The sequence below is a fragment of the Gallinula chloropus genome (genome assembly GCF_964237585.1).
Source record: "Gallinula chloropus genome assembly, chromosome: 2".
NCBI lineage: Eukaryota > Metazoa > Chordata > Aves > Gruiformes > Rallidae > Gallinula > Gallinula chloropus.
The window spans coordinates 438,098-720,395 of record NC_140086.1 but is presented as its reverse complement, the minus strand read 5'-3'; the positions used below and the strand labels follow the sequence as shown (position 1 = coordinate 720,395).

At 55.8% G+C, this 282,298-nt stretch overlaps 5 protein-coding genes across 6 annotated transcripts; 1 reads left to right on the top strand and 4 right to left on the bottom strand.

Annotated features, from left to right (window-relative positions):
* Positions 1-1,035: 1,035 nt before the first annotated feature.
* MAPK15 (mitogen-activated protein kinase 15) lies at positions 1,036-25,747 on the top strand (the record flags this gene model as incomplete). Its single annotated transcript, XM_084280238.1, has 13 exons — positions 1,036-1,104; positions 6,085-6,183; positions 6,598-6,627; positions 7,867-7,957; positions 8,408-8,538; positions 8,680-8,843; positions 9,766-9,905; positions 11,229-11,286; positions 12,909-13,046; positions 14,461-14,566; positions 16,536-16,836; positions 17,264-17,409; positions 25,682-25,747. 13 exons carry the CDS (start codon positions 1,036-1,038, stop codon positions 25,745-25,747), a joined length of 1,539 nt encoding a protein of 512 aa, XP_084136364.1.
* A 517-nt stretch (positions 25,748-26,264) lies between these two features.
* FAM83H (family with sequence similarity 83 member H) lies at positions 26,265-36,499 on the bottom strand. The gene is made up of 4 exons (XM_084260297.1): positions 36,047-36,499; positions 33,318-33,482; positions 32,846-32,970; positions 26,265-28,938 (listed from the first exon to the last, which is right to left on the bottom strand). Exons 1-4 carry the CDS (start codon positions 36,491-36,493, stop codon positions 26,292-26,294), a joined length of 3,384 nt encoding a protein of 1,127 aa, XP_084116423.1. The 5' UTR covers positions 36,494-36,499; the 3' UTR covers positions 26,265-26,291.
* A 38,302-nt stretch (positions 36,500-74,801) lies between these two features.
* Positions 74,802-187,720, bottom strand: SCRIB (scribble planar cell polarity protein; the record flags this gene model as incomplete). The annotated part of the gene is made up of 46 exons (XM_084260511.1): positions 74,802-77,082; positions 79,497-79,548; positions 81,990-82,064; positions 82,873-82,910; positions 83,747-83,886; positions 84,542-84,706; positions 88,720-88,899; positions 89,205-89,294; positions 89,882-90,050; positions 92,011-92,176; positions 92,416-92,463; positions 94,976-95,083; positions 97,584-97,709; positions 98,555-98,596; positions 99,176-99,226; positions 102,451-102,519; positions 104,503-104,904; positions 110,336-110,419; positions 111,107-111,163; positions 113,897-113,953; positions 114,177-114,296; positions 114,938-115,126; positions 119,018-119,134; positions 119,562-119,738; positions 121,418-121,528; positions 122,241-122,498; positions 128,606-128,686; positions 129,123-129,437; positions 132,043-132,120; positions 132,634-132,723; positions 146,483-146,545; positions 148,529-148,846; positions 149,300-149,524; positions 149,987-150,112; positions 151,249-151,373; positions 152,256-152,422; positions 154,131-154,330; positions 154,957-155,075; positions 156,118-156,262; positions 156,346-156,420; positions 158,181-158,244; positions 161,999-162,055; positions 162,756-162,845; positions 164,873-164,951; positions 165,640-165,757; positions 187,559-187,720. 46 exons carry the CDS (start codon positions 187,718-187,720, stop codon positions 76,922-76,924), a joined length of 5,949 nt encoding a protein of 1,982 aa, XP_084116637.1. The 3' UTR covers positions 74,802-76,921.
* A 6,314-nt stretch (positions 187,721-194,034) lies between these two features.
* Positions 194,035-226,032, bottom strand: PUF60 (poly(U) binding splicing factor 60). Of its 2 annotated transcripts, XM_084279940.1 has the most exons (11): positions 226,000-226,032; positions 213,153-213,248; positions 211,370-211,459; positions 210,317-210,367; positions 205,452-205,613; positions 204,952-205,044; positions 203,994-204,207; positions 203,278-203,468; positions 199,791-199,926; positions 198,853-199,088; positions 194,035-194,452 (listed from the first exon to the last, which is right to left on the bottom strand). In XM_084279940.1, the coding sequence occupies exons 1-11, from the start codon at positions 226,024-226,026 to the stop codon at positions 194,153-194,155; spliced, it is 1,596 nt and encodes a 531-aa protein (XP_084136066.1). In that variant the 5' UTR covers positions 226,027-226,032; the 3' UTR covers positions 194,035-194,152. The 2 variants fall into 2 exon arrangements, with proteins under 2 accessions (XP_084136066.1, XP_084136067.1); XM_084279941.1 differs by lacking the exon at positions 210,317-210,367.
* Positions 226,033-230,237: 4,205 nt separating this feature from the next.
* Positions 230,238-260,834, bottom strand: NRBP2 (nuclear receptor binding protein 2). Its single transcript, XM_084260186.1, has 18 exons — positions 260,608-260,834; positions 249,062-249,184; positions 248,389-248,490; positions 248,075-248,164; positions 246,084-246,124; positions 245,898-245,992; positions 245,626-245,649; positions 245,344-245,427; positions 243,936-243,991; positions 241,120-241,215; positions 239,694-239,826; positions 239,461-239,563; positions 239,288-239,338; positions 238,814-238,949; positions 236,014-236,067; positions 235,573-235,636; positions 234,442-234,497; positions 230,238-230,716 (listed from the first exon to the last, which is right to left on the bottom strand). The coding sequence occupies exons 1-18, from the start codon at positions 260,722-260,724 to the stop codon at positions 230,648-230,650; spliced, it is 1,494 nt and encodes a 497-aa protein (XP_084116312.1). The 5' UTR covers positions 260,725-260,834; the 3' UTR covers positions 230,238-230,647.
* Positions 260,835-282,298: the final 21,464 nt, after the last annotated feature.

Sequence of the window (282,298 nt, the reverse complement as noted above, 5' to 3'; positions counted from 1 at the left end):
CACACCGCTGGCAAGGCTTTTCCTAGCATAGCCCAGGATGGTATTTGCTGCCTCGGCTGCAAAAGCACATTTGTTGGCTCACAGCCAACCTGGTGCCCACCTGGACCTCCAGAAGGACCTACCAAGGAGTCTCTTAATCCGACAGCCAGTACTGCTGCAGGCAGTCGCCCCTCACCCGGTGCAGGACTCGATTTCCAAGTGATGAAGTTCACAGGGTTCGTGTTGGTCCCTTTCTCCAGCCTGACAGGGCTCCTCTGAATAGCGACACCACCACCCGCTCTGTCAACTGCTGCCCCGGTTTGTGCTACCTGCAAACTGGCTGAGGCTGCACTCCAGCCCCCACCCAGAGGATAAGCGGTACTGGCAGCTGTACTGGCCAGCACCTCACGCCGCCAATGACGACACCTCGATTCAAGCCGTTCAGCAAGCGCTCTGAAAGCGACCCAGTTTGCACTCACCCGGTTCGCCAGCACGGGCGGTACAGGAGCCGGTGCCGGCAGAAGCAGGCTGGACAGCCCCGCACTGCGGGCACCAGCAACAGCGGCTGCATCCCAGCAACGCCCGGCACAGCGAGCACGTCTGACACCCCCGCCGGCACCCGCGCACTCGTTCCCCGCTGACCCGGTGAGGGCAGAGGCTGCCGTAGCCCCGCTCATACCGCGGCAAGCGCGGCACCGCAGTCACGGCCCGCCGCCGCTAAAGGGGAACCCTCCTCCCGCGGCAGGCAGGCAGCCAGACAGCCAGCCAGCCAGCACAACCGGCCCACGGGAGAGGCTCCAGCCGCACCGCAGAAATGCCGGCGGGGAGCACAAAGACCGCGACCGCCACACGACCGGAACCCGCAGCGCAAAGCCCGCCCGCGCCATGCCCAGCTTCACGCTGCGCACCTGCGCGCCCCTGTACCGCTTCGCGCATGCGCCATGCGGCGCGTCTGTTACCATAGCAGCAGGAGCCGCTGGGGAGAGAGCGGCCCGCGGCCGTGGGTGCTGCGCTTGCGGCCGGGCGCTGGTCCGCTCGCCGGGCGGCCAGCCCGCCATGAGCGTGCCGGAGGTGGAGGCGCTCGTCTCCCAGAAGTACGAGATAAAGAGGCGCCTAGGCAAGGGGGTGAGTGCCCTGGGGGCTTTAGGAGCTCGGGAAGCTGGGCGGCGGGGCGCAGCGCTGCCCTGGCGCTTGTCAGGTGGTGCCTTTGTCCAAGGCCTCTCAGTCCCTGCCACAGGCCGCTGACCTGAGCCGCATCTGATGCTGGAGGCCTGAGAGCTTATAAACGTGAAACACTGGGCTTTGGGACATTTATTATGCCCCACAGAGAAACAAAGATCACAGACTGCAGCCTGGTAACTTTCTGTGACTTCTCGTAGTTGTTTCCAAACTACATTTGGGAGGAAGGTAAATGTTATGTGCATAGAAACAGAATGGTTTGGGTTGGAAGGGACCTCAAAGGCCATGGGCAGGGGTGTCCTTTGCGAGAAGAGGTTGCTCAGAAGCTCGTCTAACCTGGCTTTGGACCCTGCCAGGGATGCAGGGGCAGCCCCAGCTTCTCTGGGCAGCCTGTGCCAGGGCCTCATCACCCTCACAGAAAATCATCTCTTCCTTATAGCTAACCTAAATCTACCTTTTTTCAGTTTAAAGCCCTTACCCCTTGTCCTACCACTTTGTAACAGACCCTCCCCAGCTCTCCTGTAGCCCCTTTAGGCGCTATAAGCTCTCTTCACAGCCTTCTCAGCCTGTCTTCATAGCAGAGGTGTTCCAGCCCTCGGATCTTCTTTGTGGCGTCCTCTTGACTCAATCCAACAACTCAGTGTCTTTTTTTGTACAGGGGATCCCCAAGCTGGTCACAGCACTCCAGCTGGGGTCTCACAAGAGCAGAGGGGCAGAAGAATCCCCTCCCTCAAACTATTGGTCACACTGGTTTTTGATGCAACCCATGATATGCTCAGCTTTCTGGGCTGAAGCACACATTGCTGGGTCGTGTTGAACTTCTCACAACCAACACCCCCAATTTGTTCTCCTCAGGGCTGCTCTCAATCTAGTCTGTGTCCAGCCTGGCGTTTGCTTGGGATTGTTGTAGCACGTGAAACTGAAAATACCTTTAAATTCCTAATCAAGGTGTCGGTTTTATTTGTCCCTGTACTTTACTGGAGAACCACCACACAAAGCACTGACCTTGCGTGTCCACCTTTTTGATAACAAAACATATCTGAGCCTCAAAGTTTATGCTGTTTGTGCCTGTGTGCTGGTTTTGGCTAGGATAGAGTTAATTTTCTTCACAGCAGCAAGTATCAGGCTATGGTTTGTTTTATTCACAAACCAGTGTTGGTAATACAGGAATGTTTCTGTTACTGCCGAACAGTGTCAAGGCTTTTTCTGCTTCCACACCACCCCACCAGCAAGCAGGCAGGGGGTGCATAAGGAGTTGGGAAGAGGACACAGCCAGGGCAGCTGACCCCAGCTGACCAAAGGGATAGTCCATACACCATGCTCAGCATATAAAGCTGGGGGAAGAAGGAGGAGGAGGGGGGCATTCAGAGTGGTGGTGTTTGTCTTCCCAAGTAACCATGATGTGTGATAGAGCCCTGCTTTCCTCCAGATGGCTGAACCCTGCCTGCAGATGCTTTAGCTCAACACAGAAATTTTCTCCCTTTTAACTCTTCTGATTCTCTCCCCCATCCTGCTGTGGGGAGAGTGATCAAGGGGCTGTGTGGTGGTTAGTTACCAGATGGGGTTAAACCATGACAGCCTGCCAATTCTTTCATGTCCACTCTAACCCCATTTCTTCATGCCACATCAAGTAGGTTTTTTCCCCTATAAAGTTACTTACTTTGCTGCGTGAGCCAATGTTAATTTCTAAGACTGTTCTACTCAGGCAGCTTCTGAACCCTTCCTGCTTTTCTGCTTCTCTATTCTGCCAGCTCTTTGCCATTGTTTAGTTGAGTTGATACTAGTAGTTAAGTGTTTGATGTGCAATTAAAAGGCACATCAAATACTTAACTACTAGTAGTAAACACTCAAGAGAGGCTCAGTTTCTTCATTATCCTCTAAGGCATTATCCTCAGGTGAGGACTGCCTGAAAAACAGAGCAGAGAAATGCACCAGTAAAGGATATAAGCTGTTCACTTACAGTGAGCGAGTTCAATCAGGGGGTTTTTGGGTGGGGTTTTTTTTGGGTTTGTTGTTGTTGTTTTTTAATTAAAAGATGCATTATCTACTAAGGGAACAGAAACCCAAGTTTTCCGTCTCTGATACCTGCAAATCACAGAATCACAGAATGTCAGGGGTTGCAAGGGACCTCGAAAGATCATCTAGTCCAACCCCCCCCATCAGAGTAGGATCACCTAGATTAGGTCACACAGGAACCTGTCCAGGTGGGTTTTTAATGTCTCCACAACCTCTCTGGGCAGTCTGTCCCAGTGCTCCATCACCCTCACAGTGACAAAGCTTTTGCTTATGTTCACATGGAACCTCCTGTGCTCCAGCTGCACCCACTGTCCCTTGTCCTATCATTGGGCATCACTGAGATGAGCCTGGTGATTACTCAGCCTCCCTTGTGGTATAGATCCAGTTTTCTTATTTTAAGTCACAAATTTAAGTGTCCACATTCTAGCTGATGCCTTGCACCTGTACAACGGGGTCATTTCTCACTCAGAAATGCCTGGTTAATATTTTAATACTTGTACAAAGTAAAACAGCTACAACATGTGATATTGAGAGATTTTTATGCTTACATAGCAACACTGAGGCAGACTTCCCAAGAATATGTGTGGTCCTAGAGTATGGGTTCAGGCCCTTTGCCATGCATCAGGAATGACAAACAGTTGGAGTATAAGTATCTCAGGTAAATGCTGTAATTCTGCACTGTTGGCAATTCAGATCGCTCCTTTTTTCCCAAGTGACAAGTGACAAGACAGGAGAAAACTGCCTCAAGTTGCACTGTCCTGGGTTTGGCTAGGACAGAGTCAGTTTTTAGCAGAAGCTGCAACAGGGTGCAGTCAGGGCATGAGACCCAAACTGGCCAAGGGGGTACTCTATATCATGTGTCATGCTCAGCACGAAGGGGTGGTGCAGCTCTGAGACACACAGTTTGGGGATGGTCTGTCTTTGGGAGGGGTCTCAGCCTGCGATCTGAGCTGTATGGTCACCATGTGAGAAACTGCACTCTGGATCCCCTGGTTTCTGTGTTAAGTACTGTGGTTATTTTCCTCTTCCTTTGTTGTCCCCATAAACTGTTCTTATTCCAACTCACCTTTGTGTTCCTATTCTCTTCCCCATCCCGTGGGGAAGGAGGGGTGAGCAAGCAGCCACGTAATGCTCAGATGCTGGCTTGGGCTAAACCATGACATGTGCCAGAGAAGCTTCACAGTGGAGATGGGGAACTGAAAGGATTATCAGGCACTTGAATAGGTTGCTCAGGGAAGTGGTTGAGTCACCATCCTTGGAGGTGTTTAAAAGATGTGTAGATGTATTGCTTAGGGACATGGTTTAGTGGTGGAGTGGGCAATGCTGGGTTAATGGCTGGACTTGATAATCTTAAAGGTCTTTTCCAATATCAGTGATTCTATGATACTGTCACTAGAAGCCTTGGTAAAAAGTACCCATCCATCTTTCTTATAAAGATGGAGCTCAGGATCCTTAGGGCAGCAAGGAGGGCACACAGCAAGCTTCCTACCCTGGACTTTGGGCTCTTCAGATTTCTGCTTGGGGAAGGCCCAGGAGGGGAGAGAGGTCCAATAAAGCTGGTTTTAGTATTCAAGGATCACCTCCTCTAAGCTCAGGAGCAATGCATCCCAACAAAGAGGAAGTTTTTCCATCACATTTGAGAAGTTGTGGCAGTCTGGTGAAGACGAAAAGGGGAAACATAACCCCCAGTTTTAAAAAGGTAGAAAAGGAAGATGTGAGGAACTACAGGCTGGTCAGTCTCACCTCTGTGCCTGGCAAGATTGTCGAGCAGATCCTCCTGGAAATGATGCTCAGGCACATGAGAAATAGGGAGGTGGCTGGTGGCAGCCAACATTAATTTACTAAGGGCAAACTGTGCCTGAAAAGTTTGTTAGCCTTTGATGATGGGGTTCCAAGTTTCCCTTCCTGTGGGTATGGGAAAAGTAGACTTGGGGTAAAGGTCATCTACATGGACTTGTGTGAGACAGTGCCAAATGCTTGGCACTACATCCTTATCTCTAAATTGGGCAGACATGGATTTAATGGATGGACCACTTGATAGGTAGGGAATTGTCTGGACAGTTGCACTCAAAGAGTTGTGATCAACAGCTCAATGTCCAAGTGGAGACCAGTGATGAGTGGAGTCCCTTGAGAGTCAGTATGGGGACCAGCACAGTTTAACACCTTTGTCAGTGATGTGGACAGTGGGATTGAGTACATCAACCTCAGCAAGTTTGCCAGTGACAGCAATCATAGAATCTTGGAATATCCTGAGTTAGAAGGGACCCATAAGGACCATCGAGTCCAATTCCTGGCTCCACAGGAGATGGGGCTGAGTGCATCGTCCAGACACTTCTCACCCTCGGCCCAGCTCATGACTCTGACCCCTCCCCTGGGGAGCCTGTGCCAGCGCCCAACCCTCCTCTCAGTACAGAACCTCTTCTTAACATCCAGCCTAAACCTCCCCGGCCCAGTTTCATACCATTCCCTCAGGTTCTATCCCTGGTCCCCAAAGAGAGGAGACTGGTGCCTGCCCCTTTGTGCCCCCTCATAAGGAAGCCATAGACCTCAATGAGATCTCTCCTCAGCCTCCTCCAGACTGAACAAACCAAGGGACTTTAGCCTCTCCTTGTAAGACTTCCCCTCCAGACTCTTCCCCATCCTCATTGCGCTCCTCTGGACACCCTTGTTGTGTCCCTCTTGTACTGTGGTGCCCAAAACTGCACCCAGTACTCAAGGTGAGGCCACACCAGTGCAGTGTAAAGCGGGGCAGTTCCCTCCCTCGACCAGCTGGCAAGGCTGTGGTCAGACTCAGTGTAGATGTTCTTAGTCTTTGACTCAACCCAGTGTTGCTCACTGGGTGTTGCTCTCTCTTCTGAGTAGCTGGTGATTAACTCTTCTTTCATTTTGTCTGTCCTTTTTTCTCCCCAGGCTTATGGCATTGTGTGGAAAGCAGTTGATCGCAGGACAGGAGAGATAGTTGCTGTTAAAAAGATTTTTGATGCTTTCAGGAACAGAACAGATGCTCAGGTGAGAAATCCTTGTTCTAACTCGTCCTGAAAGATGTGGTGGGAGTTCATAGACATTTTCAGTATTTATGTCTCTGAAAGATTACAACTATAAATGTAATAATACAGTCTACAGCTGTATTATGATAAAAAGGAGCAATAAATGTCAACCTTTGTATATCATGGTGTCTGCAAAATACTGTTTGATGAAAAAGTGTCTTGACAGTTCTCACATACGTTGTTATGCTTAGTGTCTGAGCACAGAGGGCACACTTGTGACTCGTGAGAGTAACTGGCTCTTTCCTAGCCTATCTACCATAGAAAGGTTTAATCTGCTTTAGAGACTGGGATGGATTTAACCCTCTCACTGGAATTGCACACTCTGCTCTGTCATTCTGGTGAGGTTATAATAATTTTGGTTTTTGTTTATTTCTAGAGAACATTTCGAGAGATTATGTTCCTGCAGGTAAAGTCCATTCCCCTCCTTGTCTCTGATTGTTATTTATCTCTGATGTTGTTCACATATTTTCTTCCCATTCCTTTTTCAAAATGCAACAATCAGTGTTGACAACTCTAAGCATTTGTTTTCTGTACCATCCTGGCAAAGTCTTTCCAAGACACTGTAAAACCACATGAATGAAATTGTGAATCAGTCTTACTTTATCTTTGAGACACACCATGTTCTTTCACCATTATTAGCAGTATGTCTACTCTAGGTTTACCATATTAACTTGTAGTTTCTGTCACTTCTTACTTCTTTGGACAGAAAGTGTTTTTCTTAAAATGTAAATGTCATGATTCTGAGTTGGGGCTGGGGTGTGGAGGAGATTTACATGCCATTTTTTATCCTCCATCATGATAATAATCAAAGCAAAACTAAAATGGAAGTTCTGTATGCAGTTAAGGCTGTTGTTCTTTCAATATGATCACACACTACACCTAATTACCTTATCAGTGGCAGTGGCATTAAAACTACCTGTCCGTTCCTTCACAGACTTACCATGTCTGGGGTACTTCACATCACTGACCAAACCCCTAAATGTGTTTGAGTAGTGATGATGTTACAACTATGATCTTCTAAGAACACAAGCAAGGCAGGGCTCATAGGAAAAGGTATTTCTTAAGGCTTAAGATCCCAGGGCAGCCCCAGCGTCTCTGGGCACCCTGTGCCAGGGCCTCCCCACTCCCCAGGAAGGGTTCCTGCCCCCCAGCCCCTCTCCATCCCCCTCCTGCAGCTGAAGGCCGTTCCCCTAGGCCTGGCCCTCCCTGCCCTGGGCACCAGCCCCTCTCCAGCTCTATGTAACAAGGAATGTTTTGGCCAGTCCTCAAACTGACACTTTCTGGTTAGTTGGATTTTTTAGTTGAGAGTGTTGATGGCAACATTTTCACTACCAGAATAATTCTTGTGTTCAGCAGGAGATATGAGGTGCATGAAGTTAGCTGGATTTTATTCAGAAATGGTGCAGAGGGATTTTTAGAACTAATGTCTCAGACAACAGTGATATTTTTAGATTAACTGGCTCATTTCTTACTATGGATCAAGCTTAAATGCTTTTTTTTATTTATTTCAGTAGAAGCCTAGTGAAGGAAATAGTGTGTTAATATTTGTTCTAGAGAGCAGTACAATAGGAAATATGTATTGTCCGGTTTTATGATTCATAAGCAAGACACTTCCTTTTAACAATTGGCTGTCTTCCCTCTGCAGGAGTTTGGAGAACATCCAAACATCATCAAGCTGCTTGATGTTATCCGAGCTCAAAACGATAAGGACATCTACCTCATCTTTGAGTCAATGGGTGAGCCTTAGCATTGCATCTGCCATTTAAATACAGCCTCTCTGATGAGTTATCTTTGTGTTTTTTATAGAAATAGAAGTTGTGAGTAGATGGAATAGCAGTGAAACCTTAAACAGAGTAGTAATTATATGAGAACTAGCTGGCTGAGGTGAATTAAAAATAGCAGTGAGCAACAGATTAGCAGGCTTGTAGAGACAGAAGAATTGTGTATGGAAGAGACTGCATAATTTTAATATAACTAAAGTATTCAATAATAGAGCAGTTACTATAACAGGAGCTGCAAATCAAACTGATAATACAGAAAGGTTGCAGTATTGTTAGTAATTGCAGCATTAATTTCTGTTGAGGATGCACTGAAAGATGAGTTTGGACAGTGGTCTGTATGAGGCACTTTCACAATTTGATAATCTTTTATTGACTTAAATGTACTAGGAATGTAATATATTACAGAGACAGATTTACATGCTGTGATTAAGAAGGGGAATTTGCTGAAAGATATCCACAAGTGTTACATCCTCTATCAACTCCTGAAGGCAACTAAATTCATCCACTCAGGAAATGTTATTCACAGAGATCAAAAGGTATGTTTTTGATAGTGTTCATCTGTCATTCAAGTTTACTGTTAAACACTGAATGGCAAAGAATGAGACTGCTAAAACCCCTTGATAACCTTTTGCCGTTTAGAAAGTAAAAAGCTTATTGATTTTCCTTTGTCAATTCAGCCTTCAAACATCTTGCTGGATGCAGACTGCTTTGTTAAACTTTGTGATTTTGGGCTGGCCCGTTCTTTGTGTCAGATGAATGAGGAACAAGGAAACCCTGCTCTAACAGAATACGTGGCAACACGTTGGTACCGAGCCCCTGAGATCCTACTGTCCTCCCGGAGGTAACTGTTTAATGTGAGCAAAGGGGTGGGATTCTATAACTACATCACTGGGAAAATTCATTCTCTGAAATCTTTTCATCTCAGATGTCTCCAGATGCAATGTCATGTCAGCAGTCCATTTTCTCAAAGCACATTTAAACTTCAGTTCAGCAACATGAAAATCTCTCAGTAGGTTTCCTTCCTGGCTTCTTAGATTGCCCATTTACACACATTATCCACTCATTTCCCTCTAGTCTTATTCTCCCCTTAATTCTGCATCTTTACAACATTTGGTTGGGTACCTTAGTCCTCTTTTCCAAAGTTAAGGACAGTTTTTTGATAGACCTTCAGATATTTTTTCTTTGAAAATATTCTTTAATCAAATCACCTGCCTGTTAGTCAGGCTTAGTCCTTTTGGGTTTTGACCTAAATATACAAAATCTTGTTGATCAGAAAAGAAAACAACTATATGTTGGGTTACTATCCCGAATTTGAAATGTGGATGTTTCACAAACCTTCATTTATCCAAGCAAAGTTTGGCATTTACTTTGCTTAAGCAATTGTAAACTACTTTCTAGATACATTATGCTTTCAAAAGTCAGTTATTTCCAAACAATAACTTATATCTTCAGTGTTAATAATATGAAAAGTGGATATTAATGCTATGATTGCCTTGTCCTGGCATTTACCTTTAATATATTTCATTTTATGGTTTCCTAGAATAGACTTTTACTAAGATAAGTCTACTTTCTGGTTTATGCTTGTCATTTTAATGATTCCTGAATCTCATTCACTTTATAATTAAAATCTGTGAGCACTCACATGCAGAGAGTCATTGAGCTTGTCTTTCTAGCACCATCAGTTAATGTAGATGATGTGAGTACCAGGTAGGGAAAAACACTTGCTTGATTTAGTCCTAACTCTACTCTGTTCCTATTTGTAGTTACACTAAAGGTGTAGACATGTGGAGCATTGGCTGCATTCTGGGAGAGATGCTACTTGGGAAACCCCTTTTTCCTGGAACATCAACAGTGAATCAAATAGAGCAGATTTTGAGAGTCATTCCTGCCCCATCCCCAGAAGGTAGGATTCTTCTACGGTGAAAGGTATTTAGAGAAGAGTGGAAAAAAACATCCCAGATGGATCAGGGAAGAAGGTATCTCCTATGAGTCGTTTTAACATCTTTCCAGGGAAATTAAAGACTTAATTTTGAAATGTTAGTGTTAGAGGAAAATAAGTCTGTACTTGATTAGATGAGAAACAAGAACCAGGCCTTCAAAACATTTTTGAGATTTATAAGAGGATAACAGTTTAAAACAGAGTAACATACCTCAGTGAGACTTGCATAGTAAAGGTCACTTGGACTTTTTGGTCTGGAAATCTAAACACAGAAGTGAAAAGTGAAGTACATATATGTTAAATCCCAAAGGGATGATGATTCTATGATGATGATTATTGTCTTCTGTGAGTTCAGCCTAACAGCCCATACACTATAAACTTTTACAACACACTGATATGTTCTATCTGAGGCAGCAAATAGTTTTTAGAAAAGTAACTATCTTCAGTTTACAGACACTGTTTTGGAAAATTCTATTCAAACCTCAAGCTGTTTACCATTTTTATTAGAGCTTTGGTTGCTGTGAATGAAGTATGAATGGAAACGTGTGCATGAACACCAAAACAGGAGCTAGAAGAACAGCCAGCACTAATAACAAAAACTGTTACTCTATTCTAAGTAATACAGTTGAGGAATGTGGTGATAATGTCTGCAGTCTATGGCAAGACCACAGGACAAAGGAGCAGGAGGTCCTATGTCTGTGGCACAGTACAGTGGCTGCAGGGCTGCAGCATATCACAGGCACAGGTTCTTTTCTTTTAGGCAAACAAGTGAAAACAGACACTTGTTCCAAACATACTGCAAATAAGGAGAACCAACCTATGAGCAGCAACTTTGCCTAGGATTTATGGGGATGAAATGAGCAAGATTCAGATACAAAATACCCATTCCATAGCAGCTGCTGACTCTGAGTGTATGGCAGATAAGTTCATAAAACGATTTATCATCAGGAATCAAAAGAACCCCAGTGGATGTGTGAGGAAATCAATAGCTGGTATCCCTTGGTCTCTGTGTTCCACAGAAGTGATCCTGGCCAGATCATTTGGCCTCAGATATCTTGGTGCTTATATGTGGGTATAAGAGTACAGGTTTATGAAATCTATGATAGCATGAAGAAGAGTTGAGAAAATCCACTTACATATTTATGTTTTATACCCCTTCCATAAGATCTCCCATTGAGTTTTATTAGGGTAATTTCCTATTTCAATGTAAAATATTTGTTTTCCTTCACAAACTGTGTAGCTCTGGTAATCCTATTCTTGGCATTAACTGTCTTTTCATTACTGCAGATATTTTGGCCATGCAGTCAGACTACAGGACCTCAGTTATTAACCGCATGAGTTCCTGGTAAGCCTCCTGTGTTTGATGTGTCTCAGCTACTTTGGGAACTATCTTGTGGAGACAATTAGCAATTTCTTCTCATCCAAGAGCCAATTTATAGAGGAAATTAAGAATGTCACCTCCCCCTTCCTCTCTCCTAGGGTAGAGGATTTTTTTCTCCCTTGTTACAACAGCTCTTCAGTTTCCTGCACATCCTCGTGTAGCTGGAATGTTCGTAATGTCAGGAATCTGATTCTGACTCTTCCTCAGAATAACTGACTGTTTGTGAGTGCCACACAGGCACGTGCACTGAGGTGGTTGAGTCCTGGCTCACAAGGTACCTAGGAGAATTTGGGCAGGTACCTAGAGCAATTTTCAGGTCCAGTGGTGGCCCTTGTGGCCAAGAAAGCCAGTGGCATCCTGGGGGGTACCAAGAAAAGTGTGGCCAGGTTGAGGGAGGTTCTCCTCCCCCTCTGCTCTGCTCTGCCCTGGTGAGGCCTCATCTGGAATATTGCATGCAGTGCTGGGCTCCCTGGTTCAGGAAGGACAGGAAGCTACTGGAGAGGTTACAAGAAAGGGCTGTGGAGATGCTGAGGGCACTAGAACATCTCTCTTATGAAGATAGGCTGAGGGACATGGGACTTGTTAGGCTAGAGAAGAGAAGATTGAGGGGGGAACATATCAATGCTTATAAAAACTTCAGGGGTGAGGGTCAGGAGGATGGGTCAGTCTGTATTCAGTGGTGCCCAGTGACAGGACAAGAGGCCATGGTCATAAACCTGAACATAGGAAGCTCCACCTAAACACAATGAGGAACTTCTTTACTGTGAGGGTGGCAGAGCCCTGGGACAGGCTGCCCAGAGATGTTATGGGGTCTCCACCTCTGAAGATACTCAAAACCTGCCTGGATGCTGTCCTGTGTGGCCTGCACGAGGTGATCCTGCTGTGGCAGGGGGCCTGGACTAGATGATCTCCAGAGGTCCCTGCCAACCAATATGATTCTGTGATCCCTTCTGTCCTAAACCAAATATGATTCTATGATTGACAGCCCTATTCTTTTGATGTTTGGGGATTTTCTTTCCCCCACAAAAAACGTGAATGTCCAGTAGTTAAGCTCAGTAGATGGCTCCAGATAGGTAAAACAGCAGGTGAAATAAACGAAAATGGTTTTTTTTCCTGAGCCACCCAGTCCAAAGGCCATGTTCAGTGATGGATCATTTATCTAGACCAAAAGAATGTTGTCATGGAGTAACAAAATTACTTAAAATATGAGTAAGAAACATGTTTTAAAACTGATTTTTCAAATGAATTCTCTATTCTCATGTTCATTATTTTAATAATCATCTTTACTCCTGTGTTTGATACTGTCTGATACCTCTTACTCTTTCCACTGAAACAAAAGGCTAGACTCACAAGGTAGGCACTCTGTGTAGGTTCCTGTCACTAGGAGGGAGGCATTCAAAGCTAAAGGGGTGAAAGACTTTACCATACTTACAGGTCTATACTTCAGAGTGTCCCAGGATTATGACACACTATTTGAGTGAACTCTGGGGTCAGGTGTCACCTTGATGTGCTTCCCAGAACTGGAACCCCTGCATTCACTGTGAATTAGACACTGTGATCTTACACTGTTGTTTTCTGACTTCTAGGGAGCGAGTAACCTTTGAGGAGATTTTACCACCCTCAACTCCACTGCCTGCTTTGGATCTGCTGAAGAAACTTCTAGTATTTAACCCTGATAAACGACTCACAGCAGAGGAGGCTCTTCAGCACCCGTATGTGAAAAGGTAACACTGACACCAATGTGCAGTTTCCCTTGATGTCTTCTGAGATGTTCTAGACCTGCTCTTGACAGAAGGGTGCTAAGTTAATTCTTCATTTTTTGTAGCTGTATTTACACTAGAGGTCACATTAGCTGGTTTTAGTATTCAAGGATCACCTCCTCTAAGCTCAGGAACAGTGCATCCCAACAAAGATGAAGTCAGGCAAAAACAGCTGGAGGCCTGCATGGGTGAACAGTGAGCTCCTGGGCAAACTGAAATACCAAAAGGAAGCCTACAGAGGGTGGAAGCAAGGGCAGGTATCCTGGGAGGAATACAGAGAAACTGAGCAGCAAGGGATGAGTTTAGGAAAGCTAAAGCCCTGACAGAATTAAGTGTTGCTAGGGACATGAAGGACCAGAAGAAAAGCTTCTACAGATACATCAGTGATAAAACAAAGACTAGGGGAAAATGTGGACTCTCTCCAGAACAAAACAGCAGATCTGGTTACTCAAAATATAGATAAGGCTGAGGTACTCACCAAGATTGTGGAGCAGAACCTCCTAGAAACTGTGCTCAGGCACGTGGGAAACAAGGAGGTGTCAACATGGCTTCACTAAGTGCAAATTGTGCCTAACAGACTTGTTGGCCTTCTAAGCTGGGGTTCTGCACATGGGTTGGGGCAATCCCAAGCACAACACCAGGCTGGGTGGATAATGGATTGAGCAGCCCTGAGGAGCAGGGCTTGGGGGGTGTTGATTGATATAAAGCTTAACATGAGGTGACAGTCTGCACTTGCAGCTCAGAAGGCCAACCATGTCCTGGGCTGTAGCAAAACCAGTGTGATCAATGGGTTAAGGGAGGGGATTTTGAGACCCTAGCTGGAGTGCTGTGACCAGCTCTGGGGTCTCCAGTACAAGAAAGATCCTGAGGTGTTGGAGTGAGTCCAGAGGACGCCATGAAGAAAATCTGAGGGCTGAGACGGTTGGGCTTGTTCAGCCTGGAGAAGAGAAGGCTCTGGGGAGACCTTATGGCAGCCTTGGGTACCTAAAGGGGCTACAGGAAAGCTGGGGAGGGACTGTTTACAAGGACAGGTAGTGACAGGACAAGGGGAAATGGCTTTAAACTGAAACAGGGTAGATTTAGATTGGACATAAGGAAGAAATTCTTCCACGTGAGGGTGGGGAGGCCCTGGCACAGGGTGCCCAGAGAGGCTGTGGCTGCCCCTGGCTCCCTGGCAGTGTTCAACACCAGGTTGGATGGGGCTTTGGGCACACTGGGCTGGTGGTGGATGTCCCTGCCCATGGCAGAGGGGATAGGAATCAGCTGATCTTTGAGGTCCCTTCCAACCCAAACCATTATATCATTTAGCAATGGTTTTTAACCTTACAGTAATCTCTGGTGCTGTTTTTAGTTATGCTATGTGTTCTCATTTTCTCAGGTTTCACTGTCCTGACAGGGAGCCCTCTCTGGATTATGATGTGATTCTTCCTCTAGGTGATGATATCCAGCTGTCTGTGGCAGAATATCGAAATAAATTATATGAGGTACTCTCAACCTGTCTTCCAAAACTCCAGTTGTCCATGTAACCTGCTGTTGTTGCACACACTTAATGAATTCTGTTATCTCACCCCTAGAGCTGGCCCTTAGAGATCTTCACACACACACCCCCCTTCTTTAGCTATTAACCAACTGCTTTGACTTACCATTGTTGGCAGTTGCACACTCACTCACACACCTGCACTCTCTTCAGCTGCTGGCACCATGGACACACAAGCTCTCTGACCTGTGATCTGCCTCCAGTTGCTGGCACTCATACCTGCATGCACAGATGTGCAGACAGAACAGACTGTCTCTTTTCCAGGAGAGAGAAAGCAAGTTAATAAGGTAGAGCAAACTGCACTGATCTGGTGCAGGACATAGCAGACAACCTTATTGACCAGCCAGCTATTTACACACAACTGACTGCTTTTATACCTCTTACTCCCTATTGCCTATACTCAGTCCTCCCCTAAACTCCTCTGTCTGCTTTCCTACCCTAAATATCCTATAACAAATCCTGTGTGATGCAAAATAGCTTTCCCCTGCATCCCATAATGTGTCCAACCACTAGGCAGGAATCTGCACCCTCCCCCCAGCCCGTCCCCTGCCACCCCCTAGTCCAGAAGGTAATCCAGAGGAATCCTGGTGACTCACTGTGGTGAGTTTCATGCCTGGACAGTGGTGCTGATGGCTTTGCTGGGACAATGCTGGGAAAGGCCCAGACAAGGTGTTAAGAAACCCTTGGTTTGGGTTCCCAACTGCCATAGAGCATCCCTGTGCTCCCCTCAGCCTGTGCAGATGGGTCTTTGGGCTGGGGGCGTCTGTGAACGGGTCAGGGAGTAGCTTGGTGGAGTATTCTTTGGGCTACCCAGCCTGCCATGGTCCTTCTGAGCTCCGTTGTGGGTGAGTGAATGCTCTGACAGTGAACTTTGAGAAGCAGTAAAAGTGGAAGTGAATCAAGCCTTCAGGAGGAGAAATTGCTCTTAGCTTAGTTTTGGGGGTTGTTTTCCCTTTCTACAATGAAAGGAATTATGTAAATGTCATGTTATGAGGCAAAGGAACTGGAAGATGGTGAGAAAAGCAGGAGTTGGAATGTAAAGGTAGTAAAATGGGCATTGGAAAGTGTGATGGTGGGAAGCTTAGAGATCAGAAAATCCAAGAATAAGAAAGACTGAGAAAGGTGTCCACCTCTCTAGAGAGAGGAAAAGTAATATTGCTTCTATTAGCAGGATTTAAAATTGAAGAAAGAAAAAGTAAATTGAATTTTAAAAGCTAACCTACTTAATTTTCTTTAAAAGCCTTTAATAGAGGGAATGAAACTCTCCTGTGATAGAGTGTTTGGTACCATGAGCAGATGAATTTGTAAAGTGAATGCTGAGCACAAGTAGAAAAAAATGTTCTAAATGTCAATAGATTGGTCACAGATAATCCAGGTTCTAGGCTAAGAAATGAGTAGTTTTAAATAATCTTACTGACAGGGTGTCAAATATGGGATGGCTCTGATTACAGCAATTTGAGAGCAGGTTATCTGCACCAAGACCCAAAACCTTGGCAAAGAGTCTGTCACTAAATAATAGTGTGTAAAGTTAGGTGATTAATAATTATTAACTAACTGGAATGAATGTTGCTTTGACTATTAAAAAATGAGCTTTGAAAAGAAAGATGTGCTAAGAAACAACATAGTGTTAAACTTTGGAGCACAGAGATTCTGTCTTTTTCAAGGCTAATGCCCATTTAGTGGTGTTCTTCCTCAGGATATATTGAAATTGCCTGTTCACATAGTCCTTTCATGCTATTTTCTTCCACTGAGAATATTATTTATATCTTCTATCCAGCCCTAAATTAATTTTAAAGTTATGTTTGTTACCTGTCCTGTGAAATACATGGCAGTTGTTTGTGTGGCTTTGGTTTTGTTTCCTTCCTCTGCTCTGCTGTGTAGCTGTGTTAAGCTTAACCAGCTTCTCCTTACTGCAGATGATCCTTGGAAAGAAATTCAAAAGCCGTCCAAAGGAGCAAGGGCAGAGAGAAAACATCCAGCTAAGTCAGTCTGAATCCAGGACGCTGCTTCCAAATCCCAGTTCCATGACTTTACCTACCAGGAAAGGACAGAGAGAACCAACACTGCCTCTTCTGAAACCTCCACATGTGCCTGCTGGACCTGCAGCTGGTGTCCAGCCAGAAGTGTCCAGCCAGAATGAAGATGTAGCCAGAAATCCGGGTCAGAGATCCAAGATCAGTGTGGTGTACAATCCCATAACACACACTGCTGTTCAAAGTAGGTACTACCCTCCTACACTGGGGTGTAATTCACTATCAGGCATTGTAACAGGGATGAGAAAAGAAAAGATTGAATGGGGAAAAAGAAATAAGGGGAGTTACATGTGTGGGATGAAAAGGATGTAAGAACAAAACAGCTGAATGAGTTTTGAGTGTGACATTCTCTTTTGCTCTTTCCAGTCTATGACCATGTGTCCTGTTTATTTCCTCTTTGCTTCACTACAGCTGTTATCTTTTCCCACACCCTTGTGAACTGGTTTTATTTGCTACCACATTCTAATTTTATTCTGAGTACTTTTTGTTCTCTTGTGTGAGATGAAGTGAGGTGATGGGGTTGACTCAAGGGTTTATGTTCTGTTTCTGCTTCAGTCAGTGTGTTCTGGGTCCTCATGATTTTCCTACTCCCTCTCCTTTCTCTTCTGCAGGTAATGCAAATCCTGGTGCTGTGATCAGGAACTGTTCTGCACCACTTCCCCAACCGACCAGAGTCTCCAACGACAGGAAACTGGGGAGACAAATCACAGGGGCAAATGCAAATGCTCGGCTGCCTCCTGCAAGTGGACAGCACCTTGTGAGTAGCAATCCCACCAGAAAACCCACCAAACCCAAAACAAAACCCCCTAACTTTCCAAGGACCAAAATGATATAGACACAAAATACCTTATTTTGCAACTTTGTAGTGATATTTAAACGCAGAAATAAACATATTTCTCTGGGAGTGACTAAATGAATGCATTTTTATCAGTTAAAGTCACCTATCACAGAGACATACACTGCAGTGTCATTGCTTGTATGTAACGTCAGTCAAATGGTACCGGTAACCTGTTTGCTAAGGCAGCTGGGCTTGTTCAGAGTTTGTTCCCTTTAGCAGAGAGAGCAAGAGTGTGCTAATGGAAGGTTTTCTGTTAGTAGGGGGAATAATTAGACCTTACTTGCTTCTGATATGGGGTAGAGTCATACAGGGACTTGGATATTGATTTCTTCAGCGTTGCAATACCTACAATTCACATTTTGTCTGCTGATGAACTTTGCAACCCTGTGTCAAGTTCTGTGCATGAGGCAGAATGTGGAGAGGAAGAGTATCTGTAGAAATCACCAGGAAATGCCAAGGGCACAGAGGTGACTGAAACCTGACATCTTTGGTGTCTGTAATGCTGTTCTGCAGCTAGTCTGGGTTTATAAAGATTAACTTTATCCTGGAGTTCTAAGCCTAACCCCATTCTTTCAAAAAACCCTGGCATCTGTGATTGGAGCAGCAGGAGTATTTTGGTGCCTATGGGCTTTTGCAGGAGTTCTGTGAGTGACTGTTGAATTTAAGTACAGGAATTAGGTATTTCAGAGGACTGAAGTGACACAGACCTTTTGTAAATCTAGGTGCCTGTCTCCTTTGCAATATTTTTTTCAGAAAGATTAATTGTAATGGATCATATATGTCACCTGACTGTAATCAAAAGTAAAAATATCTCTGCAGTTTCTCTGCCTCTACTTCTTTTTCCCATCTTGAGTTTTTAATGCAGTGTCTTTTGAGATGTGCTGAGATGTGACTCTCTTCCCACTGCCCTTTTTGTAGAGGACAGGCTAATTTTGAACTGCATTCTACTTGTATTTTTATGACTTCAGAGAAGTGAGGATATGAACACTATGTCAGATTATCACATTGTTCAGGTTGTCAGCAGCACTAAAAACTCCCCTTGACTCTGAGAATCACAGATCTTGTGTTATTGTCAGTGATGACTTGTCCTGTCCAAAGTGTGTAGGTAGTAAATTCTATTTCAACCAAATTGAGACTGTTAAGATACTTGAAACTTAGCTGGAGAATTCAACACTACTTCTGGAGTCAACCTAGTGGACTGCTGTTGCTGAACAGTGAAGGCTTCAGTCCTGTCCTCTCTGTTCCTCCTTCTTCTCTCTTTTTGACCATACTTCCTTGTAAAAGTTCTTATCCACTTCTGCTTCTTAAATGACCACCTTGCCCCTTTCTCCTGACGTAGCTATCTGCTGGCTGGCTCAAGGAGAGTCTAGCCAGCACAGGGGAATCAGAGGAAGCCTATAGCACAGGAGGAATGTGGAAGGAGGCACCACAGATTGCCTTTTATGAAACAATAAGGATTGACTTGTTTGTGAAGGGCGTTTCTCACATCCCCACAAAAAAAGACTTGAGTGTCTGTGTACTGGAGTGTGTTGGGTCTGGCTGAGACCTCATAGTGCTGTGCTTTGTATTGGTACCTAGCAAGGTGCTGACAACACAGCCACGTTTTGGCTGCTACTGAGCAGTACTGGCAGAGCATCAAGGCTGTCTCTCCCAGTATTCCCCCCCACCACCAGTAGGCTGGGGGTGGGCAGGATCTTTGGAGGGAAGATCTGAGCCATCACAGCCAGAGCAGCTGACCCAAACTGGCCAAAGGGATATTCCATACCATATGACATCTGCTTGGCAATAAAAGAGCTGAGAGAAGGGAGGAGGAAGTGAGAGCATTCATTATTTACACTGGCCTTCTGAAGCATCTGCTGCATGTACTGAAGCCCTGCTGCCCAGGAAGTGTTCAGCCATCACCTGCTGATGGGAAGTAGAGAACAGAATCTCTCTTTTGGGTTTTCTCCTTTGCTTCCACATGCAGCCTCTTTTCTTTTCTTTTCTTCTTTTCTTTCTTTTCTTTTCTTTTCTTTTCTTTTCTTTTCTTTTCTTTTCTTTTCTTTTCTTTTCTTTTCTTTTCTTTTCTTTTCTTTTCTTTTCTTTTCTTTTCTTTTCTTTTCTTTCTTTTCTTTTCCTTTTCTTTCCTTTTCTTTCCTTTTCTTTTCTTTTCTTTTCTTTTCTTTTCTTTTCTTTTCTTTTCTTTTCTTTTCTTTTCTTTTCTTTTCTTTTCTTTTCTTTTCTTTTCTTTTCTTTTCTTTTCTTTTCTTTTCTTTTCTTTTCTTTTTTCTTTTTTGTCTTTCTTTTCCAGGTGTGGTTCTCTCCCCCCCCCCCCCCCCCCCCCGCCTTAAATTGTCTTTATCTTGACCCATCAGATTGTGTGTTTTTCCATTTCATTTTCCTCCTCTCTCTGAAGTCTGGACTTCAGCAATGCCTTTTTGACTCCGTTTTTCACAGCATTCTGCTTGAGAAACTGGCTGCCACTGGCCTGGACAGGGGGACCCTCAGCTGGGTTAAAAATTGGCTGGATGGCCGGGCCCAAAGTGTGAATGGAGCCAAATCCAGCTGGAGGCCGGCCACGAGTGGCACCCCCCAGGGCTCAGTCCTGGCTCCAGTTCTGTTCAATGTCTTTGTCAAAGGCCTGGATGAAGGGATCAAATGTTACGCTGCAGGTACTGTTAAGAGTGAAGCTTGTTCCTACTGAATCTCTTCTTGCTGTTGTGATTGCTAATATATATGAATTCCTGCTAAAAGGAGGCATAATTGTCATTAACTTTGAAGTATGTCCACATGCACACTTTCAGCTCCTCTACTTTGGAATTCCATTCAAAATCTTTTGAGAGTGAAAAGAGGAACCATTTATTCCAGAAGTGTGGCAGCATTTACTCCACAACATGAGATTGTGGAGATTGCAGCATGTGCAGAGGTACATATGCATTTTGAAGAATCTTTAGATAATTGTGACCAGCTTTCTGTTACTGGAAGAGCATAACAGGGAGACTGTAACCAACATTTGCCCTGTACTTTATATTTGTTCCCTGTCAGACTAACACTGACTAGTGTCAGAGACATGGTGGTAGAAGGTCATCAGCATTGCAGCTGATCTCAAGTGAATGTTGACTTCTCAGTCTTTGCCATTCAGCCTCAGCAGGAGCTGAGAGTTCTGACATTCCAGTTTACTCTGCAGTCAGTTTGAATTCATTTTCAATATCCTGTCAGGCTCATGAAACTCTTGTAAGTCGTTTGACCAGGAAAGACGCCTCTAATGGCTGGGGTGACAGTGGCCACTGCCACAACAGCGAGTGGAAATTCTTGCCTTGCAGTTAACTACAGAGGTTCACAAAGCATCAGTTGCAGTGAAACAGCTCTCCTAATTGGACTGCAGATCCAAGTGATCTGTAATGTGTTATTAATGTGTTATTAACTCCCTCACAGAGCCAGTAAACACAGTATCTGTGTACAGCTTCCAACTCAGGTCACCACGCCATTTCACGGGCAGAAGCCGGGGGATGTACTAGCAGACAACTCTCTGTCTTTTGTACCATTATTTAAAGCATTCAGTGCAGTTGAAAACTACACACTAGGCAAACAGGCCTTGGGCCTTCTACTCCAGTGTGGGATTAGTTTGTTGTCTCTTACTCCAGTGGCACGACCTTGTTCTTGCTACACCCATTCTTAAGCCTTTCTCCCTCACACCATTCTCATCCTCCTGCTCTTGATTTTACAAAGCAGTCTGGTGTGTCTATTATTCATGTAACCTTCATGATCTGGCCTACTTCTCAGCTGAGGCAACAATCTGTATTTGAGAAAGCTGATTACATCTCACTAACTTGGCTTTTCTTTCTCACACAGAATCCAAAAACCACTCAGTTTCCCAGCAGAGACATTCATCCCTTTCTGAAGTCCAGTAAAAAAATGTTCCAGGTTACTGCAAACATGGGAGCTGCTGGTGATCCAAAGGCATCGATGGGCAGTTACTCCCAGGCCTATGGAACCATATGTCAGTCTGCACTGCAGAGTCTTCCCATATCCAAGTCCTCCCAACAAACTGACTGGTGAATATGGAAGTGTTGTAAGCAGCTGAAACGTGTCATCTCATCAGTCCCTAACTGAGCCAGTAAATGAGAGCAAAATACAACAGGCATTTGACAGTTATCCCAGTTGAAGTGCTTTATTCATCACAAGAAACAATGTACTGCTGTCCTCTGGACAAACCAACAGGAAAAAGAATCTGATCCCATTGGCTTCCAGTCTCACCAGACAAGGGCAGAGCAACCATTTGCTGCTGTACCATGAGAACAATGAATACTGCCTGTTCATATTGATTGTTTGCAGTTTTCTGTAATTTTATATAATAAATTCAATATTCTGATACTTGAATGTGTTTAGAAATATTCAGACTACTTAGGGCCTTTAGAAATATTTGGGGCCATGTGAACCTCATGAAGTACAGGGTCCTGCACATGGGCCAGGGCGATCCCTGCTATCAGAATGGGCCGGGAAAGGAATGGATTGAGAGCAGCCCTGAGGAGGAGGGTTCCTTGCGGTTACTGTGGTGAAAAATCAGATGTGAGTTGGCAGTGTGGGCTCGCACCCCAGAAAGTCAACTGTATCCTAGGCTGCATCAAAAGAAGCGAGGCCAGAATATCAAGGGAGGTGATTCTCCCCCTCTGCTCTTGTGAAGCATCATCTGGAGTGCTGTGTCCAGGTCTGGGATCCCCAGCACGAGACAGACATGGACTGGTTAGGGCAGGTCCAGAGGAGGGCCAAGAAAATGGTCTGAGGGCTGGTGCACCTCTCCTGTGAAGACAGGCTGAGAGAGTTGGGGTTGGTCAGCCTGGAGACGAGGGCTACAGAACAGCCTCACTGTGGCCTTTCAGTACTTAGAGGGAACTTACAGGACAGGCAGAGAAGGTCTTTTTGCCAAGGCCTGTAGTGCCAGAACAAGGGGCAGTGGTTTTAAACCATTTAAAAGAGGGGAAGTTTAGATTGGACACAAGGAAGAAACTTTTTATCATGAGGATGGTGATGGTGCCTCGAGTTGCCCAGAGAAGTTGTGGCTGCCCCATCAACACTGGGAGTGTTCAGAGTCAGGTTGGATGTGGCTTTGAGCAACCTGACCTAGTGAAAGATGCCCCTGCCACAAGCATGGAGGTTGGACTAGAGAATCTTTGAAGGTCCCTTTCAACCCCTGGTAGGATTCTGTGAGTCTTTATCAGTTTCCAGAGCACTGCCAAAATGCAGGTTTTTATTTTTTGAGCAGAACTGGTAACTAACAGTCCTCTGAAGACCAAGACTAAACTCTTTATTTTGTTTTCCACTAATTTTGCCGCTTCTGGGGAAAATAAGCATATTTGGTGCTTACTTTAATAGCATTTTAAATACAGGTGGGTTATGATACAGCATTTAATAGCTTACATACCATGTAATACTGTACATATTCTAATAATAAATGCTCTATATTGCACTACAGAGAATCTTTGTCTTTCAGTCAGCATTTGCTGTGTGTGAAAGGGGGAAAAATACCAGGGTATGTTGGTCAATGAATAATATGGTATTTTTTCCTTCCAGAAAGCAGTGTTCCAAGAGACATGATTGCTGAAGCATCATGAAGTTGTTACCATGCTACAGTGGGACTACAGTAAACATTACAACTATATTCCTGTTTTAATGCTGATTTTTTACATACTCTCCTCATTAACTTGAGGTCTCTGTCCCTGAATTTTCACTTTACCTTTGCTAAATGACTGTTATTCCAGGACATTGGGAGTACAGTTAGAGAGGGGATCCAGGCACTGAATCCCAACATGTGAGCACCACTGCCACTGATGGGAGACCCATCTTATCTTCTAGTATCTAAACACGAATGGCTCGTTAAGTAAAAAAAAAGAATGTTCAGTTCTGGTACCAGGTGTGGTCATTTCAGTCTGGCAACACCAGGGAGCTGGGAACGTGGCTCACAGGTGAGTCCTGGTTTGCCCTGGTCTAGTCATGAAGTAGGCATTTCCTGTCTATCTCAGGTACAGGTACACACAGGAAAGGTCAGGGGGAACACGTTGTGCTCTGTGCTCTTGGGAGGCTAAAATGCCATTTCTGATGCATGGAACAGGAAGCCTATTGCTTAACTCATGGCTGAGAGCCTGGGAATGTGATGAGACAAGGCAACACCTGAGATCCTCTGTGAACCAAGATTCAGACTCTGAGGTGACTGGCTGTAACACTAACTTCCTTTTTTTCCTTAAAATGGCTTTTTCAGTACCAAGTGAATTAGTTATTCTGCAGAATTTGTATATGCCTATGATGTCTGGTAATCAACATATCACTAAAAGAGATTAATTATTCCAGTTCTGGCCAGGAACACACTGTTACAGAGAAAGCACCGTGCTGAGCAAAATAAAACCCGAAAAATCTAAACAAATACAGTAAAATTCTAGACTGTTAATGTAATCTGTGCCTGCAGAAATAGTTCTATTCCTAACTTGCCTGTTACAGCTGGAGCAGGCAGGTTTGAGAGAGGCTGGGGAGGCATGGAATGATGTGAGGAAGGCAGGCAGAATAGGGCTAGCATATATGTGACAGGGTATGTATCTCCTCTCTAGAGTAAAATCTAGCCTATCTTCCTCTCCAGAGTAAAATAATCTCTACCTGTATCACCTGGCAGAGAGCTGTATTGATCATTACAGTTCATTTTGGAACCCCTCCAGTAACTGGAGCTGATTCATTACTAGGAGCACAGTAAGTGCACATGCAGGATTCATTCATGAATTTGTACACCTGTAACAGATGAGGGGTTGTATCTCAAATGGGATACACTTATACAGTATGGAATAAGCATAAAAAAATCTATTTCAGCTTTGGTTCCCAGTTTTGGACACTTCTTCCCTCCATTTTTTTTTAATTTTTTCTTTTTTCCTCTCTCAACTACTTCCAGGTTTACCTCTTCATGATAAAATGGTAATTCCTCCTGGTTTGCGCAGGTTTTTGCCACCATCTGTATTAATATGGAAATCAGCTTAATATTTTTCCAGATCAGATTGCACACTCATTTCCCAAGGTTTTCAGCAAACAGTAAAATAATCATTAATTGTTGCAGCTGTGTAAATTATATAAACCCTGCTAAATTATATAAAGCCTGCTACAATGGGAGTAGGCATCCTAATAAAAAAAAGCTAGTTTTAAAGAGCCTACTAAAGCTCTCTTCAGGAACCAATGCAGCCTCTTGCCTGTCAGCCTTACACAGAAAGAGTGGTGAGGGGCTGGAAGGGGCTGCCCAGAGAGGGGGTGGGTGCCCCGTCCCTGGGGGTGTCCAAGGCCAGGTTGGCTGGGGCCCTGGGCAACCTTGTGTAGCTCCAGGCCTGGAGGTTGGTGTCCCTGCCTGTGGCAGGGGGTTGGGGCTCTGGGACCCTTGGGGTCCTTTCCAACGCAGACCAGTCTGGGATACTATGATTCCATGATCTACCTGAGCTGGTTTGCTGATCTTGCAGTCACAAGTGGGTAATCATGAGACACAAGCTAATAGGAAATTCAGAAGCCTAGTTCCATGAGACAGCATTCTCCTCTCTCATCTCTTGGGACTACAGCACAAGGATCAGGATTAAAACAAAGTAATCCCCATTTGGCAGTCCTCCTGGATGCCAGACAGAGTCCAAGCTGATGAAAAAAACAATAATTGTTGTGTACAGTGTTTTCTTGATAGCCTCATCTCTGCCTTCTGTCCTGCCAGACGCTCTAACACAACAGCATGAACCAACAGGCTAATCTGGAGTGTTTTAAAGCTGTGTAGTTAAGCTTGGTACCAAATTGCTACCAGATTGTTACAGGAGATAAACCACTTCTGGTCTTGAAAATTCCTGCAGCCTTATTCCTTCCATTGCTATGAGTCACTTCTTTCCTTGTCTTCGTGGGAAGGATGTGATTACCAATGGATGTCCCCTCCTCTCCATAACAGCCTAATGAAGTGGAGTTATCTTGTCAAGGAATCACAAGGTTGGAAAAGACCTTCAAGATCATCAAGTCCAACTATTCCTGTTCTAAGCTAAACTATGTCCCTGAGTCCCTCCATCTACCCTTTTTTAAAACACATCCAGGGATGGTGACTCAACTACTTGGCTCAGACAGCATTTTAGATGCTTAATGAAACTCCCAATTCAGCTGAAAAGGAGCCCTAAACACAGGTCTTGCTAGATTGATTTCCTTTTCTGTGACCTTCCAGCTCAACCCCTACAGCAACACTTCCCTACAGAAGGAAACAAAAATAAAACAGAACCAAGAGGCTTAGGAAATCCTAACTACAGAAGCTGAGCCATGTTCTGCTACACAAGACATCACCATAGATCAGGGTGAAAAGTTGTTTGCAAGCTTTTCTTTTTCCTCAAAACGATGATGCCCACATTTTATTTGGTTTTAGATACAAAGAACAGGTTATCAAAGGTACAAACCTGTACCTAGGGAACAATTCTTTTTTCTAGTCAATGTGTATCCACATGCATATGTGTGTGTCTGTGGTTTTCTTTCCTGGCCTGAAATCAAGCATGGAAGTATCTATTTTCTTTCCTTCTGAAAGTGGAATTTCTTTGTCTGCTGAAAATATTCCCTGAGCATAATATAAAGAGACTCTTACTTTGTTTCTTTGGTTTAAGCATCTTGGCAATTTAATCATTTCATGTGAAACATACTGTGATAGAGTTGCCTGATATCACATGACTTTATTGAAAGTATGAAGAGTATGAAGCCTATGGTGCTTACAGCCATCATAAACAAGTTACTTCCTCATTTTCCTTTGACAGTCAGTGCTTATATGGAGTTAAATAGTATTTCCACGATCACTTTTTGGTCTTGAAGGTCCCCAGGATTTTTGGCATGAATTTTCCCATCTTCTTGTCCTTGGCATCTGTGTCATACTCCTCTTCGCTTTGACTGGCGTGTTCGTCCTTCTTGCAGAACACCTCAAACCGACTGTAGACTCGCTTCTCCTTCCTCATGTTCTCCATTTTTTTCAGGAGGGTATCTCTATCCTCCGATGGTTGCCGCTGGAGATTTCGCTTCTGGCTCCCAAAACTCTCTGACCTGTGTATGTTACAGCTTTTCTCCTTCTCACCCTTCCTTTCCAAGCTTGTGGTTGACTTAGAAAGATCAGGGTTGCTGGTGGATGGCAGTTGCTTGGCCAGTTCAGCTCTGTTCTTCTGACTGTTGGCAGAGATTTGTTCCAAAATCACCTTGGTGTCATCACGGAGGTTGCTGCTGTACAGGATGTTGGCTGTGGATGAAGGGAATCTCCCCTGTGTTGGCTGGCTGCTTTTGGGAGGAAGTGGTGTTGCAAATTTATGGGTCTTTTCTTCCTCCATCATTTCCTGACAGTCTCCTATGGAAGATCGTTTGAGAACCACAGCCTGCTTGTCAGATTTGCCACTCTCAGAAGTGGGCTCCTCCTCCAATTTCTTGTCACCTTTTGGATTCAAAAGCTGCTTCAGCCGTAGTGACCCTTTTCTTAAAAACTCCATGGGATTTTGTTCTTGTTTTGAACAGTCTTCCTCAGATTTATTGAGGGAGCTGTCAGATCCTTGACTTCTAGATAAGTTTTCAAGAACTGATGTGGTACCTGTCCTAATCTGAGGTTTCTTAAGTTCTGTACTGACTAATTTTTGAGTGTCTTCTTTGAAGGTCACTCTTTCCTTCTTCTCTGGAAGAGTCAATTTCTGAGTGTCTCCTACAAATATGAGACTCTCTTTCTCTGGAAGAGCAGGTTTACTGTCTATGGGGTAAAACCGAGATGATAATTTGTCCACCTTAGTGCTCATATGTGCCAGGGCATCTTTACTCAATGTGTCAACAAGCTGGGGGCTCGATGAGGTCAATCCAAATGGTCTGTCAGCCTCTCCATGCATTTTATACGTACTGCAGGAGTCTTTGGATTCTAGTACCCTGCTCTCCAGAATCTTGTACTGCACAGATTTGGTACATTTCTTCTCTGTGTTCTGTGATTCTTCCTGCAGGTAACTGGAAACAGCTTTGGTATGAGTGACTGTCGAGCGCTCTGGGTCTTTGCCCACAGCTTTGTACTTCTCTAAAAGCTCTGCCACTTTAGATGAGGCAGCTGTCTTAATAGTTTCATTGTCTTTTGTCAACTCACTGGACATCTGCTCCTTTTGAATCATCTGAACCTTTTCTATGGTAGTGTTAGGCTGATCTAATTTGGCAGCACTGAAAATCAGAGAGGACCTGAGTCTTGAGCTCCTCTGGATCAAAGGATTTATCCTGGACCTAAAGGCATCTTGTTTCGTTATAGGGGTTTCTTCCCCTACTCTGTCAGGATCTGCAAATTCTTTGGCACTTTCAATCCCCAGTGACTTGCTATTAAAAGCCATAGGGGATTTGAATGCTGGGATGAGGTCAGTGGGATGCTTTGTGAGGGTATCCCCAATAACATCATTATATGCCTCCGATTCCATAGGCATTGGTAGACCTTCTTCTGGTTCAGACTGGTATGCACTAAGGTATGAAGAAATCCTCCAGTTGCGTAAGCCTGTTCTATTCTCCTGTGTGCTCTTGTCTTCATCCTGGTCCTCATCTTTGTCTTGTAAGAACAGGCGTTGTTCCAGGCTTTGTTTCTGTGTAGGAGAAGTCTGGCAAATGAATTTCTGTCCTATGTTCTGCCTTCTTAACATCATCCCCATCGGGCCATTGCCTGCAGCATTCAGCTGATCAGAGCTGTGTCTCACTTCCCTGGAAGAATTTGAAGGCACGTAATCCAGCCTCAGGGGGAAACCCTCCTGTGGAAAATTGGATTCAAGTTCAGGGTACCTGGGTCCCTCTCCATAGTCTTCCAGTTCGTTGAACCCTGGCCTACCACCTCGGATTCTCTCAAAGAGTCCCTGAGGTCTGCCAGAAAGATGGGGATGTTCAAACTGGTACTGGTAGAACTGATCTTTCTGAAAGTGACTAGACTGGATTTTGAACTCGTCCATGTTGTTCATGAACATCTGCCTGGCATACTGCTTGGAAGAGGCAAAATTCTCAAATGTTCCCTCTGCAAAACTGTGTCTCTTGAAAGCATCCAGCTCCAGCTGCTTGGAACGGAGAAACCCTCTGACAGGATCCATCTGGGAATTCTCCATTTCCACCTTTTTATACATTCTCATGGCTGACCCCTCCACAGTGTGGCGCAGCAGGTCGTCCCGCCTGAAGTTTGACAGGAAGTACCTGTCCGGATCCACTCTGTCCATAAAGGAGGGGAAAAGATTGTCATCCCTCTGGAACATCAGCGGTGCTTTTTTGGGGAAGAAAGGCATATTATTGCCAAAAGGTGCCATGGCAAATGTGTTCTCTGCCTTTGCCAAGACATTGGCTGGAGGAACAAGAGGTTCTGACTGTGCAAACAGAATTCTGAATTCTTCGTCGAAGCTGGCCACCAGCTCTCCCTGGAAGATGTGGGCAATGCTTCTGTGGATCTTCTCAAAAGACCACATAAAACTACAAAGAGAAACAGAAGTCATGATAATGCATTAACACCGAGTTACTTGACTGTACCACGGGATCATAGAATCATCATGGTTGGAAAAGACCTTCAAGATCATCAAGTCCAACTGTCAGTGCTACAGCGTCGTCACCACCACGTTACATCACAGCACTTGCTTGCCTGAAGAAATTTCTCTGGTACTATTTACGGCTCAGGCAGCCAGTCGTTACACACTGTTGTTCCCAAGCCTCATAGTTATGAACTGATTTGGCATCACAGCTTTGCAAAGAATTTTATAAGGCAATAAGCTACTTCTGTTCTAAAAAAGGCAGTTTAGTAGCAACAGCAAGAGGGCAAGCTGATGATAATCCTTACAGGAAGCAGATGTTCCTGCAATTACTTTTGGCTGTAATTGGGTTTTACAACTAAAGTGCTGTGGCCATCTTTAAAAAAAGGATCAACTAGGGAGCTACGGCACATCAGCTTCACCTCAGACTGAAGAAACATTGTGGAACAAATCTTCCTGGAAGCCATTTCCAGGCACAGGAATAACAGAAAGACAACTGGGATCAGGCAGCAGGGATTTACCAAGGGCAAACCCAATCCCATTGCCTTCTCCAAATGGAAGTCTGGCTGCAGGACAAGAGGACAGCAGGCAAGGAGGGTTTTCTGGCCTTTAACAGGAGTTTCCACATGGGCTTTACATAAATATCTCTGTAGCCAAACTGGAGCGCTGCAGGCTGACTGCGTGTGCCCAGGGGGAACAGGGAAGTGGTTGGGCTGTCAGGCTTAATGAGTGGTGGTCAGTGATTTGAAGTCTGACTGGGGGACAGTTGTAAGTGGTGTTCCTTGGGGAAATAGTCCTTAACACTGTCATTAATGACCTGGACAACAGGACAGTGTGCACTCCTGGCCAGCTTGCAGGTGACACCAGAACAGGGAGATGATGCAGTCGATGTGCCAGTCAGGGGGACCTCAACAGGAACCTCATGAAATCCAGCAGAGACAAATCTTGCACCTGGGATGGAACAACCCCGTCACCAATACGGGCTGAGGATGACTGATTAGAAAGCAGCTGGGATGAAAATGGTGTGTGGGTTCTGTCAGGCACCAGACCGCAGCACCTTTGCAGCTGTGGGGGCTCAACATGTACAGGGATGCAGTAGTAAAAGTGCAGCCAGCAGGTCAACAGAAGCAATTATTCCCCTCTGGTGAGCATCTGTGACACTGTATCTGGAGTACTGAGTTCAGTTTTCACAGAATCACAGCATGGTTGAAGTTGGAAGAGACCTCGTGCAGTCAGCTGGTCCAAACCCACACACCCCCAACCCCAGGCAGGGCCCCCTAGAGCCCAGGACTGTGTAGAGATGGGTTTTTAGTATCTAAAGAGAGAGACAGGTCTGCAGGAAACCTATTCCAGTACTCAATTAACCTCATAGTAAAAAACTGTTTCCCTATGTCCAAAAGGAACCTTCTGTGTGTCAGTTTGTGCCTTCTGCCTCTGGCTGTGCCACTGGGCATCACTGAAAAGAGCCTGGCTCCATCCACCTGCTGCATGCCTCCTTCAGGTGTTGATAGAAATTAATAAGATCCCCAGAAAAGCCACCTTCTCTCTAGGCTGAATAGTCCCAGGGTGCTCCAGCCCCTTTGTCATCCTTGTGGCACTTTGTTGGACTCTCTCCAGTCTGTCCATGTCTGTCTTGTACTGGACACAGTGTTCTGGGAGTGGCCTTACTGCTGTTGAATAAAGGGGAAGGACCACCCTCTCAATGCTTTGCCTAGTGCAGCCCAGGATATCATCTGCTGCCTTCACAGCAAGGGCACGTTGCTGCTTGTCTTCAATTTAGTTCCACCAGGACCCCCACATCATAGAATCCCCAAGGGTCCCAGAGCTCCAACCCCCTGCCACAGGCAGGGACACCAACCTCCAGGCCTGGAGCTACACAAGGTTGCCCAGGGCCCCAGCCAACCTGGCCTTGAACACCCCCAGGGACGGGGCACCCACCCCCTCTCTGGGCAGCCCCTTCCAGCCCCTCACCACTCTCTCTGAGAAGATCTCTCAGATCCTTTTCTACCAAGCTGCTTTCCAGCAGGGTGCCCCCCAGCACATACTGGTCCATGGTTTCCTGGTTTTAGGCTTCCCAGTACAAGAAAGCTGTTGGCAAAGTAGACATTTAGCAGAGGGCTACCAAAAGGATACCAGGGTGGAGTGTGTTAGGGACAAGGCAAGGCTGGAAGAGCTGCGCTTGTTCAGCCTGAAGAAAACTAAGCTAAGGATGGTGGGATGGGATGGGATGGGATGGGATGGGATGGGATGGGATGGGATGGGATGGGATGGGATGGGATGGGATGGGATGGGATGGGATGGGATGGGATGCGATGGGATGCGATGGGATGGGATGCGATGGGATGCGATGGGATGCGATGGGATGCAATGGGATGCCATCCAGAGGGACCTGGGCAGGCTGGAGAAGTGGGCCCAGGTGAACTTCATAAGGTTCAACAGCCAAGTGCAGAGTCCTGTCCCTGGTTGGGGACAATCCCCTTGACCATACAGGTGTAGTACTTTTGTGTGGCTGGGTGCTGGTGGAGAAGGGAGTGGGGCTGCAGCTGCTTCTGCAAGGAGCAGCAAGAACCTTTCCCCAGGCTCGACAGCCCTAAGCCACCTTGTGTAACTTTGCAGGTGGCTTTACTTTGAGCAGGGATGTTGGATGCTACCAGCAACTGAACTGGAGAACTTTCAGACCAAGCTACAAAAGGTTCCTATTACCAGCATAAGACTTGTGTTTGCCTTCCTATATGATGTTATTTGAGGAGCTCTTGAGGCTGCAGGGCAGGAAATAGTGGCACACTGGGGTGGATTTTGATTATGAGCAAGGATGTAAGACATGCTGTGGTCTAACAAAAGGAAATGGGATACAGTAACACACACCCCTTGACTGGCCATGCTGGAGAATAACAAAGGTATAGTATAGTTATTAGTAATAAAGACAATATTTGGTAATAATAAAGACGATAAAGGTAGTTCTGTACAAGTAACCTGCTCTTGAAATGTAAAGGCCTCTTTGGTGTCTTTATTCTGCTTTGGAGGGAGTTGTGGGATTGTCAGTGAGAGCCTGTGAGGAGACCAGAGGCAGTGGGCTCAATCTGGAACACGAGTTCTGTCTGAATGTAAGGAAACAACACCCCTGTGCTGTGAAAATGTCAAAGCCCTGGAAGAGGTTACCCAGGGACCACGTGGAGATGCTACCCAAATACCTGAGCACAGGCCTGGGCAACTGGCTGTGGGCTGCCCTGCCTGAGCAAGGGGGTTGGACCAGCTGACTGCCAGAGGTCCCTTTCAACCTCAACCACTCTGAGATTCTGTGCAGGAGGAGGAAGACATTCAGCATTATGGAATCTGCCTTCCCATGTCAAGCTTTCTTTTCCTGGAGATGGCTAGACTTCTGCCTGCTCATGGGAAGCAGTGAAGGGATTGCTTGTTTTGATTTGCTTGCATGTGCAGGTTTGCTTTAGCTCCCAGACTGTCTTTATCTCAATCCACAACTTTTCTCATGTCTGCCCTTCCGATTCTTTCCCACCTCCTGCTGGGAGTAGTGAACAAACATCAGTGAGTCTTGGCTGACTACTGGGGTTAACCCACCACAACTTCTAATTACTGCATCATTTTTACAGATCATTTACAGGCGTGTTGTGAAGAATGTGTGGGTTCTGGTGCCTGGGCTTGAGGGCTTGTTTAATTGGTGCATGTACCTGAGTTGCAAAATGATGTGTTTTTCCTGAAAACTGCTGCTCAGTAACTGTCACTGAGACAAACTCCTGTCACTGATGCTCGTTTGGAGGAGCCAACACACTGCTTTACCCATGAGCTAGTCTTGTTCTCTCTGAGACTGGGACACGTACCATCGCAGAGCTGCTCACCTGTAGTTGCCACTCAGCACCACCATGCAGTCCACCAAGAGGAACTTCTCCTTCACGTGGCCTTTGAAGGACATCCCTGTGCGGCAGTAGTAGGTTGGGCCAGAAACTGTCCTCACCCTTAGGAACTGCAAACCAGACAAGGCATTGACTCAGTTGGAAGCTGTTACTTCCCTCCCCCTGCCCATCCTTCTTCCCCTTGCTCTTTTAACTTCCACCCTGCCACTACTTTTATACTCAGCGCCAGTGATTCTGCCTGCACACACAGTGGAGACACAAAGCCTTTTGTTACCGTGTTCTTAGCCTTCAGCCCTATACTGTTGTGCCAGCTCTCCTGATTTTCTTCATACTTACCTTTCACAAGGCTCTGGCCCATTTTCCCCTTTCTCAGGTTCTTCCTGCCATAACAGCCCCCTGTGTCCCAGGACAGACCCTGCTCTGGGTGTGAATTAGGGCAGGGCAGGTTTCTGCTCACCTCCACATAGTTAAGATTGACTCTGCATTTAGCAGCTGTATCAAGGAAGAGCTGAGAGTTCATTTCATCCAGCAAGATATAGACAGGCACCCTGCGAGCGGCAGCATCCAGCACCTCAAACAGCAGGTCCACATCAGTGAAAATGTCCATCACGATGGCTACCACCTAGGAAGAGAGTGCAGGAAAGAGATCAGGGATCTGTGCCTGCTTATGTCCCAAATGACCCTGTTCCCCAGCACCTCACATTCCAAAGCTGCACTGTCTCCATGTCAACGTCCCCTTCAAACAGGAGCCTTCCCATTTAAAGGTTCATTTAAACACTGAGGGCCCCAGAACTGGGAGCAGCATTGCCATCTAAGGTGCATATTCTGTACATGAAGAGGGGAGGGAAACATCATTGTCATTGAGCATTCCCTCATTAATCCAAAGATAGCAGGTATTTTCCATGGTTCTATGAATTTTCTGAATCATAGAATCATGATTCATTACAGTTCTATGATTTGAATCATAGAATGATGATTTTGAACCACACTGGAAGGTTGTATTGAGCTGCTTGGACACTACCTACTCACTCCTTCCAACACATCCATGACATTTGTAGGCAACTTCGTGGCCAAGGCTCATCAAGCCACTATACAGCTGCATCTATACGCTCATAATATGGGAAGCAGCTTCAAGGCTCTAACATAGAAACTCAGAATGGTTTGGGCTGGAAGGAACCTCAATGGCCATCTAGTGCTATCCCCTCTGCCATGGGCAGGGCACCCTCCCCGAGCCCAGGTTACCCAAAGCCCCATCCAACCTGGTGTTGAACACTGCCAGGGAGCCAGGGGCAGCCACAGCCTCTCTGGGCACCCTGTGCCAGGGCCTCCCCACCCTCACGTGGAAGAATTTCTTCCTTATGTCCAATCTAAATCTACTCTGTTTCAGTTTAAAGCCATTTCCCCTTGTCCTGTCACTACCTGTCCTTGTAAACAGTCCCTCCCCAGCTCTCCTGTAGCCTCTTTAGGTACCCAAGGCTGCCATAAGGTCTCCCCAGAGCCTTCTCTTCTCCAGGCTGAACAAGCCCAACCCTCTCAGCCTGTCCTCACAGCAGAGGTGCTCCAGCCCTGGGATCATCTTCATGTCCTCCTCTGGACTCACTCCAACAGCTCAGCATCTTTCTTGTACTGGTGAGCCCAGAGCTGGTCGCAGCACCCCAGCTGGGGTCTCACGAGAGCAGAGGGGCAGAATCCCCTCCCTTGACCTACTGGTCACACTGGTTTTGCTACAGCCCAGGACACGGTTGGCCTTCTGAGCTGCAAGCGCAGACTGTCAGCTCATGTTGAGCTTTACATCAATAACACCCCCAAGCCTTGCTCCTCAGGGCTGCTCAACCCATTCTCCACCCAGCCTGGAGACCCACGTGCAGGACCTTGCACTTGTCCTTGCTGAACTCCATACAGTTCACATGGGCCCAGCTCTCCAGCCTGTCAGGGTCCCTCTGGACGACATCCCTCTCCTCCAGCATGTTAACTGCACCACACAGCTTGCTGTCACTGGCAGACACGCTGAGGCTGCTGCTCTCAATCCCACTGTCCATGCCACTGATATTAAATAGTGCCAGTCCCAGTACCCTGAGGAATGCCACTTGTCACTGATCTCCATTTGGACACTGAGACCAGGACAAGTCTTTGAGCACAACTGTGTTGCCAATTCCTTATCCTCCGAGTGGTCCACCTGTCAAATCCATGTCTCTGCAATACAGAGACTGGGATACCATGCAGAACAATGTCAAATGCTTTGCTCAAGTCCAGGTATATGGCATCTGGATAACCAGATGTCCTGTTTTGTTCTGGAGGGGGCCCAAATTTTCCCTTAGCTGTCAACAATCACCTCCTTGCCTTCCATGTGCCTCAGCATAGCTCCCAGGAGGATCTGATCCATGATCTTGCCAAGCACATTGGTGAGACCAACTGTAGTTCCCTATGTCTTCCTTTTTTCCCCTTTTTAAAACTTTTCCAATCCCCTTTTCTCCCTGTCCTCCCCAATTCTTATTTTATTACTGTGTGAGAATACATGATGGAAGGTGTAAGGAAGATGCAGCCAAACTCTTCTCAGCATTACCCACTGAAAGGACAAATCACAGAATCACCAGGTTGGAAAAGACCTTTAAGATCATCCAGTCCAACCATTCCCATCCTAAGCTAAATCATATCCCTAAGTACCTCATCTACCCTTTTTTTAAACACATCCAGGGAAGGTGACTCAACCACAACCCTGGGCAGCCTGTTCCAGGCCTTAACAACTCCCAAGGCACAAATTAAAATACAGTAAATTATACTTAAACGTAAGAAAATCTTTGTTTACAGTAAGCGTGTTTGAACAGTGGAACAGATTGCCCAGAAAGCTTGTGGAGTCTCCATCCTTGGAGATACTCAAGGACAACTCTTAAATAATTCTCTCTAATCCTCTCTGAGCAGGGGAACTGTCTGTCTGTCTACAGAGGTCCCTTTCAACCTCAAGTATTGGGTTATTCTGTGAACTCTTTCTCTATTTCAGCACGGCCTTACACACTTTTCCATAAGACCAGAGGCTAGCTTTGACACAGTATTTTCACAATCATTCTTTTCCTCTGTCAGGTCCTAGGGGCAAAGCTAAGGGAATTAGCAGAGGACCTGATGCATTCTGATTCCTCTTTGACAGACATCATTTTACCTCTGCTCCAGCTGGCCTCTTCATTTGCTCACCTGTTGAGCTGCTCGAATCATCCTGCGAGCCTCCTCCTTAATGCTGGGATTGTCCGGGGGTGGTGGCTGCACGAGGGTTGTCACCTCTGTTCCCCTGAACCCAAATACCATCGGCCATCCCAGGTCAAGCTCAGGAACAGCGAGGTCTGAGTTCATGGGCCAGTAAGTCCCAGAGGATCCATCCATGTCATTGTCACCTGCCGGGTCTGTGGAACCTTCCTGGTTGGCATACTGCGGTTTCTGGAGATTCTGGATGATATGATCCACCTCTGAGTTGCAAAGAAAATCAGGGGCTGCCTCCTCTGATAGAAAGCGTTGGTAACTTTCTTTGCCCTCTTCAGTAAGCACATCCAGAGCTAAGCGGTAATACTCCTTGTAATGGGGGGGGAGATAGTTAGGGTCGAGGGGATTGTCCCCCTGTGAGGAGCTTTGGGATCGACGAGCCATGAGGGGAGGGAGAGCTGTAAGGAGAGAATAACCAACAGTGAGACCAGCTTCACTCCAGTGACAGGCACATCCAGCCTCGTGACTGGTGAGAGCTGGGGGTTCAGGCTGGCAAAACTGAAAGGGAAGAGATACAAAGCACACAGAGTGATGGTGGAGAAAGTTCATTCCAGATGGATGGGGAGCCTTAAATTAGACACAGGCGGTGATCACTTAAGAATTACTGTAACACAGATAAATGCTTTTGAGCAAAATAAAGAACAAACCAGATCGGGAGCACTGTGAAGAACAAGAACGATGCATCCCACAGAATGTCCAACTTTCTTCTTCAGGCTGCCAATTGCTAAGCTTAATTTTGCCTTTTGTTTCAAAGCGGCTCTTTTTACACCTCTCTGAAGAACAATGCTGCTGGTTATTAGCTGAACTCCATTAAAACTCATTCCCAAATGCTACAAAAATTATTTACTGTGTGTAATACAGCACTAAACCAAGCAGCATACGCATTTGTACAAATGCACTCTCTGAATCCTTATGAAGTCAGTGTTATAATCACCTCAGCATATATGAGTAGAAGCAGGGTGTAAGTGGAATGCGGGCAAGTATAAGGGTGTCCTGCTGTTGTGACATGGCCAGAAGTCAGAGTAATCTTCATGAGATACAGGAAGAAATAAAAACAAGGGACATGATGCTTTTCCAGTCTCTTGATAGGAAAAGTCTGAAGCCAAAAGAGCTCATGTTCAGTATCTGACAATTGTCTGTAGGAAACCTATTATTTGAGACTACAGACAAATGAGATTTTAATGAATTTTTGAAGAAAAGCTTGTCATACCACAAATACACTTCAATAAATAATATCCTACTGATCTACAGAGAACTCCAGAGCACTCTGGTATCTGACTGCCAATTAATTTAATGCTCAAACATATTCTTCCTGGCACCCCAGCACTGATATGCCAACAGAGGCTTCCTCTTGCTCAAAAAGGAGCGTGGCTGTCACTGACCACTCAGGCAAGGCTGCATGAAGAGCAAGTGTGAGCGTAGGGGCTGAGAGTGGCTGCTATTGCCATTGCCATCCAAGACCTCTGCTCCCAAAATGGGATTGCCATGGATGTGGGAGGACAGGAAACAAGACTTCAGGCCCATAACATCACTCTGTAATAGCTGTAAGTACAAAGCTAGAATACGTTCAAGATGAAGTGGGTTTTTCCTACCTGACTACCTGCACAGCACAGATCAGCACTGAATTACTCCTGCCTCAGACTCCCACGAGCTACTCCTGCTTCAAACTGTAACACCTAATAGAGCTGTGTGACACAATGGTTCCTAAGGACCTGTGGTAGTTAATAGATCTTGAACAAGCAGGAAAAGTACCAGTGAAGAAACAGATTTGATGCAAAAGCAGAATGATCCTCGTGGACCTCTCTAAGCTGCTGGCCCCATGGAGAATCACGGAGCGTCAGGAGCTGGAAGGGACCTGGAAAGCTCATCCAGTCCCAGCCCTGCCAGAGCAGCATCACCCAGACTGAATCCCACAGGAACACATCCAGGCAGGTGTGGATGTCTCCGGAGGCGACTGCCCAGCCTCCCTGGGCAGCCTGTCCCAGGGCTCCATCACCCTCGCAGGGAAGGAGTATCTCCTTATATTGACACGGAACTCCCTACGCTCCAGCTCAGCAAATACGCAGCGGGAGGGGCTGTCCTGGTGGGACAGACGGGCGGTCCCGGGAGGGTCCCTGCCCGCGGGGCACCCGCGCTGCGGCACCGAACGGGGCGTCTCGGGAGACCGCTGCCTGTGCCGGGCGGGGACGGGTCGTTCCGGGTGGCGGCGCCCCCGGGCCTGGGGCGGGGAGAGGTGCATTAGCACCCGGCCCCGGGGCCGTCAGCCGCCGCACCGCTCGGCCCCTGCAGAACCCGCGGAGATCACCGCTGCCGCGGGAGGCAGCGCCCAGGCAGCGCCCAGGCAGCCCGGGGCAGGCGGGCGGGTCTGCAGCCGCCACCTCTGCAAACAGGTCCCGGAGCTCGCAGCAAACTCCGAACTGGATCGCGCCGGAGCAACAACAGGCCCGGCTGACTCGTCAGGCTGCGGATCTGCAGCGTCACCCCGCTTGGCTGCGAGGAGCGAACCAGGAGGGAGATGCGGAGCCTTCCCCGAAGTTGATGCTGAGAAAGCACCTTTAAGTCCCACTTGGAACGCACCTCCCGCCTGCTGAGCCTGCCATTCCTGTGTGTGCCTGGGCAAGGCTCTGCTCGTTCAGCCTCCTGGCTGTCTTCAGGTGGTTTGCATTTCTTCCAAAACAGACACACAAGTCTGAGAGCTGTGAAATACAACCCGTAGATCATGTTTCTGCCAGCACAGGTTAACTTGTGACTCGCAGAAATAACAGGACAAGTCCCTAACAAACAGCCACAGTAAATTTAAGGGTTTGACCATTGTCCTGTCGCAAGGAAAGGCAGGAAAACTGGGAAAAAAGGCACCGTTTTCTCCCAAGAAGAACCTCGATCAGCCTGATCCTGAGAGGAAATGCTACAGCTGCTCCCTTTTAAAGCATGGCTGTCACAGACTTTGGGGCCCCTCAATAGACCCTCATTTTTAGTTCAGAATAAAGTTCAGGAAGATTCTGAAGATTTCCTACTTTTGCCTGGGTTGTGTGATGACGGCAGCAGCGGTAACGCTGAGTGGGCAGCCGGCTGTGTGTGCACAGATGAACCCTACAGTGTGTTCACACAAGGTTGGTGCCCCCAGGTAGCCCCGGGGCAGCAGCACGAGCACTACACAGAACCTTGGTGTGTATGCAGTGAGGTGGAAACACTTGGGATGTGTGTCACGGCTGCATGTACGCGTAAGCAAGAGCAGCAGTTCCCACCATCTCTGCTCACTGCACTCACTGGACATGCACTGGAGTGTATCTCTACAGAATCCCTGAACGAAGTGGATCAACTCTGGTTTGGAACAGCTTACACCTCACCAGGGTTCTACTTGAAAAAAATAAAATACTCTGTGACTTCTAAGAGAAAAACGAATTGCTGAAAAGGATTCCAGGGAGTGAGTGACAGTCTTGGGTAGTACCTGGAATTCAGGAGGATACGGTCCTGTTTGCCCTTGTGATGCATCTGCTGGTGTAAGTGCCTGCACCTTATGTTTGTGCAAGATGGGAAGCTGATGGTCCACTGATACAGACTGAGAGTCTGCGGAATAAACAGTTTCAAGAATGACTGGCTGTGTCTACATCTGTAAGAAAAGATTACAATGTCTCTGGATACAAGTGAGAGTAGAACAGGTTGAAGTTCGTGCATGTAAGGAAATAAAGAGGTGCTGCATCCCTCTGCTCATCTCTGTGGCCTCCTCTGGACTTGTTCCAAGAGCTCCATGTCCTGAAGGAGGTGATTCTACCTCCCTTCACTGCTCTTGTCAGCTCCCATCTGGAGCACTGCATCCAATTCAGGTCCTCCATACAAGAAAGACGTGGACCTTAGAGCAGGTCCAATGGAGGGACATCAAAGTGGTCTGAAGGCTGGAACACCTCTGCTATGAATAAAGGCTGAGTTGGGCTTGTTCAGCCTGGAGAAGGGAAGGCATGGGGATAACTTCCAATACTTAACTAATAATTTAAGTAATCTGATATCCTTCTACAATAAGGTCACTCACATAGTGGATGAAGGGAAGGCAGTGCATGAAGTTTTTCTGGATTTATGTAAGGCTTTTGATTTTGTCCCTGATAACATCCTTCTGGACACACAGCCCAACTGTGAGATAAGGAGGTACCTGGTGTGCTGGACGAGGAACTGTCTGGAACAGCTGCAGGCACACGTTGGTAGTGAATGAGGCTACGTTTGGTTGATGACCAGTCACCAGCAGTGTTCAGGGATCTATTCCAGGGCCAGTACTGTTCAATATTTTTCTCAACCACCTGGAGTCAGGAGTTGAATGTGCCATCAGCAAATTCTCTAGCAACACCAAAATGGGAGGTGCTCCTGATTCTCCCCAGGAACACGGGCCTTGCCGAGGGATCTGAGTAGGCCGGAGCACGGGGCCATCGTCAGTGTAATGAACTTTAACAAGCAGAAATGCTGGACCCTGCACTGGGACAGAGTAACTCTGGGCACAGTAGGAACTGGGAGAGGAGAGGCTGGACTGGTCCCCCTGCAGAAAGGGGCCTGGGGGTGCTGGCTGGCAGCAGGCTCAGCAGGAGTCAGCAGTGTGCCTGAGGGCAAATCGCACCCCGGGTGCATCAAGCAGTAAGACCAGCCGGTCAAGGGTGGGCACTATCCTGCTGGATGAGCCTTGGTGTGGCCTCACCACAAATCCTGTGGCAGTGCTGGGCCCACAGTTTAAGGCAGCTGTGAAGGGCCTTGAGTGTGTCCTGAGAAGGGCAACCCAGCTGGTGAGGGGCTGGAAGGCAGGTCCTGTGAGGAGCAGCTGAGGGCTCGGGGTTTGTCTAGTCCAGAGAAAGTCTGGGAAAAAGGGGGCTGAGGGGCAACCTCGATGTTCTTTGCAGCTTCCTGAGGAGGGGACATGGAGAGGGAGGTGCTGAGCTTATAGCAGCCTTCCAGTCCCTGAAAGGTGCCTATAAGGAAGCTGGGGAAGAACTGTTCCCAAGGGCATGGAGCGATAGGACAAGGCGTTTAAAACTCAAAAAGGGCAGATTTAGGCTGGATATTACAAAAAGGTTCTTCAGTATGAGGGTGGTGGATCACTGGCACAGGCTGCCCAGAGAGATGGTGGAGGCCCCATCCCTGGAGACACTCAAGGTCAGGCTTGATGGGGCTCTAAGCAACCTGCTCTGGTGAAGATGTTCCTGCTGACTGCAGGGGGGTTGGACTAGATGACCTCTAAAGATCCCTTCCAGCCCAAAACATTCTATGATTCTTGAGCTCTTCTCCCAGGGACCCAGGGACAGGATGTGTGGGCATGATTCAAAGTTGCATCAGCAGAGGTTGAGAGTGGTCATTAGGAAGCATTTCTTTACTGAGAGGATGGCCAAACATTGGAACAGGCTTCCTGGAGAGGTGGTCAATGCCCCAAACCTGTTATCTTCTGGTCAGCGCTGAAGTGGTCAGGTAATTGGACTTAATGACTGTTGTACATCACTTCCAACTGAACTATCCTATCCTATCTTATCCTATCCTATCCCATTCCTTTTTTCATGGGAGCTTATGAGAGAGACTTTTTGCTAAGGCCTATAGTGACAAGACAAGGGGAAACAGGATTAATCTGAAAGAAGGTGGGTTTAGACTGGGCATAATGAAGGAGTTTTATACAATTAGGGTAGTGGTACACTGGACCAAGGTTCCCAGGGAAGTTGTGGATGTCCCATCACTGGAAGAGTTCAAGGACAGTTTGGATGGGGCTTTGATCTAGTGGAATCAGTTCTTGCTCATGACAGGGGCTTGGAACTAGATGATCTTTGAAAGGCCCTTCCAACACAATCCTTTCTATGATTCTGTGATTCCATTAATTGTTTGGCATGCTTTAATTCCCTTATTTGCAACAAGAACTACACTAGGTTGATGAGTTCTCAGCTTGCATGCAGAATGTTGGGGTTTATACACATACATAAAATTGATAGGATTGTTTTGCGTGTCACCATTTGTAAGGTCTAAAAAAGTATGGGTAATTTCACATCTCAGGAACTGGCACTAGCATAATCCTGATAATGTTCCTCCAGCTTCTCATGTGCTACCTACAGTGAACATATTCCATGCTTTGCATGGCAGGAGATGCACAAAATGTTTGATACTCTTTCAGTCGTCTTTCAAACTACTGTCCTGTCCATCTAAGAAGAGAAGAAAGTAACTGGAACCTCAAATGTTATTATCTTTCATCACCATGGTGTGAGCTGACCTCAGGTCAATGAATAAATGGAACTTCTCAAAAGTGATCTAGTTTGCTCCTGGGCAGAAACTCTGTTAGGAATGCGAATTCACTAGGGAAGCAGAGCTTTTGGATCCCATGCACCTGAAGTCTTTGCAGTACACTCCTGCAACTGTCCATGTGGTGAAACTAATCTAGATTCTGCATTCAGTTCATGTTTTTGTGTTTGTTGTTTGGGGGAGGGAGAGTGTTGCTGTTACAACTCCTGGGAATAGCTGTCTGCAACTGGCAGAACTCTTGAGGTGCTTGTTCAAACTTGGTGGTGTTAAACCACAAGTCACAAGGCTGTGTCTCTAGGTCTAGGTCAAATAATCCACTATTTAATGAGTAATTACCCTAGAAATTAGCTGAAAATTATAATGTACCATTTATGGCTCATATTTGTTTGCCACAGTGAGGTTTCTAAGATTGATTTTGTTTTTAAACTACTGTCTCTTTACATCTCTGTTAACTAGCTCTGATTCATTCAAAACGTCTGAGTTATCACAGTGCAATGCTGGATTGTGCATTCTCCTGACCCCACCCCTTAAGGACTAATAAACATTGATAAGATTGCCCTCAGTCTTCTCTTTTCCAGGCTAAAAAGTGACAAGTCCCTCAGCCTCACTTCGTAAGAGAGATGTTCTAGACCCCTCAGCATCTTCACAGCCCTTTTCTGTAACCTCTCCAGTAGCTCCCTGTCCTTCCTGACTTGGGGAGCCCAAAACTGCACACAATATTCCACATATATTCAGAGAATCATAGAATGTGTTGGGTTGGAAAGGACCTTTAAGGGTCATCTAGTCCAACCCCCCTGCAGTCAGCCGGGACATCTTCACCAGAGCAGGTTGCTCAGAGCCCCATCAAGCCTGACCTTGAGTGTTTCCAGGGATGGGGCACCCACCATCTCTCTGGGCAGCCTGTGCCAGTGATCCACCACCCTCATGTTGAAGATTTTTTTCCTAATATCCAACCTAGGAAAAAATGCCTCTCTCTATATATTACCAACAGTGATGGTAATACAGTGATGCCTTGTTACTGTTTGACTCTAGAGTTGTGTATTCTGTTTCTTTTGTAGGGCATTCAGGACGTACAATGCCAGGAGGGACACCTCAGTATGTACTTCCTCATTCTCTCCTAAGCTTTTGTCAGTTGTCACGTGTGAGGCCTGGGAGAGGAATGACGGAAACATTTGGCAGAAGCAGAAAAGTTTGGGCAGAAGTTCTGTGAAATGCATAGCTCATGTGGACACTTACTTCCTGGGAACTGATTGCTGAAGGCTTTCATTAGACAGTAATTACTTGCTTTTATGCCTTTGTGCCTTTAACAGGAATTTGGTTAGCAGATTGTCAGATTTCCTCAAGTGGAGTGAGAGAAGATTAAAATCAGAGAGTCATGATAGAATTGTACAGTGGTTTGGGTTGGTGGGGACCTCAGATCATCCAGTCCCAACCCCCTGCCATGGGCAGGGACATCCTCCACCAGCCCAGGGTGCCCAAAGCATCCTGGCGTTGAACACTGCCAGGGAGCCAGGGGCAGCCACAGCCTCTCTGGGCACCCTGTGCCAGGGCCTCCCCACCCTCACGTGGAAGAATTTCTTCCTTATGTCCAATCTAAATCTACCCTGTTTCAGTTTAAAGCCATTTCCCCTTGTCCTGTCACTACCTGTCCTTGTAAACAGTCCCTCCCCAGCTCTCCTGTAGCCTCTTTAGGTACCCAAGGCTGCCATAAGGTCTCCCCAGAGCCTTCTCTTCTCCAGGCTGAACAAGCCCAACCCTCTCAGCCTGTCCTCACAGCAGAGGTGCTCCAGCCCTGGGATCATCTTCATGTCCTCCTCTGGACTCACTCCAACAGCTCAGCATCTTTCTTGTACTGGTGAGCCCAGAGCTGGTCGCAGCACCCCAGCTGGGGTCTCACGAGAGCAGAGGGGCAGAATCCCCTCTCTCAACTTTCTGGTCACACTGCTGGGGACACAGCCCAGGACACAGTTGGCTTTCTGGGCTGGAAGTGCACCTTACACATTGCTGGCTCATCAATAACACCCCCAAGCCCTGCTCCTCAGGGCTGCTCAGCCCATTCTCCACCCAGCCTGGAGTTGTGCTTGGGATTGCCCTGACCCACATGCAGGACCTTGCACTTGTCCTTGCTGAACTCCATGCAGTTCACATGAGCCCAGGTCTCCAGCCTGTCAGAGTCCTTTGCTTCCAGCATAACTGCAGCTTGTTGTCAGCAATCTGCTCTCCTTCCTTTTACCTGTCAAGTACCATAAAAAGTAAGACCCTAAAGACCCTTAGTACAAAATGTCCAGAGCCATAAAACCTACAATGCAGTACCAGAAGGGAACAGGAAAGCACACCACCAATGTCTTTCATACCTTCAGTAGCTGCAACTTTATCAGGTAAAGCATCCCAGAAAGAGTACTGCCCCTTCACTGTACAAGAAAGCAAAGGGCTCTGATTAAACCCTGCCAGTATGTCCTGGGAAAAACCTCCAGCACTTGTTTTAAACTTGATTTTATGAGCTGAACACACCAGTATGGCACCTGAGAAGTTCTTTCAGACTACAAAAAAGCACACTGGCATATGCCAGGACTTCCCTGCTGTCCAGTCTCTGTGCTTTTAGAGGAATATGAAAGAGAACTTCCCAATGCCAAAGCAAGGGGGAAAATTCCAACCTCTTCCCAGCACCTAGCCTTTAAGCCTTGGGTTAATTAAATATAAATCAAGTGTATGCAAACTATAACCAAGGGGAGAAATTCAGGTGTCTACACACAGGTGTTTAATGTCCCTTGGGATGCCCTAAGGTGTCGTCTGCCCTCCAGCTGCTAGTCGAGGTGTTGAGGCTCTCGTAAGGATTGTGCCACATCTGCTGTGGTTTAGATACCCTAAGGTACCTAAAATGACACTAAACACCTAAGTTTTGGAACAAGGATTGCTCCTCAAGAGTAATACTCATTAATTAAATACAGGTGTCTAACAAGCAAGATAATTGCCCTCTGCCCCCCTTTCCAGGGGAGCTGTAGAGGGCCTTTTTACAAGGACATGGACAAGGGGTAAGGGTTTTAAACTGAAAGAAGGTAGATCTAGGTAGGACATAAGGAAGAAATTCTTGCCTGTGAGGCAGGGAAGGCCCTGGCACAGGGTGCCCTGGGAAAGCATGGCTGCCTCTGGATCCCTGGCAGGATTTAGGGCCACACTGGATGAGGCTTTGGGCAACCTGGTCTAGTGGAGGGTGTCTGTCCCCATGGCAGGGAGGTTGGACCTGGATGATCTTTAAGGTCCCTTCTAACCAAGGACATTCTGTGATTCTATGACAGTTGATGGAGAGTGAGTGAATAAAATCAAAGGAGTATGGGATGAGATTCATTTTCTAATATGGATGCTTAGATTTGGCCGAGTCAGTCAGACAGGTCAGTCTCACCCAACTTCAAGCACCTTCACTGCAGAACATCTCCAGGAATGGCTGATGTCCCTATGTCCTGGTTTTCATCTGGGATAGAGTTAATTTTCCTGAAAAGCTGAGAAGGGACACAGCCAGGAGAGCTTACCCAAAAGGGATATTCAATACCATATAAAGTCCTATTCAGTATATAAGGGGCAGGGGCTCTCTGGGGAGGAGGAATCACTGCTCGAGGACTAGCTGGGCATCTGGTTCTGAGCAGCAAGCAAATTGCATTGTCTGTCATCTGCTTTGTGTAATATTTTATTAGCATTGTAGATATTTTCCTCTTCCTTTGCTGTCCTACTGTCCTAGTAAACTGTCCTTGTCCCAACACAGGAGTTTTGCCTTTTTCTTCTGGGGAGGAGGAGGGTGGACTAAGTGAGCAGCCCTGCTTAGTTACCAGCTGGGGCTAAACAACCCCATTCTACTATTACTAACCACCAAAAGCTACTCAGTGAAGTGAGTAATTGTCTCACACTAAAAGAGACACCCACATCAAGGCTGATGAAACCTGCCATTACTGTACATTTTGTGAGGCATCAAGTTGTCCTGATAGTTCTTTCATGCTCCATTTGAGGTCCATTTTACAGTGCAGCCAGCACAGCTGAACACACAATTCCAATGGCTTTCTTACCAGTGCTGTATTTGAGACAGAACTGTCTAGCTACTCCTGCTTGTACATCTGTGGAGGTACCTTCAGCTTGCTGGCTACTCGGATATCCATTAGTTTTGGCAGTGGTTGTTGGGGTACAGTCTCCTTTCTGTAAGCATGAGATGGATTCTGAGGTTCTATGTGTAATAACCAGCTGTGATGCACCAGTTTATCAGGTGACCCAAGGTGCTCTGCATACCTGCCCTACATTCTAGTTTATTGACTTTCCCAAGAACCAAGTACCTAAAAGCTTTATCACAAGTGGGTTTACTACACTGACCAAAGGTTAAAGAGAGAAAAAATATCACTGGGAAGTATCTTTTGAAACAAAATTGAGTATTTTAAAGAGCTTATTTTAAATGCCTGTTCTCTGCTGTGTATTGCAATTGCTCTTTAAAAGATTAAGAGTACATAAAGGAGTACTATTAAACCATCTGATGTAACATTGCAAAACTGAATATTGCAAGTCAGTGAGTGTCACTCACATATTACAACTCAGCATTTCACTCTCCCTTTCTACATGTACCTGTTGTCAGCTGGGTCAAAGGAAGATGAAAAGCCTCAAATACATTTATCCACTTGTGCAATGAAGAAAAACTACTTCCTGACTCCTTCAGAGAAGTCTTACAATTTAAGACTTGATTTATTATTGCTATTTTAACATCGAGATGGAAAAGCCGTGGCCACGATTGGCATGCAGCACATAGTCCTACCCTACAAAAGCCCTGACTGAGAGAGAAAAGCAGAGTGGAGTAGACTAGAAAAGTGCAGATTCAAAGGACAAAAAAAAAAGCCAACATTTCAGCCTGAACAACCTAGTTGCTTGTACATGCAGGAGAGAGCATTCTTCCCAGGATCTATATTTAAATATATAGAATATATATTACTAAGGTTTAAGAAAACCCCAAACAGTTGCTAGCCAACCATTTTCCTAGCAAGTTACTTCAGCATTCATTCACTTTTATTGTGGTGAAAATGCATCTTATTTCACACAGTAATCTTTAACTTCAGATTTAAATGTACTATAATGCCTCTATTTGCACAATTGAAAAAATACCCCTAATATAGTAATGTAATGATAGATTTGTCTTGGTTGAAGGGATCTTTCAGATCATCAAGTCCAACCATCAACCTAACCTGCCAAAACCACCACTAAACCATGTCCCTAAGCAGCGCATCCACCCATCTTTTTAACACCTCCAGGGACAGCGACTCCACCACCCCCCTGAGCAGCCCATTCCGATGCCTAAAACCCCCTCTGTGAAGAAATCTTTCCTAACATCCATTCTAAACCTACCCTGGCACAACTTGAGGCCATTTCCTCTTGTTCTATTGCTTCTCATGACGACAGGCCACTAATCTGTAATCAAAGTACTGCAAAGTAAACAAAGTTTGCACAAACATGTTGATCCACAGCATCACAGGATCATAGAATCATCATGGTTGGAAAAGACCTTCAAGATCATCAAGTCCAGGGATGGTGATTCCACCACCTGCCTGGGCAGCCTGTGCCAATGCTTCACCACTCGTTTGGTAAAGAAATTTTTCCTAATATCCAATCTGAACCTCCCCTGTCACAACTTGAACCCATTCCCTCTTGTCCTGTCACTCATTATTAGGAAGAAGAGGCCAACACCCCCCTCACTATAACCTTTCAGGTAGCTGTAGAGTGCACTAAGGTCCCCCCTCAGCCTCATACTCTCCAGCTCCCTCAGCCTCTCCTTCTAAGACCTGTTCTCCAGACCTCTGATCAGCCTAGTTGCCCTTCTCTGCACCCTCTCCAGCACCTCCACATCCTTCCTGTACTGCGGTGCCCAAAACTCCACACAGTACTCGAGGTGCAGCCTCACCAGGGCTGAGTACAGGTACCCACCACGCATCTCCCTTGTCATGAATGAAAGACAAGTTACTCCTTCAACACAGTGAACTGCAATACCTTGCATTTCCCACAGGGTACTGTAAAGGCAGATGCATACAGAGGGCTGCTATGAAATCCTTATTCTGTGATGACAGACGTGAGTATTTTTGTGTTATATATATAAATATATATAATATATCTAATATAATATGTATTATATATTTTTATGTCCTTAATCTGAAACTGTCTTGAAAATAATGTATTTTGGTCAATGTTCTCTGTGTACATTAGTGAGATGGCTTTTCCTCCCACAAATCCTGATGATATGGATTCCAATCCTTCAGAATATGATATTTTTTTCCCAATCCCATTCCATGCAATATTCTGTACTCTTTATTTCTGTGTACTAAATGTTTGTACTGTAAAAGTCCCTTGGAAAATGTTTGCATTTTACCTGCCATTTCCTCCTGTTCTGGTTTCTCTAAATAAAGAGCACACAAATTCTCAAGTCTCTACAAGCTTCAGTCGCACTATGAACTGAACTGTGTCTCTTTACTGTATGTTTCTGGGAGAACATAACTCAGCTGTCCTGCATTGGATCAAAGGTTCATCAAGCCTGGACACCCACCTCCAAAAGAGACTAAGAGCAGATGGTGTGAAAACACATAGGGACTGGCCAGACATTTGTGATGCTTCACCAGCTTCTCTAAGCTAATTTTAGCTACTTGAGGTTCAAGAACCTGCTGACCCAGATGTGCTTTAATGATTAAAGCTAACTTCAAAGGCTTCTGCTATCATAAACTCACACAGTTTTCCTGAACCCACATAAAATTTCCACATCTACAACAGCCAGAGGAAACGTAAGGAAATGTCAACAGCTCAGAAAACCAGTCATGAACAGTCTCCTTTTGAATCTGCTGCTGGTACTCTGGGTGTTTGTGGTTGGGTTTGGGTTTTTTTTTTTCCCTTTGGATAGGAAAAAAAACCCATCTATTGGCCCTCTATTGACCATTTTCATTTTATACATCTGCCAACTCTCCTGTCACTCATAACCCCTCTAGACAGAGAACCCTAAATTATTCAACTGTTTCTTACATGGAAACCGTTCAGTGTCTCTTATCCTCTACTCCCTGAATTTGTTTCACTCTACTATATTCTTTTTTTTTTGAGAAAGTGAGACTGGAGCTGCAAGATGAAAGTGAAACTATTATTTACATGCTGTTCTTTTCCTAATATGCCATTTGCTTTTTCACTGCTAAGCAGTGAGGATGCTGATTTATAGAACAGTTTACTATGCTTTGTGGGGTTTTTTGCTGAACTATCCCAGTGCCAATCGATTTTCCTGAATCCCAAGAAGGTACAGACAAACAGACTTGATGGTATGGTTGAATACACAATTAGGGCCTCTGATGAAGAGTCATAATCCCATTGCACGAGCTGAAGTACCAGCAATTAATAAATTGGTTCTTGCTGAAGATGGTCTCAGAATCTAGGCCCCATGAGACAAGATAAACAGATGAAAAATGAGCTGAGAGGTACAAAGAAGGCATGGGAGAGCCATCACAATGCCTAAAGGGCGGGTAGCATAACTGGCACCAGACAGTCAAGTCTGTTAAGGAGCCGTGTGCTTGGTCCATATGCTCCAAGACGAAGAGCACATGGAGGAAGATGTGACATTTGGGAATTTGTTTTTACAGGGATTCCAGACCAGCTTTCATTTATCATTTGGCATGTCATCACATCAGTTCCTATCTTCTCCATACAAGCCCTGTAGCACTTTGCATTCACTATTCTTGTGGTTTTGCAGTCACTCAGAATTGGTATTTCATGAAGTCCAGGAAAGAAAAGCATTGATCCACAGTGTCTTCTCTCCATGCCTTCCAGGAGACTGTTGTCATTACCTGGCATTTCTCATTGTTCTTGCAGCTTGCAAAGCCAATGGTACCCTGGGCTCCATCAGCAGAGGGGTGGCAGCAGGGACAGGGAGGGGATTGTCCCTCTCTGCTCTGCCCTCCCCAGCTGGAGTCCTGTGTCCAGAGCTGGGGCCCAACACAAGGAAGATGTGGGGCTGGTGGAGAGGGGTCAGAGGAGCCCCGGGGATGCTCAGAGGGCTGGAGCAGCTCCCCTACGGAGAGAGGCTGAGGGAGCTGGGCTGGGTCAGCCTGGAGAAGAGAAGGCTGTGGGGGGACCTCACTGCAGCCTCCCCGTCCCTGAAGGGACCCCAGGAACAGGAGGGGAATGGGCTTGTTAAAGGGCAGAGACTGGCAGGACAAGGGGCTGGAGGGAAGCTGGAGGAGGGAAGGGGGAGAGGAGAGATTGGGTGGAAGTTCTTTGCAGAGAGAGTGGTGAGGGGCTGGAAGGGGCTGCCCAGAGTGGGGGTGGGTGCCCTGTCCCTGGGGGTGTTCAAGGCCAGGTTGGCTGGGGCCCTGGGCAACCTTGTGTAGCTCCAGGCCTGGAGGTTGGTGTCCCTGCCTGTGGCAGGGGGTTGGAGCTCTGGGACCCTTGGGGTCCCTTCCAACCCAGACCAGTCTGGGATTCTATGATTTCATGCCGTTCTCTTAAGCAATTGTTTCATAAAACCATGTTCATAAACTTAGAAGTATCGAGAACACCAGCTGTGATCAGAGCAATGAGTGAACCAAAACTGCAGTCTTTAGCTCCTTCCCAAGAAATCCTTCCCCTCAGTAGCTGTGACAGTGATAGGTACAGAGAAAGCTATAGCACAATCCAAGCACTCAGTACACTAGCTCTGTTTAGCAAGTACAGTACACTTACTTTTCAGCATGCTAATATGGGGTATTTGTTGGGGATTTTTCAGGAGGAAGCTGAAGGAGAGAAGAAGGTAGGCTTTGGAGCTGTTTATGAGTAACTCCTCCCATGCTTAGGGGCGATGGGAAAGCATGAAGGAGCTTGTTGAAAACTTAACAAGTGTGAGATGAAGGCTGATATAATGGGCTGATAAGAGGCAGGATTGAATCTCTCAGCAGCAAAGGTCTCCTCCACACTTCTGCTCGGGCTTTCCCAAAGGCACTGGGTTTGCTGCACCTCTTCGTAGGGAGTACTAATGCAGTCACTCACCTCCTCAGCCAAAAACACACTAGCAAGGGAGAAACATTAGGAGAGAAAGGAGCATGCAGCTATCTGTGTGCAATTATCAAGAGCTGTTTTTGAAGAAGGAGTCTCCCATGGAAGACACTGGTATAACTGGGAGTGACTTTACTAGCTTTGACACTTCCCACAAGCATTTTGTGATCCACAAAAGCTGTCAGACCCTCTTAACACTGGAAAAAGTAAGCAGAGATGTAATTGTAGCCTACAACTATCTCTGCACAGAAAACACTTTCAACCATAAGGAAATGTTTAACGAAGGCAGAGCAGGGAAAAGTAACTGACAGATTAAGCTAGATGTAAAAATTCTCCCTTTAGCTTTGGATTTCACACTAAGAGCACATCATAGAGTAAGTGTAGACCTGTTGCCTTGTGCATAATTTGCTGCCTATCTGTATGATGTTCCATTTCAATAGATTTTAACCGTTGGGGTTGTTTTCGCTAAAAGAGTAGCATGGAATTCTAGTTTCAGCTGTGCTGAGTGGATGGTCACCACAAAACCCTACAGATAAAAAATAATAATAAAAAAAAGGATCTGCATTTGTCATCATTCCTTGTGTCAGCTGTGAATCAAGAGCCATGGGTTGTATTCACCCAGTCTAAGCTCAGTGTTTCCTCCCTCCTCTGTGGCTGCCTGATGTCAGCCCTGCTGATGTCTCAGCACCTCAGGCTGCCTCTATCTTCCTTCCCAACGCTGACTCCAGTGCTTGTTGTTACGTGTTTTGCCTGCACAGCAAGTTCCCAGACTGCCTCTCTCAGATGATCACTTCCCTGGCTGGACCTGCTTCTCTGCTTCAAGACACTCCCAAAAGCTGAGGCCTTCGTAGGCCTGTAAGAAGCAGCAGAAGGAACTGCCTCAGAGGAAGCAAGGCCGTCTCGCTCTCCTGGAAAGGACTAGTAAAAGAGAGGCTCTCTGCCTGAGACCCCATGCTTATCTGCAAGTACAGGCACAATTTGCTGGACTTAAACACCTTGTCTTTTCACTTCCCTGGATATCAGCAAGAAAAGGCAGGCAACTTAGACAGAAGAATTGACTTTCGCCTGCTGGACCCTGCAGCGAGCCACAAAACCTCTCTGTGTTCATGTCTGAAAGGCTTCCAAACCATGGTCAAGAAATTAATCCAAGCAATGTTGATAGTCAAAGAAGGAGCAAGTGGCACATCCAAGAGAAAAATGTACACCAGCAATTTCCAAGGGGTGGTCCAGCACGCAAGAGTGTGTGGGCCACAGCTGGCCCGTGCACCGTGCTGGATGACATCCCTTACTGTGGGCTGTGAACATTTTCCAGATTTCCAAAATGCCTAGAACTCAGTTATTTTAAAAAAGGGAAATTTCCCTGATAAACCAGAAAGGCCTATATGAAAACAGGTTGATAATATCTGGAAGGGTCAGCTTTAGCAGCAGACAGTAATGTGTAAATAAAACTGCTTGAGCAGACATCGTGACAGTAAGACATGGAAAACGGTGCGTTTGCTCTCAAGAAGATTTTACACTAGGTAAATGATTTGGGGAGGGACCTGTCTCCTGGAATATGGTTTAAGGTGTGGGTTTTATTTAATTCTGCATTGTGTGATGGAGGGACAGCTAGTGTCTTCTAATCCTGCAGCAGCAAACTGAATAACCTGTATGAACAGTGACAGACACGCTCAGACTTTCCAGAAGCTACTCCTACATGTCGTAGCTTTCTGTACTAAGGACTGGACTTCTGCTGAGAAAGAATCTCTCAGTGTAAGGCCTCTCACTTGCCAATCTCACAGTGAAGTGCCTCTAGCACTTTTAGTTTTCAGGGGCACCCCACCATTTCCTGGTTTAGCTGGAACACATTGCCATGGAAATTTTACAAGAGCTTTGCCAAAGGATGCTGGATACCTTCTTGTTAACTGCTTTTCTCACCAAGGAGGGCTCAGTCATGTTCCCAAGGTGAAATGCAGGTAGCACTCTGAATTAGACTCTTTCTCAGCTGCAATTCTGTCTGCTAAGTCCTCACAGCACTTATTTTTCCTCTTTCAATTTTCCTTTCTGTATTTTCTGCTGAAGTATCTCAGTGTTCTCTCAGATTTAGGCTGTGGGCTCAAAGCCTAGGTTACTGATGAAATTTCTGTTCAGACAATGAAAACATGGAATTTGTTACCCCTGTCACAATGTCATGTATACAACTGCCAGGCCTTTTCCTCTGGTCGTCCGACCAGCCCCTACTGATCACCCTGTGTTAAAGCATCTGAGTGAATGTGATCCCATTCACTACTGCAGATGGTCTTGTGTGGATCTCAGTCATCATTAAAAGAAAAAAGGGTGTGTCTGTCTCCTGAAGTCTAGAAGCTTCACTTTATCTGAAGTCACAGTCATCAGATGAGGAAATTGTTTAAATCAATTAATTCACTGATCTTACAGCTTTATCTTCATCTTACACACATTTGTTAGCTGATCCTACAAACTGGCATAACAAACTCTTTTTGTGTCTAAGTACTGAACGCTGCAGACACATGGCAGAGAACTGGGAGCATGGTGAGCACCTCAGAACACCAGCTGGACTCCCACTCACCTCTTGCTCATTAGTCAGCACAAGCAATCCCACACCATATTCCTTGCTGCAGAACCAGGGATTTACCCAGACATTCAGAATGTCCAGGGGATCTTCCTACCAGCCAGAGGAAGGGAAAAGTAGCAACAAAATGCATGTCATAATTTCCTTGTGAAGTGGTTATTGAGTCAGCATGACAATCTTAACTGTCCTACGCCATGAAGGGTACAGAGTGGCACCTGTAAATCCAACCTGCAGAGAGTCACCAGGGCAAAACCTGGTGTTTACAGCTACTGAAAAATGAAACGCCGTCCTGCATGCAAAAGGGGCCTCTTCCAGAGAGCAAATTACACGAAGAGACAGAATCACTGAATCATTGAGGCTGGAAGAGACCGTTAGGATTGAGTTCCACTGCTAACCTGACTGCCAAGTCCACAACTAACCTCTGTCCCTAAGCACCATGTCTGCAACAGCAACACTTATGCCAAGCTTACTCTCTTCAAGGAATCCCTTTCCTCAGATGTCTATTTACTAGGTAGCAGGTATAAGGAAGTCTAAACCAGAATTTAAAGAAAAGGTCTAGTGGTATAAGGTATAATTTGAGAAAGAGAGCTGCACGTGGCCCCTGACATCCTGATTTTAGAAAAGCACCCATAAAGCTCCACTTCGCCATTAGGGCTATAACAATCCAGCCAAACTGGGTCTGATAAGCAGTCCAAAAGTGTTCCAATTAAGCATAAAAAACAAAGAAGTCCAATCTTTCAAGGTTTGGAGATGAATTTAAGTTGCTTGGAAAGCTGTGATTGCCTGAAAAAATATAAATAGAACACAGGGGTGTGTGTCCTCAGCTATGACACTGCTCTGGCACAATCAGACTGTGCTATGTGACGTTTTTCACTTTCTCCTTTGACATGAAATTTTCCCTACAACCACACAAAGGCTGTTACTCTTTTTTCCCCTCAGAATACTACTTCCACTGCCAGGTCACAGCAAACACACCTCTCAGTCCCTCAAAATCAACTCCTGGAGTTAGGCCAACATGAAAGCGATGTTCTCTCCCCAAACTACAGCCCTTCTGTGGCCCTGTAATAGGGTGAAGGCACGCTATGTCTGCTTGCCTGTTGACGAAAATACATGTAGGCTGTGCAAAGTGATCCTGGCCAGTGGTGTTCTGCACTGCTCTATCTGTCACCGCTCCATTTGGGGCTAGTTTGTTGTCAGGCAGTTACTCACATACATTTGGCCTCTATCACAGCTGAGTTTATTGCAACTGTCATGAATTAGATGTTTGCAGCAGAAGGATGCTATAGACAATTCTGTCCCTTTACAAATTCCTCCTCCCCCTCTAACTGCTTTAGAAGATAAGAGAACCTGGGTCCCCAGGTCAGACAAAAGTCATAACTGATCTCTATTGACCTTAGTCAATTCAGAGTGACTGGAACAGAAGACCTCCCCCTTCTGCTCTGCTCACACACAAAACCTGGTCTGTCAGACAGGCTGACATCTGTGGAAAAAAATAGTGAGTGTATGCACATGCATCTGCGCATGCGTGTGTCCACACGCATCTCTCTGTGCTTGTGCATGTACGTGCACGAATGTCTGTGTCGCTCCTTGCAGGCCATGTCGGCAGACAGCTACACACCCATGGAGTGAAGTCAAAGCAAGTAAAGGTGCAGGAGGCTTCAGAAGCTGCTTCTTGTCCCTCAGCCTCCTCCAGACCTTGCCCTTATCAGCGCTACCACCAGCAAAGTCCTCTTTGTCCCAATCTCTTGACCACACGTCCCTACAGCATTTCATACTCAAGAAGGCCAGCGCAGGTACTGTCATGGGAAGCTGAGTCAGGCTGAGAGATCTCTTCCCAAAGACAAGGATAAGTTTGGGAATAGCCACTCCTTGAGGTTTTCCCAAAGGAGATGGGACACAGGTTTGGTGAAGCATTCACTAAGTAGTTTTGATGAGGCTACCTGACGACTGGCGGGTCTCTTCCCTCACCAGTCACCATGCCTGCTGTCTATGCTGGGACATTCTCCCTCCCTCTTGTCACTCCTGTCTCCTCCTAGGACTCTCTCCCACAGGGCCGTCATGGCGTGGCTGGGAGTTCTTGCTACTGGAGCCTTTCTGCATTGACGCAGCCGTCTCTGGCCCACACAGGTCCCTGCCCCAGATCCCGAGTGCCCAGCCCTGCGCAGAGGAGCAGGACGGGACCTCCCCAGCCCTTGCCCGCCACCTCGCACGGCCATTCAGGTACCCCAGGAGGTGCCTGCACTTCTCCTACCTTCCCAGGTGAGCCAGGGCAGTGGTGGGTCGTGCTCTCCGCTCCCCTGGACGTGCCTGCAGCCTGATTCACGGGCACCTCCGAACCAGCGAGACTCAAGCTCCACCCAGGGCAGAGGGTGAGTAAGAGCGAGAGAAAGGCAAACTCTGGAGAGTTATTCCCTCCCCAGGATTGCAGGGGAGCCAGAGATAAGGGCTGCACATTCCTGAGCCGCAGGCGGCCTCTCCCTTCCCGTCTGCCCGGAGCCTGTCAGACCAGCTCGGGTCTGGCTGCCGAGCAGGCCTGGGAGCCGGCTCCGAGCTTGCAGCCAGGCACGGACCCGGGCCTCTGGTCCCAGACCCGGCCCGGCACACCTCAGCCCAGCAGCCACCCAGGGAAGGGCGTTTGGGGCTCATCGGGCATTTCTCTGGGGTCCGTTTCAGGGAGACAGGGGTGTTGTGCGACAGCAGCTCCTGGGCAATGGCACCGCGGCAGCAGGAGCCATCAGGGCGCAGGGCCCTGAGCCTCCCGCCTCCGCAGCTCGCCGGTGAGCCTGCGGAGCGTGCCCGGGCTCCCGCATCTGCCTGGGGTGCTGTGCTGAGGGTGTCTGAGGCCATACCCCGAGCCCCCCCCGCCGAGTGCCGTGCGAAGGGTGGCTGAGGCCGTACCGGTGGGCCTCCGCACCCCCTGCCAGCCGCACCCGGGCCTCGCCGAGGCCGGGCAGGACGGGCCGCCTGGCAGGCAGCGAGTGCCGCCTCTCCTGGAGCCTGGGCCGGCTGCGGGCACAGGCGGAGAAGGGTTAAGCGAGATTCCCCGCAGCCCCGGGCGTGGCAGCTCCTGTTATTTCGCCTTTCATGTTCTATCTTATTCAGCCTGGCAACCGCCGGCTGCTGTGTGCCGGGCGGTGCCCGGGCGGCTGGGAGGGCGCGGCGGGAGGCGGCTCCGCGGGAGGCGCTGGTGACTCAGGCCTGGCAGCCCGGTTCTGGCGGGCCCGGGCACCGCAGCTGGCGGGGGCGGGGGCTGGGCCGACGCGGACGCCATGTTAGGGAGGCGGGGAGGGGAGTGGTGCGGCTCCGCGGCCCGCAGAGCCCGTGTCCTTCGGCGCTCGCACGGCCCGAGCGGGGCCGGTAGCAGGAGGGCGCTGGGTGCCCGAGGGGCGAAGCTGGGACACCCAGCAGCGTTCCCGTGCGTCGCGGGCTGTGTTTTACTCCGTAGGGCCGGGCAACCCAGCGTAGAATTTAACGTTAGGGTGCCAAGAGGAGAGAGGATGCCCTCAGACCTTGGAGATAAACGTGTGATAATACAGGCTCCAGTTACCTGTTTGTGGCCTGCCTTTTCTACAGGGACGTCCTTAACCCGGTATGAAGGGTGGAGAGTCCCAGCTGCGGACATAACTGGTCAATATTGGTTTTAATCAGCCTTCACTGTGTTGCCTGGGGCATTATTCACCACATGCTACTTAAGCACCGTGTTGAGTGGAGTTACCGACTTCCTTGTAGGTGTCTCCATGCTGTTCATCAGTGTCCTGCTGGAGTGAGTCACAGACACCAATTAACTTCTCAGCACTCAACTGGGCTGTGATGGTGATTACCCCAGTTTGGGAGGAAAGGAGCTGGAGCAGGACTATTACATTTTAAATGCTCCACTCGCTGTAATTAGTTCAAGGTCCCAAGAACAGTGGCTATTAGGGTCTCTGGCAGTCAGGGGTAGTAGGATTGCAGGTTGGATGGCCATCTGTATACTTAAGGATCTTAATTCTGTAATTTTGAGGGGTTTTGTGATTTCAGCCTCAAGTACCTGCTTTCCACGAACACATTTCTGTATGAGTAATGTCTCTTTTCTGCTTTGTTCTTTTCCTTTCCTCTCAGGTATAATTGTGTATGCCCTGGAATATTTTTGTTTGATAGGGTTTTTATGGTCTGCTCTTGTTTTTAATATGCAAGTTGCTGCCTGTGTCAGAAAAGGCAAGATCAAAGAAGTGTTTTGAAATACAGGTAAGCATAAGCAAATTTAGACTCTGATAGGCAAAGTTCTGTTGTGCCATCGGGATGATTATGACAGTCTCTATCACAATTTAGAACATCAGATGATCTTCCTTTATTCTGTGTGTATACAACCTAGAATTTGGGTGTTCATCCAAAGAGAAGCCAGTGCAAAGAGTACTTGGTCAGTTTGATGTTCTTGTGGTTAACACACTATTAAGTAAATACCCTGCAGTATTCTCTAAAATTAAGGTCTGATTGGTTAATCCAAGTCATCATCCCATGGGAGAGGATCGAATCCTCTAGGAGAAAGCGCAAATCATAGTTGCTGTTACCTGAGACTATAGTTTAAGCAAGGAATACTTTTGTTTGGAAGGACCTCTTGGGAGTCATCTCATCCAGCAGCACTACTCCATGCAGAGCTCAATAGATCTAGGTTGCTCAGTGCTTTGCTTGTTCACTTGGTTTTGGGTTGGGTTTGGGTTTTTTTAGGACACAGATCCCACAGCCCCTGTTCCTGTGCTCAATCGCCTCAGAGATTTTTCTTTTCTAATATTTGACAGTAGTTTTCTTTAAAGCTGCTTATGTCTGAGAGTCTGATAATAGGTCTCTGCTCTGGTGAGACCCCCCTGCAGTACTGCATGCAGCATTAGGGTCCCTGGTGCAAGATGCTGAGCTGTTGGAGTGAGTCCAGAGGAGGACATGAAGATGATCCCAGGGCTGGAGCACCTCTGCTGTGAGGACAGGCTGAGAGGGTTGGGCTTGTTCAGCCTGGAGAAGAGAAGGCTCTGGGGAGACCTTATGGCAGCCTTGGGTACCTAAAGGGGCTACTGGAAAGCTGGGGAGGGACTGTTTACAAGGACAGGTAATGATAGGACAAGTGGTAATTGTAGGATGCTTTTTTTATTCTGAAGGTTAGTTGTGTTTATTTTTTCAAAGTAATATTGGGTATTTTGAAAGAATCTTCAGCCATTGCATTAATTTGTAATTTTGTTTGTTGTTTCTTTTTTACTAATGATAATGTACATATGCATTGTTATACTGGATTAGTTTTGTAATGCAGCTAGATAATTACTATTTGTAACTAATGTCTTTACCAGGTCTCTTTTATGCTGTCTTCAAACAAAAAGAGACATTTGCTGCCCCAGATTGCTTATAATCTGGGTTAATGACAGGATGTGACAGGGGGATAAAGCACAGCATGTGGAATGAGGGAATCTAATTTCAGATTGTAGCAGCTGCTACAGCTGTTAAGATTTCAGCACTGTAGATTAAGCAGCAAATGACACTACCAGTGAACACCTTACATTCTGCTTACACTTATCCAAGGGAGCTTGCTGCTCCCATCCTGAAGGATTTTGTCCTGATCTGTATTGCAACTCAGTGACACACTGGACTGAACCCAACACGTGGCACAAATGTATGTGTGGTCAGTAATGGTGTGTTGGGTTTATGTGGCAAGGTTTTGGTAGCTGGGAGGCTGCAGGGTTGGCTTCTGTGGGAAGACCATCTTGTCTTTAGTTGGATTTTTGTTTGTTTGTGGTTTTTTAGCTTTGTTTCTAACACCTGCACCTATACATCTGGAACTTCACCTTAAACCTCATTAGATAAAGTTCCAGTTTTAAACTTGTTAAAATTTGGAATTGTTTCCTGGTCTGGTTTACATACCAGCTCTGCAAACTAGTGCATCAGCACAACTGGCAAGAGAGGAAAGAGACATGGAAATGCATGTCCAAGGCTCTCTTGTCCTCATTCCAATTCTGGATTTTTATTGGCATAACACATGGGAAAACCAGGCCATAATACATGAGGAGGATGTTGGCTTCCAGGGTGTCAGTGTTCATCCATCTCCTCTGGAAATCACAGTGGACTGGAAGAAAACGACAGCCTGTGCTTGGAAGAACTACTGTCTCTAACTGACCAAGGTGAAATCTGTGGCTGGGAAGCCAGTTGTTGAGAATCTTTCTCACCAGTGATTTGTTCAGGCTGGATTGCATCATGAAAATCTGGCCCGACAGGAGCTTGGCTTTTATCCTGTCCTCACTCCCTGTGTCCCTCAGGGACGTACCAGTTCTTTGCTGCCTGTTTGGAGCAAAAATGGTTGTTGGCAAGTTAGGAAGGAAACTGTGCAGCCGTTAGTTTTATTCACAGCACTGTCATTAAGTTGTCCAATCATTTAACTTCTCCCTTCATTTGTAATTGAATTGGCCTTGTTTTTGTTGGGGGGTATTATCTGTGCCCTTGCTCAGACTAGCCAAGAGGTCAGCGTTTGTTCTTTGGAAAAGACAGTTGCCACTGGCTTCCTACAGCAACATGCTGGCTAGTGGGATGGTCCTAGCTGTGGGGAATTAGCAGATTTCCTGGAAGGGAAACTGGGAAGAAGGAAAGTTTGGAGATGATGTCACAGAGGGTAGGATGGACTAAGCCCTATTGTTTTCTTATTTTGAACTAGCTGAGACATCCTTGCTTTCCAAAGCACTGACTACAGAATACCTGCAGAAGGAACTTGTGTTTTGCCCTGAACAAAGCACATTCACTGGTTTGTGTTTCTAGATGGTGTGCGATCCTGTTCTATGTGTTGTGTTGTGCTTGGTTGCCTACCTTGATCTCTTTTTCATTTCCCTAAAACTATTTAACCATACCCATATTCAGGATAGAAACTGAACCTCAGAAATCTCACCATTTTACAAATGGAAGGCCGTGATGATGGACATGATCATACAATAACCAGAGAGGATACACAGGAAGAGAGGGAACTAAGGTTCTTTCCTAACTAAAATGATGGTTCTGTGAACATCCAATGTAAATACCAGGGCCCCATGTGTATGGATGAGCCTTAATGGCCATCAGCAGCCTTTTCTCCATGGGCCAGGATCTCCATTTCAGCTCGAATCTGGGCCTTCAGTCCTGCTTGAGGTACGTCATAAGATGTGTCCAGCCCTGCAACAGCCGTGCCCGTGCCGGGGTATGATCCCCACAGAGGTGGGCCCCAACCCATGGCTGCCTACCCAGCTTGATCTCACACCTGCCTTGTCAGTCAGACCTGCTGCCTGACCCCGGTCACCATCACCAGACCCAACCCTGACCTGGATTGACTTCCCAGTATAACCTGAGACATGCCTTGTCACTGCAGGTCTGTCTGGTGGTCTGGGCTCCCACTGCCTGCTCCAGGTGGTCCTGCCTGAGCAGGGGTTGGGCTGGATGATCTCCAGAGGTGCCTGCCAACCCCGGCCATTCTGTGATTCTGCAGTTGTGGAACTGAGCCCTGGCCAGGGAACACCCCTGCCCTGGCTGGTGAGGCCACATTACTGTGCTTGGCCTCTGGCTCTCCATCCATTAAGCAGCAGTTGGCTCTCTACACTCACCAGCAGTACACAGGGAGCAGATGCATTATCTGCCCCAAAGACGCCATAAGTAGAGACAAGCCAAGGTGACCTGGAGAATAGTAACTCATCTTGTGCTTTGAGTCACTTTAACACAGCACATCCCCTGGACTCTGCTGTAATAGAAAAGAAGATGGTGAATGCTCCTTTTGACTTAATGCCTGTGATTATTCGTGTCTGCCATTTCTGGTTTTGATCTGTTCCAGGCACTTTATTTGTATATATTAGATTATCTGGGTTAAGTGCAGCTTCGCTTTCTCCCTTCTGTCTATCTGAAGTTGCTTAGCAAGATCTTCCTGCTTTTTCCAACTCAGGCTCAAGAATTCCCAGGTACTAACTGGCATTCAGCATTTAACTTATTTTTTATACTGTGAACACATGCTCTGTGTATCACTGAAGAATTCATAGGGTCTTTGACTTCTCAGCCTTGGTTTGCTGACAGATATTGAAGTATCTTCAGGAGCTTACCTGTTTAATTCCTCTTCCAGTTCTTCATAGTACATTTTTATTGTAAAGAGCTTGTTCCTTCTTCCCCCCCCCCCACAATTGTGACTGTAGAGAAATCCAACATTATTATAGTGAACAGGACAGAATTATGGGACTGGGAACATGAAAGTAGTCTTGCAGTTCCACTGGTATGAGTAGTTTGGTTTTTTAAATGGAAACTGATGAAATGACTGGGCTAGGTGGGGAGCAGAAGAGGAGGAATCACTATGGTCAGGATCTTTTGTATAGCAGCACTTTTTGGATATCATCTCTATTTTTAATTGTGAGGGGGTTTTATTTGTTTGGTGGGTTTTTTCATTGTGGGTTTTGGTTTTTTGTTGGTTTGGGGGGTTTTGTTGTTGTTGGTTTTTTTTTGTTTTTCTTTTCTTACCAGAGTGTCCAGCTACTACTGCCCTCCTTTACTTGAGGTGACCTAAGGAATGAAGGTTCCTGGGAGCAGGTGAGTTGACCTTAACCTGTGACTGGAGTGGTAAATCCCCATTGCAGACAGGGTGGCATTCAAGTTAGATGTGGCTGAACATCCGGTATCATCTGATGAAGAGAAAGCACACATCTGCTTGGCTGGCTGGTTAATGTCTCCCCACATGAAAAGGCAGGAGGAACAGCTCTCCGGTGCCCAGAGCCCACCACTCCATTTGGCAGGGTCTCTATCTCCAGTTAGAGAAGTCACCTTTTAATGTCCAATCTAGATTTAATTTATACAAACCACTATTGTAGCAGGTAGAGAAGACAAACAGATTTCTAAGTCAGATGTACTGCATGTCTCTTCTGTCCTCCCTAAAAAGATGAAAGAATCCCTTAGCAGTGAATGTGCATTTTACAAGAATGTTGGTTTAAAGTAATTAACGTGAGAATTCAGCAAAACCACAGGGAAACAGTTTCTGTAGTTGAATAACTGCACCTTGTTACTGTCTGAAGTTGTCTCACTTCAGCCTCCCGCTGCTCAGCTCGTGGGTCAGTTGCAGACCTGTTGCTAGGAGTCTGTGCATGCAAACACGGGGTTTAAAAATCCCCTCCTCTTTCACCTCCAGCTCCCTTTTAGTGGTCGCTCCCCCCAGATTCTTCAGTAGGCTTCCAGGGACACCGCACCTCTCCCGCTGATGTGCCCCGTCCTTCCCAAGACGAACTCCCTTTGGGTTCGCTGGGACCTCTGGGTGCTGCTGGGGTGCGGGGGCTGAGCACGGCCCGCAGTGCCCTGTCCCCCCCAGTACCCTGTCCCCGCACGCTCTGCCCCCTCCGCAGTACCCTGTCCCCCCGCACGCCCCGTCCCCGCAGTGCCCCGCTCGGAGCGGGTTTAAGTTCGCCGAAGGCAACCACTGCCCCTGCGCGGCGAGGTGCGGTACCAGGTAATTCAATTACGCATTTTTACCTGATTTATTTGCTACTCAAACTGCTGAAAGTCTTTCAGACCATCCTTTCCCCGTGCATGGGGACACAGACACTGCCTGGGGTTGGTTTCCTTTGCGTTTCCCTACCTCAGAGACTGATCCTGTAGAATTGAATCACAGAATGGTTTGGGTTGGAAGGGACCTCTGAGATCATACAGCTCCGCCCCCCCTGGAATGAGCAGGGACATCTTCAGCTAGATCAGGCTGAGCAAAGCCCCGTTCAACCTGGCCTGAAACACTGCCAGAAATAGGGCATCCAGAACAACTCTGGGCAAGTTGTACGAGTGCCTCCCCACCCTCACAGGGAAGGGTTTCTTCCTTATATCAAACTAAATCTACCCTGTTTCAGTTTAAAGCCATTACCACCCTCCCTTGCCAACTGAACACGAGCCAGCAGTGTGCCCAGGTGGCCAGGAAAGCAAATGACAACCTGGCTTGTATCAAAAACAGCATGGCCAGTAGGGCTGGGGAGGGGATTGTGCCCCTGGACTGGGCACTGGGGAGGCTGCAGCTGGAGTACTGGGTCCAGTTCTGGGCTCTTCAGCATCAGAAGGACATGGGGGTCCTGGAGCAAGTGCAGAGAAGGGCAACCAGGCTGGGGAAGGGGTTGGAGGGCAAATCCTCTGAGGAGCAGCTGAGGGAGCTGGGGGTGCTGAGCCTGGGGAAGAGGAGGCTGAGGGGAGCCCTTCTCCCCACCTCCCCTGCCCTGCCAGGAGGGTGCAGAGAGGTGGGCGATGGTCTCTGCAGCCAGGGGACAGGAGATGGGACAAGGGGCAATGGGCTCAAGCTGCCCCAGGGCAGGGTCAGCTCAGCTGGGAGAGCAAAGTTCTTCCCTGGCAGAGTTGTGGGTCTGTGGCACAGGCTGCCCAGGGAGGGGCTGAGTCACCCCCTGGGGGTGTTTAACAGAGGGGAGATGAGGTTTAGCTCAGGATGGGAATGGGTGGACTGGATGATCTTAAAGGCCTTTTCCAACCTTGTGATTCTGTGACCTACTGTCTTTGATACAGCCCAGGACATGGTTGGCCTTCTGAGCTGCAAGTTGTGCTTGGGATTGCCCTGACCCATGTGCAGGACCTTGCACTTGGCCTCATTGAACTCTGCAGGTTGCACAGGCCTGAGTGTTTCTTACAGTGGGGATCCTGCCAGCTTTTTACTTTCATCTCTGGGCCAGAGTGTGGCTTTCCCTGAGGATTCTTTGAATGCATTTCACCTAATTAATTCTGTTTGGTTGATAACATGGATCTTGTTCTCTGCTTGAGGCCTCTGGTGGTACAGTCTCTGGGGAGCACAGTAGCTTGCAGGTCATTTGGTTCCAACTACATTTAACAAGTGAAAGAGATCGTGTGAGACTAGGTTTTCACAGGCTTTGACTGGATTTTGTGGGAATACAAGTATAACTTGGACTGAAATGTGAGAGGCAAAACGCTTTAGGCATAGACTATAAATCCTCAAGTACTGTTAGAATTCTGGGCTTTTATACTTTTTCAGTTTGGAGACGGCCATGCCTGTGGAAACTGTGACATTTCTGTTTGTGCCAGCAGCCTGCTAAATTATTGCTCAGGAAAACTTGTAAAAGTTGCATTGTATTTTGAATAGAAGCTCTGCTTTTTCTCCTAGTGCAGAAAATTCAGCAATTAATGGAGAATAAAAAGGGTTGTTAGAAAACTAAATGAAGTAAAACAAGAGTAGATCTAGGAGCTAATATGGAATTTTAACTACTCTGTTCCTACTTCAGTACTACTCCATCAGCTGGGTTTTTTCCACCACACTTGTTTTCTTTATATAAGCCAGGTCAGATGACATTGTTTAGCATTATTCCTGAAAGCAGTCAAAAGAAAAAGTGATTGTTTAACTGACAAAGAAGCAGCTAAAATTATAGTTAGAGGAGGAAAGGCAGAAGATGAGACCTTCTCTCTCATCTCAATTCTGTACCATCTTTTTCTTCAGAAAACCGAACTTTGTATGCAAGATCATAGAATTCCAGACTGGTCTGGAATTGAACACCTCCAGGGACAGGGCACCCACCCCCTCTCTGGGCAGCCCCTTCCAGCCCCTCACCACTCTCTCTGCAAAGAACTTCCCCCCAGTCTCTCCTCTCCCCCTTCCCTCCTCCAGCTTCACTCCAGCCCCTTGTCCTGCCAGTCTCTGCCCTTTAACAAGCCCATTCCTCTCCTGTTCCTGGGGTCCCTTCAGGGACGGGGAGGCTGCAGTGAGGTCCCCCCACAGCCTTCTCTTCTCCAGGCTGACCCAGCCCAGCTCCCTCAGCCTCTCTCCATGGGGAGCTGCTCCAGCCCCCTGAGCATCCCCGGGGCTCCTCTGACCCCTCTCCACCAGCCCCACATCTTCCTTGTGTTGGGCCCCAGCTCTGGACACAGGACTCCAGCTGGGGAGGGCAGAGCAGAGAGGGACAATCCCCTCCCTGTCCCTGCTGCCACCCCTCTGCTGATGGAGCCCAGGATCCCATCGCCCTTCCCAGCTGCAGGAGCCACTGCTGCTCAGGGGGAGTTTCTCATCTACCAGAACCCCCAGGTCCTTCTCACAGGGCTGCTCCCCAGGAGCTCTTTTCCCAGGCTGGATCTGTGGCTGGGGTTCCTCTGGCCCGAGTGCAACTCCTGACCCCTGGCAGTGTTGAAGCTCCTGAGGTTCACCCGGGCCCACCTTTGCAGCCTGGAAAAGTTGAAAGATGAAATACAGGAGTAAAAAGAGATCAGGGTTCTGCAGCAATTAAATATTGCAGAGGGCGCTTCAGACAAAACTGTTGGCTGAAGTGAGGGTGGGATAATCACAAAGGGACATGGTGAAAACCGGTTATACAGGCCAGGCTGCGGGCTCGGCTCTCCTTGCTGGAACTGATGGGGCTGGCATGGAGCAGCATAACCACAGGAGGAAGGAAACTCTTCTGGGGAAGAGGGGCATTCTCTGGAGTGGGGAATGGTGCCAGCAGCTTAAACAGGGGCCAGGGCCAAGTGATTATTGCGCTGCTCATGAGGTACTGCGATAAAATCCCAGAATTGTAAGGGGAGGAAACCTGGTGTTTGGAAGAGGATTAGAGGGGAGCAAGCATCTTTAAGTAACATGTGTTGTAACACTACACTGGAAAGACTTCTTAAAATACCATTTCTTACTTGGATTTCTCATTTAGTGTGTGATGCCTTCCAGATTCTGGAGTAGGAACTACACAGAATCTTCTTGGGTGTAATAGAACTCCTCATTCTTGTCTGCACCTCCAGCGAGGTAATTCCATTTTGTGTTACTCATTCCCGCCACCTGTCTTTATTTTTCTTTTTTTTTTTTCTTTGAAAAACTGAGGCAAAGAGTTTCTTTCTTGCCTTTTGCTTTGCAGTCTATAGTAAATTTGATTTAGGGGAAACTTTTCACTTTCTGTTTGCTTTTTCTTCACTACGGGGATGAAAAGCGCTGGAATGAGCTGGCTGGAGAAGCTGTAGCTGCCCTGGATCCCTGGCAGGGTTCAAGGCCAGTTTGGACGGGGCTTTGGTCACCCTGGGCTGGTGGAGGGTGTCCCTGCCCATGGCAGGGGGTAGAAACAGGTGGTCTTTAAGGTCCCTTGCCCAAAGCATTCAGTAATTCTGCGATTCTTTTTGACATTCTCTATGCATAGCTTGCTTTAATCTCTTGTAAATTCCACTATTTCCCAAAACCTTTCCCGAGAAATTTCCATAGAGTTACATCTAGAAATCGACTTTGTGCACTTTTCTTGTTTGGTTGGGGTACAGAATTGTGATAGTTATGTTGAGTAATTTGATTTATAATAACTAGAATTTTCATATAAGAAATTATACAGGTTTGTAGGTAGAGGTTTTACCATTTATTAGACAAATTAATATAAAGGATAACTTGAGGCATTTATAGAGCTTTTAAATATACACTATACTTTTAGCTTTCCACCCTAAATTGTAATGGACTGAGGTATTTGCCTTGAGATTCTTTTATTTTATATTCAAAATCTGATGCCTATTTGTCAGTACTGGATGTAGCAGAGAGAGGAAACTTTTTTCTCACAAAGTTGAGTTGCAAATCTCCTGTTCCCCCCTCTTTCTTTCCTCTTTCTCTCTATGTGGTTTCTCATTTTGTGCCATTGGAAGGTTAAAAAGAACAACTTGCTAAAGCAGAGTGGAGCTAACCCAGAGAAAGGCTTGCAGGCTTTGCTAGAGAGCATGACACTTCCTTTGAGCACTTGTTGAGGCATGTTTAAAGAGAAATGAAAGTGTTAGAAGAAATGTCACTGAAAGAATGAATGACCCCTAAAGCTTTACTTTTACCTCTGGTTTTTGTCCTTGTTTCCTTAGTTCTTTGTGAAACCCTGCTGCAGTTTCCTAACCCCGGTCTCTGAACACTTTCTTGTCCAGTCTCCTGAGAGGTACTGAAAGGAGCAGAGCAAGAAGAATGTTATCACCCACTCCCTGTCTCACTTCTCCCAAAATAAGGCTCTGTAATTCTTGGGCTGCTTTGGCCAGGTAATGATTATCCTGTCATTTACTTCAGTTTCAGCAAAATGAATGAGATGTTACCTTCCTGAGGTTATGATGTGGATGAAATCATAACACTTGAGAGCTGCTTGGATGAGGAAGCCAATATAGGCAAGTAGCTCTGTTGGGAAGTCTAATGGTTACCTTATTGTGCCCTGGGAGCTTCTGTAGCCACCAAAGACCTTCTAAAACTCTTGTTTGTGGTTGGTTATTGGGGTTTTTCTCCCAAAACAAGCAAAATTAAACAACTGACTCTTGTAAATGTTGTTTCTTCTCTGGGAAATGGCCAGAGGCATGTTTGCTTGCTACTGCCTGTCCTCTCAGAGAGTGGAAAAATGGTTAATGTGAAAAAAGAATGCAGAGTTGTGCCAGACCACATTTGTTTGTGCTGGCCTAAGGTGGGGGCTCTGAACATAATTGTTCCATACCAAAGAATTAATCATTCTCAGCTGGATACCATGGAGAGCAAGAGTTGTTCATACAGCAAGAACTGTCATGATAAAGCAGCTGAGAGTCTTTAGGTACCTGGATTTTAGGAGAGCAGATTCATGTACCAGCACCACAGGACAAAGCCCTGGAGAAGGAAGAAGGGCCTCAGACAGCTGGCTAGTGTTGAAGGGCCTCAGACAGCTGGCTAGTGTTGAAGGCTCACCTCCTCCAAGCTCAGGAGCAATGCATCCCAGATTACCGCTGACTGTGGTGATAGGGAGAGACCACTTGTTAATAAAGCTTGGGAAATGGCTTTGGACTGAAGCACTGGGTCTGTCCCCGTCCCTGAGACAGTAACTGGTAGTAATTGTTGCTGCTACACTGATTTTGGGTAATGTGCTACACTTCCACCTTCCTTTTTGAATCTACATATTTCTGTTCTTGAGGCTTTAGGATGTACAAATGGCTTCAGCTTAAGACAGACATGTTCAGGTATCACCATGTGAAATGGGTGTCTCCTGCTGTAGTCTAGAGCAATTTGCAATCAGTGATCAGAGATCAGTTTCCAGTGTGATAATGTTTAATGTTGAACTGACTCGTGCTCAGATTGCTGTTAATACAGTCTAGCACACTTGCCCTCCAGTTCTGCTTTTCTTTAGCCAGTTGCTTCAATAAATGCAGTGACTTAGTTACCTGTCATAGGACCTTGGTATTTAATCTTCTACCTGGACTCCAGTAAGGTCTCTGACATGGTCTCCCATAATGTTTTTTACCTCACCATGAGAAAAAATTGGGTGGCAGAGCCCTGGGACAGGCTGCCCAGGGAGATACTCAAAACCTGCCTGGATGCAGTTCTGTGCAACCTGCTCCGGGTGATGCAGGTGTTGGACCAGATGCTCTTCAGAGTTCCTTTCCAACTCCAACTGCCCTGTGAATCTGTGCAGTTGGAATACAGGCTGGAGGAACCTACAGTAGGAGGACTGAAAGCTGGCTGAATGGCCAGAGCTGGGGGTGGTGATCAGATCAGTCCAGGGCCAGTAACTGGTAAGGTACCCCAGGGCCAATACTGGGCCCAGACTTCCTCGACATCTTCCTTCATGATCTGCAAGCTTGAAGACAACACTGAGCAGAGAGGAGGGTCTGGTATGCCTGAGCATCATGCTGCCATCCAGAGGGACCTCAACGGGCTGGGGAAATGGCCAACAGGAACCTCTTACAGTCCAACAAGGGCACGTGTAAAGTCCTGCACTGGGGAGGGAATCACCTCACACCGGTGTGTGCTGGAGAGAACCAGCTGGGACACTGCTCTGCAGAGCAGGATGCAGGGCTGCTGGGGGGCACCAGGCTGAACACAGGGCAGCAGCGTGCCCTTGCTGCAGAGGGGCATCCTTGGCTTCATGAAGGGGAGCGTTGCCGGCAGGTTGAGGGGAGTGATGCTTCCCCCCTCCTCAGTGCCCCTGCGGCCACACCTGGGGTGCTGTGGCCAGTTCTGGGCTCCCTGGTATGAGAAGGACGTGGACATGGTGAGGAGAGAGCAGTGAAGGACCACAGGGATGATGGAGTGGAGCACCTCATGGCTGAGGAAGGTCTGGGACACATGCCTCCTCCTCCTGTTTGGGTTTTCCTTTTTTTCTTTTTGAAAAACTGCTCATCTGTCAATGTTCCTTATTGCTTTCTATCAGATACCAGTTTCCCAGCCCTGCTGATGCCAGCTGTAATGCTTATCATTTTACATGGGTATACAGAGGGATTTTTCTGATTTCTTCCATGGTTTCTCTCAAGTAGGTTTAATTTTTGTTTAATTTGGTGTGATATTATGTCAGTATTTTTTCTTTAGTACACTTTATGACAGCAAAGAAATTACTCTAGGCACCTTACAGTTACCTTTCTCTTTCTTTCTGGTTATGTTTGCTTTTCCTCAGCTGTGGGTTTGTGTTTGTTGAGGATTTTTAAGTGTTTATGACAACAAGCATCACCCCTAAAGAACTTATTTCCTAGTAATTAAAGTTCTGTATGTATTGTAGAAAACCTTTCTGAACTCGTGTGAGCCTTTAATTCGAAACTGTGTGGACTAAACTGTGTGTCTGTCCAGGTCGTGCTACAATAAATGGTGGCAGCTGGAGCGGGTCTTGGCCAAGGCAGGTGATGCTCCAGTTTTAGATGGGGGAAAAGCTCTGTTTTCCTTAACTTGGCCTCTGCTGAATTTCCTCCTTTGACCGGTGTGTGGCAGTTCAGCGTTCTGGCTGCAGAGGTCATTCTGAGCCGCCTGTTGTAAAGTGCCTATTCCCAGTCCTGGCAAAAGATGACCCTTAGAGAGGCCAGCAAGGGAACGCCTGGGATGGGGGGTCAGGCATTCTGCTGTCACCATATCCATGCCCATTTCAGCCCTGTTGACATTAACATCTTTTTCCCATCTTCCTCAGAAAAACCCAGCAGGATGCGAGACGCTGTGACCTGCAGCAAGCTCCTGGCAGGACCTGCAGCCAGTGGACAGAGCCCCACGCTGGAGCACGTTTGCTGGGGAGGAATCGTGACTCTGGGGGGACCAGGCTGGAGCAGCCTGGGCCTGAGGGACTGAGAATATCATCCCTGGCCTTGTTTACCAACACCAGGCAGGAGTTAATCTTGAAAGAGGGAAAACCTTGCATTTAACAGGACTGGAGGGACAGGCTTTTGGACACGAGATAAGGCTCAAAGTATCTCATTAATTAAAACATACACAGTCCCTGCTCAGCACTAACACTCCTTCTATCAGCTCAAGCTATCCCTTGTGTAGAGACTCTTCCTGCTCTCTAGACATGAGGATCCAGCATCTGCAGCTGGCCTAAATTTCAAGGGGCTTTGAAGTTACAAATTACTTGTCTCTATCTCTACTCACATTGGTGCTAGGCCCTCCATGGATAAGATTTCATTACTATGTCTTGCATAATTACAGGGCTGATTCCCCCTCCCATTCCTGGGGAAAATGAGTTTGACTATTTGAGCTGTAGAGATGCTGTAAATTACTCTTGTTTGGGCTACCCTGTGTGGAAGGGTGCTGTCATCTTCACTGCTGTTGACCTTACAGTTGTTGATTCATTTCCAGCTTTCTGTAGGCCTAAAGCAGGTTATTGAGTTAGGTGATAGTGCAGCTTTAATCAGATCAGGCCAGGGTAGTAATGTTCTGCTATGTTCAGCCAGGTTTAGAAGAGTAGCTCTTCTCTGTAATAGTTGATATTGGTATTGCTGGGCTCGAATTGTTGCCTCATTTTCTGTAATTACTGAATTAAAAGAGGTCCATTTTTAGACCTGGAGTAGTTAGTGGTCTCAGAAGCTTTCCATTAGGCTGGTTCTATTGTGTTACAAAAGCTGTACTACCCCAAGGCCATTTGCTAGAGGGAAGCTGAATGCTGTGGGCTTGAGGGTCCATTCTGCTAGAACCAGCTTGTTCTGTGGTCCTGGGGGCCTGTGGCTGGGCAGCAGGGCTGAAGGCTCATCCTCACGTGTACATGCAGAGACAGGCAAACACCAGCAGAGACTCACAAGTACCTTTCCAGGTACCACATGCAAGCAGCAGCCACATCTTTCACTGTGCTGGCACGTGTGGCTATCCATTGAGCCACACCAAGCAAAACATGTTTGGGCTACATGAAGTGTGTGGGGTTTTACCAGTTCAACTCCCTTTCAGAAAACCTTAATCATGTAAACAAAATACTGTAGGGTTTTTTTTTTAAAGCAGAGGCAAGAAAGCCAAGAGGCTTGAGATCTGGATTTCAGCAAAGCTTTATCCAGTGGTTCCCACAGCCTTCTCCTAGAGAAACTGTCTGTGGCTTGGACAGGTGTACTCTTGGCTGGGTGAAAACCTGGCTGGATGGCTGGGCCCAGAGACCGCTGGTGAATGGAGTTAAATCCAGTTGGTAACCAGTCATCAGGGGTGTTTCTCAGGGCTCTGTGTAGGGCCCAGTTCTCTTTAACAAACATCCTTATTAATAACCTGGACAGGGGGATCAAGGGCACCTTTAGTCAGTTTGCAGTCAACATCAAGGTAGGCAGGAGTGTTGATCTGCTTTGAGGGTAGGAAGGCCCTACAGAGGGATCTGGAGAGGCTCGATCGATGGGCCCAGGCCAATGGCATGAGGGTCAGTGAAGCCAAGTACCTGGTCTTGCATATGGTTGGACTGGATGATCTTTTAGGTCTTTTCCAACCTTGATAATTCTGTGATTTGGGTCATAATAACCCCAGGCAGTGCTACAGGCTTGGGGAACAGTGGCAGAGGAGGACCTGGGGGTGTGGGTTGACAGATGGCTGAATATGACCCACCAGTGTGCCCAGGAGGCCAGTGGCATCTGGGCCTGGGTCAAGAAGCGTGTGGTGAGTAGGACAAGGGCAGTCACTGTCCCCCTGCAGTGGTGAGGCCCCACCTTCAGTGCTGTGTTCAGTTTTGCGCCCCTCGCTACAGAAAAGACCTTGAGGTGCTGGAGCATGTCCAGAGAAGGGCAATGAGGCTGGTGAAGGGGATGGAGAATAAATGTTATGAGGCTGCAGAAACTGGGGTTCTTTAGTCTGGAGGAGGGTGACAGTAACTCTAACTGCTCTACAGCTAACTGGAAAGGAGGTGTGGAGAGGTGGGGTGCCTGACCTGTTCACTCTAGTGACAAGGGGTAGGAGGAGAGGAAATGGCATCAAGTTATGCCAGGGGAGGGTCAGAATGGATACTAGGGAAAAAAAACTTCTTCACACAGGGCTGATTGATAGACACTGAAACGGGCTGCCCAGGGAAGTGGAGATGCTTAGATGCAGTGCTGAGGGACGTGGTTTAGTTGTGGTTGGCAGGGTAAGGTGATGGTTGGACTTGATCTGAAAAGGGCCCTTCTAACAAAGACATCTCTGGGGGTGCTATGATCATGCTGTCACTGCGTTTCATACTCCATCAGCTGATGAGCAGGCCCCAGGCTGTGCATCGCTTCCAGGCTGTTGGCTCATGTGTCCTGGTGTCCTTTCATACACAGAGACATGCGTGCAGCGCCCCATCCCCACCCCTGGTGACCCTTCATATACACACAGACGTGTGCAGCCCCCCCCCCCCCCCCACCCCACCCCCCCCCACCCCCAGCAGTTGGTTAGATGGAGCCACAGCCTTTGGGTTGGTGCTCTGTGAACTCACCTGCGCCCACGAGCCAGCGGGCGAGAGCAGCCGGCACCCCAAGCTCGGCAGTGGCAGAAGGGACCCGTCCTCGCTGCTGCAGGCAGCAGCATCCTGCTAGGCAGCCCTTCCCAGAGGGGCCTCAGCCTGAACCCTGGGCACCATGGCACACAGGTGTGTTCTGTGTCACCAGGCACAGCAAACGTTAGTTCTTAACGGCTCTCATACTGACAGCCCAGAACAGCTTCTTTTCCTCATGCCTGAATTTACCTCCCTCTCCTGTGTGCCATGAAGCAGGATGGGTTTTTAACAGGCTCCATCAGCAGAGGGGTGGCAGCAGGGACAGGGAGGGGAGTGTCCCTCTCTGCTCTGCCCTGAGGAGGCCCCAGCTGGAGTCCTGTGTCCAGAGCTGGGGCCCAACACAAGGAAGATGTGGGGCTGGTGGAGAGGGGTCAGAGGAGCCACGGGGATGCTCAGGGGGCTGGAGCAGCTCCCCTACGGAGAGAGGCTGAGGGAGCTGGGCTGGGTCAGCCTGGAGAAGAGAAGGCTGTGGGGGGACCTCACTGCAGCCTCCCCATCCCTGAAGTGAGCAGCGGAACAGGAGGGGAATGGGCTTGTTAAAGGGCAGAGACTGGCAGGACAAGGGGCTGGAGTGAAGCTGGAGGAGGGAAGGGGGAGAGGAGAGACTGATGGGAAGTTCTTTGCAGAGAGAGTGGTGAGGGGCTGGAAGGGGCTGCCCAGAGAGGGGGTGGGTGCCCCATCCCTGGGGGTGTTCAAGGCCAGGTTGGCTGGGGCCCTGGGCAACCTTGTGTAGCTCCAGGCCTGGAGGTTGGTGTCCCTGCCTGTGGCAGGGGGTTGGAGCTCTGGGACCCTTGGGGTCCCTCCCAGCCCAGACCAGTCTGGGATTCTGTGATTCTATTAATGTGTTAAACCACTGTACCCTACACGTATCATCTCACCTGTTTGTCCCCATTTACTCTCCTCACTACTACAGCTTCTCTGGAGGAGAAACCTCCACTCCCCTCCATCTCCCCTAGGAGTGAATCTGCTACATCCAAGATAGAGATGGATTTAGTATTACTAATGTAGGTTCTTTTCTCCCCCTTTCAGCATACAGGCCCATTTTCTACCGAACGTTGCAAGAGCAGCAGGTCCTCACCTTGATGTTCCTGGTGTGGGCGTTGATTTTAGGTGATCATTAATTTCTGCACGCAGAAGCAGGGCAAGCCCTGGTGTGTTTGCTACGCTACAGGACCACGAGTAAGGACCAAAGTGTTGACAGAGAAAGCACAGACTTCACAGTGAGCAAACCACATTAACTAAAGGCTCTAAAATGTAAAGTAAACTTTATTATCGTTGAACCACAAAATAGATTTCTTTGGTTGTACAAATTTCACTAGTTACAGTCTTGATGCGCTAATTTTCCCTCAGAGTCTCTCAGGAGAGAATGGGAGAGAACCCAGAGCCTGGCACCAGGTACCGCAAAGGGAAAGGAAAAAAGAATCACAAGTTAGTCACCAAAACCAATCCAGGATTGTTTCCAAAACTGTTGTTAAAAAGCAAATGCTAAAATTAGATTTAAAAAAGAAAAGCTCAAATTGCTGATGATGGAAGCAGCCACGGCTGCATTTTAAGATTATCAGAGTTCCCCCTTCAAAGCTCTGTAAAATTAAAACATATGAAGTCAGTTAAAATGATCCACTGGATTTTGGCATGAAGGGATTCTCAACTGAAAAAACTGCATCCAGTTCTTTCGTTCAGCAAATATACAAGCAGAAGTGCCTGTCGCTCCCAAGCCACTGCGAGTCACTGGAAGGCTCACGGTCCAACTCTAGTCTTACTGCTGGAGGGGTTCAGCAGAGAGCACCAATGTATCAGGGTAGACAGATCAGGTTACTGCCCAGCTCAGACACCTTTCTCCCTATTAGAGGCATTTAGAAAAAACAGAAACAAACCCAAGGGAGGCTTTACTTCAGTAGTCGGCAGTGGAGCAGCAGAGACTGTTCTCAGAGCCACAAGCAGCATCAACCTCCTCCACCTCTGCAGAGCTCACTCAGTACAGAATCTGTTCACAGCCCTTGTTCCACCCAGGGAAACCAGGCACAGCAGCCCTACTCCTTTCTCAGGTTGGTTCTTTAGCCCTGGCACGGCCAAGCTGGGTCCCCCTGTTCCCCACGAAGGGGCCCGAAGCCAACGAGCGGCAGAGCGCAGCAGGACGCAGTTATTGCAAGGCATCGGCCAGACCCCCTGTCCCTCTGCTCCCTGCCTGGCACAGCCCCTCACTGAGCACCCTGTGACGCCACCTTTCACGCCACAGATAGTGAGCAACACAGTGGACTCGCCCACCAGCATCTCCTCCTCCCTGTGAGACCCCATTACTCCTAACCTGACCCCAGCCACATCTCTTCCTACCCTTCCCCATTTCCTGAATCCTACCCCCCCCATCCTGTCTGCTGGTTACACCACCCATCTCTGCCACCGCATCCTAACCCCAGCTACTCTGCCCTCTATTGCTCTCACATGCACACAGCTAATTCTTGCTACTGCGGTTCGGCTCCTTCCCCCTTCCTGCCTCCGCTCACCGATCCGGCCACGGTGCTGACAGGAGACAGATACCTGGGCTCCCCTGACACTGGATCAGCGCCCCTGGGGAGTGGCTCCTGCTGCACGCTGAGGCGTGTGCGTGTCAGCAGGTATCTGTGTCCCAGACCAGCACGTAACACTGGCAGGAGCAGGTTCCTACACGGGATAGATCGCTGCGCTCACAGAGGCAGGTGGCACAGAGCTGGCACAGGCTCCTGCTTGTTCGGTCGTCTCTGCTTGAGCACGTAGGTGTCAGTGTCAGAGGGAGGCACTTCGCTGAAATTCCTTTTATTTGCTCTTTTTGCCTCCAAGCTACTCATTTCCACACACTCCCCAAAGAAAGTGAGGTGACACGGTGTGGGAGGTGGAAGGAGATGCTTTTTGGCAAAAGACTGGAAATTAAATAGGAGCAAAGGCAGGCTGGACCTTCCTTCCAATTCATACCGGAGTAGAAGCTCCCATAGTAACCACTAAGAAACCCAAGTTGAGGAAGTAACAGCTGGAGCCCAACACATTCTCACACTCCTATGTTCTCCCCGTCCTACCCTTTCCCCACACACAATATTTACAAGCTAAGAAGCTGCAGCTGCCCACTGTCCTACCCACACCTCCTCTCAATTTGCCATCAATAACTCTAGTGTCATCCCATCTTGTTCAGGACGTGCCCCAGTGCGTCATCGGGTGAGAAAAGAGGGCGGTTCACAGCCTTGAAGGAAGCTGGTTGACCACAATGCTCCCTGGAGCACTCAGTTCCCATCCAGAGTCCAGGAGGCAGCAGTGTGGGCAGCCCAGTGCTGTCCCCAGAGCACAGGAAGCTCAGAGCCCTGTGCTGGGCTATCCCCTCGCCCAGGCGCCTCGGATCTTCTACGTGGGGACAGCAGCCTCCAGACTGCGCCGGCCGTGCCGCAGTTTGCGCTTGCTGCTGTACAGGGCCATTTCTTCAAGTGCTGATGGAGTCGGTGTTGATGGATCACGTGCTACTAACATTTCCTCTTCCTCTGGCTGCCCATCCTGCTCCTGGGGAACTGTGTAGACAAGGAAAGTTAAGGCCTAGGGAGAGAGTGCCAGGTTAGTTACAGAGCTGACACAGTCTGTGTGGGCCTAAGGGGATTCCCAGGGGCTGGATTTGAGACGGTGCTGAAGCCACAGTGACTTAGAGAAATCCTCTGCCCAGAACCTGTGCGTGACCTGCAGCTCGAGTGCTGACTACTGTGGGTTCTGGGAAGAAAGCCCCATGCCTGAGCTGTGGGTGTTATGAGCCTGAGTTACCCACAACACCCACAGTTCACTGAGAAGTATCGGCCCTGCCAAGCCTGAGGAAGAAGAGAGCACGGAAAGGATGTGGGTCCATGCTGCTGCTCCAGGCAGTTCACAGAGCAGAAACCAGTGACACTAGAGAGCAGTGTGACTGCCAGGATGCTATGCCATGGGGAGAGGGGACCGTTCTGGCCTTGCTTGATGCTCAAGTTACACAGCCAAGTTTTTCTGTAGTGCAGGCTGTGACTTGGGCCCCTGAGCAAAGGAGCTCAGCAGGACACGTCCTCTGGCAGGGCTGATGCTCAGTTAACATGGTCCAGTGGCTCCTAGGATGCGTTCTGCATCCAAAGTACCCTGCTGTTACAGTGGCTCCCTCCTGCCTGAAAGGAGTTGGAGCTCATCTGATGTGCTGACACATGCCCAGCCCATCTACCCTCTGAGGTAATTTGGCTCCAACAGCTGCAGCGAGATCCTTGTGTGCAAAGGGAGAAGTTCCACAAGCCCCTGGATTTTTCCTTTTAAACACAAACTGGCTGCTGGGAAGTCTCTCTAAAGCCTCTGAGCACAGCAGAGAGCCTCAAACCTGTGGAGTTATGTCAGCTCAGAGGCTGCTGAGCTGTACCCAGTGTCCTGCCCCGACTCCAGTAACCCCCTTGTTACAGTACCTGATAAAGCTCAGGCTCCTCCCTGACCTACAACCTGCAGCATTAGGCTGTTGTTTGAAAAGGCCACAGAGCCAAATGAGTGTAGGTGACAAACCTGACACCTCAAAGGGGTACCAGGGTTGATGAGCAGACGTCTGACTTCCAAACAAGGCAAGCAGGTAGAAAGGTCCAGGCACATGCAGATGGGAAGCCAGATGGGGAGGGGGGAATCGGTGGGGTTTAGTGGGAATTCATTCCCTCTGAGACAGTTTCCCAAAGGAGCCATCAAACATTCAAGTCAAGTGATGTCAGCACGCTCAACTCCTCAAAATCCTTTTGGTTATTCCCTCTAAAGCTCCATCAAACACACCCAGAAGTGAAAGACAAGACAGGATACGATAACGAAGCTGGGGAGGGGGGGCAGGAGGAGAATGCACACAGTGTTGTTTTGAACTAGTTCAGCATATGCTCCTTTGGTCTTTGGTAACTGTTTTGCTCTTATGGCAAAGGCAAATGCAAGTCAAGACCACTCCTATTCTCAAGGATTTTTCCCCAGGTAAATATTTTATTCCAAGTATTTTCTCCACCTGGTCTGAGAAGAGACCATGAGCTGCAAAGAGACAATACAGGCCAGGCAGGGGGCTGGGATTGGTGCAGAAAAGGAGGATTGAAAGATTCCACTACTACTGCAGCCTCCAGGAAGATAGTCTGAGCCTGTTACAGCTGGGGCAGCCCCAACAGGCACAGTAGTCACAGCTTTAATTACTGTTTATTTAGGTGACCCTGCACAGACTTGGAGTCACCTGGATGCTTGGACACCCAAACACTCTCAAGGCTCCAACACCCAGAATAAACAATGGCAGGACAGGGGGATGGAGTGAAGCTGGAGGAGGGAAGGTTTAGATGAGATATTAGGGGGAAGCTCTTTGCAGAGAGAGTGGTGAGGGGCTGGAAGGGGCTGCCCAGAGAGGGGGTGGGTGCCCCGTCCCTGGGGGTGTTCAAGGCCAGGTTGGCTGGGGCCCTGGGCAACCTTGTGTAGCTCCAGGCCTGGAGGTTGGTGTCCCTGCCTGTGGCAGGGGGTTGGAGCTCTGGGACCCCTGGGGTCCCTTCCAACCCAGACCAGGCTGGGATTCTGTGAGTTTACCTGCAGCTGCCTGCAGGCAGCAGGGTTCTCTGCTCCAGCACAAGGAGCAGAAGGCAGGTCCTGAACCTGCATTACCCACCCACAGCAGGTGACAGAGGCTGAGACTTCCCACCCACATCCTAGCAGAACGCTTTACTCCAGAGCACACCACCAGGAGAGAACTCTGCATGCTTGTTAAACACCACTCAGCAGGTTAGCCACCGCTCCAGCATGATGCAAATATCCTACCCAAAACTGAACCTGGCAGGTTTGGAGGTCTCACTCTAGAATGGACAAAACAGGACACTGCTTCAAGCAGCAGCAGGGCTGGTTCCAGGAGCAGGCAAAGGGGAACCCTGCAGCACTGTGGTGGGAAGCAGGGAGCAGAAAGATGGCTCTTTGGCCATGAGCTTACCTGAGTTATTTCTGTCATCTATGTATCTGAGGTCATCAGCTGCATCGGGTGACTGGAAGAGAACAGAAGACATGAGCATCCACCTCTAACACCTCCAGCCTTCCAGCACACGATGGAGAACCCTCTGCCCCCAAGGCACAGGCAATACAGGGCATGACCCCCAGTGAACACACGTTAATTCTTGGTGCTGAAGACACACAACCCACTGCCAAACTGCAGGAGGAGTTTGTGTCTGCCTCAGCTCTCCTACTGCTGCTTGGTGTGCAGAGGGAGGAGGGGACAGGGGAGGAAGTGACACAAAAGGCAGAAAGTGGAAAGACAAAGAAAATGAGTAGAAACACCTGAGGGAAGTACAGGCATGAGCTACATTCTCTGAGAGGCCTGGACCCTGATTCTGCATCTGCAGCACTCCCAGGCCCAGCTTCTGGGGGCCCAGGACGTTGTTCCTCATGCTCAGCTGTGCATGGGGTGGGAAGCAGCTACATCCCAAGGGATGGCAGAGGCAGCGCTGGGGAAATGGCTAAGTGGGAATGGGGATACTCCAACAGCCCCTGCTCATTTTAATCCCTTCACAATTCCAACAACCAGAGCTGACTGTAGCTCCTCAGACCACAGTGACAACACCATGAGAAAACAGCTTTGCTCATGGCCATGAGCTTGAGGGGGTTTGACAGTGAGCACTGCTCTGGGGACAGGCTCAGCGCCCTGAGCTCCACGTACTGGGCTGAAATAGAGACATTAATGTAGCTGCATTCAGTGCCCAAGGAAAGGTCAAAGTATCCTGTTCTGTACCCTGTTCACTTCAGAAGTGGCATCTGTTACTTCTACTACTCTCTCTGGGTTTCTACACAATACTTACACTAAGCTCAACACTCCTGAGCTGCACAAACAGGAGCGTGAGGTTTCAGGGGAGCTCAACACACGTAACAAAGCCAAACGTGCCTCAAAGTTCTGGCCATGCCAATCAAAACCTCTGCTGCAGCTCCAGAGCACAGTGAGGAGAGGCTTCTCTTTCTCTAGCTGTAGGATAAAGGATGGCAGCTCTGCTCTTGCATGGGGAGCAGTAGGGAAGCTCCACAGCTGAGAGGGCACGAGGCCTCAGTCCCTCCTGAGCTGGACAAGGCTGGCAAGAGGGGGAGACGACCTCAGCCCACCCAGTGCTTTGGAAATAAATGGTATAAAACATGTACTGCATCACAAGCTGCATCACTGCCCAAGGAGCCCCAAACTGCAACTCTGCTCAGGCCAGACTGGCTTTGGGGGTGGCCCCTTGGAGCTGGGAACTGTCGTGACAGCAGGTGGAAGCCTGGCATGTCTGTGCTTGCTGGCTCTCCACAAACACCAAGGTAAGTGCAGGCATCTGCTGCATTGTCTTTACACAGAAGGAAAGCCAGAGATGCACAGTGCCTGCTCCAGCCAGCTGTCACAATCAGTTAGTGACTCTCTGTCCTGGGACACTGTTTCTAGGTGGCCCTGCTTGAGCATGGGGGTCAGAACAGCTGACCCCCAGACATCCCTTCCACCCTCAGCTGTTCTGTGAGTCTATGACACAGGAGCTTAGCTGAAATGAAGTTCTTCTAGAAAGAAGAGCCTCATAGTGCTCACCCTGGAGACCCAGTGTTCTCTCACCATGGGGTCACCTCACAGTTCACCCACAGCAGTTACAACATAAGGACTTGTCACCACAGCAGCTTCCTGGGCAGGATAATGGACACATTCCAGCCTGAAGTGAACATCTGCTCCAATCTGCAGTTTGTTGGCAATCATTTCTATGGGTTTCTCCCTTCCTTAGAGGTATTTCAGGATCAATTAAGGTGACGATGCAGCTGCTTTATCTTTGCAAAGTTTATGCCATTAATTTTAAAACCACAGGACCAACTTTTTCACAGTTCCACTTCATAGAATCCCAGAGTGGTCTGGGCAGAGCTCCAACCCCCTGCCACAGGCAGGGACACCAACCTCCAGGCCTGGAGCTACACAAGGCTGCCCAGGGCCCCAGCCAACCTGGCCTTGGACACCCCCAGGGACGGGGCACCCACCCCCTCTCTGGGCAGCCCCTTCCAGCCCCTCACCACTCTCTCTGTACAGAACTTCCCCCCAGTCTCTCCTCTCCCCCTTCCCTCCTCCAGCTTCACTCCAGCCCCCTTGTCCTGCCAGTCTCTGCCCTTTAACAAGCCCATTCCCCTCCTGTTCCTGGGGTCCCTTCAGGGACGGGGAGGCTGCAGTGAGGTCCCCCCACAGCCTTCTCTTCTCCAGGCTGACCCAGCCCAGCTCCCTCAGCCTCTCTCCGTAGGGGAGCTGCTCCAGCCCTCTGAGCATCTTTGTTGACTGAAGTCTGCAACAAACCCTCGGTTAAATGTCATGGCTGGTTGTCACTGCCTCCCATCAGGGATGGGCTGTGAAGAGGACCTCCTCAGGAAGGTCATGCACCTGCAGCCACGTATCCACACCAAGCCCTGGCCAGTCTCAGAGGGTTCAGCATGCAGGTTATACCTGGATTTCGTACACAGGTTTGGAGGAGGGAATAGCTGCAAACTCCCGGTAGTCAAACTTCTTTTCAGACAGGGACTAGAGGGGACAGCAAGAGAAGAAACAGAGAAGAGAGAGTAAGCAGAGAGGAATAGGTGGGAAACCAGCAGCGAGCTGAGCCATCTGTGCAGACAGAAGCTGAGGCAGAGCCCCAGAAGAGCCCAGATGCAGCCTCTGAAAACGAGGGACACTGTCTCTTCCCTGCTCTGGTGTCAGGACAGCGGCTTCACGTCGCAGAGGAACCACTGCATGCTTCAGTAAAATGCACCTGCACACCCAGGTTGGAAGGAAACCTGTTTCTGGGGGGAAATTCATGGCAAGATTCTGGATAGCCACAGCACAGCCAGGATTTCAATTCAGAGTTGGCTGCACTGTGTGACTTGGGACAAAACCAGGTGCCTTCTCTGTGCAGCTGCTCCCACTCTTCTGTTTGTCTGTCTTGACAGTTCTCTGCAACATTTACACAGTGCTTAGGAAAAGGAAAATGCCCATTTCAGGGGAAGTTCTCAGTTTTATGCTTGTGAGAAAATATTGGGCCAAAGTCTCTGAAGTGGAAGGCTTTCTGAATGCAGAGATGCAGAGCCAGGAAAAGGATGGAACAACAAAAGAAGGAAACAGAAAAGAGATGTGACACTGTAGTTGGAAAAAAGGAGGGTGTCTCTAGCAATGGGTATGGCAGAGCTCCACCTGCTGTACCCCCTTTCCAGTTCAGTGGAACACGCAGCCAGACCTTGCTTAATTATTTAAGTGGGATCCCACGGCCCAGATGCAGAGTCCAACCCAAGCAGAGTAACCAAGGCACCCCAGGGTTACTGGTGACAAGAAAAGAAGCAGGACTGTGTCATACCAGCCTCCCTGGTGAAGTGACGTTTCTGGGACTGCAGTCTGCAAAAGATGGCAGGAAAGCACTCATTAGTGAATGGCTGTATCAGAAAAGGACCTTAAAAAACATGTAGTCCCAACCCCCACCAGCCCAGGGTGCTCAAACCCCCATCCAACCCAGCCTCAAACCCTGCCAGGATTCGGGGGCAGGCACAGCTTCTCTGAGCACCCCGTGCCAGGGCCTCCCCCCCACTCCCTGGTGAGGATTTCTTCCTCATATCTACTGTCTTTCACAGCCATTTCCCCTTGTCCTGTCACTCCCTGCCCTTGTGAACAACCCCTCCCCAGATTTCCTGTAGCCTCTTCATGCCACAGAAGGTGCTGTAAGGTCTCCCCAGAGCCTTCTCTTCTCCAGGCTGAACAAGCCCAACCCTCTCAGCCTGTCCTCACAGCAGAGGTGCTCCAGCCCTGGGATCATCTTCATGGCCTCCTCTGGACTCGCTCCAACAGCTCAGTGTCTTGAACTGCAGACCCCAGAGCTGGACACAGCACTCCAGGTCAAGTAACTTCCTAGAATCTGCCTCTTCCAATCAGCAGCACTTAAGTGTGCTAAAAGACTCCACTTGGGAAAGACACTGCCTTTCTCAGAACAAATGCCTCTCTCCTGTTTTTTTCAAGTTATGATGCTGGTTTTATTTCTGCTCTGTTCCCTGGAACCACACCTCAGCTGTTCTCCTGTGTTCTCTATGGGTTGGGCCCATCCCTGATGCTGAGATGCCCCAAAGGACCTTCCACTCCAGGCTGAGGGAGGAAACTGCTCTCAACAGGTCTGTTTTCAGGCAAGTTAAGCTACAGAGGCATTCACTTTTTTCTGGAGGATAGAGACAGCTATACAGTACCTTCCAGCGGGGTTGGTGATGGGGTAGGAGCTGGTGAAGGTGACTCTGCCAGCTGCTCCAATGTGCTGCGCTTCTTCCCCTCCTTGGACTTGGCAATAACCATTTGGGCTTTGAGAGCATCCTGTTCAAGTGATTTCATCCTGCCTCAGGAACGAGGGAGGGAGAAAAAGACATCAGGCATTTCCTTCTCAGCAAGAGACAGGGCCACCTTCTGCGCCCAGCAGCCAGACCCGAGTCTGCAGGCTGAGCGCAGACAGCGGGGTCAGTGCCCGGGGTTCCCTGAGGCAGACAGACTTTCAGAGCAGGAGGGCAGCACAGCGCAGCTTGCTGTCATCCTGAAAGACACCTGCCACCACACTGTGCAACAGACAGCCTGGAGCCCAGCATCAATGCGTTGAGAAGCTGCAGGCCTTGCCAGAGGGGCCACAAAGGATGGCAGAGCAACCCAAGCCGGGAAAGGAACTGCTCAGCAACAGTTCTCAGGGCTTGACTCTCCTCTGTGCTCTCAGTGTGTTGCATCTTAACCCTCTTCAGCCATCAGGAGATTATGAAATAGCAAGGAAAAAGTGGGCTCAGTCCTCAGAAATGTCTGCTGCCCTCCCCCAGTCACATTGCCCCAGTGTTCCCCCTCGTTCTCATGGAGGCAGCTGCCTGTGGTCTGTGGGACCCCAGGGAAACAACCCCCAGCCACCGCTGACATCTCCTCCCTGCCCCTAGCAGGCCACAGCATTAGGGTACAGGGGTACAGACAGGGCTGTTGAGCATGCAGCTGCGGGGAGGGGGGGCTGTGCACACCTGGATTGGCTTCCTGACCCAGGGACTCTTGAGGCGTGACTCTGCACTGGACTAGACATCTGAGCTGGCCTGGCCCCGGGAGCAGGTGCCCACTGGCGGGACTGGTACAGCTTCCTGGCCAGATCCTGCTCGTACTGTTTAATACTGTCTTCAAGAGCTGAGGATCTGAGGAGGAGGAGGAAGAGGAGGAGGAGGAAGAGGAGGAAAAGGAAGAGGAGATGATGGTGATAAACATCGCAGTGGAAAAGCGCAGGGAAAGAAAGAAACAGACACAGGAACGTACCCTGGCAAGGAGAAATACAGGTCTGATCCAGGGGCAGGCTGGATTAAAACAGGCTCCTTCCTAAATCTGATCCTGTCCAACACCAGCTGCTGCAGCAGCAGGACGCTCCAGAGGGCAATCTGGGATGATGTGCCCAGAAGCATCAGCCTTCAGAGCCTCAGCATCTAGAGCCTGTCCTCCTCATGGGCCCGGAGCAGAGGACCACAAACACCCAGCAGACCAGTGGGAAAGGCAGGAGGTAGCTGCAAAGACGTTGTGTGTGTGAAGCAGACTGAGGGGTGTGTGTGTACACACCTGACAGTCTCTAAGTGCACGTTACCACATGTGTATCTGCCCTCCTGTTAGCATGCACCTTAGTGTGACCGTCAGAGAAAGAGAGGGGGGATGCACAGGCACATCACCAAGGGTCTGTTTGCCACAGGCCCTGGAACACGGGCAGCTGAAGAGGGGAGTGCATCCCTGAAACAGCATCTGCATGGCAGGAAACCTCCAGGATGCAGGTAGCCCTTGCTGGACGCCTGTCCCCTCGGGGTGTGCCTGCACCTCCTTAATCACACGCTTCCTACAGCACGAATGCCAGGGGGTGTGTGTGCCCAGAACACCTATGGGCCCCAGTGTTTGTCCTGACAGAGCACAGGGGGGTGTGTTGGGGGAGAAAGGGGGGTGCAGCACACGTCCTGGCAGAGCACTGATGACACAGGGAGAGAAAGGAAAGCCCAGGGTGCAAAGTGATGGGGTCAGGAGTGACAGCACACACAGACCAGAGAACTGGAAAGAAGCAGAAGACAGAAGATTAGAAAGAAAGTCATAAAATCAGTGGCATGCACCTAAAGAAAACACAGGTTAGCAAGGCTGCAGCACCATGGTCAGGGCAGCACAGTCCTCCCTTCCCACACAGTGATGCCTGGGGGCCTCTGGAAACAGGACCTGAGCCCCAGCTGCCATCACGCTCCTGTGCCTCCTCTAGCAGTTGCAGAAGAGGGACCCTAAGAAAAGCAGCTTATCCTGGGAAATCTGTGGTAGCAGGGAGCATCCTTGTCTTACAGAAAGGAGCACGTTATGGTGACTGATTCCTGCCAGTGCCAAAAGCAGCAAGGCCTTAACCCCCCCCAGGAATCAGCCAGGCACTCACTGAGACCTGAATGAAAAGCTGCCCCTGGGCATCAGAGGCGAAGGGAGCTGAGGACCTGGCCTGTGGAATCCAAGAGCAGTAACACTGGGTCTGGTACCTATCCTCTCCTTGTCATTATCCTTACCTCTCAAAGGCTCTCCCTTCATCAGATCCTTCTCCAGGAACAGAACACACTTAGGAGACACTGAAGGTCTGGAATGCAAGGATCCCTCTCCCTCCCATAGCAGACAAGGCTGCCATGATCAACTGACCCTTCTGTGGTGTAATGCAGAACTTCTACTGTGCCCCGAGCAATTCCAACAGATCCCAGGTAATCCAAAAGCACAGTCACAGAACCACAAGGTTGGAAAAGACCTTTGAAGATCATCAAGTCCAACCATTCCCATCCTGAGCTAAACCAGATCCCTGAGCACCTCATCTCCCCTCTGCTAAACACCCCCAGGGAAGGTGACTCAGCCCCTCCCTGGGCAGCCAGCCAGATGTACAGCAGTTATGGGAGCAAATCATGTGATCACCCAAAAAAGTCCTGACAACCCCACCCTGGATCCTCCAGGTTTATCTGCTGGCTGGCAACAGCAGCAGGTTCATGGAGGAGCAGAGAGTCCTGAGGAGAGGGGTGTATGTCCTGTGACGTGAGCAGCTCCTTGTGCTGGCTTTGCTTTCAAAGATTTGCACAGGCAACCTCACGTCTCCCTTTCTACACCCATCTTAAACACAGCTTTTACTGCAGCATTCCTTGGATATGGCAAGGCTGAGGAGGAATCAGAGCTGCAGTTACCTCATAAAGCCTGCCCTGTCCTATTAGGAAATGTGCATGGGAACTGGAGACTTAGGAGAGAGGAAATCCTGCCCATCTCATGGGGAAGGGATGACAGGTCACTCTCTGTCTCTCCCAGAAAAAAAAAGCCTGACAAACAACTTCTGTTTTGTTGGATCAAACACAACAGCAGAGCTTCTTTATAAAAAAAAAACCAACCCAAACCAAACTTGAGCAGTGACTGTGTGCAAGATGTAGCTCCTGATGGCACCGTGGTGCCTACACAGCATCACAGTGAGAGTTCTCACTGCATTCACTTGGCTGCACAACCCCTGCACAGCTTCCAGCCCCTAACACAAGGGCAACGTGTCTGTTTTGGCAGGTGCTGCTTACAAACTCTCTTCCCCCTGTATTTTTGTGGAAGGGTTGCTCCTGGCTTCATGTGAAACACAGAACTTCCATTTGCAAATGATGCCATGAAGAGTCCTGACACAAACCCACGGGAACAGCATCGACTGCAACAGGCACGAGATGCCACAGGCAGAGAACTCTCAGTGAACTGGGGCAGCAGACACAATCCCACAGAATCTGGAGCATGAAACAACAGCACAGGGCAAGACAACGCTGCCAGAACACAGTGCTGACATCCTGACTCATCACTCTGCCTGTATGCAGGCATCACTACATACAGGGTCACAGAGTAATTCTGGTCAGAAGGGACCTGTGGAGGTCATGGGATCCAGAAACTGCTCAGAGCAGGGCCAGCTCCAAAGGTCTGATGGATGTGCTACAAGGTGACAGAAGTCATCTTGTTCAGACTGTCTTCTAAATCAAGGACCACACCACAAACAGGCTTCCTAGTGGCCTTTCAGTGCTCTGACATCACAGGGCAGTGCAGTGGAACAGGCAGTGCTGCAGGAAGAACCCCAGCTGAGACAGACCAGGCAAAGGACTCATCCCAGGCAAAGCACTGGAGCTTCCCAAGGAAATTCTGCTTGAAGGACAGAAGCCCTGGTAGTAGGAATGTTTGTCCAGCTCTGAATAAACCATGAACAGATCTGTTATGTGATCCAGAACGATGGGAAGATTTGCACCCTCAAAGCCCCAGATAATTAACCAGCTCTCATTGAGGATTCCACTATGTATTTCTTCATCCTCAGACTTCCCCAGGAGACGACAGCATCATTGTCATCCAAACACTGGAGCTGTCAAGTGGTATCACAGCTCATGGTAATCCCCCCAGCACCTTCTCTAGCAGGCTGGCAAGGATGAGTCACTAGCAGCCCTGTTCCTCAAAGCTCGCTCAAACCCCAAAAGAGACTATTTCAGTTGTCCTTTGAATGCCTCCTACAGGAACATTACAGCCTGAAAGCTGTAATTAGTTATAGTAGCAGCTTGCTAATTTTTGAAAGGAATTATATGACACAATAAATGCCTGGACTGGCTTCAAGTTGTAAGTTCTGAGCCAGGAAGATTTCTTTCTTCCAAAACAATTCTTAATCACACTTTGATAGCTAATGAAACAGCCTGTGTGGTTAAGAATGCCCTGGCCTTGCTAATTCCTTGGCTTCAGCAAGTTCTCCAGTCTAGCAGCACTGGGTATGTGAAATGCTCTTCGCATCTTTCCTTCTAAGTATGTCTGGCAGCTTCAGTAAATATCATCTTTCTCATGGGTTGCACACAAAGGAGGCAGGAGGCTGCGTGCTGAGAGGGAAGGAACACATCCACCACGACAGAAAGGTGCCTGTGTTTTCATAAAACTCCCTTGTCTTCATGGTTGTGCAAGCAGTGTTGGAACAGGAGAGGCACCTCACCCATGTAGCTGCTGGCAGCAAAAGGGGTCAGCCAAGCAGTGGATGCTCTGGCCTCTCTGCACAGATCTCTGTAACCTCTCCAGCCCCTCGCTTAGGAGGCTCGTTTGTTCCCTGTAACCCAGAAGACACACAGCTGGTGCCCCTTCCTGCCCCAGCCTCATGAAGACAACAGCCAAGGCTCCCGTGTCTCACCGTGCTGCCCTCCACATGGCCCGTTTCTCTGCCTCCAGAGCTCGACGTTCTGCTGGGGAAAGGTCCTTCTCCTGCCCGCTCAGCAGCTCCGGGCTCTGCATCCGCAGCCGCTCCTGCTGCCGCCGCTCGGCTTTCGCTGTCCGCACGGGCGCCCCGGCATCCCCTGCTCCCAGGTACAGCCTGGGCAGAGGGAGAAACAGTGAGAGGCAGGCTGGCCTGGTCCACCACAGCTCTGCCTGTGTGCGAGATAAAAGGTGACAACCAACCCCCCCAGGCAACTGTTTAGCATCTAAGGACATCACCTCGGGAGATGGAAGGACACATACCAGAGGTGAGTTTCTCTCATCAGTTGGTTCTGATCACAGTTTCCCCTTCTCCACACAATCCTACAATCCTTCCTTCTACACCACGTGTCCTACAAAGGAGGAGCCATCTGCTCCATCATCTGGCACCTCCCAGGCAAAGGATGCTGCTGGTCCACTTACCCAGACATAGAGTTGGTTCTCTGCTCAGGCTTGATTCCCTCTTCCAGTGAATTCCTCTGTGAGCTGTTGTTCTCATTGACCTCAGAGGGCCTAGAGCAAAACAAGGATGTCAGCTAATGGCACCACAGGCTGGCATACCCTGGGAAGGTTCAGAACACACCCAAACTCCAGAAAGCAAACTAGTTCAGCTTGGAGACACGACCCTTAATGACTCTTCTCCATGGCTGCAGCCATTTCCTTGCTGGTTTCATAAGTGCTCATGCTCTCTAACATCAGAACTCATATCCTTCCCTTGGAGGTCACCCGTAAGGGCAGCTTCAGCTTTATTTTAGTGCAACTTTCTTTTTACCTAAGTCTTACAAGAAGCTTTTTCTTACCCCCTAGTTCTGTGCCCAAGAATAGAAAAACATCAAGGCAACCTGGAGAACAAGTCCAGGAGAATCAGGAAAAAAGAAACTAAAAAACCCCAAATCCTGGTTCAGCATCAGGCCCTATCTTGGATTAGCTATCTCTAAAAATCGATGTCTCTACACGCACAGGAGCACAGCTGGAGGAGATACTCTTCTGAAAAGGAAAGGATGGAAAAATCCATCCAGCTCTGTGCTGAAAAGCAAACACTGCCCAGCTCTCTTCCCCAGGAATTACCGAGAGTGGGACACCTTTGGCACGCTTCTTACCGAGCTGCTGAGGCCTGGAGGCTCCTTCCATTTAGTCTCTCAATCTTGTACTCAACTCCTTCAATGATGACACTGGACTGCACACTCATCTCAGGCACCTGCTTTACCATCTCATCCTCTTCTGCCTCTTCCTCCAGCAGAAGGGTACATTTCTGCTGCAGTTTTCGGGCTGCCAAAATAAGACAAACTCATCTTAGACCACAACACACTTGCTAAACCCCTACGAGGATGGCACCTCTGGTTGAGGTTGAGGTCCTTACCCTCATCACCCCTGCAGGTTTGTGCTGTTTTAAGTCCATACCCTCCCACAGATGCCTTTGTTTCTTCTCCACTCTACAAATGCTTCAGATATAAGAAACCCTACACCATTTCCTCAGTCCTTCCTTCCTTATTTACTCCAATTCCACTCCTGGACACTCCACAGAACAGACTGCCAACAGCTCATCACGCTGAGTGTACCTGTCTGCAAACTGGAAGCTGTCTGCAGACTCCTTTGCCCCCTTCCACAGAGTGGACAGCCCTGGGAACCAGTATACCTGTGCCAAGAATCATCTTCCCACTTGCTGCCCAGAGGGACCAAATCCTGCAGTGCTGGTGATGGGCCCCCCCCAGGGAGTGGACTGGAGGAACTACTGGGCCGGCAGACATACAGGCCCTAAGAGGACCCTGGACAACAGGGGCCTGGCCAGAGAGCAGGCTGCTCAGGGCTCAGTATTTTACTCAACCACCTGGAGTCAGGAGTTGAATGTGCCATCAGCAAATTCTCTAGCAACACCAAAATGGGAGGTGCTCCTGATTCTCCCCAGGAACACGGGCCTTGCCGAGGGATCTGAGTAGGCCGGAGCACGGGGCCATCGTCAGTGTAATGAACTTTAACAAGCAGAAATGCTGGACCCTGCACTGGGACAGAGTAACTCTGGGCACAGTAGGAACTGGGAGAGGAGAGGCTGGACTGGTCCCCCTGCAGAAAGGGGCCTGGGGGTGCTGGCTGGCAGCAGGCTCAGCAGGAGTCAGCAGTGTGCCTGAGGGCAAATCGCACCCCGGGTGCATCAAGCAGTAAGACCAGCCGGTCAAGGGTGGGCACTATCCTGCTGGATGAGCCTTGGTGTGGCCTCACCACAAATCCTGTGGCAGTGCTGGGCCCACAGTTTAAGGCAGCTGTGAAGGGCCTTGAGTGTGTCCTGAGAAGGGCAACCCAGCTGGTGAAGGGCTGGAAGGCAGGTCCTGTGAGGAGCAGCTGAGGGCTCGGGGTTTGTCTAGTCCAGAGAAAGTCTGGGAAAAAGGGGGCTGAGGGGCAACCTCGATGTTCTTTGCAGCTTCCTGAGGAGGGGACATGGAGAGGGAGGTGCTGAGCTTATAGCAGCCTTCCAGTCCCTGAAAGGTGCCTATAAGGAAGCTGGGGAAGAACTGTTCCCAAGGGCATGGAGCGATAGGACAAGGCGTTTAAAACTCAAAAAGGGCAGATTTAGGCTGGATATTACAAAAAGGTTCTTCAGTATGAGGGTGGTGGATCGCTGGCACAGGCTGCCCAGAGAGATGGTGGAGGCCCCATCCCTGGAGACACTCAAGGTCAGGCTTGATGGGGCTCTAAGCAACCTGCTCTGGTGAAGATGTTCCTGCTGACTGCAGGGGGGGTGGACTAGATGACCTCTAAAGATCCCTTCCAGCCCAAAACATTCTATGATTCTTGAGCTCTTCTCCCAGGGACCCAGGGACAGGATGTGTGGGCATGATTCAAAGTTGCATCAGCAGAGGTTGAGAGTGGTCATTAGGAAGCATTTCTTTACTGAGAGGATGGCCAAACATTGGAACAGGCTTCCTGGAGAGGTGGTCAATGCCCCAAGCCTGTCAGTGTTTAAGAGGCACTTGGACAGTGCTCTATCTTCTGGTCAGCTCTGAAGCGGTCAGGCAGTTGGATGAGATGACTGTTGTATGTCACTTCCAACTGATCTGATCTATTCTCACCTGTCTACTGTAACTGCAGAGTAATAAAGCTGAAGTCTTACAACCAACCACGCACCCCTGGGCTGTCAGGAGCGCTGCATTTCTGGTGTGCCTGATCCCTCATTCCTCCCTGCCAAAAGGATTTGCTCAACAGGCCCAAGTTCCTTGCACAGATTCCAACATACCTTCCTCTTCTTTCATTTTCTTCAGGTCATCTTCTCCTACCAAGGAGACACGCTTGGGAGGCTTATCCATCTGCTGCTGCTTCACTTCGATTTCAAAGTACTTCTGCCTCTCGCGGAACGACCTCTGCTCCGGGCTGTGCAGGGCACTGGGGCTGTGTGTGGCCACCTGTGAGAGCCACACCAGCACTGCCATGGGGTGACTGAGCCAGACCTCCCTCCCCACATCCTCCCCAACGCCTGCCCCACACCCGCCCACCTCAGCCACGTACTCCAACACGCTCTTGCTCCTCCCCAGCCCTCCCACACGTGCCCATGCTCTGGTCCTGTCTCCACATCCACCCTCCCGAAAGCCCGAATCCTCTCAGCGTCCCCATCCCACTTCCAGCTCCAGCCACCAGCACTCACCTCCGGGGCAGCTTTGGGACTCTCCGTGCTGCTCTGACCAGGCAGTTCCTAAGAAGACAGAGAAACAGACTGTTCTGAGGAGAGTATTTCCTACCAGCCCTCCTGCCCTCCAGCACAGCAAAGCATGGACGATGCCTCGGAGAGCAGCAGCCACAGACGGTATCCGATGGGCTGGTCCACAACAGAGACTCAGAATTACCACAGGACAATGCTACCTGAGCAGTCCCGAGTACTACAGACTTCTGCTGAGTTGAGGGTGAAACAGAAGCACATGAGGACAACTTCTAAAGAGGCAGAAACTGAAAAAAATGGGGAATGAGGTGAGGAACGGGAGCAGAGGGCGTAACGTAAGGTGGAGGAGGCTTTAGATTGAAGACAGAACTATGAAAAATTGACTTCTGGAAAGTGGAAACACCCTCAGGAAAGAAATAAACCTGTATTTACCAGAATAAACAAACAGATATTGGATGAGGAGAACTACAGGGGGCAGAAATTGATCCTCAAAATCCATCTGTGAACCAGCAATCAGTAAAGGCAAAACGAGAACTGCTTCTTCATTTTATAAATGAAAAGGAACTGTAAGACAAGTAGACCACCTTCAACTTCATTCAAATGCACTCCAAAACTAATGGTAAGTTTCAACTTTATATAAATAATGAGCACAATGAGAAAGGAAGAAGTGAAAAGAAAAGCTTCTAGCTAAGAAGCACATGTCTGGAAACAGAAATTATTGCTGCTAACACAGAAGGGAACCTGAGAGCTCAGTATGCTCCATGCAGGGACAAGATCATCCCTCCTGAACAACTCTGAGTGAAATGGTTTGTGAAACCAAGTCTGACACACAGGGATTTTTGACTTGTTTCACTGGGTGGCAGTTTGTGTCTAAAAGACAGCTAATAGATCCTTAGAAATCAAGAACCAGGCAAAAACACTTCGAGCAGCAGAGCCATCGTTCTGTTCAACTGCAGCAGGACAAACAGTCTTGGGTTCATATTATTAAAACAAGCAGGTGCAATGTAGATTAAACTCACATCCTCCTTTGATGATATAAATAAATTTGAAACAGGAAAGAATGACTACTGACCCTTATTAATTTACCAAAGGAGGTCAATGTGAGGCCAGATGAGCACTAATGCAGGACAAGGTAGAGAGCAGGAGGACAGGATGAGCTCACACCTAACACAAAGCTGCTATCATAAGTCACTGCAGAACATCCATAGCTCCAGTGCAGCATGACTACAAAAAAGGTGAGCAAGATCTACTGACAGGAAAGGCCAATTAAGATTCAGAAAGAGAGAGAAAGAGGAGGGGGAGAGAAGGGAACTAAAACCCAGTACCACAGTGGAAAGAATTCTGAGAAATAAGAGTCTCTCATTTACATCAGAGATGTGCCAGCAAGAATTCAGATAGGAACAGGCACAGGTGAAAAGGAAAATGACAAGATGACCTTAATTCAGTAACCAAAGTGGTACTATTATTGTCTGTAACCAGCTCCTGGGATCTCGCCTGCCTGGAGCACAGGGATACGGGCTCTTTTGGAAGAATGGCAAGGAAGATGGTGTGGGTGATGCTTCAACAGCACACAGGACAAGGCCTCTGCACAGGGAAGTGGGGTCCAGCACACAGGACAAAGCCTCTGAGGAGGCTGGAGAGCAGCCAGCAAGTCCAGGGAAGCAATCCATCCCCTCTGTTCAGCACTTAAGAGCAGTGTGCCCAGCCTGGGGCTCCCTAGTACAAGAATGTCACTAACAACCTTCAGCATGTCAGGTGGAAGACCACCAGAATGGCTGACATGACATTTGGAAAGAGGCTGAGAAGGCTGTGCTTGTCCAGCCTGGAAAAGAGGGGGCTTGGGAGAGGGGGATCTCATTCCTGTACTCAGCTTCTGAAGGGGGGTTACAGAGCATGAGGTCAGACTCCTCAGAGGTGCAGAATGGAAGAGAGGCAATGCCACAAGTAAAACATATAGACAAAATCCTCTTCACAACGACCTCAGAATCCCCATTTCTGGAAATTCAGACCTCAAGTTGACTGGAACTGAGCAATCTCCCACAGCTTCAAAGGTTGTGTTGTCTGGCATGGAGGACTGAGGCAGATGACCTCACTTAGTGTGAATGGTTCTATGTTCCAAATACATGGAGGGGAGAAGGATTTGAAACACAGAATCATCCATGCAGGGGACAAGGATCAGTTCCAACTAAATTAAAGATCAAAATCTAACAAAGAATTCCTCAGAACAGGTTTAGCCTGGCCCTGGGCTCTGGAAGTTCAGAGTTTCTTTATATCAGAATAGTATAGATATGGAAGAGCATCCTAATGTCTGGGGAGAACAGCAGCACTGTGAGATTCAACGAGCTTTTGGGACTCTGTATGTTTATGGACAGGACTCTGGGGTGACCACCTGCACCAGGAATGAACTCCAACTTCCAAGGGACCTCGGCACATCCCTCCTTCACAGCAGCTAACTTGGGAGACAACAAATGCCTGCCTCCTGCCCATGCTCCCGACCTGCCCTTTGTACCACTGTGTGTGTGACGTGCCCCCAGCCAGCACGTGTTACCTGTGTCTCGAGCAGGGGGTGTGACAAGGGCACCGCTGCAAAGGTCTTGTAGGCTTGCTTGACGTTGATGGGGATCTCGTCGGGAGAGGGGGGCGAAGGTGGCTTTTGCTACAGGGACAAAGACAGAAGGGAAAGACAACCACAGGTGTTACAGTCATAGAATCAGGGGTTGGGAGGGACCCCCAGAGCCCATGGGGTCCAACCCCCTGCCAAAGCAGCTCCCCAGCTCATACTGCACAGGGCAGCATCCAGACAGGGCTGGAATCTCTCCAGAGAAGGAGACTCCACACCCCCTGGGAAGCCTGTCCCAGGGCTCCCTCACCCTCAATGGGGAAAAGTTCTTCCTCTGCTCCAACTTGCAGCCACTGCCCCTTGTCCTGTCCCCACAGACACTGAAAGGGGCTGCCCATTCCCCTGCATCCCATACTGAAGATACTGATAAACATGAATAAGGTCCCCCCTTAGTCTTCTTCTCTGCAGGCTGAACAGCCCCAGCTCCCTCAGCCTTTCCTCCCAGGGGAGATGCTCCAGGCCCTTCAGCATCTCTGTCCCTCCTCTGGACTCTCTCCAGGAGATCCCTGGCTGTCTGATCCCAGGGAGCCCAGCACTGGACACAACACTCCAGGTGGGGCCTGAGCAGGGCAGAGCAGAGGGGGAGGATCCCCTCCTGTCACCTGCTGCCCACACTCCTCCTGATACCCCCCAGGATCCCACTGGCTCTCTCAGCCCCCAGGGCTCACTGCTGGCTACAATAAAGCTGAACACAGGGAAAACACAATGCAACTCTCAGCCTGCAAAGGCTGAAGAGTGGGATGTGTAAGAGACGAGTCCTGCAGCCCTGGGAGGGAACAGGAGCAGTGTATCACAGGCTGTAATGCTATATACAGCAGAGCATCTTTCACAGCCCTGTTTAACTTCCTGGATGGTAAAAGAACGATGCTTCTGGCAGCACAGATCCTCATGGAGCTGACCAGAATTCTGTGACCCATCTCTTGTCCAAGGGGCTTACTGGTGTCACATTCCCTAAGGATTTCCTCCCAGTTCAACCAGCTTGCACCTACCGGCATCAGTGGGCCCTGGGGCTGGAACAGGGCAGCTGTGCAGCTGACTCTGACCCCTACTTAGAGCTGAACAAAAGCCACACTTAGTTCATTAGAAAATAAAGATAAGCCCTGGCCTTGTCTGGCATTTCTGACTAATGGGACCTTCTTCATTGGAGGGGATCTATTAGTCTCCTGTACTCCTGGTTCTGAGCAGTAGGTACTGCAAGGCTGATGGTCACAGCTCCCCAAAGCAAAGGGACAGCTCCTCAGGGCTCTGTGATCTGGAGAACTGCCTTTGATCTCAAACTTCCCCTTCACAGACTTCCCCTCACTCAGAAACATCAGGTCCAAGAGGTCCTGCTGCCTGTCACTTGCCTTTGCTGGTCTTTTCCTCACCTGTCTTCCCTGTGACCCTTCTATCCCATTCAGGGAGGAAGAAGAGTCATAATGACCTGCTCAGAGCATCACAGAAATCACAGAATCACAGAATCACAGGGTTGGAAGAGACCTTTTGAAGATCATCAAGTCCAACCATTCCCATCCTGAGCTAAACCATATCCCTAAGTACCTCATCTACCCTTTTTCTGAACACATCCAGGGATGGTGACTCAACCCCCTCCCTGGGCAGCCTGTTCCAGCCCTGACAACTCGTCCAATAAGATTTTTTTTCCTAATATCCAATCTAAACCTGCCCTGGCACAAGGGAACATGAGCACAGGAGAAGTGAGACCACCACCTTCCCTTCTACCAGAACGCACATCCTCTTTAGTCACTTCACTCTACCAGTCCCTCCAGCTGTGCTAACTCAGCTTCAGATGTTTCAGCCTGGACTGAAGCTAAATTATGTTTCTTGATGATGTTCCCTTCTGCATAGGATAAATAACAGCACGTCAGGATCAGAAGAGATGGTAAAATATGTGAACCTTGGCCAATTACATTGGGGTTATATATCTGCCTGTCTGCAAGTCACATCTCTAATTTGGTATCATGTCATAAAGCTTCAAGAAAAAAGGAAAGGCTGTATATATACTGCAGGTATACAAGTCTTCTGTCACGACAGAGACCAAGATACCTGGATCTCTCCCATCAACATATGGGCCAGGGACTATGAATCTTTCAAAACCAAACATAAAACTTCACTAGCAGCAAGTTGGTATTGGCTTTTGCTCCAAGATACTGAACACTGATAGACAAGTGTTCTGAAAGATGCTTCAACAGAAGACAGCACTTCATCAGTATCTAAAGCTGCCAGTGCTGTGGGGATTTCAGCCACAAGACAGCTCAGCAGTGCCAGCTTCCTCAGTGGGTACATGACAGCACAGTCATCTGTGTTAAACAGCTGAACAGGGCGCACTGACCCTGACTCTACTTGTCACTGTGCAGGTTCCCACCCAGGACATCCAGACCAGAGAACAACCAAGAGCACTCTCAGCCAGGGCACGTGATCTCTAACCTCCCAAATCCCCCCCCGGAAGGTGTGTGCAGCCCACCCACCAGAAAAGTGGCCCTACAGCAACCCAGGATGACAGACAGAGCTTAGCAAGAAGGAACTGCAGGGCACTTACAGAGTGCTGGACACTGAGGCACAGCTCGGGCTGCTGGAAGGGGTTGGGGCTGTCCCCGTCCTCCGAGTTGTGCGGGGCAGCGTTTTGTCGCACACGGGCAAGGGGCTGGATGACGCCTGGCTTGGTCTGCTTGTGTCAACACCACACAAGAGGGGAAGGCAGGGGGAGGTGGAGGGCAGAGAGGGGGGAAGAGAAAGAGAAACGGGCAGTTAGGGCGGCAGGTGCATGCCATGCAAGTGAACACAACAAATCCATGCACGTGAGCTCAACTCCTCAGCTGCACTGCTGACTCCAGGTACCAGACTGGGAGGGAGTTAGGAAGCAAGCACTCAACAACGCCTCTGGTGTGAGTATTTTAGACAGGCAGAGAGATTCAGAGAAGTCACAACAGGACCAGCGGGTTGCAGGGAAGGCCAGGACACAAGGAAGACTCTGCCATACAAGCAGCAGCCTGCAAGGGTCAGGGGAGTATGACATGAGCATGTCAAAGCTTGGAGAAGGAAAGGATCACAAAGGGAAGATGCAGTAGGGACACATCAGCCAGGAATGGGTATTGTCAGAAGCTGGGGATGAGAAGGAACAGACACCCAGCTTGGGCTCCAATCAGAAACACAAGGCAGGAGTCTGAGATTTGACCCAGGTGCCACCACTGCTGGATGCTGTGTGGAAGCAAACACAACATCCAGTACCAGAGAGGACAGAAGCAGGAGCCGAGTAAACCAGCAAAGCCTATGTGGCTGAAAGCTGCAGGGGTAAACAGGAGGAAAAGCTGCAAAACCACCTGTGTTAAGTTTTCAGACAGTATTTAAGACATAGTGCATTTGTCCCAACTCGAGGTGTAGTGAGGACTGAAGACAGAATTGGAGCCAACAGTGAGACTGGCAGGACTGGAAGTGAGCACACACAGGAGGAAGAGGCAAGCTCTACGTGCTGGGGACACTACCCTAAGGTCTCATGGCAGAGGTACTTACTGATTTACTGTCATCCTGTGATGTGATGAAGTTAATGGAAGCCTGAAACAGAAACACAGGCGTAAATTTGGAGTCTGTACAGGAAGCTTCTTGTTTACCCTGCTCCCCACGAAACCAAATACAAACCTCCCAACCCCTCCCCTGCCCCGTCACCCACCCTGCACAGGGAAGAGCCCCCCAGGTCCTCTGCTGCCTTCTCCAGGCAGGAAGCAATCCAGAGCCCACCCACAAGAGCCTCTCCCAGTTCCTCTGGTACTCACACCTCTCTGCAGACCTGCAGGCACTGACCCCCATCCTCCCCACCTCCGCTCCAGCTCAGGTCTGGGCCCCTGTGTACATCCCCTGCCCCGGCACCGGCTACTGAGCTTGAGCAAAGCCACCAGCACCACAGCTGCTCTGCCAGGAAGCGCTCACAGATGCCATCTCAGCAGTGGCTAGCGGGGAACGGCCTCTGGGCCTGGGTGCTGTGCCCTGCAGCACCGGCCTCGCGCACACCAGGCCCCGGAGCCAGGGAACGCGGAGCCAGAGCCAGGGGCGACCAGAGCGAGGGGCGGCGAGCAGCGGTGCCGGGTGAGAGCAGCATGGAGCAGCAGCGCACACTGCACACCAACAGGCACTTACAAAGCGGGTCTCCCTGCCTGGCAGGTGAGCAGGCCGAGGGGCTGCAGGCGTCTGGAGAGGGACAACACCAGGGAGGGTCGTCAGGGGAGAGAACGGGAGAGAAAACGAAGAAACCGGGTTTTCCGTGTGAGAGGCTGAGACAAGCACCTCTCCCAGCACAGACTGTCACCAGAGCTGGCAGTGTCCCCACCGCAGAGCTGGCAGTGTCCCCACCTCGGTGCTGTCAGTATCCCCACCTGGGAGCTGTCAGTGTCCCCACCTCAGCTCAGAGCTGGCAGTGTCCCCACCTCGGTGCTGTCAGTGTCCCCACTTCAGAGCTGGCAGTGTCCCCACCTTGCCCACACACACAGACCCAGCACAAACAGATCCCTTTTCCCCACCAGAAGCTTGCAGAACTCAAGGCCAGGCCAGACCACCGTGACTCCAGCCTCAGGACAAAGGATTCAGCTTCCCTCAGTCATGCTCTGAAACAAGCCCACAAATTCTGTCCGCACTACAAGATGCCAAACCCAAAGCATTGACATTGGAACAGGCAGAGAATCAGAGATGCAATTCCCTGGAACTGCTACTCTGCAGAAGCAACCCAAAGGTCCAGGCTCCTGAATCCCCACAATACGCACAAGCCACAAGGCTGGTGATTGCCCTGTGTCCTTTGGTATTATGTGCTGGACCTGTTCTGTTTAGTTCTCTCCATCATCTGGAGAAAACTCCATCTATCAGGCACAGCCTTGACTGACACGCAGGAGGTGGCTGCAGAAGACCCTGATCCAGGAAGAATTAATAACAGGAACCTCACGTACAGAGCTCAGGGCTGAGAGTGTCACTGGCAGGACCAAGAGCTCAGCACTGAGACATCAAGAACAACCACAGAATCCCAGACTGGTCTGGGCTGGGAGGGACCCCAAGGGTCCCAGAGCTCCAACCCCCTGCCACAGGCAGGGACACCAACCTCCAGGCCTGGAGCTACACAAGGTTGCCCAGGGCCCCAGCCAACCTGGCCTTGGACACCCCCAGGGACGGGGCACCCACCCCCTCTCTGGGCAGCCCCCTCCAGCCCCTCACCACTCTCTCTGCAAAGAACTTCCCCCCAGTCTCTCCTCTCCCCCTTCCCTCCTCCAGCTTCACTCCAGCCCCTTGTCCTGCCAGTCTCTGCCCTTTAACAAGCCCATTCCCCTCCTGTTCCTCTGCTCACTTCAGGGATGGGAAGGCTGCAGTGAGGTCCCCCCACAGCCTTCTCTTCTCCAGGCTGACCCAGCCCAGCTCCCTCAGCCTCTCTCTGTAGGGGAACTGCTCCAGCCCTCTGAGCATCCCCATGGCTCCTCTGACCCCTCTCCAACAGCCCCACATCTTCCTTGTGTTGGGCCCCAGCTCTGGACACAGGACTCCAGCTGGGGCCTCAAACAACTGCCAAGGTCCCTAAATCCCAACAGTCAGAGATCAAGTACAGAAAAAAGCAATGAAGTGGGCTGCTAAGAAATGAATAGATTGTCTCTCACAGCACACACGCCTCTGGACAGAAAGAAAACCAAGAAAAACACTGCACAGACGATTCAATATGTTGACCAAGCTACAGAGATTTCGTGCTACAACTCCCCTGAAGTGTTAGAACAGGCTACAAAGCACAGCCAGTGCCACCTAGCAGTGACTACGGACACCCAGTGTAGAACTGGAAACGCCTGCAGCTGCAGAAACTGGAGTGACAGATCATGGGATTCTAACACCAAATGAGCGAGCCCGTCCCTGCTGTGAGAACAGACACCCAGACAGCCGGGGGTTGCTCGTGGCAGGGACAGGGGAACCCGCGGTACCAGGGGACCATGTGGTACCAGGGAGGTTCCTGTGACAGGCCAGAGCAAGGGACATTTCTAAGAACAGGATTAAACCAGCACATTGAGGGAGGTCAGATACTGGAGCAGCCTCTAGAAAGGTGCAGCTTTTCCATCCCCAGAGGTGTTAAAAATGTAACCAGATGTGGCCTTTAGTAGCCTGATCTACTGGACCTGCTCCAACCAGACCTTCCATCCCAGATCATTCTTGGAGCAGCCACATGGCCCCCCTTGGGATTTGGGGTCCCTTTTCAACTGAGAGCTGAGGATCTTCAGAGGCAGAGCAAATGAGTATCTAGATCTTTTTCTGTTGTAGAGTGAGGAGCATCCTCTCCACCCCACTCCTTCTGCAGAGAAAGGATCCAATCTCAAGTGAAATCTGGACTTGTGGCTGTGGTGGTTTTGCACAGTGGGGTTCTTGCAGTGGGGGGGCTGCCAGGGTGGTTTCTGCAAGAAGCAGCTCGAAATTTCTTCTCCCCCCCCATCCCTGGCTAAGGAGGAGAACAATTTGTGAGGAACTAACCCCAAACCCCATCCCCATCTCCCCTGTGACACCTGGGAGGGAGGAAGGGAGAGAAATCATGGGTAAAGCTGAGTCTGGGAAGAAAGGGGGGTGGGGGGAGGTGAGTTAAGATCTGGTTTTACTTCCTTTTATCCTACTCTGGTTCCAGTGTGTGTGCACAGTAAATCAGATGCAATTTTTTAATTCCATGTTGAGCCTGTTCTGCCCATGATGCTGACTGTGGAATCTCTCCCTGCCCTTATCTCCACTCCTGAGCCTCTCAGTATCTATTTCCTCCCCTGCCCAGCTGAGAAGGGGAGTGACAGACTGACTTTGGTGGGCGTCTGTCCTCCAGCCAGGGTCAAACCACCAGAGTGGCCAGAGGAATACTTACTCACAGCCCAAAATAAACCTCCTATCAGTGTGCAACCTCTGTCAGAAGAGCAACTAAGTCAACACATGGAGCTGGAACGGAAAGCACTGCCTTGGGATCTCTCTGGGAGACTGAGGAGCACTGCTTTACAGACTGGAGAGGATCCTGCTAATCCCAACTTCTTCTCTTCCAACATACCAGTTGCCAGAATGAAACAGTCTGCATTTTGGTGAGGCCATTCTCAACGACAGACCACTACCATCCTGCAGTCACTCCAGGTACTCCCCAGGGAATTAAGTTACCTCTCCAAGCAATAACCTTCCACTGAGTTTCTAACCAGCTAATTATACTCCTGGGTCTCAGACATTTTCAGAGCAGAGTTCTTCCCCTAGTTCCCTAGATGTCTCCTGTGACAGACACCCTTCCACCTCACAGGCATCACACTCCCAAGGACGATCACCACACGTATTTGGGCTCCGCTGCCCACCAGCCCCAGTGCTCTCCTGCCCCAGAAGCATCCCTCCCTCCCTCCTTCCCTGCCCATCCCCATCCTGCCTGGCCTGGGCAGTCTCACCTGCTGATTGCCAGGAGAATAGGGGGTTTCACGCCTGGAGTTTCCTGTCCCAGACTCGCCCGCAGGAGCCTGGAAGAGAGAAGACAAAGCCAGGTAGTCACTGCAAAGCAACAACGTCCATCTCCCTTCGTGGTGAGACCAGGAAGCAAGGGAGACCACAGACCTCCAGCCTGGGGCCAACCATGGGCCACCTCAGCATGGGGGAGCAGGGGAGCATCGGGCCCAACAGCAGCTCTCACATGGCAGAAACTTGCAGAAAGCATTAGAAACAGCAAGGGAATGACTAACACCACACTGGAACTGAGACCACAGCCCAACACCCTGCAAGGCCAACTGAATCAGGTTAAAGCCTTCTGCTGTATAAGACCACCCCTGAAATCCTCTCCCCCTAACTTCTCTTTAGCCCTCAACAGGCTGGGACACAGCCTAGACAAACCTCCTGTTGTACGGGCACCCAGAGAAGAAAGGTCCCTACCACCTGACAGGAGTTACCAGGAATTACCTGCAGCCTGCCCACAGGATTAAGGAGCGTGATTTAAGGAGCACGCCTGAAGAGGAACACAGGACACTGGGGATTCAGACAACTGTTCAAGCAAACCTAGGGTTCTGCAGGAATTAGGATGCACTACTGAATCATCACAGTTGGATTCAAGTCAGCCTTGGGCGATGGCATTTCTACTGACCAAGCCAGGACACATGGTCTGGTTTATACTGGAGCACAGAAAACAGCTGCTCCTTCCTGGAGCTGTAACGACAGAGAAAGCGGCAGCATCGACTGATCCCCTTCCATGCCCCCACTGCACAGAGTGTTGCTGCTCTCCCTGCTTCCAGCTCCTGCCATCCAAGCCTTCCCGTGTGCCAGCACACACAGCTTACCAGTCCCCAAGCAAGGAGCCAGTCCACAACTCTGCTTGGCAGGGACTACAGCTCCCTCATCCAGCTGACACACGACTTCTCCAGTGCCGGTGTCAGCACAGGACGTGCAGATGGGAAACTGATCCCTTTGACAGCAAGGTGGAACTGGCTCAGCTCCAGCTCTCTGTGACACCCACCTCCACCTGAATGATAGCTGCTCTGGCTTTAAATCTACCTCCAAGAAGGGTCAGTGCTTTGTGACCACTGCTTGTTTGGTCTTTTGAACTCTAAAGCTGGATGTCTGCAATGTCCAAGCCACAGCCTTTGACTTCTAATATACTGAGAGGCTACAGAGATTCAGCTCCACGCCTTGCTCTGGGCTCATCTGCCTACACGTCTGTGACAAGCAAATTCTCAGCCAGGAACTAGGCTAAACACATCTAAGGAAACTACAGCCTGGTGGTGTCTGCTTGGTTTTCTTTCTGTGTGTGGGGCTGGTTGTTTGCAGCTGTTTTGCTGGTCTTGCTTTTCAGAGCTCCCGAAAGGCTGAGAAAGGAGAAGGGGGAGAGTGGTGTGGTGCTCATCTGGACCATGCCACCTGTGGGTCTAGTCCTTGCTCTGCCACAGGTTTCCTGTGCAACGGCAAGAAGGCTACTACAAACCGACTTCCCAGAGCAGAAAGCAGAGCTCTCCCTTGAAGCCTACGAGTCTGGACACACCGAAATGTGTCATGCCGAGGAGCAGCACAAGCCTGGGCTGCAGACCAGCTATGTCAGCTGCACTGCCTCTTCCTTTTCCTGAGCATGGAGACGGCTCTCTGCTCAGGTCCAGGTCTGTAAGCATGACACCACCACTGTCCTTCCATAAGCCTCTCCCTGCTCCCAGCCCCAGCAGACAGGGAGCCCACTGCCCCCAGCCTGACTCTCTCCCACCCAGGGGCACGTTGCCTGACATCACTGCCCGCCCCCGAAGAGGGGCTCGGCAGCATGCACACAGGCAGGAACTGGGGCACGTCAGCAGCCCGAGGACAATTCAGTGGCTGTCAGAGTCCGACAGCCTCTGCCCGCGACGCTGGAGTTAGGTGTTAGGTGGGGCAGCCCCGCACAGGCCTCGTGCTGCCTGGCACCGGGGGCCCAGGGCATGCGCAGGGTTTAGTGCAACTGCATGCCACACACAGCGTGCCCTGGGGCTGCTTGCCTTGGAGTACAGGTTGGTCTTCAGCACGCCCCCCCTGCCATAGCCCAGGGGCGGGCCCCCCAGGCAGGCCTTGCCCGCGGCCTTGCCCCTGCGGTTAGCCACCACGAAGGGGTTCTCGCTGAAGAGGATGGGCTGGGAGTCGATCATACACTCTTGCTCTGGCGTCTCTGGCATCTGGTCCCGGGGCAAGGGGCAACCCGTGGGATCCTGCTTGTCTAGCTGGGGCTTGCCGGCCCCGCTCGGGCACTTGTCGGGTGACACCGGGTCCTGAGGCCGGCCGGCCGCGCTGCCGGGGCCCGCGGCCGTCTCTGGGCACGAGGCCCGGCTGTCCTGTGCCACTGGCAGGGACAGCACGGCGCAGTCGCCCTCCATTCTGGAGCCGCCCTTATTACACTGAGCAAGCTGAGAGGAAAACAAAAGGATCAGAAAGGCGTAAGGAGAACAGAGCGAAGCAGAGGAGGGAGAAAACACAGAGCAGCTGGTGCTGGAGGACAGGGGAGAGGAATTCCAGCACTAAAGCCCACGATGACCACCCGTTCCTTCCCTCTGTTCTACTTCACCACCACCCCTGCTGCTCTGAAAGCTGCTTCCAAGAGGGGACCCTGCTGTCAGCACGCAGCACACGCACCGAGGAGCTGACAGGCACAAGCACACTCCCTGCACTCTCCCAGCTCTCGCACACAGCCCAGCCTGCTCACCAGGAACACTGCTGTGCACCAGCAGCACCGCTTGCCAAAACCCACGTGAGCACACACCCTCGATCCCTCGGCAGCACCTCCAAGGCTCAACCCCACCTCCCAGCAAACACCAACCATCTCACCCCAGCACCTCCAAGGCTCAACCCCACCTCACAGCAAACACCAACCATCTCACCCCAGCACCTCCAAGGCTCAACCCCACCTCACAGCAAACACCAACCATCTCACCCCAGCACCTCCAAGGCTCAACCCCACCTCACAGCAAACACCAACCATCTCACCCCAGCACATCCAAGGCTCAACTCCAGCACCTCACAGCAAACACCAACCATCTCACCCCAGCACATCCAAGGCTCAACTACCCCCCCCCCCCCCAGCAAACACCAACCATCTCACCCCAGCACTTTGAAGCAGTTCCAGCACTGTCACACACAGTAACACCTCTCGCCTTGCTCCAGTGCTACAGCCACACCATCCATCCCATGCCTCTCCATCACACCTGTACAGATAAACAGGCTTTTATGGCCTCACTTCACCAAAATAGACACCGACAGGTAACAGCTAAATAACAGATCCCTGTGGGCACTCGTGCTGAAGGCAGGACTGAGAGAGCCCCAGTTCTACCTCGGCTCAACTGGCCCCATCCCAGATGAAGCACTGACCTTCCCTCTTTTAACACAGGAGTGAGTTTGTTACCCCAGCCAAAGCCTTCTTCAGAGAAGCAGAGACAGAGAGCAGCGACCAAGCCTCCCCCTATCCAAGTGTCTGCCGGGGAGCAGAGGGACCTCTTCTGCTCAGAGCACATTCTCCAGCTCCTGTGTCATGGCAGCAGCCACAAAAATAGCTCTCAAGGGCTGGGTGGGCTGGTGACTACAATGGCAGCTGAGAGGCTGAGGAATTCCTGAGGCCCTCCCCTCGCCCCTCAACCCCAACCCAACCCAAAGCAGGGGTTGGCAAAGCCCTGGCTCCTATCATATTTCTTCAGACAGGGAAGCAATTTTGCTGTTGTAGCTGCGTTACTTTCCAATGTAAAACCCCAGCAATCCCCTGCCCCAACTCCATCCTCCCTGCCCCAGAGTGCCACAGACCACACGAGCAAGAGCTCCGTGCACATCAACCTCAGGAGGTTCAACACTGCCAAGGGTCAGGAGTTGCACCTGGGCTGAAGAATCCCAGCCACAGATCCAGCCTGGGAGAAGAGCTCCTGGGGAGCAGCCCTGTGAGAAGGACCTGGGGGTTCTGGTAGATGAGAAACTCCCCCTGAGCAGCAGTGGCTCCTGCAGCTGGGAAGGGCGATGGGATCCTGGGCTCCATCAGCAGAGGGGTGGCAGCAGGGACAGGGAGGGGATTGTCCCTCTCTGCTCTGCCCTCCCCAGCTGGAGTCCTGTGGCCAGAGCTGGGGCCCAACACAAGGAAGATGTGGGGCTGGTGGAGAGGGGTCAGAGGAGCCCCGGGGATGCTCAGGGGGCTGGAGCAGCTCCCCTACGGAGAGAGGCTGAGAGAGCTGGGCTGGGTCAGCCTGGAGAAGAGAAGGCTGTGGGGGGACCTCACTGCAGCCTCCCCGTCCCTGAAGGGACCCCAGGAACAGGAGGGGAATGGGCTTGTTAAAGGGCAGAGACTGGCAGGACAAGGGGCTGGAGTGAAGCTGGAGGAGGGAAGGGGGAGAGGAGAGACTGGGGGGAAGTTCTTTGCAGAGAGAGTGGTGAGGGGCTGGAAGGGGCTGCCCAGAGAGGGGGTGGGTGCCCCGTCCCTGGGGGTGTCCAAGGCCAGGTTGGATGGGGCCCTGGGCAGCCTTGTGTAGCTCCAGGCCTGGAGGTTGGTGTCCCTGCCTGTGGCAGGGGGCTGGAGCTCTGGGACCCTTGGGGTCCCTCCCAGCCCAGCCCAGTCTGGGATTCTGTGATTCTATGGAGTACTGGCAGGTGAAAAGCACCGTCTGGAGCACCATCTGCTCGGTGGGGATGCCACCAGTGCCAGAGCCCACCAGCTCCAGTGGGCTGGTCGGTCCTACAGCCAGGCCCCTCTGACACATCCCAAGCAGAACACCACGAACACTGATCGCCCTGGTGAGTCCCACCAGCACCACCCCTGCTTTGCTCTGGACAAAGGGAAGGACTCCTCTCTCTCAGGACACTCTGGAGATGCTCCCCAGGAGCATGGCAAGTCTGAGAGGTCCATGGGGAGCTCAATCCCTGGTTTGTTGATGGACACGACTGGAACTGAGATCCATCCACCCCTTGCTCTGACCTCCAGCACTTCTGCCTCGCTCCCTCCACTCTACAGTGGGTTATTTTTACCAGGCAAGAAACAGTTTCTATTCTGGGTGAGCTGGGATTCTGGCAATGCAGCAGTGCTTTTCCCAGCCCTGCCTCCATTACCCTCCAGCTGAGCAGCCAGGACAAGCACGATTCACCCTGCATCCTCCAAGGCAAACAGAGGAGAAATGAGTTTGCAGTTCTGATCCAGACACTGGAGCAAATGCAATTTCACATCTAATAAACAAGTAGAGAGATGGCTGGACATTGAAGAGAAATAGATTCAGACTAGAAAGTACAGATTGTTAATTAACTACCCAGGATGATACACTGCTGAGATAAAGAGCCACAGAGTCACAGAATGGTCAGGGCTGGAAGGGACCTCTGGGGATCAGTCCAAGTACTTTTCATTTCTCATAGTCCAGAAAGCAAAGCCAGACTTTAAATGCTTTGCTGAGGCTGGATCAGACATCACTGGGTGTGAGTTTCAAACCTGCACTGTGCAGAAGACATATATGATAATAGGTCTTTTTTCCTGTGGTGACAGTGTCCAGGCATTGCAGGGCACTGTGGTGTCAGTCTGCAGGGACAGTGTCCAGGCATTGCAGGGCACTGGGGAGTCTGCAGGGACAGTGTCCAGGCATTGCAGGGCACTGGGGAGTCAGTCTGCAGGGACAGTGTCCAGGCATTGCAGGGCACTGGGGAGTCAGTCTGCAGGGACAGTGTCCGGGCATTGCAGGGCACTGGGGAGTCTGCAGGGACAGTGTCCGGGCATTGCAGGGCACTGGGGAGTCTGCAGGGACAGTGTCCGGGCATTGCAGGGCACTGGGGAGTCACTGGGAAGCTGGAGGGCCCCACGGAGACGAGCAGCCTCGCACGGCTCAACTGGCACCTTCAGCTGTGGTTTCAGAGAGACAGAAGGAGCTTGTGTCTTAATGAGCCTTCGTCAAATCTTGCTCACAAAAGGACCAATACGTGCCAGTACTGATTAATCCAAGACAGACACCCATGTGCCCCTCCAGGGAGCTGCTCTGGCAGGGGGCTGCACCTGATGATCTCTCGAGGTCCCTTCCAACCCCTGTGATTCTGTGACTCTTGGGGAATCCTGATGCCAAATCCCACCTGCAACCCAGAGCAGCCGTGCAGAGATCTGCACCTCCTCCTGCTCCACAGTGTGAAGAGCAGGCCTGGGAATTCCCTCCCAGGAACAGCAAGAGAAGAGACACAGACACTGTTAGGAGCAGCGCAGACAGGGGAGAAAGCTGGCCCAGAGGCAGGAAGGAGGACAGAAGTCCTGTGGGAACTGGGCATTGGCATCAGCCACCTTAACCCAGTCAGGCAGCCTGGTAATTGATCTGTGTGCTCTTGTACTGGCCGGGCTGATCCGTGCTGGGGCCTTCAGGCAGTCCCCAGACAGGCTTGGTGCAGCTCCTGAGGGAACACCGGGCCTGTGCAGGCCTTGGAGCCCACATCTCCCTCCAGTACCATCAGGCTGACACATCATTTCAAGCAGAGCAAAGACAGGGCTGGGCAAGTGACAGCTGGAAACGGATCAGCATGGGCACCCAGCGGCCCTGCCCCTGCAGTGGGACATTTATAGATGCTGCCCACACACAGCAGCATTCCAGCGTGCCTGGCCCTGCATTCCAGTGCCCAGCATTCCTGGGCTGACAGGGCTGCTCAGGCACCAGGGCCCACAAGCTGCTCTGGACAACGCCAGCGCTGTCTGGCCAGGAGGCAGCTGCTTGTGTGAGGCTGGGAGCTCCCCCCTCCTCTCCAGCTACTCAGTCACATGAGGAGATGCTAAAAATACGTTCAGTTTTCTCCTGATAATACTTTCCTGTGTGAACAGCCAGGAGACAAAACCCAAAGGCTGGGGGGCACGGGAGGAACAAGATGAGACAACAGCAGAGCCAAAGCCAGGCTCTAATCAGGGTGGAAGCAGAAAAGCAAGAGGACTTCAAGGAGAGGACAGATGAATGGGGGAGGAGACCTGTCTGGCTGGAATGAGATGGAGACGGTAAAGGCAAAGAGGTGATTCAGAAGTGACAGAACAGGAATGGGGTCTGATGATGACAGCAAAAGGTGGTCTTCCTCAGGAGCCTGAGGAGGTGTGTGAAGGAGCAGGCAGAGACCCAGCAGAACAGGCATGATGTGGGGAAGATAAACAGGACCAAAGGCAGCAAAGATGGAGAGGTGAGATTTTGGACAACACAGGAGAGACAGAGGAGCCTGTAATCCATGAGGTTTGTGAAATCTGGATTTTCCCTTGGCTGAGCTGCCACTGCACTTCAGGGGTGGAACTGTGGGTCACAGGGGCAGAAGCAGCCAGGGCCAAGTCGTGACAGGCAAGCACTGCTACTCTGCATTCTGTAGCCCTGGATGGACCTTGACCCAGCATCCCTCCTCCTTTCTAAACACCATCCCACATTTACAGCCAAGCTGTGCACACAGCACTGTCATGTTCTGTGTCAGGAAGAATCTTCCCCTCTGCAGCTTTTGGGAGCTGCTCTCTCCCGTGGTAAATCCCCTGTATCCTCCTCTCCCACTGGGCTCTTCTTTCTGCCTTGTCTGAGACACCTTTTGCATCTTGGTGACTGTACAGGCCACTTCCCTTTCCAAATGGAAAGCAGCCTCAGCTCTCTGCTCTCCTCATTAGCTGACTGTCATCGTTCTGGTGTGGCTGTCTCCCACTGGGGACAGTCAAAGCCTCCCCCAGCTCTGCTGTCCCCAGCTCTACCCCCCAGCTCTGTCCCCCACCAGCTCTGCCTCCCCGTTCTCCTCTGCAGACAGCACAGCCACCTCCCCAGCAGGGCAGGAGGAGGGGGCAGGTAACCCAGCAGCCCCCCCTGTGCAGGAACCCCTCTGCAGCCCCTCACTTACGGAGCGGTTGACTCTCTGCAGGCCGCTGCTGGGCAGGGCAGCCAGGGTCCGATAGTCCAGGCGCAGGGGTTCGCTGGCCACGTTCTGGAGAGGGGAGGGACAAGGAAACACAGAAAGCAGGAAGAGGTCAGGCCAGCGCTCAGCTGCATCAAGTGAAGAGAGCACTCTGCAGGAGACCACCCCTCACAACAGCCGAGGCCTCATCTCCAAACCTGTCAGATTCCCCATGCCTGGAAATGAAGTTGGAATCATTCCAAACACAGGACCCACGACACAGCCCAGGCTTGAGAAGTGCTCCAGAGAACACGTTGCTGGGGCCCTTGGCCCCCCACCACTGCTGCTGCCCCCAGTGCACACCTCCACTCCCTTACAAGGGGAGGGGTCCATGGGACATACCCACCAGTAAATGGCATCCAAAAGGCTTCCAGTCTGGGTCTGGGGACATCTGGGAATGAAAACCTACAACTCCTCCACAGCACCTTTTCTCAGCCTCAACTCACACTCACTGCACAGTTCTGTGTGGCTTCCCTTCCCATTTGTCTCCACCTCTGTAACTCCAGACATTGTTTTTCACCTTTCCTCCCTCAACCACGTCACAGATTTCTTCCTTTCTGGTACCTTCTCTTGTGCACAAAAGACTTTTGGGGAGCGGGGGGGGAGCAGAGAACAGAAATCACAGGGAACGAGCACTTGTTGAGTAGAGGTTTGTCTGTCCTTCAGTCCAGTTGTCCCTGTCCTGCACCTCTCCAGCCCTCCCGCCCTGCTCCTCACCTCCGCCTCCTCCTCAAGCTGCTGCGTGGCTGCCTCCCGCTCCCTGCGCATCCACTCCTTCCGCGGGACAGGGCAGAGTCAGAGCAGCATCCAGGCAGCACAGCAAAGAGAGAGGGAGAGAGGTCAGCACCATGCTGGTCACTCAGAGAGGGGACAGCAAGGAGAGGGCGAGCAGAGACCCAGCACGCATGCTGGGTGTGAGGGAAGAGGAGCTGGGGTTCTGTGGGAGCCTGGTGATCACCCAAAAACAGAACAGGCACCCCGTACAGCACAGGGAGGGGGTCACCGATGTCTCTACGGTCCCCAGTGGAGGGGGGAAGAGTGAAGGGAGCTAAAGACCCCCAAGCATGACTACAGCATCACTGAGGGAAAGGAGACAGTCACTTATTGCCAGGGGAGGTGTCCTGACAGCAGACAGGAGAGCTGGAAGGGAATGGACAAACACGTCTACAGAGCACAGCCCTGCGTATCACTATGGACAAGGACCTAAAGAGATCACGTGCCACAGCATCACACCAAGAGACTATACATAGAGACAAGGTGAGCCACAGGCAGGGCTTCAGATCAGCTGCTCAGCTCTCCATCATCCCACCAGCACAGGAATACCCCAAGAGTGACCAGTCTGGCAAGCTACAGGCTCCCTTCCAAGCTGCACGGGAAGGTTACAGCGTGTTCCTTGTCTGAAAGAGCGATTTCTGTGTGCTTAGACATCAGTGACATCCTGCCCAGCCCGTGCTGCAGAGTGGGGGCTGCAAACAAAAGCAGCATCGTTCTTCCATTTCACTGGGACCTCCTGACAGCTCCCACCAACAGCAGCAACCAGGGAAACCTGAAAGCACCCAGGCCCTTCTCCTCAACAGCTTCTGTGCACTGCCACTGCCAGCAAGTGCATCACACCCTCACCTCTGGACAATGAGCAACACGAGGAGACACCCACGTGATGGGGCACGAGACCCAAAGGGTATTCAGGGATACTGAAGCTAAAGTCTGTTCTGAATCTGGATGTCCCTATTTTGGACAAGTGTTAGCCAAAGGTGAGTGCTCAAGCTGGCAATAATCATGTATGTGATCCTTCTCTGAGGCCTTAAACTGAAGAGAGCCAAGAGCACTGGGCAGCCCTGATGGAGCTGTGGAATGTCCAAACTCCACCTCTGACAACATCTGGGGAGCCTGGGGATTGAGGCTGGAAAAACAATTACAGCTACAGAGCTGGGACAGAGGATTGCACCATAGGCAACCCCCAGAGATCTGGAGTTACTGGTGTTAGAAACTGGAATCACAGACCTGAACTGGGGATGCGTGTGGTGAGTGCAGTGGTGGTACAGGACCACTGAGGACAGTAAAGATGAAATTCTCCCCACTTCTCCAGCTCACAACCTCACTGTGAGGGGAGATGTTTGGTCTCTGTGTGCAAAACTGACCATGAAACACTGAAGTATCAGAGGAAAGGTCCAAAAACAGTGACAAGACCACAGAATCACAGGATCAGCAGGTTGGAAAAGACCTTGAAGATCATCCAGTCCAACCATTCCCATCCTGAGCTGCCCCAGCTCCCTGAGCACCTCATCTCCCCTCTGTTCAACACCCCCAGGGGGTGACTCAGCCCCTCCCTGGGCAGCCTGTGCCACAGCCCCACAACTCTGCCAGGGAAGAACTTTGCCCTCCCAGCTGAGCTGACCCTGCCCTGGGGCAGCTTGAGCCCATTGCCCCTTGTCCCATCTCCTGTCCCCTGGCTGCAGAGACCATCACCCACCTCTCTGCACCCTCCTGGCAGGGCAGGGGAGGTGGGGAGAAGGGCTCCCCTCAGCCTCCTCTTCTCCAGGCCGAGCACCCCCAGCTCCCTCAGCTGCTCCTCAGAGGATTTGCCCTCCAGCCCCTTCCCCAGCCTGGTTGCCCTTCTCTGCACTCGCTCCAGGACCCACATGTCCTTCTGATGCTGAGGAGCCCAGAACTGGACCCAGCACTCCAGCTGCAGCCTCCCCAGTGCCCAGCCCAGGGGCACAATCCCCTCCCCAGCCCTACTGGCCACGCTGGGTCTGGCACAAGCCAGGCTGCCCTTGGCCTTCCTGGCCCCTGGGCACACTGCTGGCTCGTGGTCAGCCTGCAGCCACCCAACACCCCCAGGTCCTGCTCTGCCTGACAGCTCTCCAGACAGTCTCCCCCAGCCTGTAGCTGCTGGGGGTTGTTGTGTCCCATGGGCAGGACTCTGCCCTTGGCCTTGTTAAACTTCAGAAGAATGGGACTGAACAAATTACAGTTTTAAGAGGGACCACTAGAACAGCCCATCCCTTGAGGGGGCTGACTCTGCCACTCTCCTGTGAGAGGCTGGGAGAGTGGGCAGAGACACAGAATGCTCACAGGGAGCAGAGAAATGATCCTGTAAATGGAGGGGCACAAACTCCTGTATAATGAACAGTGCCACTTCTTCAGGTCAGGGCAGCTCTGAGCTGGGTGCTCATCTTGGCTCAGGAGAGCTCTGCCAGGTCACAGTGCTGTACAGAGTGGATTGTGTTCAGAAACACAGGGCTTCCAGGCTAACAGGGTGCAGCTTGGCCAGAAAGCACCAGCAGATGAACTCTGCAGGAACAGCAGAGTTCCATCACAGGGGCACACACAGGAAGGTACAGCAAAGCCAAGAAGCAGCTAGAGCAACTGAGGGGTGAACTACAACAAGAGAAGCCCCCATGGATTAACAACAGGGCAGGGACTGACTGTGGCTGTTCCCTGAGGGCTCACGGGCTTGGCAGAGCCGCTCTCAGGAACAGGTTCTGCTCATGAGAAATCTCTCACCACTTTCTCCATCTCTTCTCTCTCCCACTGAGCTGCTTCTCTCACCATTTCCATCTCCTAGGAGAGACCAAAGTTAGAGCCACCTCACCCAGTGCTCTCTCTCCACCTGTAACCTCACGTCCCAGCACGTTCCCGATGAAGTGCTGGGACCTGCTGCTCTGAGGGAACAAACTCCTCTACCCCTTGTGCTGCAGGTTCCACCAACCAAGGGAGACACTAGAGATTTTCAGAAACCTTTTCCACTCCAGGACATGCTCCCAGTTGTATCCAGAACACCCACCTTCTGCAGGATCTCCAGCTCCTCAGGGCTTAAATCCCGATCGATGGAAGAGATGCTTTCCAGGCTGTTCTTGCGACCGATACCGGTGGCAAAAGGGTTTGCAATAATTCCTGGGGACATCTGCAGAGCAAAAAGGCAAGAAAACATGTGGGAAATCTGCAGTGTGCCCAGATCCTGGGCTCCCAGACACAGAGTACCAAGATGATCCGAGGCAAGCTGCAACGCTCACACAGCTTGAAACCTTATTTCAGCTCTCAATCACCCAAGGAACTTGAGGTCTGAGAAAGAAGAGTTTAAATTGCAACAAAAAGAGGGCAAAGTGACCAGGGACCAGGTACATATTCTAGTGGAGAATAAAAAAGCTCACTTGCTAAGGCTTGTAAAACGAAAGCTGACAAGGTACAGGATTGCTCTGGTTAAGCTCTACCTGGTGGGGAAAGGCAAACAACAATAAAGAGGCAATTTACTTTAAATATAGCACTGGCACAAGAAAAAAATAGGCATGAAGTGCCTGGAGAAATCAGCTTGAAAACTGCTTTTCCAGCCAGTGCAGTGACATTGTCACACAGTCCTGTCCTCAGCAGCAGGGACAGTCTCTAGTGACTGCTGCTCTCACAAACTGGCAACTGCCTCCAGCTCAGACCAGACTGTGGAATCTGGGAGCGCTGCAGCCAAAGGCTGGAGGAATCCTGCAGTCTCCCAGGAAGGAAGAGGTGGGATGCCTGTGGCACTGCTCAGGCACCCTGCGTTTCAGCGCTCACCTCAATGGCGGCTGCAGCCTTGGGATCGAAGCCGTCGCAGACCAGCACCAGCAGCGCGTCACCCACGCCCCGCAGGATCTGCACGGCTTCCGTGTGTGTCATCCCCAGCAAGCTCTGATGGTTCACCTCCAGGATCCGCATCCCCACCTTCAGGCGGCCGTCCCGGGCTGCAGCCCCAGAGGAGCTCACCTGCAACGATGGGGGGACCCAGAAGTCACCTGAGGAGCTGTGAGAAGGTTGGGGGGCACGGGGACCAGTGGGAATCACAGAATCCCAGACTGGTCTGGGCTGGGAGGGACCTCAAGGGTCCCAGAGCTCCAACCCCCTGCCACAGGCAGGGACACCAACACAAGGTTGCCCAGGGCCCCAGCCAACCTGGCCTTGGACACCCCCAGGGATGGGGCACCCACCCCCTCTCTGGGCAGCCCCTTCCAGCCCCTCACCACTCTCTCTGCACAGAACTTCCCCCCAGTCTAGAACTTCCCCCCAGTCTCTCCTCTCCCCCTTCCCTCCTCCAGCTTCACTTCAGCCCTTTGTCCTGCCAGTCTCTGCCCTTTAACAAGCCCATTCCCCTCCTGTTCCTCTGCTCCCTTCAGGGATGGGGGGGCTGCAGTGAGGTCCCCCCACAGCCTTCTCTTCTCCAGGCTGTCCCCCCTCTGCCTCTCTCCATAGGAGAAGGAGAAGATGGGAAGGAGGAGTAAGGATGAAGCATCCAAAGCAAACAGGGAGAAAGGGCTGTGGCTGCCTGTCAGGGGCAGTCTGGAAATGCCTGCATGTGTTGCCAGGGAGGGCAGGAAGGGGGGAACACCTACACTTTGGCAGAGGACATGGGTGAGGAAGAAACCTCTTATGGGAGACACCACAAATCTGCATGTGAAACGTGCTGCCCCAAGACACTGCCTTTGTTCTGGCAGTGGAGAGGTGAGAGAGAAGCTCTTCCATCTGTGATCCTCCCAGGAAGGGAAGCACAGTAATTTTTTGTTGTGAGAGACAAATGAGAGCACAGGGATAATTCCTGTGGATAAATGAGGCAGAAAGACTTTCCCTGTCTTTGTGCTGGAGACAGGAGTGACACACCACACGTGTCTCTCATTTTCCATCTTCTTTCAGAGAAATAACATGTAACTGCTAAGATTTCTCCTCAGCAAGGCACAGGAACTCACAGTCACCTCACTGATTCTATGATTCTCATGCACGAGCTGTCAGGAGGGGAAGCAGCTACATGCAGCACACTGAGAGGCACATGAAGCCAGAATTTGTCTTACAGAGCACGAGCAGCCGTGTGTGTGAGGGGAGATCCAACACGCACACTCTGCACCAGGACAGAGGTGGGAGAGGCACAGCATTCCCCCTTCAGCAGGGAAAAGAGGTGTGCTGGGGGTACAGGCTGAAAGAAAAGTGAAACACCAAAGGAGGGAAACACCACCAGACAGACAGACTGACCAAACGAAGCAACACCCAAACATGAGGCTCAGGAGAAACAGGCAGGGTGGGGAAGTGAGAAGCATGGAACAATGACAACAGGAGAAACTGCTGCTGGGAAAGGAGCAGCATCACTGGGTGGGCATCACTGTTTGTAACGGGGAATCAAAGCCAGGAACCAAATGGGATGTACACTGTGGGACACGGGCAGCCTCTGCTCAGTGCCTGGACAAGGGGCGATGGGCTCAAGTTGGAACACAGGGAGTTCCCCACCAATCTGGGGAAGAACTTCTTCCCAGTGAGGGTGAGGGAGCCCTGGGACAGGCTGCCCCAGGGGTGTGGAGTCTCCTTCTCTGGAGAGATTCCAGCCCCATCTGGACCTGTGTGCCCTGTCCTAGGGACCCTGCTTGGGCAGGGCGTTGGACCCCATGGGCTCTGGGGGGCCCCTCCAACCCCTGTGATCCTGCACACACAGCCAGGCTGGACTGGATGTGGGCTGGGTACATCCAGGACACAGACAGACCTCTCTGGGATCACCAGAGACAGGCAGCTTCAGTTCAGCCCTGGTCTCAAAGAACCAACATGACTCAGCTTCCCAGGGAGAACTGTCAATGGTGCTACATGAGGGCGCTGCAGAAAGAAGTCCTCAGCAAGACCTGCAGATCCACCACAGGAGAGAAAGGGCAGCACAAGGACACACGAGGTCCTGTGCTGGGAGGGGGAGACAGCAGCATGTGTGGCTGGGTGTGCAGGGAGGATGGAGGCACGGGTAAGAACAGAGCAAGGGAAGACAGGAGGGACTACTGCACACATCTCACTGGGGCCAGAGGGGCAAGATAACCCCAAACACACCAAAGGCATGGGTGTTTATTGACTGATGAGAGCTGTTTGGGGGAAAAAACAAGACATAGGTGTTTACAGAGAAAATGCTGCATGCATTTATCTGTTGGGGGTGGGGGGAGCAGCCACGCTGCCTGCACACACTGTAAAGGCTGCAGAGGGAAAGGTCTCTGTGTGCAGGAGTCATCTGCACGCACAGCAGCGGCCAAGGACAAAGACCAAGTACTCACAATTCCTTTTCCAGGGACAGCAAGTGCATAAGAGTGACAGTAGAACACCCAGAAACAATGGGAGGAGGTGTGGTTAATGTGGAAAACTGTCCTGAATGCCAGATGTCATCACTGGTATGTCACCAAGGGACACTGAGCTATCCCCACTGAGACAGACCCTGAATTTCAGGCTGCAGATATAATTGATACTTATGGTATCCAGCTTGTAAGGCTTCATCAAGAAGCATTTAAAAAGGAGGAACCACATTACAGCTCTTTAAAAAACAAGACAATTAAGGGACTCAATGGAAATGCCAATTAAGAAAAACTAAGGAGAAAGGATGTAGTAATCACATATCCAAAGAGGAGGAGGAGGAGGAAAAAGCACTGCCCTGTCTCTCAGTTACTGGGAATATACAGAGAAAATAAGAGAAGATGGAAAAACCCTCTGGTTAGGAGGGTAAGAGAGATCAAGCTGAAGTAACAGAGTTGAAGGGAGAGCAGAGAAGTTCAGTGCTTTAGTTCTCTACAGGCTGAAACAACTACTATTAAAAAAAAAGAGTCTGTGTGTCTGTGTAAACTGACCCTGCAATGGGGTCAAAACCTTCCAAACCCCAAAGTGCTGTAACACTGAAGGAGATAAAACCAAACCAGTCAGTAAAAACAATAGTAAGTTACAACAATCTTAGGGTTTCTTTTACTGCACTTTGATCTTGACTCTGCCCAACTGAAAAGGGGGGTGATAAAGGGACTTTGGTGGGTGTCTGGCCAAACCACCACATGCTATTACAAATATTGCACCTGAATGTGCAACTATTACTTCAACAGAGTGAACTTACTGGTCTTTAACTTCAAAACTCATATAAAGAAGTTATATCCCAGTAATAACAAGTTCTGAGTACTCCCTTTCCTTGAAAGCAGACAGTTATTGGAAAGGGTTAACTGGCAATTATGGGGTGTCCACTGCCCAGTGAGGATTATTAAGAGCTCTAGAACTAGAGCAGCATTTCTACCCTACCATATCTGTGAAGAGGGAACCACTGGCACTAACACAAAGATCTACCAGAGTCCCCTTCAGTCAGCAGTGAGACCAAAACTGACACCAGGTACCACCCTGCTCTTGCTGACAAGAAAGGGGAGGTGATGCTTTTTGGGAGGGGTCAGGAGGAGCAGAAGCTTATATTGCTCAAGAGAAAAACACACACTGCTTCTTGGGGGAGAGGTGACAAGTAAGTCTGCACACAAGCAATGACTTACAGTGTCAGGGGAGCAACGTGACACAGACAGCACGTGGCACAGGAGGAGAGGGAGCGGTTTGTAATGGTCTCCAGAAAAGGAGGAGGTGCTGCAGTGGCAAGAAAGCCACAGGCACCTGGGTGAAGCAACTGGAATGGAAAGGAAAAGACATATGGGTTCATGTTATGGAAAAGCAGCAAGAAAAGAAACACAAAGTAAGAGCAAACACAGGAAATAAAAGGAATGGTGTAGCTGTTGTAGAGGAGGAAACAGGGAAGGAAACAGATGTGCCTCCTCCAGTCAGTGGAGAATATCCAGGAGGAGCAGAGGGAGCGTATCAACAGTCACCCTTCTCCCCAGCAGTCCCTGGTACCTTCGAAATGAAGATGCCTTCATCAGTGGGATCAAACGGGTTCCCAGCATGGCCTTTGGCTCCACCCCGGATACTGATGCCCAGCTTTTCTCCTGGAGCCTTTTCAATGCATATTTCCTGTGAACACAGAAATGGTCTCCTTGTTTCTGGGTCACAGTCAGACTGGCATTGTTAAAGCACTTCTAGTAGCTGTCCATGTTCTAAACACCCTGAGAAGATCCTGAACGAGACCTTTCACTCGTTTGGCAGAGTTCACTCCTCCTGATGAGGCTCTGCCCTTTTCTGTACTGCTGCCTCCTGGTCAGGTCCAGTCTTCAACTCTGACCATCCTCTGATCATGGTACCACCATGGGCATGACAAGAGACCCTACACAGCCCCCAGCTGGGTACATCCTTACCTGACTGGATGCTGCCACAAGAGAAGTTTGGTTCTATCCCAGCCCCAGCCCTCCAGCAGGGCAGGAAATCCCCCTCAGAGTACACAGATCCCGCTATAAAGGAGCTGCGATTCCCCAAGGTCCCATGTGCTGTACTCACAACGTACCTGCATCCCAGGAGGTGGTGGGTCTCGCCTCACCAGCATGGTCAGCTCCTGGGTGTTGGAGAGCAGGGCGTTCACTGCTTCCTGGTGGGTAGCATGGCGCAGGTCAATGCTGTTCACCACCAGGATCCTGTCCCCTACACGGAGACCGCTGCGAGACGCCAGCCCACGGGGAATGACCTACAAAGAAGCACTGACATTGCCACTGGAGAAGGAAGGATTGTGTCCTGGGGCCACCCTCAACATCCTCAGGCCTGTTTTGACTTCTCTCTCTGCAGCCAAAGCTCCCCAAGAGGGAGCACTGGCAGAGAATGAACTAAGCTCTGCTTTAAACTGTTACCCAGTGTGCTCTTCATCCTCACATTGTTTCCATCTGAACCAATCCTCTGTTAGCTTTTACAGATTCACTGGGGTTGGAAGGGACCTCTGAAGATCACCTACTCCAACCCCCCTGCTAGAGCTGCATTACCTAGAGCATGTTGCACAGGATTGTAACCAAATGGGTCTTGAGTATCTCCAGAGGAGACCCCACAACCTCTCTGGGCAGCCTGTCCCAGGGCTCTGCCACCCTCACAGCAAGTTATTTCTCAGATGGAAATGGAACCTTCCTGTGTTCTACCTTGTGCCCATTGCCCCTTGTCCTGTCACTGGGCACCACTGAGAAGAGTCTGCCCCTTCCTCTAGACACCCAGCCTTCAGGGATTTAGAAGTGTAGATGAAATCCTCTCTCAGTCTTCTCTTTTCCAGGCTAAACTGACCCAGCTCTCTTGGCCGTTCCTCATGTGGAAGATTTTCAAGTCCTGTAATCATCCTGGTAGCCCTTACTGGACTCTCTCCAGTAGTTCCCCGTCTTTCCTCTGCTGGGGAGCCCAGAACTGGACACAATACTCCAGCTGTGGTCTCACCAGGGCAGAACAGAGGGGAAGAATAAGCTCCCTCGACCTGCTGGCCACGTTCTTCTTGATGCAGCCCATTAGCCTTCTTGGCTATGAGGACACACTGCTGACTCCTCATGGAGGGCTTGTCATGCACCAGGACTCCCAGGCCCATTACTCTGCCTGTGACTGACAGCAGAAGACAACGTTCTCACAAGAGCTCTGAAGGAACTCGACTGTTAAACCGCAGGGCTGCTGTGGGAGGTGCAGCATCTGCCAGACTGACAGTGTCACTGCAACTCCAGACCTCAAGAAGGGCTCTAGAGGGGATCTTGAGAGCTACAAAGAACCCTAGCTTCTTTTCCTGGTAAAACAGGAGAGAGTGGAGACAGTAAGATCTGTGAGCACAGGGATAAGCAGGGGTTGAGAGTTGGTTCAGCTTTGGTAACAGTGAATCCTGTCTCGTTCCACCTGCTGAAGCACTGAGAGGGGAACAGTGGACACACAAAGGAGGGATCTGGCAGACCTAACTGCTAGATTTCCCTGGGTCCTGGATGGGATCTGAACCTGATGGCTACTGCAGAAGCTGTGTGATGGGGGGAAAGGCTGAGAGCTGGTGAACGGGGAGGAACCAAAGGGCAGAGCTGGACAGCTGCTGCTCAGGACACAAGGACTCCCAGGGGTGTCCCCCAGGGAGCGGTGCCATTCAGCACATCCATCTGTGCCCTGAGAAGGGGGTGCCCAGTGCAGTCTCCAGGTCAGCTGACGATGCTGTGCTGCTCTGAGCAGCCAAACACCACCTGGGTGGTGGGAAACTTCAGCAGGGTTCAAGAGACTGCAGTAACACCAACCCTTTACCTGTGCACATCTCCCACCCCCTTTAATTAGACCTGTAGTGTCCTTAAACTCTCCCATCAAAACCCTTCACCTTGACCCCAGTAACTGCCCAGCTCAGGCATGTTGGGTGCTCACACAGGACTCTACCTTTGAGATGAAGACACCTGGCTCATGAATCCCGAACGGGTGGCTGGAGTGGTCGCTGCCTCCTACGATGCTGAGCCCCAAGGGACCCCCAGCTTTTACAAGGTGAATTTCCTGGAGGGAACAAGAAGCAGAGTCAAAGGAAATCAGGCACATCCCACAAGGACCACAGGGCAACAGGGAATTGTGGGTGTCTTGGATGACTGAGCACAAGGGAAGCACCCACAGGGTGAGGGGGGTCCCTACTGCTTCTCAGTCACATGGGGGGCCCAACCCTCATCATTCCACCAGCTTCTCAAATGAGAGATGCCCGAGATGATGCGATCCTGTGTGCCAACAGACAGAATCACAGAATCACAGGGGTTGGAAGGGACCTCCAGAGCTCATGGGGTCCAATCCCCTGCCAAAGCAGCTCCCCAGCTCATACTGCACAGGTCAGCGTCCACATGGGGCTGGAATGTCTCCTGAGAAGGAGACTCCACACCCCCTGGGCAGCCTGTCCCAGGGCTCCCTCACCCTCACTGGGGAAAAGTTCTTTCTGTGCTCTAACTTGCAGCCACTGCCCCTTGTCCTGTCCCCACAGACACTGGAAAGGGGCTGCCCATTCCCCCTGCATCCCATACTGAAGATACTGATAAACATGAATAAGGTCCCCCCCTTAGTCTTCTTCTCTGCAGGCTGAACAGCCCCAGCTCCCTCAGCCTTTCCTCCCAGGGGAGATGCTCCAGGCCCTTCAGCATCTCTGTCCCTCCTCTGGACTCTCTCCAGGACATCACTGTCTGTCTTATCCCAGGGAGCCCAGCACTGGACCCAGAGACAGACTCACCTCAATGGGATACTGGTCCTCCAGGCCTTTGGGCAGATGGTTCCTCTGCTGCGCAGGCGTCTCCTCGGGCGGGCTCTCCCCATGGCTGGGGGGTGGCGGTGGGGAGTGCATGCGTCCCCGCGGGGCGCCCGGCGCGTCTCCCTCGCCGAGCTGCTCTGCACCCTCTCTCTCTACCACCAGCACGATGGTGGGGGAGGACGCGGTAAGCAGCGCTACTGCCTGATCATGCCTGGCTTCTGTCATGTCTACCCCATTGATCTAGAACAACCCGCAAACTCAGTGTCAGAGCGGCACCCGAGCACACCCCGAGCACACCCTGAGCACACCCCGAGCACACCCCAAGCACACCCCGAGCACACCCCGAGCACACCCCAAGCACACCCTGAGCACACCCCAAGCACACCCCAAGCACACCCCAAGCACACCCCGAGCACACCCCAAGCACACCCCAAGCACACCCCGAGCACACCCCGAGCACACCCCGTCACTTTAAAGCCCTTGGCCACGCACCCTCAGGGACCCCACTCTGCTGGAGCACTGCCCCTTCTCAAAAGCCTCTTCCCAGAGCACCCTGTCACTTGCCCCACTCCGTCCTACCTGGCAAAGGGACACGGGCACCTGCTCACTCCCCCCACACCACAATCCTCTTTCTGGACAGCTTATGGTCCCATTCCCACCTTCCCTGTACACCTCCAAGCCCAAACTGCACCAGTGATGCTCCAGGGGACCATGAAGCCAGGTGATGCTCCAGCTCCCAGAGCACCACACCCCATGCTACTGGCTCGCCCGCTGCCTGGGAGTACCTGTCCCTCTCCTCCTTGGCTCCACACCCCAGCTTCCCTACTGGGTCACAACAAAAGAAGCCTGAGAGGCTGCATTAAAGCAGCGTGGCCAGAGATCCCACAGATGCAGGAAGACGACAGAGCAGCAGTTCCCAGAAGTGATACCACAGCACCCTGATGTGCCACAGCACCCTGATGTGCCACAGCACCCTGACCTGCCACAGCACCCTGACCTGCCACAGCACCCAGCATGGCTGCCTTTGCAGTGGGCCATCTGCCCTTATCAATCACTCTCCAAGCCCAGAGACAGGCACTGAAGAGCATGATCTGATGTGCAGCAGGACCTGTCACTGGGCTGCTGCCTGCCCACGCTGGGTGAGGTCACAGCAGCCTGGGGAATGTGTCAGCTTTAGGCCATAAGAAGTGTACCCCAGGTATGAAGATAGTTGGGAGCCCTGAAAAGGAGACTCTGCGAGTCCACAGCGACTGGCTGGCTGGCACAAAAGGAAAATGAGAATTCTCTTGGAGAAGAGAACATTATCCAGCATGTTGGGCCAGATCATTCCCAGAATACAAGCAGAGTCATCTGTGATAGCAGGAAAAGACATAAGGCGTCAGACAGGGGTGGGTCAGGACGTGCAGGGAAGCAGCAGTGTCATTCAGAGGAAGCACTGAAGAGAACTCATCTTGCTGTGTGCTACTCTCATCCTTCACACATACAAAACCCACCCAACATCAGTTAACAGGATTTGCAGAGAAAAGCTGCCCCAGCAGGCAGGGGAACAGAGGGACTTTCCTAGAAAATCCAGATTTGAGTCAGTTTGCCTGGGAACTTGAGACACTGCTGATCTCCACACAGGTACAGGGACAGAACAGTGAGAGGAGAGCCACACTAGCAGAGAACACTGCCAGAAGGGTGAGATTGCCACGAGAAAGCTGAGGCTGAAAAGTTAGAAGGTGTCTAGTCCTTGGCTTCTGGAAAAGCCTTCCAAAATGAACAATGAGGACACAAAAATCAGCTGTTAAAATTCAGCTTACAAAATAATAACATGATTTCATAACAGCCACAGCAACTGGATTCTGTAGCCTGATTCCTCACTGACTCCTATAAATACTACCTTTAATCCCCAGCTCCTTCCCAGAAACCAGTTTCTGGACAGAGGTGACTGCAGAGAGCCTGACAGGGCTCTGTCCAGACCCTCCATAAACACCACTGCCTCACCTGCCCATCCCATCCCCAGTCGAGTGTGCTACTCCCTTATGAAGACGACAGGCACGACAGCCCCACGCTGTGCTGGAGACACACAGGAGACTCTCAGCCCCGCAGCATCTCCTCTGCTCAGAGGACTGTCCCCAAAGGGACACCTCTGGCACCAGCCACAGAGGAGGAACAGAAGGATGAGAAGACATCCCAGCCTGTGCACACACACAGGAGGAGGAAGGATGTAAAGGTACCTGGGCCCTGGCTCCTGAGCATAAGGGAAAAGACAACAAGCAGGGAGGAGAATAAATTAAACCCACAGGCACAGAAACCTTAATGAGGTGCAGGTAACGGAGACAGGGCTCCAGACACTCACAGAGGGGTCGTTAAAGGACATTAACGAAGGGCAACCAAAGCCGGGGTAATCAATAGGGAGAGGAAGGCAAGAGTATCATGATTATCAGAACACCTCTCAGGGGAGAATCAAACTCATTACCCGAGTTTTAGGGGGGCTGTGGGAACGTGCAGAACTTACTAGGGGATGGTTGGCATAGGGATCACGGGTGGGAACAGGGAGAAGGATCACAGGTGGCCAAGGAGGAGAAGGGAGGAACAAGCATGGGAAAATGGAGAGGGTGGAGGATAAAGAGGCTGATCACACACAAGCAGGCTGCTGGTCAGTGTGGCTGTCTGGCCAGGCCCTGTGCCTGACCACCACAGTCCGCTCCAGCTTTTTATCAAGCTCTGTTCACATTCTCTGTGCGAGTTTGCTCTCTGTTCTGGGTATGAGTACAAGATCTGCTAGTAAAATCCAAGCTGGACTAGCTAGAAAGTAGGAATCCAAACCGTGGACAGACCCAACAGCAGGCCCAAAACTGGAAGGAAGGCTCAGGGTCTGACCAGGAGCCTTGAAGAACCTGAGGCTTGGGCCAGAGCCTGACAAGACCTGCAAACATGAGTATTTATGAGCTGGATGAGGGAGCGTGTGTGTTCCACCAGCAAACCCTACACCAGCGAGCCAGAGGCAGGAGCTCTGTGCGGTTGTGCTGCTCACGGCCTAGGAGGGCCCTTTGTTTTACTGTGCCTCCCTGGTCTGCCTGAGACCCTGGCACCCATGCCTGCAGCGTGTTTATCCCCAGAACCTGCACTTTGCCATCCCCAAGGCTGGATCTGGGAACAGCAGCAGCTTTGTGTCCTACAGACCAGGCAGCAAGGATCCCCTTGGGCCCTCCCATCTGCCAGGTACTGATCTTTAATGAAGATGGCGTGCGGAGGAGACCAGGCCCTGAGGCTGCTATCACCAGGCAAGGCCCAACGCGCTCCGCAGGCCGAGATGCTGGAGCAGCTCCTGATTTATAGACAGACTCACAGAATCCCAGCCTGGGCTGGGCTGGGAGGGACCCCAGGGGTCCCAGAGCTCCAACCCCCTGCCACAGGCAGGGACACCAACCTCCAGGCCTGGAGCTACACAAGGTTGCCCAGGGCCCCAGCCAACCTGGCCTTGAACAACCCCAGGGACGGGGCACCCACCCCCTCTCTGGGCAGCCCCTTCCAGCCCCTCACCACTCTCTCTGCAAAGAACTTCCCCTCAGTCTCTCCTCTCCCCCTTCCCTCCCCCAGCTTCACTCCAGCCCCTTGTCCTGCCAGTCTCTGCCCTTTAACAAGCCCATTCCCCTCCTGTTCCTGGGGTCCCTTCAGGGACGGGGAGGCTGCAGTGAGGTCCCCCCACAGCCTTCTCTTCTCCAGGCTGAACAAGCCCAGCTATCCCCCAGCTATTCCCTTCAGGCATTCCCCTCTGTTGCTTCTCTGCCACTGACAAGAAGGTGGGGAAGGCCAGGCCTGGCCAGACCAGAAGCACTCAGAGGTACCTCCCCAAACTAGTGCTCAGGGACACTGAACTCCAAGTCACTTAACAGCCCTTGATGGCATTTTACTCATTAACTTAGAACCACGGAATCATTTAGGCTGAAAAAGACCTTTAACTTCCCCGTTACCAGGCAATCAAGACACCACCCCAGCTTTTGGATGGGTGGTTTTCAGACTGCAAGGCCACCCAGCCTGCCCTGAGTGCCTGGGGAGGGAAAGCATCTCACTGCTCCTCTCCCAGCTCCACAGTCTGTATGCCAGGGGGTTACATCAGTTTGGCAAATCTCCTGGTGACCAGACTGCTCTCATTAGGATCCCTGCGTGTCACCCCACTGTCCTAATCTCCCCCAGGATCGGCTGTCTTTAGGCTACTCCCAGTCCTGTCCCAAAACACCAGCTGCCCTCAGACACTGGTCCCGATCCTGGACCCTCCATCTCACGATTCACACTCCCCCTGCAGCCCCACATCTTCCACTACCCAAAACGGCTCTCGAGATGCCCGTGATGACCTCAAGACACACTGGAACATGGGGAAAGCTGGAGGGTTAGTAGTCAATCACTGGGGAGTTCTGTGGGGTGTTAACTTGGAAGAGAGATCGAGGCTGGGCTCTTCAACCCATGTACTCAAAGCTCCCCTGAAAAAGCCAAAGGAGCTATCCCAGTGCTTCCCCTCCAGAGGAGCCAGGGCGGTTTAGAGCACAGGGGAAGAGCATGAAGCTGTGCTGTATTTCTTTCCCTAAGAACACAAAACACTTTGGCAAAGTGAGAACTGAGGCATGACTAGGAGACTATGGCTTTGGGTAGGGTTCTCTGCCTGCTGCCCCTATGAAACAGCCCTGTTAGTGGGTCCTCCTGTGTTCTCCATGAAATACAGGGGAACTTGCGCAACCTGAGGTGCACATCCCAGGAGCTGTCATCTCCTGCAAAGCTCTCCAGTAAAATTGGGCAACCACTGCTTCAAAACACTGGTGGTGAGCAGGGAATTTCTGTGATGCTGTGGGCACTGCTTTGAGGGGAACAGGCAAGACCCTCCCTCAAGATCCAGATGGCTGGGCCAGGGCAGCCCCACAGCTCTGTCCCCACAGCTCTGTCCCACACCTGATTTTGCCAGAGATGGGGAGAAATCCACAGAGCCACTCAAGCACCTTAGAGCCAGCAGACATTCTGGAGGACACCTCTGCACCCCTCAGCGCAGGAGACGTCCCTGAGGGCACCGCAGTGTCCTCCCCAGCACGGCCCCAGTTCCCATCTTGTGGTGACACCACGCTCGTCGCTGCAGCGGGGGTGTCAGAGGGCTGATGATGGCCAGGCCTTCATCCCCACCCAAAGCAACGTTCTGTGAGCCCTGTGCCCATGTCTGAAGACACTGAGGCTGCTACTGGGGAACTCGATCTGCTCTCCCTCCGAAGCTGCCCAGGGATATAAATAGAGCTGCTGACGGGGGTGGGGACAGGTTTGGCTTTGGACTATTCTGAGACCTTGTGCCTCCTTCTTGCCAGGGGCAGCACAGATCAGCACTGTGTGACAGGCTGTGTGCCCGCAGGCAGGTACACCTCAGTCATGCCTCTGTACCTGCTGAGCAAAAATATCAGCAAAACCGAAATAATTTAGGCTACCTGGCAACAATGGGGGTTGGGGCTGTATTTTTGGAGGAGGGGGGAGCACTATAGAGGGGGGAGATGTTGTACCAGTTCAAGTCTCCTGTCAAGACACAAGTGTCAGGCCTGGGCTAGAGCTGCCCTAGAGTTTTGGGCCAGAGCAAATACAGCACAGCCCCCAGCCTAGGGATAGAGCAGACAGAAGCCAGCACTGACAAGGCTGTATCAGTGTTTACTCACGCCAGCTCTGTGGTAACACGTGCTCTTACCACACCAGCTGGATCAGAACCCCACCACCAGCACCAGGATGCAGGAGCTTTCACTCAGAGGCAGCATGCGAGCTTGGGCAGAGGGTCAGGAGACTCAGCAGACGCTCCCCGCAGGAGGGGGACAGGGGGCACATTAGGCAGAGAGACGTGAGGTTAGAGGCAGCAGTGAGATCCACTGGCACAAAGGGGAAGGGAAACGGGCTGGACTCTCAGGTGAAAGCAGGAGGAAGCACTGTGGGACACCCTGCCCAGCCCCACACCACCCCCAGGCAGCCTCCCTCCGCTCCCAACCCGCGCTGACCCGGCCTTCTGCAGGGAACTGCTCAGCCCCAAGGGCTGCTCTCCCCCAGCAGCAGGGCCCTCCCAGGCTGTCCCATGAGGATCTGGAGGGACACCAGCCTAGGGCAGTGCTGCCACAGCACCTCACCCCAGTACAGCCCGGGCAGCTGCAGAGCACCAAGGTGAAGGGCAGGCACTAACTGCACCCACCACCAGCCACAGGCAGCGGCAGAGCCCCCAGGATGAAATGCTTTCCCAGAAGGAGCTGAAAAAAAGGTCCCCAAAATCCAGCTTTGGTGACAGAACAACAGCCCTTGTACGAGGAGGGGCAGGGGGCTGGGTCAGCCCTTCCCTGCACACCCACACTCACCGAGATGACCCGATCTCCCACGTGCAGGATCCCGTCCCGATGGGCTGCACCACCCTCTGCGATGCGGGAGATAAAGATCCCCTGAAACAGGAGTCAGGAGGGTCAGAGCAGCCGGAGCTTCCCTCACCACGGCCTGGCTTTCCAGAATTGCTCCCGGACACCAGACAGGGCTCAGCCTTTCCCCTCCCCACACAAACCCTCTTCTGCTTCTAGAGCCTCTGCAAAGCCTCCAGCTGCAGCAAAGCCTGGTGTGGCTGAGAGCCCAGAGGGTATGTCAAGTGGACAGCAGCAAGATTAAATGTCACTGGCAGGACTGTGAGCCCAGCCCCACCTCCTGGACCTCTCTCTGTCCCCAACCTACGAGCAGCTTCTGGCTCTCAGGGCCCACCTGACCCTCCAGCCCAGGGCCGTGCCGCACCGCCGCACGCCCACGGTGAGGAAGACCCCACACTGCTCCCACAGGTAGTGCTGCGAGTTGGGGACCAAGCACCATCCTTCCCAGGCAGCTGCGACTGACCGTGTCACCGGCGCGGTAGGGTGTGGAGCCTTTGCCCCCAGCGATGCTGAAGCCCAGCCCCTTCTCGTTGCGCATGAGGCAGGTGGAGTATCGCTCGGCGGGCGGCGTCCCCTCGGGCCGCTCCGGGAAGCGCAGGCCCCCTCGCCTCTCCCGAGGGCTGTAGTCGTCCTCGGGGCGCAGCGGGGTCACGGTGATGGCGTTCTCGGGCTCCACCATCCGCTCCCGCAGCACGGTCATGGAGACGGAGCTCCCGGAGCCCCGCAGCGCCTCCACGGCCACGTGGTGCTCGGCACCGTGCAGGGACACGCCGTTCACCTGCGGGCACAGAGAGTGGGCACTGCCCCTACCTGCCGGGGGCTTCTGCCAGCCGCAGGGGCAGCTCAGCCCATCTCTGGCAGGGCTGGGGCGACACCTTGCTCCCACGGGGACCCAGACCTCCCCCGCTGCCCCATGGGGCTCCCCTGCACCCAGGGCAGCCCCCACCCTGCCCAGTAAAGGCCCTTTCAGAGGACTTCTCCCCACCCAGGGAGCCCCCAACGCCCCTCTCACCGTATCATCCCCGACAGACAACCACTCACCCAGAACTACCTCCCCTAACAAGCCTCAGTACAGCTCAGGTCCACACAGCTTCTTGTCCACCCTCAGGAAGGGCATCTGCCTCCTCCTACCTGAAACACCCGTCTCCTTCCCCACCATGCAAAACCAGTACAGCACTTGCAGGGAGGGCACCAGGCTCTGCAGCTCTCAGAGGAGCAATCTGGCTCCCTCCACTCCTGCTTCCCTCATTTCAGGAAAAGATTTCCTACCACATCAGAATCACAGGGTTGGAAAAGACCTTTAAAATCATTAAGTTGGACTGGATGATCTTCAAAGGTCTTTTCCAACCTGGTGATTCTGTGATTCTGTGACCATCCAGTCCAACCATTCCCATCCTGAGCTGAACCAGCTCCCCGAGCACCTCATCTCCCCTCTGTTCAACACCCCAGGGGGTGACTCAGCCCCTCCCTGGGCAGCCTGTGCCACAGCCCCACAACTCTGCCAGGGAAGAACTTTGCCCTCCCAGCTGAGCTGACCCTGCCCTGGGGCAGCTTGAGCCCATTGCCCCTTGTCCCATCTCCTGAGACTGAGGGAATGTGAGGTGGGGGCTCATGAGGCTGAAGAACCTTCTTTTCACAGCAGCCGCCTCACTTCACGTCACCACAGGGATACAGGAAAGGTCTCCTGGCTCTCAGCCTGAAACTAGATGGTCGAATCTATGTCCTGCACTTGGTGGCACTTGGGGTTTCTCCTCATCACTCCCTTCACCACTGAGCAATGCTCAGTGTCCCTACTCCAGGGTTAGGAGGTGTCCCTACTCCAGGGCAAGGAGGTGTCCCTACTCCAGGGTTAGGAGGTGTCCCTACTCCAGGGTAAGGAGGTGTCCCTACTCCAGGGTTGGGAGGTGTCCCTACTCCAGGGTATGGAGGTGTCCCTACTCCAGGGTAAGGAGGTGTCCCTACTCCAGGGTTGGGAGGTGTCCCTACTCCAGGGTAAGGAGGTGTCCCTGCTCCAGGGTAAGGAGGTGTCCCTACTCCAGGGTAAGGAGGTGTCCCTACTCCAGGGTTGGGAGGTGTCCCTACTCCAGGGTTGGGAGGTGTCCCTACTCCAGGGTTGGGAGGTATCTATCCCTTACACCTCACAGCCAGTGAGAAGGGAACCCAGCCTGCTGTGCTCAGCCACGGCTGCCTCGTGGACGTTGCAGGGTCTTGCAGAAGGGACAGGACCGGTCTCTGAGGTGTGTTGTGAGGGGGCTGAGCTGCACGGGCAGTGTGGGAAGTGAGTCAGAGGTGGAAAAGAAACAGTCTTTTCCCAAAGCTGTCACTGAAAAGATGTGCTGTGAGCTGAACTGCTGGGAAAGGGAGCAATTATTCATCCCTCAAACTCTGCAAGATCCAACTCCCTTTTAGGAGTCATTCAGCAGCAAAGTGCAGTATGCTCATGCAGCACAAGGATGCTCTGTGACACCTCAGGCCCTACAACTTACAAGAGACCAGGTCAGTTCAAGTGCATGATGCTTCTCTGACTTAAAACTTGATGGAATTATTGAGACAACCCCACAGTAAATGCAGAATCCCAGACTGGTCTGGGCTGGGAGGGACGCCAGGGGTCCCAGAGCTCCAACCCCCTGCCACAGGCAGGGACACCAACCTCCAGGCCTGGAGCTACACAAGGTTGCCCAGGGCCCCAGCCAACCTGGCCTTGAACACCCCCAGGGACGGGGCACCCACCCCCTCTCTGGGCAGCCCCTTCCAGCCCCTCACCACTCTCTCTGCAAAGAACTTCCACCCAGTCTCTCCTCTCCCCCTTCCCTCCTCCAGCTTCACTCCAGCCCCTTGTCCTGCCATTATCTACCCTTTTAAAAAGCTGAATCCCCTCCTGTTCCTCTGCTCCCTTCAGGGACTGGAAGGAACAGGATGATTTCTGACACTCCAGAATCAGGTTCCTCTCATGAAGCAGTCCTGTATGGAGAACCACATCTCTAAACAATTTGAAGACAGGCAACTGCAGCACCTGGCTGGCTCCCTGGTTAACAAGTTCTCTTTCAAGGTCCACTTTTGCCTGTGCAGGGAAGCAGATGTGAAGCTGGGCACTGACACACATCCTGCTGAGAACTGCTTCCCACCCAGGTTTACAGACCCCCTCAGCTGGGGGACAGTGAACACAGGAGCTATTTCCATCCTTGTAAAGCAGCAAAACACGAGCAGTAATGCTCATGACACAACTCCTTGAGCCAGGGGGATTTTGTTTTGCTCTTGCACATCTCCTGATGCTTCATTTGGCCTACAAACTAGTGTGATGCAAATAAACACCACGCAACTCTTCTCCCCCCACCCTCAAGTCATTAGAAGCATTTCCTTCCTCACAGGAGCAAGGTCTTTACCTCCAGGAGCTTGTCCCCAACACGAACACCTGCACGGGCTGCAGGACCCTCTTCTGACACGCGGGAAATGAAGATGCCCTGGAAAGAAAAGGACTTGTTAGAAGAGGTGGAGCCCATCCCTCAACCCTCTGAAGCGTGGAGACCACCCCACCCAACTTCATGGAAAGGGGAAATCCTTCACCAACCCTGTACCCTGGACGTGGGGACAGGGCAGCCTTGTCACCCCATTTGGGAGCTGGCAGAAAGGGGAAAGGAATCCCACTGTGGGGGCTGCCCCGCTGATGGTGAAGGGGAAAAGGGAAGGACACCCTAATCCTTTTCCAGCAGGACCAGAACATCCCCCAGCTGATGTCACCACAGGTGTGGAAAGCAGCCCCAAGCTCTTAGTTTGCCTAGTGAGCCCTGACCATGGGGCCCCAGGTGGGAGGGGAACGGCTGCTCTCAGGAAGGCACAGCAAGTCCTGCTCCAGAGTCCTGCCCGGCCCCCCCGCCCCCTGACCGGGCTCCGAAGGCCCAGCCATGGAGCAGGGCACAGCAGCGTCCAACCTCCAGCTACAGAGACCCCCGAAAGGGAGCGGTCTGGGGTCTTACCTCATCATCACCCTTATAGGGGGTGGAGCCCTTGCCCCCTGCGATGCTGATGCCCAGCCCCCCCGTCTGCCGCACGATTGTCAGTGTCAGCTGGAAGCAGAACGGACACAGGTTACAGGTCAGTGCAGGCCAGGGAAGCCCAGGACACCCCGAGGAGCAAGGGAAGGCTACTTCAGAGAGCCAGCAGGAGAGCACAGACCTCACCTGCTCACGGGGCGGGGTGAGCTGTGGCAGCCGTGCCCCAGAGGCACCCAGATGCCAACAAACCCTCTCCACAGCTGAGTCCCCAGCTGCACCCCAGACCCAGAGTCAGTCTGCCTGCAACGAACAACATCGTCTCCACCAGGAAGTAAACTGAGGGGCAGCCAGTGGGACAGGGTACAGAAACAGCAGTAGAGTTCACATCCCAGCCCGGCTCTGCCACGTGGCTCTCTTTGGGGTGTACTTCCATACAACTCCCAGGAGACTGTCACCCCAAGGCAGTAACAAGAACAGCACCTCTTCCAGAGCACGCTGGACAGACACTTGTGTGACTGAGGAAGAGCCACCTGCTTGGTTCAGCTGGCTCCTTCCTCCTCTCCCCTCTGCACAGGCAGGCTCAGGATGGCTGTGCAACCTAGAGCTCTCTTCTCCTTCCCATCTCCCACCTCTACATACCAAATTCTGCCCACGTCCCATAGCAAAACCCCTGGTCAAACCTGAATGGAAATCGGCTCAATTCAGGACACCAGCATAAACTGTTCACGTTGCCCCAGCCATGAGGAGGAGGACAGGGAGCGTGTAGTGGGATGCAGGGAGAGGAGTGGGACAGGACTCTCTCAGGGATCTGTCAGGGCCAAGGACCAAGGAGCTGGTGAGGCACGTGAAAGAAATTTACGTAGGCTCCAGGAGAAGCAAATTTGCTGTTCTCCAGATGTCCCCTCTCTGGAAACCAAGTCTAGGGCAGAGAGCGGCTGCTGCAGAGATGTCTCCCTTCAACACCAGGTCCGCCTGGCCGAGCTCCGGCCACAGTGTGGGCAGCAAAAGCAGCAGGAGACTGCCTTTCCTCCATCCTTCCCTTCACATCCTCCTTTGCTTTCCACACACAGCCTGTGGGGATTGTGCTCTGTAAACCAAACAGCCTCCACAGTGAACACAGAACTAAACCCCAGTCCCCTTGCTGTTTGGTGCCCTGACAGCAGCGCAGCAGGAAGCTGCTGGGATCTCCCCAAGAAATCCCCACTTCCAGACAGACCTGGAGTGCATCACCTCTGGCACAAGGCGTAGAGCCTGAGTAGAACCCAAGCATTAAAAGACAAGGCTTGTTCAGAGACGTGGTAGTCACAGGGTAGCACTGTGTGTCATCGGTAACACGCTTTAAACCCCTCACAGATCACACCAACACCTCTTGCTGAGGAAGCCTACCAGGATCTAACGACCAACACCCAGTCTCACTCACAAGACTTGTGTCTACACTCAACACAAAAACTCCTCAGGTCAATGGAAAACCAGATCTTCAGAGGAGAAGCATTCTACTAACAGACTCCGAGCTGAGAGCATTCTACTAACAGACTCCAAGCTGGGAGCATTCTACTAACAGACTCCGAGCTGAGAGCATTCTACTAACAGACTCCAAGCTGGGAGCATTCTACTAACAGACTCCGAGCTGAGAGCATTCTACTAACAGACTCCAAGCTGGGAGCATTCTACTAACAGACTCCAAGCTGGGAGCATTCTACTAACAGACTCCAAGCTGGGAGCATTCTACTAACAGACTCCGAGCTGGGAGCATTCTACTAACAGACTCCGAGCTGGGAGCATTCTACTAACAGACTCCGAGCTGAGAGCATTCTACTAACAGACTCCGAGCTGGGAGCATTCTACTAACAGACTCCGAGCTGGGAGCATTCTACTAACAGACTCCGAGCTGAGAGCATTCTACTAACAGGTTCTGAGCTGAGAGCATTCTACTAACAGGTTCTGAGCTGAGAGCATTCTACTAACAGGTTCTGAGCTGAGAGCATTCTACTAACAGGCTCCAGGTAGGTGCAAGTAAGACCCTGGTGGGTTTGGGGAGTGCCTGGCTCAGGAGGACGGGATGGCTGGTTTGAGGATGAAGAGGAACAGACACTGTCACTGGTTACAGAAAGTCACTTCCAGTCGCAGGGCGAGTTGATCCTGTAAATTAACTGCAGGATAAACAACAAACCCCACAGATTCCACAAGCTCAGGAAATCCAGGCTGAAAAACTGGGGAAACCTGCCAGGAAGGTCGACTGGAGTGAGGGGTAAGAACCTTATGTCTGTCGACATGTGCTGACAAAGCAACCACTGAGGAGAAACCAGCCCCAGTGGAACCTAAAGATGCTGCTGGAACTGCAGCAACAGGCTCAAACTAGGCAGAAATACACTCAGGCTGGAAAGAAGATTTCAAGCTCCCAAAACAAAATAGTTCTCCCTTAAAAACAACTCTTCCTAAAAGCAAACCTGTCCTCTGGCTGCTCCAGAGCTGCCTTGATCTCTGAGATGCTGATCCTCTGGGAGCAGAGCTCCCTAGCAGCAGTGACAGCATAGCTCCCACCCCACCATCACTGGTGCCAGCCACTCCTCTGGGCTTCCTTCTCCCCGAGCCCCAGGGCTCCAGCCAGGCTCCTCTCAGCCTGGTCAGACCTGTGATGCTCCCCACTACAAAGACACTGCTCAGCTGACTCCACCTCCATCCTCTGCTGAAAAGGCAAACCTCCATGAGGTGGGCAACCCATCAGCCTACCCAGAGCCCCTTCCTAGCTCCTCACAGCCAGACAAGCATCCATGTCCTCCAAAGAGAAGTGCTACCAGGGAAGGAGAAAAGCAGGAAAACTGAAGATGCTGCATGTCAGCCTGGACCTGTGACCTCCTGAAATTCCACTGGAGACTGAGGGACACCCTCTTAGCACCGAGGGTGCCACAGCACAAGGCAAGGAAGCAGCTGGAGCTCCCTTCTCCTCAGCCCCCTCAGTCCCACCCGTGTTTTGTCCTCTGGGGAACATACTCCAAGAAAGACTGATTCCACCTGGACCTGTTCCTTGCGTGCTTTTAACGTAGCCACCTTTTAACAGACCCACCTGCCCGCCCCAGTGAGCTCTTACCAGCTGCTGTGGGGGAAGGTGCACTGTGCTGCACACAGGCTCTGCAGAAGCAGCTCGGAGCTGTGCTCAGCATGCATCCCTCACTGCCAGCTAAGGAGTCCTGCAGCTCGCTCTTGGCAGGGGCAGAGCAGACACAGAGGCAGCAGAACAGACACTCCGAGCATTCAGCTGCCAACACACGGAGCTGTTGAAAGACCCAGTTGTTCCTCCTGGCACCCCCAAGGGAGTGGGGGTTTAAGGGCTTCTTTTCCAGAAGGCAGCAAGTTTCTGCACACACTGGCTCCTTGTTATAAGATGCTGTACATCTGGAGGCAGCTACAGGTCTAATCCCTGTGTGTGCAGCGCCTGGGACTTTAAAGGAGCCTGGATCACCAGCACAGGGACCCCAAACACAGGACACGTGCTTCTGATCTGTGTTGGCACTGAAGCAGGATGGAGGACACGTGTCGTGTGAAGGTGATGAGCCACACTTCAACAGGGGCTGAAGAACCCTCTTACCACTGTCAGCAAGGAATAACCCATCCAAAAGGCAAGAGGACTGGACACCGTGTCCCCAAGAGCCCAAACAACTGACTGGGATCTCGGATATGCTTAAGGAGGATCCCAGAGCCTCGATATCCTTGGGGAGATGAGGTGCTCAGGGAGATGGGTCAGCACAGGACAGGAATGGCTGGACTCAATCTTAAAGGTCTCTTCCAGCCTGGTGATTCTGTGATCCTGAAAGAGCACTCAGAGTGTGCTGGCAGACTGAGGGACTGCACAGGACGGTGCCTGTGGCTCGGATCGTGGTGCTGGCACCACGTCCAGACAAGGGGCTGGAGAACAGGCCTCCTCTCACCTGGTTTTACTGAAAGCAGGTCTCCCAAGAACAAGCACGTCTCTCTCTCATCCTCTGACAAGACTCCAAACTCTCGTAGAACGCAAAACTCATCACAAGACAGGCTTCCTGGCGTCACCCCACGCTGGGTTTAGGTGTGGGTTACAGAAGCTGAGAACTACCAGGCACCACATACTAGCCAGGACGAGCCAAGGAGGAGGGTTCTGCCGAGCACGGCATCAAGCCCGACCCTCTCCAAATCACTGACCGTAAAGACCTCAGCACTTCCATGCAAGGGGAGCCTGGGAGCCTCCGAATACTGGAGGGGGACTGGGAAGAGCCATCCTTCTATCTTTTCATGCCATTAGTAACTTTATGGGAAATTATTATCCTGTGTTTGTGCCAAGGGAATCTGGAGCCCCCCATGCCATCTCCACAGCAGCCTCAACGTGCTGTGTCACAAAAAGCACAATTCCACCATTCATCACCACTAAACCCTGTGCAACCAAACGTGTGAATGGTACTGGAGAGCCCAGATGAGTCCCACAGCAGCTCCACCACGTCTTCCTCAGGCAGAAGGCCTGAGCTGCCACTGGCTGGGAGCTGGGAAAGCACCAGTGGGACGATCACCGTATCTCACTGAGGTCTCACTGACTATGAGGTCTCACCCCCAAGAAACCTCCTCACACCCACCACCAGAAGATCCTTCACAGAGCCACTGCAGTCGGCGCCACGTGCCCTGTCTCTGGGAGCACCTCAACAAAAGAGAGGGTATATAAGGCCTGGATGCACGAGGTGAGGAGCCGGGGGCACTGACTCACCAGGAGAGATTAGAAGAGCTAAAGCTGTCCGGCCTCAGGGAGCCACAACTCTGAGGACAAGGGGACAGGCTGAAAATATCACTGACCAAATGGAAGGTGGAAGATTCCTGCCTGAGCTCTTCAGAACTAAATTAAAACCCAGTAATGGGAAGGGGAACATGAGGGAAAGATCCTGCCCTGGCAGGGAGCAGCATGCTGGGTACAAACTGCAGATTTCCCAGCTCTCATCTTCTTTCCCCTTCCATTCCCATGGGATTTTAGTTACCTAGGAACGGACACTGGCAGGGCAGAGATGGTGCAGCACAGATCAGTTCAGGGCTGTTCTGCCTTCTTACTAACACCTCCCCCAGCTTAGCACTGACTAGAGCATGCTGAATGGGAAACTGCACACCCAGTGACTGCCAGCAGCGTTCAGAGCAGGGGCACCAGTGACCCACACTGTGCAGCACCCCAGGGTGCTCCTGTGGACACCTCACTGAGGGTGAAGGATGCATTTTTGGGAATATTAAATAAGGTGACTTTTGAACCACAAATAAACCCCTAAGTTCATGTGATACAATCTGTATATTGATATACAGACACTGGCTGTATGTAGATAGGAATGCAGAGCTAGCATACAGGTATGAACCATATATATGTATATGTTGATCTGGAGAAAAGGAGGCTGAGGGGAGACCTGCTCACTCTCAACAAGCACCTGAAGGAGGCTGGAGCCAGGTGGGGGTCGGTCTCTTCTCCCAAGTAACAAGGATGGGACACAAGGAAACGGCCTCAAGCCACACCAGGGGAGGCTGGGATTGGAGATGGGGAAGATTTTCTTCCCCCAGAGCATTGGGACAGCTGAGTCACAGTGCCTGGGGGGTTTCAAAGATGTGTAGATGTGGTGCCTGGGGACATGGGTTAGTGCAGGGTCAATGGTTGGATATGATGACCTTGCAGGTCTTTTCCAACTGAAATGATTCTATGTGTGTATATCATACACATGAATATCTGTGTCTCTAGAGATGGGATTCCATCTCTATATAAGGAAAAAAAATCACAGTGAGAATAATCAGTCACTGGAACAACCCCCATGGGGACGTGAGCACGTCACCGTTACTGGAGGTTTCCAACACAACTGGTAACACACTATGGATCTCATCCAGGCTCCCTAGGATCTCATCCAGGCTCCCTAGGATCTCATCCAGGCTCATCCAGGCTCCCTTTCGCACAAATGGTTGGACCTTCCGGGGTCCCTTCCAACCTGGGCTGTTCTACAATTAGTTCTTTCATTAACAAGACCCAGGGAAAGGGATTTAAGAGACTCGTACTTCATCCTCATCACAATGGGCACCCAAATTTGCCACAGGCATGGAAATACCAACAGCAAGCAAGGACCCTGAAAAGAACCAGGTGGTTAAACCACAGAATGCAACGTGGCAGAGTCCCTCTGAATGAAAACATCCAACTCCTCAGGCAAAGGGAAACCCAGTGAGCGTTGGACAGAGTCGCTGAGCCTTGAACCCTTCCCAGAACTGCAGGTAGGACAACACCTTGCTGCACAGCTGGAATGAGGGACACTGGAACCCATTCTGTGCCTTCCTCTCCTCAGCAGTGAGGAATTTTTACTCTTCTTCCTCCTGATTCTTTCTGTGTGGTAAAATCATTGGTACAGTCATAACTCTGCAGCAATCTGAGTACAGAAAGTCACTTGCAAATTCCTCTTGGCCCAGTACTTCCTTAGTGCTCTAGAGGTCCATTTCTTATGTAATTAAGACTGGAGAATTTACAACCATCTTCCCAAGCCTGTGCCAATGCCAGTCTCACGTTGAGCTGTGCTTCATCCCCCTCTGTGCAGCAAAGGGCAGACAGCACAGCAGGAGAAGCACCTGCCCACAGTGACAGTGAGATAGATGGGAAACTCTCACACTGAAACTTGCATTATCCCTCACTTCAAAACATACAAGGGGAGACAGGCTAAAGCACACCCAAAGGCTGGAGGACAAAACTCACTAAGGGCCCAGATGCTGAATGCAAGAACTAAAGCTGGGGGGCTGGAAAGAATCCCACCCACAATCACAAACTACAGAGGAAGAAACACTGCACCATTTAGTGTACCAACACCTGGATAAGCTGTGTCCTGTCACCCACAGCCAACAACCCTGAATTCCAACAGAACACGTGGCTGGAAAGGCAGTGATAAAGACAGGGAGTGGAAATCTATCCTAGGAGAGAACACTGACACCTTTGGTTTCTTTAATCTGGCAAAATGAAGGCTACAGGGTGTTGTGACTGATGCCCATCACACTGCTCAAGGATATGTACACAGGAGGAGATTCTTCTAGATACAATATAAGGAAAACAGTGACTTAAACGCAGGTTCAGCCTGAAAGTTCCCTTATTGATTCAAGAAGTAGAAATCTGGTTGTTTCTGGCTTCTCCCAGCAGAAGAAGCCTCAGTGTGTACACACACATCAAGTAACAGGAGGAAACTACATGGAATAAACAGTGTGACCAACTTATGAAGCAAGTATAGCACCTGGCTGCTGGAGGTGGCAGGAGACTTCAGGGTTTCTTCCAAATAGTCTGTTATCTTCATCCCAAATTCAGCTTGTTGCTGCTGAATTGCACCCAGTGCTCTGTCAGCTGAAGTCTGTCTTCCAGAAACCCATCCCCATCCTGGCCTGTTTCAGCTCCTGGCCCCAACCTGGAGGCTGGTCATCGCCAGGGCTTGAAACCAGGAGTTGCCTTGCTCCTCTCCACACAGGAATTGCTACAGACCTGGCAAAGAAGTACCACTTTTTCAAGGTGTGCAGTGCTCACACCCCAACCATTCCTACAGGGGCTCTTTGAGATGTTTTCCTATAATCCCCCCCCCGAGCATCAAGGACCCCACACCTGTTACACACAGTGTGATCTCCTGGTTTACAAGTGAAAATCGGATTCATGGGGGGTGTTTTGTTCAAATGTGGTGTCTTTTCTCTCTGTGTTAAAAACACTCCTCTCTTGTTTTCTGCTCTACCTGAGAAAGCAAAGGAGATGTTTGTGCCACATTCTTTGAGCAGGAAGAGGAAACTCTGCAAAGAGTCCTGCATCTGTGTGAGAGAACATTCCAGGCTGCTACTTGGGCCTTAAGGAAGATCCAGAGACAGAACTTGCAGTTGGCACCAAATGACAGGTTAAGATGAACAAGCAACAAACACCAGGTAATAATCTGCTGCTTTGCAGGTGAATCATATTCAAACTGTGCCTCAGTGGACCTGAACACAAAGCTGTACAGCTGGAAGGGGTTCCAACCCCCAGCTCCGAACTGCTGGAGGGTCACAGCACAACACCAAAGGTCCTCAACCCTGCAGAAGAAGGGTACATGATGTGCTCAGGGATCTGGTTTAGCTTAGGATGGGAATGGTTGGACATGATGATCTTCAAAGGTCTTTTCCAACCTTGTGATTCTGTGATGCCGTGTGAAGGGCAGAGAAACCATCCTACAGCAATAAACTGAAAGCCAGAGACACTCAAAGAGAGAAAATGGCATCATTTACCATGCTCTGGGGAAGCTTCAGTCATTCCAAAAATCAGAGTGTTGTGTCTCCCCATAAACCGGAGAGGACTTTGTTCAGACTCTGGTACATTCTGGTCTGACCAGCTGAGCAAACACAGGAGGCACGATCTGCCTTGTGTTACAGGAGAGGTTTATCCACCTTTTCCAGCTTTAAAACACGCAGGTTGGTTGTGGGAAGATCCAATTCCCTACGTGGAATCACAGAATCACAGGGGTTGGGAGGGACCTCCAGAACCCATCGGGTCCAACCCCCTGCCCAAGCAGGGTTCCTGGGACAGGGCACACAGGTCCAGACAGGGCTGGAATCTCTGCAGAGAAGGAGACTCCACACCCCCTGGGCAGCCTGTCCCAGGGCTCCCTCACCCTCACTGGGGAAAAGTTCTTCCTATGCTCCAACTTGCAGCCACTGCCCCTTGTCCTGTCCCCACAGACACTGAAAGGGGCTGCCCATTCCCCTGCATCCCATACTGAAGATACTGATAAACATGAATAAGGTCCCCCCTTAGTCTTCTTCTCCGCAGGCTGAACAGCCCCAGCTCCCTCAGCCTTTCCTCCCAGGGGAGATGCTCCAGCCCCTTCAGCATCTCTGTCCCTCCTCTGGACTCTCTCCAGGAGATCCCTGGCTGTCTGATCCCAGGGAGCCCAGACCTGGACACAACACTCCAGGTGGGGCCTGAGCAGGGCAGAGCAGAGGGGGAGGATCCCCTCCTGTCACCTGCTGCCCACACTCCTCCTGATGCCCCCAGGATCCCACTGGCTCTCTCAGGCACCTGCCGAGGGCCCGGCCTCCCCCAGCGAGCAGGGACAGGCCGAGGCCCAGCGCGTGAAGCGGCCACGAGCGCTGCTGCGAGGGGCAGGACAGCTCGGGACGTGACACCTCCGCACCAGCACCACCTGGGACACCCCTTTCCAAAACCAACCCCCTGACACCGGATACCCCAGGACCTGCTGAGCTGTCAGGCCCTGTGACCAGAGGCTGTGACGCGGAGCCTGAGGCCTGCACTCAAACACTTCTGAGCAGCTTCCACAGGCCACGACTCCTCTGAGGAGAAGACTCAGCTCTCTTCTGACTCCAGCACGACACCAGGGCAGGAGCTGCTGACAGGAGCCTTTCCACCCTCTGGCAAGGCGGCTGAGGGGCTCTGAAGCCCTAAGATCAGCCAGCTTTGCTCCAGGGAGGGGAACTGGCAGAGCATCCTCCCTAGACAGCCTGGTGCAGCTGGCAGACAGTGTCATGGGAGAAGCAAAAGCCTACAGAGCTCCCCAGGCAGCACAAGATTTCCTGGTGCAGAGCCCCTGGTGACTCCTGTGCTTTTGTGCTCTGCAAAAGGCAGGTTAAGCCTGAGGAGACACAGAAGGGTGTTACCAGCCATTACTGCAGACAAAGTAGCATCAGTCACTTGAACAGAATTTGGGACCTTCTTTCCACTACCCTCTTCAATATGCACAGCAGCTCTTTCCAGAACTTTCTTCAAAAGTTATCTGAAAACAGACTTCAGGTGCAACCTCGTGCCTCCAAGGAGCAGCCTGATAACGCTGCTTCTCTCCTCCAGAAGCCTCCCTACCCCCCAGACACAGCCATTTCTCTATCACAGGCAGAGACAAGGCAAAATGTTGTGGGCAGAGTTAGCAGTGGAACCCAGATCATCTGCTGAGAGACACAATGTGCTTCAGCAGAACGATTTCTTTCACTGTAAGAGTCACCAACGGCTACAGGAGCTCTGGAAGCACCAGCTGCAGACGTGGCACCAGAGTCCCTGTACCCTGATGCTGGGGTGCTGACAGAAGTCAGGCAGCTGTCTCCAGCTCTGCTTTGGCAAGGTTAGTCTTTGGCTCAGGATTACAGCTGAGGCTTAAAGAACCCACAATCAACAGCCCCTTCTCTCTAGATGTATAAAACTGTACAAGGAACACAAAAGCAGCATTATAAACCTGAACTGTGCTGCTCAAGAGGCACCAGGCTCTCCAATCCACAACAACCTCAGCAGCCCTTTGCTTTAGCTCTAACAGGCTCTTGTCAAGGACAGGAAGGACACCCAAAATGTGTCCTGGGCTGCACTACCAGCAGCGCAACCAGGAGGTCACAAGGGAGGGGATTCTGATTCTGCCCCTCTACTCCCACGAGACCCCAGCTGCAGTGACCAGCTCTGGGGGCCCCAGTAAAGACAGACAGGGACCTGCTGGGGTGAGTCCAGAGGGGGCCACAAAGACGACCCGAGGGCTGGAGCACCTCTGCAGTCTGTGAGGACAGGCTGAGTCAGCCTTGCTCAGCCTGGAGAAGAGAAGGCTCCAGGGAGGCCTCAGAGCACCTGCCAGTACCTAAAGGGGCTACAGGAAATCTGGGGAGGGACTGTTTACAAGGACACGTAGTGGCAGGACAAGAGGTAAAGTGTTTGAACTGAAAGGGAAGATTTACATTGCACATAAGTTCTTTACTATCAGGGTGGCAAGGCACTGGCCCAGGGTGGCCAGAGAGGTGGCAGACGCCCCGTCCCTGGCAGTGTTCAAGGCTGGGTTGGTCGGGGCTTTGGGCAACTTCATCTTGTTGAAGATGTCCCTGCTCATCGCAGGGGGGCTGGACTAGGTGACCTTTAAAGGTCCCTTCCAACCCAAACCAATCTGTGATCGTGTGAAATCAACCCTTATTGTGGTGTTGCATGGCTGGGATCTGGTAGATGGGGGGCTGCAGCTGCTTCTGCAAGAAGCCAGACGCTACCCCAGGCCTGTCAGAGCAAACACCAGCCAGCTCAAGGCCAGAGGTGCTGCTGACCGATGGCCACAGCGCCTCTGGGAACCACAGCGAGGAGAAGAAACCCACAGGCAGCCGCTTTGTGCCCCCAGAGAAGGGAGTGAGAAGATTGAGGAGCTGTTGCAGGCACCAAGACCTGTGAAGGAGAGGGGTGGAGGATGAGGCGCCCCAGGTGCTGCAGAGGAAGATGCCCCTGAGCCCCTGGAGAGACCCATGGTGGAGCGGGTGTCCCCCCACAGCCCAGGGACAAGGCCCAGAACCCACCTGCAGCCCGTGGAGAGGCCCCAGGCTGGAGCAGGGGGAGACAGACAGGAGATGCTGTGACCTGTGCTGGAGCAAGTCCTTGGCAGGGCCTGCAGCCTGTGGAGAGAGAGGCCCACACTGGAGCAGGTTTGCTGGGGGGCTTGTGACCCCGTAGGGGACCAGGCTGGGGCAGTCTGGACCTGAGCGCCATTCTGTGATTGATGACTGTACCCCACAGCAGTGACCCACTCTGGGGCAGCTGGGGAAGAGCTGAAGCCCCATGGGAAAGGACTCAGGTTGGAGAAGTTTGGGGAGGACTGTCTGCCGTGGGTGGGACCCCACGATGCAGCAGGGTAAGGGGTGAGGAATGACCCACCCCCAGCTAAGGGGCAGAACATCTTGTGAGGAACTCCCCCCCTCCATCCTGGGGAGGGAGAAGGGAGAGAAAGCATGAATAAAGTCGAGTCTGTGAAGGAGGGAAGGGTGTGGGGAGGTGAGTTAAGATCTGGTTTCGTTCTCATTATTCAGCTCTGTTTTCAGTGTGGGGTGTAGTGTAATACATCAGATATTCCATGTTGGGTCTGTTCTGCCCATGATGCTGATTGCTGAACGATCCTCTCCCTGCCCTTATCTCCTCCTCAGCCCCCCAGTATCTATTTTCTCCCCTGTCCAGCTGAGAAGGGGAGCGATGGAGCAGCTTGTTGGGCATCTGGCCCCCAGCCAGGGCCAAAACACCACATCCCTGAAAACAGCAGGCAAATGCTATTCCTGTGTGAGGTTACTTCCTACGCTGCTCAGATCCTAAGCAGCCTTCAAGACTGAGTATTCCTCCTGTTGTCCTCCAGCTATTCACTTAAAGGCACCTGCTTTTCACAGCCAGTGTGCTAGGAACGATGGCAAGGACCTAGTGAGGGTGTCCCTGCCCACAGCAGGAGGTTGGAACCGGATGATCTTTGGGGTCCCTCCCAACCCAAAGCATCCTATGATTCCATCCCTCTCCACGTGAGCAGGTTCCATCCCAACCGCTCGGTGCCCAAGGGCCACATGTTCTGCAGTCTGAGCTGCAGGCCTGGCAGGTGCCCAGCATGAGCCCACTAACCCCACCACCACTGACCAGACAGCAGCCCTCCACCGAGCTGAGCGCTGCCTCGGAGCTGCAGGATGATCAGCTGCTCCTCAAAGTCTGCTCTGGGGCAGCCTCAGCTGGCACCACTCACCTGGGTGGATCTCCAGCTCCTTGGGAGCTGAGTTACTACACTGCTCAACAGTGTAGGAAGAGATCTGCACAGAGGAGACCACTGCAGGTACACAGAGCAAACCTGGCACCTGTAACCAGCCACCCTCCAGCCCTACAGAGAAGTTCCACACACGTCCATCAGCTGCCTGTGAAGCACAAGCAGGAGCCAAGGAAGGGGCTGGCAAACTGTTTCCCAACACAAGACTGAGGTGTCCTGGCCCAAGAACACTCTGCACATGGAACATGACATCTGACAGCTGGAAAGGAGGACCAAGAGCAGTGATTTCCCAAAGGAGGGACCGGGAGGCACTTGGCTGTGCTCAGTTTTGTCTCTGAGCAGCAGAAGAGAAGCACAAGAACTATTAACACATTTTGCAGCAATCAAGAGCTGAGATGGACAAATCTTGAGGGCACACAGAGTGGACCACATCTGAGCCAGCTCACTTTGCCTGGAGCAGAAAGGATTTGTCACCTCCCTCCAAGAGCAGGTAGGAACAGCCTCTGCTACTCACTCAGCTGTGAAACAAAGAGCCACATCCAGAGGGGCAGCCAGGCCAGAGCTCTCACCTGACACGTGGGTCTCGTACCATCGGGCTGTCTGAAGGGAAGAAGCCTTCTGGCACCAGTTCCTGCCTCTTGGCAGCAACACTCTGCTCCCAACAGCTCCCTGGAAACACCTCTGACCCCAAGGATCAGGGAAGCTCACTGGAAGCTTGGACACAACTGCAGGAAGTCAATCCTAGCCAGGAGGTGAGCTACAGCAGCAAGGCAGAGGGGTCTAAACTCTGGCACAGAGCACCATGCGCTGCTGGGGCTGTGGTGCCCCTTCTGACACCCTGCACATTGAGCCCTGGGGGATGCTGCATGAGAAGCAAAACCCACCAGCTCCACTCCTCCTTTCTCAGGCAATGGCACAGTGTCCCCAGGTAGGTCCCCCTCCCTCTGCCAACGGGTCACACACAACACTGGGCACGTTCCGGAGGCCTCTGCTCCTTCAGGGCCACCTGCCACCCCCTGAGCGTGCATCTATTTTCCTCCACCTTCTCCTTCCTCAGGGCACAGCCAACCAAAACTGAACCTCCCCCCTCAGCCCCTCTGGGTTTCCCCCTTTCTCCTGATCTGCAGCAGCCATTCTCACGTCAGGGATGGGAAAGGAGGGACAGGAGGTGGAAGCAGGGAGGAAACAATCACTGTGTGTTCGTGATCAGTCAGTTCCAGAAGCCACTTGACCCAGAGAGATCAGAGTTCCCCCTACAACAACGGGTGAGCCTGGGAAGCAAATCAAGCAGACTGAACGATTTCTGGCAGGGAGAGAACAGTAGGAGTGGTACAGACCTCTTCCTCCTCAATGCGAGCAGGTTCAATCAGCAGATTATTGGCTTGATCAAACGACACCCCCTGTTAGGACAGGAACCAGCAAAGAGGCATGCGGATTAGTGGAGCATCAACCAAACCCGCCACCACTACCACCACCACCCAACACACCACGCACACCAGAGCAGACCCCACTCACACTGCTCATCACCTCCTACCAGCCAGTCCCAGCGACAGGGCTGCTCGGGGCCACAGCGTGCGGAGTGCCGGCGGCCCGGCTGCCTCTGCCAGACACCCTGAGGCTGTGGCCACCCAGCTCACAAGCTGAACGCTACCAGGTGATTTTAACCCCTCTGTACAGGGTCATTTCACGAAGGAGGAAGGATTAAACAACACAGGAGGAAAGCACAAAGGGGCCTCTGGTGCCACCCAGCTGCTGCGCAGGAATGAAGCCATCCCAACCCACACTGGTCCCTCCTGCAAAGGGAAGGGCCTTCAGTGCAACAACACATCCTGCCAGGCATCCAGGGATCCTGCTCCTCAATGCAGAACCCCTCAGGGTTTCTCTTGAAAACCAACTGTCTTTGCAAAAGCTCCCTCTGGTCTAAGGCTCCAGCCTCCTGCACACCCCGTGTACCTCCTCCCCCAGTGCTTGCAGGCAGCACCTCTTCAAACAGGGCACTGCTCCCACATTCCCACTCTGGAAGACGGCTCAGGAGGCAAGTGAGTAACTCTGCCTCCACAGAGCAGGTACCAACCCACCCCCAAGAAGAGGGAAGCTCTCATTTCCTTAGCCAGTAACGAAGGGAACTTTCTGGTGGACAGATCAGACCTGTGGTCTCGACACCTACGCAGACTCCACAGGCTTCACCAGTGGGTCGGTGCCTCCTCAGCTTTGAGTTCCTGACTACAATCCGCTTTCTGGGGCAGGGCATTTCCCAAGTGTGGCAGGTCTGGGGTGAAGGGGACTCCAGGTGGCTTCACATATTCCTACAAGCAACTCCTTTCCACTCTGAAAAGCTGCCCAAATGGGAAATTACAAGCCTGGTCCCTAGGGAGCAAGGAGCCCACCCACTGTGAAGGCTCCAAAGCAAACTTGAGAGCAAGAACATTCCCAGAGCAACCTGAGCTCCAGTGTGGGGTGGACACAACCCTGACAGGCTGGGGTGTGTGTGGTGAGCAAGACCAGATCTCACTCCAGCATCTTCCACCACTTCAGAGACACCTCAGCCATGAGATTAACCAGTGCTGGGCTATCATGGAGATTCAGCCACACCTTAACCCCTGTCTGCCCAATACACCTCACCAAATCACCACACCAACTTCAGCAGAGCTGCTCTGGCCTCGTGCTGTGTTCCTACCCCACTGTGAGGATCTTCCTCAGCAAAAATCTCTGCGTGCCCCTAACCTAACATGGTGATTCAGCTGAGTAGAGCCACAGACCTCCTATCTCAGCCCCCAGCACCACCAGAAAGGCCCATCGTGGCCCTTGGTAAGTGCAAAATGCCAGAGAACAAGTTCCCCAAACCCCAGCACAGGCTTCACCTCACCGCATCTGCGCTGGGGCAGGCACGGGGCAGAACCAGGGGGAGGGCACGCTCCTCTCTGCTCTCACTACTGCTCCTCTCCAGCAAGCACTGTGGCAGAAAGAGGAGTATAAACAGCCTGAACACAAGCCTGAGATTAGATCTGTCCAGGGATAAAGCTCATCCTGTTGCAAACGAGGTGCAACCAGCCAGCACAGAAGCAATGGAGAGGAACAGGAACAGAGGAGCCCCTGCCAGCACGGGCCAAAGGAGCTGTTCTTGCAGCACAGAACATCATCACACAGAATGGGGAGGGTGCAAGAAGCAGGACACAGCACAAGGGGTCAGACATAAGCAACATGACACAGCTCTTGGACAAGGAGCCCCAGGACATGTGCTCTCCCACCCTCAGCGTGTCTCTCCTGCAGTGTGGGAGCCTCTCGCCCGTGTTTTCGGTGGTACCTCAGCCTGGTTGGCAGGTCAAAGCAGCAGAGGGGAGGTCTGGCACCCCTCTGACCGTCCCCCTCCTGTGGGACCCTACCTTCACGGACGGCTGAGCAGACAAGGCGCCGTTCTTTCTGTCATCCTCGTCCCACACCTCCTCCTGGTCCTCGTGCTCCGTGTTGTTATTGCAGCCTCCCAACTCCTCTTCCTCCTTCGGGACACCGTCGGTGTTCAGCCCCTGCAGCAGAGCCACCACTGCCTCTGGCTTGGGCAGCTTGGTGATCTTGAAGTGTTTCTTATAGTGCGGCGTGTCCTTGCGGATCAGTCTCTGTTTCTCCACTGGGAACGGTCGCTCTTCGTCTTCATCCTCATCCTCACTCCGTATTAGTGTGTCCTCAGCAAAGTGTACAGTGGGCTACAACAGCAAAGCCCCAGAGAGGCTGTGAGCCTGGGCAACAGCCACACCTGGAGGCAGCACAGGCACCTGCTGTCTGTGTCCCCCAGCCCCCAGGGCAGGCAAAGCCACTGTTGCTGCTTTGGTGTTACAGAAGCAGCAGAACACGTGTGAGAATTTCACTGTACTTCCCTCTTTGGACATCGACTCCTCCTCCAGACACATCAGGACACTCAAACCTGTGACCCTGACTTCCCCATAGCTCCCACCTGGCTCCCACATCGCTCCTCCCCTTCTCCCACAGACCCAGCTCCCACAGGCTGCCTGAATCTCTACTTTCACTTGGCTTCCACGGCCTGTAGCTGCCTCTAGTGACATCGAAATCCCAGTACTACATCCACTGACCATTCCCTCTGCAGCTTTCGAGTCCCTGTGCTTTCCATCCCCACCCTGCTGCAGTTCCTTGGCTCCTACCTCATTGTATTCCACTTCCACATCGTCCTCCTCTTGGCCAGCAGTTTCCTTATGCTCCTCTTCAGCTCTGGGCTTTGTCTCCTTCTCCTGCTCCTGCATCTCAGGCACCTGCCCGTTTGGCCAGCTCTTCTCTCCCTCCTCCTCTCCCCTGAAGTCAGCAGAGGCCGTGCTGTTGGAGAGGTGTGAGTCCTCGCTGCGATTGGACATGGCGCTCAGCCTCTTCTCCTAAGACGACAATTGCAAGAGTCAAGACAGGCACCAGAGCAGCAGATGGAGCAGTGCAGAGCGGTGGTGAGAGGTGGGTCTGATCCAGCACCACCAGAACCAGCCCCTTCCCCCAGCTGCCCGCTGCTTTCCCTGCTGCACCCCCCCGCTCGCTCGCCCGTTCCGCCAGCTCTGCAGGCGTTTATTCTTAGCAGAGAAGATGCCTCCCCCGAGCTCTCTGCTCCCATCCTTCTTTTCTGGGAGCATCAAAGCCTCCTTTTCCCCTCCCTGTGCTATGACAGAAGCCATACCAATGCACACCACAACTCCCTCATGCTGTCCTCTGTCTCCTGGTTGCATCTCATGCTCCATCTGAGTGATTGCACAAGGCAGACCCCAGCCCCTGGGATCCAAAGCACGTTCTTCCTGCCCAGCTTACACAGCCCAGTTCCCCACTCCCCAGCTCGCTGGGTCAGCACTCACTTCTGAGTCAGGAGAGTTGAGGTCTGTGTCAGGCTTTGCAGCGTACACCTCGTTGCGCCGCACTTCAATCACCTTCTTCATCACCTTCAGCTCGCTGGGGTGGGGGGTGGCCCTGCGCTGCAAGCCCTGCCAAGGGAAAGCTCTCAGAGCAGGAGATTCAGGAGGCAGAGCAGCACGTGCGGTGCCTCCAGACCTCCTGGAGTGCTAGAGCCCAGCTGGACACGACCCAGGGTCAGGGCATGGATCTGATTTGAGCCTCTCCACCACCACAGCCCGCAGCTGGGAAGAGGAAGAAGTGGAGGCAGAGAACACTTCCTGCAGCTCTCCTCAGACACCATCCTGTTCTCCATCCCACAGAGGGACTGGGAGGAATGAGAGAGATGGGGTGCTTTAAATTGGGCTTACTCAGTGTGAAACTGTCAACACAGAAACACCCAAGGAGCACAGAGGTGGAATGTCCTCTTGATCCCTCTGATGCTTCTCAAGGTGCCTGAGAAGCCCATGCCCCAGCAGAATTCACCAGACTTTGCCAGCTCATCCCAGCTAAGAAAATCAGGATTCTAAAACTGATAACAATGTTAAAACCAACCCAAACCCCCACAAAACCTCCAACCAACAGCAGCACACCCATGCTGCAGGGACAGATGGGAACACAGTTTATTAGGAGGATTCAGACCTCAAGAAAATCTCTCCCTGCAAGACAAAAAGGGAAGAGAATCCTCCAGGAGCCTCGAGCCAACAGAACACGTGCTGAGAACAGAAACCTTCATCCTGCTCTCTGCATCTGCAATTAGAGCAAGTGATCTGCCACGGTTTTGGAGTCTCTCTGCAGTGTTCAGCTACTTGAGTAACAGGATACTCTGTGGTGCAGGCTTGCACCGGGCTGGAAGGGCTGGAGAATGCCTGGCTTGAGTTTGGCTGTGCAGCCCCTTCCTCATGGAGGGGATCAGTGAAAATGGGGTCCTGACTGTGCTCTAACTGTCAGGGATCTCCAGACCACCCTGGGCTGGCTGGCACTCACAGCTCAACTCCTAGGGGGCTGCTGCAGCTGTAAATCTGTGCAAAGGCTCCCAGGAAATTCCCTTCTATACCTGCTGGTCTCCCCCGGGCTCCAAATGCCCTTTGGACCGCAGGTGCCTGCAGCAGCACTGCAGGGCTGTGAACACAGACACCCCAACAGCTCCACATCCCAGGAACAAGGTTCACACTGTGGCTACATCTCCCCAGGGAGCCAACAAGCCTCCAGAAACTCTCTTCCTTACCCGCCTCTCAGCTCCAGACTCGTCTTCATCATCCACTTTGGGATCATCCAAGAACTGAATCACACTGACTCTGTTGAGATTGGTGTCCGTCCAGCTCTCATCCACACTGTTCTGCAACAGATTCTCTGGGGAGAGAGACAAACATAGCAGGAGCTGCTGTCTGAACAGGCTGGGCTGTAGGTTTGCATGAAAGGCAGTTCTCAGCCCTCTATGGTACTTCTGTCACGCCCACTCATGGCACCAAACCACAGAGGCCTTGAGGACAAAGGGTGCGACCTCCAGATCTTGTCACCCCCTGTGTATCTCCAGATCTGACAGAAGAGGATGGAGGGAAGCTGGAGGAGGGAAGGGGGAGAGGAGAGACTGGGGGGAAGTTCTTTGCAGAGAGAGTGGTGAGGGGCTGGAAGGGGCTGCCCAGAGAGGGGGTGGGTGCCCCGTCCCTGGGGGTGTTCCAGGCCAGGTTGGCTGGGGCCCTGGGCAACCTTATGTAGCTCCAGGCCTGGAGGTTGGTGTCCCTGCCTGTGGCAGGGGGTTGGAGCTCTGGGACCCCTGGGGTCCCTTCCAACCCAGACCAGTCTGGGATTCTATGATTCTGTGATCTCCCACCAGATCCACAGCAGCCTCTACAGCAGGTACTGAATGGTTCAGCTCCAGCACTCCTACCCAAGAAGTCAGGGTAAGGATAGGACTGAGGCACAAATCAGAGTACTGACACAAGCACACCATCCTGACAGCAAGCAGACCTTACAGACAGTGAACTACCAGGTCAAAGGATCAAAGCAGAAGACTTCAAGAGTAGGCTGCAGGTTCTTTACCACCTGGCAGAGAAGGCATTTCCAGTTTTAACCATTTCTGCCCTGGAAAGCTGCTCCCAGCCACCCAAGAGCCGAGGTCTGCTACTGGGGCCACAGAGTGGTCCAGCCAAGCAGAGAGGAAGGTTGATGGTCTCTTCCCTACAGCGTTCTCCAGAGCACAGGGTACTGCAGGCAGCATCCATCATCTCTTACCCAGGCTGGGAGAGGGCTGCTGGGGAAGCAGGTAGCACGTGAGAACCTTCTCTCCTGTCTTTTCATCGTCCTCTGTTTGGAATTTCAGCATGGGCTGGGACTGATTTTCTGCCAGCCACAGGGCTTTCAGGTTGAGGTTTGTCAGAGCAAATGGCAAGTTCTGCAGTCTGCAAGAGAGGAGAAGTGCTGGTTAAACCTGGCTGGTAACGAGGGAGCTTCAACTGCACACCACCTAGGCTGGAGGACAGAGCCCCAGAGCCGAGCCAGCACGGGCTCCATCGCTCCAACACACACTAAGGCAGCGGGCTCGTGCTGCACACACAGCCATGGGCCAGCCCTCAGCAGCTTTTAGCAGAGGACAACTCCCACCAACATGTAGAAATGGTGAACTTCAAAGAGGTGAAGGCAGAAAAGCTGTGGTTTCATGGGCCAGCACACAGGGAGCCTTCTCACCACAAGCTGTGGTTGGCTTCCAGCAGCTACAGAACCCACCAGCTTCAGCCAACAGAAGGGCAGCCCCAGTCTGCAGGATCCTCTGGAGCAGATCAGACACCTGCACACTGTGGGTCAGGTTTTTTGGGGGGGTTTAATGAAAATCTTTTAACTTGTCTCTCCCTGGTCTGAATTTCAGGCTTTCAAAAGAGCAAAGCCCCAAAGCATGAAACATGGCACAGAAACATCACCTTCCCCCAGCCAGAGCTGTGAGTCACCCCCACATCAGCAAGAGGAGTGTCTGTCCCCCCATTAGTGGGGCTCAGGCTGCTCAGCACAGGGCTGAGCTGTACTCTATAACACTGACAGCCCAGGGAGGCACCTGAGCAACACCAACACACAGGCAGAACAAGGGACACCCTGTGCTGGCTGGAGGGCAAACCTGGGGAGCAGGAGCCTGTGGGGCCTGGCACAGCCAGGTTGGCAGAGCACCCACAGCCAGCCCAGCGCTCGCTTCAGGCCGCTGCCAGGGCCAAAGCATGAACAGTCCTGACACAGGCAACAGGCACAGCCAAACACCCCCCCCCAGCTTCTATGTGACGATGAAGACAACGCCTGACTGTGTGTGCACACCAGGTGGGGGAGCTGATGAGAGGAGGGGGCTTTTCCAGGGGACTGGGACACACCGAAGGACACCGCACCCCTCCCCAGACCGTGAGCGGTGCCCCAGCCAGAGGGGTGTCAGGTGCTCATCAAAAGACCTTGGCACCCACGGGCTGAGGAGGACACACAACCCCAAATCTGCAGGAAGGAAGAGAGCAGAGCAGGGATTTCCCCTGATCCACCTTAACACTCTGCAGAGCATCCCCAGACCTCTGCACCAGCTCTACCATGTATTCAATTATCAGGGAGGAGGACTTGGAGAAGAGGAGGCTGAGGGGAGACCTTCTCCCACCTCCCCTACCCTGCCAGGAGGGTGCAGAGAGGTGGGCAATGGTCTCTTCAGCCAGGGGACAGGAGATGGGACAAGGGGCAATGGGCTCAAGCTGCCCCAGGGCAGGGTCAGCTCAGCTGGGAGGGCAAAGTTCTTCCCTGGCAGAGTTGTGGGGCTGTGGCACAGGCTGCCCAGGGAGGGGCTGAGTCACCCCCTGGGGGTGTTGAACAGAGGGGAGATGAGGTGCTCAGGGACCTGGTTCAGCTCAGGATGGGAATGGTTGGACTGGATGATCTTAAAGGCCTTTTCCAACCTGGTGATCCTGTGACTTCACAGGTGAAGCTTCAGAGACACACACTCTCTGTCCAGAGCCCTCAGCAGCCACCTGGGCTGCTCCAAACCACAGATCCAGGGTCTCCCCAAACCAGACCAGGGCCCAGCGCACGCTGCTCCTCACAGCAGCCTCTCAGGACATGCCTGCACGCCTCTGTACCCTCCCAGGGGCTGACCTGTTCCCAGCCACGTCCAGGACGTGCAGCTCGGTGGTGTTGGCAAGCTCTGCGGGCAGCAGGGCCAGGCGGTTGTCCCGCAGCGACAGCACGTTCAGGTTGGCACAGCCGCCGATCTCCGCCGGGAGCGACGTGAGCCGGTTCCGGTCCACGTTCAGGTTGGTCAGCTTGGCCAGCTTGCCCAGGGACTTTGGTAAGGCCTGAGGAGAGGATTCAGTAATTGCAAAAGGTAAGAGCAGCAGAATAAAGGTATCAAGATGTAAAGCCCTCTGCTTTGGGGGGAAAAAAGCTGCCTTCTGTCCTAACTTCCACTCAAGTTCTCAGCACAGCTTCAGGACAGACGTTCCCTCAGGTTCTCAGGCTCTTACATGCCAGTTCTTCCCTCAGCTCAGCACGCTCACAGCACCACTGGTCAGGTTCTTCTCCTGGTCACCTGGGTATTCCCAACACTTGTGTTTTAGCCATCACAGCCTGAGCATTTTGGAGCAGGGCTATTTTAAATGACATGACCCCATGGCCAAACGCAGCTCTTGACCCAGTCCTGCTCCCATCAGACTGCATGGTCTTCAGACCAGGCTCTCCCAAAGCCAGTATCCTCACTACCCCAGAGAACTTCTCAGAGAAACAAAAAACAGAGAGAAAGCAGCTTCCGCTGGGGCCTTCTCAAGAGCCTGTGAGTTGGGTGAAACTGCACCCAAGCAGCTGAGCAGAGAGCAGCTGGAGCACGCTGAGGAACTTGGCTCAGAGGCCAGAGGACGGGAACAGATCCCTGGCACACGGCGAAACTGAACAGCATGGGAGAGGCAGGGTGGCTGCTGGTACTTACTGTCAGCATGTTTTCTGTCAAGATGAGTTCTGACAGGTTTTCACAGTCTCCGATTGACTCCGTCACCTCTGTCAGCCGATTCTGGTCCACCTTGAGGATGGAGAGCTGCTTCAGCTGACCTGGCCAGGGCAACAAGCTAGATGTAAACTATGCCACAGAGCTAATCGTAGAGTCACAGAATCACAGGGGTTGGAAGGGACCCCCAGAGCCCATGGGGTCCTGCCAAAGCAGAGCCCCTGGGACAGGGCGCACAGGGTGGCATCCAGACAGGGCTGGAATCTCTCCAGAGAAGGAGACTCCACACCCCCTGGGCAGCCTGTCCCAGGGCTCCCTCACCCTCACTGGGGAAAAGTTCTTCCTATGCTCTAACTTGCAGCCACTGCCCCTTGTCCTGTCCCCACAGACACTGGAAAGGGGCTGCCCATTCCCCTGCATCCCATACTGAAGATACTGATAAACATGAATAAGGTCCCCCCTTAGTCTTCTTCTCTGCAGGCTGAACAGCCCCAGCTCCCTCAGCCTTTCCTCCCAGGGGAGATGCTCCAGGCCCTTCAGCATCTCTGTCCCTCCTCTGGACTCTCTCCAGGAGATCCCTGGCTGGTTGATCCCAGGGAGCCCAGCACTGGACACAACACTCCAGGTGGGGCCTGAGCAGGGCAGAGCAGAGGGGGAGGATCCCCTCCTGTCACCTGCTGCCCACACTCCTCCTGATGCCCCCCAGGATCCCCTTGGCTCTCTCAGCCCCCAGGGCACACTGCTGGCTCGTGGCCACCCTGTCACCCACCAGCACCCCCAGGTCCTTCTCCACAGAGCTCCTCTCCAGCAGGTCACCCCCAGCCTGTACTGATTCAAGAGGTTAATGATGCTGTCCCATGTCCATCCAGCAAAAATGGCATTTCCATCCCACCAGGGATCATGTAACCCAAGGATACAGGCCCTCCCTTCCTTACCCACCAGCCTTGGTCACAGGTTTTACCCAGCATTATGCAGACCAAGAACCTGAACTGCTCACCAGCATCACCTACTGCTTCTGTCACCCCTGTGACCACGTCCCTCAAGCCCTAACACCTCTTGCCTGAAGCCCCTCCCCACCCCCGCCCCCAACCAGCATCACTGTCAAGCAGTGAAGCCCCACTCTGGTCCCCATCCCATAATACTCACCGATCCCATCTGGAATGCATTCCAAGAGGTTCTGTGACAGCAGCAAGTCAGTCAGTGCCACCAGCCCGCTGACCTCGTTGGGCAGCTGCTCCAGCTTGTTCTCAGACACGTCCAGGCAGACCAAGCGGCGAAGATTGCCCAGCTCCTGGGGTCAGAGGGGAGACACTGCAGCTCGAGGGAGCCCCTGGGGAAGGGAGCACGGGGGGAAGGTGCTGAACAGGTACTCACTGGAGGCAGGGCTGAGAGCTGGTTCCGGTCCAGCCAGAGCTCGCGCAGGTTCGGGAGGGCTCCCAGAGTGTCTGGCTGTAAGAGAGCAGGACAGGAACACCCTCAGTCCCTTCTGCAGGAGAGAAGCTGCTGGAGGCTGCTACAAACCACAGCACACCTCTGCAAAGCCAGGCACTGCTCCTGCTTTCACACCTCCCAGAACCATTCACCTAACGGTTTATGGTATGTTGGTGCTGCAGCACGTCTGACTGGACACGTCTGGGGTGGCAAACTGGCTGCAGAAGGTCCCAAAGAGGAAACACAGAAGCCAACAGTAAGGGCTGTCTGGCAGAAGGCAAGAACTGAAGATGGCTATGGAAATCCTGGCCTCATGGAGGAAAGGAGTCTTTCTCCTCTTCCTCCTCTCAGACATGAAGACAAACATTTGGGTAACACTGTCCAGCCCTACAGGATGCAGCAGCACCGGCAGACACACGTCTGTGGCATCGCTGTGTTTGCTATCAGACCCCACAGGCTGATTAGCTTTTGGGTTTGGGGTTGATGCACCACTCAGGTGTCAGGCAACTGCTCTCACAAGCACGCTGCAGCCTCGTGCCTGAGCACGCTGCAGGAGCTGCTCCTTTGCCTCCCAACTGAGACAGCTTTCTGCCAAACAGCATCCCAAAACGCCCAGAGCAGGATGCAGTGACAGCTTGATCCAGAGCTGGACAAGTCAAGAGCATCACTGAATGTCCTGGACATGGAGCAGCTGAATTGGAGACTCTGCACTGGCTGGAGCTCAGACTTCTCTGTGGAGCCACCCTGGTCCATGGGGAACACACCTCGTGCTTACAGAATAGTCCTGCCCTCTCTAGCAGAGAAATCAAGTCAGAAAGGGGAAAGGCACAAAGCCGGCCCTGCAGAGGAGGAGAGCAACAGCTGGGGGCAGTGCAAGACAGGAGAGAGGAACACACAGAGTCTCGGTGGAAAGAGCCTTCAGCAGCCAGATGGCAAAGAGTGAACAGGGCAGAAGGGCCTGGAAAGGCAGGGCAAGTTGTGTGGGAGAACATCAGCAGAGGGGTGGCAGCAGGGACAGGGAGGGGATTGTCCCTCTCTGCTCTGCCCTCCCCAGCTGGAGTCCTGTGTCCAGAGCTGGGGCCCAACACAAGGAAGATGTGGGGCTGGTGGAGAGGGGTCAGAGGAGCCCCGGGGATGCTCAGGGGGCTGGAGCAGCTCCCCATGGAGAGAGGCTGAGGGAGCTGGGCTGGGTCAGCCTGGAGAAGAGAAGGCTGTGGGGGGACCTCACTGCAGCCTCCCCGTCCCTGAAGGGACCCCAGGAACAGGAGGGGAATGGGCTTGTTAAAGGGCAGAGACTGGCAGGACAAGGGGCTGGAGTGAAGCTGGAGGAGGGAAGGGGGAGAGGAGAGACTGGGGGGAAGTTCTGTGCAGAGAGAGTGGTGAGGGGCTGGAAGGGGCTGCCCAGAGAGGGGGTGGGTGCCCCGTCCCTGGGGGTGTCCAAGGCCAGGTTGGCTGGGGCCCTGGGCAACCTTGTGTAGCTCCAGGCCTGGAGGTTGGTGTCCCTGCCTGTGGCAGGGGGTTGGAGCTCTGGGACCCTTGGGGTCCCTCCCAGCCCAGGCCATTCTATGATTCTATGAGGACAGTAGGAAGCAGGGCACAAGGGCCAGCACACGAGGAGAACGTGACACTGTGAAGGATGATGAGGCCATGGTGGGCAGATCAGAATCTTCCCAAACCACCTGAAGATGTATTTCAGATGAGAAACCACTGGCTTCTGCAGATATGGGGTTCTGACCCTACCAACCACCCGTGCTCCCTCCCCACCACTCCTCACCTACCAGCACTTCCAGGTCGTTGCCTCCAAGATCCAGCTGCTCTAACTTGACAAGGAAGGAGAGTGAGCTGCAAGATACAGGGAGCAGAGAGGGGAGGAGAGGGGAAAACAACAGAATGAACGTAAGGTCAGCATCTCAAACACACATCTCACTATTACATGACTTTTAATACCTCCTAAATCACGTGGGGCAATCCCAACCCTCTTCACAGCCCCTCTGAGCCAAGCAGCTCAGGGGAGTCAGTGCCCTTCCCCAAGCCAGAGCACCTGCACTGCAGAACTGGGTTCAGTACACCAGCAGTCCCAAATTCCCCCTGTGCCACCCATCTGCCTTCGCCCCCTCCCACCAAAAACACCCTGAGCACAAACATGACAGACCAGCCACACCTTGACATCGCTGCCCATTCTTGTAGCAAAGATGGGGCCCAGGGCACAGACCAACAGGCAACAGGAGAGCCAGCAGAGGACAAGCACGTTTGGGGGCAGGGGGAACACAGCAGGAATGACAAACACAACAGCCTCAGCTTTCCCAAGTGGGATGTGTGTGCTGCTTCAGAAAGGGAAAGACAACACTGGCATGATGTCTCAGGTGAGGTCAAGACACACAGACAGGAAGCTCAGGAGGCAAGATACTAGGGGAAGCCTGTCAGCACTGCTCAGGGCCGTGCCCTGGGCACCCAAACCCTCACCACCCAGTGAGGCTGCAGCCCACAGCCTCACAAACCCAGGGCTCAGTTCTTCTAGGTACTTAGGGATAAGGTTTAGCTTAGGATGGGACTGGTTGGACTTGATGATCTTCAGAGGTCTTTTCCAACCTTGTGATTCTGGGACTCTGACACATCCTCAGCTCTCAGTCTGACCCCCAACTCCAACTCCTGCTCCCCAAGCAGGGGCTGGGGTCTCTCGCTTCGCTCTGGGGCAGAAGGGCCACCCCAACCTGCCCCTTTCCCCAGCAGTGAGGGCCTTCAGGTCTCATTCTCTTCACAAGAGCTGTCCTCACAGAGGCATCACTATACTTCTCTGGGAAAAGAGCTAAACATCTCCATGCCATCCAGACCAAGGAAGGTGGGGCTGCAAACGTGTGAGCAGGCAACAAACTGACCTGTCCTGCCTGGGCCAGGCTACAAAAACATCTGAGCTGCAGAGGAAAAGCAGGTTCTTCCCTTGGATTTCATGTTCTATGAACTCAAGCAAAGGTTTAACAACAGATCATTAAGAGGGTTCTCTGGTATACAAGTCTCTCATTATGATTCTCTATTTGCTCTTTGGCTTCTCTGAAGGGTGGAGCAGCCCTGACTCTTCCTTCACAGCTTCAATTCCCCAAAACAAGGGATCATGGCAGCCAGGTCTTGGAGATGCCTCAGTATGGATCACCCTCTCCACGAGGGTACACCAACAAGAGCTCCCCCCTCCCCAGATCGCTGTCAAGCCACGTCCCATCTGCATGGGAGAGATGAGGAGTGACCACCAGCAGCCCAAGACGAGCTGCTTCAGAACTCAGCTGACAACAGAAGACCACCCAAGGAAACCAGATGTTGACAAGTAAAGGTAATTGCCAGCTGGATCCTTTGCAGAGCTCAACAGCAGCAAAAGTCAAGAGGACACATGCAGGCACAAATTCAGGGTACTGAAGCCCATCTACCTGCTGGGCTCAGCAACCTTGAAAACTGAGCATCAGCTATTTCAGGAAGTCATTCTGCTCTCTGGCAAGGTCACCTGGACTTGTTCAGAGCTGTTCATGGGCACAGTTTCACCAGAGTAAGTACAGGAGCTTCAGACCTGCATCGGGCACTGAAAGGTCTTTGGCTGTTGACTTCCATCTCCTGTTTCCCTGACAGATCTGACAAACTGCCTTGGCTTTCAAGAGCCTCTTCTGCTTCAGGAAATCAGCCAAGAGCAGAACTTGGGGAACGGGGGAGAGATGACAAGAAGCTGGAACTCCACTCCAGAATGAGTAGCAAGCTTGGGCTTATCTTCCAGGGAAAAACACACAGTATCTTGCTGGATGGCAAACAAACCTAACAGAGGAAAATGAGGGAGCACTGGGCATGAGAGATCTCCCCAGGAACCACACCATGAGTCTGGCCACAGACTGGATTCTCAAGCTCCAGACACTTGCTGGCTCCCAGATGGTAAAAAGCCACTGAAACCACTCTCCCCTGCAGCCTGAAAGCCCAACTTTGGACGTAGCTCCTGCAGCTCTTCCTTCTATGGTGCATCCCAGTCGTGGCCCCTGTCTGAACACAAGGAACAGACAGCAGCAGGTCCAGCAACAGGACCCCAACATCTCCTGCTCGCCTGTTCCCAGCCTGGCACAGGGAGCTCTGGCTCCCACGTTCTCCCTTGTGGCCTGTATTCCCTGTGGATATCAGGCCATCCCAGCTGGCCTGGTGACAGATTCTGTGCAGAGAAGATCCAGGGACTGAGTTAACCTGAACTGTGCTTCTCCACAGTGTAATGACCAGACATGAAGCCTGTGAGCTGGCCAGTGACAGCTTTCAGCTCCTTTCTGGAGGAGTCCTGTGCTCTGGGTGGAAGCTGACACATGGATTCTACAAGCAGATATAACCCATGTCACATAAAGCCTGCACCTGCAGGTCCCAGAGGAAAATAACACCAGGAAGAGCCTGTGCCTGTGTCAAAGCAACAACTCCCAGCAAGGGAGGCACGACCATCACAGAAGCAAGACTACAGCCCTGAGCACTTCAGAGCCCCAAAGCCTTGCTGGGACAGCCCCCTTCACCCTCACTGTTAAACACAGCAGAGGAGGAAGGGGGGGAGCACAGGCAGCCACACTGAACACTCACCACAAGCAGTCAGAGGGCACCCAGGAAAGGTGACAACAGTTGCACACTTCCACGTTCACTGAGGACTGTGTGGCCCCAAAACACACCACTACCCAAAAAGAAGCCAGTAGAATCCCTTCCAAAACATGTTCAAGGAAGACTGGGGGAACCACCAGTTGGATGGATAAGCAGGCAGAAGACAAAGCTGAGAGAGCTAAAGAGGGTTGGGAAATTCAGCAAACTCTGATGGGCTCCAAAGATCAGTGGACAGGCTCATTAGTTCTCCACATTCCCTCTACCTGACAGCACCAGCTGTACCAAGCAGACCCTCTACCAGGAATCTGCCTCTGTCCCTAAGACTCTGAAGCATTTAGTACAACTTACCTGGCTTATTTTGTGTCTGCTGCAGGAGAGCCAGTTGTACCACCCACTCCCACACACTGCTCCACCAGAACAGTCAGCACACACACCCAGCAAAACAGATGTCAGAAGCTAAAGGAATCCTCAGCCACACTCTGCTGCTGCTCAGATTCCCAGCTCCAAGGCATGCAGAGTTCCTCCTGTACCTGCACCAGTGCATGTTTCTCCCTTCCTCCAGAGGAGTCTGTCATCCCTGGGCAGCCTTGTGTAGCTCCAGGCCTGGAGGTTGGTGTCCCTGCCTGTGGCAGGGGGGTTGGAGCTCTATGATCCTTGGGGTCCCTCCCAGCCCAGACCATTCTATGATTCTATGATCTGCTCCTCCTCCTCTCCAGGAAACGTGGTTCTCACCATTTCAAGCAGCTTTCTTGTGGAACCCTGTCTGTCCCGAACCAGTCCTGGCACAGAGGCTGAGCACAGCCTGGAACGCCCTTCCCTGCCCTTCAGCCCTGCAACATCTCTCTCCCTCCTCACCACAACTTTCAGAAAGGCAGCGAGATGCAGTTTGTGTGTGTGAAGCCTGGAGCCCTCCCAAGCAAAGGGCCAGAGCCTGTGCTACAGATACAGCAAGGCCCTGAGGAAGCGGGGGGACTCCTGAAGCCACCAGACAGACACTCACGTGGGGAGAGTCTTTAGCAGGTTCTCACGTAGCTCCAGAGTCACCAGGTTTGCCAAACTGCAAGAGAAGAGGGAGCAAGAAAGCCAGATTGACTGACCAGGGCTTCAGGGATGCAGAGAGATGCTCACAGCCCTTCCCTGGGGACCACCCCTCCTTACCTGCACGGCCACCTGAGTGCCTACACATGAAGGGGAGACAAGGGGACACAAACACCAGAGGATCTCGGATGGTTTCTGATGAGGGTGACTGCCCATTGCACAGCCATGCAGAACACCAACACCCTGCCCAAACTCCGACAGTGAAACATGGACTCACACACAGGACTGGCTGGCAATAAAACCCTCCACGTGTAGAAAGCCCAATCCCATGGGAGGGGGTGCTGCACCCCATGGCAAAGCCACAGGTTTTGCCTTGACCGTTTGCTAGCAGCATAAATAACTTCACCACCACCAGACACACCCCACCTGCTGGGAAGGGGGAGAATGGGCACCCGTAAAACACAGAAGGATAGAGGATCTGAGGAGCCTGGATGCTCCCCTTCCTTTCCTGTGCCACCCAGAGAGGAGAGGCTGCTGAGACCAGGAAGGCAACCTCGTTAAGAAGGTTGGCTTTTAACAGGAGTGGTTCTTAGAGGTGCTCAGGCAGCACAGTCAGCACAGTGGGGACGGCACCCTCTTCCCCTCCAAGCCCTGCCAGTGTCCCCACCCCACCCCAACCCAACCCTCCTCCCCACCACGAAGAGCAGGGCCATACTCACTTCCCAATGTCGTTGGGGAGGCTCTGCAGGGACACATCATTCAAGGCCAAGTGGCCCAGGCTCCGAAGCTGCGTGAAGCCCTCTGGAAGCCTGTGAAAGCAAGATGGAACAGCACACCATTAACTGCACAACACGAGCCCTGAATTCCTCACTGAAATCCACCAAAAGCCAGTCCCAGTTGGTACAGAATCACACAGGATCACAGAACCGTAGGGGCTGGAAGGGACTTTAAGAGCTCATCGAGTCACAGACTGGTCTGGGCTGGGAGGGACCCCCAGGGTCCCAGAGCTCCAACCCCCTGCCACAGGCAGGGACACCAACTCCAGGCCTGGAGCTACACAAGGTTGCCAAAGCAGGGTCCCTAGGACAGGTCACACATGTTGGTGTCCAGATGGGTCTGGACTGTCCCCAGAGAAGGAGACTCCACAACCCTCCCTGGGCTGCCTGTCCCAGTGAATACATGTGGTACCTATATGTGGAAAGGAAAAGAGCAGGAACCAACTCTGACCCTGCCTCCAGGAGATGCCCCACTCCCTAGACCAAAGCCTCTACGTGTCCAAGTGGCTCTGCAGTTCTCAAACACACATCCCAGAGTAAGTTACACCATGGGATCATTTAAACGTGGGAGCAGAGAAGGCTACCATGCCACCCAAGTGCCCATCCAAGGATGTAAGGGTGTGTCTGCAGATGACACTGCAGCATTCCTCAGGAACAAGCAGTATCATCCTAACAGCTCCAAGGTGCAAGAGAACAGGGAAAGACCCATGAAAAGGAGAAATCTGCTGTTCACAGGCAGCTCCTGGAGCTTCCCTGCCCTCTACTGACCATCATACAACTCTGGGCCACAACAAGACTCTGACAAACAACTTCCAGGGTGGAAGTGCTGGTCATTCCCATGGCACAGGGATTCCCACCAGCTGAAAGGCTTGTCCCCTTCCAGCAGCATCCAGATCCATGACGGGGAAGCAGAGAGTTAAATCTATTGAAGGGCGACTGGGGCAGCGCTGGCCCAGGAGCACAAGGGGCCACAGGTGTCTGGAGGCAGACTGGCATCTACAGGGACCCTGGCAGACTGCATCAGACACCAGTGCCTGCAAGCATGGCTCACCAAGACAGAGCAGCCACACTTAAATCCCCCAGAGATTATGGATTTAGAGCTGGAGGGACACAAGAGCCAAGGCAGAGAGCCCCGTTCTTGGACACAGCTCTGGGCACTGAGATGAGACAGGGAGCTACTATGGAGGCTACAAAGAAGGGCTATGAAGATGCTGAGGGGGTGAGAACATCTCTCTGATGAAGAGAGGCTGAGGGACTTGGGACTGTTTAGGCTGGAGAAGACCAAGGGGGATCTTATCAGTGCTGATAAACCCTTGAGGGGTGGGGTCAGGAGGAGGGGTCAGGCTGTGTTCAGGGGGGCCCAGTGACAGGACAGGAGGCCATGGGCAGAAACCTGAACATAGAAGTTCCACCTGAACACAATGAGGAACTTCTTTACTGTGAGGGTGGCAGAGCCCTGGGCCAGGCTGCCCAGAGAGGTTGTGGGGTCTCCCTCCATCTCTGGAGACGTTCAGACCCCGTGACCCTGGGCGCTGCCCTGTGCAGCTCGAGGGGACCCTGCTCTGGGGGTGGGACTGGGGGATCTCCAGAGGTCCCTCCAGCCTCCACCAGTCTGTGGTCCCATGACCAAACACAGAGTTCAGGAGAGCCATCCTAAGTTACAGATAAGACAACAGAGAGCAAAAAGCACCAACAGTGTGCAGGCCTTTCTCTGCTCCTCAGCAGTGCAACCACTCCACATCCTTGTGCACCAGGGAGTAACAAACTTATTGCCAGAGAACAAAAGTCCTCATCATCCACACCAGTGACAACAGCACGACCAAGGGCTCATCAGTCCAAGCCGTGGGCCCCACAGAAGGGGGAGCACACCCCAGCTCTTCCCTATCAGGGTGTTCCACCTGTCAGGACAGCAGACATCTGCAGGTCTTGGCAAATGCAGGGTGGGCCTAGGCCCTGACTGCCAGGGAAGACACACAATGAAGAGGAGAGAAAGCTGGGGAGAAGGAGGAGCTTCAATTCTCATTCTTAGTGGGACAAAGGGGTTGCAGGTGCTTTCCTACCTGGAGAGAGGGTTCCCACTGAAGTCTGCGATTTCCAAGGATTTGCAGAACTTGATGCTTTCTGGAATTTCTGGAATGTCTGGAAAAATACGTGAAAGGAAGAAGAAAAACAAACAAAAAAAAGATGTTTGAGAAAAGTTTATCGAGTGGAAAATGGCAGAGCAGGTACTGGTGACAGCCTAGAACATCCTAAGACAACCACATTTTCACAGCCCAGGACCCACGAGAGATGACTGCAGGACTGTGAAAGAATCCCAGAATCCCAGGCTGGTCTGGGTTGGGAGGGACCCCAGGGGTCCCAGAGCTCCAACCCCCTGCCACAGGCAGGGACACCAACCTCCAGGCCTGGAGCTACATAAGGTTGCCCAGGACCCCAGCCAACCTGGCCCTGAACACCCCCAGGGATGGGGCACCCACCCCCTCTCTGGGCAGCCCCTTCCAGCCCCTCACCACTCTCTCTGCACAGAACTTCCCCCCAGTCTCTCCTCTCCCCCTTCCCTCCTCCAGCTTCACTCCAGCCCCTTGTCCTGCCAGTCTCTGCCCTTTAACAAGCCCATTCCCCTCCTGTTCCTGGGGTCCCTTCAGGGACGGGGAGGCTGCAGTGAGGTCCCCCCACAGCCTTCTCTTCTCCAGGCTGACCCAGCCCAGCTCCCCCAGCCTCTCTCCGTAGGGGAGGTACGGGCACAGCCTCTCCCCAAACACGAGTGCACGGGGTGGTGGCACTGAGAGACCTGGGGGCACCCAGCCCCGCTCAGCTTTGGCCTCACCGTTACGGGAGATGTCCAGTTCCACCAGCTGCATGAAGTTGGCAACCTCAGGGGGCAGTCTCTGGATCTCATTGTCACTCAGGCCCAGCTTGCGCAGGTTCAGAAGCCTGAAGAAGGGCTGTGAGAGGAGAGAAAAACCCGGGTCAGCAGCAGTTCTGCTCCTCGCCTCGGGGCAAACCTGAGCGCCCAGCCCTGGGGACAATGCCCTCTCCCACAGCCTCTGTCCTGGTCAGGTCCTCAACGTGCAGTCGCTGCACAGATGAGACTCCTGATCAAAGCCCACGGGTGACAAGGGTGAAAGGAGAAAGGTGGTTCAGGAGTTTGGGTCGATGATCCATTTAATCTCTCTGCTATCCCACTGCTCCTCTCCCTCCCCAGTAGGACACAACAGGGAAGCTCCTTGTTTCCCAAGACAAATGTTCCTCTTGGGCATCTGAAGACTGGCATCATGGGGAAGTCACTACAACGCAGCTGGACAGCAGATGCCACAGCATTTCTGAATCTGGCCCAGAGAAGCCAACACAGAGAACACAGGGGCCTTCCCCACCCGAGTCCTGTGCCCGCCCTCACGCATCTGCGGCACGCTCCAGATGTCAGCACATCGGTGACAGGTCTCTGCACCCAGGGAAAGCATCTGTGCCACTGGGACCAGAAAAGAAGGAGCAGGCAAGCTATCTGGATGTCCCAGTGATGAAGAATCAGGGAAGGAAAGAAACTCCCTTTCTAGAAACACCGCAGTCGTGGAGACACTGACTGGAAGGGACCTCGACACGTCTCGGCCCAGCAACACACAACTCCCTCACACCCAGCCCCGTGCTCAGGAGTCACTTCTGTTAGCTAAACATGGCCAAGCACATCAATCACACTCTTTCTAGACATGAGCAGCCTCTCAGCGAGTTCACTAAACACAACAAACTCTAATTACCGACTGAGCAGACCCTGCAGCTGCGCCCGAGCTATTGTGGGACAGAGGATACGGGACAGGATGGAAACCAAGGCTGTGGCGCTGGCTGCATTTCCTGGATCATTCCAGGGCGCCTGGGAACAACAAACAAACTACAGAGTCACCGCAGAGAATGAGTTTCACCCAGGAGCAGAGAAAGGCCGAGGCTGCTGCGCGGGGGTACCGACCCTGCCCGGTTACTCGTGGGCTCTGCCACAGCACGGACAAGCGCTCCAGGTCACAGAATCCCAGACTGGTCTGGGCTGGGAGGGACCCCAAGGGTCCCAGAGCTCCAACCCCCTGCCACAGGCAGGGACACCAACCTCCAGGCCTGGAGCTACACAAGGTTGCCCAGGGCCCCAGCCAACCTGGCCTTGGACACCCCCAGGGACGGGGCACCCACCCCCTCTCTGGGCAGCCCCTTCCAGCCCCTCACCACTCTCTCTGCAAAGAACTTCCCCCCAGTCTCTCCTCTCCCCCTTCCCTCCTCTAGCTTCACTCCAGCCCCTTGTCCTGCCAGGCTCTGCCCTTTAACAAGCCCATTCCCCTCCTGTTCCTGGGGTCCCTTCAGGGACGGGGAGGCTGCAGTGAGGTCCCCCCACAGCCTTCTCTTCTCCAGGCTGACCCAGCCCAGCTCTCTCAGCCTCTCTCCGTAGGGGAGCTGCTCCAGCCCTCTGAGCATCCCCGTGGCTCCTCTGACCCCTCTCCACCAGCCCCACATCTTCCTTGTGTTGGGCCCCAGCTCTGGCCACAGGACGCCAGCTGGGGAGGGCAGAGCAGAGAGGGACAATCCCCTCCCTGTCCCTGCTGCCACCCCTCTGCTGATGTCACCTCTGACAGCCCAAGGGTTGTAGATGCCAAACCTGAAGCAGGGAGGAGTAACTCAGCCCATGGTGCAAAAGAAAGGAGGGATGAGGCCAGGAGCAAGCTCAGGCCTACAGAGCGACACACGGAAGCCACGTCTAATCCATGTAATGATCCCGCCTGTCCTACGCCAGAGGCAGGGAGGGTGTGAGAGCAAAGGAAGAGGTAATGACAGGATTACTTACAGATCAGAAAGCACATCCAGAGTGTCAGGGCTGCTTACTCAGAGTGCGCTGAGAAGGGCCAGACAAGAGTTCGAGGTCTGAACCGTACTGCTCACTTGCCTTGCCAGCAACCCATCTGCATGGACGGCTGCAGAACAGGACTCGCTGTGGGGATACTGGGCTTTGCCTGGGTTTTGGTGGTGGGACACCCACCATTGTCACTTGTAACACTGCAAGGATCACTAATACAGACCAGGCAAGGGAGGGGTGATGAATGCAAAGGTGATGCATCAACATAACGCTGAAGACATGCAGACCAAAGAGCGAGCTGCTCACCCCACGAGACGGGGTGCTGGTGAGGTCTAATCACATCGCTGGAGGAGTTTCTCTGCTGTGGATCAAAACCTCTGCAGCTTCCACAGAGATGTCTCAGTCAGGAAACGCAGTGGGGTGCATGTTTGAGGGACTACAAAACACGTCATGGCCTTTGCTACGCTGAGGTGGCTGTGCTTCCACTTCACTCCCATACTGAGAGGCAGAAGTGCTTGTGATCAAGAGCAGTCACATGAAATTCATACTCCTGATGTCCTAAAGTAGTGTCATTATGGTCTGCTTTAAGTAAAGCAGACCATAATAAGTAAAAAAAGATTAAAACCCCAAGTCCTCTCACTGCTGCATGGCACAAGTTCTGTTTAAGTCAGTTTATCCCATGCAAATCAGTTTACTGAGAACGGAAGTAGGTGAAAGTCTAAATGACAACAAAGGTTCAAGCCAGAGCAGGAGGTTCAGAGACTTGATTTGCCATTGTTTCCTAGCTCCTTCTCCTAATTTTAGAATGCAAGGAAATTCCAGGCAAGACATTGTGCTGACCTGCTGGAGCCTACAGGTTGGAAAACAAGAGGAGAACGGGACATCCACCGTCCAGCTTTCAGCACTTCTGCCCAGTCTCAGAATAGACGCTCACACCTCAAGAAAAGGGGGGTTCCAGCACAGCCCAGAATGAACTCACACTGCACGCTGTGCTGCAGTGTTCAAGGGAGGCGTCCCGATGGCCTTGAGGGTCTTTTCCAGCCTGGTGACTCTGTGATCTCTTGACACAGAAGCGATTTGAAGGCTAACTGGGGCAAACTGGTAGCTGTGACCACTGGCTTCAGTCTGACTTTCCTACCTAGGCCATCAACACACCACATCCCTGGCACAGCAGTTGTAGCCAAGCCACTTACTGCGATTTAACGAGCTGCGTAACAGGCCTTTTACTGGCACCTTACTGGAAGTAACTGGGACCCAGGCGCAGACGGCGCAGGCCAGGCCTCAGCATCGGCCTGTCGTGACAGTCTCACGACTCTTCCCAACCTGTCCTTTGCTCCAGGGAGACACCACAGAACCCAAGACTCAGAAACACCTTGCTCTGCACGTGCCTTTGTGTACCAGGTCACAGAATCCCAGACTGGGCTGGGCTGGGAGGGACCCCAGGGGTCCCAGAGCTCCAACCCCCTGCCACAGGCAGGGACACCAACCTCCAGGCCTGGAGCTACACAAGGGTGCCCAGGGCCCCAGCCAACCTGGTCACCAGCATTTCCTCTCCCCAGCTACTTGGTTGTTTGGGGTTTTTTTAAGTAACCAAAACTCTCTGAGCCTCAAAGCACCAGCAGATCTGTGCTCCACCTTCCATTCAGCAACCCACCAGGCCACAGCAGCACATCCCACCCACGACTCAGCTGAGCTGGGCTTGAATGCAATATTTTGATGCAATAAGGATCCAAACTAGCCAAACCCCATCAGTGGAGGTCACAAAGAACCAGCGCAGAATTACAGCACTCCCATGAGAGGATTATGGCTTTATAGTTGGAAAAAAGGTCAGTCAATGCAAAGATCAGCCATTTCTGGGGGCATCAGGAGGAGTGTGGGCAGCAGGTGACAGGAGGGGATCCTCCCCCTCTGCTCTGCCCTGCTCAGGCCCCACCTCGAGTGTTGTGTCCAGTGCTGGGCTCCCTGGGATCAGACAGCCAGGGATCTCCTGGAGAGAGTCCAGAGGAGGGACAGAGATGCTGAAGGGCCTGGAGCATCTCCCCTGGGAGGAAAGGCTGAGGGAGCTGGGGCTGTTCAGCCTGCAGAGAAGAAGACTAAGGGGGGACCTTATTCATGTTTATCAGTATCTTCAGTATGGGATGCAGGGGAATGGGCAGCCCCTTTCAGTGTCTGTGGGGACAGGACAAGGGGCAGTGGCTGCAAATTGGAGCATAGGAAGAACTTTTCCCCAGTGAGGGTGAGGGAGCCCTGGGACAGGCTGCCCAGGGGGTGTGGAGTCTCCTTCTCTGGAGAGATTCCAGCCCTGTCTGGGTGCTGACCCGTGCTGGTGGTGACTGCTCAGCTCTCTGATCTGTCCAGGTCTCTCTATAAGGCTTCTCCACCCTCAACAGAGTCAACAGCTCCTCCCAATTTGATGTCATTTGCAAGTTTACTTAAGACACCCTCTAAGTCCTGATAAAAAGAACTGGACCTAAACTGGAGCCCTGGTGGAGACTCCATCCCTGGAGATGCTCGAGGTCAGGCTGGATGGGGCTCTGAGTGACCTGACCTAGTGAAGATGTCCCTGCTCCCTGGAGGGGGGTGGGATTACATGACCCTTAAAGGTCCCTTCTGACCTTACACATTCTGTGATTCTATGATTTTCTCCACATTTCCTGAGGCCCTGAGGTGAGACTGACAGGCCTGGAGCTGCCAGGGTCCTTCTTACCCTTCTTGAAAACTGGGACAACGTTTGCCAGCTTCCAGTCAACAGGGACATCTCCAGAGTCCCAAAACTTCAACCCTTAAGTCCAACAGCCACACTGTATAAAGCAAGAGAGAAGCTCAAGAAATTCATTTGATGCTGGAAGTGAAGAACAAATTAATTTTAGAGTTGTTACTGGAAGTCAGAGTGAAACTCAAGCAAACATCTCCCTGGAGACCAGCAATTATCCCTCCTTCTAATCACTGAGAACCCTGGTTTGCATAAAAAAAGTCACAAATCTGGCAGGATACTGAATGTCTGTATGAAGATGGAACACAGACAACTGCAAGGTGGTTTGAAATACCAACAAATTTTATAAAGATTCACCAAATCTGCGTGACCTGGGACGTTCTGTGACCAAAGTAGCCTGACCTAAGAGTAACAGACAGAAGTCTGAAGGGGGGAAACAGAAAAAGGCAGCAGTCTTTCTGTGTTTCCTGGAGTAGCAGAAGCCTGAGGACCACAGCGAGCGAAGAGGGATGGGTATGAGAGGACTCAGCTCAGCCAGCCCAGAGCACCACAGAAATGATCTCAAACTTAAAAGAACAAGGCCCAAGAAAGAGACCATGGGGTGTAAACTGTGAGGGGGCAGGGGGGAAGCCTTTGTAAGCTGGAGTATTTTAAACAGATATTCCACTGTTGTATGCGAATGGTTATGGGATGGACAAGATGGAAAACTACTACCAACCTGTCCCGCCAGTCAGGCTCAGGAGGGATGAACAGTTAAAATTCCAGGAGCAGAGCAGCCTCTGCACGCAGACTGGAGCCAGACAGGTCATCCCAAGGACGAAAGCCAAGCACCTTTAGCTTAGCTTTAGACATTGGTCCAGCAGTGGAGAGGAGGTGGCCACGTACGACACAAAAGGAAGGCTGCCAGCAATAATCCATGCAACACGAGCCCAGCTCACAGCCCCGTTTGCATGATGAAATGAAAACCCCGTTTGCATAAGCAAAACCAAAGCCCTTCTGCCATCATCAGGCAAATCCTGAGTGCACAACCAATACAAACAACAGGAGAGAGCACAGCAGAGCTTCAGCAGACCCCTGTGACAAACCTGTCACACCCGAACCACGCCGGTCACTGGGGAACGGTGCTCAGGTGAGTTACCTGCTGTGGGCAGGCTGGGCTCCCAGGGGCTGCCCGGTGAGCTAACAGACCACCCTGCCACAGCACACAACACCCAGGGCCAGGGAGCCACAGTTACACTGGAAAGACTCATTCTTCCTGAGGCTGGATGCCTCAGCCACTCACAAGACCCCCGTCAATACTGGAATGATGCGTGGAGAAGTGAGAAGGGATGAACCCCCCGTGCAGTCACCACAGAGCCTCGTGGTTCCCACCACCCTGGAGTAACTGTACAAATGAAAACACCCAGTTAGTGGAGCAGGATCGCTGCTGTCCCAGCCAGAACCATCTCCAGAGCCATGGGAAAGAAACGGCAGCTTCAGAAGGGAACGTGTGTTCTCCTCATGTTGGGATGGACCCTCCTGTGCTCCAGTTCCTGCCCCTTGTCCTGCCCGTGGGCACCCTGAGAAGAGCACAGCCCCATCCCCTTGACATCCACCCTTCAGATATTGGTAAGTATCGATGGGATCCCCTCACAGTCTCCTCTTCTCCAGGCTGAACAGCCCCAGCTCTCCCAGCCTTCCCTCACACCAGAGATGCTCCACACCATCACCCTCACACCCTCCCTGGACTGTCTCCAGCAGCTCCCTGTCCTGAACTGGGGAGCCCAGTACTGGGCACAACTACAGATAGGGCCTCACCAGGGCAGAGCAGAGGGGGAGAACCACCTCCCTCAACCACACTCTTCTTAATACCTCCAGGTCCCACTGGCCTCCTGCCCACAAGGACATGATGCTGTTCACGGAGAGTTGCTTGTTACCAGGACTGCCAGCTCCCTCTCTGCAGCACTGCTTCCCAGCAGGTCACCCATCACCTGTACTGCTGCCTGGGGTTAGTTCTTCCAAGGAGCAGCACCCTGCACTTGCCCTTGTTGAATTTCATTTGGGTTCTCTCTTTCCCAACTCCCCAGCCTGCCCAGATCTCGCTGAACAGCAGCACAACCTTCTGGTGTGCCAGCCACTCCTCCCAGTTTGGCATCATCTGCAAACTGGCTGAGGGTACAGTCTGTCTCCTCATCACGGCCACTGATGGATTTGTGGAGTAAGTCTGGACCCAGCACTGACAGGCCCTCGGGGCTCAGGGCTCCAACAAGTCTCTGTGCTGCTGATCAGCACCTTCTCCACCCTCACCCAACCCACACTTCCCAAGTTGACCTATGAGCACGTTATGGGAGACAGTGTCCAACGCCTTGCTGAAGCCAAGGTCAACACCCCCCACTGCTCTCCCTTCATCCACCCAGCTAGCCATGGCATCACAGAGGGCTATCAGACTGGTCAGGTCTGGTTTCCCTCTGGTGAGTCCATGCTGACCACCCCCAACAACCTTCTTTTCCTCCACGTGCTTGGTGATGACCCCCAGAACAAGCTGTTCTGTCACCTTTCCAGGGATGGAGGTGAGGCTGGCTGACCTGTAGCTTCCTGGGTGCTCCTTTTTGAGGGCTGGAGTGATACTGGCTTTCCCCCAGTCCTCAGACACCTCTCCTGTTCTCCAGGACCCTCCAATGATGACGGAGAGTGGCATCATTGGAGTAACATCCCTAAGCTCCCTGAGCACTCGTATCATTACAGCAGCCAAGCAGAGAGCCATCCAGACTGGAGAGCACTCATCTTCAACTGCAGGGCAGCCTCACTCAGAAAACATTCCAAACAGCAGGCTCTGGTTTTGTCTGGGGTGATCCAGAGAAGCAGCAACAGGCTCAGCCAGTTCAGCAAAACAAGAAACACCGGTAGCATCAAACACCAGCTCCTTGGGGCACAGTCACCTCTGGCTTCTGCTGAGGAACCCAAGTGCCTGTGTATGGAGACAGTCTCACGTACTGATGACCCACTGATCCAGGACACTGATAACCTAAGGATGCCCAGCATCCACTCTGCAGAGCTTCTCCCCCAGCAAAGAGAAGCAAAACCAGCACAGTCCCAGACCCCATGGAGTCGAGCACACGTGAGGCACTTCACCTGCACTGGGTTTGTAGTCCGGGTGAGCACACGGCTCCAGCTCTGCTCAACAGTGAGCCCTTACATGGGAAAGCTGCAGGAGGATGTACCAGGGAGGAGGAAATACCAGGGAGGAGGAAATACCCACCTGGTTTAGAAAGGAGCTTCTGGCCTCACCATCAACATGTCACAACCGCTCCCAGCACTGCAGCTGGGAGGCACTGGAGGTGGTGCTGGTCACAACTCAAAGAGTAACTCCTGAGTAGGGACAGAGGCCTGACAGTGCCCTGCCTCCCTTCCTCATTCCTTAGGAGAGGAACTCTGACTGTCCAAATCTGGCTGCATCAGCCACCTCGGGCTCTGCAAGAGGGAACGGAGCCGCCCATCGCTGCCTCACCCGCAGCCTCCACCAGCCCCAGGCAGGCACCTCACTGCCTGTGGACGCAGCACAGAGCCCCCAGCTGAGAGCCAGGGCCTGAAAAACTGCAGAGGAGTTCCTGCTGGCCCGTGTTCCAGCCTGTCAAGGTCCCTCCCAACAGCAGCACAACAATCTGGCACAGGCAAAGTGACACCCAGTGCGTAGACACACAGCACAGCCAGAAAGGGCCCTTGTAAGCCCAGTCTCTTGGCTGGAGGAGGTTCCATCCTCCTCTCTGCAATTAGCATGCCACCAACTAAGCTGCGTTTCTTCAGCTTGCTGACATGATGGGCTCTCTCCAAACCACAATCCAGCCTCTCTGACTGTCGATGTCTGTACCTGTGGAGCTCCTGGGATTAGCACTGAGGCTGCCACAAAGCCCCAGGACAGGAGAACTCACAGAACCATCCCATGGTCAGGGCTGGGAGGGACCTTAGAGATCATCAAGTTCCAAGAACCCTGCCATGGGCAGGGACACCTCTCACAAGACTTTAACCTGGTTAAAGGAGGTTAATGGAGCTATCAGGTTAGCCCAGAGAGCCACAGTGCTCAGACAGCGATGCTGGGAATTCGGGCACCGCCGCCACGGGCCTCCTTTCTGCTGCAGGGTGGTGCTCACCAGGCCCTGCCCCCCCCGGCTCACTCAGGCACATCCAGGGGTGGAAATTAATAGAGATAAAGGACAGTGGATAAAAGGATTGGGACAAATCCAGCCCTGCAGTGACCCGAGCAGTCTGATGATGCACAGCAGGGTCGGGGACGCAGATCTAACAGGCCCAACAGGCTCCCTGGGCAGGCTGCTGGTCCCTGCAGCACCGCTGGAGCCCCCTGTCCCTCCATGGCTCACACCACAGCAACACACGCCTGAGTGTCCTACAGCTCCCACCCCACCTGCAGAAAGATCATAGAGTCACAGACTGGTCTGGTTTGGGAGGGACCCCAAGAGTCCCAGAGCTCCAACCCCCTGCCACAGGCAGGGACACCAACCTCCAGGCCTGGAGCTACACAAGGTTGCCCAGGGCCCCAGCCAACCTGGCCTTGAACACCCCCAGGGACGGGGCACCCACCCCCTCTCTGGGCAGCCCCTTCCAGCCCCTCACCACTCTCTCTGCACAGAACTTCCCCCCAGTCTCTCCTCTCCCCCTTCCCTCCTCCAGCTTCACTCCAGCCCCTCGTCCTGCCAGTCTCTGCCCTTTAACAAGCCCATTCCCCTCCTGTTCCTGGGGTCCCTTCAGGGACGGGGAGGCTGCAGTGAGGTCCCCCCACAGCCTTCTCTTCTCCAGGCTGACCCAGCCCAGCTCCCTCAGCCTCTCTCCGTAGGGGAGCTGCTCCAGCCCTCTGAGCATCCCCGTGGCTCCTCTGACCCCTCTCCAACAGCCCCACATCTTCCTTGTGTTGGGCCCCAGCTCTGGACACAGGACTCCAGCTGGGGAGGGCAGAGCAGAGAGGGACAATCCCCTCCCTGTCCCTGCTGCCACCCCTCTGCTGATGGAGCCCAGGATCCCATCGCCCTTCCCAGCTGCAGGAGCCACTGCTGCTCAGGGGGAGTTTCTCATCTCCCTGCCAGGCAGACAGATGCCATTCGGGTGCTGGAGCCTGGGGCACTGCTCCTCCACAGGCTGCTCTGCTCTCCATCCCAGGGGATGGATCTTTTCTGAATCTTTGTCTCCTTGAGGCCAGAGCCAAAGAGCTTCTGCAGCACCCGAGGCTGAGCTCCTGCTTCCCCTCACCTGCTGGTGCTGGGGCAAGGAGATCCCCCCTGCACTCCCCCTGCCAGCCTGTAACAGAGACACATAAAGCACAGAATAGTATTGATGCGTCTGTCCTGTTTCACCACCCAAGTATCAGCCCTGACAACGGGACTGTGCCTGATCCCAGGCCAAGGGCACAGGACACAGGCACCTGTTCTCCACCATTCCCTTGCTCCTCACCCCCATGTTCCCACCTGCACCTGGAGGAGGAGCCGTCTCCACAGTGCCCAGGAGGGAGGGACGAGGGCAAGAGAGCCCCGGGCTGCTCCTCTACCACCTTTCCTGGAGAAGGGGCCACACCATCCCGCAGCACAGGCAGCTCTTGGGGGCTGCCTCAGTGCCAAGACCAAGGGGGGTGGCTGCCAAGTGCCATCAGGCTGTAGGACCCTTCCTCCCCTCAGCCAAGCACGCTGTAAGCAGCCTGGAGGGAGCCCCTCAGAGCCGGGATGTTTCCCAGGGCGCTGAAGGGGCGCGGGACACGCGCCAGGGGAAGGGGACTGACCCCCAGCCTGCACAGCCACAGCGTCACACACACAGGCATAAAGCAGCGACACTTCATACACCTGGAGACGGGGCACTGGGTGACACTGGGAACACAGCCCTCACACTGGAACTGGCCAACCCCTTTTGCCTCTGCAGCCACCACCGTGCCGGTGCTGCCAAGCTCGGCCAGCCAAGCAGCCCCAGGTGCCTCTCTGTCCCCAAAGCCGACCCGTGACAGCCCAGGCTGCTGCTGCAGGGCCTGAGCACGCTGACCGCGCCTGCTGCGTTCCTCCTCCTCCAGCACAGCCCAGGGGATCCATGTGGGAGGGTTTGTGAACCTTCCTGATGCTGGGAGAGCCAGGGACAGGGACAGGTCCCTCCTCAGACCCCACCACCCTGCAGAGCACCTCAAGCACCGCTGCCAAACCCCGCCGGTACAGCCCCAGCGCCGGCAGCAGGACAGCACACGTTTAATTAAAGGCAGGATCAGACTCTGTAGCAGGAAAATAATTAACAATTCTCCTGGTGATTCAGGAGCAAGAGGAGGGCCTGGCTTCCCCTGCCACCAGAGGCTTGTCCCAGCACACAGCAGCGCTCTGTGTGTCTCCAGGATGAAGGCACAGGGCTCGGCCACTGTGGGCAGGTGTCTGTCTGTCTGTCTGTCAGCAGTGACACAGCTCGGGCAGCCCTGTGAAATGCTCCTGGCAAAAGCAGATCACACTCTTGAGCCTCGTGTTGTGTTCACATGTTCCTGGCTACAGGCGGGCTCAGCACCCCAGGAGCCGCAGCGTCAGGACGCAGGAGCACACGCGTCTGCCCTCACAGTCTGAGGCACCCACGGGCTGCAGACAGGCAAACAGAACGGGGTCCCTCCTTTTACCTCTGTGATGAAAGGAAGAGCTGGCCTGTGGTGACTGTGGCAGCAGGACAACCTTTGGGGAAAGCCAGCTGGAGGAGAGACTCAGCTGGAAGCAGACACTGCAGAGCAAACCGCCTGGGAGCTGATCAGCTCCAGGGTTAAACCCAGCCCTCCCGAGCCTGAGCTCAACGCCAACACCTTGCAGGAGAGGCCACAGAACCAGCAAGACTCCTGTCCCACAGCCGGGCAGGACGCCAGCCCCAGGGGCTGCACGGCTTCGTGGCAGAGCAGGACCAGCTCCACTTCCAGCAGCCAGGAGCCTCCAGGCTGCACCACCGGAGTGGGGAGCTCGACACACCTTTCCCTGAGCTGAGGGAAACCACCCGAGCAACGTGCATTCCCAGAGCAGAGCCAGGAAGCAGCTCTCTTCCAGAAATCCAGGGAGGGTAACTGGTTAACCGTAGCAGAGGTCAATAAAGTGGTCACCACTGCTGATGGATGTGAACATCAGTCTAGATGCACCTCAGCCTCGCAGGGAAGACGGGGTGCCCGGGGCAGGGCACCGCTACCACTGCCCAGGCAGACCCCACCTGGGTGCTCCTCTGAGAGCCCCGAGCAGCAGCCTGGGACAAGACCACAGGCAGCGGATCCAGACCCATCCACCCCAAACAAGGACCCTCCCAAACAACTGGCTCCAGCTCCAGTCTCCAGTCTCCACTCCTCACAGCTGCCACAGACCCCAAGCACAGGTCACAGGAGGGGCAGTGGGTCGGCTGATGCTCTGCTGCAGCCAGACACGGGGCACAGCAGCCCCTGGCCCAGCCCACCACAGAATCACCAGGTTGGAAAAGACCTTTAGGATCATCCAGTCCAACCATTCCCATCCTGAGCTAATAAACCAGGTCCCTGAGCACCTCATCTCCCCTCTGTTCAACACCCCAGGGGGTGACTCAGCCCCTCCCTGGGCAGCCTGTGCCACAGCCCCACAACTCTGCCAGGGAAGAACTTTGCCCTCCCAGCTGAGCTGACCCTGCCCTGGGGCAGCTTGAGCCCATTGCCCCTTGTCCCATCTCCTGTCCCCTGGCTGAAGAGACCATCGCCCACCTCTCTGCACCCTCCTGGCAGGGCAGGGGAGGGGGGAGAAGGTCTCCCCTCAGCCTCCTCTTCTCCAGGCTCAGCACCCCCAGCTCCCTCAGCTGCTCCTCAGAGGATTTGCCCTCCAGCCCCTTCCCCAGCCTGGTTGCCCTTCTCTGCACTCGCTCCAGGACCCCCATGTCCTTCTGATGCTGAGGAGCCCAGAACTGGACTTGACACAAGGACATTGAGGACCACAGCACCACCCTCCCCGAGCTCCAGCAGGGGCAGCAAAGGGGGTTTCTCCTCCACAGCACAGGAGGAGGAGGGGATGCTCCCCGCCTGCCCACACCAAGGAGGGGACAGTGGGACTGTCGCAGCAGCACAGAGCACAATGAATACGAGCAGCTCCAGAGGTCCAAACACACATCAGAGCTCAGAGCTGGGAGGAGACCAGCCCCAGTCAGGCTGCTCCCCGGCTGCCTGTCAGGGCGACTCAGCCCTCCCCGAGCAGCCTGGCCGGATTTCCGACTCTTTAACCCCGTATCGGGCCCTGAGGAATGCGCTGCACATACACTGGAGTCCTGAAGCTGCAGGAACACATTCCAGCCAAGACAAAGCCAGCTGTCGCCCAGCCAAAGGCTGGCCAGCTGCTTCTTCCCAGGCATCTAAGCGGGGACTGAGGAATGCAGAGCCCCCTGAGCCCCCTGGGGCCGCCACAACTGTTCCTCCACGGACAGCACGGTGCCCGGGACGGCAGAGTGGGACCCACGTCTTACTCAGGGCCACAGAAAGGAAATCCCCAAGCCAGGGTTGGATCAGGACACCACAACCAGCCCCTGGCTCTTGTGAAGAGCTGTGGGGTTTCACTGGCTGCAGCGACCAGGCTCAGGCTGCGCCTCAAGCACACGACAGCTGCACAGCCAGGGGCCCCTCTGCCCAAAGCAGAGCACAGACGCTCTCCACCCCTGGTCCCGAGCCCAAAGGATGGGTGCCACCAACACATCAGCACTCCCTGCAGCAAACACAGAGTGTCCAGTGCCATCTTCCCCTGGAATACTCGGCAGCATCAATCTGGAGAGCCCTGCTGAGACCATCCTGAGACAGCCCCTGGCTGCTGGTGAAGAAGCTGCAGCCAACACACTCTGAGTGCTACCTGGAGTCCTCTCCCCTTCCTTGACCATTCTACTGTCCATCTCCAGCCAGGCCCTCCCTGGCACACCAGCACCCCAGGAGTGACCTTCTGCAGCATCACCAAGGGACCCGACCCAACACTCTAGTTCCCTTCTAAACCCTCTCCTGACCAAAGAAGGGTTCAACCAGCAATTACAAAAGTCATTCACTTATCTGCAACGCCACAAAGATAAGCAACAAGGAAGAACAACAAGAGTTTTACAGATGGCCTTTTCTTGAGGTGGAGATGGCATCACCCTGCAAGTTTATACAGCAGATGCATCTCCAGCACTGAGAGGCACCAAAACCAACCCCAACAGTAAGTCTGAACCCTGAAATGGGGAAACTGAGAGAAGGCAGACCAGAGTTGGTTAACTGGTACGGAGAAGGGTGCTCAGACTACAGCAGACTCTACACTGAGAGAATCACCAGGTTGGAAAAGACCTTGAAGATCATCCAGTCCAACCATTCCCATCCTGAGCTAAACCAGGTCCCTGAGCACCTCATCTCCCCTCTGTTAAACACCCCAGGGGGTGACTCAGCCCCTCCCTGGGCAGCCTGTGCCACAGCCCCACAACTCTGCCAGGGAAGAACTTTGCCCTCTCAGCTGAGCTGACCCTGCCCTGGGGCAGCTTGAGCCCATTGCCCCTTGTCCCATCTCTTGTCCCCTGGCTGGAGGGACCATCGCCCACCTCTCTGCACCCTCCCAATAGGCAGTTGTAGGTGGTGATAAGGGTTCAGGGAAGCACATTTGGGGGCTGGAGGAGCCTCAGGGAAGAATTAAGTGTCCCTGAGTGGAAGGAGACAGCGGGAGATTCTCAGACACAACAACGTCCCTGAACAGGAAGAGCACAAAGAATAGGAAGGTGCCAAAGCAGCTCCCAGGGGAGCAGCTCAGACATCCAGCACTAAATACCCTGAACCAGGGATGGAAAGAGGAGGAGCCAGAAACCAGAGAACCTTGCAAGGCAAGAGCTCTGCGGGCCATGGCATCCCTCTGCCTCGGCACGCTGGTCGTACCACCCACAGGCTTCACCCACTGCCTCACCTGAGCTTCTACGGGGAAGGAACGTTCAGGGAACACAGAACAGGTCAGAGGAGACCTGCAGAGGTTAACTGAGTCCTGCCTCTACCCCACCACCCACGAAATACCACCGAAGCCACTCCTGTCAGACGCTCAGCCGACGGGAACAGGAGAGACCGGAGAGGGGTGAACAGATCGGGTAACCAGCAGGAGCTCTGTGGGGCAGGAGCACGTTCACACCTCAGAGTCCTGGACCAGGAGCAAGGGAAGAGACCCCACACCAGTACCCGTCAGCGAGGGACAGGAGGAGCCCCGAAGAGGGAACCTCAGCCCAGAGCAGCAGCCGGTGCACCCAGAGACGTGGGCACCTCACTGACCCCACGACGGGGACGTGGGCACGTCCCCCACCCCACGACAGGGGCCTGTCTAGAACCCAGGGACAGGCTGAACAGGTGCCTCCACCCACGGCCTCCCCACATCACACACACCAGGGCGAAGGAAGATGTGGTGTGGTGGCAGACAGCACCATGCAGACCATGGTCACCTGAAGCTTCCCACACTCTTTCCTTCCCTGGACCAGCCTTTGTACCTCACCACTGTGCTCATCTGAGCTTTCTCCAAGGCCTGAGCTCCTGCCCAGAGCCACACAGGGCAGCTCACCCACACACCGTGATGAGCTCACAGAGAAGTGAATACTCATCACCAATCCTTATTTGCAGGCAAGATCACTTCCATGCTCCTCCTTCCTCTTCTCTTCTTGGTGTGTCCAATAACTGCACGTCCAAGAGCTTCATCAGCTCTTTATTCCACAACTGAGCCACTCCCTAACTACTACTCAGCTACCACCACTCCAGCACAAACCCTCAATCCCCTCAGCCACCACCCAGGATTTACCAGACACACAGCTACTCCACCGGGAGCGAAGGGTGAGGGTGAAGTGGCCCTGCTTTAATTTCAACTTCTGGGCAGCAGCACATCCAGAATACCTGACTTTTGGAGAAACAAAACCACATCCCTGTGTACACATTAACTCGTAGGGCTCCTGGGAGGAAGACAGAGGCATGCCAACTCTGTGCACAGGTCTCACAACGAGCAAGCGAAACCAGTTTCTTGGCTGGTTTTGTTAAACAAAGGCAGCCTGCAGCTTGGACAAGGCCTGTGATGCAAAGGCTTCCCAGAGAAAGGTGCCCACCCCAAACCCAAGCTTCAGCGGGCACCAGAGCCGTCCTGGTGTCTTAGGGCACCGCGAGGAGTCCGGTCACGGGGGACTGGTGGCTCCCAGGCGTTCCCAGGGAAGGGCTATTAGCACGGAGAGATTAAAGGGAGCAGCTTTACTCCTCCACCGAGGTAAATAAACCCCAGGATCCTCCTTCCAGGCCCCAGATGCCAGGAAATTAAAAGCTGCTCTTAATTAGCTTTGCCAGGCCCCACCTTGTCTTGGGAAAGTGACAAACAGGGCGCTCAGGTTTCACCCTGCCCGGTGCAGCAGGATCCCAGGCTCCGGACGCAGGACACCCGCGCGCCTGCCCCAGGCCAAGGGCAGCCAAACAGGAGGAACGGCTGAACACCCACTGCGGCTGCCGCCAACGGCCTCGCCGAGGTGCCAACAGCAACAAGCCGGGGCAAGGAGCCCGGCTCGGCACCCCGCGGCCTCCGCGCTCCCCGGTGCTCCAGCCAGGTGTCCACCTCCCAGAGCTTTCAGCGTGAGCTCGCAGCAGCTCCCCAGGCATGAGGAGCAAAGCAGGACCCAGGTCAGGAGGAGACTCATCTGCTCAGCACCCAGTTTACAGCAGGAGCTCTGGTGAGGGACAGGCAGAGCAGAGGAACTGCGGCCCCCGGGACGAGACACCCCCGGGCCTGGCTCTTCAGCACCACCGCTACTCAAACTCTACCAGCGCTGGCTCTCCGCTCCCTCCTCTCCCCTCTGGTGACCCCTCAGCCTGTCCCACCACCACACTTCCTACCCAGACACCCCTCCAGCAGCCTGTTCCTCTGCCAGCTCCCGCTGACACACCAGACAGGAGGTCTCCTCCCTCCTCCCCATCCACTCGCTCCTCATTTTCAGCCCCCACTCAGCTCCACCCTCTCCTCCCTCCCACACCAGGTCCTCCGAGCTCTGCTCCACCCGGGTCTCCTCCAGCCTCTCCCAACTCACCACACGCCAGACCTGGGCCCTCCTCTGCAAACCCAGCACGAGCCGCTGCAGCCCCGCTGACCACGCGGCGCTCCTGGGCCGCGGCCGGCGCCGGCTGTCGCCTCCGACCCCCTCAGCCGAACTCCAGGCCCTGCTCATCCCTGTCTGGTGAGACCTGCACCCCTCCTGCTCACAGCAGGGACTGAGCGAGCCTGGGGTGAGACCTGCACCTCTCCTGCTCGCAGCGGGGACTGAACGAGCCGGGCGGTTTTGGCAGCTCCTAATTGAGGAGGGCTTGATGCCTACCTGATGAACCTGCTCCTTACCCTGATGCTGCGGAAGGCTCCTCATGCTGGGAGTAAAGCAGGAGCCAGCGCGGAGCCAGGCACCATGGAATTCCTCCTCGGGAATTCTGACACCCTCACCAAGGGCACAGGGAACTTATCAAGCATCCCCTGTTAAACCATGGTCCCCCCTGCTAAACCATGGCCCCATCACAATAAACCATGCCCCCCCTTGTTAAACAATGGGTCCCCTCACGTAAAACCAGCCCCTCCCCCAGTTAAACCAGCCCCCCCCCCAGTTAAACCCTGGCCCCTCGCCCCAGCAGCAAATCCCTCCAAGGCGGCAGCAGATGCTCAGATTTAATCTGTTGCTTGGAGCAGCCAGAGCCCATCCACCAGGACTCTGGACAAATCTGAGCTCAGAGCAGGGAAGATCCCAGCCCAGGAAATCAAAATAAGGGGGAAAGAGGCAAAAGCAGAGAGAGGAGAGTTTGTCACTGCGGGAAGGAGAGAAGCAGCGCTCGGTTCTCCACCTCGGGAGAGCGAGGTCAGGAGGGCGGCGGGGTGGCCGGGGAGTGCCAGGAGGCAGGCAGGACACCTAATCAGACCAAGGGCACAGCAGCAGCACCCAGGGGAGGAAAAGAGGCCCACAGGAAGAGCAGGAGATCACCACATGTCAGACGAGGCCGGGTAGTGGGCACCAGGTAGGAAAACCCCCAGGACCCACAGAGATCCCAACACTTCCACAGGCAGCTGCTGGCTAGTGTGAAGCAAGAGAACCTCCCCACCCAACAGGCAGCTGCTCCTCTGCTTCAGGAATCACCTCTGTGTGGAGCCTTCCCTGAAAGCCCTGCTCCAGCCCCTGAGAACCAGCCTGCTCTGGTCAGACCTGCTGCCACAGCCTGTGCTCGCTCTGTCCCTCAGCCACCTCCCTCCGCGCCCCGCAGGCGTGCCTCAGTGTCCCCAGGACCCTCCTGCCAAGGAACGGCTGCACACAGCCCCAGTCTGTGAAACAAGCACCCCACCTTCCTCCGTGGTACATCTGAATCCTCCTCCCAGTCTCTCCTGCACAAGAGGCACGTTTCCAGGCAGCGCCTCCCAACTGGAAGGCATCCTCCCTACCCCAACCAAAAGACTTCTCCCATTGCCTTCCCTCAGGGGAAGCACGTGCTCAAATACTGCTGCCATCTCTTCTCCTGGTGGAAGGCGAATTTAGTCTCAATTTCCACCCCATACCCACCTCATGGAGGCTCCTGCGCTGGGTCTCTGCCCCTCCCTACGCGGCCCCAACAGTACCATCCCTTAGGACACCCCTCCTGTGAGCCCGGGACTGAGACACGCGCCTCGTCACCGCTGAACGAGGCTCTGTGAGCACAAAGCACCAGGACACACACTGGCTCAAACCTCAGGTGGATCCAGCCTTGCATCCGCCTTCCACCAAAGGGCAGATGGACTGCCTCACACCACCCATGGCTGGAGGAAGCTGGGAAGGGAGGCTGGGAAGGGCAAAGACTGTGGGACCTACTGCTGCTCGCTCTCCCCGATGTGTCTCCAAGACACGGCATCTGTGGGCAGCACCCACCAGCTCCTTGGCTGTTTTCAGGGATGCTCTGCCGGTTTCCCCTCCTGTTCCCCAGCTGCACATCCCTCTTCCCCCCAGCTCTGCTCCTGCAGCTCTGTGTCCAGCTCTGGGGCTCTCAGCACAAGGAGGACATAGACCTCTTGGAGCTGGTCCAGGGGAAGCCATGAGGACGATCCGAGGGCTGGAGACAGGCTGAGAGAGTTGGGCTGGTTCAGCCTGGAGAAGAGAAGGCTCTGGGGAGACCTCGGAGCCCCTTCCAGCCCCTGAAGGGTCCTAGAGCTGGGCAGGACTGTCTGTAAGGGCAGGGAGCGATGGGAGGAGGGGCGATGGGCTTAAACTACAGCAGGACAGGGGTAGATGAAACCTCAGGAAGAAGTTCCTCCCTCTGAGGGTGGTGAGACACTGGCACAGGCTGCCCAGAGAGGTGGTGGAAGCCCCATCCCTGGAAATACTCCAGGCCAGGCGGGATGGAGCTCTGAGCCTCCCCACCTTGTTAAAGGTGCCCCTGCAGCAGTGGGACTCACGGCCTCTGAAGGGCCCTGCCGGCCCACGGCAGCCTGTGGTGCTACACCCAGGTGTCTGATCTCACCTTGCCGGTGAGGGAAAGGGCAGCCGGGTCTTGCTAGGGAAGGGCTGACACCCCACGCGACCAGGGAGCCCACGGCAGCTGCAGAGGGTGCTTGAGACGGGAGTGAGAGGGCAGCAAGCCCAGAGCCATGCCTCCTCTCACCCCTCCTGGGATGCGCAGCACAAGCCAGATGGGGTCCCTCTACACACTCATTTTTGGTTGTTTTCTCTTCATAGAATCCCAGAATCCCAGACTGGGCTGGGCTGGGAGGGACCCCAAGGGTCCCAGAGCTCCAACCCCCTGCCACAGGCAGGGACACCAACCTCCAGGCCTGGAGCTACACAAGGTTGCCCAGGGCCCCAGCCAACCTGGCCTTGGGCACCCCCAGGGATGGGGCACCCACCCCCTCTCTGGGCAGCCCCTTCCAGCCCCTCACCACTCTCTCTGCAAAGAACTTCCCCCCAATATCTAATCTAAACCTCCCCTCCTCCAGCTTCACTCCATCCCCCTGTCCTGCCTTTGTCTACCCTTCCATGAACCGTTCCTCCTCTTTCCTGACCTTTAAACTCTGAGCATCTCCTACACCGTAAGGCAAGGGGTGCCACCCTCCAGCTGAACTACACTCTGTGTGAGGAATTGTTTTATTTCCTCTGAGCCCTTTCTGGTCTCACTTGGTGCCCCCTGGTCCTGGGGCAGGAAGGAGCCGTGGTCTGTTCATCCCCTCCCAGCATCTGTGATGCTGCAGACCCTGCCAGCTGATGGAGGACCAGCACCATCTCTTTCAGACTCCAGAGATCCTGTAAGCGTTTCTTTTCCCTGTGCAAAAGCTGTTGCACAGTGGGTCTGATCACCCCGTTTCCTGCTCCCCACTCTGTACCCCTTTTGACTTCACTGTCTCTCCCTTGAGGCTCGGGGACCAGAACCTGACCTCTTTCCTATCGTTTCCCCAGTAGTTCCCAGCCAGAAAAGCCTAAAAACGGGGGGAACTCAAACACCACAGAGGAACTCTTGATCCCAGGATGGGCTGTGGCAAGAGCTCTGACGCTCCCGAGCTGAACAGACCAAACACCAGGAGTTAAACAAGCGCCTTCCCCAACCCCAGCTCTGTGTGTGACAGCAGAGGCAGAGTACCTGCTGCCAGGGCTGCATCTACCCGACCACAGGCTGGATAAAACACCAGCGTAAAGTTTCCACCCACAACCTGAGTGATGCTCTTCAAACACTGAGCAGACCCCAGGAACAGCTGGGTCTGAAGAGCTTCTGTGTGAGCAGAGGGCAGGGCTGCAGCCACCCAGCAGGACGCAGAGGAGCTGAGCTGAGCGAGGACCTGCACGGGGACCAGCCAGCTCGCTGCAGGGATGTTGCAATGAGCCTCCTCTGGGGAAAGCCTCGCACCCTCCCTAAGCCCCGACCTGCCTGCAACACTCATTTTCCACTAGTTTGAGAAACGTCCTGGTATAACCAGATCCCGAGCTGCACAGCAGGAGAGCTGGTGAAGCAGGACACCCGTGTCTCCGCACCTCAGCCACGTGCCCTTGCAGCTGCAGCCCACAAGCAACCTGGCTCGTGGTCACTCAAAGGCTGGGAAGACAGAGAGAGCAAAAAACCCCCACCAGACACATCAGGAGGTGGAGAATCTGCTGTTTCTGCACCAGAGAATCAGTTTGGGTCGGAATTCACGAACCGTGGGACAGAACCGACCCGAACCGAGAGCCCGTTTCGGGTCTGCTGGCCTTGGTTTCGTTCCAGACTTCATGGCAAGTTTCACAACACCCCAGTCCTGCAGCAAGGAACTTTAAGGCAAGAAATAATGCCCTATTTCTCAGCTTCTTTAATAAAAAGTGACTTAGTCTCTATTCACTGATGAGCACCCACCCAAACCAGCTACAGCCGAACACTTTCCTCTGGCTCCAGCCCTCCTGAACCTTCTAAGAGCAGCACAGCTTCCAGGGGGATGTGGCAGAGCCGCCTCCCCAACACCCCACATCCAGCACAGCCGAGGGGCAGCCTCCAGCCCCGGCTCCCGCTGGCAGCATCCTACGCCCCAGCTTGCCCAGAGGAACAGGAACACTGCGGGTTCGGTCCCTGCTGAACCCAAACCCAGCGGCTGGGGCCAGACCCACCCTGCAGGAAGAAACCCTGTGGGAGCCGGAGACGCTGGGGTCAGGCCGGCAGCTGCCCCCAAGACCTCCAGCCCTCCGCTTCCAGGGAGAAACGGCCTTGCCACGGCGTATGGCAGCTCCACGGGCCTCACGGAGCCAGGGAGCACCGCGGGCAGGAGGGGCTGGCGGCCCATGGCCTGAGCCCGCCCCGGACCCCTGAGCGATGCCGCCTGGGTGCAGCTACCCGCGCGGAGCCGCGGGGCTGAGCCGAGCCGCGGCCCCCGCACCGACCGCACGGGCCTCGGCCGCCTCTAACGAGCTGGGCCGGGACCCCCGCGGCTCCGGGGCCGCGCTCCCCTCAGCGGCCTCCCCGGCGCGGGCAGAGGAGCCCTCCACACCGCCGGGCAAGCAAGCGAGGGACCCCCGAGGGAGAGGAGAGCGGCGCAGCCGGGACGAGGCCGCTGCCGGGTAGGCCGGGGCAGCGCCCGGGAAGCGGCCTCGGGGAAGCGGCGGCGGCCCCGGCTGGGCGGCGGGAAGGGGCGGCCTCCCGCCGGGACGCAGCGGAGCTGCGTCCCGGCGGGAGGCCGCCCCTTCCCGCCGCCCTGCCGGGGCCTCCCGCCGGAGCAGCGGGGCAGGCCCGCCCGGCGCGGGCCGCGGCCTCACCTTAGGCAGCTCCCGCAGCTGGTTGGCGTCCAGCAGCAGCTCCTCCAGCGAGCGGCTGTAGCGGTAGATCTCCTCGGGCACGGCCTGCAGCGAGCAGTGCCGCCGGTCCAGCGCCTCCACGTGCCGGTTGCAGCGCCAGAGCGGCGGCATGCAGCGCAGCATCGCGCCGCCGGCTCGGCCGCCACCGGCTCCGGACGCGCAGGGGCGGGCGCCGCCGCGCCGGCAAGGGGCCTGCCCGAGGGAGGGCCCGGCAAGCGGCCAGGGGAGGGGAAGGGCGGGTGCTCCGGCGGCGCACAGCGCCGGGCCCCGGTTCCGCCGTCCGGTCCGGTCCGGTCTGACCCCGCCGCGCTGCCCCTGGGGCCTGAGGAGCCGCCGCCGCCCTCGGGCCCCGCCGCTCCCGCCCGGGCCCGGTCGGCTCCTGAGGCCGCACCGCCCCCCCGCGAGGGTCTCTGGGAAACCGAGTCCGCTCCCGCCCTGCCCCGCGCCCGGGAACCGCCCAGCCCCGGGGACCGCCCAGCACGGGAACCGCCCGCTCAAGGAACCTCCCGCCCCCGGAACCGCCCCTCCCGGTGAACCTCCCGCCCCGGGACCCCCCCCGCCCGGGGAACCGCCCGCTCAGGGAACCGCCGGGCCCAGGAATCGCCCGGCCCAGGAACCGCCCGGCCCGGTGAACCCCCCGCCCCGGGAACCCCCACGCCCGGGGAGCCGCCCGCTCAGGGAACCGCCCGGCCCAGGAACCGCCCGGCCCGGTGAACCTCCCGCCCCGGGACCCCCCTCCCCCCCGCTCCGGGAACCGCCCGGCCCGGGAACCGCCCGCTCAGGCAACCGCCGGGCCCAGGAATCGCCCCTCCCGGTGAACCCCCCGCCCCGGGAACCCCCACGCCCGGGGAGCCGCCCGGCCCGGGAACCCCCCAGCCCGGTGAACCTCCCGCCTCGGGACCCCCCTCCCCCCCGCTCCGGGAACCGCCCGGCCCGGTGAACCTCCCGCCCCGGGACCCCCCTCCCCCCCGCCCCGGGAGCCGCCCGGCCCGGAGCCGCCGGGCAGCGCCGCGGGGGCAGCGGCTCCCGGCCCCGGTGCTGCCCCCGAGGAGCGGCGGCCGCAGGGCCGGGGTCCCGGTTCAACCCTCGGGAGAAGGACTCGGCCAGACACCCCCTTCCCTCCGCCCAGGCGGCTGCCGGTGACCCGCGAAGGCAGCCGGGGGCCCGGGGGTGCCCCGGAGGCTCCGAGGCTGCCAAGGAGCATCCGGCACCGGCAGCGACCGTCGCCGAGCGGGTTTAAACCTTCAGCGTCCGGCCCCGGCGCCGTCCCGCGTTCGCTGAGCCGCGCGGTGCCCGCGGGGCGCAGCCCGGGGCAGGACGATGCCGCGGTCCTTGTTCCCACCCTGCGCGGCTGCCACGGCTGCCCCGGCTGCCTCCTCATCGCCCGTCAGCCACAGAATCCCTCGTCCGGGTTGGGAGGGACCCCCAGAGCCCATGGGGTCTCACCCCCTGCCCAAGCAGGGTCCCTGGGACAGGGGCTGGGATCTCTCCAGAGAAGGAGACTCCACACCCCCTGGGCAGCCTGTCCCAGGGCTCCCTCACCCTCACTGGGGAAAAGTTCTTCCTATGCTCCAACTTGCAGCCACTGCCCCTTGTCCTGTCCCCACAGACACTGAAAGGGGCTGCCCATTCCCCTGCATCCCACACTGAAGATACTGATAAACATGAATAAGGTCCCCCCTTAGTCTTCTTCTCTGCAGGCTGAACAGCCCCAGCTCCCTCAGCCTTTCCTCCCAGGGGAGATGCTCCAGGCCCTTCAGCATCTCTGTCCCTCCTCTGGACTCTCTCCAGGAGATCCCTGGCTGTCTGATCCCAGGGAGCCCAGCACTGGACACAACACTCCAGGTGGGGCCTGAGCAGGGCAGAGCAGAGGGGGAGGATCCCCTCCTGTCACCTGCTGCCCACACTCCTCCTGATGCCCCCCAGGATCCCACTGGCTCTCTCAGCCCCAGGACACTCTGCTGGCTCATGGCCACCCTGTCACCCACCAGCACCCCCAGGTCCTTCTCTTGCCTGGTTATTGCTTCTCATTTATCACCTCTTCAACTTCCCACCTCCAGCCCAGCTGCCTCACCCAGTCCCTACACACACCCCTGCCTCTCCAAACACGCCTGTCCCACCTATTGGGTCCCACCCCAGCTCTTAGAGGGGAAATCCTGCAGAGATAAGGGCTCGTTCCTCACTGAACCTGGTGCTTCCTCACACACACTGTGTGGAGCAGGGAGGGGGCTGAGCCCCAGACCCTGGGTGTGTTTAACAGAGGGAAGATGCGGTGCTCAGGGATGGGGGTCAGCACAGGACAGGAACGGTTGGACTCGGTGATCTTAAAGGTCTTTTCCAACCCAGTGATGATTCTGTGTGAGAGGCAGAGCCCAGCACCCCAGAGCAGCCTCGGGCAGAACCCCCCAAGGCAGCACGTGGGCCCCATTTTCTGGGCAAAGCATCGGGAAGGCATCAGCAGTGCTCCCAGAAACCTCTGAGACTGGGAAAACGGGGTGACTCCAGGGACTGAGAGATGATGGATCAGGGAATTGTGAAACTTTGGGTCGTCTCACAGTGTTTGTACCCAAACGCAGCAGGAATCCCCCCGTTCTGTGTTCTAGGAAGAGGAGGGGCCGGTGATGCTCAGAGAAGGGTTTCATTACCAGCTCTGCCTGGACTTCAGCACCAGCAATAGGTCACGTGCAGGGCAAAGAACAAGGAGCCCAGTCGTGCCCGAGTTCACAGACTGGATGTGATGGAGTAGGAGTTCACCCAGAACAGAAGGCAACCCCAGGGAGCTGAAACCACAGGGACCTTCTGGATGTGTCCAGTGCCAGGAGACAGAGAAGCTGCTGGTCACACAGGTATTTACTCACAGACAGTGGGGATGCCACGTTCTCATCACTGAGGGTCTGAGACAGGCTGACACGGGGGAAGAAGCTGGGTCAAAGAGGAAGACCCACAGCTCCCAGGCTCGAGCTCTTCTCCACCTGTGCCCAGGAGTTAGAGGTGAGATGAGGAGGAAATAAGGGTGTGAGAGAGAGAGAGGGAGAGAGATCCCTCTGCAGCAGCAGCGGCACCCTGTCTCTGCAGGAAAGGAGCATCCCCAAGAGGTCTCATGTCCCTGGGAACGGGGGGGGTAAAGCTGAAGCTTTGCCTCTGGGTCTGAGGAGATCCAGGCATGGACTGTCAGGAGAGGCTGAGAGACCTGCCAGGGAAAGGTGTCTTAATTAGTTCATTGAACTAATTTAAAACCCCTCGTCTGTCAGTGCTGGTTACTTCAGCTGCCCGGTGCCACCGGCGGGATCGCTGTCTCAGCAGCACGAGCACCCAGCACCCTGCCCTGGCCCTGCTCAGTCCTCCTTCCCCAGCAGCCCTGGGCAGGCTGAGGCAGCCTGTGTCCTGTCCCTCTGTCTGTCTCTCCCAGAGCACACCAGCCACAGACAGGGAGATCCACACAAGAGGCATCACCTCCAGCACACTGAGACAGACCAGGACGGGCCCCGATTCCTACTGAGAAGTGACCCATGGACCTGGAATGAAGATGCTGCGGACAGACAGTGTGTCCAGGTACCAGTGGGGTGGTGAAACACCTTCTTGTGGATCTATTCTACTCCAGACTGGTACTTCCCAAGTTATTTGTTCTCCCCCTGCTCGTCTGCCATGCAGGAATCACCCCAGTATCCCACAGGATTTACAGGATTTAAACTCCATGCAGGGAGCAGCACTGAACAGCCCTGAAAAGCCACAGTGTCACACAGGTCCCAAACTGGGGGCACAGACAGAGTACACACTCAGCCTGGAGAAGAGGAGGCTGAGGGGAGACCTTCTCCCCCCTGCCCTGCCCTGCCAGGAGGGTGCAGAGAGGTGGGCGATGGTCTCTGCAGCCAGGGGACAGGAGATGGGACAAGGGGCAGTGGGCTCAAGCTGCCCCAGGGCAGGGTCAGCTCAGCTGGGAGGGCAAAGTTCTTCCCTGGCAGAGTTGTGGGGCTGTGGCACAGGCTGCCCAGGGAGGGGCTGAGTCACCCCCTGGGGGTGTTTAACAGAGGGGAGATGAGGTGCTCGGGGAGCTGGTTCAGCTCAGGATGGGAATGGTTGGACTGGATGATCCCAAAGGGCTTTTCCAGCCCTGTGACTCTGTGACATGCAGGATTTATTCTCTGATTTGCCTCAGCGTTGGGGAAGAAGCATTTCAGAGCTGGGGGGGCAGAGCAGGAGCAGCATCCACAGGAATGGACAGGAACCAGTTTAAGATGAATGCACGAGGTCTCTTGGAATCACAAAGCACCTGAGCGAGCTCAGCTGAGCACCCACACAGAATCACAGAGTCACAGGGGCTGGGCAGGGCCCCCAGAGCCCATGGGGTCCCACCCCCTGCCCAAGCAGGGTCCCTGGGACAGGGGCTGGGATCTCTCCAGAGAAGGAGACTCCACACCCCCTGGGCAGCCTGTCCCAGGGCTCCCTCACCTCACTGGGAAGAAGTTCTTCCCCAGATTGGTGGGGAACTCCCTGGGCTCCAACTTGAGCCCATCGCCCCTTGTCCCGTCCCCACACACACTGGCTGCCACATGCGCTTCCCGTGCTGGCTGTTGCTCCTCCACCTCTGCTCTTCCTCCACCACCCCTCCTCCTCCACCACCTCTGCTCCTCCTCCACCTCTGCTCTCCCCTCACATCAGTCTTCATCTGATAGATGGAGTGCTCGGGTTTAGCCTGTGGCAGGGGGTTGGAGCTCTGAGATCCTTGGGGTCCCTTCGAACCCAGCCCAGTCTAGGATTCCATGATAGGATGGGAATGGTTGGACTGGATGATCTTAAAAGGTCTTTTCCAACCTGGTGATTCTGTGATCTGCTCTGGGTTTGAAGCCAGCAGCAGCACAAGGAGACCCCCAGCCCCCTCCTCCTAAATCCAGCCAAGAGAAGGGGGGCAAACAGCAGAATAGGGACACCAGGCAGAGCTCAGCCATGGGAGAAGCCCCCTGGTTTTCTTCAGGAATAACAACCCCCCGGGGTGGATTTTCTCCTGCACCACAACCCAGAGCAGCAGAGAAGCTGCTGCTGTGAACCCGGGGTGATGGGGGGCTACCGGCACCCCACGGGCGCCAGAGGCCAGTGGGAACACTGGTGGCAGTTCCAGTGCCAGTGGAAGGGGTTAGAAACAGGAAGAAAGAGGTTAGAACCAGGGAAGAAAGAGGCTAGAAACAGGGAACAAAGGGCAGAGAGGTTAGAACCAGGGAAGAAAGGGGTTAGAAACGGGGAGAAAGGGCAGAAAGAGGCTAAAAACAGGGAAGAAAGGGGTTAGAAACAGGGAAGAAGGGGCAGAAAGAGGCTAGAAACAGGGAGGAAAGGGCAGAAAGAGGCTAGAAACAGGGAAGAAACAGGTTAGAAACAGGAAGACAGGTTATTTAAGCTGACAGGCAACAGCAGAACAAGAGAAGCAAACACAGATTAGCCATAAACAAACAAGCACTTTCCTACCCCCCAGCAGAAGAACAGCTCTTTTGTTTGAGCAAAACACAGAAGCTTCACTTGGGAGCCCTGAGTGTAGAAGCCACGTGGAGCTGTGGGCTCAGCTCAGAATTGCTCCTGAGCTCTGCTGGGATCACTCTGCCTGGGGATCCTCCCCTGAACCCTGGGCTCAGCTCAGAATTCCCTCTGGAGCTCTGCTGGGATCACTCTGCCTTGGGTTCCCCCCCCGAACCCCTCTTCTGGGCACTGGGTACTGGTGAGGTGCAGCAGGGAGGCAGCAGCTCCTCACACCCCTCAGTGCTTAAAATAACCAGCTCTTTCCCTTCCCACTCCACACTCAACCCTGTCAGTGTTCCTGCAGCTGGGAACCCTGAGGTCCCCCAGGCACAGGGTGAGCTCCGTGCTGCTGGGTGCTGGTTCCACAGAGCCCCTGGGAGCTGCACCCAGCACATCCCCATCCTCAGCCTGGCTGCCTGACCTGCTCCCTTGCGTGGGCACATGAAGGGTCAGCAGGGTAGCACTGACCCATCAACAAAACCAGGGGGTCCAGGACACCCTGGAGAGGCCCTGCTGGGCTCTGACCCACGTCCCAGACCACATACAACATGTGGGTCCACAGGAGAGCTCCCCCAGCACCACCCTCCCTGTTGTGGGCACGGCAGCGCTCGTGGGTGCTGCCCAACCCCCTTACCAAGCGTCTCCTTCCTCCTCCCCAGCCACTTCTGGCCCAGCTCAGAGGAGAGCAGCTTCTCCAGCCCCAGGAGGGGCAGCGGGATCTCGACCCGAGCGCTGCTGACGTGGCAAAGTGTGTGGCAGCAGCAGGAGGAGCAGCAGCAGCAGCAGCAGCAGCAGGAGCAGCAGCAGCAGCAGCAGCAGCAGCAGCTCCTCTTCATGCTCCAGCCCTGCTCTTCCAGGGGGATGAGGCCAGGCCCGTGCCAGGCAGGGCTGGGCAGACACCAGCCCCTGGAACACACACAGATCACACCAGCTTTCTCTGAGCTTTTATCCAAACTACAGGTACATCACAGAGAGCTGTGCCCAGCCTGGAGCAGCTAAAAAACCCCCAGGCAGGCAGAGGGGGCAGGGCCCAAGTCCTTCAGGTGGAGTTCATGCCGACAGGTCGCTGTTGTCGAACCGCTCCTGGTCGTACACCTCTGCCACCACCTTCCTCCCCGCAAACCAGCGCCCGTTCAGAGCCTGGATGGCTTTGTGAGTCTCTGAGGCCATGGAGAACTCCACAAAGATCTTGACAATGATCTCAGCATCCTCCTCTTCTCCTTGCTTCTCCTGGTAGATGATGACCCTGTTGACAGCCCCGAATTTGCCACATTCCTCTGTCACCTCCCCCTCCAGGTCGTCGTCAATGTCCTTTGGATCCACCATGTTGCGAAGCACCATCACAGTGGACTGCAGAGAGAGGGACAGGGGGGTGAACACTCCTGAGACACACAGATTCCCCTTGTGAAGCCACACCAGACCCTGCACGAGCCTGAGCAGCCCCAGCTGCTCCAGTGCTGTGTCACAAGCAGCACGTTCCACCACACCAAGGATGTCCCAGGCTCTCTGGGGCAAATCAGGACGAATCCTTCCGAGGCAGCCAAAGCCCAGACAGGCTGTGGCTGCCCTCAGTCAGAGGAGCTGTGTGCCATCCCCTGGCTTTTCTGAGGCACAGGGCTGCAGACCCTGCAGACCTCTGTGATTTTTATGGTGCTGCTGGTTTTGGTGTTACTGGGCAGTTATTTTTGCTGTGTTACCTCTACCACCCCCATCGTGGTTTGTTTTGTGCTCTGGGATTGACTGGAGGACTGACCAGCTCTTCACAGAGCCACAGAATCCCAGACTGGGCTGGGCTGGGAGGGACCCCAGGGGTCCCAGAGCTCCAACCCCCTGCCACAGGCAGGGACACCAACCTCCAGGCCTGGAGCTACACAAGGTTGCCCAGGGCCCCAGCCAACCTGGCCTTGAACACCCCCAGGGATGGGGCATCCACCCCCTCTCTGGGCAGCCCCTTCCAGCCCCTCACCACTCTCTCTGCACAGAACTTCCCCCCAATCTCTCCTCTCCCCCTTCCCTCCTCCAGCTTCACTCCATCCCCCTTGTCCTGCCAGTCTCTGCCCTTTAACAAGCCCATTCCCCTCCTGTTCCTGGGGTCCCTTCAGGGACGGGGAGGCTGCACTGAGGTCCCCCCACAGCCTCCTCTTCTCCAGGCTGACCCAGCCCAGCTCCCTCAGCCTCTCTCCATGGGGAGCTGCTCCAGCCCCCTGAGCATCCCCGGGGCTCCTCTGACCCCTCTCCACCATCCCCACATCTTCCTTGTGTTGGGCCCCAGCTCTGGACACAGGACTCCAGCTGGGGAGGGCAGAGCAGAGAGGGACAATCCCCTCCCTGTCCCTGCTGCCCCCCCTCTGCTGATGGAGCCCAGGATCCCATCGCCCTTCCCAGCTGCAGGAGCCACTGCTGCTCAGGGGGAGTTTCTCATCTACCAGAACCCCCAGGTCCTTCTCACAGGGCTGCTCCCCAGGAGCTCTTCTCCCAGGCTGGATCTGTGGCTGGGGTTCCTCCAGCCCTCTTTTTTGGACCTCTTACAACAGAGGGCTGAGCAGGCTGAGGGTGGAACAACACACGAGCTGGAGCTCCTGCCCCCCACCTCCCACGTGTCCTCCCATCAAGGCCCCTGTGACTGAGCCTCCCTGGATGCTGATGGTGGAGGGGCTCTCTGGAGGTCGCCTGCTCCAAGCTCCCCTGCCCAGGCAGGGCCCTGGGCAACCTTGTGTAGCTCCAGGCCTGGAGGTTGGTGTCCCTGCCTGTGGCAGGGGGTTGGAGCTCTGGGACCCTTGGGGTCCCTCCCAGTCCAGCCCAGTCTGGGATTCTGTGATCTCCAAGGATGGGAGACTCCAGAACCCCTCCCTGTGTGGCACACTCAGCTCCAGCACATCCCTTCCCCTGGCTCTGGCCTTGCCCACACCCCAGCCCAGCAGAGGCAGCACTTCAGGCTCCATGTACCTTTAAAATACTTTCCCCAGCTCTTCTTCACCCTTCCAAGGGCCCTTTCCAAGAGCAGCAGAACCAGAAGGGTACTTAGAGGTGAGGAATGCTGAGCAGCTTTGAGAATGGTGGAATTTCAGGCACTCTTGACACTGCTGGGCTGTTCTCAAGCCAGGATGCCAAAGGAGCTGAATTCCTTGGGCAAGGAACTTGAGACAGAGCTCAGTGACATGTTCAGAGCCACGTGCCCTCTGAACACAGCACTCCAGAGCTCTCTGAGGAACCCAGCATCACCCCTGCTCTGCAAACAGGGGGAAGGCTGCCTGTTCAGTGCCAAAGCTCAGGACTCTGTGTCAGGCAGCTCAGCCAGGCACAGGAACAAAACCCTGGTCATCCCCAAACAGGCAGCCTGATGAGATTATCACTACAGCTCCTTCAAGGCCTAGAAGAAATAGTAATCATAACCCTGTGAAGATACTGTTCTGCCTGGTGTCCTGACTTCTTCTAGTACTCATTTCCCCTAATAAACACCTCAGAACTGGGTCCTGCAGCAGAAGGTTGTGGGGAAAAGGTAGACTCCATGGTTTGGGACAGATTAGCCCAACGATGTGCCTGTCTCTGCAATCCCAAGGCAAAGGCCATTGTGCTTTAAGACAGCCAAGGGGATCCTGGGGCATCAGGAGGAGTGTGGGCAGCAGGTGACAGGAGGGGATCCTCCCCCTCTGCTCTGCCCTGCTCAGGCCCCACCTGGAGTGTTGTGTCCAGGTCTGGGCTCCCTGGGATCAGACAACCAGGGATCTCCTGGAGAGAGTCCAGAGGAGGGACAGAGATGCTGAAGGGCCTGGAGCATCTCCCCTGGGAGGAAAGGCTGAGGGAGCTGGGGCTGTTCAGCCTGCAGAGAAGAGCCTGAGAGGGGATCTGATCAATGGGGATCAAGAGCTGAAGGGTGGGACCCAGGGGCCATGGGCAGCCTCTGCTCAGTGTGTGTGGGGACAGGACAAGGGGCGATGGGCTCAAGTTGGAGCCCAGGGAGTTCCCCCCCCCAGTCTGGGGAAGAACTTCTTCCTGGTGAGGGTGAGGGAGCCCTGGGACAGGCTGCCCAGGGGGTGTGGAGTCTCCTTCTCTGGAGAGATCCCAGCCCCTGTCCCAGGGACCCTGCTTGGGCAGGGGGTGGGACCCTGTGGGCGCTGGGGGCCCTGCCCAGCCCTAAGGTTCTGTGACTCTAAGCTGGGTTTGCAGAGAGCGGAACCAGAGACCCCCAGCCAAACCAGGGACCCTGTGAAGCCCACAGACCCTGAGCAGAGCCACAGACAGGGTCAGCAGCACAGGAGCAGCAGCCTGTGCAGACACATAGGGGTGCTGCAGGGAGCCCAAACCACCCCCCAGAGCTGTGCTGGGGGTTCAGACACAGAGCCCCCAGAGCTGTGCTGGGGGTTCAGACACAGACCCCCCAGAGCTGTGCTGGGGGTTCAGACACAGAGCCCCCAGAGCTGTGCTGGGGGTTCAGACACAGACCCCCCAGAGCTGTGCTGGGGGTTCAGACACAGACCCCCCAGAGCTGTGCTGGGGGTTCAGACACACCCCCCAGAGCTGTGCTGGGGGTTCACACACACACACCCCCCAGAGCTGTGCTGGGGGTTCACACACACACACCCCCCAGAGCTGTGCTGGGGGTTCACACACACACTCCAGAGCTGTGCTGGGGGTTCACACACACACCCCAGAGCTGTGCTGGGGGTTCACACACACCCCCCAGAGCTGTGCTGGGGGTTCAGACACACCCCCCAGAGCTGTGCTGGGGGTTCAGACACCCCCCAGAGCTGTGCTGGGGGTTCAGACACACACCCCCCAGAGCTGTGCTGGGGGTTCAGACACACACCCCCCAGAGCTGTGCTGGGGGTTCAGACACACCCCCCAGAGCTGTGCTGGGGGTTCACACACACCCCCCAGAGCTGTGCTGGGGGTTCACACACACCCCCCAGAGCTGTGCTGGGGGTTCACACACACCCCCCAGAGCTGTGCTGGGGGTTCACACACACCCCCCAGAGCTGTGCTGGGGGTTCAGACACACACACACACCCCAGAGCTGTGCTGGGGGTTCACACACAGACCCCAGAGCTGTGCTGGGGGTTCACACACACCCCCCAGAGCTGTGCTGGGGGCTCAGACACACCCCAGAGCTGTGCTGGGGGTTCAGACACACACACCCCCCAGAGCTGTGCTGGGGGCTCAGACACACCCCCCAGAGCTGTGCTGGGGGTTCAGACACACCCCCCAGAGCTGTGCTGGGGGTTCACACACACCCCCCAGAGCTGTGCTGGGGGTTCACACACACACCCCCCAGAGCTGTGCTGGGGGTTCACACACACACCCCCCAGAGCTGTGCTGGGGGTTCACACACACACCCCCCAGAGCTGTGCTGGGGGTTCAGACACACACCCCAGAGCTGTGCTGGGGGTTCAGACACAGACCCCCCAGAGCTGTGCTGGGGGTTCAGACACACACCCCCCAGAGCTGTGCTGGGGGTTCAGACACACACCCCAGAGCTGTGCTGGGGGTTCAGACACACACCCCCCAGAGCTGTGCTGGGGGTTCAGACACACACCCCCCAGAGCTGTGCTGGGGGTTCAGACACACACCCCCCAGGGCTGTGCTGGGGGTTCACACACACCCCCCAGAGCTGTGCTGGGGGTTCACACACCCCCCAGAGCTGTGCTGGGGGTTCACACCCCCACCCCCAGAGCTGCAGCACGTCCAGACAGCCCCCAGCCCAGGACCCTGCGTGCCCCCAGCTGCCCCTGAGGGCAGAGCCCCCAACCCACCTCCTGCTTGCGGAGCAGCTTCTGCATCACCATGTGCCGGGCGCTGCTGCCCGAGATGCTCATGTGCTCCTGCTCGCTCAGCATCTCCGGCCTCTCCGACTCCTGGAACACCTCCTCCTCCTCCTTCTCCTTCTTCACCTCCATCAGCCCCAGCGCTGGGGGACTGGCCAGGATGGGGTTGACAACTCCCACTTGTGGGATAGTGACGGGGATGGGCGGTCGGGCTGGCGTGACACCTGGAAGTGGACAACAACCTCGTCACACAGGGAAACGATGCTCTGCCACAACAGCTGTACAGATGGTGGCACATCTGGCTGGACCTGCTCTGCACTGACAGAGACTGGGGGGCAGAGGACAGCCAGCACACAGGCACACACACACACACACTCAGTCACACACACACACAGTCACACACACACACAGGCACACACACACACACACACACACACACTCAGTCACACGGGCAGCGCACACACACTCAGTCACACACACAGTCACACACACAGCATACACATGCCCAGAGGGAAGGGAGAAGGGTGCAGGGTTGTGCACAGTTATCAGCTGTGTGACACACTCCTGCTGTGAAGTGTGATGCCCTCCTGAGTGTGACACACTCCTGCAGTGCCCTCCTGAGCCTGACACACTCCTGCTGTGAAGTGTGATGCCCTCCTGAGTCTGACACACTCCTGCAGTGCCCTCCTGAGCCTGACACACTCCTGCAGTGCCCTCCAGAGTCTGACACACTCCTGCAGTGAAGTTCCCCCCATCCCATCTATCCCACCCCAAAGCCAATTCCTCTCATGCAAATGAAAGGCACAAGCAGCTCTTGACAAAGGAAGGGGGGCAGGAGGGTTTCAGCTTGCCCTTCTCCCCAGCCCTGACCCCAGCTGTGGAGCAGGGTGCCCTGCAGGGAGGAAAGGCAGCGCAGACACACGTACCTGTGATCACCCCGGGCGCTTGTGCTGCCATTACAGCCTGTGGCAACGCCCCTAAGGGCTGGGCCAGGGTCAGTGCTGGGGACACCAGCCCCGGGGTCGCCAGCGTGCCCAGAACTGCAGCTCCTGCTACTGCTTCCTGCCAGGCAAGAGACAGAGAGAGGCAAACAGCAGAGTTAATTCCGGGTCAGGACGTTGTGCTGTGGGTGCAGCCAGCCAGGCCTCAGCTTCTTTCACACCCAAGGAGCACCAGGCAGAGCTGGTGTTTGCTCTGCTGCAAAGGGGGAAAGGTTTCTGCCTGGCTCAGGCAGGGGAATGCAGAAGCTGTGAGACACTGAGCCCTGGGAGGACAATGTTCCCTCCCAACCCGAGTCTCACCCACCCTCCCACACTGCTCAGCAGGCTCCTGCCTGGAAAGATTCCTTCAGCACAGGGACTGAAAGACACAGGCCACTCCAGAGCAAGAGGAATCTCACTTGTCTGCACCTTCTACACGGGCCAAGCTGTGTGCTGATGCTCAGGAATGTGATGTATCCAAGCAGCTGGGCAGCAGCCGGCACCCCACGCTGGCCCCAGGGCTGCTGGGCCAGGCACAGGCCAGCTGAGGGAGCTCTCAGCGGTCTCTGAAGGAGAACCCTTGCCTGACTGACAGACTGACATTCAAAACACGGCTGCAAGCACAAGGGGCAGGGCAAAGCAGAGCCCGTGCTGCTGTTTTCACAAGCTGCAGCTTCTGTATCTGTTTAACCCAGAAACCTCTCATCTTCACCCTTTAGCTGCAGACAGCAGCACAGCACGGAGCCTTCACCACCACAACTGCCACCACTCAGCACGTTTCTGGAGCTTTATTCAAACTTCCAGCCTCCATCCCCAGCAGTTTGACACCCACTGCCCTTTGTCCATCCCATCCCATCCCATCCCATCCCATCCCATCCCATCCCATCCCATCCCATCCCATCCCATCCCATCCCATCCCCTCCTCACCTCCACACAGCCTCTACACCAGCAAAAACGCAGTGCACCCTCAGCCTTCCTCTACAGCTACACCAAGCCAAACTTCTCTAGCCTCCTCCTGCATACCAGGCTTTCCAGTTCCCCCAGTATTGCTCTACACCTTCTACCAGCACCCTAACTCTAGAAATCAAACAACAGCCAAGAGGAACCCCGAGTCACATGGTAAAACACTTCGACAAACTACTGACTCTCATGTGCCCAACACACACTCTGGGATCCCAATCTTTGCCTCAGTTGCTTTCCAGGCTTTACTCATGACTGGTACTGAGATCCTTCTCCTCCTTGTTTCCACAGGGCTCCTGTACAGCCCTGACACCAGGGAGCACAGAACTCAAAGGCTTTGTTCCCTCGACACAGCGTCTTGTCTCCTGCTGTTAAATGCTGCGTGTGTTCCTCACTCCACACCCCAGTGACGTCCCAGTTCCCCTCACCAGGAGTAACACAGCTCAGCTACCTGCTGCCAGCTGGATCTGTCAGCACTCCCCTGATGCCCAGTGTGAGGCCTGGAGGAAGGGGCCTGGAGGAAGAAGAGGCCTGGAGGAAGAAGAGGCCTGGAGGAAGAAGAGGCCTGGAGGAAGAAGAGGCCTGGAGGAAGAAGAGGCCTGGAGGAAGAAGAGGCCTGGAGGAAGAAGAGGCCTGGAGGAAGAAGAGGCCTGGAGGAAGAAGAGGCCTGGAGGAAGAAGAGGCCTGGAGGAAGAAGAGGCCTGGAGGAAGAAGAGGCCTGGAGGAAGAAGAGGCCTGGAGGAAGAAGAGGCCTGGAGGAAGAAGAGGCCTGGAGGAAGAAGAGGCCTGGAGGAAGAAGAGGCCTGGAGGAAGAAGAGGCCTGGAGGAAGAAGAGGCCTGGAGGAAGGCTGCTGGAGATGAAGTGAGACCTCTCTGCCAGTGACTTCTCCAGCAGAGCAGAGGTCAGCAGTCCCCAGCGAGCTCCCTGCCATCTCTCCTCCTCTCCTGCCTCAGCATCTCCAGACCCACTGTCACCCTGCTGCTCTGGCCCCAGCAGCTCTTCACAGGGTCCCCAGCTCCAGCCCTGTGGATGGGACACACTCAGGTCTGGGTCTCCCCTCCTAACGAGGCCTCCAGTGGGATGAGCAGGGGAGGTCGGGCTCCTCTCAGCACCCCGTGTTCTGCACTGCTGCTCCCCCTGAGCGTGCTGTCCTTCCTTCAGAGCTCGTTTGGGGTCTGTGCCCACCCCTGGGGTGAGAACAAGCTCTGCAGGTGCCTGTTTTCTGGGCTGCCCCAAGCATAACCATAGCCTGGTGGACACCAGCCTGAGCTCTGCACCCACCAGCGACCCCACACACCTTGTTAGCCAGTGGGCCTGTAACGAAGGGGAAGCACTCACACAGGCACTCAGGGCTGTGAGAGCATCACCACGTCCTGCTCTCTGCTCATGAGCTGTCCCTGCTTTCTACCTGAATGGCAAGAGGAACTTTCCCCAGCAGCTTCAGCCCCCTCATCCTCCTTCACAAGACTGGCTTTCCTCAGCGACTGGCAGGACATTAACTGTCTCTGCCACTCAACACCTCCCTCTCCACAGCTTTGGTAGAGGGTGGGGACCTCTCCTCCTCCCAGTTCCAGACCAAGGCTGCAGCTCTGATTGCAGAGCCACTGTTACATCTCTGGCTTAACTTTCTTTCTCACATGTGTGACCTCCAAGCTCTGCTGAGTTTACTCATTAGCTTGTGTTTAAGAAGAAAAGGTGAAATTAAAGCCCCTACAGACCACAGCTATCTATGTTCTTACTTAAGTAAGCTGTTTCACACACAACTGATGCCAGGAGTGTGAATAACAGAATCACAGAATCACCAGGTTGGAAAAGACCTTGAAGATCATCCAGTCCAACCATTCCCATCCTGAGCTGAACCAGCTCCCCGAGCACCTCATCTCCCCTCTGTTCAACACCCCCAGGGGGGGACTCAGCCCCTCCCTGGGCAGCCTGTGCCACAGCCCCACAACTCTGCCAGGGAAGAACTTTGCCCTCCCAGCTGAGCTGACCCTGCCCTGGGGCAGCTTGAGCCCATTGCCCCCTGTCCTATCTCCTGTCCCCTGGCTGCAGAGACCATCGCCCACCTCTCTGCACCCTCCTGGCAGGGCAGGGGAGGTGGGGAGAAGGTCTCCCCTCAGCCTCCTCTGCTCCAGGCTGAGCACCCCCAGCTCCCTCAGCTGCTCCTCAGAGGATTTGCCCTCCAGCCCCTTCCCCAGCCTGGTTGCCCTTCTCTGCACTCGCTCCAGGACCCCCATGTCCTTCTGGTGCTGAGGAGCCCAGAACTGGACCCAGCACTCCAGCTGCAGCCTCCCCAGTGCCCAGCCCAGATCCTCCTGAGTGTCAAGGGCGACCTTCTGCCTGGATGCCCAGGGAATACAGTATGGCTGAGGATTCTCCTCTGGACTAGCTGGCTGCACCAGTGTGTGAGCTTCTTTTGGTCAGGGCTGCAATAACCACCCCTGCCTGGAGTCCCACCAGCCTCTGCCTCACCTGCGCTGTGATCTTCGCCGTGGCGGCGGCTGCAGCGACAGCTGCTGCTGGGGGTAGTCCCCCGGGTGTAGCAGGCGTCAGGAGCGGCATCGGGGGAGTCACAGCCTTCCCCACGCGCAGGTACTGACCCCCCAGGTCAAAGAGGTTCATGGAGGACACGGCGTCTTGCGAAGACTGAGCTTTCTCATACTCTGCAGAGAGGAAGGGGAATGTTTCAAGGGATCCTTCTCACTCCTGAGACCAACTGCTCTCCCCCTGCCCAGCTGTGATGTGAGCTGCAGAACACGACTGCTCGGGTGAGGAGACCCTCAGTGCTCCCTCACCTCACCCCCCAGACCACACGAGCAGGGCTGTGAACACCCAGCAGGGCTGGGAACACCCATCAGGGCTGGGAACACCCAGCACAGCAAGACCTCTCAACCTACCTAACAGTGAGTAACCGTACCTGGCTGTTAATGAATTCCTAACCCCAGGCAGAGACCTGCTCCAGATTTACTGTAGGTGGTGGTAAGTTCTCCCCTCAGCCTCTTCTTCTCCAAGCTGGATTTGCCCTCCAGCCCCTTCCCCAGCCTGGTTGCCCTTCTCTGGACTCTCCCCAGGACTGTTTTATTCTCCCCCCAGAATCAAACACCAACCCCACGACCCCCCAGCCCAGCCCAGCCGAGGATGGTCCCAGCAGCATCCCCCCTGCCACAAGCAGCAGCCAGGCGCCTCACCAATGAAGCCGTAGCCCTTGTGTTTCCCTGTGGTGGGGTCTCTGGCCAGTGTGCAGGACTTGATCTTCCCAAAGGCCTCGAACACGCTCTTGATGTCGTCGTCCGACAGGTCCTGGTGCACGGAGGCCACGTAGATGCGGTTGAACGCCCGCGCCTCCTCGGCCAGCTGGTCGATAATGGGCTGTGCCTGACCTATGTTACTGGGTCTCCCAACCTGCAGACAACAGGCACAGAGTCCCTGACCTGTTCTCAGGAGCAGCAGCGTGACTCACACAGCCCGACTGCCCGGTAAGGCTGTGATCAGCCAAGGGCAGGAGTTTAGCTCTGCTGTGGGATGTACCCTGGAGCACTGAGAGCCAGGACAGACTCTGCTCTCTCCCTCCCGTTTTCCAGGCAATTCTGGAAGCTCCTGAAACCCCCTTGGAAATCAGACAGCTGACCAGAGTGCATCAGAGACTGACATGTGAGATAAAAGCACTTTTCTCCCTGTTTCAACCCCCACAGCTCACCTTTGAGATCTCCTCAGTGCCTGGAGCAACACAGCTACAACCCTCTGCTCTTCCTGTTTGTGCCTCTTTGCTGCACCACCAATGGGCACAATGAGAGCCTGAGGCCACTGATCCACCATCCACACAGGTAACAATCGAAGGAGGTGATGAAAATAACAACAACCACCTTTGTTCTGTCCTCAAGAGGCATCTATTAGGTGTGTGGGTGGGAAAACTGAGCCAGCTTACCAGGACAAGTCCCTAGGTTTAGTTAGCACACTGGGGGCTTCTCCTCAGAGAGACAGGGACCCAGAGCCACCAGGTATGAGATGGGCTGAGTAACAAGTGTGCTGCCAGGTAACGGACTCCCGTTTATCTTCCATACCACTGTACTATGGGGAGTATTTCTGGGCACAAACCCACTGCTCACACACAGAGGAGTAAGAGTTTTCAGAGCACCTGCTACTCACCTTGATATTCCTCCCCCCCAGCATGACAGAATTCATCTGCTCCAAGGCCAGCTGGGCGGCTTCAGGCACCTCGTACTCCACAAAAGCAAAGCCCTAGGACAGGAGGACAGGCTTGTTGAACCACACCAGCCCTACCTCGTCTCACATCTAGCTCAGCCACCACTTCCCACGTGCCACACTGCTGCTGCCACCGCCTCAGCTGTTTATTAAGGCAGCAAACTGCTCCCAGAACCTCTGGTATTTAGAGAGCCAGCAGCAAAAGGGCTCTGCCCACAGGACTGCAGCTGTCTGGCAGCTTCTGTGCACACCAGCCCCGTGCACATCTGCTTCCCACTCTGGAATCCTGCAGAGCTGAGCAGAGCAGGCAGCTCCCAGTGCTCAGCTGGGAGTCAGAGCTACAAGCAGCCTGTTCTCCAGAGGCTAAAGGCTCCTTCCTCTGGCTGTGTGCAGGAAAGCCTCGGAGAAAGGAAAACCAGGTGACTCAGGGGCCATTAACCAACCTTGTGTTTCATGGTAACCGAGTCCCAGGACATATCAATGCTTTTTATAGGTCCAAAGGGGGCAAAGGCCTGGCGAATGGTGTCTTCTCCCAGCTCGTAGTATATGGAGCCCACATACACACGACACATGATGGCCAGGGCGCGCTGCCTCTGCGCTGCCATCTGTATTGGAAAGAAGAACTGGCTGGTTAGACCCGGGGGTGGCCGTGGACACCAGGGCCTCCTTCCCTTCCTCCTTCCCTCCCAGGAGCTATGACCCAGCAGCAGGGAGCTCCTCGCCGGGCTGCGGCACAGCCTGGCACACGTGGTGGTACAGAGGTGTGTTCCTGCTGGAGGCACGGGCTGCTGGGGGGATGAAGCCGTACAGCTCCCGCCCAGGGGCAGTCAGCTCTGATGGGCTCCAACCCCGCTGACAAGGTCTGACCCTCCCCAGCCTGACCACATCTCCAGCAAGGCCTGCGGGAGGAGGAAATAACTTCCTTGGGACAGCTTCCCCTCCAGGCAGCAAAGGTCTCCGCTCTGCTCACTACCAGCAACCCCTCCCGCTCCCTCCCGCACGGGGCAGCAAGAGATCCGACCTGGGCAGCACCTAGTGGATCCCTCCCCCCTCCTCCCCATCCTCCCAGGCAGCAAAGGATCAGGGTACCTCCTCCCCACTCCCTCAAGCATCACACACCACCTCCTCCCCCCCGCCCCAGGCAGTAGAGATCCAGTACTAGGCACCACTTCCACCGCACAGTTCAACAGCAAAGCAATAAAACAAAACAAAATAAAACAATAATAATAAAAAAAAGGTTAAAGGAAACATCTTAGTCAAGTGTGTGGTGCTAGTACTTATCACTGCCTGTCGTTACTGGCTCAGATAGTGGTGCAGCCCCCAAAGACTCGGCCCTTAGTTTCGGTGCAGAGAAGGTCTCTGTGCTATTTTCTCCTAAGTATGCCTGAAAACCTGTTTGCAAGACAAATCCAGACATTTCTTACAGCAGGTATCCAAAACAACAGCATATTCAGTTATTTTTCACCCTTACTGTGGTCCTGGAATCGCTACCACTGGTGAACATTATTCTAGGAAGACCCTGCCTACAAAATAGACCTGTCCCTGCATGTCCTGGCAGGATGTCTTGGGACCAAGGCAGACGTTGGGTCTCTGTAGCTCCCTATGATCAGCAAGACTGAGTTACAGCGACTGGAGAGAGGCACAGGGCTTCCTCCCTGCTCGGGGTGGAGGGGAAGCTGTGGGGGCTGCAGGCTGCTGCAGAGCAGGGGAACACAGCCCTACCCTGGGTGCCCCTCGCCCTGCCCGGCAGCGCAGCGGGGAGCTCTGGGCAGACACCCCTTCCCCACGCTGCCCTTCGGGGGGTCTTTCCTCAAGGCCTTTGGGAGCTGCCCACTGTAAGGAGCACAGCGAGTTCTGAGGGGTCTGGGGAGGCTGCAGCTCGAGGGGCAAAGCAGAAGGGGCAGCGTGTGGGACACGGGCTGTGCCTGAAGGAATCCTCCTCCCTCATCTGCCTAAAAGGAATCCTCCTCCCTCACCAGCCTGAAGGAATCCTCCTCCCTCATCTGCCTGAAGGAATCCTCCTCCCTCATCTGCCTAAAAGGAATCCTCCTCCCTCACCAGCCTGAAGGAATCCTTCTCCCTCATAGAGCCTGAAGGAATCCTTCTCCCTCATAGAGCCTGAAGGAATCCTCCTCCCTCATAGAGCCTGAAGGAATCCTCCTCCCTCACCAGCCTGAAGGAATCCTCCTCCCTCATCTGCCTGAAGGAATCCTCCTCCCTCATCTGCCTGAAGGAATCCTCCTCCCTCATCTGCCTGAAGGAATCCTCCTCCCTCATAGAGCCTGAAGGAATCCTCCTCCCTCACCAGCCTGAAGGAATCCTCCTCCCTCATCTGCCTGAAGGAATCCTCCTCCCTCACCAGCCTGAAGGAATCCTCCTCCCTCACCAGCCTGAAGGAATCCTCCTCCCTCATGGAGCCTGAAGGAATCCTCCTCCCTCATGAAGCCTGAAGGAATCCTCCTCCCTCATAGAGCCTGAAGGAATCCTTCTCCCTCACCAGCCTGAAGCAATCCTCCTCCCTCATGGAGCCTGAAGGAATCCTCCTCCCTCATCTGCCTGAAGGAATCCTCCTCCCTCACCAGCCTGAAGGAATCCTCCTCCCTCACCAGCCTGAAGGAATCCTCCTCCCTCATCTGCCTGAAGGAATCCTTCTCCCTCATCTGCCTGAAGGAATCCTTCTCCCTCATCTGCCTGTCAGTGACCTGGACCATAGGAGGGAACAAGTTGTAAAGTTCAACTCCTGTTATGCAATACAGGGGGGATATTATGAAGAGGAAGGGTTCTCACCCCATATTGCTGCTCCTGAAGGAGTCTAAGCTGCCTCTGGGCCTGGTTTAAGTGTTTCACAGTTAAAAACAAGCTGCTTCTCAATTTATTCTGCCGTGCTGTGACCAGGAAGACTACAGCACGTGTGCAGGCAGGGCAGCTGACGTGTCGTCTCCCAGGCTCTCCAGCACATTCCCAGCTCTGGTGCAGGAAAGCCACTGGCCATCAGCCCCCCAGGCTGTGCAGTGTGTCTGCTCATGGGTTCAGGGCCATCACCTTCCTCACCCCAAGTGTCTGAGTGAACCAAGTGCCTCACCCACGGTGCCACAGACCCCGGTAAAACTGGGTGTGTAACTAGGAGCCTTCTTGACACCACACTGCAGCCCCGTGCCAGGCAGAGGGAGGAGTTTTCACCTTCTGAAGGGGGTGTAGGCATGAGCAGGGAGGACAGACCCTTCTTTTGGGTTATCAGTGCCACAGGCACAACCAGGGCGCCTGTCCTCTCCCCTGGCAGCGACCTTTACAGGAGGAACCCCGCGTCTTACCCTGCTGCAGAGGTCCTAACACATTAGGTGGGGTGGAGTTAGGAGCACTCTGCTGCACCAGCAACACGTTAGAAATCTGGACCTAGGAGAGGCAAAACTGAGGCAGCGTGATGGCTACAGGCACGTGTGGATCACTAACAGCCACCAGAGGCACCGAGTTAGGGGAGTGATGCGACGCCCACCTGTGAACTAAGCACACACAGCGTCAGGCACTCAGCACTACAAACCTCACTGCTTCCCCAGGGGAACTCAGGTGGAGTTTAAAGCCTCAGCAACCTTCACACAGGAGCTTTATGGAGGCAGCACTGCTGTTAAGTGCTTACCAAGGCTGTTTTAGGCTGATGTTTTAAGCCAAAACATCCTCTCGGGGTGCTCCTTCAAACACAGCTGGTGATGCAAAAGCATCTCCTCTGGCTGCAGTTTTGACACAGCAGCACCAGGGAACTGTGCTGGTCCTGGAGAAGTGACAGGGAATCTTGAGCTGGAACGCTTGGAGGACTAAGGAGCTGGGAAGCTTTAACCACAGGCACTAAGAGACTGCAATGGGAAGCTCAGGCTGCGATTCCTTCCTGTGGGAACTGATGGATCTCGTCAACAAGTGTTGGACAGAGGTCTGCCTGCCTTCTCCAGACTCCTGATGGGCTGTGGGACACAGCATCTGCTGAGGACAGGGTGCCTAGCTACCCTGGGAGGGACCACAGCCACGTGCTTCAGAGCAGACTCCTGCTGCTAGGTTCTGTCCCACCAGACTCCCCAGAGAGGGAGGAAGGTCTGAGGAAAAGGATTCCAACACAGACTGTGCCCTGAGGCTAAGCCAACATTTCCTGTTGCACTATCAGGATGGGTTTCTCATCTGCTGCCCAGCTGCAAATCATGAGCTGTTTTACTGCTCTTTTGTAGAAGAAAATGGATGGAGTTACACCATCGTGTAACCATCTCCATGGTTAGAGGTCTCCTGGGCACGAGGGATCACATAACCATCTCCATGGACTGGCAGAGGTCTCCTGGGCACGAGGGCTCAGAAACCAGCCAAATTCTCATCGGGACGTGTGCTTCTGTTCCTTTCCAAACTCAGGTACCCCCCCAGAGTGTATTTCTGCTCCCCTGCTGACACATTACCCACTGTGGCAGTGCTCAAGGAGGAAGAACAGGTCTATTTTGGCTTAGCACCCCTTTCATTCTGGAGTACAAAGCTCCATTCACATCTTACACCCAGCAGAAATATCACATTCCAGCAAGATGGAGAAGTATTTCCCAATTTACAATTGAATTTACAAATGAACTTTTGCATGCAGAGCTTATAGGAGACCTTCTGCAGTGGCCATTGTCCAACACGTTTAGGGAAAAGGGATGGGTGGTCCCAGGTAATTAAGATCTTTGCGGCATCCAATTAGCAATTCCAGCACTAAAGGGCTGCACAGGTGCTCTGAACAGCCCTGCAAGTTTTGTTACTTCCATCCTGCTTTGACTTCACTGGAATCCCCCCGTATTCACCTAGTCTGGAAACACAGAGAGTAACGAGCAGTCTTACATCTGGGCTACGACATGTTCTGCAAGCCTACAGTGCCCCAGTCCTCCCCAGCACCTCAGCTGCCAGGTCTCCGGCGCTGTGAGTTGGTCTCGTAAGGAATCGCCCATGTGAGAGTTACCTTGGCAGTCAGATTTAGGTCAGGACCTCAGGACTGCAGCGTCCCTAGAAATGCAGCTCCCACAATTGCACAGGTGTGTTCAGAACTGTTGGAAATCTAAAAGCTTTCTTTGCCAACTGACTCCAGGCCCCCGACTGCCAGTGTCACAGCAGACTGCACCCAGCCTAGGGTCTTCCTCTGGGGAGTTTACACTTTGCCTCTGCTTGTTGTGCTTGTCCATAACAGGTGGGTGTGTGGGAGGGTTGTGCTGGGTTGAGTTAAGAGCATTGTATCACCACTACATACTTCCCCCACTCTAGGCCCTGACTAAGACAAAGTGCCCAAGAAGAAGTGAATATGTCTATTGACCGATTGTAAAGGTGAGAGAGGATCTCCAAAGCCCATTGTCACTGCTGCCATCTGAAAGACAGTAAAGACAGAGTTCAGTCTGTTGGAGCTGAGCATACTACGGCTGTTTGTAACAACTCAAGCACAGCGGCGGCACAGGGAACCTGCGAGAGAGGCCTCTCCTTCCTTGCCCCTCACTGCCTGGTCCCAAGGACTGTCCAGCGCTGGGACCCTGCAGATTCCAGTCCCACCAGGTCAGGGTGGAGTTGTGCTGCTGGCCACTGCCTCAGGAAGCAGGGTCTTCTCCCAGGAGGGGGGACTCAAGGCAATAGTAACCTCTGCAACCACTGTCGTTGATTCACCCCCAGCATTTTAACAAGGAGCCCCTCAACTAGGTCAGAGACTCAAAAGCAGGCACAGCCCTGAGCAGCCAGAGCTGCCTCATGGGTGAGCACCTCCACAGCGACTGTGAGCAACGCCCAGCGCCCCAAAACGTTACTCTGGGCTTCCCAACCTGCAGCAGAACGCAGCGAGATGCCTTCAAGCAACCTCTGGAGGAAGGGAGCTTCAAACACCAGTTAAGGGCTCTCCCAGTGCATTCCAGCATCAGCAGGAAGCACCAGCAGCCTCTCAGATACTGAGAGTGCATCTGGGGAAGGGGGGGGCACTGTCAGTAACGCCGGAGAGACGGGCACCCCTTCCTTGGGCAGAGGAGTGGTGAGAGGACACAGCTCCCCCTCATCCCAGACACCACCTTCAACTACGCCAGAAGCAAACCCCACAGCCAGCTCCTTGGCAGCTGGCATTTCAGGGAGCGTTTGCCCAGGCAGAGGGAGATAAAGTGTGAAAATTGACTCTTGGAATGAGCAAAATCCAGGGGCAATTTGTGTGGGTGAGCGAAGGGGGTTCTGAACAGGGCTGAAGAGACTCTACTGCGATTTCCCTGTGGAAACACAAGCACGTGTGTCTGGCTCCAGGCTGGCTCAGGGCTGTGCTCTGCTTCTAAGTGCAAAAAGAACTCCACCTTGCTGGGGAGAGTAAGACACAGCAGGAGCATCTCAGAGGGTCTCTCACCTGAAGGTTGGTGAGCTGCTGTTGCTGGTGGGCGATGGTTTGCTTCACCAGCACGCTCTTGATGCTCTGCTCCATCGCATACTTCTTTGCCTAGGAGGAAACACAGGCTCTGTAGTCAGAGGGCAACACCGCCGCGCAGGGAGCGATGCTTGCTTCTACACCACAGCTCCCCTGAGCCAGAGTGGGCTGCCAGTGGCCCTCAGCACTACGGCACTGTACATGAGCCAACAGCTTACTAACACCTCGGAGTGGTGAGCCCTGAGTACAGCACAAGGCTCGAGCAGAGGACTGGCTGGACTCTGCCTGCAGCAGGCACAGGGTTAGGAAAGCAGCATGCACTACACACTCAGCGTTTCCCCCTCTGCCGCCCTCTGCCCCTTAGGTCCCACCATAGCACCTTACCTGCTGGGATGAGGGCAGGACAGAGAGAGCCTCCTTCAAGTCCTCTCCACTCAGAGAGCATCTGGACAAAGAGGTTCTACAAAAGGGAAGGGGGCTCCAAATCCCCACATCCAGTCTCTTGACCAGGCACTCCCCCTCTCATCACGCCTGGCCTAGTTAGCCTGGAGAGCCCTCTGCCTTTGCTCACTACCATGCTCCAGCTCTCCTCCTCTGGTTCCTAGCCTGCAGACACAAGGCTGATTTGTCTTGCTCTTTGGTTCTTGACAAAGCCCAAGCTCTACACCCAGCGGTGCTGACAGGGAGGCTCTTTGCCAAGGCAAACCTAAGCCCCACAGGCGTGCCTATTCCCAGGGGGGGGTACAAACACACTCAGCCAACCCCTCAGGCACCTGCTGTCCATGGCTGTACGTGTTTGGGAGGTGCCAGGGAGCAGCAGGCTCTAAACCGTGGATTTGAGGCGTGAGCTTCGGAAACCTGGAAACGGACAAGGGGATTCACATCTGTCAGCTAGGAGAAGCCAGAGGAAACGAGGCCGTTTCACACCGTGAGCCAAACAACACACACAAGCAGCTTCAACAGCACGGGAACATTCACACCAGGCCTACCTACAGCAGGACTTGCCTCGCCAGAGGACAGAGGACGCCTACCCACAGCTCCCACGCGCCCTGGGTTGGTTTTCTACCCCTTTTCCCAGCTCTGCTCTCCTCTCAGGAAGCCAGGCATCGCTCCCTCCCATCAGGGGAGTGGGCCAGAAGGCAGCAGCAACCTCCCCACCAGCTGTATAGAACAGGACCAACAACCACCAGAAATCAGAGCGGGACTGGGGTTTTATCGAGATGGAAGCAGGTTGGCTCAAGCGGGTCGGAAACGCTCGCTGGATGCTACTGGGTCTCTTTACAACCACAAGGGCAGGGATATAAGGGAAAAACAAGAGATATTCTGCAATGTGTGAACAGAATGAAAGACCAGCTGGAGCATAGTGGGGTATCAGCCACCTATTCCTTGTGGAGGACAGGCTGCTCCTCACGGTAACGTTGTGCCAGTCGCAGACTGTCTTAGAACTACAACAGGATCTCAAGATGTTATTTACTTGTGTTTTGGGGTTTTTTAAAGTTAAAACCACTCCCCCCACCCCAGCAGCAAACCCCAAATCATGCTCCCCAGAAAGCACCTATGAATTGTAACCTAAACCAGGTCATTCTTGGGCACAAATGAAAGCGTGGATCCAGACACAGCACGTGTTCCTGGGAGGTGAGTTCCCTTCCATACCACGGGTAACAGATGCTCATTTGAAGAAAAACCAAACCACAGACAGAAACAAACCCCACAGAACAAACAAACAGGAATGCCAGAAGCAGCAGAGTCACAGGGGGTTACTCACTTTCTGGAGAGCTTCCTGCTGTTCTGGTGTGAGGGGAGGCAGCCCCAGCTTCGCTGCTGTGCTCTGCCCATTCTCCATCTTAATGGACTCGGTACCCTGAGGAAACAGAAAACACTTGAGAAAACCTCTTCTCTCAGAAGTAACCAGCTCCTTCATTCCCAGAAACCAGCAGCACTCTGTGTCAGAACGGCTGAAGAGCCTTCCCAAAGCCATCAGTAATTCATGCAAAGCTGGTAATACCCCAGCCACTCCTGAGAGGGATCGATCCCATCGGCGTACAAGCTGATGGACTGTGCAGTACAGTTCCCTCACCACCAGATTTTCAGCTCAAAGGAAACAAAACAACCCTTAGCCTTCACTCACACCTCCATCCCAACACTCAACAGTTACACTCTGCCAAACTACCCACTTATTTTCTCCTTCCACCTCCTCCTGTACTGGTTCCTCATCCCTGGTCTCTTGAGTTCCCTTCTTAAAATCCTCCTGATCCTTTTCCAAACCTCACCTATTGATCCAGGTACCAAGGAGCACTCCTCCTGTGCTCCGTTTGAGGTGCACACCACCAGCAGAGCCCCACACCCAGCACCAGGTCTAGAAAGAAGCTTCTGGGCACTCATCTGACTTGGCATGATGTCAGAAGCACGTTCAGCTGACAGATGTGAGCCCTCTGCTTTGAGATACTCCGCTGACTTCTCTGCCTCGTGCTCGTGTTTTACACTCCAGTCCAGGCCCGTGAAAGAACCAGGCAATTATTCCCATGGCATTAATTAACAGCAAGTTTCTCTAAGGCACACCCATCAACCTGGTGTCTTTCTGGTAAGCTCTGACCTGGCATCCTCAGGGTGATCTTCCCTGGCCTCCCACAGCTGCCACCACACCGCCTGCACTCCACTCCGCACAGGGCTCACCACTAAAAGCCTCGTAGCAGATCCCTCCCTTCCCCAGGTAAGGGCTCTGCAACAAGCAGAGTGCAGGGAAAAGGGACAGACCCCTCCAGACAGCACAGCCAAACCGGTTCTCTGGGCACAGGAACAAAGCTGTCCCGTGCAGAAGATGCAACACCCAAGGAACTGGCAGTGCAGCCGCCGCCAGCTCCTTCGGTTCCCGTCGCTCAGAGCAATGGCTTGCCCGTGGTACAGTGGGGTAAGAGCTCAGACACAGGCACAACAGCCTCTGCAAGACCCTTCACCTCCTCCTCAAAAGGTGAAATAACAATAATAGAGATGAATCCTACATGTACATTGAGATCCTACAAACACAAAACACTCCTTTTTTTTGGCTACAGATGAAGCCTCAGAGAGACAGAGGGGAAAATCCCTATTTCAGAAGCAAGAGATCACAGAATCCCAGACTGGGCTGGGCTGGGAGGGACCCCAAGGGTCCCAGAGCTCCAACCCCCTGCCACAGGCAGGGACACCAACCTCCAGGCCTGGAGCTACACAAGGTTGCCCAGGGCCCCAGCCAACCTGGCCTGGAACACCCCCAGGGACGGGGCACCCACCCCCTCTCTGGGCAGCCCCTTCCAGCCCCTCACCACTCTCTGTAAGAAGAGATGCTGCACGAAGGCTGCACACAGATCTCACCCTCTACCCTACCACAGCCACGCTGACGAAACAGAGAGGAGCCGGTACAAGAGCTGACAACAGCGTCAGGCACACGAGGTGACAGCAGAGTGACAGGGGTACAGGCACACAGTGCTCCCAGGGCAGCCACACACCCCCCAACAGGGTGATGGGGGTACAGGCACACAGTGCTCCCAGGGCAGCCACACACCCCCCTACCCCTGTGCCATGCCGCACACCGGTCATCCCTTCACTCCAGGTCACGGGCTCCTCACAGGACAGCTTTGCACTTGGAGGATCTTCTGCTCTCTCTAGATATCGACACACAGAGCTTTGTTTGTGATGGGGAGAAGGACAAAGTCGTTAGGGCACTTTAATTAACAATGGGAGTTCTGCCCAAGGTAGTGACAGGTGTCACCTAAACACACACAGCTCAAGCCTACTCACACCCTGTCTCAATTTAGGGTGGAAATGCAGATTTAAAAATGACTTTGTAACAGAAATTGCCAAGTTTGAGAAGTAAACAGAGGCAGCAGCTTCTCACACATCCTCAGATGGCACCTTGGCACAGGTAACAATGCTCACGTCCTCCCACAGAGGAGGAACGGGGCACCCCAAACCCCACAGCCTCCTGAGGGCTTGGTTTACCCACAGCAGTTCCCTATTCTGACAGCGAGCACCTGAGCTGTGATGCGATGCCCTGAGAACACCCCTGCCAGCCCAACAGCACCCCTGCCAGCCCAGCAACACCCCTGCCAGCCCAGCAGCACCCCTGCCAGCCCAGCAGCACCTGCTGACTGCCCACAGACCGCAGGCAGGACTGTGATGCCCCCATCTGCACGGTGCCCCCCGGCTGACACCCGCTGCACAGACCCTGCACCACTCGCCCTGAGCCAGGGCTGCCCCGAGTCCTCCCCACAACCCACGATGGGAGCTGATGCCAAACGCTGCTCAGGCAGCTCATTAGCTGATTTCTGTGTCTCATTACTTTACTCCCTGGGCATTAAGTGGGGTCATGCCCCTTCTGAGCAGCAAACCCTCAGCAGAGCCTGCAGGGAGCAGGGCTGTTGCACACCCTCTCACAGTGCACACCAGCAGTCCGGTTTGCCCAACACACCCCGTATGCTTTATGTTCTCCCACAGCGAAGGCAACATTTGCCATGGCACTGCCTGGAGATCCCCTGGCAGCTCCTTTACCTGGGTGGCAGCTATTGTGGGACTAGAAAGCTGCTTCACACACAGAATCACAAGGCAGGAAAAGACCTTTGGGATCATCCAGTCCAACCATTCCCATCCTGAGCTGAACCAGCTCCCTGAGCACCTCATCTCCCCTCTGTTCAACACCCCAGGGGGTGACTCAGCCCCTCCCTGGGCAGCCTGTGCCACAGCCCCACAACTCTGCCAGGGAAGAGCTTTGCCCTCCCAGCTGAGCTGACCCTGCCCTGGGGCAGCTTGAGCCCATTGCCCCTTGTCCCATCTCCTGGCCCCTGGCTGCAGAGACCATCGCCCACCTCTCTGCACCCTCCTGGCAGGGCAGGGGAGGTGGGGAGAAGGGCTCCCCTCAGCCTCCTCTGCTCCAGGCTCAGCACCCCCAGCTCCCTCAGCTGCTCCTCAGAGGATTTGCCCTCCAGCCCCTTCCCCAGCCTGGTTGCCCTTCTCTGCACTCGCTCCAGGACCCCCATGTCCTTCTGATGCTGAGGAGCCCAGAACTGGACCCAGCACCCCAGCTGCAGCCTCCCCAGTGCCCAGCCCAGGGGCACAATCCCCTCCCCAGCCCTACTGGCCACGCTGGCTCTGACACAAGCCAGGATGCCCTTGGCCTTCCTGGCCCCTGGGCACACTGCTGGCTCGTGGTCAGCCTGCAGCCACCCAACACCCCCAGGTCCTGCTCTGCCTGACAGCTCTCCAGACAGTCTCCCCAGCCTGTAGCTGCTGGGGGTTGTTGTGTCCCATGGGCAGGACTCTGCCCTTGGCCTTGTTAAACCTCATCCCGTTGGGCTCAGCCCATCGCTCCAGCCTGTCCAGGTCCCTCTGAAGAGCCTCCCCACCCTCAGGCAGATCAACGCTTCCTCCCAGCTCAGTGTGGTCTCCAAGCCCACTGAGGGAACATCCCATCCCTTCATCCAGGTCATGGATAAAGATGTTGAACAGAGCTGGACCCAGGACTGAGCCCTGGGGGACGCCACTCGTGACCGGCCTGCAGCTGGATTTGGTTCACTGCTCAGGGGTAAACTGTCACCTCTCCCAGGAGCACAGCCATCCCCTGTGAGGATGCAGAGCAGGACTGGCCCGACCCACACACTGCACCGTGCCAGAACTCTCTCTTCCTACTGAATCAACACAACAGGGGAAGGAGTGAGAGGATGACAGCACCAGGGTCCTGCTGCTGGAACCAGCCACTTCCCCACCTCCCCCCTGGAAGCAGCCAGACCCGAACCTCTGAGCTGCTGTTGGTCACACCGAGTTCTGTCTCATCCACCAAAAGCAGAACCAATTTCTACTCTCAACTGGGTGCTCACCTCAACCACTTAAAGTACCAGAGCTGACAAGCATCCTCATCTGTTCAGTAGAGGACACAGACTAGGATGAACAGACTTCTGCCTGTGAGTATTACTTGACATCAGCTAACTTAACAGCAGAAAACAAGAATGTTGCACTTTCCAAGCACCTCTTTTCCCGACTGCAAAGCTTCTCCCTCCTGTGAGTCTCTAGAACTAGCAGGCTGCCAGGCGTCCCCTGTGCTCTACTCCCACGGGTCAGGGGGAGGAGCAGGAGCTCCCCCACCCTGAAAGCCAAGAGAGCCCCAGGATGAGTTCACTGATGTTCAGAGATGAGATACACCCTGGATCACTGTTACTCTGTCTCAGAGCCACGGCTGAGACCTGTGGGTTTGTGCCTTGTCTGTTCCACCCTAAGGGGGTGTCAGAGTCAAAACACGGAGCAGATGCGAAAGGAACCCTCCTCACCCAGAGACGTGCTCTGCAAGGACCTGAATTCCATGCTGGAGTTGCAGTCCCTTCGCTGGTCCCTTCCCAGCTGCACTGAGTAACACCCCAGGGCCTCAGGGCATCAGAGACCCACAGCAGAAACCGGGGGCAGCTGGAACCGCTTCACGGCTGCAGACAGGGACACTCCAGTGCCCCTGCCTGATGCCACCACAATCCACCCAACTGGAAACACGGACCAGCAAAGCACCAGTGATGGTGATCCCCTTGGTACAGATTCGTTCTGAGTGTGGAACATTCAAAAAGGACTTAAAAACTCATTCTTATCCAACTGTCTGAATAACCTCTCCCCACCCAGGTGGCTCCCATCCCAGCTGCGTGCACCTCACACCATCCACAGGCAGCCCTGCAGAAGGTGTAAGAAGCCCACACCTTTCCCTACTGCCATCTCCATCTCCTCACAGCTTCTCAACATGGAATTACTGTGATTTAGGAGCTGTGAGACTCAGGAGAAGATACAGTGAAGGGCTATGAGATCTAACCACTCAAGGAACAAGAGCTACTCCATTGGTGATCATTTGTTAGGAGCATTTAACAATAAAGACTTTTCCTGTCCACAATTTAGACATTCGAGCACAATAAATGGCAGAGCTCCTGAAAACAGGTTGATAACATCCCATCTGCAGCATGGAAGGGAAACCAAAGGAAAGGATTTCGAAGCAGCAACCCTGTCCCAGCTGCCAGGCACTACTCAGCCCCCAAGCACCCCCTGGAGAGGAACCAAAGATGCCTTTGCTGAGCAGCTGTAACAAAACCTCACCGCCTCTCTCACACCAGGAGTTTCTCCAAGGAAGACTACCACCCTCTCTCTGCTGCTCCAGGCTACGTGAAAAGCAACAACTGGCATCCTCAGGGGTTGAGTCCTGGGCCCAGTTCTGTTCAACATCTTTATCAGTGACCTTGATGAAGGGATGGGATGTTCCCTCAGTGGGTTTGGAGACGACACTGAGCTGGGAGGAAGTGTTGATCTGCCTGAGGGTGGGGAGGCTCTTCAGAGGGACCTGGACAGGCTGGAGCGATGGGCTGAGAGCCAGGGGATGAGGTTTAACAAGGCCAAGGGCAGAGTCCTGCCCATGGGACACAACAACCCCCAGCAGCTACAGGCTGGGGAGACTGTCTGGAGAGCTGTCAGGCAGAGCAGGACCTGGGGGTGTTGGGTGGCTGCAGGCTGACCACGAGCCAGCAGTGTGCCCAGGGGCCAGGAAGGCCAAGGGCAGCCTGGCTTGTGTCAAAGCCAGTGTGGCCAGTAGGGCTGGGGAGGGGATTGTGCCCCTGGACTGGGCACTGGGGAGGCTGCAGCTGGAGTGCTGGGTCCAGTTCTGGGCTCCTCAGCATCAGAAGGACATGGGGGTCCTGGAGCGAGTGCAGAGAAGGGCAACCAGGCTGGGGAAGGGGCTGGAGGGCAAATCCTCTGAGGAGCGGCTGAGGGAGCTGGGGGTGCTGAGCCTGGGGAAGAGGAGGCTGAGGGGAGCCCTTCTCCCACCTCCCCTGCCCTGCCAGGAGGGTGCAGAGAGGTGGGCGATGGTCTCTTCAGCCAGGGGACAGGAGATGGGACAAGGGGCAATGGGCTCAAGCTGCCCCAGGGCAGGGTCAGCTCAGCTGGGAGGGCAAAGTTCTTCCCTGGCAGAGTTGTGGGGCTGTGGCACAGGCTGCCCAGGGAGGGGCTGAGTCACCCCCTGGGGGTGTTGAACAGAGGGGAGATGAGGTGCTCAGGGAGCTGGTTCAGCTCAGGATGGGAATGGTTGGACTGGATGATCTTAAAGGTCTTTTCCAACCCTGTGGTTCTGTGATTACCAATCCATATCACGATTCACAGAGAACAGAGACTGTTGCTTCTCTTCCCCAGCACCTTGTGGTAAAACCACTACCCAGAAAAGGCTCCACACAACTGGGTCCTGCACAGCAGTGCCAGGGCACACATTGAATCACAGGGGTTGGAAGGGACCCCCAGAGCCCATCGGGTCCAACCCCCTGCCAAAGCAGCTCCCCAGCTCATACTGCACAGGGCAGCATCCAGACAGGGCTGGGATCTCTCCAGAGAAGGAGACTCCACACCCCCTGGGCAGCCTGTCCCAGGGCTCCCTCACCCTCACTGGGGAAAAGTTCTTCCTATGCTCCAACTTGCAGCCACTGCCCCTTGTCCTGTCCCCACAGACACTGAAAGGGGCTGCCCATTCCCCTGCATCCCATACTGAAGATACTGATAAACATGAATAAGGTCCCCCCTTAGTCTTCTTCTCTGCAGGCTGAACAGCCCCAGCTCCCTCAGCCTTTCCTCCCAGGGGAGATGCTCCAGGCCCTTCAGCATCTCTGTCCCTCCTCTGGACTCTCTCCAGGAGATCCCTGGCTGTCTGATCCCAGGGAGCCCAGCACTGGACACAACACTCCAGGTGGGGCCTGAGCAGGGCAGAGCAGAGGGGGAGGATCCCCTCCTGTCACCTGCTGCCCACACTCCTCCTGATGCCCCCCAGGATCCCACTGGCTCTCTCAGCCCCCAGGGCACACTGCTGGCTCGTGGCCACCCTGTCACCCACCAGCACCCCAGGTCCTTCTGCACAGAGCTCTTCAGCAGGTGACCCCCAGCCTGGGCTGCTGCTGGACAGCAGTCTGTGTGTTACCCTGAGGCTGGGTGCCTGAAAGCTGCCTCAGTGAAAGGGCTGTAACCCTCAGGAGACAACAAAGGGGAGAGGAGTGGACAGTGGATGGAGGAGAACAGGAGCTTCTTTTAAAAGAGAAATAAATAGAAACTGTATACCTGTTGCTATGGACATTGCTTCTTCTTGGCCCCTTAAGGTGGTTTGAACTCCAAGAGTTCAGGCACATCCCTTGGGAATTTATTACATGGCTGAGAATTTCTCTGAAGTATAAACACACACAAGAGAAAGAAAACACAGAATCTTGTTTATTTTAGGAACCACAACAAGCAAACAACACAAGGATTAAATAAATCAGAGGTGGAGAAAAGAGTGAAGTGCCTGGTATACTCAGTTTAATCAGTGCCTGGGGACCTGCACCCTTCTGAAGATGCCATGCTACAGCAGCCCACACCAGTGGCAAAGCTGGAAGAGGCACCATGAGAGTCCCTGCCCAAAGGGAATCCTTCCCTTGCACAAGTGGCTGTTGTTCAGAGTGGGTCCTTCTTCGTGCACATCAATACACTGGGGTGTTCTGGGGTTGGACTCAACGATGTCCTGAGGTCCCTCCCAACCCCTCCAGCTCTGTGACTGCCTCTACCTGCCACCTCAGTTTCTGTGGGTTCAGCTGTGAGCTCTGCAGCCCTGCAAGCTTTCTGTGCACACAACCCTTCACTGCTCACACAGTCTTTAGCAACTACTCCTTTCCCCCTGTGGAAGGGTTTTGCCCCACAACAAGCAGCACTGGTGAGTTATTTCTGGTGGCACTGCCAGCACCCAGAGCACGGGCAGCCCCAAGCTTCTCCCTCCATCCCAGCAGATGCGACCTGCAGGGAACAGGCAGGGAATGAAACCTCTCAGAACCTGTCATTTCCCTACCACCTCATGCCCAAACTGTTTGTGTGGCCACCAACATCTATTTAAATGAAGAAAGTTCACTCCTGTTGCCCAGGAGCATCACGTTCTGTGCAAGCCCAACACTCCAGCCACACACAAGCCACCTGTGTACCCCTAAAACAGCTCCTTGCAGTGCCTGTTCCCTGCACTGGGTAGAGCTCTGCCTGGCTGGGCTGGCACTGAGAAACAGGAGTCTCCTAGATGTTACATGTTGTGTGTGCAGGATGCTCTGCGCTGTCACTGACCCGTCACAGCACCCCACCACCACCTGCACCTCAGAGGAAAACCCCTACTGCTCCTGGCAAGGGACAGCACAGAGCTGCAGTGACTCAAGGTGGGGAGGACCCTCTCTCTTGGTTACAAACAGCAGAGAGAGAAGGGAACACACTCCTCCCTCCCAGGAGGGATCACTGCTTCCCTGGACATCATTCCACCTTCTACTGATGGACAACCCTGTGCAGACAACAGTCCTACACACACCTTCAGTGTCTGTCAGGTGCCTCTGAACACCAGCCCTCCCTACAGGAGGAGACCACTCACTGAGTAAGAGTTCTACAGGTGTGGGGCTGGTGGAGAGGGGCCAGAGGAGCCACGGGGATGCTCAGGGGGCTGGAGCAGCTCCCCATGGAGAGAGGCTGAGGGAGCTGGGCTGGGTCAGCCTGGAGAAGAGAAGGCTGTGGGGGGACCTCACTGCAGCCTCCCCGTCCCTGAAGGGACCCCAGGAACAGGAGGGGAATGGGCTTGTTAAAGGGCAGAGACTGGCAGGACAAGGGGGCTGGAGTGAAGCTGGAGGAGGGAAGGGGGAGAGGAGAGACTGGGGGGAAGTTCTTTGCAGAGAGTGGTGAGGGGCTGGAAGGGGCTGCCCAGAGAGGGGGTGGGTGCCCCGTCCCTGGGGGTGTTCAGGGCCAGGTTGGCTGGGGCCCTGGGCAACCTTGTGTAGCTCCAGGCCTGGAGGTTGGTGTCCCTGCCTGTGGCAGGGGGTTGGAGCTCTGCGACCCTTGGGGTCCCTCCCAACCCAGACCAGTCTATGATCCTATGACACTGCTGGGCTCCAGAATTACTTTGGGAACATGAAATGTGACTGAAGCTCTTGAGATTCCCGACACAGCTGAGGTCCTAAGCAGCTTATTGCCCATAAAAAGCTAATGAGATCCAAGGAGGATGAAGGTGGCACCCCACACCTGGGGCAGACCAGCCCCCTGCGTGCTGCAGGCCAAGGAGGAGCTGTGTGGAGAAGGAACTAGGCTGAGCTGGAGTCACACTCCTCGCTGGCAGCGTGCAGGAGCAGCAGCACCCTGGGCTGCACCAGCAGCACGCTGCTGCTGACAGAGGCAGTTCTGCTCCCCCCTCACTCCTCAGACCCCACAGAGCAAAACGCTCATCAACTGGGCCAGGTGCTGCAAAGGGCCCCAGAGCCCCTCGCCCTGGATGGGGGGCAGAGGGGGCCAAGGCTGTTTGGGTACCGCTCAGGATTGCCACACAGCCTGTGATGCTGCACCCAACAGCCTGCTGGGCAGCACCCAGTGACCATCCCCAATTAACCCTCTTAGCACGAGACCCTCATGAGCAGCGCTGAGCTAAAGCCTCACAAACAGGGTCCAGACCCCCAGGGCGTGAGACAAGGAGGGGCCTGAACAAGCAAAGCTGGAAACTCTGATGGACTGAAGCAGGCTGCTCCCTCCTCCTCTCCCCCCCAGCATGAGCTGAGCCCCAGGGCACTTCACAGACACACACAGACACACACAGACACACACACAGCTTCCCCCCCAGCTGCTCCTCAGCTCTGTTTGAAACCAGCCATCCCAGTATGGAGCATCCACAGCAGTTTCACCTCAGCCTGAGTGGAATCCAAACCCCTGCAGCAGACACCCCTCTCATCCCAAGCCAGGTGCACGTGAATCCTGCAGCTACATCCGCTGCACAGGACATGGAACGAGCTTCCTCCTGGCTGACAAAACCTGCTGCCATCGCAGCCACCACCAACAGGCCTCCCCCTGAGACAGGACAGTCACCCAGCTCAGCTGGGATTCCAAACCACACAGACAGGCAACGGGTCCCACACAGGGATGTGACGTGAGGGCAAAGAGCGCTGGAGAGACACAGACACCGGCCCTGAGCCCAGAGACACCGTCACAGAGCCCCCCACACAGGCACCGGCCCAGAGCCCCCCCCACAGGCACCGGCCCTGAGCCCCCCCCACAGGCACCGGCCCTGAGCCCCCCCCACAGGCACCGGCCCTGAGCCCCCCCCACAGGCACCGGCCCTGAGCCCCCCCCACAGGCACCGGCCCTGAGCCCCCCCCACAGGCACCGGCCCTGAGCCCCCCCCACAGGCACCGGCCCTGAGCCCCCCCCACAGGCACCGGCCCTGAGCCCCCCCACAGGCACCGGCCCTGAGCCCCACACACAGGCACCGGCCCTGAGCCCCCCCCCCAGGCACAGATGCTTCTAGTTTGTTTTTCTGTCTGGTTTGGGCTTTCTCCCCCGTTCTGGCCCCGCTCCCATCGCTGGGGGCCCTGGCCTGCCTCGGGTGCGTCTCGGCGCCGGCTGGAGTCGGCTCCACTGAACACAGGGGCAGCTCCTCACAGCAGCGACCCCAACAAGCTCATGAGACCAGGAAACGCTTAAACACTGCAAGGAGCAGCACTGAAGGGCCCTGGTGCTGCGTGGGAGGCCAGGCCATGCACAAGGCAGGGTTGGCCGTGGAAGCTCTCAGGCTCTGGCACCGGCACCGCGCCGGCAGCAGCACCGCTGGCACCAGGTCTCTCAGCCCCTCAAGTGACTGACAAACACCAGTTTTCACCAGACACTGGGGATGGTTCCAGCAGGTGATTCCATTCCCAACACTAAAAGGTACCAATTCAGCCCTTGAGATACTTCATTGGGGTTACACTAATTAACTTCAGCTTTGCAGGGACTCTGTGGCTGCCCCGTCCCCACAGGCAGCACAGCTGAACACCCCACTGCACAGAACCACGGGCTGGAGAAGGCCTTTGGGATCATCCAGTCCAACCATCCCCATCCTGAGCTGAACCAGCTCCCTGAGCACCTCATCTCCCCTCTGTTCAACACCCCCAGGGCTGGGGACTCAGCCCCTCCCTGGGCAGCCTGTGCCACAGCCCCACAACTCTGCCAGGGAAGAACTTTGCCCTCCCAGCTGAGCTGACCCTGCCCTGGGGCAGCTTCAGCCCATTGCCCCTTGTCCCATTTCCTGTCCCCTGGCTGCAGAGACCATCGCCCACCTCTCTGCACCCTCCTGGCAGGGCAGGGCAGGGGGGAGAAGGGCTCCCCTCAGCCTCCTCTTCTCCAGGCTCAACACCCCCAGCTCCCTCAGCTGCTCCTCAGAGGATTTGCCCTCCAGCCCCTTCCCCAGCCTGGTTGCCCTTCTCTGCACTCGCTCCAGGACCCCCATGTCCTTCTGGTGCTGAGGAGCCCAGAACTGGACCCAGCACTCCAGCTGCAGCCTCCCCAGTGCCCAGTCCAGGGGCACAATCCCCTCCCCAGCCCTACTGGCCCAGGTGCCTGGCCTAGGGCCCCCCTAGGGACCTGTAGGTGTAACTGAGTCCATCAAGACCCGCTCGGCCCCAAGGCGATGATGCTTCACCTCAGGCAGGGTCTCCACTCTCCAAAGGACCCTTTTAAGGTGACAGGGGCAGCCAGCAGGTCTGAGCTCCAGGGCAGTGTCTGAGCCAGCCTGGGGCCCGATCAGCCCTCACAGCCCCTGTGCTCTCTGCCCCTCACAGCCCCTGTGCTCTCTGCCCCTCACAGCCCCTGTGGCAGGGGGTTGGAGCTCTGGGACCCTTGGGGTCCCTCCCAGCCCAGCCCATTCTATGATCCTATGACACATTCTTCAGGGTTCAAAGGCAGACCCTTAAAGAAAACCTGAGCTGCCTCAGAACCAGATCTATTCATGACAGAAACACGGTATTTTCTATGAAAACAACGATGGGAGGGGAAAAAACCCGGCAGAAATCCCCAGCAGAGTAATAAACACCGTGCTGGGTCTCACCAAGGGTGTCTCCAGCCCAGCACTCCGTGTGCTCGCTCCAAACGCCATCAGACACCCAGGGCTCCCCTCAGGAGCGCTCAGCACCCCCAGACGCCGGCAGCCCTCCCTCCCTGCACACACAGCGCCTCACTGGCTCCCCGTGTCCGTCCTGCACCGCTCCAGCTAGCCAGAGCCCCGAGGGCCGGTGCGAGGGCGGCCGAGCGGCTCCCGGGGAAGCTCAGACAGACAACAAACCAGGCCCCGCCACAGGCGCCCCAGGGAAACGCTCGGGGAAAGCGCTACCGAACGTTCCCGAAGGCTCAGAGCGCTCCCGCTGCAACCCAAGGCCGCCGGGACCCCGCCGGGGCCGCGCCCGCCCTGGGCCGCAGTCCCCGCAGGAGGCGCCGGGTCCCGGCACCGCGGGCGGCCCGAGCGCCCCGTCCTCCCCGCCAGCGACGCGGCGGAGCCGGCACAGCCGGGCCGGGGGACGCGGCCTGCGCGTCCAGCCGCTTCCCGCAGCTCCGGAGCCGCTGCCGGGCGCCCCGCAGCCGGGAGAGCGCCCGGGCGGCCCGGCCCGGCCCGGCCCGGCGGGGAGGGAGCGGCGGCAGCGACCAGGCCGCAGGGCCCGGGACGCCGCGACCCGCCGGCGCCGCGGGGACGGGCGCAGGCTGAGGGGCCGCCCGCGGCCGCCGCAGGGCCCCGGGACCCCCCCGGCCCCGGCCCGGCCTCCCGAGCCGCCCCCCGCCGCCCCCGCGCTGCTCACCAGGGAGATGGTGGTCGTGGCCGCCATCTTGTCCACCCCGTCGGCAGTCGGCGCGCGACTCTCGCGAGAGCTCTGCGCTGCTGCGCGCGAAGCGGAAAGCGCTCGCGGGGCGGCGGGCGGAACGTCTCGCGAGAACGCCGGGGGCGGGGGGAACGGGGAGGGCGTCACGTGGCTGGGGCGAGCCGGTCGGGCTGGCGCCATCCTGGCCCCTTGTGAGGGGGCGTGGCCAGAAGGGGCGTGGCCTGTGCACGGAACCAATTGGGGCGTGTGGGGCGGGGCCGCTCGAACAGGCCTGGCTTGGCTCGGCCCCTCCCGGCTGGACTCGGCTCCTTCCGGCTGGACTCGGCTCGGCTCCGCTCGGCTCCTCCCGGCTGGACTCGGCTCCTTCCGGCTGGACTCGGCTCGGCTCCACTCGGCTCCTCCCGGCTGGACTCGGCTCCTCGGGGCTCGTCCCTGCGCAGCCCCGGCCCGTTGTCCCCCGCGGGTCCTGGGCCGGCGCTGGGTCCGTCCCGGGACTGCGGAGCCGCAGCCCCTCCCGCCCCTCCCCGCACCGAGCCGGAGCCGCCGCCGGCCGGGCCCCGGCTCACGGGGCGGGTGCAGCCCCGGGGCCGCCGCGGGGCCGCCCGGGAACTGCTCGGGACGAGCGGCCCGGCCCCGCCCGGAGCGGAGCCCCCCCGATACGGCCCCGCTCGGAGCCCCCCCGGCCCGAAGCGGAGCCCCCCGGCCCGGCCCCTCCCTGCCCACCCCGGAGCGAAGCCCCCGGCCCGGCCCGGCCGCGGGGGATGCCGAGGGGCGGAGGGGCGGGCGGGTGGTCGCGGGTCCCGGGCGGGCTGCAGCCGCCGGGGGCGGTTCGGGGCGGGGTGGTGGCCGAGGCGGCTGGAACAGGCGCTGAGCCCGGTGCCCGGTCTCGGGAGGGGGTCAGCGGCGCCCCTCCCCCCCCCGGCGGGGTCCGGACCCCCCAAACCGGCTGGAGCGCGTGGCCGCCGCTGCCGCTCGGGACGGGGCCGCGTCCCCGTGGGGCCGTGTCCGAGCTGCCGGGGCCCGGCTGCCGCTTCCAGCCAGCGCCGGGGGGCGGGGGGGCGGCTGACACCCCTCGGGGCCACGCTGCCCTCCAGCCAGAGCCGGGCCGGGCGGGGAGAAGCTCCGTGAGACGCGAGAAGGGCCAGGGCAGGGTCTGGCCCCGGGGCAGTATGGGCTGGGCTGGGCTGTTGGGGGGCAGGGAAGGGGAGGGGGCAGGGGGACTGCAGGGGGGCCATGGCCAGCACTGTGCCCTCCTGGGGCAGGGAAGGGGAGGGGGGGCAGGGGGACTGCAGGGGGGCCATGGCCAGCACTGTGCCCTCCTGGGGCAGGGAAGGGGAGGGGGCCAGGGGGACTGCAGGGGGGCCATGGCCAGCACTGTGCCCTCCTGGGGCAGGGAAGGGGAGGGGGCCAGGGGGACTGCAGGGGGGCCATGGCCAGCACTGTGCCCTCCTGGCCCAGCAGGCTGATGCCATCCCGGGCTGTATTAGAAGGGGGGTGGTTAGGAGGTCTAGAGATGTCCCTCACCCCTCTACTCTGCCCTGGTGAGGCCACAGCTGGAGTATCGGGTCCAGTTCTGGGCCCCTCAAGTCACGAAGGACACGGCAGAGCCCAGCACAGGGACACTGGGGTGATGGAGGGAGGGGAACCCCTTCCTTCTGAGGAGAGGCTGAGGGGTGAGCTCATCCCTGGCTGTACACATGTGAAGGGGGAGAGGCAGGAGGATGGAGCCAGGCGGTGCCCAGAGCATCCAGGGAGATGCTCCAGCCTGATGGGACACGGACCTGGGCAACCCGTTCAGGGGGAGCAGCGGCTTGGACTGGATGATGGGAGAGGCTGGAAGGGACCTCCTGAGATCTGGAGTGGTCCCACCCGACCCCAGCCGGTGGTGTACTGGAAACACCCCGTGGTACTGGTCAGTGAGCTCCCCACTGCTCCCTGCAGCACAGCCAGGAGCAGGGAAATCCACTGCACATCCATCCCAAGCAGTGGGAGGAGAGAAGGGGAGGGGAGCTGAGCGAACTGGCTCACTGGGCACAGGAAGGGATCTCTCCCTTCACAGGGGCAAGTGCAAACTCGATCTGGAGAAAGAGGCTGGAACCAAGCAGCTGGGAGATGGTTTCTGCACCGAATTCCTTCTCAGCCCAGTTTGCCTGGGTTCACAGAATTCCAGACTGGGCTGGGCTGGGAGGGACCCCAAGGGTCCCAGAGCTCCAACCCCCTGCCACAGGCAGGGACACCAACCTCCAGGCCTGGAGCTACACAAGGTTGCCCAGGGCCCCAGCCAACCTGGCCTTGGACACCCCCAGGGACGGGGCACCCACCCCCTCTCTGGGCAGCCCCTTCCAGCCCCTCACCACTCTCTCTGCAAAGAACTGCCCCCCAGCCTCTTCTCTCCCCCTTCCCTCCTCCAGCTTCACTCCAGCCCCTTGTCCTGCCAGTCTCTGCCCTTTAACAAGCCCATTCCCCTCCTGTTCCTGGGGTCCCTTCAGGGACGGGGAGGCTGCAGTGAGGTCCCCCCACAGCCTTCTCTTCTCCAGGCTGACCCAGCCCAGCTCCCTCAGCCTCTCTCCATGGGGAGCTGCTCCAGCCCCCTGAGCATCCCCGTGGCTCCTCTGGCCCCTCTCCACCAGTCCTGTGCATGGATGAGGTCGCTGCACCCTGGGAAGCGGCTTCACGTCTCCGCTGAGGTGCAGGGGGGACTCAGGAGTCGCCCAGAGGCTCCCTGGGGCGAAGCCCCGACCAGAGCAGCTGCTTTCAGTGGCTTTATTGATCCGTCAGGTGGAAACGCCGGCGCAGCGGGAAGCAGGACGCAAGCTGGACGCTCAGCGTGGCCCCTGAGCGCGGCAAACCCGGCCCGGCGCAGTGCCAGAGGCGCGGCGAAGCGCGGGCAGCGTGACGCAGGCGGTGCCATGGGGAGCACCCGGCCCTGTGCTGACACCAGCTGGTCCCACACGGCACAGGGTGAGCAGCATGGGGTGGCACGGCACGGTGCAGCATGGCATGGCTCTGGTGGCACGGCACAAGGTGAGCAGCGTGGGGTGCCACGGCTCTGGTGGCACCACTCTGGCGGCACAGCTCTGGCAGCATGGCACAAGGCGAGCAGCGTGGGGTGCCACAGCTCTGGCAGCATGGCACAAGGCGAGCAGCGTGGGGTGCCACAGCTCTGGCAGCATGGCACAAGGTGAGCAGAGTGGGGTACCACGGCTCTGGTGGCACAGCACGGCTCTGGCAGCATGGCACAAGGTGAGCAGCGTGGGGTGCCACGGCTCTGGTGGCACCACTCTGGCGGCATGGCTCTGGCAGCACAGCACGGCTCTGGCAGCATGGCACAAGGCAAGCAGCACGGGGTGGCGCAGCATGGCACAGCATGGCACAGCATGGCTCTGGTGGCATGGCACAAGGTGAGCAGCGTGGGGTGCCACGGCTCTGGTGGCACCACTCTGGCGGCACGGTGCGGCTCTGACAGCACGGCGCAGCTCTGGCAGCACAGCACAAGGCAAGCAGCACGGGGTGCCACGGCTCTGGTGGCACAGCATGGCACAGCTCTGGTGGCACAGCATGGCACAGCTCTGGTGGCACAGCACAGCTCTGGCAGCACGGCACAAGGCGAGCAGCATGGGGTGGCACAGCGTGGCTCTGGCGGCATGGCACAGCACAGCATAGCACAGCATGGCACGGCTCTGGCAGCACAGCATGGCACGGCATGGCACAGCATGGCACGGCACAGCACGGCTCTGGGGTGGCTCTGGCAGCACAAGTGAGTCCCACTCGCCCCTCTCACGGGCCCGGCGTGAGGTGGCAGCAGCTGAGGCGAGTGAGTTCCCCTTCTCCAGGCTGAGGACTGAGCTCCAGCCCCCCGGAGAGGCAGGGAAGGAGGAGGCACCGGGGTGCCCCCCTAGGGCGCCGAGACATTTCGAACAGGCTGGGGAATGACAAGGGGGGTGTTCAGCACCGGTGAGGATTCCACCAGCCCACGTGTTGGGATGCAGCTTTGGATTTCTGGAATTCCTTCTCCTGCCATTCCAGGTCCCACCTCCTCCTGCCTTCAGCACACACAGAGATGTGCCCTGCTCATCACAGGGCATCACAGGGGCTCAGCTGTGCTGGGGAAACCTCAACAGAACAGGAGAATCTGGGAGCAAAGGATGGGATGTGGGGATGGGAACCAGCACGGAGCTTTCCCAGCCCCCTCCTCTCCTCCCTTCTGCCAGTACCACCAGCTGGCAAAGAGGGAGAAGCAGCTTTGGGACCCGCAGTGCAGAAAGCTCATCATTCCCAGAGGGAGATTTATGGGTTGGGGGGGCTTCTTGCAGCAGCTTTGCATCTTCACCAACACCATCGGGAAGGGGCTGTGGGGTGCTGCCCCCCTGCCCCCTCCCTCCGGCTCGGGCGTGGGGAGCAGAACACGAACTCCTGCTCAGTCCTGACGTCTCAACCTGTGGTTTCTCATCTCTGCTGGTTACTCCTCCTCTTGCCTCACCCCCCACAGCTCAGGTGGACACCCCTCAGGACCGCAAAGCTTCAGCCAGGAGCGAGGGGGGGGGTCAGGGGTCTCTTCCAGTCGGGCATGCTCCCCCCTCCCCGGGGCGCAGGGGCTCCGCTCTGTGCCAGGCTGCAGCCGGGTGACTCACAAGGGAGGAGACCGGTGTTTGTGGAAGGCGTTTTCCAGGAAGGCAGCCAGCTTCTCACAGTCATCCTGAGGTAGAAAACACACCCACAGATCAATTCGGCTTCACTGGACACCCACAGGCTGGTGGGGGTTGGAGGGACCTCGGGAGACCCCCCCAGTCCCACCCCCAGAGCAGGGTCCCCTCGAGCTGCACAGGGCAGCGCCCAGGATCAGGGGTTGGGATGGCTCCAGAGATGGAGGGAGACCCCACAACCTCTGTGGGCAGCCTGGCCCAGGGCTCTGACACCCTCCCAGCAGAGAAGTTTCTCCTCAGGCTCAGGGGGAACTTCCTCTGCTCCAGTCTGTGCCCACGGCCCCTTGTCCTGTCCCTGGGCCCCCCGACCACAGCCTGACCCCTCCTCCTGAGCCCACCCCTCAGGGGTTGCTCAGCACTGAGAAGATCCCCCTCAGGCTTCTCTTCTCCAGGCTGAGCAGCCCCAAGTCCCTCAGTCTCTCTGCCCCAGAGATGTTCTGGTGCCCTCAGCATCCCCACAGCCCTTTGCTGTCCCCTCTCCAGGAGCTCCCTGTCCTTCCTGCCCCGGGGACCCCAGCCCCACACACCCTGTTCCCCTTGAGGCCTCCCCAGGGCAGAGCAGAGCAGAGGGGCAGGAGAACCCCCTGCCCTGCTTCCCACACTCCTCCTGATCCCCCCAAGATGCCCCTGGCTTCCTTGGCTGAGGCCACGGTGCTGGTCACGCTCAGCCCAGCATCCCCCAGCACTCCCAGGGCTTTTCCCAGCGCTGCTTCCCAGCAGGTCCCCCCATTCCTGTCCTGGTGCCAGGGGTTGTTCCTCCTGGGTGTGGGACCCTGCACGTGCCTGGGTTGAGCTTCCTTAGATCACCCTGGCTCAGGTCCCCAGCCCAACTCCCTCTGCCCAGTGACTCCATCCCAAACCCCTGGATTCACAGCTGAGTTTTGATATGGGAGGAGAACAACTCACACACACACTGGGAACACGATCCATAATGATCCCATGGGGACACACAGCCACTGGTGATCCCATGGGCACACACTGCCACTGGTGATCCCATGGGGACACACAGCCACTGGTGATCCCATGGGCACACACAGCCACTGGTGGGCCCATGGGGACACACAGCCACTGGTGATCCCATGGGGACACACAGCCACTGGTGATCCCATGGGGACACACAGCCACTGGTGGTCCCATGGGCACACACTGCCACTGGTGATCCCATGGGCACACACAGCCACTGGTGATCCCATGGGGACACACAGCCACTGGTGATCCCATGGGGACACACTGCCACTGGTGATCCCATGGGCACACACAGCCACTGGTGGGCCCATGGGCACACACTGCCACTGGTGGTCCCATGGGCACACACAGCCACTGGTGATCCCATGGGGACACACTGCCACTGGTGATCCCATGGGGACACACTGCCACTGGTGATCCCATGGGGACACACTGCCACTGGTGGTCCCATGGGCACACACAGCCACTGGTGGTCCCATGGGCACACACAGCCACTGGTGATCCCATGGGGACACACAGCCACTGGTGATCCCATGGGCACACACAGCCACTGGTGATCCCATGGGGACACACTGCCACTGGTGATCCCATGGGCACACACAGCCACTGGTGATCCCATGGGGACACACAGCCACTGGTGATCCCATGGGCACACACAGCCACTGGTGATCCCATGGGGACACACAGCCACTGGTGGGCCCATGGGGACACACAGCCACTGGTGATCCCATGGGGACACACAGCCACTGGTGATCCCATGGGCACACACAGCCACTGGTGATCCCATGGGGACACACTGCCACTGGTGATCCCATGGGCACACACAGCCACTGGTGATCCCATGGGGACACACAGCCACGGGTGATCCCATGGGGACACACAGCCACTGACCCCTGGATCTCCAGTTGGCCTCTGTGCCTGTCTGTGCATCCCCACTGCTACAACACTAATTAACGTGACTCTGCTGGTCCAGCCCCTGTTTTGTACAGAAATCCCTTTCCTGACACTCTTTTTACCCTAACGAGAGGGTTTATTCCTTGGGAAGGAGATGACTGGCCGACCCCAGGGGGTGCAAAGGGTGTGGGTACCACCAAGGGGCCTGGAACCGGCAGAATCAACCTCAGGATTCTCAAATGGAAACTTCTCGGTGCTCAGAGGCCCCTCGGCCACCCAGCTGCCCAGGACCAGGCCCCACAGAGCTGAGCCCAGGACCGGGCCCCACAGAGCTGAGCCCAGGACCGGGCCCCACAGAGCTGAGCCCAGGACCGGGCCCCACAGAGCTGAGCCCAGGACCGGGCCCCACAGAGCTGAGCCCAGGATCGGGCCCCACAGAGCTGAGCCCAGGATCGGGCCCCACAGAGCTGAGCCCAGGACCAGGCCCCACAGAGCTGAGCCCAGGACCAGGCCCCACAGAGCTGAGTCCAGGACCGGGCCCCACATGCTGAGCCCAGGACCGGGCCACTTCCCCAGAGTTTAACGAGGCCCGAATCAGTTCCAGGCCCCAGAGGGAAGTGGGTGGGTTCCCGTGCAGCAGAGACCTCAGAGAGGGGAGGATGTGTTAGGAGCAGGTAACCTCCTGGAAGAGAGAGACAGGAACAGGCCGTGTGCCCCCGTGTCCCTCAGATACTGATAAACTGATAACCACTGATCAGATCCCCTCTCAGGCTGCTTCTCTCAGGGCTGACCGGGTGATGCTCAGCACCAGCGCTCAGCCATAGAATCACAGAATAGAATCCCAGCCTGGGCTGGGCTGGGAGGGACCCCAAGGGTCCCAGAGCTCCAACCCCCTGCCACAGGCAGGGACACCAACCTCCAGGCCTGGAGCTACACAAGGTTGCCCACGGCCCCAGCCAACCTGGCCTTGGACACCCCCAGGGATGGGGCACCCACCCCCTCTCTGGGCAGCCCCTTCCAGCCCCTCACCACTCTCTCTGCAAAGAACTTCCCCCCAGTCTCTCCTCTCCCCCTTCCCTCCTCCAGCTTCACTCCAGCCCCTTGTCCTGCCAGTCTCTGCCCTTTAACAAGCCCATTCCCCTCCTGTTCCTGGGGTCCCTTCAGGGACTGGGAGGCTGCAGTGAGGTCCCCCCACAGCCTTCTCTTCTCCAGGCTGACCCAGCCCAGCTCCCTCAGCCTCTCTCCGTAGGGGAGCTGCTCCAGCCCTCTGAGCATCCCCGTGGCTCCTCTGACCCCTCTCCACCAGCCCCACATCTTCCTTGTGTTGGGCCCCAGCTCTGGCCACAGGACTCCAGCTGGGGAGGGCAGAGCAGAGAGGGACAATCCCCTCCCTGTCCCTGCTGCCCCCCCTCTGCTGATGGAGCCCAGGATCCCATCGCCCTTCCCAGCTGCAGGAGCCACTGCTGCTCAGGGGGAGTTTCTCATCCACCACAATCCCCAAGCCCTTCTCAGTCACCGCCAGTCCCCGAGCCCCTCAGCCACCTCCCATCGGTGCCTCAGAGCGCGATGTCCCGGGCACGGCCCAGCCCTTGGCCAGGCTGGGTCACCTGTCCCGGCCACGTCCCCTCCCAGCTCCCTGGGCAGGACGAGAAGCTGAGGAGCCCTCGACTGTTTGGCAGCAACTAAACCACCCGCGTGCTGCCGGCAGCGCCCTCATCCCGCATCCCCGTAACACGGCCGGTACTGAGAGCGCAAAACTCCCTCCCGGGCCAGACCAGGACAAGGTGTCCCCGTTCTGGGGCCGGCCCTGGCCGCGCCGTGTGGGCCTGAGTTGGGAAGGAGGGAGGGAGTTCCCTACCTCGTGGATGAATCCGTAATGCACCAGCTCGGTGGCCAGGTCCTTGGAGTTGTCGGCTGGGGGGTGAGAAGACCAAAGCTCAGCGCGCTGGCGGTGCCCCATCCCCGCGCTCAGCACGCCCGCGCCACGCGTCACCGCGCTCCACGCGCTCTGGGGCACACGCTGAGCGGTCCGAGCCACGCCGGGCAGGACCAGCCCCACCTGGCCCGCAGCCCGCTGCCCTGCCCGGCGCGTCTCTCCGAGGTGGTTCTGCTTGCTCTGGCTCAGCAGGAGCAGCAGGCAGGTCGCTACCTGCCCGCAGGATCCGGGGCGCTGCCCAAGCAGCAGCTCCCCAGCGCCGCTTTCCAAGCTTTGTGCTCGGGTGAGAGGCAGCAGAGGGACTCCAGCCTCCCGGCCTTCCTGTTTTAGGAAGGAACCTGCTGTGCTGAACCTGCTCTGAGGAGACGCACACAGATTGATTTGGGCTGGAGGGACCTCTGGAGATCCCCCAGTCCCACCCCCAGAGCAGGGTCCCCTCGAGCCGCACAGGGCAGTGCCCAGGGTCACGGGGTCTGAATGTCTCCAGAGATGGAGGGAGACCCCACAACCTCTGTGGGCAGCCTGGCCCAGGGCTCTGCCACCCTCACAAAGTTCCTCCTGACATTCCCATGGAACCTCCTCTGCTCCAGCTGCACCCGCTGCCCCGTGTCCTGCCCCTGGGCATCACTGAGAAGAGCCCGGCCCCGGCCCCCTTCACACACTTCAAACACTCATGAGGTCACCCAGAGAGACCCGGGTCCCTTCCCCAGAGCCATGAGCTCCCTCCAAGACCCCACCTTGTCCCCTGAGAGGTACCACAGAGACCACTCCCCCCCCAGGCCTGGGGGATGCATTCACCTGTGTCACCCACGACCCGCACACCGCGTGTGCCCGGTGACACACGTGTGCTCCAGGGCGCTCCCAGCGTGCAGGTTCCCACCACACACAGGGCCTGAGTGGACAGGAACCAGCACCATACCAGGACTGGGTTTAGTCCACCCTCCCAGCAGGAGGGGGACAGGAAAGCTGCCTGTGCCCCCGGTCTGTGCCCAGCCCAGCCGGGCCTGGATGTGCCCAGGGCCCCGAGCAGCCCCCACACTCGCCCCAACCTACTGGGCAGCAAGTCGTAGCTCAGCTGGCGGTGCAGTTTGTCCTCCAGGATCAGCAGAAGAGTGAGCTGTGGAGAGGAGAGAGGAGAGCCCTTCACACACACCTTCACACACTTACAACTAAAGGGAGGAAGGGTTAGATTAGAGACTGGGGGGAAGGTCTGTGCAGAGAGAGTGGTGAGGGGCTGGAAGGGGCTGCCCAGAGAGGGGGTGGGTGCCCCATCCCTGGGGGTGTCCAAGGCCAGGTTGGCTGGGGCCCTGGGCAACCTTGTGTAGCTCCAGGCCTGGAGGTTGGTGTCCCTGCCTGTGGCAGGGGGTTGGAGCTCTGGGACCCTTGGGGTCCCTCCCAGCCCAGCCCAGGCTGGGATTCTGGGATTCTCTGATTCAGGGATGGGCTCAGAGAGGTCCTGCCCCACGGCCCCACGCAGAACAGCTCCACACTTACGTGCCACTGGGTCTTGTCCTCGTTCAGCTCCATGTTACACTGCATCTGCACCACCTGCAAGGGGCAGAACGAGCAGCAGCTCAGATGCAGCCCCTCTGCCCCATCCCAGCCCGCTTCTCCAGGCATGACTCCCAGATTCCCCATCAAACCTCTTTAATCAGGGGTCCCCACTGCCAGCCTGACCTTCCCCTTCTACCCACAGTTCTAGGGAATGTCTGGGTGGAGCAGCTGAGGGTTCACGTGGTCCAGTGTCATTGTCAGCTGAGAGGTGGGCACAGGAGCCCTGGGCAGGGTGACAAGGAACCCTGCTGCTCCACTCACCCCTAGGCCTGCCCCTAAAGCTCTGCTCAACTCCTGGCTATGTTTTAATATCACACTTCCTCAGGTCCTCATGGGATGACCAAGCCTTAAACCAGATGGAAGAGCACAACCACGAGCTGGAAGCGCCCAACAACGACATCCAGGTTGTCTTCTGGAAGCCCCACATGGCACCACAGAGCATCCCTGTGTGTGTTAGATAAATCAGTGTTTCCAGTAATGAGTGAGCTCTGGGTTCCTGTGAAGGAACTGGGTCAGCTTCGAGCTCCAGGGTGTCAGCTTCACCCACTGGCTGCTCCTCCGGGGTCCCGTGAAGTGGTTCACACCACAAGTCCCACTGTCCAGGCAAAGGAGAGCCAGAGAGAGCGTGTGACTGCTCAGCCCAGGAGGCAGGAGCCCGGTGAGGAACCAAGGCCCCTGTTCCACACAGACTCCACAGGCTCCCACCCATATTCCCCAGCCCAAGCCCGCTGTGTGCCTGTCCTGCCTCTGAGCGAGCACCTCCCTGCCACAAACAGCCCTGGCACTGCAGGCTCTGCCAGGACACTCGCTGTCCCCTGTCCTGTGCCACCTCCAGGGCTCCCACTTCACTGTCCCCTGTCCTGTGCCACCTCCAGGCCTCCCACTTCACTGTCCCCTGTCCTTTGCCATCTCCAGGGCTCCCACTTCCCTGTCCCCTGTCCTTTGCCACCTCCAGGCCTCCCACTTCACTGTCCCCTGTCCTTTGCCATCTCCAGGGCTCCCACTTCCCTGTCCCCTGTCCTTTGCCATCTCCAGACCTCCCACTTCCCTGTCCCCTGTCCTTTGCCATCTCCAGACCTCCCACTTCCCTGTCCCCTGTCCTTTGCCATCTCCAGGGCTCCCACTTCTCTGTCCCCTGTCCTGTGCCATCTCCAGACCTCCCACTTCCCTGTCCCCTGTCCTGTGCCATCTCCAGACCTCCCACTTCCCTGTCCCCTGTCCTGTGCCATCTCCAGACCTCCCACTTCCCTGTCCCCTGTCCTATGCCATCTCCAGACCTCCCACTTCACTGTCCTGTGCCATCTCCAGACCTCCCACTTCCCTGTCCCCTGTCCTTTGCCATCTCCAGGGCTCCCACTTCTCTGTCCCCTGTCCTTTGCCATCTCCAGACCTCCCACTTCCCTGTCCCCTGTCCTGTGCCATCTCCAGGGCTCCCACTTCTCTGTCCCCTGTCCTTTGCCATCTCCAGACCTCCCACTTCCCTGTCCCCTGTCCTGTGCCATCTCCAGACCTCCCACTTCCCTGTCCCCTGTCCTGTGCCATCTCCAGACCTCCCACTTCCCTGTCCCCTGTCCTATGCCATCTCCAGACCTCCCACTTCACTGTCCTGTGCCATCTCCAGACCTCCCACTTCACTGTCCCTGTCCTGTGCCATCTCCAGACCTCCCACTTCTCTGTCCCCTGTCCTTTGCCATCTCCAGGCCTCCCACTTCTCCTGGAAGAGCCGAGCTGTGTGTCCCAGGGGCTGCTCCATCCTCACCCGCTGTCAGCCCTGTGCTCCTGGATGGCCCCGGGAGCTGCCTGTGCTGGAAGGGCCCTCAGAGACCCCCTGCCCCCACCCCCGGCACGGGCAGGGACACCCTCACTGGGGTGGGGGTGTGTGGACATCACTGGGAAGGCTGGTGACGCCCGGGGGTGTCACTGTCACCCGCTCCCCACCTCTCTGCCCGAGCAGCCCAACGGCACCCTGGCTGGTGTCGGACCCACAGGTCTGGGAGGGGATGGTGCCCCTGGACTGGGCACCCTGGCCACGAGGCACCGAGCACGCCACGTCACGCCACGCCGTGCCATGCCCTGCCACACTGTGCCACGCCACGTCATGCCATGCTACACCACGCCATGTCATGCCACGCCATGCCATGCTACGCCACGCCACACCATGCCACATCATGCCATGTCATGCCATGTCACGCTATGCCACATCATGCCATGCCACACCACGCCACACCGTGCTGTGCCCTGCCACACTGTGCCATGCCCCACCATGCTATGCCACGTCACGCCACGTCATGCCATACCACACCATGCCATGTCATGCCCCACCACACCACATCATGCCATGCCACGTCATGCCCCACCATGCCACACCATGCCCTGCCACACCACACCAGAGAGCTGCCCGCGGGCGCACGAGGAGGGAGCACAGAGCCGAAGAAGAGGAGCCCACAGGGCTGGTCCAGGAGTCTCGGGTAAGAGGGACCTCCCCAGCTCCCACCAAAGGGACCACCACCGCCCTGGGGCAGCAGGGAGAGCTGCTCCCACCCCAAAGGGTCCACCACAGCCCTGGGGCAGCAGGGAGAGCTGCTCCCACCCCAAAGGGACCACCACAGCCCTGGGGCAGCAGGGAGAGCTGCTCCCACCCTGGCTGGGGTCCAGGGCACGGCTACAGGGAGCGGCACTCTGGCAGCAGGGTGTGCTGAGTGGAGACCCTCCACCTGTCCCCACCTGTCCCCGACCTTACCTTCCTGGTCTCCACATCGAAGGGCTCAGGGGTGGGGGTCTTGGCTTTCTGAGGGTCCTCCTGGGGCTGGGAGAGGGCGCGTGGGAGGGCGTGGGGTCTGGAAACAGCGAAGTTCATCAGGGGGTAAATCCCATTCCTGGTGCAGACAGAGAGGGGGGACAGCCAGCTGAGCCCTGTCCTCTGGCAGCCCCCGCCATGGCCCGGCCCCGGCAGCGCGGCGAGGATGCGGCAGGTGACCCTGCGCCCCTCGGCCCGGCTCGCACCGGGGGCACCACAGAGGGGTCACCACAGCGGGGTCACCACAGAGGGGTCACCACAGAGGGGTCACCACAGAGGGGTCACCACAGAGGGGTCACTCATGACGTGCTGTGAGAACGGGATGCTCTGACCCCGGCTCTGTGCTGCCCGGGGCGCTGAGGAGGACACAGAGACACAGACCAGGCTGGGCAGACCCACCACCACCTCCCAACCCACCTGACGTCTTCTAGGAACTTGTCGAGCTCCAGGAAGGAGACCTCTGAGTACCTGGGGGAGAAACAGAACGGGAGAGTCACCAGGAGAGGCAGGAGAGGGGAGAGGGATGGGGAATCCCTGTGCCACGGCACCAGAGTGCCAGGCTGGGCGCCAGCTCCACCCCTGACCCCCACCTCCACTGCGCTCCGGGCCGACCCTCCCTCCGGATCTCGGCCATCACCATGTTCAGGTCCAGTTCCTTGATCTTCTCCTCCACCACGTTCTCTGGCATCAGATCTACGGACAGAGGGGCTGTCAGTGGGGGGTCCCGCGGCGCGCAGCCCAGCGAGGGTCTGCCCGGCTCTGCCCCTCTCCCCGGGCTCTGGCAGGGCGCAGAGGGGCAGGGGGTCCCTGGGCTGGTGCTCACACTGGTTGTTGATGAAGCAGTGGGCTGCCAGCAGCTTGAGGGAATGGACCTCGAAGAGCACGCGGTGGAAGAGCAGGCTGTTGGCTGTGGGACGCTTGTCTGGGTTGAGTGTCAAGCAGGAGAGGATGAACTCCTGAGGGGAGGGGAGAGGCAGGAGCTGGGGGCAGGGGGGACACAGCCCCCTGCACCCCACCACTGCCAGCCCCAGCTTCCCAGGAAGCAGATTTCACAGAACCACAGGGTTGGAAAAGACCTTTAGGATCATCCAGTCCAACCATTCCCATCCTGAGCTGAACCAGCTCCCTGAGCACCTCATCTCCCCTCTGTTCAACACCCCAGGGGGTGACTCAGCCCCTCCCTGGGCAGCCTGTGCCACAGCCCCACAACTCTGCCAGGGAAGAGCTTTGCCCTCCCAGCTGAGCTGACCCTGCCCTGGGGCAGCTTGAGCCCATTGCCCCTTGTCCCATCTCTTGTCCCCTGGCTGAGAGACCATCGCCCACCTCTCTGCACCCTCCTGGCAGGGCAGAGCAGGGGGGAGAAGGGCTCCCCTCAGCCTCCTCTTCTCCAGGCTGAGCACGCCCAGCTCCCTCAGCTGCTCCTCACAGGATTTGCCCTCCAGCCCCTTCCCCAGCCTGGTTGCCCTTCTCTGCACTCGCTCCAGGACCCCCATGTCCTTCTGATGCTGAGGAGCCCAGAACTGGACCCAGCACTCCAGCTGCAGCCTCCCCAGTGCCCAGTCCAGGGGCACAATCCCCTCCCCAGCCCTACTGGCCACGCTGGCTCTGACACAAGCCAGGCTGCCCTTGGCCTTCCTGGCCCCTGGGCACACTGCTGGCTCGTGGTCAGCCTGCAGCCACCCAACACCCCCAGGTCCTTCTCTGCCTGACAGCTCTCCAGACAGTCTCCCCCCCAGCCAGTCTTTCAGGCACCTCCAGCCCCGGGCAGGGCAGGCAGGGGTGCCCCAGGCAGGCAGGATGCTGCTTGGGTGCCCACCACAGCCCGGCCATGGGACTGCTGCTCCCTGCTTGCCCTCTCCAGGGAGGAGGATGCAGTGCCAGCCCAGCAAAGGGCTGTGGGGGGTGGGGGGTGGGTATGGATTGAAGCTGGAGGAGGGAAGGGTTGGATTAGATATTGGGGGGAAGTTCTTTGCAGAGAGAGTGGTGAGGGGCTGGAAGGGGCTGCCCAGAGAGGGGGTGGGTGCCCTGTCCAAGGCCAGGTTGGCTGGGCAGCCTGTCCCCTCACCACTCTCTCTGTCCAGAACGTCCCCCCAGTCTCTCATCTCACCCTTCCCTCCCTTAGGCCCCAGTCTGGTGTCACCCCAGGCTGGGCCTGACATTCCAGGTCCCACCAGGGGGAAGGATGCTTGTGGGGAGCTTCTGGCTGCAGGGGGGTGCCCGAGCCCCCCGGGCTCAGCAGCCGCTCTCACCCGCATGTTGGGGTCGTCCAGGGAGTGCCGGGCGCGGGAGATGGCCTCCTCCGACACACGCGTGTCCCCGTTGGTCTGGATCTCCAGCACGGCCATCTGGGGAGGGACAGCCCTGTCACCCTCTGCCCTGTCACCCACAGCCACGTCACACACAGCCACGTCACACACAGCCACGTCACCCCACAGCCACGTCACCCACAGCCACGTCACCCACAGCCACGTCACCCACAGCCACGTCACCCCACAGCCCTGTCACCCACAGCCACGTCACACACAGCCCTGTCCATCCACAGCCACATCACACACTGCCCTGTCACCCACAGCCACGTCACCCACTGCCACGTCACCCCACAGCCCTGTCACCCACAGCCACGTCACACACTGCCCTGTCACCCACAGCCACGTCACACACTGCCACGTCACCCACAGCCACGTCACCCACAGCCACGTCACACACAGCCACGTCACACACAGCCACGTCACACACAGCCACGTCACACACAGCCACGTCACACACTGCCACGTCACACACTGCCACGTCACACACTGCCACGTCACCCCACAGCCCTGTCACACACTGCCACGTCACACACTGCCACGTCACCCCACAGCCACGTCACCCCACAGCCACGTCACACACTGCCACGTCACCCCACAGCCACGTCACCCCACTGCCACGTCACCCCACTGCCACGTCACCCCACTGCCACGTCACCCCACAGCCACGTCACACACTGCCACGTCACCCCACTGCCACGTCACCCCACTGCCACGTCACCCACTGCCACGTCACCCCACTGCCACGTCACCCCACAGCCACGTCACCCCACAGCCACGTCACCCACTGCCACGTCACCCCACAGCCACGTCACCCCACAGCCACGTCACCCTCTGCCCTGTCCATCCACAGCCACGTCACCACACTGCCCTGTTCCTCCACAGCCACGTCACACACTGCCCTGTCCATCCACAGCCACGTCACCCTCTGCCCTGTCACCCCACAGCCACGTCACCCACTGCCACGTCACCCCACAGCCACGTCACCCCACAGCCACGTCACCCACTGCCACGTCACCCCACAGCCACGTCACCCCACTGCCCAGCCCTGGGTCAGCCCCTGAGCGCTTCCCAAGGGGACATCCCCGGGCAGGGTGGCAGCTCCTCGCTGGGACACACAGGCCAGACCCACCTCTGGTTCTGGCCGCAGCTCTGCCCAGGGGCTCCACATCCCTCCCAGTGCTCCCTGGTCACTGTGTCCCTGCCCTCAGGGCCCATTTCTTGCCTTCCAGGGTGCTCCCAGCTGCCCAGGGCTCCCAGGGGGACAGGGATGGGGGGCTGCTCCCAGGGGGGACAGGGATGGGGGGCTGCTCCCAGGGGGGACAGGGATGGGGGGCTGCTCCCAGGGGGACAGGGATGGGGGGGCTGCTCCCAGGGGGGACAGGGATGGGGGGCTGCTCCCAGGGGGGACAGGGATGGGGGGCTGCTCCCAGGGGGACAAGGGATGGGGGGGCTGCTCCCAGGGGGACAAGGGATGGGGGGGCTGCTCCCAGGGGGACAAGGGATGGGGGGCTGCTCCCAGGGGGACAAGGGATGGGGGGCTGCTCCCAGGGGGACAAGGGATGGGGGGGCTGCTCCCAGGGGGGACAGGGATGGGGGGCTGCTCCCAGGGGGACAGGGATGGGGGGCTGCTCCCAGGGGGACAAGGGATGGGGGGGCTGCTCCCAGGGGGGACAGGGATGGGGAGCTGCTCCCAGGGGGACAAGGGATGGGGGGGCTGCTCCCAGGGGGGACAGGGATGGGGGGCTGCTCCCAGGGGGACAAGGGATGGGGGGCTGCTCCCAGGGGGACAAGGGATGGGGGGCTGCTCCCAGGGGGACAAGGGATGGGGAGGCTGCTCCCAGGGGGGACAGGGATGGGGGGCTGCTCCCAGGGGGACAAGGGATGGGGAGCTGCTCCCAGGGGGACAGGGATGGGGGGCTGCTCCCAGGGGGGACAGGGATGGGGAGGCTGCTCCCAGGGGGGACAGGGATGAGGGGGCTGCTCCCAGGGGGGACAGGGATGGGGAGGCTGCTCCCAGGGGGGACAGGGATGAGGGGGCTGCTCCCAGGGGGGACAGGGATGGGGAGGCTGCTCCCAGGGGGGACAGGGATGAGGGGGCTGCTCCCAGGGGGGACAGGGATGGGGGGCTGCTCCCAGGGGGGACAGGGATGGGGATGCTCCCAGGGGGACAGGGATGGGGGGCTGCTCCCAGGGGGGACAGGGATGGGGGGGCTGCTCCCAGGGGGACAGGGATGGGGAGGCTGCTCCCAGGGGGACAGGGATGGGGAGGCTGCTCCCAGGGGGACAGGGATGGGGGTCTGCTCCCAGGGGGGACAGGGATGGGGGGGCTGCTCCCAGGGGGGACAGGGATGGGGGGGCTGCTCCCAGGCGGGACGGTGCAGCCGGCACCGGCAGCCCCGCGGTGTGCCCGGGCACGCTGAGCTCGGCAGTGTGTGTCCTCTCAGAGCAGCACAGTCTGCCCATGCCCACAGCCCCCCGCCCGGGGCTGTCACAGCCCCGGGAGGAAGAGGAGGCACCGGCAGAGACACCCAACAGGCACCAGCACCACGAGCTGCACCCAGGGCAGGGGGGACATGGCAGCAGGAAACAGACCCCGCAGAGGCGTCTCCACTGGCGCAAGGGGACCCCAGCTCGCAGTGAGGGCTGGAGGGGGCAGGAGGGGGGCAGCAGGACCCCTTGGGCAGCCCCCCAGGTGTGCAGCAGGCTCAGCAAGGAGACCCCTGCCCGGAAGCTGCCGCAGCCGCCCCGCTCCGTACCTCCAGCGCGCACATCCCGAAGGAGAAGATGTCCACGGCCGTCCCGTCAGCCCGCTCTGCGGAGCCAAGCCAGAGCCACCTCAGCACAGAGGCACCAGCCACACAGCCCCTGGGACCAGCCCCCTGCCCTGCCCCAGGCCCACAGAGCCCTCTGCCCCACAGCCCTGCCTCCCTCTGCTCGCCCCCAGCCCGCACACGGCTCCTCACAGCTCCTGCACAAACCTCTCCCATTTATCCCCCTCAAATTCACCCCTGAATATCCCAGGCAGGGATCCAATCCTGCCTTCCCAGAGGGCAGGATGGCTCTTCACTCCCCGCTCCCTCCCTGTTGTGACATGTCACGTGCTTCTGAGTGTTCCCAAACTTTCAGCTCTGGGATGTTCCTACACAGAGACCCCCACCCACGTTACCCCCCAGCCATTTGGTACAGACTCACAGAGCTGTAGGGGTTGGGAGGGACCCCCAGAGCCCATGGGGTCCAACCCCCTGCCCAAGCAGGGTCCCCAGGACAGGGCACACAGGTCCAGAAGGGTCTGGAATGTCTCCAGAGAAGGAGACTCCACACCCCCTGGGCAGCCTGTCCCAGGGCTCCCTCACCCTCACCACAAGACCCTCGGTGAGCACAGGGGGTACCCCGCGGTGCCACAGACCCATGGTGTGAGCACAGGGGGTACCCCGCAGTGCCACAGACCCATGGTGTGAGCACAGGGGGTACCCCGCGGTGCCACAGACCCATGGTGTGAGCACAGGGGGTACCCCACGGTGCCACAGACCCATGGTGTGAGCACAGGGGGTACCCCGTGGTGCCACAGACCCATGGTGTGAGCACAGGGGGTACCCCGCAGTGCCACAGGCTCACGGTGTGAGCACAGGGGGTACCCCGCAGTGCCACAGACTCACGGTGTGAGCACAGGGGGCACCCTGCAGTGCCACAGACCCATGGTGTGAGCACAGGGGGTACCCTGCAGTGCCACAGACCCATGGTGTGAGCACAGGGGGTACCCCGCAGTGCCACAGACTCACGGTGTGAGCACAGGGGGCACCCTGCAGTGCCACAGACCCATGGTGTGAGCACAGGGGGTACCCTGCAGTGCCACAGACTCGTGGTGTGAGCACAGGGGGTACCCCGCGGTGCCACAGACCCATGGTGTGAGCACAGGGGGTACCCTGCGGTGCCACAGACCCATGGTGTGAGCACAGGGGGTACCCCGCGGTGCCACAGACCCATGGTGTGAGCACAGGGGGTACCCTGCAGTGCCACAGACCCACGGTGTGAGCACAGGGGGTACCCCACAGTGCCACAGGCTCACGGTGTGAGCACAGGGGGCACCCCGCGGTGCCACAGACTCACGGTGTGAGCACAGGGGGTACCCCGCAGTGCCACAGACACCCCCAGCCCCGCACTCACGGCCGTACTCCGGCGGGAAGAAGTGGAGGTTGCGCAGCTCTTCCCTCTCGATCCTGATGGGGCTCCGCAGGTCGTCGGGGAGGGCTGGGGAGGGGGGTGAGACTTTGGCATCACAGCTCCTCTCAGCCCTGAGGCAGCGGGGATCCCTGTGTACCCCGGCCCATGCACAGCACCTGTGGGGCACTCGATCCCAACGGAGACCCCGCTGTGGTTCCCTGGGGCACGAAGACCCCCTGCCCGCAGAGCCCAGGGAGGGGGTGGGTGTGGAGGGGGGACACTCACCGTTGGCAAACACCCTGTGCCAGACTGTCAGCCAGCGCCGAGCCAGGAGCAGATGATGGGTAGGACGTCGTGGAGCAGAGGGACAAACAGAAGGGGACGTTAACCCTGTGCCTTTCTGGGGTGATCCCCAGGGGACCCCCAAGGGACCCCACAGCTCTCCCCCCATCTACCCAGCTGGAAGCCCCTCGGCACATCCCCCCCTACGACCCCCAGTCCCTCAGCCAGCAGCATCCCCGTGCCACCCTCTCAGCGTGGGGGCTGCAGCGTCCTACCTGAGCCGATCTTGATGAGCCCGTTGTGCTGGATGAAGATGGTGTCGCTGGTGAGGTTGCCGTGGATGATGGGGGGCTCGCAGGAGTGCAGGAAGCTGGGGAACCCCAAGCTGCCCTGAGCACGGCGCCCGTGCCCAGCCCAGCCCAGCCAGGGGCCGGCAGCCCCCAGCGCCACGCAGAGCTTACCTGAGAGCAGACAGGATCTGTGTGCACCAGCGCTTCCAGGCCTGCAGCAGAGACCAGAGCCCTCCATCAGAGGAGCCACCAGGCAGCCAGGCAGGGCCATTCCCACCCACCCCACGCCCAGGGAATTCCAGCCCCGCAGAGACCGACACTCAGAGACGAGCCACACGCTCATCTCCTTCCAGCCCCGGCTCAAACACCATCAGAGCTGAGAGCTCGTCCCTGTGGCAGACAGAGACCCCCAAGAGCTCGTCCTTGCATCAGACAGAGCCCCCCAAGAGCTCGTCCCTGTGGCAGAGACCCCCAAGAGCTCACCCCAAGAGCTCATCCTTACGGCAGACAGAGCCCCCCAAGAGCTCATCCTTACGGCAGACAGAGCCCCCCAAGAGCTCGTCCTTGCAGCAGACGGAGCCCCCCAAGAGCCCGTCCTTGCAGCAGACAGAGCCCCCTGAGCCCCCAGACCCAGCGGGACCGCGGGCAGCCCCGTTGCAGCCGCAGCAGTGGGGTCCCTGCGTGTGGCTCGCCCGGTACCCACCAGCAGCGAGGGGCAGTTCCAGGGGCACCTGACTGCACTGGTGTGACATGGAGCTGCCTGCTGGGCTGGAGGGGTTGGGCACAGGGTACCCCGAGCTCCTCAGTCACAGCCAGCAGACACCTGCCCACAAAACCCTCGGCCAGACCCAGGACTGGGTGTGCAGGTGACACCAGTGCTGCAGCCCGAGCGGTAGCGTAGCCCTGGGGAGGTGGAGGAGGCACAGGCCTCCTGAGCCACGATGCACCCCAGAGCCATCGGCACCACGCAGGGACAGTCTTGTTTGGGTCCAGTCTCCTTCAACATCTTTATCCATGACCTGGATGAAGGGATGGGATGTTCCCTCAGTGGGTTTGGAAACAACACTGAGCTGGGAGGAAGCGTTGATCTGCCTGAGGGTGGGGAGGCTCTTCAGAGGGACCTGAACAGGCTGGACCGATGGGCTGAGCCCAACGGGATGAGGTTTAACAAGGCCAAGGGCAGAGTCCTGCCCATGGGACACAACAACCCCCAGCAGCTACAGGCTGGGAGAGACTGTCTGGAGAGCTGTCAGGCAGAGAAGGACCTGGGGGTGTTGGGTGGCTGCAGGCTGACCACGAGCCAGCAGTGTGCCCAGGGGCCAGGAAGGCCAAGGGCAGCCTGGCTTGTGTCAGACCCAGCATGGCCAGTAGGGCTGGGGAGGGGATTGTGCCCCTGGACTGGGCACTGGGGAGGCTGCAGCTGGAGTGCTGGGTCCAGTTCTGGGCTCCTCAGCATCAGAAGGACATGGGGGTCCTGGAGCGAGTGCAGAGAAGGGCAACCAGGCTGGGGAAGGGGCTGGAGGGCAAATCCTCTGAGAAGCAGCTGAGGGAGCTGGGGGTGCTCAGCCTGGAGAAGAGGAGGCTGAGGGGAGACCTTCTCCCCACCTCCCCTGCCCTGCCAGGAGGGTGCAGAGAGGTGGGTGATGGTCTCTTCAGCCAGGGGACAGGAGATGGGACAAGGGGCAATGGGCTCAAGCTGCCCCAGGGCAGGGTCAGCTCAGCTGGGAGGGCAAAGCTCTTCCCTGGCAGAGTTGTGGGGCTGTGGCACAGGCTGCCCAGGGAGGGGCTGAGTCACCCCCTGGGGGTGTTGAACAGAGGGGAGATGAGGTGCTCAGGGAGCTGGTTCAGCTCAGGATGGGAATGGTTGGACTGGATGATCCCAAAGGTCTTTTCCAACCCTGTGGTTCTGTGACATCTCCCCGCAGCAGCGAGCGGCACGTTCCCACCCCACAGTCAGGTCCTGAGAGCAGGACCCATTCCTGGGCTGTCCTGGGCAAGCTCTGCTCTTCCCCAGCACTCATGAGATGCCACCTCCCTGCAGAGTCCCTGGGTGGCTCAGGGGCACCCACAGACCCTTTGCTGCACCTTCCCAGAGCCAGACACCCTCTCCATGCCAGCCCCCTGTGCCCGGGACGCCCTGGGTGTGCTCCCAGGGAACCTACCCTGGCATTCATGGCCTTGTGGTTCTTCTTGGTTTTCTTCAGGAACTGTTTCAGGCTCCCTGAGGACACGTACTCCGTGATGAAGATGACCTGGAAGGGGGGAGCAGCGTCAGCCTCCCGGCAGAGCCAGCGCTGGGCACGGCCAGCGGCACGCAGCCCGAGACAGGCTGAGGGCAGCAGCGTCCCAGGGGTGGAAGGGGAGCCGCAGGGAGCAGGGTGAGGAGCAGAGCTGGGATCCCACCCACCTCCCACCAGCATCCCCCACCCCTCCAGCCCAGAGACCCCCAGCCGCTGCGCCCCTGCGCCCTCCCTACCCGCGCCTTGGAGTCCTTCACGTCCAGCCAGTATTTGTGGAGCTTCACGATGTTGGGGTGATCCACAAGCACCAGCTGCTCAAACATGGTCTTGATCTTCTCCTGGGGGCAGAGGGGAGGTGAGGCAGCAGGTCCTGGGATGGGGCAGGACACTTCTGAGGGCAAGGGGGCTGGGGAGCAGGGTGAGCCCTGGCCACGGGGGAGGCTGGTTGGGGGGCAGAGGACACGGGGTGCTGAGTCTGAGGGGGAAGCCAAGGGAAAGCACAAGGTGGAGAGCAGGAGCAGAGCACAGCACAGCACAGCACAGCACGGCAGGCTGGGGCTGGCACTGCTGCCCAAGGCTGCGATTGATCACTGATTGATTGATTGATTGGTTGATTGGCACTGCTGACCCAAGCTGTGATTGACTGATTGGTTGGTTGACTGGCACTGATGACCAAAGCTGAGATGGACTGATTGGTTGATTGATTGATTGGTTGATTGGTTGATTGATTGGCATTGCTGCCCAAAGCTGTGATGGATTGACTGGTTGATTGATTGGTTGATTGATTGGTTGATTGGCACTGCTGACCAACCCACGCTGCTGCCTGCCAAGAGCAGGGATGGGTGCTGTGGCTCAGGAAGGGGCAGGTCTCAGGGGGTGGCCAGTCCCTGCCAGGGAGGCACAGCTCACCTCGTGTGCTTTAAAGGCCTTCTTGTCGGTGAAGAGCAGCTCGTTCCACACCACCTCCACGCCCTCCTCCGTGTCCATGGCCAGGAAGGTGCTCTGGATGCCTGGCATGTTCCCCTGGTTCACCTGCGAGGCAGGGGGAGGTGTGAGACAGCCAGGCTGGCTCCAGCCCCACGCAGACACGGCCAGTCTCTGCCATCACCCCTGCAGAGGACTCTGGCTGCAGGAGGCTCCAGCCAGGACAGGGTGCATGGAGCAAGCCCCAGCCTGCTGCCTGCTGCGCCCGGCCCTGGGGACCTGCCTGGTTCAGAGCTCAGGCTGTTCCTCCAGGCCCTGAGGGCATGGGAGGGAGCCAGCAACTGGGGGTGGCTCCCACACCACCCCCTCTCCGCTCCTCTAGGCCAACAAGAAGCTGGTGGCTTCCTGGTGATGGTCACCTGCTGACCCTGCTCCTGTTCACTGACAGGGACTCCCAAGGGGACCCCCATGGGCACCCACTGCCCAGCAGCCGTGGGGTAGCAACCCCCACCCATGGCTGGTGGTCACAGGGAGAATTAGAAGGTCCAGGCACACCAAAGCCACGGCATCCTCTCCTCTAACACCCCAAGGGCACTGGGGGCATCCCCAGGCCCTGCAGACCCTCTGATGAGCTGCACCCCGGGACCCCCATGGCTCTGCAGACCCCCGGGACCCCATGGGGATGGGCTCTGCAGACGCCACATCCAGCACAGACCCAGCTGCAGCAGCCCCGTCCCCATCTCAGCCTCTGCCCATCCCGCCGTGAGGGCAACACCAGGCGCCCAGGCTCAGCCCCAGCCCAGGGGAGACCCACTCATGGCACCGGGACCCCCCAGGACCGGGATCCTCCCTCCTGGGAGCAGCACCTGCTGCCTCCCGGCTGCCGCGCGCACGGGGCTCTGCGTGGCCCTGGCTCTCCCCTCCCAAAATCCTCCGCAGGGGAGCAGGCTGCTCCCCCTCCCTCCTCCCGCGGGCAGCCGGGGCCGGGCCAGGCCCGTCCGTCCCCCCAGGCCCTGGCAGCGTGGGCAGCTGCCCTGTGTCAGGGGCAGCCAGCTGAAAAGCCGGATTGTTCTGCTGCTTCCAGGGGCTGGGACGCAGCACCCTGACGCCTGGGCGCAGCTGTGGGCGCGGGCACGCAGCACCCCCAGCTCATTAGCGGGGGACAGACGGGCAGCTCGTGGCCCAGTTCCTGCTGCGGGCACACAAAGCACCTCTGTTCCTTGTTCTCCCTGGCCCCAGGCTCCACGTGCTTCCCGCAAAGCCCAGCAGACAGCCAGCAACACGGAGAGCCAGGGACATGGAGAGAGAGGGACATAGAGAGCCAGGGACATGGAGAGCCAGGGACACGGAGAGCCAGGGACATGGAGAGCCAGCGACATGGAGAGCCAGGGACATGGAGAGCCAGCGACATGGAGAGCAAGGGACATGGAGAGCCAGCGACATGGAGAGCCAGGGACACGGAGAGGCAGCGACACGGAGAGTGAGGGATACGGAGAGCCAGGGACATGGAGAGAGAGGGACACGGAGAGCCAGCGACATGGAGAGCCAGGGACACAGAGAGCCAGGGACACAGAGAGCCAGCGACATGGAGAGCCAGCAACATGGAGAGCCAGTGACATGGAGAGCCAGGGACATGGAGAGAGAGGGACACGGAGAGCCAGGGACATGGAGAGCCAGGGACATGGAGAGCCAGGGACACAGAGAGCCAGCGACATGGAGAGCCAGCAACATGGAGAGCCAGTGACATGGAGAGCCAGGGACATGGAGAGCCAGGGACATGGAGAGAGAGGGACACGGAGAGCCAGCGACACGGAGAGCCAGGGACACAGAGAGGCAGCGACACAGCCAGCAGTGACACAGCCAACCAGCGACTGACCACGGCTCTCCCAGCAAGGCCTGGCAGCCCCCAGCACCAACACAGCCAGGGCTCTGCTGGGGCAGGGGGAGACAGCTCAGCACTCCCCAGGATGCCCCCAGGACTGCCTGGGCAGGGTAACAGCCTGGGCAGGAGCTGTGTGCCGGGGAGGCTGTGTGAGGGCGCCTGGGGTGGGCACCATGAGGGCCGCTGGCCCCAGCGTGCTCCGTGACGCTGTTCTTCCACCTCTCCCCATAAGCATCACTGGAAAACCAGCACGTGGGCTTGAGAGGGATCCTGCCCCAAAACCAGTGAGGGGCCATGAGGCTGAGGAGGCAGGTGGAGAGCGCAGACTGAGACAGCCCTTCAGCTGGCACAAGGATGGGGCACGTGGGAGCCACAGAGCCCTGCATGGAGGCTACAGGTGCCTGGCTCGGGGGTCCCAAACCCTCAGGTGCCACCTCTCCTGCTTCACTGTGGGGCCACGACACTCCTGCACATGGGTACTGAGCCCAGAGCAGGCCCCGACCTGCACGGCCACTGTCCCCCCGTGCCTCCTGTCCCCATGGCTGGCGGAACTGGGTGCCCACCCGTCCCCTCCCACCCCCCTCCCACTGGAGTCCGGGGCTGTTCCTGCGCCGCAGCCTCCCTGCGCTGAACAACCCCCACTCTGAGCCCCGTCCTGGGGCCACCTCGGCCACCTCACACCGTGTTTCCAGGGGGCCCTGGCAGCCCCGCGTGCTGCCCATGGCGGACAGGGCGCGGAACAGGCCCTGCGCAGGCCGCTTCCAGAAAGGCCTTGGCAGGAGCCGAGCCCGGCCCGGGGACAAGCGAGCGAAGGTTTGCAGAGGATCGGGTTTCCTCTCACAATAAACCGCTCCCTTCTGAGCCTCCCGCAGCCACCGGGCCCGAAGCGCCGCAGCAGCGGTCGCCGGCTCAGGGATACGGGCCCGGGGCCGCTGCCCAAGGAGGCCAGGGCGCGGGACAGCCAGGGAGAGGGGCCCTGCTGCCACCCACCCAACCCAAGGTGGGTTGTCACCCTTCTTGGGCCGCTCCAGGGGGCTGTGGAAAAGGTGCCAGGAGGAGAGGGCACCTGCTGCTCTGCTGCTCCTCCCCGGACACCACACTCATGTCCCCAGGATGCCGGCCCCATCCCTGGACGGGGACATCCCGCTGCGCCCGCAGAGCATCCCCGCACGCCCTCCGGACCAGGACACCCCCACCGCTCCTGGGATGCTGAGGACAGAGAGTGGTCCCAGAGGCCTCCTGTGCTTGGGAACAGCTGGTGGGCAAGGGAAGCAGCCCAGCCCCCGGCGCAGCCGTGGGGACCCACCCCCAGACCCAGGCGCCCTGTTGAGCCCACGCAGCCCACTCACCTCCTCAGCCCCCAGCACAGGGGTGCTTGTCCCGCACCCCTCTCCCCTCTGCCCACGGCAGGAGGAGCAGGAGGAGCACAGAGCCAGCCTGGCTCCAACCAGGCGGGCAGCCCCTCTGGGAGAGGCCCCGTCCTGCCTCGGGCACTGTCCCCAAAGAGCCTCCCAAGCTGGGGTGAGCTCCAGGCTCAGCCCTCAGCCCCGGTGACTGACGAGCAGCATCGGGGTCACGGTACCAGCCCTGGCCCCCCAGGACCACCAGCATCACCAAAGACCAGGCAGCAGACCCTGCCTGGACACTGGGCTGGGTTTGGGCACTGAGCAGAGCTCGGGCAGGCTGGGGGTGGCTCAGAAACCGGGCACCCTGAAGCAGCTCCCTCTGCCTGGCCTGGCACGGGCTGCTGGGCTGTGAGCACGGGCTGCGCCAGCGCCGGGGCGGATGCCAGGAGCGAGGGCAGCTGCCCAAGGCGCTGCGGAGAGCTGGGCTGGCTCAGCCCAGAGAGGAGGAGGGAAGCTGCTGCTGGGGAGAGCTCCCAGCCCCTTCCCGGCCCTCGAGGGGCTCCAGGAGAGCTGGAGAGGGGCTGGTGCCCAGGGCAGGGAGGGCCAGGCCCAGGGGAACGGCCTCCAGCTGCAGCAGGGGGATGGAGAGGGGCTGGGGGGCAGGAACCCTTCCTGGGGAGGGGGGAGGCCCTGGCACAGGGTGCCCAGAGACGCTGGGCCTGCCCCAGGGTCCCAGGCAGGGCTCAAGCCGGGTCGGACGGGGCTGGGGGGTGGCACTGCCCATGGCAGGGGGGCACTGAGAGGGCTCAGAGGTCCATTGCAACCCCAAACACGTCATCAGTGACCATGCTGGAGGACACATCAGGAGGCTGACTACAGCCTCCACCCACCCATCCACCCATCCATCCACCCATCCCTCCATCCCTCCATCCATCCACCCATCCATCCCTCCCTCCCTCCCTCCCTCCCTCCCTCCATCCACCCATCCACTCATCCATCCATCCCTCCCTCCATCCATCCACCCCTCCCTCCATCCATCCCTCCATTCCTCCCTCCACCCCTCCAGCTCAGCACAGCTCCCAGTTCAGCCCAGCTCAGCCCAGCTCCCAGCTCAGCCCAGCTCCCAGCTCAGGTCCCAGCTCAGCTCAGCTCCCAGTTCAGCCCAGCTCAGCCCAGCTCCGAGCTCAGCTCCCAGCCCAGCTCCCAGCTCTCTGCTCCCAGCTCAGCTCCCAGCTCAGCCCAGCTCTGAGCTCAGCTCCCAGCCCAGCTCCCAGCTCAGCTCCAAGCCCAGCTCCCAGCTCAGCCCAGCTCCAAACCCAGCTCCCAGCTCTCTGCTCCCAGCTCTCTGCTCCCAGCACCCCGTATCAAGCACCAGCCCAGCCAGGAACACCCCTCAGTGCCCGGGGGGCAGCCGGGCGCAGCAGAGCCCCCCAGCAGCGACGGGACAGAGTGGGTCCCCCCAGCAACAGGCGGTCCCAGGGCTGTGACAGGAGCTGGCTGGGTGACGTCACCCTGCTGCCTGCGGTCCCCAGCACAGAGGAGCCAGGCTGCAGCCTCTGGGAGTGCCAGATAAACCTGTTCTCCGCAGGATCCCCTTACACAACCAGCAGGTGAGGGAAACGCCAGATGGGGAGAGTTTTCATCCTGCTCCCCCCAAACACCTCCTCAGCACCAGTTCAGACCAGGCTGGGTACTGGGCTACCCCCTGGAGAGACCCAGCAGAGCAGGGATGGTGCCAGGCTGTGCTCCATCATGGAACTGGGAGATGGGGACAGGGGACAGTGCCAGGCTGTGCTCCACCATGGAACTGGGAGATGGGGACAGGGGACAGTGCCAGGCTGTGCTCCATCATGGAACTGGGAGGAGATGGGAGAGGGGACAGTGCCAGGCTGTGCTCCATCATGGAACTGGGAGGAGATGGGAGAGGGGACAGTGCCAGGCTGTGCTCCATCATGGAACTGGGAGGAGATGGGAGAGGGGACAGTGCCAGGCTGTGCTCCATCATGGAACTGGGAGGAGATGGGAGAGGGGACAGTGCCAGGCTGTGCTCCATCATGGAGCTGGGAGGAGATGGGGACAGGGGACAGTGCCAGGCTGTGCTCCATCATGGAGCTGGGAGGAGATGGGGACAGGGGACAGTGCCAGGCTGTGCTCCATCATGGAACTGGGAGATGGGGACAGGGGACAGTGCCAGGCTGTGCTCCACCATGGAACTGGGAGGAGATGGGGACAGGGGACAGTGCCAGGCTGTGCTCCATCATGTCACTGGGAGGAGATGGGGACAGGGGACAGTGCCAGGCTGTGCTCCATCATGGAACTGGGAGGAGATGGGGGCAGGGGACAGTGCCAGGCTGTGCTCCATCATGGAACTGGGAGGAGATGGGGACAGGGGACAGTGCCAGGCTGTGCTCCACCATGGAACTGGGAGGAGATGGGGACAGGGGACAGTGCCAGGCTGTGCTCCATCATGTCACTGGGAGGAGATGGGGACAGGGGACAGTGTCAGGCTGTGCTCCATCACGGAACTGGGAGGAGATGGGGACAGGGGACAGTGCCAGGCTGTGCTCCATCATGGAACTGGGAGGAGATGGGGACAGGGGACAGTGCCAGGCTGTGCTCCACCATGGAACTGGGAGGAGATGGGGACAGGGGACAGTGCCAGGCTGTGCTCCACCATGGAACTGGGAGGAGATGGGGACAGGGGACAGTGCCAGGCTGTGCTCCATCATGGAGCTGGGAGGAGATGGGGACAGGGGACAGTGCCAGGCTGTGCTCCATCATGGAACTGGGAGGAGATGGGACAGGGGACAGTGCCAGGCTGTGCTCCATCATGGAGCTGGGAGGAGATGGGGACAGGGGACAGTGCCAGGCTGTGCTCCATCATGGAACTGGGAGATGGGGACAGGGGACAGTGCCAGGCTGGAGAGGGGTGGGGAAGGGATGGGGAGGGGAATGGGAGGGGGAGGGTGCCGGTCGCTGCGGTGCTCGGGGTTTGTGCCTGGATTGGAGGAGCAACTGAGGGTGCTGAGCTGGGTGCTCAGGGTGCTGAGCTGGGTGCCTGAGGGTGGGAGCTGGGTGCCTGAGGGTGCTGAGCTGGGTGCCTGAGGGTGGGAGCTGGGTGCCTGAGGGTGGGAGCTGGGTGCTCAGGGTGCTGAGCTGGGTGCCTGAGGATGCTCAGCTGGGTGCCTGAGGCTGAGAGCTGGGTGCTCAGGGTGCTGAGCTGGGTGCCTGAGGGTGCTGAGCTGGGTGCTCAGGGTGGGAGCTGGGTGCCTCAGGGTGCTGAGCTGGGTGCCTCAGGGTGGGAGCTGGGTGCCTGAGGGTGGGAGCTGGGTGCTCAGGGTGCTGAGCTGGGTGCCTGAGGGTGCTGAGCTGGGTGCTCAGGGTGCTGAGCTGGGTGCCTGAGGATGCTCAGCTGGGTGCCTGAGGGTGGGAGCTGGGTGCTCAGGGTGCTGAGCTGGGTGCCTGAGGGTGCTGAGCTGGGTGCCTGAGGATGGGAGCTGGGTGCTCAGGGTGCTGAGCTGGGTGCCTCAGGGTGGGAGCTGGGTGCCTCAGGGTGCTGAGCTGGGTGCCTGAGGGTGGGAGCTGGGTGCTCAGGGTGCTGAGCTGGGTGCCTGAGGCTGGAGCAGGCTCAGGCACCCCAGAGCTCGCCGAGCTGCCCCGGGGCAGGGGGCACACACAGGGTGGGGAGCAGGAGAACGTTCCCCCTGAGAGGGGAGAAGCTCCGGCCCAACCGCCACCGCGGCGCCGCCGCCCCGGCCCCCCCGGCCCCCCCGGCCCCGGGAACAGCCCGGGGATTGTTCCAGCCCGCGCAGATCCGGGAGGATTAAGGGACCCTGGGAAGGGGCCGGGGCCCGGGGACAGCGGAGCCCCAGCAAAGGGCAGAGTCCCCGTGCACCCAGTGAGAGCTGAGGGCAGCAGGGAGCACAGGACGCCCGGCACCACAAACCTGGCACCACAAGCCTGGCACCCTGGCACCCCAAGCCTGGCACACCAATCCCATCACCCTGGCACCCCAAGCCTGGCACCACAAGCCTGGCACCCTGGAACACCAAGCCCAGCACACTAAGCCTGGCATCTTGGCACCCCAAGCCTGGCACCCCAAGCCCAGCACCCTGGCACCCCAAGCCTGGCACCCCAAGCCTGGCACACCAAGCCTGGCACCCTGGCACCCCAAGCCTGGCACCTCAAGCCCAGCACCATGGCACACCAAGCCCTGCACATCAAGCCTGGCACACCAAGCCTGGCACCCTGGCACACCAAGCCCGGCACACCAAACCTGGCACACAATGCCCATGGCACACCAAGCCTGGTACCCTGGCACGCCAAGCCCAGCACCATGGCACACCAAGCCTGGCACACCAAGCCTGGTACCCTGGCACACCAAGCCCAGCACCATGGCACACCAAGCCTGGCACACCAAGCCTGGCACCCTGGCACATCAAGCCTGGCACACCAAGCCTGGCACACGATGCCCATGGCACACCAAGCCCATGGAACACGTGCTGAGAGGGGACCGTGCCGGCTGGAGCCACCTTGGGTCAGTCAGTCCCATCCCGCTGCCACAGCCCCCCGGGAAGAGCCGCCCCGGGACCCCCTGCCCAGAGCCCCCGGGCAGCCCCCTGCCCGAGCAGCCTGGCCAGCAGCAGGCTGCTCCCAGGGAAGCTGAGCAGCATCGAACCGGAGCTGTAAAACCAAGAGGGGCAGGAAACCCCCCTGGGTGGGGTGGGGAGGGAGAGCCGAGTCCTGGGTGCTGCGATTCGCCGCGCTGGGGCCGCGCTGCCCAGCAAAGCCCCTCTCCTGGGAGGGCTGGCAGCACAGCAGCTCTCAAAAACAACCCTGGTGGCAAACACTGAATAGTTGGGCGCGTCCCAAACGCTCCATCACGGACCCGGTCACGCTGCAGGCACCACTTATACCTAAAAAGGGGAAATGCTCCCACCTCTGCCTGCCCAGCAGCCGGGGCTGTTCATCCCCCTCTCGCTCCCGTCCCCTGCTCCATGACCTACAGCAGCACCTCACCTCACCCCCTCTGACAGCCCTTCTTTGAACCCAGCTGCAGTGGTCCTCCTCCCTCTCCCCATTATCCCTTCCCTTGTCCCTTCCCTTGTCCCTTCCCTTGTCCCTTCCCTTGTCCCTGCCCGGCTTCAGAAGCTGAAGCTCCTGGTTCAGGGGCCCCGTGTCACAGCACACGCCTTGTTTACTAAACAAGGGGACCAGACAGGGAGAGAGGGGCGATTCCAAGTGAAGGTGCCACCAGCCCCGTGCCAGAGGCACTGGCAGAGCCACAGCCAGAGAAGGGATCCAGCATTCGGCGCCCTGAGCCGCAGCCGAGCTTCACCATGGGGAGAGGCACCAAAGGGATTCCCCAGGGAACCCCAGGATGACTCAGGGCACCCCTGGTCCAGGGTGATCCTGCAGTGGGAACTGCCCAGGGATCATTGAATCCCAGACTGGGCTGGGCTGGGAGGGACCCCAGGGGTCCCAGAGCTCCAACCCCCTGCCACAGGCAGGGACACCAACCTCCAGGCCTGGAGCTACACAAGGGTGCCCAGGGCCCCAGCCAACCTGGCCTTGAACACCCCCAGGGACGGGGCACCCACCCCCTCTCTGGGCAGCCCCTTCCAGCCCCTTATCATGTCCTTAAGGACTCGGGGGCACCCAGGGAAGGGCCGAGGCAGCTGGGGAAGGGCTGAGGCACCTGAGGAAACGAGTGCTCAGGGGATGGAGCCCTGGGAGAGCAGCCCTCTCGCTCGGGCAGGTTTCAGGGCTCAGGGTGGGTGAAGCTGCCGTGCCAGAACCCCCGTGAACGGCCAGGATGGCGGAGCGAAGGGAGCTTTGTGTCAGACGAGCCTCTTGCACCTTCCCAGGGGAAGAGCAGCCACCCCTGGTCTGGGGGCTGCTGGCCTGGTCCCTCCTTCCATCGATGCACCGCCGGGCCCTTTGGCACTCGCGCCCTGATGGTCCCCAGCACCCCAAGCATTCCTGCAGCCGGGATTGTCCCTCTCTGTCCTGGTGATGCAGGGCAATTATTGATTCTCCTGACTTTGCTTTTTCCAGAGCAGTCGAGCCCTGTACGGCCTGGCTGCCTCTGGGATGGGTCCCACGGGGAGGGGGAGCCCGGCCGTGCCTGTGGTGGGCAGGGGGAGCCCGGGCATGTGGCTGCAGAGCTGGGAGAGCTGGAGTGGGCAGAGGCTGGCTCCCCGCAGGGAGTCGTAGTGCTTGAACCCTGCTGCTCGTTAGCACAGGCTGAGAAGCCGGGTACAGTGTGGCTGATGTGTGTGGTAATTACACACATTGGGAGGGGACTTTGGTTCCACACCCCCTGGGCAGCCTGTCCCAGGGCTCCCTCACCCTCACTGGGAAGAAGTTCTTCCCCACATTGGGGGGAACTCTCTGTGCTCCAGCTTGAGCCCATCGCCCCTTGTCCTGTCCCCACAGACACTGAGCAGAGGCTGCCCATGGCCCCTGGGTCCCACCCATCAGCTCTTGATCCCCATTGATCAGATCCCCTCTCAGGCTCTTCTCTGCAGGCTGAACAGCCCCAGCTCCCTCAGCCTTTCCTCCCAGGGGAGATGCTCCAGGCCCTTCAGCATCTCTGTCCCTCCTCTGGACTCTCTCCAGGAGATCCCTGGCTGGTTGATCCCAGGGAGCCCAGCACTGGACACAACACTCCAGGTGGGGCCTGAGCAGGGCAGAGCAGAGGGGGAGGATCCCCTCCTGTCTCCTGCTGCCCACACTCCTCCTGATGCCCCCAGGACTCTGACCTCTCACTCGGTGCAGCACATCCCCTGTCCAGCCTCTGGTACATCTCTCCCTGCCGTGGCCTGGAAGCCTGGCAGAGGAGCCCTGCTGCGGTGGGCTGTGTGTAGGGACATCACTTCTCCTCAGCTGGCTTGAGGACTTTATCCCACCCACCCTCAGAGTGAGGATGGCAATGGAGAACTGCTCTGTTCCCTGTGATGCGGCAGCTTCCCCTGGCTGAGCTGTTTCCAGATGAGCCCTGGTGCCTCCAGAGCGGTTTTAGCCCCGTGCAGACCCCTCTCCTGTTTGGGAAGGGGCTGTGAGGCCTGGCAGACGCTTGGTGCCATCCCCCACTGCCAAGGGTCAGGAGCTGCACATGGGCTGGAAGAACCCCAGCTCCTGTCTCCATCCCACCCGGCCCGGGGCCAGGGGTCGGACCCGCTGGCTCTGGGCCCTGCTCCGAACAGAGGTGGGGAGACTCGGGCTCCACGTCCAGGGGAGACGGCGTTCTGCCGGCCCCTGGCTGGGAGAGAGGGGGCTGGGGGTGACGGAGAGAGGGGGGCTGGGGGTGTCGGAGGGAGGGAGGGGGGGCTGGGGGTGACGGAGAGAGGGGGGCTGGGGGTGACGGAGGGAGGGAGGGGGAGCTGGGGGTGACGGAGGGAGGGAGGGGGAGCTGGGGGTGACGGAGGGAGGGAGGGGGGGCTGGGGGTGACGGAGGGAGGGGGGCTGGGGGTGACGGGGGGAGGGAGGGGGGGAGGGGGTGACACAGGGAGGGAGGGGGGGGGCTGATGGATGGGGGGGGCTGGGAGTGACGGCGGGGGGCAGGAGGTGATGGAGGGAAGGAGGGAGGGGGGGCACCTGCAGGGGGGCTGTGCTGAGCCTGTGCTGAGAGGGGCAGACCCCCGTGCAGACCCCCGTGCTGCGGGGGGCAGACCCCTTGTCTGGGGGAGGAAGCGGGTTCTCCAGCCCCGGCTGCAGCGGCGCAGGGACCGGCCCCACCATCCCCCCCCGGTCCTCGCTCCGGGCAGCGACTCGGCCTCTCCCCGCCCCGGGACAGCCCGAGCCCCGCGCCCGGCGCCGGCTCCCCCAGCCCCCGGGCCGCTCCCCCGGGGCCCCCGGGCCGGCTGCGGGCGGGCGGCCCAGCGCGGCGGGTCCCTCGGGGAGCGACGCACCGGGACAGCCCGCACCGGGGCACGGCGAGCCCGGACCCCGCACCGGGGCTCCCCGCACCGGGACAGCCCGCACCGGGCCACGGCGAGCCCGGCCCCCCGCACCGGGGCTCCCCGCACCGGGGCACGGCGAGCCCGGAACCCGCACCGGGGCACAGCGAGCCCGGACCCCGCACCGGGGCTCCCCGCACCAGGCATCCCCGCACCGGGGCAGCCCGCACCGGGCTATGGCGAGCCCGGCTCCCCGCACCAGGGCTTTCCGCACCAAGACAGCCCGCACCGGCTCTCCCCGCACCGGGGCTCCCCGCGCCTCCATCCCCCCCCGCCGCCCGGGGCAGCTCCCGGCCCCGCAGAGCCCGGGGCGCGGCCGCATCGTTCCCGCAGCGCCGGTACCTGCTCCCGGCGCTTCTGCCAGCGCCCGCAGGGACTCTCCTCCAGGATCTCGCTCTCCTCCTCGCTCTCCTCCTCCTTCTCCTGCGCCAGGCGAGCGTCCGGCTCCGGCACCGCCATTCCCGCGCCGAGCCGGGCCGGGCCGGGCAGGGCAGCGCCGAGCCGAGCCGGGTCGAACCCAGCCGAACCGGGCCGAGCCGAGCCGAGCCGGGCCGAACCCAGCGGCGCCGATCCGATTCCAGCCGATCCGAGCCGAGTCGATCCAAGAGGCGCCGAGCCCCGCCGAACCGGACCCCGCCGAGCCGAACCGGGCCCCGCCGAGCCGGTCCCGGCCTCGCCGAGCCGAGCCCCGCCGAACCGAGCCCCGCCGAACCGAGCCGGTCCCGGCCCCGCCGAACCGAGCCCCGCCGAACCGAACCGAGCCGGTCCCGGCGCCGCAGAACCGGGCCCCGCCGAGCCGGTCCCGGCGCCGCCGAGCCGAGCCGAGCCCCGCCGAGCCGGTCCCGGTCCCGGCGCCGCCGCTGCTCCCGGCCGCGCTCCGCGGGCTGACAGCGCCGCCCGGGCTCAGCCCGCCCCGCTCCGGACGTGCGGCCACGCACGGCCCCGCCCCTCCCCGCCGGGAGGGGCCCCGCGCACCCCCCACCCCCCCCCCGGCCCGCGGGACGCGCCCCCGGGACCCCGCGCCCCGCCCCGCCCCGCCCCGGCCCCGCGCTCCCCGGCCCCATCCCCGGCCCGGGACCTGCCGCCCTCCCGGTGTCCCCGGCGCGCCGCCGCCTCCCCAGCGCCGGGCCCCGAGCGCCGGGCCGGGCGTCGTGCGGGTGTCGCCGCCCCGTTTCCTTCAGCTCGGTCGCTGCCCGGTCTCGTGCCGCTGCCCGGCCGCTGCCCCGGGAGCCCGGGACCGGCGTGGGGAACCGGAGGGGCGGCGGGACGGGGACGGGCAGCGCGGGGCGCACAGAGTCCCGAAGGCGGCACCTCTGCTGCTGCGGGACAGCACCGCGTCCTGCCCGGCGGCCGCCGGCCGCTCCCGCAGCGGCACCGGGGCGACTGGTGCCGGCAGATACAGCCCGCGGCACCACACGGCACTGCCGGCACCCCAGGGCACAGCCAGTACCCCCTGGCACTGCCGGCACCACACGGCACTGACGGCACCACATGGCACTGCCGGGATCCCATGGCACTGCCGGCACCACATGGCACTGCCAGGATCCCATGGCACTGCCGGCACCCCCTGGCACTGCCAATACCCCATGGCACTGCCGGGATCCCATGGCACTCCCGGCACCACATGGCACTGCCAGCATCCCATGGCACTGCTGACACCACATGGCACTGCCAGTACACCCTGGCACTGCCGGCACCTCATGGCACTGCCAGAACCCCAGGGCACTGCCAGCACCTCATGGCACTGCCAGCACCCCATGGCACTGCCAGCACCACATGGCACTGCCGGCACCCCGTGGCACTAGCGGCACCCCACAGGACTACCAGCACCCCATGCCACTGCTGGCAGCACTGCCAGCACCCTGCAGCACTACTGGCACCCTATAGCACTGCTGGCACCCTGTGGCACTACCAGTACCCCATGGCACTGCCGGCACCCCGTGGCACTGCCAGCACCCTGTTGCACTATCGGCACCCTGTGGCACTACCAGTACCCCATGGCACTACCAGCACCCCGTGGCACCGCCGACACCCCATGGCACTGCTGGCACCCTGCGGCACCGCCGGCACCCCATGGCAAGCCCTGCTCTGCGCCCTGCTCTGCGCCCTGCTCTGTGCCCTGCCACAAAGCCAGTGGCTGCTGCTGGGAGCCCTGCACAGGCCCTGGCAGACCCATCACCCCGTCCAGTGAACACATCAGGCCACGGCCACCCCCGGGCTGACACCAGTTACACCAGTCTGCTCCAGCCCGAAAGCTCCCGCGGCGACCTTGTCCCGTGCCGAGCAGGGGAAAGTCAAGCCCTGGCTCTTATCAACCTGGAAGCCAAAGGTCCAGCTGGGAAGAAGTGCAAGGAGGAGGAATAAGAGTGCTGGAGCAGAACACAAAGCACCCCCCACACCCTGTCCCACCTGCCCGTGTCTCCAGAGCCCCCCAGCACCCCCGTCACGGCCCCACATCCCTGTGGAATGGGGTTCCCCAGCGTGGCTGCACGGGAGGGGGGCAGCCTGGGCTGGGGGCGACTGGTCAGCTTTACTGGGGACCCTCTGGGCATAAAACTCTGTTCAGCCTGGAGAAGAGAAGGCTGTGGGGGGACCTCACTGCAGCCTCCCCATCCCTGAAGGGACCCCAGGAACAGGAGGGGAATGGGCTTGTTAAAGGGCAGAGACTGGCAGGACAAGGGGCTGGAGTGAAGCTGGAGGAGGGAAGGGGGAGAGGAGAGACTGGGGGGAAGTTCTGTGCAGAGAGAGTGGTGAGGGGCTGGAAGGGGCTGCCCAGAGAGGGGGTGGGTGCCCCGTCCCTGGGGGTGTCCAAGGCCAGGTTGGCTGGGGCCCTGGGCAGCCTTGTGTAGCTCCAGGCCTGGAGGTTGGTGTCCCTGCCTGTGGCAGGGGGTTGGAGCTCTGGGACCCTTGGGGTCCCTCCCAGCCCAGCCCAGTCTGGGATTCTGGGATTCTCACCGAGTGTCTCTCGGGTGACCCGTCTGTGGGTGACAGGCTGTGGAATCCGCTGCCACGGGCTGTTGTGGCAGCTGAGGCAGGAAAGGGTTTTAAAAGCCATTAGGCAAATTTGTGGGAGGAAAATTGATTGAGGGTTGTTAAACACAGAGAGGCAGAGGCAGCCTCTGGCTCAGGAGGGCTCCGAGCTGCAGACTGCGGGAGGCTGTGAGGGGTGAGGCTGTGGGGGATGAGGCTGTGAGGGGTGAGGCTGTGAGGGATGAGGCTGTGAGGGATGAGGCTGTGAGGGATGAGGCTGTGAGGGGTGAGGCTGTGAGGGATGAGGCTGTGGGGGATGAGGCTGTGGGGGATGAGGCTGTGAGGGGTGAGGCTGTGAGGGATGAGGCTATGAGGAGTGAGGCTGTGGGGGATGAGGCTGTGGGGGATGAGGCTGTGAGGAGTGAGGCTGTGAGGGGTGAGGCTGTGAGGGATGAGGCTGTGAGGGATGAGGCTATGAGGAGTGAGGCTGTGGGGGATGAGGCTGTGAGGGGTGAGGCTGTGAGGGGTGAGGCTGAGGGATGAGGTATCACCTGGCCCTGCTCTGGTTCCTGTGGGATTCCTCCAGGGATCTGCTGGGAGCGACCTGCAGGACACAGGGATATGTGGGGCTGAGATCTTAGACCTCTGCTCTTCTCACTGCCAGGCCTGCTGGCCGTGTCCTGGCTGCTGGCAGTGTCCTGTTTGCTGGTGTCCTGGCTGCTGGACATGTCCTGGCTGCTGGCAGTGTCCTGGCTGCTGGCAGTGTCCTGGCTGCTGGTTCTGTCCTGGCTGCTGGACATGTCCTGGCTGCTGGTTGTGTCCTGTTTGCTGGCCGTGTCCTGGCTGCTGGCCGTGTCCTGGCTGCTGGCAGTGTCCTGTTTGCTGGTGTCCTGGCTGCTGGACATGTCCTGGCTGCTGGCCGTGTCCTGGCTGCTGGTTCTGTCCTGGCTGCTGGACATGTCCTGGCTGCTGGTTGTGTCCTGTTTGCTGGCTGTGTCCTGGCTGCTGGCTGTGTCCTGGCTGCTGGCAGTGTCCTGGCTGCTGGCAGTGTCCTGGCTGCTGGTTGTGTCCTGGTTGCTGGCAGTGTCCTGGTTGCTGGCAGTGTCCTGGTTGCTGGCAGTGTCCTGGCTGCTGGCAGTGTCCTGTTTGCTGGCCGTGTCCTGGTTGCTGGCAGTGTCCTGGCTGCTGGTTGTGTCCTGGCTGCTGGCAGTGTCCTGGTTGCTGGCAGTGTCCTGGCTGCTGGTTGTGTCCTGGCTGCTGGTTGTGTCCTGGCTGCTGGCAGTGTCCTGGCTGCTGGCAGTGTCCTGGCCAAGTGATGCTGCGTCCCTGGACTGGCTGTGCCCAGCGTAGGCAGTCTTGGAGTCACACGGGTCTTGGAGGCCTGAGGTACGTGGACTGGGCAGGTCCTTGGCCTCTCTGTTCAGACCCAGTCACACTGAGTGCAGCCACCTCAGCCCCTGGTACCCTGGGCTGCTTCGGATGTGTCATGGTGACGACAGGGGGATGCAGGGTGGGGGGTGGGGGGTGGATGGATGGGGGAGGGATGGATGGAATAATGGATGGATGGAGGGATGGATGGATGGATGGATGGATGGATGGAGGGGTGATGGATGGATGGATGGATGGATGGATGGATGGATGGATGGAGGGATGGAGGGATGGATGGAGGGGTGATGGATGGATGGATGGATGGATGGATGGATGGATGGATGGATGGAGGGATGGAGGGGTGATGGATGGATGGATGGATGGATGGAGGGATGGACGGACGGACGGAGGAATGGAGGGATGATGGAGGGAGGGAGGGAGGGAGGGAGGGATGTTCCACAGCAGCCATCATCCTCTGCATCTCCACTGCCCTCTTACCCCACCCGGACTGTGCCCCTACAACCCCGGTCTGACCGTGCCGTGCCGTGCAGCCAGCCAGGGGGTCCCTAATTTAACAGGGGTCCCAGGTATGTGTCATTCTCATTGTGCTCTGACTTTGCCCCACTGGAGCCCAAGGGGCCTTTTTAACCCCTCACAGGGCCGGTTGGCTTCTGCTCCCTCACAGGATGCTCTGCAGGGTCTGGGTCCAGCCCGGGTGACGCCGTGCCGGGGGGAGCATCCTCCGTGCTGGGGCAGGAGCAGGACAGCCCTGCCTCTGCCCAGCAAGGAGAGCTGGGTGCTGCCGAGCTCAGGGCTGCAGCTCCCTGTCTCCCTCCCCCTGTCCCTGCTGGGAGGCCTCTCCCTGGCTCGCTGTCTATTTTTATCCCCACTTGAGGGATGGGGCTGGGAGGTGCTGACGTCAGGTGTTTTTGCACAACTTGCACTTTGTCACAGTTTAAGGTTCAGTCCTGGTGCCAGACGGGCTCTGTGGAGCTGACAAACATCTTCCCTGTGGGTCTGTCTGTCTGTCTGTCTGCAGCACGTTCACCTGTGGTTTCTGCAGGGCAGATGTGTGCCCGGCACGCAGGGACCTCGGGGTCCTGGTGGGTGACAGGTTGGCCAAGAGCTGGGCCCCCTGGGATCAGACAGCCAGGGATCTCCTGGAGAGAGTCCAGAGGAGGGACAGAGATGCTGAAGGGCCTGGAGCATCTCCCCTGGGAGGAAAGGCTGAGGGAGCTGGGGCTGTTCAGCCTGCAGAGAAGAAGACTAAGGGGGGACCTTATTCATGTTTATCAGTATCTTCAGTATGGGATGCAGGGGAATGGGCAGCCCCTTTCCAGTGTCTGTGGGGACAGGACAAGGGGCAGTGGCTGCAAGTTAGAGCATAGGAAGAACTTTTCCCCAGTGAGGGTGAGGGAGCCCTGGGACAGGCTGCCCAGGGGGTGTGGAGTCTCCTTCTCTGGAGAGATTCCAGACCCCTCTGGACCTCTGTGCCCTGTCCCAGGGACCCTGCTTGGGCAGGGGGTGGGACCTGATGATCTCTTGAGGTCCCTCCCAACCCCTGTGGTCCTGTGATTCTATTCTCTGATGGTCCCTCTTTTAGCACTGAGCTGTGCCTGGTCACAGCACGTGTCCTCATCCCACACACCCACACGCCTCTTCCTGTGGCTTCACCTCTGTTTACACACAGCACTGCACAGGCTCTGGCTGCTTTCCACCTTTGGGAGAGCTGGGTACGTGTTTTCCTGTGCTGCAGGGTCAGGGCTGAGACACTGTCAGGCTGCAGCCCCTCAGCCCCCTGGGCTGCCCTTCGCCCTGGATGTTTGGGGGAGCGTGTGCCCTCCCAGGGGTGGCAGTGGGGATGGTTTCAGCTGCTGCAGCTCTGAGAAGCTGGTTCAGGGAAGCACTTGGTGTTATCCCAGGGGATCTGGTGGTGTGGGTCACACGCTGTCCTGCCCCCCTGGGATGTGCACATCCTGCCCTGGTGCTGTGCACAGTCACACGTCTGTGGGGAGCTGCAGGACAGGGGGAGGCTGGAGCCCGGTGCCCAAACACGGTGACACCAGCAGGTCACAGAATCACAGGGGTTGGGAGGGACCCCCAGAGCCCATGGGGTCCCACCCCCTGCCCAAGCAGGGTCCCTAGGACAGGGGCTGGGATCTCTGCAGAGAAGGAGACTCCACACCCCCTGGGCAGCCTGTCCCAGGGCTCCCTCACCCTCACTGGGAAGAAGTTCTTCCCCACATTGGGGGGAACTCCCTGGGCTCCAACTTGAGCCCATCGCCCCTTGTCCTGTCCCCACAGACACTGAGCAGAGGCTGCCCATGGCCCCTGGGTCCCACCCTTCAGCTCTTGATCCCCAGTGATCAGATCCCCTCTCGGGCTCTTCTCTCCAGGCTGAACAGCCCCAGCTCCCTCAGCCTTTCCTCCCAGGGGAGATGCTCCAGGCCCTTCAGCATCTCTGTCCCTCCTCTGGACTCTCTCCAGGAGATCCCTGGCTGTCTGATCCCAGGGAGCCCAGCACTGGACACAACACTCCAGGTGGGGCCTGAGCAGGGCAGAGCAGAGGGGGAGGATCCCCTCCTGTCACCTGCTGCCCACACTCCTCCTGATGCCCCCCAGGATCCCCTTGGCTCTCTCAGCCCCCAGGGCACACTGCTGGCTCGTGGCCACCCTGTCACCCACCAGCACCCCAGGTTCTTCTCCTCAGAGCTCCTCTCCAGCAGCTCCCCCCAGCCTGTCCTGATCCCAGCAGTTATTCCTCCCCAGGGGCCAGACTCTCCCCTTGCTGTTGTTGAACCTCCCCTGGTCTCTCCCTGCCCAGCTCCCCAGCCTGGCCAGGTCTCTCTGGATGGCAGCGCAGTGTCCTGCCTGTCAGGATGGTTTGAACCCCCTGGGGAAGGCTCATCGGTCTGCCAGGGAGTGGGGGACGTGGGGTGGAGGAGGAGGAGCAGAAGGAGGAGGATGAGGAGGAGGAGGAGGCTGCTTGCAGTGGCTGTGGGACCTCGCACAGCCAGGACAGTCACTGGCTGCAGGATGGCTCTGGCCATGGAGGAGCTGGACCCTGAGGCAGAGGGGAATGGAAGGGAGGAAGGGATGGAGGGAGGGAGGGATGGAGGGAGGGATGGAGGGAGGGATGGAGGGATGGAAGGGCATCCCTGCCTGATCAGAGGGGTGGATGGAGGGAGCCAGAGCTGCGGCAGGGAGGGCTGAAGGGGAGCAGGGCCAAGGGCAGGCGGAGGAGGGTCAGAGCCCTGGCAGCGCTCTGGGTCGCTGCCCCCAGGATCCGGCTGTGGTAGGGGTGGGTGGTGATGCTGCTGCCCACCAGCAGAGGCTGGTGTCATCTCGCAGCCGGCTGTGCACAAAGGAGCCTGGCTCCTGTCAGCCGGGCTCCCTGCTCTGCCCGGGCCGCCTGGCAGGGAGCCGGATGGGGCTTTCCTGGCTCCCAGCCTCTCCAGCACAGAGGGAAGCCAGGCTGCAGGTAGTGCTCTTGGCAGGTATCCCAGGACAGGGGTTCAGCCCAGCAGCACACCCTGTGCTGCCAGCGGCTCCCAACCCCGGCGCTTCCACCTCCCAGCCTCCCATGTTCAGCTGCCAGGGTATTTCCTGCTCTCCAGGACGTGGTTTCCTCTTGTAAACCTCAGCCAGTTCCTTTCGCTGCCTTCCCACTCCACCTCTCTCTGCAGCCTCCACAGAACCCCCTCGAAGGACCCCCCAGTCCCTGGGCAGAGCTGCCCGTCCCCGGGCTCCTCTCCTGCCCATCCCCGGGCTCCTCTGCCCATCCCTGGGCTCCTCTCCTGCCCAGCCCCGGGCTCCTCTCCTGCCCATCCCCAGGCTCATCTCCTGCCCATCCCCGGGCTCCTCTCCTGCCCATCCCCGGGCTCCTCTCCTGCCCATCCCCGGGCTCATCTCCTGCCCATCCCCGGGCTCCTCTCCTGCCCATCCCCAGGCTCATCTCCTGCCCATCCCTGGGCTCCCCTCCTGCCCATCCCCGGGCTCCTCTCCTGCCCATCCCCAGGCTCCTCTCCTGCCCATCCCCGGGCTCATCTGCCCATCCCCGGGCTCATCTCCTGCCCGGCCCCGGGCTCATCTGCCCATCCCCGGGCTCCTCTGCCCATCCCCGGGCTCCTCTCCTGCCCATCCCCGGGCTCCTCTGCCCATCCCCGGGCTCCTCTCCTGCCCATCCCCGGGCTCCTCTGCCCATCCCCGGGCTCCTCTCCTGCCCATCCCCAGGCTCGTCTCTGGAGGATGCAGGTGGGTGCAGGGGAGTGGGGATGGGGGTTGTGTGGCTGGGCAGGGGAGGGGAGCAATGAAACCCTTCAGCTGCTGGGGCCCGCTGGGATCTCCCCCCACCCTGCCCACACGCAGCCCTCACAGGGCGAGGAGGAGGAAGAGGAGGAAGAAGAGGAAGAGGAGGAGGAGGAGGGATGCTGGGTGACTCCAGCCCAGAGACTTTGAGGTAAATCACCCTGTCTTTGCTGTCACAGCAGTCAGGAGCTCATGTAGCACGTTGTAGCTGGGGGTGCCCTGTTACAGCTGGGGAGCTCCTGGTCCAACAGCCTTTAAACCCTTTTTTGACCTTTTCCTAAGAAAAGGGAGAAAGTGGAAAAGCTTCATCACAGCAACACCTTCTGTTCCTTTCCCCCTGAGGCAGAAAGGATCAGGCTTTGAGCTGAGCACAGAGGGGATGCTACCTGTCATCTCTGGGGTCGGGAGGAAGAGGGTCATGCAGGCAGCCCAGAGCCCCGTCCCAACCCCCCCTGAGTGCTCCTAAGGCAAAACAGCATGAGCTGAGGCATCCCAGGGGAGATGAGGTATCCCAGGGGAGATGAGGTATCCCAGGGGAGATGAGGCATCCTGGGTGAGATGAGGTATCCTGGGTGAGATGAGGTATCCCATGGGAGCTGAGTTATCCCAGGTGTGATGAGTTATCCCAGGTGAGATGAGTTATCCCAGGTGATCTGGGGCATCCCAGGCTGTTTTCTCACCCCCTCCCATCGCTCCCCCATAAGCCAGTCCCATGCTGTGCCCCCCGAGCTGGCCGGGCTGGACACCCAGCACTCAGGTGAGGGGGTGGAACGGTGGAGCAGAGACCTGGAACAGGGTTTGGGTGACATTGAGCGGTCACAGGAGGCCAGTGGCTGGCACAGAACGCACAGTCATGCCCTGGAGTCACTGCACAAACATTGCTGCCAGAAGTCAGGCCCCTGATCTGGAGGGTATTAAAGAGGAAGAGCCCTGCATGGGCTCAGCAGCCTCAGGACACAGGCACGGCGCCTCAGCTCCATGGGGATGTGTCTCCCAAGGAGCCAGGCAGGTGCTGTGAACAGACCATGGACCAGCCCAGCCAGGGGCTCCTGGCAGGGAAGGGACAGAGAGGAGCAGCTGAGCTGCTGGGGGAAGGCAGAGCGGAGGTGAGAGCAGCCCAGCCCGGCAGCTCCTCAGAACAGACCCTCTGGGGAGATAAGATTGCTGGGGGTGCTCTATCAGGGACAGGCACGGGAGCAGGAGGAGATCTGCTCGAGCTGATGGGTGGGTTTTGGGTGTGAGGAAACTGAGCTGGGTCTGAACTGGCTGACAAACAGGTGGGGGGAGGCAGCTGGGAAGGGGGTCCCAGCCACCAGCCCGTGTGGGGACGGGAGGCTGCTGCCCAGGGGGGAGCAGGCGTGCTGCCCCCCACGCCTGCCTTGTTGGGTGGGTGATGTGCTCCAGCTTGGCAACGGCCTGGCTGCCTCTCCATCCCACTTCGGGGGGCTGTGCCCCATGGGTGGGAACACAGTGGGGAAGCCGCTGTGCCGGGGCCACTCCACCCCCTTCCCCGCTCGTGGCAGCGGCTTCTCCTGGCCCGTGGGTGCAGCGATGGGTCCGTTAGTGTCCCACTCCTTCTGCAGGTCGGGTCCTGGGCCTTTTGCTCTCCTCCCATGAGATGGAGACGTTGCCCAGCACATCCACCGCGGAGCGGTGTCCGGCAGGCACCGGGCGCTGGGGCTGCCTGACCCCAGCTTCCCCCGCTGCCCCTGTGCCTCCAGAGAGCCTTTGGATACCAGTCAGATGCACTCAGTTATGCAACGGGCTTATAACTATGCAAATGTATGCGGCTTTTCCCTCACACAATGTCCTGTTTCCTTTCAGCTTCTCCCTTGGAAGCTCGGCGCTTCCTGTGGGAGAGCAGTCTGAGTCCCAGGGAGCCATCTGGAAGCCTCCCAGCCTCGGGTCCCCAGCCAGGCTGGAGCTGGCACGGGCTCCTTTTGGAAACCTCACCCCCCTGGGCTGCTGGGGTCTGCCTGCCAGGCCCCTCGGTGCACCCCAGAGCAGTGGCACGGGCCGGTGCCACTGCAGGAAGCAAGGAGATGGGAGGGGGGCTGCGTCTGCCCGTCCTTCCCAACTCCATCACCCGGCTCCAGCCAAGGGCCAGTGTGTAGGAGCGGTGGGAGAACAGGGCCAGCCTGTACCAGCACTTCTCCAGTGTGGCCCCGCAGGCCCCAGGGCTCTGCATCACTGTGAGCTCCTGGCACAACCATCTCTCTTGCTGCTTACTGGCCTTTGATGGACTTTCCTCCGTGGCTGGCTCCAAATGCTTTCTGAATCCGTAGAATCTTCAGCATCCAGGTCATGCCCGAGCAGGGAGCTCCTCAGCTCAGCTCCCCAGACTATGCAGAGTTGCTTCCTTTGACCTCATGCTGGGTTTGGCAATAACCCTCCAGCCTTGAGCTGGAAAAGGTGGTGAACACCTCTGCCTGCTGCCAAGTACTGTGCTGTCCACCTTGGTCACCTCTCCATCTGCAGAGTCTGCTCAGTCCTTCCTCTTTCCACCCCTCCCTGTGTCATCACGCTCATGCTTCTCCGAGGCCTCTCAAGATGAACAATGAGAAGGGGCAGTGACGGCCTCAGGGGATGGTCCTCTGCTCTATGCTCCCTCCTCCGTGATGTCCAGCAGCTCCATTCCCTCTGTGGCTCTGGAAAGCGCTGGGAAGTCCTTGTGCTGCTGCAGGCCCGTATTAGCCCCGTGTTAGCAGGTCGGTTAGCAAGCTCCCGCTGACGGAGTGGCCCTGGTGCCTGGGTCTGAGCATCCCACCAGCACGGACCTCCAGCAGCACCCCCCCATGCCCCCCAGCAGAGGTGGGTGCTCTGCACAGGCCCTGCTCCAGAGCTGTGTGCGCTGTGGCACGCTGTGCCCCCATGGCTGGCCACGTGTGTGACGAGGGTGCTGGGATGGGATGGGATGGGATGGGATGGGATGGGATGGGATGGGATGGGATGGGATGGGATGGGATGGGATGGGATGGGATGGCTCAGCCAGCCCCGGGGACAGCCGGTGTGCCCGGCTCTCCAGAGCTCTCTGCGTGGGGGTACCCAAAGCCACGGTGGGCACACGCAGGGCTCTCCCCTCCCCGCTCCCCGTGGGTGATCCACACTGTGGCTGTGTCCATGTGCCAGGGCAGGCAGCGTGCCCAGCTGATGGCTGAACCTGCCCACAGCTCTCAGGGTCTGAGCAGGCCCCAAAGATGGGCCGCCATGCCCCGGGGCAGCGTGACCTGGTGGAGGGGCTCATCCTGCTGTCCCCTCCTGAGCGCAGAGCTAGCGAGGCAGCGGGCATGGCATGGAGCAGAGTGGGGACCCATAACAGGGTGGGCTGCTGTCCCCATCTCCAGCGGGGGCTGCCAGGCTGGGACACACATCCCTGTGTCTACCAGAGCCCCGCAGAGCCCCTTGGCCCCGGGGCCATGGCCCTTTGTGGGTGGCAGGTAGCAGGGGGCCTGGGGAGCTCCAACACACCCTGGCACTGGGGTGCTTGGCAAGGAAGCTGTGCCCAGCACCAAGCCCATGGGCAGGGACGCCTCAGGAGGGGGACCGTGGGTGCCTGCTGTGGGGCTTGATGAGACCCCAGGGGACGGCAGGCCAAGGCTGGGCCTGGGTGCCGGGATCAGGGCTGGAGCTGTGCACATGGGACTGAAGGGTCCCAGAGGTGCCATGCTGTAGAGGGAACCCCACTGGGCCTTGGGCTGGGGCAGCCAGACTGGGGGCCCCATCCATGGGGCTTGGGCTGGGGCCATCCAGACTGGGGGCCCCATCCGTGGGGCCTGAGCTGAGGCAGCCAGACTGGGGGCCCCATCCGTGGGGCCTGGGCTGGGGCAGCCAGACTGGGGGCCCCATCCGTGGGGCCTGGGCTGGGGCAGCCAGACTGGGGTCTGTCTGTCCACAGGAGCCCGGCCTGGATGTAGCCATGCTGGGGGTGCCGTGCTGGGCATCCCAGTCCTGGGGCAGCTAGTGGGTGGCCTGGGTATGTGGGTTGGGGCTGTCTCTGCAGGCTGCATGAGGTGTCGCTGGGCAGAGCCCCTGGCTAAGCAGCACCCAGGGCTGCAGGGCGGGATCTGAGACCCCCCAGGACCCCCTGCCAGTGCCGGGCTGATGTGGCTGAGCCAGGCAGGGGAGGGGACAGAGGTGGAGGGCTGCTTTGCCCAGGAGAGCAGCACAGGGCAGCCACGAGTCTCCCAGATGGGGCCCCGGCTGAGGGTGCAGCTGAAGCCCTGGCTGAGGATGACACAAAAGAGGCCCCTGCTGAGGGCACAGGGGAGGCTCTGGCTGAGGATGACACAAGAGAGGCCCCAGCTGAGGCCACAGCAGAGGCTCTGGCTGAGGATGACACAAGAGAGGCCCCTGCTGAGGGCACAGGGGAGGCCCTGGCTGAGGATGACACAAGAGAGGCCCCTGCTGAGGGCACAGGGGAGGCCCTGGCTGAGGATGACACAAGAGAGGCCCCTGCTGAGGGCACAGGGGAGGCCCTGGCCAGACCTTTCCCTGCTGTCAGTGCCTGTGAGCACACCCTCCTCAGACCCCCCCACACCCCCTGCCCAAAGGAAGCTCTGTTGGGTGAAAGAAATCTCCGCAAAGCAGTGGTGGAGACAGAAGGAGTTTAACCAGGCGCCCGCCCCGTCCCGCACCCTCTCTCCTGCCCGTAACTGGGTTCTGTGGAGAGCAGCCTCTGGCCAGTGCCTGCCCCAGGAGCCCCCTCCTCTTCTGGGGGGGCTGGTGCTAGGGGTCCCGGTGGTGCCTCTTCTTCGGCTGCGGGCCGGTGGTGACGGTGGTGGTGATGGTGATCTTGTTGACGGTCAGCCCGCCAGCACCGTACGTGTCCAGATGTGCCTCCCGTTTGTACTCCGAGACTTGCTTGGTGGAGAGGAGCTCCCACACCGACACCCTCCGCTCCTGGAACTGGCCAAGGGTGATGTAGGAGCCCTCGGACTGGAGGAGATCCACTGTCTGCTGGGGAAGAGGTGCAAGGTGCCCTTCTCTGCTGTGTGTCACAAAGCTGCTGGTGCTGCTGACCAGCTCCTGAATAGTGAGTGTCCCAGCACGGTACAGCTCCAGCAGCTCCTGCCTCTTCTCCTCAGGGATGTAGTCAGAGAAGAGCAGGTCCCACACAGAGACCTGCCCCCCCTGGAGCCCGTCCACTGCCATCTCGACCATGGTGGACTTCAGGGCCTCTTCCCAGGTCCTGTCCTCCTGCAGATGGGTGTGCTCGGCCCCTGCGACCATCACCTCTGCCCTCGGACTCCTCACACTCTCTGGTTGCTCTGCCCTTGGACTACCCACACTCTCTGGTTGCTCTGCCCTTGCTGCTTCTGCCTTGGTTACAATGGTGCTGACAACGGTTTTCACCTGTTCAAGGGTCAACTCTCCTGCCTGGTACAGCTCCAGCAGCTCCTTCCTGTTCTCCTCAGGGATATACTTGGAGTGCAGCAGGTCCCACACAGAGACCTTGTGGCCCCGAAATTCTCCCACCTCCATGTCGATGGTGGTGGTTTTCAAGGCCTTTTCCCAAGGTTCTTCTTTGTGGGAGTCGGTCTCCTTCCCTCCCGTGGCTGATGGAGCATCCTTGTGGGAAGTCTTCACTGCAACGAGGAATTTCCTGCCTGTGGACTCTTTTTTCTTGATGAGAGTGGTGACAACAGTTATTAACCGCTCCAAGGCCAATGTCCCAGCACAGTACAGCTCCAGCAGCTCCTCCCTTTTCTCCTCAGGGATGTAGTCAGAGAAGAGCAGGTCCCACACAGAGACCTGCCCCCCCTGGAGCCCGTCCACTGCCATCTCGACCATGGTGGACTTCAGGGCCTCTTCCCAGGTCCTGTCCTCCTGCAGATGGGTGTGCTCGGCCCCTGCGACCATCACCTCTGCCCTCGGACTCCTCACACTCTCTGGTTGCTCTGCCCTTGGACTACCCACACTCTCTGGTTGCTCTGCCCTTGCAGCTTCTGCCTTGGTTACAATGGTGCTGACAACGGTTTTCACCTGGTCGAGGGTCAACACTCCTCCGTGGTACAGCTCCAGCAGCTCCTTCCTGTTCTCCTCAGGGATATACTTGGAGTGCAGCAAGTTCCACACAGAGACCTTGTGGCCCCGAAATTCTCCCACCTCCATGTCGATGGTGGTGGTTTTCAAGGCTTTTTCCCATGGTTCTTCTTTGTGGGAGTCGGTCTCCTTCCCTCCCGTGGCTCGCACGGTGTCCTTGTGGGAAGTCTTCACTGCAACGAGGAATTTTCTGCCTGTGGACTCTTTTTTCTTGATGAGAGTGGTGACAACAATTATTAACCGCTCCAAGGCCAATGTCCCAGCACGGTACAGCTCCAGCAGCTCCTGCCTCTTCTCCTCAGGGATGTAGCTGGAGAAGAGCAGGTCCCACACAGAGACCTGCCTCCCCTGGAGCCCATCCACTGCCATCTCGACCGTGGTGGACTTCAGGGTCTCTTCCCAGGTCCTGTTCTCCTGCAGATGGGTGTGCTCGGCCCCTGCGACCATCACCTCTGCCCTTGGACTACCCACACTCTCTGGTTGCTCTGCCCTTGGACTACCCACACTCTCTGGTTGCTCTGCCCTTGCTGCTTCTGCCTTGGTTACAATGGTGCTGACAACGGTTTTCACCTGGTCGAGGGTCAACACTCCTCCGTGGTACAGCTCCAGCAGCTCCTTCCTGTTCTCCTCAGGGATATACTTGGAGTGCAGCAAGTCCCACACAGAGACCTTGTGGCCCTGAAACTCCCCAACCTCCATGTCGATGGTGGTGGTTTTCAAGGCCTTTTCCCATGGTTCTTCTTTGTGGGAGTCGGTCTCCTTCCCTCCCGTGGCTGATGGAGCATCCTTGTGGGAAGTCTTCACTGCAACGAGGAATTTCCTGCCTGTGGATTCTTTTTTCTTGATGACAGTGGTGACGACAGTTATCATCTGCTCCAGGCTCAACACGCCTTCACGGTACAGCTCCAGCAGCTCCTCCCTTTTCTCCTCAGGGATGTAGTCAGAGAAGAGCAGGTCCCACACAGAGACCTGCCTCCCCTGCAGCTCACCAGCTGGCACATCGATGCTGGTGGACTTCAAGATGTCATCTAGTTGGGCATCTTGTGTTGAGAAACCATCTCCATGTTCCTCTGCCCTTGTCGCTGCCCTGTGTGGGCTCCTGGAACTCGCCAGCAGCCTGGCGTGTGCGGCTTCTCTTCTGCTGAGGATGTTGGTGACCACGGCAGCCACCTGCTCTGTGGTCAGTATCCCTGCTCGGTACAGCTCCAGCAGGTCCTGCCGCTTCCCTTGAGGGATGTACTTGGAGAACAGCAAATCCAGCAAGGAAATGTCCTGCCCTCGGAACTCACCAGTAGTGACGTGGATGGTCACAGACTTGAGGGACTTCCTCAGGTGTTGCTCCTGAGAGTGTGATTCTTGAGCTGGTTGTGGAGGCCCCACCTCGTCGTCGGGTGTAACGGTGGGTGAGCTCAGGTCCCCGTTTTCCCTCTCTGCCCCGGTGATGACAGCGGTGAGGATGGTGATGATCTCTGGGACAGTCACCACCCCGGCCTTGTATTTCCTCAGCAGCTCCTCCCTCTGGAGATCAGGGACGTAGCGGGAGAAGAGGAGCTCCCAGACGGTGACGCTCTGGCCCTGGAAGAGCCCCACGCCGAGGGTGGCGCGGGCGGCCTGGAGGGCTTTGCGGGCGTCCTGGCTCAGCTGGTAGAGCACGGAGCCCTTGTCCATCAGCTGCAGCATGAGCAGCCCGGTGTCGGGGTCGGGCACGCAGCGGCGCAGGAGCTGTGTATAAGTGAGGTTCTCCTGGGTGTTGGGGTCGAAGCAGCTTCTGGTTTGGTTGCTGGGGTTGGAAAGAAACTGGCACATCTCCTGGTCGAAGTAGCCGCGCCGGTAGGCCACCTCCACGGGCAGGCGGTGGCTGTGCACCGGGTCGATGATGCCGCCGGTGGCGATCTGGGCCTCCAGCAGCCGGACGGCGTGCTCCTTGACGATGAACTCTTCCTTCATGGCCTGGAAGAGGGAGATCCGCTGGCCGGTGTAGGGCTCGGTGTAGCCCGTCACGGCTCCCTCTGCTGACAGCAGCTTCTCATAAAAATCCCTGCCTATGAGCCCGGCAGCCAGCGCCTCCGCCACCGAGAGCCTGGCGTTCCGCACCGGGTCGGTGAGGACCCCGGACGCAGCCTGGGCCTCCAGCAGCACCAGCGCCGTGCCGGGTGTCAGGAGCCCCCTCATCATGGCCTCGTAGATGCTCATCTTCTTGTTCGAGGCCTGGACGAAGACTCCAGCTATGAAGTTAGTCCCACCCACCCCGCTGTGTCCGCCTGCCATCAGGTTGTCTCCCACGCTGCTCCTCTGCGTGTCCCGAGCGGGTCCGCTCATCGTCCTGCGTGGTCTCTGGGCAGCGTTGTCTCTGGCTCCTGCTTCTGCGGAGCACCAAGCGTGTCTGGGGAGAGGGAAGGGAAAGACTTGGTAAGGCACAGCTTCCTGGTGGGTGCCAGGGCAGCCATCTCCCTGGGGGCGGTAGTGGCAACACAGGGAATCACAGGAGCGTTTGGTTGGGAAAGACCTTTAGGGCCATCAAGCCTTTAGGGCCACCAAGCCCAGCACTGCCAAATCCACCTCGAAACGATGTCCCCGAGCACCACGGCTTTTAAACACCCCCCTTGGGGACAGTGACTCAGCCACTGCCCTGGGCAGCCTGGCCCAGTGCTTTGGGGGAAGAAATTGTTCCTCATCTCCAACCCCAGCCTCCCCTGGCACAACTTGAGGCCATTTCCTCTGGTCCCATCGCTCAGGAGAAGAGACCGACCCCCACCCGGCTCCAGCCCCTTGAAGGAGCAGGTCTCCTTGTCTCCAGGCTAAACCACCACAGCTCCCTCAGCCTCTCCCCATCAGACTTGTTCTCCAGACCCTTCAGCACTTCACCCAGGACACTATTTGTGGGGAGAGCCTGTCAGCAGGTGCCAGGCACCGTCCTGCGAGGCCCGGGCTGGTGTGATCCTCCTGGGAGGATCAGGGAAAGTATTTTGATGGGGAGTTGCTCACCCCGGTGCCACAGGAGGTCACGAGTGGTCACTACTACTAATTGTTCTGTAGGTAAAGCAGCAGATAGCATCAGACACAGATAAAACCTGGGCAGTAGTGAGGGACTAGGAGCTGGGACCTCAGGGATCCTGCTCCAAGGGGCTGGTCTCTCCCTTTCGGGCACGTCCTTTGGGACTGGTGTGACCAGTCACAGTCAGTACAGGGGGTGTTCTCACCCCCAGCAGCCCAGCACCCTGCCCCAAGGGGCCACTTGTGCCCTCTGAGGCCTTGCAGGGGAAGGCAGCTGTGTGCTTGGGCAGGCAGCAAAATGTCCGGGCCGAGCTGAGCCAGGCCAAGGGTCCATGTGGCACGGAGTCTTGTGTCCATCTGCAGCCACAGTGGACAATGAGGGAGGAAAGGGAAAGGAAAGGGAAAAGAAAGGGGAAAAGAAAGGGGGAAGATGGGGAAAGATAGGAGAAAGGAAAAGGGAAGGGAAAGGAAGGGAAGGGAAGGGAAGGGAAGGGAAGGGAAGGGAAGGGAAGGGAAGGGAAGGGAAGGGGACAGAATGGATCAAGGTGTGTGGTAGTATTTCCTGGGATTTGCCTGTCTCAGCTCAGGGTGTCTCACGAGCTGGGCGCAGCGTGGGTGGGTGTAGTTGTCCCCAGGGATCGCTCCCACGCCTGGTCCGTCCGGCAGCCCTGTCAGCTCAGCATCTCCCTCGCTGCGCAGCGATGAGGCCACGGCCTCGTAAAAACACAGCACCAAACCCCAAACCGCCTCCTTGGGAACACCCATCTCCCATAAAGGACCGTGAGTGACATTAATGATACCTTCAGCTCATTATCAGGGCCGCAGCTGTTTACCTAACTGGTCGGAAGGGCTCTGAGTCATGGCCTTTGATCCACTTCAGTATCGGAGGGATGCTGCAGCAGATGGATCGCGATGGGGGGAGAGGCTCATCCCGGCTGTTACAGCCCAGCCTCTGCCTCTTTGGGGATCCCAGGCTGCAGCCAGCAGCCTCCCCCCTGCCCTCCGCTGCCCGGATCCGCTGCTGTGGCCGAGGGCAGGAGGGGATGGGCTGGTTCTGCTGCCTTCCTGGGTGAGGACGGAGCGGTGTCACACCCTGCAGCAGGTGACACCAATGTAGGACATGGATGTCGTGTCAACACCCCATGCTGGAAAGACAGTTGCCCAACTGGAAGCTGTCATTAGCTGGTCTGTAATCAGCCCTCCTGATGCTGGGGCTGGGTTACACACACAGCTCCGGGGGCAGGAGCTGCCCCTCTTCCCAGGCTGCAGCAGCAGCCCAGCCCCTGCGGTTCCCCAGTCGGAGTGGAAAGGGGTGGCCCGGCGGTGCTGCGGTCCCGAGCCCTGCCTGTGCCCCAGGGAGGGGAATCACGTTAGTCCCCCCAGCCTGGTGCTCACCCCACAGCCTCGGGAGACCCACTGCTGAGCCCACAGCCTCCTGCCTCGGTGCACACAGGCTGGGGCAGGTCCCACCGCTCTGGATGCTTCCCTCCTGCATCCCAGTGTCCCGGTCTGCTGTCCCAGGTTCAGGGCACAAAGGGCATGGAATGGCCTGGGTTGGGAGGGACCCCAAGGGTCCCAGAGCCCCAACCCCCTGCCACAGGCAGGGACACCAACCTCCAGGCCTGGAGCTACACAAGGTTGCCCAGGGCCCCAGCCAACCTGGCCTTGGACACCCCCAGGGACGGGGCACCCACCCCCTCTCTGGGCAGCCCCTTCCAGCCCCTCACCACTCTCTCTGCAAAGAACTTCCCCCCAGTCTCTCCCTTCCCCCTTCCCTCCTCCAGCTTCACTCCAGCCCCTTGTCCTGCCAGTCTCTGCCCTTTAACAAGCCCATTCCCCTCCTGTTCCTGGGGTCCCTTCAGGGACGGGGAGGCTGCAGTGAGGTCCCCCCACAGCCTTCTCTTCTCCAGGCTGACCCAGCCCAGCTCCCTCAGCCTCTCTCCATGGGGAGCTGCTCCAGCCCTCTGAGCATCCCCGTGGCTCCTCTGACCCCTCTCCACCAGCCCCACATCTTCCTTGTGTTGGGCCCCAGCTCTGGCCACAGGACTCCAGCTGGGGAGGGCAGAGCAGAGAGGGACAATCCCCTCCCTGTCCCTGCTGCCACCCCTCTGCTGATGGAGCCCAGGATCCCATCGCCCTGGACACAGGACTCCAGCTGGGGCCTCCCCAGGGCAGAGCAGAGCATCACACGGAGCAGCAGCTCCAGCCAGCCCCTGGTGCCACACTGTCACCTTGTCCCTTCCTGCACAGGCCCAAGTCCTGCTTGGGGACCTCCTGCCCAGGCACAGCAGCCACCCACCCCAAACTGGGGTGTTGGGGATAGGTCCCTGCAGCCCTCCAGGCCCCGCTGTCCACACAGAGGGTGCGGTGCTGAGGCGGGTGCTGCCCCCGTGCCCCCTCCAGGGCTCCGTCCTACCTGATGGGTGCGTTCCCAGAGCGGCTGGTTTCCCCGGCAAGCCCAGGTCCTCCTCCGCCTCCCGCCTCCTCTCAGCCAGGATGAGGAGCTGAGACAGGCACCCGATTTAAATCCTCCCCTTCCCCGCCCCTGGGGAGGACAGGGTGGCCCTGCCCTGTGCCGCAACACCCAAGCGCTGGCATCCCAACGCCATCGGGGCAGCTCCAGACCCCGGGCTGGGTGGCAGGGACACAGTGACCGGCCCTGGAGCCAGACCCGGGGCCCTTCTCTCACTGGTGCTTGGGGGGTGAGGGCTGTGGAGGGCGCAGGGACGCGGTGATGCCCCTGGATGCTGCCACAGCCGCCTTCTGACCAGCTGCCCTGCCTGTGGGCCCGGCTGCCACCAGCTCTCCATGGGTCTGGGCTTCCTCAGTCCCCCTGCGCTCCAGCGGGGTCCCTTGGGGGGGGGTGGGCAGCCCCAGACACCCTCCCACAGCTCCTCTGACCCCAGATGGGCTGAGACCGAGCCTGTCCCTTGCCGTGGCCACGTCTGCAACCACACAGGCACCGGAGCCATGGTGGGCACCGGCATCACCTGCGGTGTGTGATGTGGCTGTTCAGTGCCTTGGCTGCGGCAGCCCCAGGATGGGAACCTCTCCAGAGCCTGGTGGAAAGGCAGGGCCAGGCCTGTGCTGGGGTCAGTGTCTGCCCAGGGCTCCGGTGTCTGCCCAGGGCTCCAGCGTCTGCCCAGGGCTCCAGCATCTGCCCAGGGCTCCAGGGTCTGCCCGGGGCTCCAGTGTCTGCCCAGGGCTCTGGCATCTGCCCAGGGCTCTGGCATCTTCCCAGGGCTCCGGCGTCTGCCCAGGGCTCCAGTGTCTGCCCAGGGCTCCGGCACCTGCCCAGGGCTCCGGCACCTGCCCAGGGCTACAGCATCTGCACAGGGCTCCAGTGTCCACCCAGGGCTCCGGCGTCTGCCCAGGGCTCCAGCGTCTGCCCAGGGTGCTGGCATCTGGCCAGGGCTCCAGTGTCTGCCCAGGGCTCCAGCATCTGGCCAGGGCTCCGGTGTCTGCCCAGGGCTCCAGCGCCCAGCCGGCCGCTCACTCGCAGAGGCCGTGTCACTGTTGGGCTGATGCTCAGCCCCACGTTTCGGTCGGTTCCTGTGCCGGAGCAGGACGGGGTCGTGTCCCACCTGAGCGCAGCCACGGCTCTGTCCCACGGCCAGGACGGCCCCGGCGTGGGCTGGGTGGGGCTGGGGGGTGTGTGGGGCTGGGGGATGTGGAGCTGGTGTGTGTGGGGCTGGGGGGTGTGGGGCTGGGGGCTGTGGGGCTGATGTTCACCGTGGCTGTGGCTGTGGGCAGGGGTGTGTGTGTGTGTGTGTGTGTGTGTGTGTGTCCCTCCCGGTGCGTGTGGCCACGTGTGCTCTTAGAATCCCAGAATCCCAGACTGGTCTGGGCTGGGAGGGACCCCAAGGGTCCCAGAGCTCCAACCCCCTGCCACAGGCAGGGACACCAACCTCCAGGCCTGGAGCTACACAAGGTTGCCCAGGGCCCCAGCCAACCTGGCCCTGAACACCCCCAGGGATGGGGCACCCACCCCCTCTCTGGGCAGCCCCTTCCAGCCCCTCACCACTCTCTCTGCAAAGAACTTCCCCCCAGTCTCTCCTCTCCCCCTTCCCTCCTCCAGCTTCACTCCAGCCCCTTGTCCTGCCAGTCTCTGCCCTTGAACAAGCCCATTCCCCTCCTGTTCCCCTGCTCCCTTCAGGGACGGGGAGGCTGCAGTGAGGTCCCCCCACAGCCTTCTCTTCTCCAGGCTGACCCAGCCCAGCTCCCTCAGCCTCTCTCCGTAGGGGAGCTGCTCCAGCCCCCTGAGCATCCCCGGGGCTCCTCTGACCCCTCTCCACCAGCCCCACATCTTCCTTGTGTTGGGCCCCAGCTCTGGCCACAGGACTCCAGCTGG

What these genes read in the sequence shown, in the direction of transcription:
- FAM83H (XM_084260297.1), bottom strand. Translation starts at nt 36,493, where the DNA reads ATGGCTCGTCGATCCCAAAGCTCCTCACAGGGGGACAATCCCCTCGAC. An exon ending in TGATTCGAGCAGCTCAACAG is followed by an intron (nt 33,483 to 36,046) that starts GTGAGCAAATGA and finishes CTCTCTTCCTAG; the next exon opens with GTGGTAGCCATCGTGATGGA. An exon ending in TCAATCTTAACTATGTGGAG is followed by an intron (nt 32,971 to 33,317) that starts GTGAGCAGAAAC and finishes TCTGGTTTGCAG; the next exon opens with TTCCTAAGGGTGAGGACAGT.
- NRBP2 (XM_084260186.1), bottom strand. Translation starts at nt 260,724, where the DNA reads ATGGCGGTGCCGGAGCCGGACGCTCGCCTGGCGCAGGAGAAGGAGGAG. An exon ending in TGAAGGACTCCAAGGCGCGG is followed by an intron (nt 248,165 to 248,388) that starts GTAGGGAGGGCG and finishes CCCCCCTTCCAG; the next exon opens with GTCATCTTCATCACGGAGTA. An exon ending in TCGATGTGGAGACCAGGAAG is followed by an intron (nt 236,068 to 238,813) that starts GTAAGGTCGGGG and finishes TGCCCCTTGCAG; the next exon opens with GTGGTGCAGATGCAGTGTAA.
- PUF60 (XM_084279940.1), bottom strand. Translation starts at nt 226,026, where the DNA reads ATGGCGGCCACGACCACCATCTCCCTG. An exon ending in CTCTCTCACCTTTACAATCG is followed by an intron (nt 205,614 to 210,316) that starts GTCAATAGACAT and finishes TTTCCAATACAG; the next exon opens with ATGGCAGCGCAGAGGCAGCG. An exon ending in CGGTTACCATGAAACACAAG is followed by an intron (nt 205,045 to 205,451) that starts GTTGGTTAATGG and finishes CTCCTGTCCTAG; the next exon opens with GGCTTTGCTTTTGTGGAGTA.